The sequence below is a fragment of the Phocoena phocoena genome, chromosome 12, assembly GCF_963924675.1.
Source record: "Phocoena phocoena chromosome 12, mPhoPho1.1, whole genome shotgun sequence".
NCBI classification, from domain to species: domain Eukaryota; kingdom Metazoa; phylum Chordata; class Mammalia; order Artiodactyla; family Phocoenidae; genus Phocoena; species Phocoena phocoena.
In genome coordinates, this window is record NC_089230.1 from 53,111,021 (window position 1) to 53,399,378 (window position 288,358).

The window sequence follows — 288,358 nt, forward strand, 5'->3', positions numbered from 1 at the left end:
GCTTAGTCTAGGCTCTATTTTTCCTGGCAGAGAATTCCATCAGCTTCATGCTCATGTGGAGGGCTCTGGGCTCACAGCAGGAAGGCTAACCAGGACACAGAGATGATTTAGTGGACCGTGCAAATCTCCAAACTGGAGCCCGTTCCCAGAATAGAAAGAAGCACCTGGGATTCTTGGAGTACATTGTCATGGGGCCAGAAGGAGGGATGATCCTCTCCGTGGTTTAGTGAATTTTGAGATGGTATGTGTCAGGCCACACTGACTTCTGAAAGAAAGAATTCAAAAAGCCATCGGCCAACCAAAATGGAAAGTGGAATTGTCTGATATTTGGGAGAAAGAATCACATTTGCAAATCTATACAATAGGAGATACAATGACACACTTGGCTTTGATCCTCAGCCGTCTTTACAAATAAATGTTTCTGGAGCCAGGGACCAGAATAAATACCACGGTGGAGAGAACTGTCTTCTGCTCTGTCTCTTCTACACAGTATAGTGTTTGAATTTGTCTGGACATGGTTAGGAATGTGCAAAGCCAATTATTCTGACTCTGAGAGGATCGTGGGCATCCTTCTTTTAGATTTCCCCAAGGAAAACAGAGGCAGAATCCAACTACAGGGAGATTCCTGGAGATGGCCCAAGTCACAGGCATCCTTGTAGAGAGCTGACAGGGACCACAGGCCTCCTTTGGGACTCTGTAAGTGCTGGTTCCTGTGCATAAATGAGTTTAGACAAGGAAGAACCCAGCAGAGGCAGAGCAGCTCTGGATGCTAACATGGAAAGAAGAAGAAAAGTGGAGAGAAGACACCTCTAGAATCCATAGTCTAGACGTGTAAACCACCACAAGTTCAGAAGTCCCTCTTTTTTTTTTTTTTTTTTTTTGCGTTATGCGGGCCTCTCACTGTTGTGGCCTTTCCCGTTGCGGAGCGCAGGCTCAGCGGCCACGGTTCACGGGCCCAGCCACTCCGCGGCATGTGGGATCTTCCCGGACCGGGGCACGAACCCGTGTCCCCTGCATCGGCAGGCAGACTCTCAACCACTGCGCCACCAGGGAAGCCCCAGAAGTCCCTCTTTATCCCCCTTGGCAAGGTGCTAGAGGCGTTTCACAGCCTGTCCTTAACCTTCCTGTCCAGCATCGATGTGTCCTGTGTTCTTCCCCAGTACAAGTCTTCCCCCTGCAATTTCCTCTCTGATACTTTCCCTCCCCAGCACAGGGAACTAAAGGTCATCCTTCAAGACTCAGCTCTCATAATTCCTAAAAGATGTCTTCCTACTCCTGCCATGGGCAGAAAGGCAGATTATAACACCCATCCATTGGATTTCTGTAGCACTTGTTACATAATTCTTTTGTAGAATTTATTGCATTGTTTTTTAATTTCTTATTTATAACAGACACACCAATGTGTTGCTTCGAAGGGGACAGTGTGTCTTTCTTGTCCATTTCATATGTTTTATTCTTGGCAATAACGCATGGCACAAAGCAGGCAATCAATATTTGCCAAATTTGAACAAAATTATTTCATATGTGAAAATCCTTTAATCTTTCAGCCTTTTTTTTTTTTTTTTGCGGTCCGCGGGCCTCTCACTGTTGTGGTCTCTCCCGTGGCAGAGCACAGGCTCCGGACGCGCAGGCCCAGCGGCCATGGTTCACGGGCCCAGCCGCTCCGCGGCATGTGGGATCTTCCTGGACCGGGGCACGAACCCGTGTCCCCTGCATCGGCAGGCGGACTCTCAACCACTGCGCCACCAGGGAAGCCCTCTCAGCCTTTTTAACATTTTTTTTTCTTTTTTTTTTTTTTTGTAAAATGAGGGTGATCTATCTACTGTAGAATTATTTGAAAAATTCATTTGGAAAAGCAAGAAATGAATTAATGGCCAAAGTCCGTCTCAAGTCCTTCATCTTCTGTAAGTTTTTTGCTTACCGCTCTGATACCTAGTGCTATCTCCTTTATCCACAGGGCAGTCGATATGATACAGAGAAACTGAGGTGTGTTGTCTTTTATTGCTCTTTGATTGTTTCGTATCCATAAATCTTATCTCCCCAGATACATTGTAGTTCAATTCAAACAACTGCAAATCAGCAAATGGTTATTGGATGACCAATGTGTGCAAGGATCCGTGCTGCTTAATACTGGCACCAGTTCTGGCTTTAACTTTACTTGTTTTAATTCTTTCAACACATATTTGTTGAGCAACCACTTACACATATGATTACTGCTCTGAGAGAGATTATATTTCCTTCTAGACCTCTGTGTTTCCAAGAAAATTACCAATATTGCATAAGGTCGAGGGCAAACTGACCAGGCTGCAGTGAGCGATCCTGGATGGAGCAGCTAAGAGGTCCCAAGCTCAGAGTAGATCCACGTGCTTGTTCACATGAGATTCAGGGAACCCTTGGCATCAGGAGGTCTCACACAGGGGATGAAACATGGTAGGAACAGCAGTCCAGGTCAGGAATCACATGGTCCATAGGTTATAGGACCCCTGCCCTAGGGTGAGGGAATAGTGTGGCCCAAATCCTACAGAACACCTAGAATGTACTGAGGAGAGTAACTTGGTCAACACTTGGGACTTCTGGCTGAACCCTCATAGGCTCTATGAACTTCTGATAAAAATGCTGGCAACAATCCAGCTCACACCTAAAACACCAGAACCCCAGAACTCCAGAACTTATACCTTCCAGGCTGTAAAAGAGGCCTGAGGGAGCATAGGAGCCCAGCAGTAATGACTTGAGCCACTGAGCTCCAGATCTGGAGAACAGAGCTCAATCCTAAATTCCTGCAGACGGTGGCCTGAGACTGTCAACCTCCCATCCTTCCATCTGCCTTCACTAAGGGTGGGATTGAGCCTGCTGGTAAAGGGCTCAGAGACCCAGTGTCAGCTGAATAGGGGAGAGACAAAGGGGGCCAGCTGGGACTAGTAACAGGGAAGATTGGAAGGACTCTGGACCGTGAATTGAACCACCAGGTCTTATAAACAGCTCCTTGTGTCACTGCACTGATCGCCCTGCGTTGAAATTGCCTTTTCACTTGTTCGTCTCCCACACTGGGCACGAAGCTGGTCTGCCCATGAGGATAGAGCCTGGTTCTTACCTTGTTCATTATTTTATTCTTAGCACAAGACACAATGCCTGCCACAAAGTGAGTTGTCTAATAAAGGAGAGAGTGAACTCATGTCAGACAGAGGGTCAAGTAAAGTCAGCCAAGTGAAGAAAAGTCAAAGTGCTAAAGGTGGAGATGAACTGTGGGCTAGGCGAGCAAGGGGGTCAAGTTGAGAAGCCAAGTGAGGCAATACTGAAGAGCAGTCACGTGTCTGGGCTTCAGGGTCAATCCCGGGTTTGAATTCTGGCTCTGCCTCTGCTAGTTTCTACCTTGTGAGCTTGGGCATGTTGTTAACTTACTCTGAACCTCGCTTTCTACTCTGTGAAATAGCAATTTATACTACCAGTCTCAAGTGAGGATTTAATAAAGGAGTATATTAAAAAGGTCAATTCAACGCTAGATCCTGTACTCAACAAGTGGTTGCCATTAAGACAGGAAGAAGCAAATCCTGTCGTTCCAGTAGCTAACAAACCTCACCCAGAGTTGGAGATTGGAGCCCAGAGATGATGAATCTAGTCTCCGAGACTAAAAAATAAACAACCAGGGACTCAGATGGAGACTAAACACACAGGCCAGAGACTGAGGGATCAAGGAGCAAGATCCAGGCAAGGGATCTTGTCTATCAGGCGTGGAGGGAGAAGAGAATGGGTGTGGCTTGAACAAGTCCCAGCAGCTTTCTAAGGCCAGGGATCCTTCTGTGCTTTAGAGCAGGGCTGGTCACAGTGAGTGGGCAGGTAAGAGCTCACTGGAGAAGTTCAGAAGTATACTTGGCAAGAGCAGGGATGACAGAGGGTGTGAAGTCGGGCAGTTCATGACACCCAGGCATGCAGAAGGTGGTCACTAAATAGTTGCTGAGCATTTACTTTCATCTTTAGCACAACTGTTCCCAAGTGGGGAAGTGCATAAGCCCTTGTTTTGGTTGTGAAACTCTTTCAAACTAGGCCAAGTGGGGCATCTTATTTGCAAAAGTTCTGGAGAAAATGGTGTTTTCTAAAGGATCCCCACTGTTTCATTTGTGGAATCACTGCTGTATTTTACAGCAGTGGTCCCCAACCTTTTCGGCACCAGGGACCAATTTCATGAAAGACAATTTTTCTACAGACCGGTGGCGGGAAGGGGGGTGTTGGGGGAGGGTGGTTCAGGCAGTCATGCGAGCAACGGGGAGCAGCAGGTGAAGCTTTGCTCGTTTGCGGCTCACCTCCTACTGTGTGGCCCGGTTCCTAACAGGCCATGTACCCATGCCGGTCCGCGGCCCAGGGGTTGGGGACCTCTGTTTTACAGAAGTTTGGCCATTTGTCATTAATCTCCATCTGACAATAGAGGAAGCACCACCTTTGCCAGCAAGGAAACAAGATTTCTTGGCTGAAATGGGAGTGAAACAAATTGAGGGTTGTTAGAAGGGATCTGGCATGTTTACCACTCTCTCTCCAGCCACCCCCTCTTACTAAAGTTAGATCATGGTTTTGCTCACAGAGACAGTGCTCACAAAGAACTCTGAAATTCTTCAGCTTCTTCAAACTATTCCTCGAGCATGTGGCCTTTGGGGGTTGGTTGGGGTCATTTATTTTCTGCATAGTGAATCTATTTCTGAGCATAAGAGCAACAGGCATCACACAGAATGCAAAGTTTTCTTGTAAAAAAACGTCAGTTGCAATAAAAGAAATCTGGAGCCAGCCTGGCAGCCTGGAAGCTGTTACAAAATGAAGTCAGAGCTTCAGCTTGTGTCTACATGACACCAGACTTTCAATGAAAAAGTGAGAAACTCAAGCAGTCATCTAGATGTTTGGTCTGCTTGATGCCAAACATCCTGGTGCTTTTGACTCTCCAGATGTTTGGAATCAGGCAGACCAACCTCCACAATCTGGACACATCTAGGTGTTCGCTTTCTTGTAGACACGGCCTTGGACTACTGGGCAAATAAAGCCCCCAAAACTTGGGCATCATTTATTCGGCCTGTTAGTAAGAATCGTGAATCTCATAAGACCTCCGTGAGAATAAGGCAATTCAGTTTAAAAAGGGAAAAGGGCTTGAGTCAAACACATCGTTTTAATAGGGCTTTGCCAGAGAAATTGATGCAACGAAAAGGAAAACACAACAAGGCCCACTGCAGTTCAAGTGACTCTGCAGACTATTTCCCAGTCAGTGGACCTCGTCACATGACCATACCTCCAATCCTTGGGAAGCGGCCGCAGGGAGCTGAGCTCTGAAGCAAGTCAATGTTTGAGTTAGTCTTGTATTGATATCAGGCATTACTTATCAAACCGGACCCTCTGCTTCCCAAAAGTGAACCCGAACTTCTAGACTGACTTCAGAACTTCTTCTTTGTTCGCACGACCAGCCTGGTCATGCTGAAGTTATTTAACTTTCAAGTTGACCTATGTCAAGGAGACAGAACTGGCAAGGACAGAACTGGCTCCTAAGGAGACAGAGAGAGTCAACTGGGCTTTGCCAGGACATGGTCCATTCTTTTTTCTAGCAGCCACTCTACTTCATCCTGCTCCTCTTGACTCTGGCTCATTGGTCTATGCCTAACTGTCCTCTCCCTCTTTTCCCAATAATCGTGAGAATCGAGAAATGCAGGGAAAAATGATGAAGGGGGCGGGGGTGCGGATTTAGGGCAGGGAGAGGAAGGAAGGAAGGGAAGAGAGAAAGAGAGAGAGAGAGAGGGAGAGAAAGGGAGAAAGAGAGATCCAGAGGTCCCGAGGACAGCATGTGCAGGGGAGTTTAAAAACAACAACATAAAAGGAGCAATAAGAGCAACCTAATAAAAGGATGAAACATAGTCATGTGACAGAGAAGAGGATCTGAGCATCTGTACTTCTTCTTATTTATAACCATGTCAGAAAAACAGTGTGCAAAACCTCAAGCGGGGTTTTCTCTCACTCCGGATTTTGCTAGTGTATCCCACTAGGAAGAAAGTGACCATTTTGATTGTCTTCTATAGGCTTGAAATATACAATTCATCATTGTCTCATGCATCCTATGATTGTGAGTTAGTCACTATTACTCATTGTTATGTGGGGGAATTCCTCTCCTACCCACATCTGGACTTTTGCTGTAACAGCAAAGGCTGGAAGCAGAGCCTGTCTGACCCTTTATCTTTTCTAGAGGCGATGCATCCTTTTCTCTTTTAGGATGGCTCCTTGGCTATTGTTCTACTGTTGCTGTCACTTGTTACTAGTTGGTTGAATCGGTTCTTAAATTTTATTGTGACTATGGAAATGGCAATGGTTGTCCTCAACCCAAATTTGTTCATCAATACCATCATTGTTAAGTCAATCAGGAGATAAGCAATTGCTACTATACACACAATTGGGCCTCCGTAAAAGAGACAGACATCTGTTTTCCTCGGCAGCAGCTCTGTTTCCAGGCCCTTACTTGATACCATGTGCGTGCCTAACTCCTGTTCACAACAATAGCTTTTATCCTTGGGGTTTGGTAGTATACTTAACTGATGCCTTTATCTTTTCATGAGAGATGCCAGCTCACATCAAAAAAAAAAAAAAAAGTAAAAGAAAGAAAACGAAAACACACTACAGAGGCTTGGCTTTATATCTGGTGGAAATAGAGAACCTCAAAGCTGGACTCAGTATTAGAGAAAAATAAAGATTGCTTTCATCCACATTGCTGAAAAATTTGCCTGTATCCTCTAATTTGTCCTGCCCTCATTGAGAATTCAATGAGTATTCTGACCTGAATATTAAAATTTGACTTTTGCCTTTGAGAAACACAAGTGTCAATCAAAGTAGAACAGAGGAGGGGCAAGTTGTTTGTTTCCTGGATGGGAGCCAGTGATACCAGACAGTGTGGTGGGACCATTTCACCTTGCGCTAGCAGGGTGACTAGGAGGCAGCTGGAAATATGCATTTTTATAAACTCTTGAATAAATGATCAGGTTGATCGGTTGTTCTGTTGTAGTGTTCTGCAAACTGGGACACCTGTATATTGGGGAAAGAATACTGTCATGTCCTACTCCCTAGAGAAAAATCCAATTCTTTAGTAGCTAAATAATTCTGCTGTGCTCCGAGGGGTGCCTAGGTTTCTTATACAAGAGAAATTGATACATTAAAGCTACGATTATGTATTCATCAACTCAAGGAGCAGTTATTGTGTAGGAAAGCAGCGTGCTGTTGACAGGAAAAACTCCAGACTGAAAATTGGATGATCAGCATTCTGGTTTCGTTCTGTTAGGAAGATAGGCATGCAAAACATTTAAATGAAATTAAAAAGCAATATACAATTAAGTACCTTAATGGATATTTGGTAAGATAAAATCTATATAAAGGGAAACAATACTTTACATTTCCAGGATGTAAGAGTTAAGAAACGCTTTTTTTTTTTTTTGCGGTATGCGGGCCTCTCACTGTTGTGGCCTCTCCCGTTGCGGAGCACAGGCTCCGGACATGCAGGCCCAGTGGCCACGGCTCACGGGCCCAGCAGCCCCGCGCGGCATGTGGGATCTTCCCAGACCGGGGCACGAACCCGTGTCCCCTGCATCGGCGGTGGACTCTCAACCACTGCGCCACCAGGGAAGCCCAAGAAACGCTTTTTGAAGGCTGTCATCTTAATTATTTTCATTATTATTCATTATAAGTATGGATACTTAGTCTCAAAACCCTAACCCAGGTATTTTTCTTATGTGAACACAAAGACAAGCATCAAGACTTAGGTTTTGGGACAAAACTCTAACTCGAAAAGATATATGCACCCGTTTGTTCATAGCAGCACTACTTACAATAGCCAAGACATGGAAGCAAGCTAAGTGTCCATCAACAGATGGATGGATAAATAAGAGATGGTACATATATACAATGGAATACTGCTCAGCTATAAAGACAATGGTATAATGCCATTTGCAGCAACATGGATGGACCCAAAGATTATCATACTGGGCTTCCCTGGTGGTGCAGTGGTTGAGAGTCTGCCTGCTGATGCAGGGGACACGGGTTCATGCCCCGGTCTGGGAGGATCCCACATGCCGCGGAGCGGCTGGGCCTGTGAGTCATGGTCACGGAGCCTGCGCGTCTGGAGCCTGTGCTCCACAACGGGAGAGGCCACACCAGTGAGAGGCCCGCATACAGCAAAAAAAAAAAAAATTAAAAAATAAAAAGATTATCATACTAAGTGATGCCAGAAAGAGAAAGACAAATGCCATATATCACTTTTATGTGGAATCTAAAATATGATACAAATGAACTTATTTACAAAACAGAAACAGACTCACAGACATAGAAAACAAACACGGTTACCAGAGAGGAAAGGGGTAAATTAGGAGTTTTGGATAATAATATCTTAAGAAAATTTGCTTTTTCACTGAATATTATGTTTTAAGATTTGTCCATGTTGATACTTGTATATATGTAGCTCACTAATCTTAACGGATGTATATGAATGCACTACAATTTATTTATCCATTCTGTTCATACACACTTGGGTGACTTCAAATTTTGTTATGAGAAGCAATGCTCCCATGAATATTCTTGAGCAAACCTCTTTGTGCATATGTGCATAGAGTTCCCTTAGGTTCAGAATTTCTGGATTATACAATATGTGCATTTTTACTTTCCTAGATTTTTTCTAATCATTCTCCAAAGATGCTGTACTGATGTATATACCTACCAGAAGTATAGGAGAATTTCTGTGTATCCACATCCTTGACAATGCTTGGTATGGCTGGTGCACATTTGAAGAAAGTATTATCACTCCTTCTACACTCAAAATAACTTAAATATTATCAAGAATAAATGCACAGCTGCTGCATTGTTGAAAATAATGTACCACCAATGCCATAGAAGAATCTCCAATGCCTACAAGCCTTCCCACTGGGGTTACCAACAGCCAGAGACCCTGTCTCCTCCTGAGATTTTTCAGAATATTTATCCGAGTCATAATCAAGTTTTAAAACTAGAAAACATTTTAGAAATCATTCTTTCCAGCAGCATCATTTAAACATAAAGTGTTATGCCCGAAGTCACACAACTCTGATAATGATCATAGTATTACAATTTATTTAGAACCTACTTTGTGCCAGGTACCATTCTGGGTGCTTCACAAATATTCTTAATCCTCATGACAATACCCAGATGGTATCACAAAGAGTTTACTCTCCAAAACACAGTTATTCTCACATGGCAAATGAGAGCAGGACACCATGCTGTTTAATCTGAGTGGAACAAAATTGTACCAGACGTAGTCTGGCATAAAATCCGGGAGGGAAGGTAATACCACAGTATAAACTAGCATGTGAGAAGACCTGGGTGAAGGTTCAGACTAAGGTAGACCACTGGGAAAGGACCTTTATCCAACCAGGATCATTTAGTAAAGCATCCTGAAGGCACTGGTATGGGAATGGGGCTTTGGAGGACAGGTAGACCTTGGATGGGCACCTTCGATGTGCTGACTGCGTATTGCCCACTTAATGACCGTGGGCAGTGAGTGGAATCAGAGAGTCCATAACCATACCCTGCCATCGAAGTGGGGCTCGTCTGGGGGTCAGGAGGAGGACAAATCAGACTGAAGGGGCCAAGGGGAAGGTCAGTCCGACAGTGCAGAAGATCTGGAGGGCTAGGCAGCTAACAACTGGGAAAAATCCAGCAAAACTACTTCTTGAGAAAACGGCAACAAAGCCTCTGTGGTCCGGCCCCTGCTGAGCACCTTTTTTACCACTTTCCTTTCCTTTGTTCTGCTCTGTTGGCCTCTGTTCTGTTTCTGGAGCACACTAGTCTGGGGTCCCCTGTAGGATCTTTCATCTGCAGTCTTCTCTGCTTGGAACATGTTCCCCAGGTTCACGCACAGCTGACTCCTCATCATTCAAGTCTCGCCTGAACTGCTTTCCCTGCACATCCCATCTAGGCCGGCCTCCACCCTCCCCTTCCTCCAACTCAGCCCATTTTTAAAGAAATTAATTAATTAACTTATTTATTTATCTATCGTCTTTCTTGCTCTCTGAAATTACCTTGCTTCTTTATTTAACCACTTGCCCCAATGAGAGAGCAAGCACCATGAGGACAGCAAATTGTCATTCTTGTTATGTGTTGTGTGGTCAGCACGTAGAAGAGCTTCAGTAAACATTTAATGATTCGGACAAATAAACCACAGTATTCTAGATTCCAAAGAGGCAGGTAGGCTATTAGGAAGTGCAAAGTCTTTGGGGAAGTTGGGTCTCACAGGGGTGGGATTTAGGGACAGGATTATATTAAGGCGACAGTGAGTTAGATGTGATTTAGGAGGTTAACAAGAGGAGCTTGGAAAACAATAATGTGGCATAAATTCAGGTGCCAAGACTGAGGACTAAGGTGGGTATTGGAATCAAAGCAGAAACTGAGGAGAGTGAACCGACTAAATGACCACACAGAGATTTTCTACCACAGTCCAAGTGTCAAGCTAGAGCTCTTTATTTTTTTTTTTATTTACTTATGGCTGTGTTGGGTCTTTGTTGCTGCGCGCCGGCTTTGGCTGCTCTTCGTTGCGGTGCGCGGGCTTTTCATTGCGGTGCCTCTTGTGTTGCAGAGCACGGGCTCTAGCTGCGCGGGCTTCCGTAGTTGTGGCACACAGGCTCAGTAATTGTGGTTTGGAGGCTCTAGAGCGCAGGCTCAGTAGTTGTGGCACACGGGCTCAGTTGCTCCGCGGCATGTGGGATCTTCCCGGACCAGGGCTCAAACCCATATCCCCTGCATTGGCAGGCGGATTCTTAACCGCTGCGCCATCAGGGAAGTCCCAAGCTAGAGCTCCTTAAATCCAGCCTACGTCAGGTCAGGGGTTAAGGGATGTGTATCCTGTGATCTCACTCACTGGCAGAGGCAGAGAACTGAGTGCCTGCTGAAAGCAGAAATATTGGCGAGGGGCAGAATGAAGATGGATATTTAAAGCAGAAGGGACCACAAGAGCAAGGCGGAGAGGTGGTGCGTCTCTAGTTTAGAGCAGTGCCTGGCACGGCGTAGAGTACAAAAAACTCTTGTCGAAGGAATTGATTCCCAACTTTCATCTAGTGGCTATATTGAAGGCAGGGAGCCTGAACATGGGAAAACTGGTTGGAAATTTGTTCCAAAATCTGGTTTTAGAAATCTGATTCATTGCAGTAGGGATGGGTAAGGACAGATATGGCAAAGAGGATCAACAGGACTTGATGGCGAATTGATCGTGTACTTTGTTGTGGGCCGGGGGCGGGGGGGGCGGGTAGGGGGTGTCGAGGCAGCAGACCGTGTAGGAAAGAGGGAAATAAAACTTACCCTGAGCTTCAGAGTCGGAGCCACAAGGTTACACCATTACAGAGAGAGAAAAGTCCAACTGAAGAGTTCATTGAGGGCGGGGCTGGAAAGTTCAGCGTAGATATTTGAGTGCCTGAAGGCCTGCATTTAGCAGTGCTATTTAGAAGGTGGTTGAAATAAGGTTGGAGCTCTGTAGAGCCTGGAATAAAGATATACACGTGCATGTAAGCTACTTCAATCATTTTCAGGAAGAGTTAGATTGGGAATAAAGCTAAATAGAATTGGGAATGTGAGCTGTGTAGCAAGAACGTAGCAGGACCCAACTCATCTGGCCTCATTATTCAGCAGCAGAATGTTACCAGGATTCATCTCAAACTAAACATGCTGGGCTTCTTTGGACCCAATATCAATTCCTATTCACCCTCAATCCCTAACATCCTTTAATCGAGGCAATGTACTTTTCTTAGGAGGCAATACTGCTGAGTAGTTAAGGGTATGGCCATGAAGTAAGACTGCCCAGTTTCAAATTCTGACTTGGCCACTCACTACCATGTGGCTTGAGGCAGGTTACTTAACCTCTCTGTTTCTTTATCTGTAAGGTAGGAATAAAAATAGTGCCTATGCCCATAATATTGTTGTGAAGATCAAATGAACTAACTCATGCATGTAATGCATGTTGCCTAGAACCTGGTACCCAGTAAATGCTCAGTAAGGATACCTGAAGTTTTGTATTGAGGACGGGAACGTGAGCTCTTATTTTCATTTATGATCAGAGCTTGCTTAGCCTGGGTATCTCTTAATCCCTGGAAAATTGTAGAGTATTTTTAACAAAATAGAAAAAAAAAAAAAACAGAAAAACCCTATTGAAATGCCCACGGTCACGAGACCCCTCCACAAGACCACCAGAGACAAGAGTCAAAGCCAAACGGCAAGGGTCATTTATTGCAGGTTCGAACCTGGACCTCCGCGCACTCGTTGCCGGTGACGCTAAGAGGTTCCGATGGAGTTTAGTACAGCTCTTTTATAGACAGGTACAAACAAGCTCGCGACCTTCAGGGGTGGGGGGTACTGATTGGCTAACTTTTAAACAAAGACATTAGTCACTGATTGGTTAACTTTTAAACAAAGACACTAGTCACCGTCTGATTGGTTGGATGGTTGCAAAAGGGGGTTCAGCAAGCATAGTTACAGAAGCGAGAGCGGCTGGTTAAGTTTCGGTTTCCTGAGGCTTTGTTTTTCAATTAGGAATACTTAAGATGGGGCCATAGTTACAAACAGTACAAACAGGAAGATCGATGCAATCCTAGCAGCACTACGGCCTAATGGCAGGGCATCAATTCAGTCCTATTTCTACCAAAGTAGAACATAGCCCTTCACTATCAACATTCATTCTACCAAAGGAGGCTACCTCTTTAGACTGAGGTTCAAAAATACAACATTTAGGTACGTTGCCACCCTCTCAAGTCCTCTGTCTCACCACGACGTAGCAATTCAGGTGCACTAAATTCTCACGATTGAAACAGCCCTGGGAGAATTTCAGTGCTATTGTTTTGGAGACTTCCTTTCATCCTGCTTTGAATTTGTCCCAGTTCCAGTTTTAGACAATAAATCATAAGCCTTTTAAAAGGGAATTCCATTCAATATTGAGAAAAGGGAAAATGAATCCCTGAACTGTGTGTCAATTACCAGTCCCTGACTCAGGCAAAGTCTGAACTCTTCAGCTTGGTAAATTCAACTGTGGTGTGTTGTTGCTGTTTTGTTGTTGTTGTTGGCTTATTTGTCTGTTTAGTTTGTTATTTAAAACAAGAAGGTTTGTTTAAAATGAGGCCGTCTTTCTCTTTTGTCCTTATTTGTTGGACCATCACAAGCAATGAGGCTGTGGAATTTACGTGAATTGCTATTCTTCACTACCTTTACAAAACGAACCCCGACAATAGTAACTTTTACGAGGATAATCTACCAGCAAACATCAGTAGGCCAGACATACTGGCAGTCCCTAGTCAATCTGTAACTGAAAATTAAAAGTGTAGCAGGAAACCCTAATAATGAAACTCTCAGGGTTATAGAGCTGATGAAACAGAAAACAAAAAGTACGTGATAACTGCTAAGAAGTGCAACCTTGGCAGTTGTCATGTCTTTGAGGATTTTCTTAAAAGTGTGGGCAGATCTTCATCTATTTTTGAATTCCCTTTAGCCATCCAAAACAACTCTTGGCTCTGGGTTATTTTCCATCTTCTTCCAAGATAACACCTCCTAGCTATCATCAACCGAGCTATTCCAACCAGCATTTTTGCTCAGTAGTCTTTCCCAAGGTAATAGAGTTCAGGTTATCATATCTTAGTGTCATGTGGAAACTAAATCACACTCCAAGGAGAGATAAGAAGGCTGCCCAAGCGGGGGGGGGGGGGGGGTGGGGGGGGGGGGTGGGGGTGGGGGGCGTGGTGGGTGTGGACTCTGTCCCAGCCAAGGTCCCTTTCTCTCCAGGGGGCGCTAAACGTGTTAAGCTTAAGTGCTGAGAAGGGGTAGCAGAGCTGCATGGGGTGAGGTTGGGCAAAGGAAGTATGGAAGGGAGTTCTGCCATTGACTCAAAGCATGCCTGAGTCTATCTGGGACCCACAACCAGAAGCTGGGTGATTTCATCTTGTTCTGTCGGTGGATCATAAAGTGGCCTTGAGTGGTCACACCTTCCCCAAGTGTCCCAGCTTTCTCTCCTCTGAAATAGAGACCTTCACATAATCTGCCATGTGTGGAGTGGGGGGATTGCCAGGAAAGCCGAATCTCCATGTTGGACATAGCCAAGACTGTTTGCCAGTTTTGGGCCGTGGGTCTAAGGACCCCGCTGCCCACCTCCCATGGTCACAGACTCCATGACTTGGCATTTGGCCCCAAGCAGGCTCTGGCTTCAGAGTCAAAAAGCCAAATGCAGACTGAGCCAGGACCTGTGGGGCATATGCTCCCTAGATCTGCTAACTTCCTCTGTGTTGCCCTCACCTCACCTCACCCTGACTGCTGCCCATGTTCCCAGAGACCCTGCTGGTCTCTTACTCACCAAAACTACCCAGAGACCACCGCTTCGAGCAACCATTCCCTCTAAGTCCCCTTTGGGAGTCTAGAAAGCAGCAGACTTGTCTACAGCACCTCCCTAAAGGCCAAGGAGAACCCAGCTGATGATTCAGGGAAGACTCTCAATGTACTAGAGACGTTCCAGGGACCAAGCACAAAATGACTCGTAAAAGAACAGGAAGTCATTTACGTACAAGAATCCGCTCTCACCCACTCGTCCACCATGTACACATTTGAAGTCACGCAAGCATGGCGATTATTTTTTAAAAATGTGTTTCTAGGACTGGAAACTGCTATATTTTTATTCAATGTACAGAGCTTTGTACTTATTGAATTAAGAATATGGTATGTAAGAAGACAGAAATCAAGGCCTAGAAAATGCCTTTGCAGCCTCTCCATTGCCAGCTCCCAGAGAAAGGCAAGCACACCTTTGGCCTGAGAGAAAAACTCATTTAGTAGCAGGCTAGAACGGTGATGCGGTCTCCCAGGACTCGGACTACTCTCTACTGCTCCGGCCTCTGACCATAAGGCAAACCAGTATATGAACCTGCTACATGGAAATCCATCCCACCTTCAGCACCCCCAGTGCCTGGGACACTGGGGCTGTCACGGAGCTAACGCGTGTTTCCTCTCTACGGGAGTCTAGGTTCGCCCTGGGGACAAGCCCAAAAGAACCACTGGGTCAGCCTCCAAGCACTGCTAGCTGGACCCCTGAGGGTCCCTTCAGATGAGCCAATTGACCTTGTTTGCTACAACTAGAGAAATCTGAAAGTCTTCCAGAATATTTACTGTATTCATACATGTAGGGAAAACCCTCTCAAGTAAGCTGCCTACCTCTGGTCTTCTCTTGACATAAAGACCTGGAATTAAGAACATTGTATGAAACGTATTTTAGAAAATACTGATATCTGCAGTACCTACGTACGCAATACACAATGTATCATATTCTCCTTCGCACTCAGGGAGTTGAAGACATTAAATATGTATAGCTTTTTCTGTGTCAGTTGAACCCCAATAAAGTGGTTTAAAAAGTAATAAAAGAAAATGTAACGTACTCTACCATCTAATTTACATTTTTGTTCATGTGATTTAAATGATTTTTAGGTTTCCTATTAACGTTCTAAATCTGTTCTTTTTCCTTCCCATCACACGTGTTTGTTTATGGGGTTTCCCCCCTTAGAAGATATATTTCACATTGGACATCATGTCATTACTCATTTTATATCTTTCTCTATACTCTAGTGAGGATATCATGTGATTCTAGAACATGTGCTTCACTTACACTTGTCAGCTGATCATTTCACAAGTACCTGTTATAGAAGATAATCCAAAGCAAGATTTGGTCCTTCAAATCATCACAAGGTTAAACCTCAGTTTCTTTTGTGACAGTTATGCCTACAGTACTCTCTCTGAAACCAGTAGGGGAAAAAAGAAAAATTTTATTCTTTTGATGTCCTAATGTGCTACAGTGTTCATTGAAACTCTTCTTGCACATCAGTCTACTGAGTGCACCTTGATGCATGTTTAGATTATAGTGAGAATGGGGCCATTTGTCCACCCTTACTTTGCAGGAGGTCGTAGAAGAGTCTATTTTGGCCTTTTAAGAGGTAGGCACTCCCACAGTGACTTGAGTGAGTAAATGATTGTTATAAAGGACATTTCAGAATAACTAAATATTGTCTTGCTTCACAACTCGGCTATGGTAATATATGGTTGAGAAAAGGCTCGTGATCATTCATCCTTCTGCCCTCAGCAGCAGCAACAGCAGGATTTTTGTAATAAACTATGTTTCTCTGCGTGTGACTTCTACATATATATACATAGGGATATACATATATATATTGTGACTTCTATAATATATACATAGGGATACAAACAACTTGACCCATATTTTAAACATAATCTACCCTCAGTATGACATGATTTCAGGAGCACTTGGATGATATTTTGCTTCAAGGACCTCCACTGATATCATAAATTCCACCATTAGGGACTCATTCCTTTACCTTAGATTTCTTCTTCTGTTATGATACAAATAATCCTGGGATGGTGGATGTATTTAAAGCCATACCCCAAGTGCAAGTAAAGTTATCTGATTCTCGACCAAGAGTTGGCTTTGATTTCTAGGAAAGCAGAAAGGACAGATGACACTGATTGCCCCAGGGAACCCAAGGTGAAGAGAAAGGTGTCCCAGCAGAGAGGGTAGGGTTGCTCCAAGGTAGTTTTCACAATTATTCCTGGGGTCAGAATGGCAGACATGTTTCAAAACAGAGTTGACTTAACTAATAAAACTTAAAGGGGCCTTTAGCCTCAGAAACAAGAGAGAAGGAAAAAACAAATAGAAGTGTCAATAAACCAGAGAGTTACACCTCTCTTTTAAGGAACCTGCCCCCATCCCCTCAAACAGCTTCTGTGTTTCTCTGGTTTATTCTTTGTTAGTGGGTCCCCCAAAAGATCTGGTAGCCTTTTAACCTTGCAGATTGGCCAGTGACCAATGCCTACATTTCCCTTGTTAAGAAAAGGAACTAATCCCCGATTGCCAAACATTTATAAACAAAAAACTTAGAGTAACTTTTCAAAACAAACCATTGTGACAATTACAGATGATCAAGATGTTGAAAGTGAAACCAAACAGGGCAGGGAAGATAACAGGGTAGAACAGAGGCCCTTAGCCACGGATCCTAGAAGCCTAGCCACCAAACAGAAAACATTTGTGTCCCATGCTTAGATCTGGCTGAAGTTTCGCCATCAGAATGACAAGTCTTGTCACCAGCAGGGTTGATGTGAATGAAGGTGATTTCAATGTCTCCTTTTATAGCTTTAGGAATTGGGTAAAGTCACTTGATGTATAACACCCTGGCCTCTCAGAATCCTTTCTAAGCCTCAGTGAGAGACAGACCAACAAGTTTTAAATGTAAGGGTTGGACAGACTCTGCTCTGTCCGGGAAAAGCCAGCTACTGTGGGCTTATTGTTGTCATGAGGACCATTCTTCTTCCGCCCTGTTTTCCTGAGACAAAGAACCCAGCTGAGAATTCAACAAAGGAGAATGCAGGGAAAGGGGAGAGAATTACCTTGAGCAAGAATAGCTTGGAAGCAGCCAAAAGTGGAAAAGGAAGTCTAATTCTGTCCTGGTCAGGGAGAAAAAAGTTTGTTGAGAAATGTAAACAAATCAGGAAATCCTGGCACTTACTCCAGTTCCGATCTGGGGAAAAGCACCGGTCCTTTCCCTAAGACTGGTCTGCTGTTTGTGAATGAAATCCAGATTAAATTATTCATTGAGCCCCGCCAGGTCCGCAGTTTCCAGCTTTCTTTTTGCCTATGGGGCGGCTTAAACCTTAAAATAATAATAATAAAAAAAACATATGCATGATATTAACTATCCATATTCAAATGGAAATTCAATGCTATCATAAATCTCTCTTTTCTAATGTAAATTCCTTTCCCTAGCATGAAGCTGCAGGAAAGCCATTGTATCTGAGCAATCTAAACTTGAAAGAGGATTTTTGTTAAACCAGTTATGATGGGGGAAACATGTTTTTCACTGAGTGGAAAGATTAAAGTTGGTTGTAAAAAGGGGTGGGGGACTGAGGGAGAATTATTGGTTGCTCAGCTAATGATTAGATACAGAACTTCAAGGACAAATTAAGAGGCACAAAAGAAAGAGTCACGCAGATAAGTGAAAACAGTTCCAGTGATATTAAAGAAAAGATGCATTGTTTATCTTTATCTAATCTCCATTTCCATATTCATCTCCATCTAAGCAGCCCCCTCCAGCCCCATTAGCTGCCCCCCAGGGAATTCCAAACTCCAAGAGGCACATCTGCAGATCAGAGTAACTCTAGGGTCTGGGGTTCCCTTTCTTGCTTACAGATCCACCCTCTCTCTTTCCTTAGTTGTGTTATGTCTGGGTGCCGCTTCTAATGAGGCTTTGACAGAGAAGAATGTGGCCATGAGATGAAGAGAAGTAGTCTTTTTTTTGGAAACATGTTGTGAACCCTTTGGGTGATCTCAAAAAATTCTCACTAAATATCACACATCCCTCCTTTCAAATCGACTCCACTAGTTTTTTTTTTTTTTTTTTTTTCACTAGTTTGTTTTATTTGTCACTCTTCTACCCTTGCAGCCCTCTGTCCCCTCTCGTGACCACAGACTTGATTTTTCATTTCGGGAATTATTCTTTCCCACGTAGACTTGGTCTGGGCATGCAGCAACAAAAAATATATCTGTTTATTACAGAGCTACAGGGAACAAATGTAAAGGGCTTCCTTAAGCTGTGATATCAGTAGGAGCTCACAGACAAGAGACAGATTTCTCTTGGATGGAGGAGCTAGTGGTGTTGAGAAGGATACAGGCCCAGTACATGCCTCTCCTCCAGGCCGAGGCCCTGGCCCCCTCACTGTGTGCATTTACGTGGAAACCTCCAGAGTGGAGTGGGTTCAGGGCTTCATTCTTCAGCGCAAAAGCTTGACTCTTCTTAGGAACACAGCACAAGGATATACAGAGAAAATAGACCCCATAAATGAAAAGTATGAACCCTGTCCTAGAAGGGCATTCGTTCATGACAAAAAGCAGCACTGAAATTGGAAATAAAAATATTAACAATTTAAAGAACTTAACTCATACAGGTTTCGCACTAAGGATTTGAATACACATGCTTGAAGTCAATTTATTACTAATATTTAGAGCTGAAATAATACAACTTAGAATCAGCTTAATAAAAATACCAGAGCTGGCCTCTCTGGCAGCCAGTGCTTAGAGCAAAGTCACCTCCCCATAGGGACCAATTTCTCCCCTGATCTCTTATTTGATGATCAACATTCAAGATAGAAGTTTTAATGTTCTTTCCGGACTGTTGAGAAATTGACGGCACCTATAGAAATGTTCATAAAATCTGAGGCTGTGCAAAGGCTTTTGGCATCCGTCCCCTGTTATCAGAACCATAAAAATTATCACCCTCTTGTCTGTGGCCAGCCTTGTCTTTCTAGATAATATTATCCAGAGAAAAACTAAGTTGCCACTGAGTGTCTGTTTCTAGTCATCGATGTTGTCAAGTGTGTGCGTTGAGAGGATGGTGGTGTCAGATTAAGGAAGGGAAGGAGAACACACATCAAACTGTATGTGTTTGAGGACTTACAGGGGAACTTTGTTAGACTATTTCTAGGGCAACTCATTTGATCTGTCAGGAGGATGCTGTGGTATGTACATGCTTCTCTTCAGCCTGGTTCTCTGGCCTCTGTTACCCAGGAGCGGTGGTCTCCAGAGTGTAGACAGAGAAGGGAAGCAGGTGCTTCAACTCCCAGCATCTGGTTTAGATGAACACAATGCCGAGCACACCTGCAGCCTGCATTTCAGCCAAGTCTGGCCTCCCATTGTATTCGATTGGACTTTTCTGCCTTGAGCAAGGAAAAAAGCATTGTTTATCAGATTTGCCAAAGGATCTCCGGGGAGGTGGAGAGAGACAGGATAAACAAAGCTAAAACAAAACAAAAATGTAAGCAAAGTGCTGGGAGACCTTGATTATATGTGACTACCCAAGGTAATCTTTCAACCTGACACAAACTAATTAAAACAGAGAGAGAGAGAGAGAGAGAGAGAGAGAGAGAGAGAGAGAGAGAGAGAGAAAGAAAGAGAGAGAGAGAGAGAGAGAGAGAAAGAGAGAGAGAGAGAGAGAGAAAGAGAGAAAGCAAATGTGAAGTTAGCACAGACCAAGACAGTTTCCCAAAGATCTTCCCAAAGAACTGATACTGGATAATGTTGTGCAAACTCTGGTCCTTAGGCAGAGGCAGAAATCAGGCCACATTTATTAAGGGTCTAATTTGTGCAGGACTTTGTGCCATGGGGGTTAAAAGATGAGTGGCTACTTCCCTGTCCTGGAAAAAAATTGACAAAGAAGATGATCTCGCTACTTATGGACCACATGTTCCATTAATAATGCACTTTATAATTTCACATTTTATAATAATTTTGCATTGGGTGAACTGGATTCCTGCAAATCATACCAAAAGCAGTAAGCTCAATTTAGACTTCTCTAACCCAGGTAAACAAAGCAAACACAACTGATCCAACAATATACCACCCCATGATTGGCATATGGGGACAATAATAAAATTAGTGAGTGTTTTTCCAGAGACTCAGAAAATAGTTTAGAGATAACCATATAAAATGTTTTGTTAGTAAATAATTCCAAAGGAGGCCCTTAGTTTTCTTTCCTTTGTACAGAGCCCCAACTAGTGGAAAATTGGAAAATTGCACTTAAAGAGAAATTAAATGGGAGACAAGAACTGGTTTTCCTGCAGGTAAGAGTCCGTAGGATCTTACAAATGCCGCTCTTTTGGGAGTGTGGAGATAAGGATAAGGTGCAAAGAGGAAAGAGAGGTGTGAAACTAGCTTAGACTTAGTTTTTTAAGAGGTAAAGGGCAAACTGGTACTGATGAAAACATGTATAATCTCTTAATGTTTGAAATGAGTCAATGCGCTGAATCTACAGCTAATTTGAGAAAGGAAAATATTTCTTGGGTTCAGAACTTATTCTTCTTGAAGATGTCTTTTCAAAAGGGGAAGATACTCTGTGACACAAAATTGTACACACTGGAGGAAAAAGACCCTGTTTCCCAAATAAAATGAGTTACAATTGTGTCACACTAGTTCAGAACAGAACAGATAAGAATGTGTCCACGTTGGGGTGGGTGAGTGGGAAGGGAAAAGAGAGAATGGAGGCACAAAGGGAAGGAAAGGACCAGAACCTCACTACCGTAAAAAAATAAAATAGCAGCACCTGGAAAAGTGATGACACAGATTTTCCTGAAGGAGTTGAATCTTTGGGGTTGTTGGGTCCTTAGTTTGTTTGTTACCTCCCCATTTCAAGGAATCTTATTTTTGTGTCGACATTTAAAGGAGTCTTGGCTCCCCTTACCAAAACATACTAATAAAATGCAGGCAGCCCGGAAAGGTTATAAAAATGCAAGATGAATTCATCAATCAGACAAAATATAATTTGTGTGCTACAGGGGTTCATGGACAAGATTTAAGGACTTCATGGAACTCCCTAACAAGATATGCAACTTCTGTGTGTGTGAGTGTGTGTGTGTGTGTGTGTGTGTGTGTGTTTTCTCTGGATTTTATAGCCCTTACTGATTCTCAAAGGAGTCCATAACCCAAAAGAAGAATAAGGAACATCACTGTTCAGGAATCTGCACATCGACAAAAAACAGTCACATTTTAATGGATACCCCTCAGAGTGATCTCAGACTTCATAAAATCTGTTCTTAAGAGAGGCCAAGCAGAGAGATTAAAATACTCCAGTATATCACAGAACAGATGTCAGCCTTCTTGTTTTTCATGCAGTGACTCTTTGACAGAAAGTTACAAGAAGTTTCCTACTGCATTTTGCACTGGAGTGATGGCAGAGGGTAACTCCTCAAACCTCAACATGACGTGTATGCTGGCCTTGAGCAGTTTCCGAGATGCTTGACGTCTGCTAACCAGCTTTCTTCAGTTTGCATTAAACAAAAAGGTTTATGCCTGAAAATCCAAAAGCAGTAGCAATTGTTTTTTTCAGTAGATTAAGTAGTGGAAAGTAAGGGGGAAAAGTGTTTCACTTTAGAACTTGGAGGCTTACTCAGCACATCTGATTGTTAAGTCAAGAAAGCAGAATTTTTACACCACTTAATGTTTGTGGTGGTTATTAAATAAACTCTCCAGTCCTTGATTTCATTTGAAAAGGGATTTGTTGAAATATGACTTATTTGAAGATCATTAAGTCTCTAGAGGTCAAGGATAACAAGAGTGATAACGCCAGGGTGATGCTATCTAACTTCTTTTACGGCATCAGCTTTCCCATAGATTTTATTTAACAAATGATTTAGTTGTGAAGAAAAGTGGTTCTATTAATCTGTCTGTCCTAGCCTTCACCTCCCAACCAGACAGTTAATCACACCAGGGGAGTCTCAGGGATAACTAGAGAACACACATCATCTACAAGTAATCCTCCTGTCAGTTGGCATGTGGTTCTATTTCACTCAGATTTTCCTACTGAGCTGTTTAAGTCACACCCCCTGTTTTTTCCACCTCAGGTAGACATGGCTGTGTTTCTAAAATTTATGAAAAGCAAGATGAATAGCTGAACTAAGAAATAATGCAAACCTTCCCTGAATTTATTTATTTTGGCTTTCTGTTTCTTCTGAGACTCTAAGAAACTTGCATAATTGATTTAAATTTTTGTGTCCTTATTGGAACAATTAGGCAGAGGTCTTCAGGAAAAAAGTTTCAAAAATTGAGGTTTGGTGGTTTGTTGTTTTTTTTTTTAACTCCTTTACCCCCCTTACCAGGATCACTTTAAAAGGTTATTTTAAATATTATAACCACAAACTGTTCAACCAGATGAAAATGAAAGTAGGCCACTTAGAGGTTTTTGTCTAAACTAAAGCAAAATGTCTGAAGCTAATAATTTAACCACTGGGAGTTCACTGGCTACTACAAGCAGTTACTTTGAAATTAAAAAGGAAGTATTTTCAATATTACATCTGAATTTGTAATTTTTCTCTCACAGGATATACAGAGTATAGTATTTTTCTTTTCCTTCCTCTCAGGACTAAACTGACCTTCCTGCCAGAGCAGTGAAACCCCAGACTTGGACTTGAGCCAGCTGCCTTTCAGCACCAAGTCGTTAAGAACTCTTGGAGGTGCTGTTTAAATGTAAATTTTCCAGCACTACTTCATGGGACAGATAGGCAATGCTAAGGCAGTCGGGGCATGTTTGACACATCCAATTTTTAAATGGAAGAGAAGGGGGGAAGCTTGCAAAAATAGGTATATCAAAGTGAAAGTTAGTGAAAATGAGGCCATTCATCTGATCTAGTGGTGTTTTCCATGCTTTCTCCAGAAGGCAAGCAGCCCAGGAATAAAAGGAGGGCACTTGTATTCCCTGTGTTCTAAGCATTTAGTATTTCCTCAGGTATTGTCAAGGTCCAGCGTGGAGCTTAGATAATCCAAAGAGAATTTTATGCACACAGAAAACAAAAGAAAAGAAGTGGCGGGGGGCGGGGAGAGAAAGGGAAAAAGAAAAATCTGTATTTCCTTTCAGTTGAGAGTCACTTTTTTTTTTTTTTAATAAATTTATCTATTTATTTTTGGCTGCGTTGGGTCTTCGTTGCTGGGCGCGGGCTTTCTCTAGTAGCGGCGAGCAGAGGCTACTCTTCGTTGCGGTGCGCGGACTTCTCATTGCGGAGCACGGGCTCTAGGCGCGCGGGCTTTAGTAGTTGTGGCACGCGGGCTTCAGTAGTTGTGGCTCACGGGCTGTAGAGCGCAGGCTCAGTAGTTGTGATGCACGGACTTAGTTGCTCCGCGGCATGTGGGATCTTCCTGGACCAGGGCTCAAACCCGTGTCCCCTGCATTGGTAGGTGGATTCTTAACCACTGTGCCACCAGGGAAGCCCCATAGTCACCTTTTAAGCCCAACAGAGGTTGAGATATGCAGGCAAAAATAACAAGGTCCGCTCATGAGACAGGTTTTGGACGTCAGCCATTCCGCTAGCATGAAGGCCAAGGTGCACTGATACCAGCAGGCCTAGACTTCATCAAATAACATCATCTCCCATCTACCGTAACTTGTGTCAATTGAATATCCAACAGAAAATAAAGCAGAAGCAGCCAGATAATTTGAGTTTACCTTCATCTCACAGAATTGCATCAACATGTACAAAGGTGTCTGAGCACATGTATGTACACAGTCAGTTCTCAGTTGACTGTAATTATGTTCCCACCGCCACTTATAACCAACATTAATTTCTAATTGATTCTGGAATGCATTTCAAATTGGTATACCTTCTGGCATGCATTAATCTCATAGTACTATTTTAGCACACTTTGGTAGAATCTGAGGGCTGAATGATAATGCCTGAAGAGATGGTCTGAGACGTTTAAGGTATTTGCATATTTACCAAATATATGATCAATACGAAGATGTTGAGACCATGCAAACATTTTATTGTCTTCTTTACTCTTACTCAATTCCTTCCTAACGACGGGTTAAACTTAGAGGCATTTTCAAATAGCTTTCCACTGTTATTTTTCTCATTGATTGCCACAATGATTGAACATGCTAAGTAAAATATTCTTAATTTCTTTGTGGCGGAAGTATATACTTGGGAGTATTACTATATCCTTTTAAAATAATTGATCACTTTTCCTACTTACAAATCAGGGTTGAGTTGGTGACAATTTTTTAAGAAATTGCCTTTTCATGTAGTACAGTTTGTCTTAATTCATCTTTTCAATATACTTGGCCCTTGAGACTTCTTTAAAATGTATATCTATACTTCATTAGAATTCATAAGATAATTTGTAGCTCCTCTCTTGCAACTTGTACAAAATCTTGAAAGAAAATAAAAGTTGGCTCTGAACGAGTCCCATGGCCTGAGAATTCTGAGTTTTAGCTGGGCTTTTTTGTTAGTAGATATCTTTTAGCAAATCAATTCCAACATACAAAGAAAATACAGGATTGGTTTAAACAAGTTATCAAGAAAAGTACAAGTATAGAAGGGCAAGTTACATCTCCAAAAACGCATTTATCTTGGGCTTTGTAAGTCTCTGTGTCAAGCCCACAGCAGGCGGAAATATCAGTTATGTTTTGTTAAGGTCAAGCTTCTAGCTCCAGAATGTTGGCCACCTGTCCTGTACTCCTTATACCTAGTTTTAAAGGAATATGCCGTTATTTTCTGGCCCACAGCCTACATTTATTTTTTCAATTAAAATTTTTATGATGTATTTTTTTACAGTATCCTTGGGAAGAATACCAAAATGTTAACACAGGTATCAATAAAAAATAGTATGAATCCTTTAAAGGAAAGAATGAGAGGAAAGGAAGAGAAATGATTTCACGTCTGTAGCCATATTATTGTCGTCATTAAAGCAAAGTTACACTAAGCGAAAAAAGAAAATAATGGTTTACATGTGTATCTAGTCATATTTATTTCCAAAAATATGTCAAATCTCCATTTTAAATTTCATGGTATTATTTTGAAGCCATCAAAAATTGCTCCTTACTTGAGGTTTTTGGACTAGATACACTACATAGTATAATTTGAGTAGTTATGGACATATATTTGTCTAATATAAAAATTTCAGCCGTTAGTATAGTTATAATATAATATCTCTTAATTTAAAACCTATAAAATTTGATACTTTTCTGCAACTATAGAATTAGGCTCTATGTCTATTGTGATGTGAGGGAGCGAGGGCCTCTTTTTTTTTTTTTTTAAGATCTTATTGACTTTATTCAATGATTCATACACCAGGCAGCCTCTCTCTCTCTTTTTTTTTTTTCTGGCCACACCACGCGGCTTACAGGATTTTGTTTCCCCCACCAGGCATTGAACCTGGGCCCTTGGCCATGAGAGCGCAGAGTCCTAACTGCTGGGCCACCGGGGAATTCCCAGGGATTCTTTAAAATAATTTTTTTTTATTACTAAAGTCTTTCTTATACACTGAGAGTCATTTAAATATGTATTAGGCTAAAATTGGTCTGATGAAACCAGTCTCATATTTTTTACAGGCCACATATTATGCCAGTGAATAGAGTTTCTAAAAAAGAACAGTCATTAGAAGTCTACTCTGTATTCCTTCAAATAATATTGAAAAGAAATATCTGTGGGGACTGAGCAAGAGGGACTTTTCTATTCATCTATTTCTCCTCCAATTTCTGGAGACAGAAAAGAAGTTGTTATCAATACTTAATAATATCAATCTTTCATCTGAGAGCTAGTAAACCATTGTCAAGCCCATGTACCAATATATATATATATTTTTTAATTCATTTCCTAGGGCTGCTATAACAAAGTACCAAAAACTAGGTGGCCTAAAACAACAGAAATGTCTACTCTTAACCGTTCTGGAAGCTGAAATAGAGGTGTCATTTGTGCCATGCTCTCTCTGACTGCTCTAAGGCAGAATCTTTCCTTGCCTCTTCTAGCTTCTGGTGTTTGCCAACAATCCTTGGCATTCCTTGTCTTGTAGATGCATCACTCCAGTCACATGGCCATCTTCTCTCTATGTGTCTTCACATAGTCTTCCCTCCATGCTGTCTCACATCCAAATCTCCCCTTTTCATAAGGACACAAGTCATATTGGATTAGGACCCATGCTAATGACCACATTTTAATTTGATGATCTCTGTGAAGACTCTTTCCAGATTCACATTTTGAGGTACTAGAGGTTAGGACGTTAACATCTCTCTTGTTTTGGCAGGGGTGGGGAGGACAGTTCAGCCCCTAACAACTGACATATCTTAGTTCAGACAACTAACTTGTTGGGTTTTTGTTTTTTGTCCTAGAAAGGAAGAGTTTCATCACGATACCGATAAAAATAGAATCCATTTATAAAGACTATGGTGGGAAGAAGAATCCGGAAGTTGACATTTAAAAACTATAAAATTTCCTTTAAAACGTACATTGTATTAGGTTGAACTATATGAAATTACTGAAAAATTCAACCGCTTTTACCTATAAAAATGTCAAATTCATATGTTCCAAATTAATAAATTAGTGGAATGAAAAGAGAATAAAGAAGTATCCAAAAAGCTGGAGAACAAATAAAAGATAGGGAAGGAAGCTGTATAGGAGCTAGACATAAAGAGGAAATAAAATTTTAAGTAAAACATTTTCCTTGTTAACATTGCTATTCTAATTTTTAGAATTTGTTAACATAATATATCGATCAACATCTAAAGTCATTTTTATCACAACAGAATGATGCTATCATTTGTTCTTACTCATTTGATTTTTAAGTCATCCTATATCTACTAAAATGTTTGAAATATATGAAACCATATTTGTTTTAAAAAAAACCAAACAGTATTGCAACAATACTGCAGATTTGTTTGAAAAAGTCCTTGTTAGCCACCATTGGGAGGGAGGCAAAATAAACCTTTCAATTAAGGATAAATTCAAAAGTTCAGAATTTCAGATTCCTACAAGGAAAATAAAAAAATTTTCAGGTCATATCTCTGTTGCTAAAAGCTAATCTAATATTCAGTAACAAACAATAATTATGAAAATAGATTAAAATTTTGTATAACTTTATTCTAACATCTCACCATTTGTGTAAATATTATATGTTAATCCTCACAGGAGTGCCCATGATAGATACCGATGTATTTTTACTTTTTCTCAACTTGAATTTTCCAGCAGGAATGTCTCCAGTACTTTTGTATCCAATATATCTGATAAAGAAATGGGACCTGCTTAAACAAACATTATAATCATTTTCCCACGGAGGCTAACTATGTGTTTACATATGAATAAAGAAAAGGTTTTCAGGAACAAATAAATGGCTTTTATATTTTTAGGTATGCTAACAGTAGCAAAAGTTCCACCTCCCTGATTTCTGAGAGAGTACTAGAAATTCAAGGACTTGGTACTCAATCAATACAAGTACCACACTTTCACAGCCATCATTAAATCACTGGATTTGAACAATATCTAAACTTTCAGTATCATTATAATGCTATGGTCATAACAATTATTATTCCTTTAGTTGCAAGAGACAAAAACCCAACTCAAAAACACTAAAGCAAAAAAGGAAATTTAGTGCCTTATGTAACTAAACCATCCAGGAAAGACTCAAATCAGGACTCAAACTATGTCCCCAGGAACCAGTTTTTCATTTCCCACTGTTAGGTTCCTTGTCTCAGTTCTGGCTCCATTCTTTAAGTCACAAATGGCTGCAAATGACCGACAGCAGTTTCCAGGACTACATTTTTCTGGGTGTAAATCTATCTAAAGGAGCAAACGTCTTTGTCCCAGCACTCCTAGCAAAACTCCAAAATTTTCTCTGATTGGTCCATCTTAGAGCATCTATTCGCCCCTGAACCAATAGTCATTGGTGACTAAAGGAATAAAATTTAAATCTGGCTAATGTGCTTTACCCTTAGGACCCTACCACAGAACTGGTGGAGGAGTGGATTCTACACCAAAAAAACGATGTATTGCCAGAACAAATGTAGTGTGGTGAGGTAAACTGAGACTATTGATTTCTTTGAAATAATAATCAAATGGGTTGAGATTATAGGAATCCCCATCAGAAAGAAGTCGTGTTCAAATTAGTTTGATTCTTTTGACCTAGATAATACTTTGATTTTCTTTTGAATGTGAAGATGGTAAAAATCAGTCAAAACTGAAGTGGGCTATTTAGGGAATCCGAAAGATTATACTCTCTAACTATTTTGGAGCTGTTGCATAAACACGGTTCTGTCATATCCCAGACATCATTTGAATGCGTAATCTGCACAAGCCCTCCAGCACCTTTGGACTACATGGGAAGAGGATTCTAACATAGCCAGGGGCTGAGGAGGACCCATAAATGAGGCTATTGATGCAAAGCTGTATGGATTAAGTTCAACACCTTGAATTACATGGGAAATGAAGGGGAGCGGGGCGGTGCAGGAGGGCGGCTGCAGCTAAGGGAACACAGGTGTGGCACGTCCAGAGGAGCCCACATTCTTAGTCGACAGGCAGCCATATTCTCCTCAAGCAGCGTTCCCTGGGTGGTCCAACTAAGAAAGCTTCCTGTCATTAAGCTATCGCTCAGCACAAGGCAAGTGTATTGTGAATGCCAGGTTCAAAACAGTTCATTGAAAACTTCTTGGTTAAGTAATTAAAGCAAGCTGAACTTTGGGAAATCCTCCAGGAGGGAGCTCATTTTGAGAACAGCTTTCCAATGCACATGTTTCATAAGCCAAGGGTAAGTTTAGTTCACATGAATAACACACACACACACACACACACACACACACACACAAGCCACAAATTGTGGGATTAAAATGTAGAATTGAGGTCAGGGCTAGACCACAGCAGAATTGCGTTGGCTTAAAGAAAACTAGATATTTTGTGTCCAAAACCATCTGTTTATTGGATTGTTTTGCTTGATTCCTACTACTTGTATCTTCAGATTCAAATCTATATTAGAAACTTTGGAGGTAAAGTTGCCTGCCTACCAGCCACACAGCTCACCTTTTTTCTTCTTTGGGTAAAAACCAAATAATAAGTTATATGTGTTTCACATGAATGAAAGGCAAGCAGAATTTTTTCTGCCAGTCTGAAAAAACAAAACAAAATAAAATGAAATATAGTCATTGTTCGTAGAGATCTTAAAAAACGCAGTGGACAAACATACAGCATCTATCCTGCAGACTGTCTTTTGCCTCAGGCCAGGTGACCAGAAAGGATAATTTTTCAAAATCTCTTCCAATTTTATCGTTCAGTGTGTATGTCAGCTGTGCCGTTGTATGTTTTACTTCCTTCAGTTTGTAGAAACTGCCTTCATGGTACCTGTATCAGTCTCCTGTGATTTTGCTGTAACAAAGTACCACAGATTTATTCTCTCAGAGTTCTGGAGGCCAGAAGTTCAAAATCATTTTACTAGGTTAAACTCAAGGTGTTGGAGATGTTGATACCTTCTGGAGGCTCTGAAGGATAAATCAGTTTCCTTGTCTTTTTCAGCTTCTTGGGACCACCTCGCTCCATCTGTAAAGCACATCACTCTTCTCCCAGCTTCCGTCATCACATCCCCTTCTCTTCTGGCTCTGACTTCTCCTGCCTCTGATCCCTCCTATAAGGACTGTTATGAAAATAAAGGGCATAGTTTATGCCCTTGAGGAGCTTTAATCAAGTTGGGAGACATACTCGTCAGCCAGTTAGACAAGTATTAAATAGTAAATGGAGTGATACCCAACGTTATCAAACCCCCAATATCTGTCAGATACTATATCAGATGCTGGGATGAAAAGATGAATGAGTTATGGTCCCTACCCTGATGGAACAGGAGACCAGAGTAGAGAGGTAACATATAGGAAGAAAAGTCTGTATTTATAAAGACTATAGTTTTACATACACAAATTATCTTACAGCCTGGCATGGTCCAGAAATCTGGGCTTTTCCAATATCTTGGCAAAAATTAGTTGTGTATCCTTGGGAAGATCAGGTCGCTTCTCTGATTGCTCTGAGTTTTAGCAACATGCTGGTTTTATGAGTCTGAGTTTTCTGAATACCTTTCAGAATCTTAATGAAAAACTGTCATCAATCCTGGAACTGATGGAAAATACCACCCTAGAAATTAAGAAAATTTTAAAAAAGGATTGAAGATTATCCCAAAAAATAATTAAAAAATAAGGGAAGGCAATGGGAATTGTTACGGATACTGGGGTAGTAAAGAAGGGTGGATTCATAAAGATTGAGCTGCTATGGAAAGCACTGCCCGTCCGCCCAGGATAGGACTTCCATTTTTTTGGAATGACCAGCATACGTCCAGTTTGGCTTTGCTTGGCTGCTGCCATAACCCACAGTGTGAGACTTAATCTTTATTAATTCAGCACCCCTGATTGTTGAGATAGCTAAGGAACATAAGAGGTCACTTGTTCCCTGGAGATAAAAGTTAACTCCTGCCTTAAAAGCTGGGACTTTCAGGCACGAGGCACAAGGTTTTCTAGCTAAAGCCTGCATATTCCAGAACATTGATGAGAAAAAATAATTTATTTCAATTTATATATTTAAATTTCTTTTAAAAAAATAGTCTCTCAATCAAGGGCGCTGTGGGAAACTATGTCTTGATGTGTTTTGATGTGAAAAGCCTCAACTCACTGTATCCACTGCTTATTCTACAATCTGACATTTAAAAAATTTTCTAATAGACCAACTTTAAGGTGTTCCTGAGCCCTTTTTACTCTCCCTGAAGTAGGGTTAGGGGAGAATATCAGTGAATGGGAAAAGAGGCCCTAAAAGAAAAAATAGAAAATCCTTTCTCACAAACAGCCTGAGGTGAAAAAGCGTTGGTTGTCACTGCCGGAGAGTCATGCTGGCCCTTTCAGTCTTGCTTTCTGAGTTTGAAAAGCCGCCGTTGTTGGTTGGTAGTATTAACGTGCTTCAGGAAGAAAATAAACAGCTTTCCACTGAAATGTTGATATTTATGGAAAAGGTGGAGTGGTCTTCTTTTCAGCCCCTAGAGTGAAAAAGGAGGAAAAATTGGCACATTGGAGGGAAATGATATAACTTGCAAAAGGTGTTTTCAGGAACTTTCTGAGGTGGCCAACAGAAATAGTATGTCAGCTTACAGATTTTTTTTTTTTTTTTTACCCCAGTTGTAGAAATTAAGAAAGTACAAATTTTACTGGAAAAATAAAAAATTAAATTGTAATGGCTGACTTGGGGAACACGTCTTTTTCCACTCCTCTCCTGGGAACAAACTGCTAGGCATTAGGTGAGATACCAACACAAAGTAGCACAGTTCTTAGTGTAAAGAGAGGTGGAATAAATACACGTACGGTTTGTTGGTTTCTTACAATGCCTGTTGCAAACCTGAAATCCACGATCCTTAAACACAAGGCTACTTTTTGTTCTAGTACAGCTGAGGTCTGTTTAAAAACAGCCTTGGAGGGGCTTCCCTGGTGGCGCAGTGGTTGGGAGTCCGCCTGCCGATGGGGGGGACGCGGGTTCGTGCCCCGGTCCGGGAAGATCCCACATGCCGCGGAGCGGCTGGGCCCGTGAGCCATGGCCGCTGAGCCTGCGCGTCCGGAGCCTGTGCTCCGCAACGGGAGAGGCCACAGCAGTGAGAGGCCCGCGTACCGCAAAAAAAAATAAATAAATAAAAAAAAAACAACAAAAAAACCCAGCCTTGGAGTATAATAAATTCCCCCCACTTTCCCTAATGATTTATCCTGCTTAAGTAGGAAACGTTACACCGTTTGAACCAATGACATGAAACTGTGGAAGAGAAGATTTATTCAATTCGCAGGTTAATTCATGAAAGTGTGGGTCTGATGGTTGAATTTGGCAAGTGGAAATACAACATTTGGACAGTGCTACTCATTTCCTTCCTTAACAGCAGGTTAAAGCAGATCGATATTTTGCAGCCCCACTTTTCATTTCACAGGATTTACACCCTGTTCCTAGAGCAATCAACAGCCTGTGATTGATGGTGATGCCAATTAATTCGAGTGACCTTTTCCCATGAGCTCATGGAATTTATTGTTACTGCGTACACAGTTTACACTTATATTCTAGACTTTTCCCCCTCTTTTCTTCCATAGATTTGTCTTAAGGTATTTCTAGGGCCAAACACATAACTAATGGTACATCCCCTTGCTAACATTAGATGGTTAGTAAAACTGACATTGCCCTGCATAATAAAAACATCATCTATTTTACTATTCTTATGCGTATTCTACTTCAAAACTACTAGAGCCACAAAAAGGTTTCTTTTTTTTCTTTTTCTTTTTGTGGTACGCGTGCCTCTCACTGCTGTGGCCTCTCCCGCTGCGGAGCACAGGCTCCGGGCCCAGCCGCTCCGCGGCATGTGGGATCTTCGCGGACCAGGGCACGAACCCGTGTCCCCTGTATCGGCAGGCGGACTCTCAACCACTGCGCCACCAGGGAAGCCCACAAAAAAGGTTGTAAATGAGCACTTTTAGTTATCCTGGATTACAAAGTTCTGTCTACATAAATAAATATTTATTGATCTGTAAGTGCAATGAGGCATTTTTCATGTTTATACTGATTTTTACTGTTTGTAAAGCACTTGTTTCCATGATCATTTGATCCTAACAACCCACACAAAAGCTGGAATGGACCAGTATTATTATCCCCGTTTTGTAAGTGGAAAAAGATAGAGGTTAAATGTCTTGTTCAAGGTTGAACAACTAGTTAGTAGCAGAACCAGATCTTCAGCCCAAGTCTTCAGCCTCCCAGGGCAGAGTCTTCCCACTCCACCAGGGCTGTTCAGTTCTATCCTGAGGAAACTCCTCTGTGGCCACCTAAAAGAAGCATTGCAGGGGAGCAAAACAGGGGTGCCACACCCCATTCTGAATTCCCTCTGAAAAAACAAAAGCCTTGCTTTTATCTGTTTTACATGTTGAGAAACTGGATACATTTTTATTTGAACAAGAAGATCAATGGTCTTCCTACGCTGTCTTCCTAATGGTTAGGAATATATCCAAGCCCCCCATGTATTAGTCATTCATTAGTTCGTTCAATGCTTATTTATTAGTCAAGCACCAACTATGACCTAGTATTATACCTAGCATCAAGGCAAGAAAGTTAAAAAAGAAATAATAACAAAAAAGTAGGGTCTTTGACCTCAAGAAGTTTGTGGTTCAGTTAAAGAAACATAAATTATGGGGTGGATTGATGTCACAAAAAACTTGGCATAAATATGAATCAATACCACATAAGGGAGTGACCAGGGTGGGATACGGTGTGTCAGGGAAATTTCTTAGGGGGAAGTAGAATCTGAGCCAAGGTTTGATGAAATAGATTGCCAGAGAGACTCTTTTAAAATGAAGTGTCCTTCCTTATCTGTCAGAACTTTAGGTTCTTGGTCCTTTTAAATGAAGATGTTATCATGGCGATCTTGAGTTGTGTTTGACAAGTGTCCCCATGGAATTAGTTATTTGACCATGCAAGGCAAATTGAATTCATACCCAAGCACTTATGTGGTTTTTATTTTCTGTTCTAAATTTCTCTCCAGTTCCTTACTTTCTAAAAATACCTTGTATAGATTAAATAAAAACACTTGTCACATGGAAGCAACCTAAGTGTCCATTGACAGATGAATGGATAAAGAAGATGTGATATATACAATGGAATATTACTCAGCCATAAAGAGAATCGAAATTGAGTTATTTGTAGTGAGGTGGATGGATCTAGAGTCTGTCATACAGCGTGAAGTAAGTCAGAAAGAGAAAAAAAAATACTGTATGCTAACCCATATATATGGAATCTAAAAAAAAAAAAAAGGTTCTGAAGAACCTAGGGGCAGGACAGGAATAAAGATGCAGACTTAGAGAATGGACTTGAGGACACAGGGAGGGGGAAGGGTAAGCTGGGGCAAAGTGAGAGAGTGGCATGGATGTATAAACACTACCCAATGTAAAATAGATAGCTAGTGGGAAGCAGTCGCATAGCACAGGGAGATCAGCTCGGTGCTTTGTGACCACCTAGAGGGGTGGGATAGGGAAGGAGGGAGGGAGGGAGACGCAAGAGGGAAGAGATATGGGGATATATGTATATGTATAACTGATTCACTTTGTTATACAGCAGAAACTAACACACCATTGTAAAGCAATTATACTCCTATAAAGATGTTAAAAAATGATATTCTTCTGTGTATTTGGTTGTACTGTTGATTGGTATGGAAAGGTCTATGGCTACTGTACACTGCATGTATTAGTTCTTTTATCATAAAATGTTTCTCTTGTTTAAAAGTAAAAAAGAACACTTGTCATAGGGAAATACAAACAAGAGTGTTGTTTAGAAGAGTACAAGGAGAAGTTGTATTTTTATTTTATCTCTGTAATAATAGTAATTTTTTGAACAGGTAGATATGTACTAAGTACAAAATATTTTTTTCAGATTTCCTCTAACAGCACTTGGGCACAAGATTTTTTCTTTTCCTCCTGGCTCCATCGGGGTTATTTATTATTGTCAATACAGTGAAGTCTTTTATATATATATATACATTTCAGGTATACAATATTATAATTTGACATCTGTATACACTACAAAATGATCACCCCCAAAAGTCTAGTTACCATCCATCATCATGCAATTGACCCCTTTCACCCCTCTCACCCAGCCCCTAGCCCCCTTCCCTCTGGTAACCAACAATCTTTTGTCTGTATCTATGAGTTTGTTGTTTTGATTTGTTTGTTTGTTTTGTTTTTGTTTTTCTGAATTCCACATATGGATAAAATCCTATGGTGTTTGTCTATTTCCTTCTGACTTATTTCACTTAGCATAACACCCTCAAGGTCCATCCATATTGTCTCATATGACAAAATTTCATTCCTTTTATGGCTAAGTAGTATTTCATTGTGTATATATACCACATTTCTTTATACTTTCATCCACCAATGGACACTTAGGTTGTTTCCGTATCTTGGCTGTTGTAAATAATTCTGCAATGAACACATAGGTGCATATATCTTTTCAAATTAGTGTTTTTGTTTTCTTCAGATAATACCCAGAAGTGGAATAGCTAGATCATAAGGTAGTTCTATTCTTAATTTTTTGAGGAATCTCCATACTATTTTCCATTGTAGCTGCACCAATTTACAATCCCACAAGCTGTGTATGAGGGTACCCTTTTCTCCACATCCTTGCCAAAATGTATTTCTTGTACTTTTGATAATAGTAATTCTAACAGGTGTGAGGTGATAGCTCAGTGTGTTTTTGATTGCATCTCCCTAATAATTAGTGATGTTGAACATCTTTTCATATGCCTGTTGGTCATCTGTAGGTCTTCTTTGGAAAAATGTCTATTCAGATGCTCTGTCCATTTTTTAATCAGGTTGTTTTGTTTTTGTTGAGCTGTATGAGTTCTTTACTTATTTTGGATATTAACCCCTTACCAGCCATAAGGTTTGCAAATATATTCAGCAAGTTGCCCTTTTTATTTTGATGATGGTTTCCTTTGCTATGCAGAAGCTTTTTGGTTTAATCTAGTCCCATTTGTTTATTTTTGCTTTTGTTTTTCTTGTCTTCGTAGTCAAACCCACAAAAACATTGCTAAGACCAATGTCAGTGAGGTTATCACCTATGTTTTCTTCTGGGGATTTTATGGCTTCAGGTCTTACATTCCAGTCTTTAATCCATTTTGAGTTAATTTTTGTGTGTATGATGTAAGATAATGGTTTCATTCTTTTGCATGTGGCTGTACAGTTTTCCCAACACCATTTATTGAAAAGACTGTCCTTTCTCCATTGTATGTTCTTTGCACTTTTGTCATAAATTAATTGTCCATATATGTGTGTTTATATTTCTGGGCTCTTGATTCTCTTCTATTGACCTGTTTGTTTTTCTGCCAGTATCATACCATTTTGATTACTATAACTTTGTAGTATTGTTTGAAATCAAGAAGCATGATACCTCCAGCTTTGTTCTTCTTTCTCAAGATTGTTTTGGCTGTTCAGGATCTTTTGTAGTTCTATAGAGATTTTAGAATTATTTGTTCTAGTTCTGTGAAATATGCCATTGGAATTTTGATCAGAATTGAATCTGTAGATTGCTTTGGGTGGTATGAACATTTTAACAATACTTCTTCCAGTCTGTGAGCGTGGTATATCTTTCCATTTATTTATGTCTTCTTCAATTTCTTTCATTAGTGTCTCATAGTTTTCAGTGTACAGGTCTTTCACCTACCTGGTTAAATTTATTCCTAATTATTTTATTCTTTTTGATGTAATTGTAAACAGGATTGTTTTCTTAATTTCTCTTTCTGATAGTTCATTATTATTGTAGAGAAGTGCTACAGATTTCTGTATTTTGGCTTTGTATCCTGCAACTTTGCTAAATTCACTTATTAGCTCTAACAGTGTTTTTTGATGGAGTCTTTGATGGAGTCTTTAGGGTTTTCTATGTATAGTATTGGGCACAACTTTTATGTGTGTATATGGAGTGTGGGGGTATTTTGTGTGAATACTCCTAGAATCCCTTTGAATCCCTAATTGGATTAAAACTCCATGAGGTTTGAACTAATGAAAAAGTGATGTCAGCTGCTCATTAAGCAAATTTTGTCTAAAGAAATAATATATGATCAATATGTATAAACACTTGCTTAAGAAGCAGAAATTAAACAAATTTCTAAACTTTTTTAGTACATTTTATTCTACACAAAACCCACACATTTTTTGGAAAAAGAAATTAGAAGATTAAAATTATGGTTTTGGTGTCAGGTGGAGCTGGGTAAACTTTCTGAGCCTCAGTTTCCTCATCTGTGAAAAAGAGGTAATAGTAGGTATCTCGTAAACTTCAGTGAGTATGAAGTGAAGGAATGTAAGTAAAGATTTAGGATAATTCTTGGTACATATTGTGGTAGGCACTCCTTTTTGTTGTTGTTGTTTTTTATTTTATTAAAGTATAGTTGATTTGCAATGTTGTGTTTAATTTCTGCTGTACAGTGAAGTGACTCAGTTATACATATATATTCTTTTTCATATTCTTGTCCATTATGGTTTATAACAGGATATTGAATATAGTTCCCTGTGCTTTATGGTAGGACCTTGTTGTTTATCCATCCTATGTATAATAGTTTGCATCTGTTAATCCCAAACTCCCAGTCTTTCCTTCCCCAACCCCTCGTCCCCTTGGCAACCACAAGTCTGTTGTCTATATCTGTTGTCTATATCTTGTAAAAGTCTGTTTTTGTTTCATAGATATGTTCATTTGTATTTTAGATTCCACATATGAGTGATATCATATGGTATTTATCTTTCTCTTTCTGACCTGCTTCGCTTAGTATAATAACATCTAGGTCCATCCATGTTGCTGCCAATGGCATTATTTCATTCTTTTTAATGGCTGAGTAATATTCCATCGTATATATATATATATATATATATATATATGTGTGTGTGTGTGTGTGTGTGTGTGTGTGTGTGTGTGTGTGTGTGTGTGTATTCATCTTCAGTGGCCATCCAACACAGTTTATAGTCAGCTGGAGTTTTTGTGTTGTGCCGTGTGAGCCATCAACACCTGCTAATTTGAGTAATATTCCATTGTATATATATATATATATGTGTGTGTGTGTGTGTGTGTGTGTGTGTGTGTGTATTCATCTTCAGTGGCCATCCAACACAGTTCATAGTAGCTGGAGTTTTTGTGTTGTGCCGTGTGAGCCATCAACACCTGCTAATTTGTTCCTTGTCCTTGACAAAAACTCTTACTTTGTTCCCTTTGCCCAACCTTAACACTTTTAAAGATATAAAACATGTTCATTACAGACAACCCAGAACATATAATTACAGAAGAAAATAAATTAAAATGCTTAGAATCATATTCATCCAAATCGAGGCTCGCACATTGCTGAATACTGTTTCTCTTCTATCTGCAGATTTTTTCTTTTTTTAAAGTATGAATTTTGGGAAACACCTTAGTTTCCTCTTTGGTAAAGTGTAGATAGTCATACCTCTCTTACAAGTTTGTTGGAAGGAGAAAATGAGAATATATGCAAACATACCTGGCACATAGTAATTACTCAATGAATGGGAGCTATGAGCTGCTATTACATTTAACTCTTGATTCTGGAATTCGTTTTGATGTCAAGAAACAAACAGAGGAATAACTTAATTTTTCCCAAATGGTTAAATAATTGATTCAGTCTTTCAAAATTAAACTTTTAATTTTGAGATAACTGTAGATGCATATGCAGTTGTAATAAATAACACAGAGAGATCCCCTGTGCCCCTCATCCAGTTTCCCCCAGGGGTAACATCTTGTAAAAGTATAGTACAGTCTCAACCAGGATACTGACATTGATACAGAACATTTCTACGACCACAAGGATCCCTCCTGTTGCCTTTTTTTGGCCACACCCACTTCCCTCTTGCTCCCATCTGCCTCCTTTTAACTCCTTGCAACCACTAGTCTGTTCTCCATTTCTATAATTCTGTCACTTCAAGAATGTTATATAAATGCAAGCATATAGTATGTAAGCTTTCTGGATTGGCTTTTTTCACTTAGCCTAATTCTCTGGAGATTCAGTCAGGCCATTGCTATAACACTGTTGTAATAATTCTTTCCTTTATAGATTAATTTAGGGAGAATAGGCCCATTTAGACATCATAGTATATCCATCAATTAGTCTCTTTTTAAGTCCCATGGAAATATTTTTATTTAGTTACTGTGTATTTTTTGTTAAATTTATTTTTATGTAATGTGTACAAATATATGTAGTCTGGACCTACCTAACTGAAAATTTATTGGAAATATTCTAGATGAAAAAGTGCCATCTCCTCAAGTACTCCAAAGCAGTTATGTTTCCTATGCTTATAGTTTGGGGCTTGCGCTGTTTTCCTGTATTAAGTTTCCATTTTGAATTTCCTGATAGGACCTGTAGTGATATAGGGGGCACTGTATCCCCGTTGGTCCACCTCCTCCTATTTTGGCTTAATTTTAATAGAAATTTAATTAAACATTCTATTTGGTAAGAAAGAGAAATGAATGAATCCTGCCGGGAAAAAAAAAATTTGAAGAGCTAAACCTGAGGCATGACATATTTTGTTAACATTTCCTAAAGACATAACTTGTTTCTTACATAGGCAATGAGGGAAGGATAATTTATGTTCCATTCTCTAAACACTGTGCTTATTATAGGTAACAATTTGTGAGATTTATCCTTTTTTTTTCTCATTCAAATTCACCTTGAATCTTATGATGCCGAAGACATAAATTAACTCTTTGTTTCTGGCATTCTCTCACTTACCCTGGTGAAATGAGGTATCATTTATCATTTGCAATAAAATGTGTCCATTTTTAAATGTAATATTCAAAGAGTTTTGACAAAAGTATGTACCTGTGCAACTACCAGCACAACCAACATAAAGAACATTTTCATCACCCCCCAAAAGTTTCTTTGTGTCAGTTTTCTGACACAAAGTTTTCTCCCAGTCAGTTTTCTCACCCAACTCACAGACTTGGGCATCCGCTAATTTGCTTTCTGTCATTATAGATCAGCTTTGTCTTTTCTAGAGCTTTATATAAATGGATTCGTACAGTATATACGTTTTTGTGTGTGGTTTCTTTAGCTGAGCATAATGTTTTTGATGTTATCCATGTTGTCAAGTGTTACCAGCTCTAGAGTACCTCTCTTCATTCAAGAAATATCTGCTGAGTATCTACTGTGTGCTGGGCACTCTTCTTGACAATGGAACAACTATGAATAAAAAAAGAGACAAATCCCTACTCTCATGGAGCTTGTGTTTAGTAGAGGTGGGAAGTGAGAACTTACTACAGTACTCTACACACAGATGGTATACTTGCTATAGAGGAAGATAAAGCAGGAAATGGGTATTAGGGGATGTATGGACAACTTTAGAAAAAATTAGGAAAGCTTCACTGAACGTATGTTTCTGAGTATAGAAGGAGATGGGAGAGCAGACATCAGAATATTTAGGAGAAAGGCGTTCAAGCAGAAGCAAGTACAAAAGTCCTGACACCTGCTTGGAGATTCTGAGAAACCCAGAGTGTCTGAAGTAGAGTGAGAAAGGGAAGTGAGTGAGAGATGAGGTCAAAGAGGCGGGGCTGGAGGGTGGGGTGCAGATTGTTAGGTCCCTGTGAGCCGGGTAAGAGCTCTGACTTTGGGTGAGGTGGAAGACATTGGAGGCTTTGAGTGATGGAGTGACATGGTCTGACTTGGATTTTAACAGGGTCACTGTGGTAGCTGTATTAAGAAAAGATGGTAGGAAAGTAAGGAGACCAGTTAGGAAGCTGTTGCAACAATTCATCAAGAGATGATGGCTTGAGATGCAAAATATAAAATAGATAAACAACAGGTCCTACTGTATAGCACAGGGAACTATATTCAATATCCTGTGATAAACCATAATGGAAAAGAATATGAAAAAAATATATATGTATAACTGAGTCACTTTACCGTATAGAAGAAATTATCACATTATAAATCAACTATATGTCAATAAAATTTTTTAAAAAAGAGATGACTTGGACAAAGTGAGAGTGGTGGAGGAGTGACAAGTGGTCATGTTCTGAACTTTTTTTTTTTCTGCATCTGGTCTTAGTTGCAGCCTGCAGGATCTTCGTTGTGGCATGTGAGCTCTTTGTTGCGGTACGTGGGCTCTCTAGTTGTGGCATGCGGGCTCCAGAGCGCGTGGGCTCTGTAGTTTGCAGCACACAGACTCTCTAGTTGAGGCATGCAGGCTCAGTAGTTGCGGGGCACAGACTTAGTTACCCCGCGGCATGTGGGATCTTAGTTCCCTGACCAGGGATTGAACCCACGTCCCCTGCGTTGGAAGGTGGATTCTTAACCACTGAACCACCAGGGAAGTCCCTGAACATGCTTTAAAGGTAAAGTCAACAATGTTTGCTGATTGACTGAATGTGTTATGTGAGAGAAAGAAAAGAGTTAAGGATGACTCTAAGGTTTCTGGTCTGAGTTATTGGAAGTACATAGTTGAGTCTAGGAAAAAAGAGAGAAATTGGTTGTGGTATGCGGGAGAAGGACAGGAGCTCACTTTAGACATGTTAGGTTTGAGATGCTTGTTGTTGAGTAAGCAGATATGAGTTTGGACTTTAGAGGAGAGATTAAAGCTTTAAAGAAAAATCTATATGCTGCTGTTGACCTCAAATGTATATTTCAAAACAACAGTGAGGTATCACCTCACACCAGTCAGAATGGCCATCATGAAAAAGTCTACAAATAATAAATGCTGGAGAGGGTGTGAAGAAAAGGGAACCCTCTTACACTGCTGGTGGAAATGTAAATTGGGGCAGCCACTATGGAAAACAGTATGGAGTTTCCTCAAAAAAACTAAAAATTGAGGTGCCATATGATCCAGCAATCCCACTCCTGGGCATATAACCAGAGAAAACAATAATTTGAAAAGACACATGCACCCCAGTGTTCACGGCAGCACCATTTACAATAGCTAAGACATGGAAGCAACCTAAATGTCCATTGACAGATGGATAAAGAAGATGTGGTATAGGGAATTTCCTGGTGGTCCAGTAGTTAGGACTCCACACTGTCACTGCTAAGGGCCCAGGTTCAATCCCTGGTCGGGGAACTAAGATCCTAAGATGCCAGAAGGTGCATGGCATGGCCAAGAAAAATAAAAGGAAGATATGGTATATAAACATACACATATATACATATATACACGTATACATATCTACATACATACGCACATATACATACAATGAAATACTACTCACCCATAAAAAAGAATGAAATAATGTCATTTGCAGCAACATGGATGGAACTAGAGATTATCACACTAAGTGAAGTAAGTCAGAAAGAGAAAGACAAATACCATATGATATCACTTATATGTGGAATCTAAAATATCTCACAGATGAACTTATTTACGAAACAGAAACAGACTCACAAACATAGAAAACAAACTTATGGTTACCAAAGGGGAAAGGAGGGGAATAAATGAGGAGTTTGGGATTAGCAGATACAAACTACTATATATAAAACAGGTAAACAACAAGGTCTTACTGTATATGTATATATATCAATCACTTTGCTGTACACCAGAAACTAATACAATGTGGTAAATCAACTATACTTCAATTTTGAAAACTTAATAATTGCATCTAATTACAAGGGGAAATTGAGCATTAATAATGTTTAAAGATGTTTAAAAATAACAATTAGCAATCACAAAGGAGAAATTTGGCAACATTTAGAAAATGACTGAATGGAATAGACACAACATTTTTTGAAAGGTCAATTGTATAATTACTAATTAATTCTGTTCTCATTTCTACCCAGTTGAAGGAAGAGAGGCAGGCAGTCCTGAGGCCGGTCAGAGTTAACCACACTCTTCTAGGCAAAGGGTAACCAGTGCCTGGATTTGGGTGACGGCAGTGGGGACAGGAATGAAGGGACAGAGATCATAAAAGCTAGGAAGGAAGTGGATAAGACCTGGTGATTCATTAGCAATGAAGAACAATGGCAGAGAAAAGCCAAGGTGTGATGTAATAGAGAAAAACAACATTGGTTATACTCTTGGTTTTGCCACCATCCAGATATGGATCCTCAAGACAGTCATTTAAAGTTCTCATGGCTTTGTTTTTCTCATCCCTACAATGAATGGGTCGCTATAACTTCTAAGATCCCTCCCAGATCTGATATTTTGAGGCTGGGTGACCAGAATAATAACAGTAATATGAACAAAGACCCCAGGGAGGAATTTCATCCAGAAGGCTAGGATTTAGATTCTGAGGCTACCACTGTTGTGTGACCTTGAACATATTACTTAACCCCTCTGTGCGTCAGTTTCCGTTGTAAAAATGGGAATAATAATAGTGCCTAAATCACAGAGCCATCCCACATAAACCTGAGGGGAAGTGCCTGGCATATAATGTCTCAACAGACCTGTGAAATTAATAACTGTGCCATCCATACTTAGAATTGATCACAGCTATTGCTCTTGGTCCCAGCACTGTCTCTGGACACCAAGACTTTTGTCATCAAATTTGACTTTTATTATGTCTCTAACCTAGTAATACGTTATGGAGGGAAGTATCGGGTGTTTATAGGAATATGACACGTCAGTACCTGGGACTTGGGCGGCTGAGTCATCAGACTTGGAGAGTTATAACCTTCAGATGCTACTTCCTAAAGTGAATGCTAGTTGTCACGTCCACTCTTTCTAGTCCTGCACAGTCATGTCCTAATATTTGTCATAGGTATTACCCTAAAGCAAGAGAACATAAAGATCTGAGTCATTGAGAAAAAAATAAGTGTTGATCTGACAGCTGTAACCGTCAGAAAGAAACCACCCTGAGAACACCGGGTACCCATGCAGCAGATGCAGAGAGTGTGCCTGACCTTCCAGGTCTCAGGAGCGTATGAAGTAAGAACAGGGGGAGATGGCGAATTTATACATACCCGCTGATTCCCTCCCTGCCCAAGCTTACCCTCACCTGAATCTTACTGTAAGGATGGCAGTTCAAATAATGCCTGTCAACTGAAAAAGAAAAAAAAAAAAGTTACAATTTGCCTAGGACTGCAGGAGGAAAATCGGGTACAAGAGGGTCAAGTTTTGGAGGAGAAGGTACCAGTGAGAAAACAGTATCGGTACATATGCCTTGATATTAAAATCATAGAAGACACCTAAATTTTTAAAATGCAGAGAAAATTTTGTTACTTTCATTTAAGATTCAATCTTCTGCATTTTGTAAAATTTGTTATTTCAGAGCCAACTTTCCATTTCAACTTACTTGAAGCTGCATACATCAGACACTATAAGCTGCTACCCAGAACAGGACTTAAGGGTACTTTCCGGTCTCAGGTGCGGGTAATTATGTTCCCTGAAGCTGAAGTTCCCTCAGCTTCACTTTAAAGACCACCAAAATTGCTAGTTTGGAAATTTATAATGTAAGGGAGAAATGGTAGTTAAATAATTCTTTCTTTGTTTCTCTTCCTAGCGGCAAAGATTATTTTTGTTTTATCTCTGTTTCTAAAATTGGTTTTATTGTTCTTAAAATTATGCACTGAATAGGCAGAGTGGTTGTATCACACTTGAGTGTCTCTCATGAAAAAGGTTCATAAATGGGGCTTCCCTGGTGGCGCGGTGGTTGAGAGTCTGCCTGCCGATGCAGGGGACACGGGGGTTCGAGCCCCCGTCTGGAAAATCCCACATGCCGCCGAGCGGCTGGGCCCGTGAGCCATGGCCGCTGAGCCTGTGCGCCCGGAGCCTGTGCTCTGCAATGGGAGAGGCCACAACAGTGAGAGGCCCGCGTACCGCAAAAAAAAAAAAAAAAAAAAAAAAAAAAAAGTTCATAAATGAAAAAAGTGACTCTGTGTCTTCCCGACCACCCAGAACACTAAATCCCACTGTCAGCCTCAGGAATGAAAACCCAACCATCACAAGCATGGCCCCTGTGGACCCTGAACACTTGCTCTTAGTAACTAACACATTGAAATTTCTTATTGGCTATCTTTTTCTCTACAAATGTTAGTAGAGATGATCTGTAGCTCTGATTGTTTTCTTTCCTGCTGACAAGCAAAGCTGTCGAGAGGAGGTGAGGTGTTAGAGAGGCTGCTGATGTAGGAGCAGTTTGTTCTCGAGCTCAGCCATGTCAGTGGTGACCTCCAGCCCTTCAAGCAGTTTTTGAAGTGCTATTTCTTTTTTTTTTCAACATCTTTATTGGAGTATAATTGCTTTACAATGGTGTGTTAGTTTCTGCTGTATAACAAAGTGAATCAGTTATACATATACATATGTTCCCATATCTCTTCCCTCTTCCGTCTTCTCCCTCCCACCCACCCTATCCCACCCCTCTAGGTGGTCACAAAGCACCGAGCTGATCTCCCTGTGCTATTAGGCTGCTTCCCACTAGCTATCTATTTTACGTTTGGTAGTGTATATACGTCCATGCCACTCTCTCACTTTGTCCCAGCTTCCCCTTCCCCTTCCCCATATCCTCAAGTCCATTCTCTAGTAGATCTGCATCTTTATTCCTGTCTTGCCCCTAGGTTCTTCTGACCATTTTCTTTCTATTTTTTTTTTTAGATTCCATATATTTGTGTTAGCATGCGGTATTTGTTTTCCTTGAAGTGCTATTTCTCTGTGTTAAATCTCTTTCTTCATAAAATACCTGGAGGTATTTCTATTTCCAGCTCTGAACTTGGACTGATAATTAATACAATTTGTCTAGGACAGATGACCTCTAGGGATGGTCCCAATATAGCATTACAAAATGAATTTTTTTTCTGATGTATAAAAATACACAATAGAATGGGTTTTTCTGGCCGCATTACTTTTTCTAAGTTATTTTTATTGGTGCTTCCATTATTCCTGTTTTCCTAATTATTGAAAAATCAGTAGAATAAACACAGACAGCACAACCAGGAAGTCTTGGCTCAATAAAATGGAATTTTTCTTTATGCTTCTTTTCTTGTCTACTCAGTACTTGAAAGGAGAAGATATTATGTCATCTAGACATTACAGAATACAACATGTTGTCACTTCTCTCTTATTATGTCAGTTTTAAGTATGAGAAAACTGGGAATCAGAAAATTTTGGTTAAAGTAAACAGCAAGTGGCCAAGCCAGGACTCAAACCTGGGATATTCTAGTTCCAGACACCATGCTCTATCCTAGAGCAGTTTTCTATCGCACACTGCTCCCCTGTACATTACAGATCAGGCCTAAAAATTTTAAGCTGTATTATGTATGTATGTGTGTGTGTGTGTGTGTGTGTGTGTGTGTGTGTGTGTGTGTGTGTATGTATGTATACATAGCAAGTGACACAAAACTCATCCCTAATCATGCAGGGTCCTTAGTTTTTCAGCCATATTTCTTACTATAACTTTTTTTACAGTATCAGGACATATTTTAATCTTGATCCTTTATAATGTTTTATATATGTTTATTTATAATGTTATTATTAATTATAACATTATAAGTATATAATGTTTTATTTATATATAAAACATTATTTATGCATCGGCAAATGTGTGTGTGTGTGTGTTTTATTAACCTCTGTGGTTTTGTTAGATACTCACCTTCACCTTTAGAAATTGCAAGGAGGGAGGGGCATATTGGAGCTTCGTATGCCAATCCTATATTCTCTTTTTGGATGATCGATATGTAAATCTAACCCCTTTAAGCCTGATGTTTGTAGAGGTTCGTGGTTCTCTTTATAGCTTTCTCTCCTCTTTGAGAAACCGGTTTCTTCTCTTTCATTTCTTGTCTGTCCTGCACTTGGGCATTGTTCTTTGGTATCACACGGTATCAGAAGCCTCCCTGAAATAATACAGGTAAACTTTCTCTTCCTTCAGGATATCTCAAATCTCTCACATGGCTTCATTTTCTTTATAGTATCGTCATCCTTAATCATTTGGAGGATCTCCTGACAGCCTTTGGTGAATTTTTTGTACTTTCCTGTTTTATTGTATTTGCAGGCTTAGTACAGGCATTACTACAACCAAAGCTGCTGGCAGCTGAGCCAAAGGTGGAGCATGAGGGGGCAGATTCTTAAATTCAGCGCACCTTAAACTTGAGACAAAGTGGATGAACAACAAAATATTAAATCTCTTGTTCCTTTATTTCTCTTCTGCTACTTGAGAATCTTTACTATGTAACAGGAGACCAGCCTTGGGGATTGCCCTCTATTGTTTCAACTTGCTACATGTGTTTCACAGGGCGGGAAAGGGGAGGGTGGGATGAGTTGGGAGATTGGAATTGACATATATACACTACCACGTGTAAAAGAGATAGCTAGTTGGAACCTGCTGTATAGCACAGGAAGCTCAGCTCAGTGCTCTGTGATGACCTTGATGGGCGGGATGGGGGGGTGGGGGGAAGGATGGGAGGGAGGTCCAAGAGGGAGGGGATATACGTATGCATATAGCTGATTCACTTTGTCGTACAGCAGAAACTAACACAGCATTGTAAAGCAATTATATTCCCATAAATAAATTAAATGAATCATAATAAATAAATAAAATTGTAAGAAAAAAATGATTAAAGAAGACAATTTAGGTGTTACAAACGAAGCAGACAACCTCCTTTTCCAGAACAGCAAAATGGAGCAGAAGGCAGGAAGCACCAAGAACAAGGAAGAGAAAAATAGAAAATATCGGATTTGCTAGGGCCACATAGTTACCTTTGTTTGGGGTGAGAAGGCCCAGAGGTGGGCCTTGGAGATTGGCATTTGGGGATTGGCTGACTGGATAGGCTGTGTTTATAGTCAAGTGGAGCATTTACAGGGGCAGGAAAGCCATCTAAGTTTCGGTTTGCTGACCTGACACCCCAGTCAGGAGTAGCTCCATCTGGGGCCTAGAAAGTTATTTCAACATATGTAATTTTTAGAAAATCATTAAATAACGTTTTAGATTATTTTTAACCAGGTGGCACTCTGTTATACAGAGCCAACTGTCTCCCACCCAGTTTGAACACATAAAAAGGAAAATGCTGTCCAAAAGTCAGTCGACAAATCAGAAGCGTGCAAACTTGGGAACACCAGCAAATACGCTGGGCAATGGGACCCTGGACTAGAAACATCGTGACAGGCTTGATGAGGTGATGAGGTGAGAATAATAGCGATTCAGGTAAAGGCCTGCACCTGTGCAGGATAGAGCAGCTGCTGAGGTCAGAAGAGGCTAACATTTACTGAGTATCTTCTTGGTACTGCATCCTCTTCAGTGTGCTTTTCGCTTGAGTCATCTTGTAAATGATAGTTAAATCACACACTTGGAGTATGATTTTACCTAGTGGGGTAAGATAATGCAAGGTAAATGACAATGGGGCTGGGTGGGAGCTGACTATTCTATTTGCATTCACACTATGGGTGGGTGCATCATCCTTGAGTTTTATTGTACATGTTTGCAGATGCAGGGTTTTGGGTTTCACTAAGCCCTGTGCTGCTAAGCTGCTGCATATGTAGAACTATGGCATCTAGAACTGATAAGATGATAACTTCTGCTGCTGCTGAGACCACATGGAGAGTCCTGCTTCCAAATCTAAAGTGAAAGGAGGGCAAAGAGGACCACCTTCAGCAAAGAATAGAGAGAAGTCACATTCTAGTTGGGGTATAAGTTCTAAAGTCACCACACTATAAATCATGTAGAGTCAACTTTATCTTTGGAAATTCCTTAAGTAGATTTTGTATTGCCAGCACCTGGGTCACAGAAAGGTCAAAAGCCATGAATGATCTCCTTTTCTTTCCCTATGTATGTTTTCTAAGGCTCCCCTTCCTGGGTTCACTGTGAATCCTGTGGGAATGGTGAGTGAAATAGGAAGAGTAGCATAAAGGGATTTCCCACCAAAGCTTTTGTTGTTGTGGTTTGGTATAACACAGATATCACTGAATCTCTGGATGTTAAATGAGCTTTTGATGCAACTCTGCTGTTACCAGGAGAGTAAGGGAGGCTCAAAACCATGTCATATAACTCAAGAAATTAATGGTTCTCAGTCTTAGAGCAACACACTCACAGAAGACTCCATAGCTACCTTAAAATGTTTGGAGGACTGTGCAGTGAAAGAGGAATTAGAACAGAGATGAGCATTTTCAAACAACTGGTAATGGCTGTCTGGAGTTCTGTATTAAAAAGAATGTCAGGTGACATCCTAGGTCAGTGGGAAGGAATTCTGCTTGACAATGATGTCAGTCCAACACATGAAAGAAAGCCAGTGCCCAGGTGTTACACGTGTTGGGAACAGAATGGCTCTAGTGGCATATACTGAGCACTTCAAAGTGGACTTCATGTGGGGTTGGAGATGCAGTTTTCTGTCATACACTCTGAAAAGTCAAAAAAAAGTCAGTCTGTAACATAGCGTTGTAGGTCAATTCTACTTCAATAAAATTTTTAAAAAAATTTTAAGTCAGTCTGGAAAATGAGAGAAAGAGAATGAGACAGAGAAAAAGGGAAAATAAGAGAGAGAGAATAGACCAATTTCTCAGAAATGAGGGAACTCACCACCCTAAAGAGCATTCTCCTTCATCCCTGATGAGTTTCCACTTCTCGTGCATTCTCTCATAAAGAAATCCATGTATCCTTCCAATAAATTTCCCTTTTTGGCTTTAGCTGGTCATCTGGGTTTCTGGCTTTTTCAACCAAACAATCCCTAAGAGACCTGTACCTCGGTGGGGGCATTTTTCAATCTCATTTACTTCAATTCAACCGATATTTATTAAATGCCTTTTTATGCTTCTTATGTCCACTAATTTGGACCAGTTATGAGCCTGGCCTGTGACTGGAATCTATGGAAGATTCAAAGGGAATAGCTGGCATAGATTATGATGAGACATAAATAAATGAAACAAGACAGAACATAACGAGACCCCTTAGTTCTTCCCACCCAGGTCACGTGTTCTGAGTTGTCTTTGACGTTCCGTCCAATCAGTGCTAGTGGGAAAGAGGTGTGGGTGGCAGTGGCTGAGACACAGCCCTTCTAATTGTCATAAGTGCAAACCTGAGGGATGAGAGGAAGTTTGACACAGGAAATAGCAGCCAGCAGCAGGGCTCTCTGATGATGACAAACACAATCCAGTGACGCTCTCTAATTAACAAGAATTTTTAAAAAATTTCTTCAGAAACTACTGCCTTAATCTCTGAAGATAATAAACCTTTAAAGTCTTGAATTGACTCACTATCCATAATGACTGAGATACAAGTAGAGCTTTTATCCCACAAAAACCATTACCAGGACACAACTGATTAAAAAGCTAACCAAAATCTCTATCCCAAGTTAGAACTCTTACCTCTAGGAAGAGCCTCAGAGGAATAATAAACATACAAACAGTTTCTATATGTGTTCCAACTGCAAGGTCTAAAGCAAAGGAAACCCAAACCAAGTCCAGAATTGGGAAGGAAACTCTTTTCATTGGCCAGAGCAGCCAAATTTCCTCTTCTGAGTGATCTGTGCTTAAATAACTGACACCAGAACCAATGCTACTGCTGTCCCCAAATCAAATGTCTCTGTTGCTACCCCCCACCAGAGAATGGATTCTGAAAGTCTCCTTATGCTGCTTGCCTCTGAACTGAAGTCTCATACAGTGTATCTGGTCAGCAGAGCCTGGGGCACATGCTTGGGCCCTACCTGCCAGAGATGGTGGAAGAATAAGCTATTGCCTTTGCTCATGGGGAGACATCAGGAAATTCCCCAAACTCAGGAAAGTTGTTCAAAGGTTCTAGTCAGGCAGAATATGCCAGTGTTCATTATATCATCCAGAGGGTTTATTCCTCAGGCCTAAAATTCAACCAGTTAATAACCTAGTTTGGTAAAAGACTGTCAACCATCCCCCAGGACCATTCACTCCCCTTCTTCTTAGTAATATAACTCTCTCCAAGTCTACCTGGGCACATGGCCACCCAGCTAAAGACTACATTTCCCAGCCTCCTTTGCAAGTATGACCATGTGACTAAATTCTCACCAGTGGGATGTAAGGAAGAGGTAGCATTTGCAACTCCTCCATCTTTTCCTTAAAGATGAAAGTGCTCAGTCTACACTTCCTCTTTTCTTCTTCCTTCTGGCTTAGAAATGGCAACAACTGGACAAGCTACTTTGAATCTAGATATAGAGGCATATGTTGATGTTGTCAGAACCAACCCACATGCGTGGTTCCTAGGTGAACTTGCAGGGCAGTGCTGCCTTTTCAGCCCTATTAGAACACCTTTGGACTGTTACATGGAAAAGAAATAACTTTTCTCTTATTAAGGTGATGTATTCTATGGGCTTTCTGTTACAGCAGCTTAGGCTCCACACTATCTAATAAGCTTAGTCATTCAAGAGACATCACATATGCTTCTGGAACTCTTAAGATGCCTGAAGTACTAGAGGTAGGCTCGTAAGCTACTGGTGTTCTGATTGCCTTAGCAAGTAATGCATAACAAACAGGAACCCTGCCGTGGGCCTAAGCAAAGTTGTAAAACTCCAGGTCAGTACATGGAATATAGTAAGCACTTAATAAATGCTAGGTAGTTCTCTGACCCTTCTTTCTCAGGAATCATGGTAGCTGAGTGTCCTGAAGGAATATTATTGGCCTTACGTGGACTTTGGGAATGTTTTAAAAAATACTCACAAAGAAAATTTACCAAATTGTTGTCACAGCTAGGTTCCAGCTTAAATTTACTCAGATAAGAATTTAGGTAAAAGCAGAGAACTACGCTTGAATCTCTCTCTCTCTCCCTTTCTCTCCTGCCCCATATGAGTGTGTGTGTGTGTATATATATATATATGTAATGTTCAATTATATACTGTACATATTCCCAAAATATATAACTTGTTTAGGTGGAATGCTTGCAAAGATGGGGTCCTGGTTTACATTTGAATTCTTTTTGGAAAGAAATCTTTCTGCGATCTTTCAATGGACCCTAGCCAAGAAAACTGCTGAGTTTTCCATCCATAGGGGAGAAAAAAACCCACCTTGCTTAGATAAAGCTAGTGGCAAAAGGAGATTTCACAACATCACAGGGAGCATATAATGTTGCACGAATGGGGGAGTGGGGAGTTTGGAGGTTAAAGAGAGTGGGAATAAAAAGGAACTAGCAAAGGACAGAAGATGTGGCTTCAAGCAATGACTGTACTGTAATTATCTGTGAATCTGTCCAGTCCCCTCATTAGGTTGAACATCCATCCATTCATTCATTAGATTAGTGATGTTTACTGAGCACCAACAATTTACCAGATACTGTAGGAAGCAATGAAGACATAACTGTGAATGAAACAAAAGAAGGTATATAAAGAAAATTAAAGCGGGAGATTGGTTCAAGATAGAGCAGAAGGGCATACGTTCACTCCCTCTTGTGAGAGCACTGGAATCACAACTAACTGCTGAACGATCATCGACAGGAGGACACTGGAACTCACCAAAAAAGATACCCCACGTCCAAAGACAGAGGAGAAGCCACAATGAGACGGTACAAGGGGCGCAGTCACAATAAAATCAAATCCCATAACTGCTGCGTGGGTGACTCACAAACTGGAGAACATTTATACCACAGAAGTCCACCCACTGGAATGAGGGTTCTGAGCCACACGTCAGGCATCCCAATTTGGGGGTCCAGCAGTGGGAGTAGGAATTCCTAAAGAATCAGACTTTGAAGGCTAGTGGGATTTGACTGCAGGACTCTGACAGGACTGGGGGAAACAGAGACTCCACTCTTGGAGGGCACACACAAAGTAGTGTGCACACCAGGACCCAGGGGGAAGGAGCAGTGACCCCAGGGGAGACTGAACCAGACCTACCTGCTAGTGTTGGAGGGTATCCTGCAGAGGCAGAGGGTGGCTGTGGCTCAATGCGGGGACAAGGACACTGGCAGCAGAAGTTCTGGGAAGTACTCCTTGGCATGAGCCCTCTTGGAGTCTGCCATTAGCCCACCAAAGAGCCTGTAGCCTCCAGTGCTGGGTCACCTTAGGCCAAACAACCAACAGGAGGGAACTCATCCACACCCATCAGCAGGCAAGCGAATTAAAGTTTTACTGAGCTCTGCCCACCAGGACGACACCTAGCTCTACACATCACCAGCCGCTCCCATAAGGAAACTTGCACAAGCCTTTTAGATAGCCTCATCCACCAGAGGGCAGACAGCAGAAGCAAGAAGAAATACAATCCTGCAGCCTGTGGAACGAAAAACACATTCACAGAAAGATAGACAAGATGAAAAGGCAGAGGACTAGGTACTAGATGAAGGAACAAGATAAAACCCCAGAAAAACAATTAAATGAAGTGGAGATAGGCAACATTCCAGAAAAAGAATTCAGAATAATGATAGTGAAGATGATGCAGGACCTCAGAAAAAGAATAGAGGCAAAGATCAAGAAGATACAAGAAACGTTTAACAAATACCTAGAAGAATTAAAGAACAAACAAACAGAGATGAACAATACAATAACTGAAATGAAAAATACACTAGAAGGAATCAATAGCAGAATAACTGAGGCAGAAGAACAGATAAGTGACCTGTAAGACAGAATGGTGGAATTCACTACTGTGTAACAAATAAAGAAAAAAGAATGAAAAGAAATGAAGACAGCCTAAGAGACCTCTGGGACAACAATTAAACACAACAATATTCGCATTATAGGGGTCCCAGAAGGAGAAGAGAGAGAGAAAGGATCCGAGAAAATATTTGAAGAGATTATAGTTTAAAATTTCCCTAACATGGGAAAGAAAATAGCCACCCAAGTCCAGGAAGTGCAGAGAGTACCCGGAAGGATAAACCCAAGGAGAAACACGCAGAGACACATAGTAATCAAACTGACAAAAATTAAAGACAAAGAAAAATTATTAAAAGCAGCAAGGGAAAAATGACAAATAACATACAAGGAAACTCCCATAAGGTTAACAGCTGATTTCTCAGCAGAAACTCTACAAGCCAGAAGGGAGTGGCCTGATATACTTAAAGTGATGAACGGGAAGAACCTACAACCAGGATTACTCTACCCGGCAAGGATCTCATTCAGATTCGACTGAGAAATCAAAAGCTTTACAGACAAGCAAAAGCTAAGAGAATTCAGCCCCACCAAACCAGCTTTACAACAAATGCTAAAGGAACTTCTCTCAGTGGGAAACACAAGAGAAGAAAAGGACCTACAAAAACAAACCCAAAACATTTAAGAATATGGTAATCAGAACATACATATCGATAATTACCTTAAATGTGAATGGATTAAATGCTCCAACCAAAAGGTACAGGCTTGCTGAATGGATACAAAATCAAGACCCATACATATGCTGTCTACCAGAGATCCACTTCAGACCTAGGTACACATACAGACTGAAAGTGAGGGGATGGAAAAAGATATTCCATGCAAATCCAAATCAAAAGAAAGGCTGGAGTAGCAATACTCATATCAGATAAAATAGACTTTAAAATAAGGTGTGTTACAAGAGACAAGGAAGGACACTACATAAAGATCACGGGATCAATCCAGGGAAATATAGAGCAATTTTAAATATATATGCACCCAACATAGGAGCACCTCAATACGTAAGGCAGATGCTAACAACTCTAAAAGAGGAAATCCACAGTAACACAATAATAGTTGGGGGCTTTAACACCTCACTTACACCAACAGACAGATCATCCAGACAGAAAATTAATAAGGGAACACAAGCTTTAAATGATACATTAAACATAATGGACTTAATTGATATTTATAGGACATTCTGTCCGAAAACAGCAGATTACACGTTCTTCTCAAGTGCACACAGAACATTCTCCAGGATAGCTCACATATTGGGTCACAAATCAAGCCTCAGTAAGTTTAAGAAAATTGAAATCGTATCAAGCATCTTTCTGACCAGAATGTTATGAGATTAGAAATCAATTACAGGGAAAAAAAACATAAAAACACAAACACGTGGAGGCTAAACAATATGTTACTAAATACCCAAGAGATCACTGAAGAAATCAAAGAGGAAATCAAAAAATACCTAGAGACAAATGGCAATGAAAATACAATGATCCAAAACCTATGGGATGCAGCAAAAGCACTTCTAGGAGGGAAGTTTATAGCAGTACAATCCTACCTCAAGAAAAAAAAAATTCGCAAACAATCCAAAGGAACTAGAGAAAGAAGAACAAAGAAAACCCAAAGTTAGTAGAAGGAAAGAAATCATAAAGATCAGAGCAGAAATAAATGAAATAGAAACAAAGAAAACAATAGCAAAGATCAATAAAACTAAAAGCTGTTTCTTTGAGAAGATAAACATAATTGATAAACCCTTAGCTAGACTCATCAAGAAAAAGAGGGAGAGGACTCAAATCAATAAAATTAGAAATGAAAAAGGAGAAGTGACAACGGACACCACAGAGATAGAAAGCATCATAAAAGACTACTACAAACAACTCTATGCCAATAAAATGGACAACCTGGAAGAAATGGACAAATTCTTAGAAAGGTATAAGCTTCCAAGACTGAACCAGGAAGAAATAGAAAACATGAACAGACCAATCACAAGTAATGAAATTGAAGCTGTGATTAAAAATCTTCCAACAAACAAAAGTCCAGGACCAGATGGCTTCACAGGTGAATTCTGTCAAACATTTAGAGAAGAGCTAACACCCATCCTTCTCAAACTCTTCCAAAATTTGCAGAGGAAGGGACACTCCCAAACTCATTCTATGAGGCCATCGTCACCCTGATGCCAAAACCAGACAGAGATACTACAAAAAAAGAAAATTATAGACCAATATCACTGATGAATATAGATGCAAAAATCCTCAACAAAATACTAGCAAACAGAATCCAACAACACATTAAAAGGATCATAAGCCATAATCAAGTGGGATTTATCCCAAGAATGCAGGGATTCTTCAATATATGCAAATCAATGTGATACACCATATTAACAAATTGAAGAATAAAAACCATATGATCATCTCAATAGATGCCGAAAAAGCTTTTGACAAAATTCAATACCGTTTATGATAAAACCTCTCCAGAAAGTGGGCATAGAAGGAACCTACCTCAACATAATGAAGGCCATATAAGACAAACCCACAGCCCACATCGTTCTCAATGGTGAAAAACTGAAAGCATTTCCTCTAAGATCCCAAACAAGACAAGGATGTCCACTCTCACCACTATTATTCAACATAGTTTTGGAAGTCCTAGTCACGGCAATCAGAAAAGAAAAAGAAGTAAAAGGAATACAAATTGGAAAAGAAGTAAAGCTGTCACTGTTTGCAGATGACATGCTACTATACATAGATAATCCTGAAGATGGCACCAAAAAACTACTAGAGCTATTCATTGAATTTGGTAATGTTTCAGGATACAAAATTAATGCACAGAAATCTCTTGCATTCCTATACAATAAAAGATCAGAAAGAGAAATTAAGGGAAAAATTCTATTCACCATTGCAATAAAAAGAATAAAATACCTAGGAATAAACCTACCTAAGGAGGTCAAAGACCTGTACTCAGAAAACTATAAGACACTGATGAAAGAAATTAAAGATGACACAAACAGATGGAGAGATATACCATGTTCTTGGATTAGAAGAATCAATATTGTGAAAATGACTGTACTACCCAAGACAATCTACAGATTCAATGCAATCCCTATCAAACTACCAATGGCATTTTTTTACAGAACTAGAACAAAAAATCTTAAAATTTGTTTGGAGACACAAAAGGCCCTGAATAGCCAAAGTAATCTTAAGGGATAAAAAATGGAGCTGGAGGGATCAGACTCCCTGACTTCAGACTATACTACAAAGCTACAATAATCAAGACAATATGGTACTGGCACAAAAACAGAACTATAGATCAATGGAACAGGATAGGAAGCCCAGAGATAAACCCACGTACCCATGGTCAACTAATCTATGACAAAGGAGGCAAGGATATGCAATGGAGAAAAGACAGTCTCTTCAATAAGTGGTGCTGGGAAAACTGGACAGCTACATGTAAAAGAATGAAATTAGAACACTCCCTAACACCATACACAAAAATAAACTCAAAATGGATTAAAGACCTAAATGTAAGACCAGACACTGTAAAACTCTTAGAGGAAAACATAGGAAGAATACTCTTTGACATAAATCACAGCAAGATCTTTTTTGACCCACCTCCTAGAGTAAATGAAATAAAAACAAAAATAAACAAATGGGACCTAATGAAACTTAAAAGCTTTTGCACAGCAAAGGAAACCATAAACAGGATGAAAAGACAATCCTCAGAATGGGAGAAAATATTTGCAAACGAAACAATGGACAAAGGATTAATCTCCAAAATATATAAGTAGCTCATGCAGCTCAGTATTAAGAAAACAACTCAATCAAAAAATGGGCAGAAGACCTAAATAGACATTTCTCCAAAGAAGGTATACAGATTGCCAACAAACACATGAAAGAATGCTCAACATCATTAATCATTAGAGAAATGCAAATCAAAACTACAATGAGGTATCACCTCACACCGTTTCGAAGGGGCAGCATCACAAAATCTACAAACAACAAATGCTAGAGAGGGTGTGGAGAAAAGGGAACCCTCTTGCACTGTCAGTGGGAATGTAAATTGATACAGCCACTATGGAGAACAGTATGGAGGTTCCCTAAAAAACTAAAAATAGAATTACCATATGACCCAGCAATCCCACTACTGGACATATACCCAGAGAAAACCATAATTCAAAAAGACACATGGACCCCAGTGTTCACTGCAGCACTATTTACAATAGCCAGGTCATGGAAGCAACCTAAATGTCCACTGACAGACGAATGGACAAAGAAGATGTGGTACATATATACAATGGAATATTAGCCATAAAAAGGAACGAAATTGGGTCATTGTAGAGACGTGGATAGACCTAGAGACTGTCATATAGAGTGAAGTAAGTCAGAAAGAGAAAAACAAATATTGTATATTAACGCATATATGTGGAATCTAGAAAAATGGTGCAGATGAACCAGTTTGCAAGGCGGAAAGAGAGGCACAGATGTAGAGAACAAATGTATTGACACCAAGGGGGGAAAGTAGGTTGCTGGTGGTGGTGGGATGAATTGGGAGATTGGGATTGACATGTGTACACTAATATGTATAAAATAAATGACTAATAAGAACCTGCTGTATAAAAAATCTAAAATAAAATTTTCTTTAAATGGTTGAATTCATTCATTCAAAAAAAAAAAGAAAATTAAAGCAAGGATAGGAGATGATGAGTGACAGGCGTGTTCTCAGGTAGGATGATAAGGGAGGCTCTCTGAGGAGGGGATATCTGAACAGGAAACTTGAATGAATTGAGGAGGGAGCCCTGTGGATATATATCTGGGAGTGACAGGCAGGTGGAGCATCTAGGACTGAGGCTCCACCTGTCTGGCACTGAGCAGGGGCTTACTTGGAAAGTTTCAGGAACAGAAAGGAAGCTGGTGTGGCGGGAGTGTAGCAAGGCAGGATGAAAGTCAGTGGAGATGTGGGCAGAGACAGGGTCAGGCACTGGATGACAATGGCCTTGTACTTTATAGTGAAGGACCCAGATTCAGTGCTCTCAGAATAGTTCCCGGTCACTGAGCCCAGGGCTTGGGTCTCACTCACGCCAAGGCCCCTGTGGCACTTTCACACTGTAGACACTATGCAAAGAAACTGGTTCATATCTGCAAATAAACTACCCTGGAATAAACTCTAGACAGGCACATTAGGTATCCCCAGCCATGCAAAATACCTGTGTCAGGTTTACTTAGAGATTTTGGCAATTCTCTGCACAAATGAGCTTATCTTTGTCAATCAACTAGTTACATTTGCTACAATAAAAGACTAATCATTCTTATTTCCACATAATTGCTGATCTTGGAACTTGGCAGGCAACCGCTCAAGATAATAAGTGCCTGAAATGTCCTGAGACCTGGAGCAGCGATGGCACCTGTCTATTTTAGTAATCGCTTTGGCAGACTCCTTCGAAGCATTTGTTAAATAATCTACTTCTGTGTTTTAGGAAAATTGAGTCTTGAGTCAATGACCCAGGAAATGCAAAGGAATGCTGCCTGCATGACAGATTCCACGTGTTGATAGAAACACTTTTCACTCTCAGATTCTCTAAGAAAATTATGAAATGGCATTGCTTCGCGTAGAAGTTTTCTTCAGTATATATTCATTTAGTGTTTATTTTAAAACTACATCCCCTTCTTTTTTAAGGAAGACATTTAAATTATGGGATTTTCTTTTTTCCTTTTTTTCCTGAGGCAAGAAGGGCCTTTGACTCCAGGTTAGATGAAGATACCCCGTACAGGACATTGAGAGCTTTGTGATGGCAACAGGAAAAGCCCAAGAAAAGAGAGAACCTTGCTGAAGGATACATGCCTGAAAGGGAAGGGTGGGCACTGCTGGGGGAGGAGGGAGGAAGGCAAAGAGCAAAGAAGATGAAGGAGACCGGGAAGTGACTATTATTTCAAGAGATGTCCTGATAAGCTTATTGCAGAGCGTGGAGCACGGTCAGTGACCTTTAACTGGACTCAGATTACATTTGCTGTCAGTGTTCAGTCGTCACAGAAATGGTCCCATCCTTTTGAAAGACACATACGAAGTAGAACTAGATAGGAACCACGTCTTTAGTGGCATTAGGTTTTCACCTGTTTTGTGTAACATCCGTATAGGTATTGAAAGCCACTCTACCTTCTCAACACTGACCACTTACCAAGCCAAGTAGGGTGCTGTGGTCCCCAATCTGAGCATAATAGTGGTGGGTGCTCAAGTAGAAAGAGTGATTGTGGCAGGAGGTAGGGGGAGACAATCTGAGGGGGGAAAGAGACGGGATCTATGTGGGATGGTTTTAATTTCATTGAGACCATTTCTTGGAGGCTTTATTATCTTTAAGTAAGTTTTTATGGTAGTCTGCGATATGTATTCTTGAATAATTTTGTTTTTAAGAGTTTCTTCATTTTGTTTTCCCTTCTTCTCCAGAAGAGATGACATCTCTTATATTTTAAATCTCTTTTAAAGGATTTAATTTTATAGTGCCGTTAAGACCAAAAATATGTCAATTTAGTGAGGGAAGAGATTTAATTGCTTCAGAGCATGCATATTTTGAAAAATAAACATGTTTCTTTTTCTCCTTGGTCAATTTGGCAGCATGAAGTCACTTATTTGTGGCTGTTATTTGTCTCCACAATTTCCCTTAATAGTAGGTTTCACAGTCTCTATATTCATGAAGCATTTCCTTATGTCTGGACCAAATCCCTTTTTGCTCTAATTTGAGGCCAGAGACTCTGTGGAGATGCTCACAATTGTCTATTGAATAGACAAACACTTGGAGTTTGTTTTGAAAACTTGCGTCTCTTTCCCAGGGTAAATAATCCTGATCTCACAGCCTTCCTCAATGGCAGTATAATGCATTCGTGACAATGTGCTCATGTTTAAAATTGGTCACAGTTCTGCAGTCTCAGGACTAGTGCAAGAAATGCAACACAAAATTTACTTGACAATCCTACTTGATAATCCTATTATCCCTCTTACTGGAATGGTCCTTTAATTTATAAAATACTTTTATGAACAAGAGCTCATTTTATCTGGATCACAAATCTGTGAGATAAATATTTCTTATTTTTCTTTTCTTTCCTTTTTTTCTTTACAGATGAGGTCACAATCTCCAGCCACACTACCAATAAGTGGGAAAGCAGATTCAAGTCTGGCTCTTCTGAGACAAAGACCAGGGGCACTTCCACTCCCCAGCAGCTGCCTACTACATGCAAAGCCCTGTGCCGAGTGTTGCAAAGGATACTAGGATGGGTACTCCACTCCCAAAGACCTGCTTACGAGGTAAGGAGAAAGGTCTTGGGGAGGAAATGGAAAGATTTGGGCTCTGATTGTTAAGTAGGGTTTGGGCAGGTGGAGAAGAAAGTTAGAAACATTCCTGGTGTGAGGGGACCTGCCTATGTGGATGTATGTTGTGCAAAATCATCACATGTTAAGCCTGTATCTTCTCATGGTAGAGGGCACCCATCCTTGGAGGCATGATAAAGTGCCATGGTTAAGAACTAGGGCTATGAAGTTCCTGAAGTCTAGATTTAAATCCTGGATTCACCACGTACTAACTGTATCCTCCTGGGCAATTTCCTTCATCCCTTTTTGCTTCATTTTCTCATCTGTAACATGAGAGGATTAAATGTAACTATTCATGTAAACACACCATAAACATTAGTTATCATAGCACCAAAAATGCCTTTAGTTAGAATAAAGAGTGGATGGGGGTATTCCTAACTCATATCTCAGTTTTCTATTTCCCAAGGACATGATTCAAAAGCATTCTTAGGGCTTCCCTGGTGGTGCAGTGGTTGAGAGTCTACCTGCCGATGCAGGGGACACGGGTTCGTGCCCCAGTCCGGGAGGATCCCACATGCCGCGGAGTGGCTGGGTCCGTGAGCCATGGCCCCTGAGCCTGTGCGTCCGGAGCCTGTGCTCCGCAACGGGAGAGGCCACAACAGTGAGGGGCCCGCATACCGAGGAAAAAAAAAAAAAGCATTCTTAGCCTTGCCACCAGTTCCTTGTGCTAAAGCACAAGATGATTCTAATTTCACTCTCGTTTTACAGGAAAGGAAACTGAGGAACCATCTGGTGGATAAACCCCTTATCCCTTCCACAGAGATAATTTTAATTCTCACTGTTGAATGTTAGTGAGTTCAAGGAACCTAAACACACACACACAAAAAAAAAACAGTAGGAGAGGAAAATATATCAACTTCTTAACTGGCCTCAACTGCCATTTACTTTCCATCTTGAAATGCAAGTTTGGGGTATTTGTTGTGCATGATTTGCATTTTGTTTAGATTAGAGCGGCTGTTTCTGTCACACTCAGCTCTCACTGTGTCCCCATTCCTGAATTAGGCATAAGGGGTATGATTGGAGTCACCACATACTGACAAGGACTTGATCTTAACCTTGAGCATCCCCAGCAAAATGTGTGTGAAAGCTTTCTATCAAGTGTGCTCTGGACAGAAAGAAAGATGAAATCATGATTTAGGGGCCAATGAGGAGGGCTTTTGTTGGAGAGATGGGAGAGGTGAGTATATCTTGCTCTGAGGTTGATCAGTGTCTCTATTTTGGGGTGGGAGAATGGAGCATCACAAATCGTCTTCATCGCGCTGAGTGAGTGGTACCTGCGTACAGGTCACTAAATAATCATGGTTCTGCTTTTCTTCCTCGAAGGACTGCTTAGTGTGGTGGGGGAATGTCATTGGGAATTTCAGCATAGGTGTATTAGTTTTCTCTGGCTCCAGTAACAAATTACCACTAACTTAGTGGTTTGAAACGATGCAGATTTAATTATTTTGCTGTTGTATAGAGCAGAAGTCCAACGTGGGTCTCATTGGGCTAAAATCAAGATGTTGACAGGGCTGCATCCCTTTCTGAAAGCTCAAGGGCAAAACTCGGTTCCTTGCCTTTTCAGTGTCTAAAGGCTGCCCAAACTCCTTGGCTTTGGTCCTCTGTCTCTCTCCCCAAAGCCAGCAAAAGTAGGTTTAGTTGGTCTCATACCACATCACTCTGACCTATTCTACTGCCTCTCTCTTCCATTTGTAAGGACCCTTGTGATTACATTGGGCCCACCTGGATAATCTCTATTTTTAAGGTCAGTAGATTAGCAACCTTCATTTCATCTGCAACCTTCATTTCGTTTTTCCATGTAAGGTAACATATTCATAGGCTTTAGTGATTAGGACACGGACATCTTTGGGGAACCATAAACCACCTGCCTACCAGAGTAGACACTGGTGCCAAAAGACATCCTCAAAACGATTTGTTCAACAGGTCCACTGAGTAGTTAGGTTATAAGCCTCTCTTTTGTCCAAAAATATCTACTAAAATTGTTAAGCCTACTAGACGTGGACACCTTGGTGTCGGCACTTATCTGGAACAGCCGCTCTGCCTGCTAACTTGGAGAGAGACAAGGAAGGAAGACAAAGAGAGTCAAGGCGCTATGTCCTAAGCTCAGTTCCTGTCACCCAACCTTTTGTTCGTCTTTATTACATGCACTGAGAGCCTCCCTTGCTCAAACGGACCATCATCTCACACTCCAAGGATCACACACCAGGAGCTTCTACACAAAGTTCTGTGGAAGCTCTACCATGCCCACCTACCATCTCCTAACTTCAGCTAAAAGTGGGTCATAATAATCCCAGGTTCATCTCTTGTTGGCCTTCCATCCTTCCTAGGTATTGAACTTCATTTCCAAAATGCCTCAGGACAACAGAACTCCAGCTCTGATCTGATTAAAAGTCATACGTTCAGTTATATTTTTAAAGTTCCAGTCATGACTCAGTCTCTCCAACTGAGTTGCGATCATCAGAAAGGAGTAGCCAAAAGAAGGTATTAGAGATATTCCAGGACAATTAAATTTAATTTTTAAATTGTACCTTAAAATATTTTTAAAGTTCTGAGAGACCGTGAATGCTTTCTCTTCATTCATTCCTCTTCTGTACCAGAGTAAGGGTCGAACCACTTACATCAAAGGAAATTATCTTGTTTTGTTTTTAAGATCTTCATTCCACCAGAGGAGGACACAGCTCCACAAATTTTCTTGTCAATATATTCTGAAGTTTAACAGTTCTCCTATCCAGAATGTGTTCCTGGTCCAGACTAATTTAAATCCACTTATTCTTTTATATTCTTAGTTGAAGTGTAAAAAAATCTGGTTTTCAACTTTATACAGAAAATATTTAGATACTTAAAGACTCTTATCAATGTTCCTCCTTGCTAGTTTTGCCAGATCTAAAGTTGGAGAATATGGTACATATTTTGACAAGAATTATGCTAACCCTGTGCTGTCTAATCTGGACTCAGACATTGTGTGTGTAAGTGCATGTGAGTGACGGCACGTGTGTGTGTGTGTGTGCGTCTGTTCCAGCCATATGGGACATCTGGAAACCCTACCAAATTCCCCTTTTTTCCAGATCAAATAATCTCAGTTCCATTTAATTTTTCTTCAGAAATTCAAATGTATAAACACTGAAAAGAGCCATTAAAGGAAGTAAGAACCACACTGTAGCTAAACAGCTAGGATGACATAAAGCCAAGCTTTCCTAGAAGCAGAGAATAAATAAGTGAGTTTTTAATTTATTTCCTATTAGCAGTAGAAATCTATGAAACGGAACCACATATACCAACAGATATTTGAGTGTCCAATAGATTTTCAGACCTGACATAGGCTTTGTCAACCAGACAAGTAATGTGAGTCTTGGGACCTGCTTGAATTATACACACACAGGTCTCGGGGGAGCCAAGGGAGCCCTTGACATGCAATTGACTCAGACTTTTCATTCACCCAGGGCTTCAAATGTGGACTTTGGGTTCTTTTTCCCTAAAGGAGGTCTTTGATTTACAAAAGATGTTCATCATTCAAATTTAAGCTTCTGTCCCATTACAGATATGCCACCTATAGTACACTTAAAATTAAGTATTTTTTATAAATCCTGTAATCATCTTATGGAAAGCCAAATTATATTGTACTGCTTTTGTATGAAAAGCATTAATTTATTAACCATAAACATTTAAAATGTACCACAATTATTTATAATCCTGTTATAAAATTGAGAAGTGGCCCAGGGCCTCTCAACCTCTGGGAGGCCCTGTACGTATAAAATCCTGTCTTGGTGTCTGGGCCTTCCAGTAAGAACCCACAGGCTTCCATGTGGCACTATGCCAGTATCCTCCAAAAGCAGGGTCTGCCTTTATTGACCTGATGCTTTGATGGCCTTTGATCAGGCCATTGTACCAGAGCAGCCAAGATACAGGGCAAGATGTGGCCTTTCGGTAACCTTCCTTCTTTGTGTGAGAGTAAGACAAGTTAATTGGGCTTGACAGTACAGATGACCCTTTCAAGTCAGGTAAAATGAGACTGTTGTGCTTATCACAGGTAGATAACCATTAATATTGCTTGTACTGTCTATGGCAAGAGAAAGGGGCTTGTTTGTTTTAAATGTTTTTCAAGGAAGGCAACAAAGATTCCCCGGTGATGGGGTGGGGGGGTTGCCTGGCTCACTTCATCCAAGGAAACAATGGTGCCATTTGAAGGGTTCAAGACACATTGAAAGGTAGAGAACACACTCCCATTGATAAATTATTATTATCGATAACCCTTTCTTTGTTCTTTATTTCACATAATTGTCAAAGTTCAGACTGTGGGACCTAGAGCTCGCTTCGGAGCTCTCTTCAGAAAGCTACATCTGAAAAGGAAGCCTTCTTGGATTTGAGTAGCAATGGAATGTCCCAGGCTATCTGAGCTGATACTGCTGATACTTTATTAAGCAATTTGTTTTGCTCACCATATATCCTGGAACTCTTTTTCCCTTTGTATTAGTTTGATTCTCTTTATGAGAGACACAAATGACTGTACAAGATTTCCCCCAGAAAAGGATCATTCACTCTTCTCATTAGCCAAGGTTTCCAGGGTTGGAAGACGGTGCCATCCTCTCTGCTTCCCTGTAGAAAACCAAAAACTACAGGCTAGTCTCAGGGACTCAGAGGCCCTTTGAGGTCATGTGACTTTGGTGCTCACTATTCTATTTCACTTGTGTTGGTCCTGTTCTCCTGTCAGCAGTTCAGAATCTAATTTAGGAAGAAAGCAAGAGAGGCGGGGGGTAGGGCGGGAAGGAGATACTAGGGCTAGTCTCAGTGGAGGTTCCCAGGTGGCCTGCGGTGGGTCCTGCTCCCTGTGGACAGCCCTATAGGTGGGAGCATGATCTATGCATTGATATCACGTGTCTTACATTAGCAAAGAGCGATTTCCAAATAACTCCAAGATTTACCGGTAAAATAAGAAATAAATCTGAGTTTTGTTGCATAGCACTAATGGAATTTCATCGTTATAGTATTGCCAGGGCTACAGAAAAATAATTTTGTCCGTTTATTGCTCTAGACTTTGTGAATAGGTAACGTTTCTTTTGGAGAACAACTTGACAAATGCATATCAAATACCAGACAATATAATATCCTATTTTTGGAAATATATCTTAAGAAAACAATCTAAGAGGAGAAAAGCATATTATTGGAAAGTATCCCTAAATAAAGAGAGATGCTTAGAGCAGCATTACCTATACTGCCCAAAACTGGAAAGACTTTAACTTTCTGACAAAAGAGGCTAATCAAATAATAAAATATCAATACTGTGAATATTAGGCAACTATGAAAATAATAAGTATGATGGGCAGACAGGGAACAATACTTATGAAACATAAAGTAAAAACTAATGTAAAATTCTGTATGTATGAAAGACTACAATCATGAAATAATTTTTATGTACATTGAAAGGGTCTGTAAATAAATGGAAATTACTTCTATGGGATTCTTTTTTATATCTTTTAGAATTTCTTTTTTTTTTTTTTTTTTTTTTTGCGGTACGCGGGCCTCTCACTGCTGCGGCCTCTCCCATTGCGGAGCACAGGCTCCGGACGCACAGGCTCAGCGGCCATGGCTCACGGGCCCAGCCGCTCCGCGGCACGTGGGATCCTCCCGGACTGGGGCACGAACCCACGTCCCCCGCATCAGCAGGCAGACTCCCAACCACTGCGCCACCAGGGAAGCCCTAGAATTTCTTGATGAAATAGTTAAAAGCTGATTTAATCAGCAAAATATTTTTTATCACAATAAACTTTAATATAATATTTTAATAAAATAAGATTAATTCATGTTTAGTGAGTTTCACTCTTGCCAAGGGTACATTTTCTTATATCATTATAGACAAAGGGCTGTTAGGAGGTTAGTTACCCTAGAATGCCATAGAAATACTTTCATCATCAAAGGTTTTAAGTGTGGTATACTCGATATACTTGAAGAGATTAAAATGTTGGATTCACCATCCTCCCTTCATGGCATGATCAGCGGAAAATATCTTTTTTCATCATCTTGAAAAAAAAACCCAACACAGAATTACTCCATGCAGTTTCAGAAAAACAGTGAAAGTGCCTCATATAGTTGAACAGAATCAGTTCTCACTCATTTTTTAAATCAGCTCAAGAGCCTTTAATAGTGTTCCATATTCACCAAACTAAATAAACTAATAAATATATTGTGAATAGAGCATGATCTTATTAACAAAGCAAAACTTAGTTTCTTAAAGTTCTCTGGGTGACAGATGTGCTTGCATGAAGATGTTTATTGACTTCCTTGTCGGTTATGGAAGTCTGCCTCTCACTTTTGGTTGGAAGCTCCTTTAAGGACAGATAATTTCCTTTCGCATCATTTATACCCCCCCAGATGTGCCAGCACATCTAGCACATGATTGCTGTTCAAAAAATACTTGCTTAGGGGCTGCCCTGGTGGCGCAGTGGTTGAGAGTCCGCCTACCGATGCAGGGGACACGGGTTCGTGCCCCAGTCCGGGAGGATCCCACATGCCGCGGAGCGGCTGGGCCCGTGAGCCATGGCCGCTGAGCCTGCCCGTCCGGAGCCTGTGCTCCGCAACGGGAGAGGCCACAACAGTGAGAGGCCCGCGTACTGCAAAAAAAAAAAACTTGCTTAAATAAGTAACGAACGAACAGGCCAAGCCAAATTTTAGATCTTTTTCCTCTTTTAATTGTCTGTGTACTGTTTAATAAAACAACACCAGCATCTTTGATTAAAAGCCAAAAAGAATTCATCGTTTATTAATAGAGTAAATTCTACCATATGCAGAGCCAGAGACTTCTACTTTTATATTTTGTATACTTCTGGATTGTTTTAATTTTTTATTATTAAAAACATATATTACTTCTGTAACATAAAAAAAAGGACAAAATGGCAGACTGAAAATGTTTGGTTTGGGCAAGAACATTCACACTTTAGGAATTTGTTGTTCCTGCAGGGGTGGAAACAAAAGGAAGTGTCAAGGGTGCTGAAGCACAGAAACTGTTTAATGTAAATGTTAAGATTCACATAGCTAGACCTTAGAAAAATGCTGCTGACCCAGATCTCCCCAATCCTTTGCTAAAGCAATGAAAAAGAAGCACATTTTCCTCCGCCTTTAAAGTAATAGTTTAGGGACTTCCCTGGTGGCTCAGTGGTTAAGAATCTGCCTGCCAATGCAGGGGACACGGGTTCAAGCCCTGGTCCGGGAAGATCCCACATGCCGCGGGGCAACTAAGCCCGTGTGCCACAACTACTGAGCCTGCACTCTAGAGCCCGTGAGCCACAACCACTGAGCCCACGTGTCACAACTACTGAAGCCCACGTGCCACAACTACTGGAGGTTGTGTGCCCTAGAGCCCACACACCTCAACTACTGAGCCCATGCGCCACAACTACCAAAGCCCGCGTGCTCTAGGGCCCGCATGCCGCACATACTGGGCCCGCGTGCCACAATTACTGAGCCCGCGTGCTGCAGCTACTGAAAGCTGTGCACCAAGAGCCTGTGCTCTGCAATAAGAGAGGCCACCGCAGTGAGAAGCCTGCACACTGCAACAAAGAGTAGACCCGTCTCGCTGCAACTAGAGAAAGCCCGCGCGCAGCAACGAAGACCCAACGCAGACAAAAATAAATTAAATAAATAAAGTAGTAGTTTATTATCACTAGACCTTGGGTGGGGACAGGGGCAGGGAACCATGTTGTTTTGCACTTCTTGAGAGTGAGTACAACTCCCCTCAGGAGAAGGGAGGAAGGAGGAAAAAAATATTAAAGGACAAGTCATAGCCCTTCTCTTCCCCCCAGCAATTTTGTTCAGGGTTAGTAAGAACTTACAAGACTGTTGGCTGCCAAAGTTACCTAATGGTCTCAGAACTGTGGCTCAACACTGAGGAGATTTTACTCTAATATTCAACTTATGGCAACTTGAAACTGAGTTAAATCCCCTTACGAGTGGGCTGGGCAAAGTGATTTTCTTCCAAAGACAGGGGGAGGAAGAGTAACTTCATAGAGGAGACGTCTGGCAAACATTACCTCACGCAGGTGATCGAGATCAACAGCAACTATGATAAGTCTTGCTGATAGCATGTACCCTTGAGATAGTGTGATGAGGTGGGCACTTTACTTCTGTGGTCCCTCTTCCCCCAACCCCTAATTCCAATATAATCATGAGAAAAACATCAGACAAATCCCAATTGAGGAACATTCTATCAATATAAAATACTTCACCAGTATTCCACAAATTTGTCAAGGTCATTAAAAGCAAGGAAACTCTAAGAAACAACCAAGAGTTGCCTAGGGAGACATGACAACTAACTGTAATGTATTACCCTGGATGGGATCTTTCCTGTAATAGAAAAAGATATTAGGTAAAAACTAAGGAAATCTGAATATAGTAAGAGTTTTAGTGAAGGTCTGTGATTAAATAACAATAACAAGTGAGCCATAGTAATGTAATATGGTAACGATAGGGGAACCCGGGAGCAAAGTACGTGGGCTCTCTCTGTAGCGTCTTTACAACTTTTCTGTAAATCTAAAACTATTCTAAAATAAAAGCTTTAATTTTAAAAAATAAATAAAGTAGGGAAAAGGGAGAAGCAATTTAATATACCAATGTTAGAAATTAAAGACTTCTTCAAGCATGAACGTTCTGATTGTCTGAGAAATGTAAGCCAGTCTTTGTGGGTTAGTGTTAATCTAAAAATGTTCTTTTATGACTCACCCTTTCAATGCATTTGAATAAAACAAAAAAAGAGTCATATCGGAAGGTTGGAAGAGACGTTGGAAGTATTCTCACCCAAACCCTTTTATGAGTGAGCGAGTACAGGACTGAGAGGCAGAGCCAGAGGGCAAGTCCCCGAACTCCAAGCCCCCAAACTATGGAGAACCCCAACCCAACAAAATGCCAACTGAACACAATTAGTCTATCTCTCAGGTATCTAGCAGTCAGCTCGCAATCTGCCCCTGCTGTTGATCAGTTAGTTCCTAAGAAGAGACTAGGAATTTCAGTCTCGCAGGCTGAAATTTGGTATAATTTCCCAATGTTTCCCAGTAACTTAGAATTTAAAGTGATCCAGATAGTGGCATAGCTGAATAGAGTACTTTAAAAATCACTGATACTTCTTGATTTGCTTTAAAGCTGCTCTATAGCCCTGGAGTATCACAGCCGGTGTATTCAGACTTCTACTGCTCAAAGTTTGAGCAAGTTTTCAACTTATATCCAGGAACATCCCCGAGCGAGAAGGGGCTTACCGTACCTTTCAGCCCTGTGTGTCCCACCTCGGTGACCCCAAAGGGATGTGAGACACTAGCTTCAGGGAAAGAACCTTCTTCTTTCTTTTCCCATTACCTCTTGGAGTGGCCTAGGATCTCTGAGGATGTAACTAAAATGCATTCATCGAGGCCATCTGTTATGATTGTGTAGACTGTCCCTTGTACAATGAGCACAGCCAAACACAACTGCCCTGCTTTGGATTGACACCAAGCCAGTCGTGAATCTGAGTTGATGTTTAAAATGAGAAGAGGCCCAGGTGTTTATATTTCCTTTAACTCTTATGATCTCTAAAGCTCTTTGCTATCTACCTTTTCCAACATGCAGGTAACACTCTGTTAGATAGTGATTGCTCTGATAAGTTTATTATTTTTTTAAAAAATACATGCAGGAGGTTGCCTCTGATATTCCTTCATAATTTTGTATGTCCAGAAAGCTTTTTAAACCCCTCCTACTCTCCCAAAGAGGCATAGACATCCCGGTGCTCAGGCAAGGTTACTAGATTTTATAGCACCTCAGCTCAAGGGCCCAGTGAATCCATGCTAGAGACCAGTCTGATTTTCTGTGAATATGTTCACCATGCACTGCATCTGAAATAGTAGAACTATTCTGCCATCCAGCAAAGATGTATTCATCCTTACTAAGAGCCTCTCTCGGAGTTATTTTCACCTGGAAAACGGGGACAATAGTGTTGTGAAGTATTATTCTAAAATATCATGCCAACCCAAAATAATGTGGTAGATATTTCCAGTGGAGAAAACACTTCAATTTAACTGTTTCCACAACTCCAGGTCCCAAAGGAGAATAAGTAGCTGTTTGAGTTGGCTGATTCAACACAACTATTCTTTTTTTTTACATTTATTTTACTGAGGTATAGATGGTTTACAATGTGTGCTAATTTCTGCTGTACGGCAAAGTGATTCGGTTGTACATATGTATACATTCTTTTTCATATTCTTTTCCATTATGGGTTATCGCAGGATATTGAATATAGTTCCCTGTGCTATACAATAGGACCTTGTTGTTTACCCATCCTATATATAATAGTTTGCATCTGCTAGTCCCAAACTCTCAATCCGTCCCTCCCCCACCTGCTTCCCCTTGGCAACCACAAGTCTATTCTCTATAACGCAACTATTCTAAAGTAGAATTAGTAGTCACATTGATAAGATTCACTCATAGATCGAGAAGGAGATATCACAGCATCTGCTATAATTAAATGTCCTGGGCCTGCACTTCTGAAATGCAGACAGTCAAGACAGTCCCAGATGAACTGGGTCAAAGGGCAACCTATTCAACTACTGTCTAACTTTTCTATTTGGTGGCACAACTGTCCAGTAACAGCTAGATAGATACAGTTTATCAGGTCCGAAAGAGAAGACCTTCTAGATAGAAGAAAAAATTCTCCTGTATTAGATAATATAAAGTTACCTTAGAAGAGGATTTCATTGAGACATTAACTTTTAAAGATGTTACGATATTTTATTTCTTGTGACACACTCCAGCCGAGCAATAATTAACGTCAACTTCACCAAACAGAGAGAAATCATTTTTTGAGGAGAGTAATTTCAAAGCAAGTGTGTGATTTCCTTCCAAGGTGTATTTTGTATTTTGCCAGTTGTAAAAGTTGGGCATTATATGCAGGAAAAATGATACCTACACATGTAAAGGGCCACAGTGTTCCCCATCCTAGACCAGTGCAATCCAGCAGAACTTTCTGTAATGATGGAAATATTCTCTATTTGTGCTATATTGTCCAATAGCCAGATGTGGATACTGAGTACTTGAAATGTGGCTGGTGTGACTGAGGAACTAAATTTTAATTGTGTTTAATTTACATTAAGTAGCCACGTGTACCTAGTGCGTACCTCATTGGGCAGTGTAGCTACAGACACTACATTATATCCTCTCTGGAAGAAGTAAAAGTATTATGGCAGATGGATCAGGGTAAACAGTCGTGTTTGGAGAATATGGGGCTTTGTGCCCATCATTTCATCATTAAATCTCTTCAGCTGTAAAATAGGAACTTATGGCTCAACAGAGAAGGATGAACTTCAATAGAAGTCTGAGTATTTTTCAGAATTTTATATGAATCACGTATTCCTAATCCTATGAATGTATGTATTTATGCCACTTGATTCCATTTCATTTAATATTGTTAAGAAAACAATGATATATGGAACTGGGTAAAATGCTATGGAAAAAACTCTTGAAAATAGGAGCTATTTCGTAGACAGTCTCTCAAAGGAATTTATAATTTTAATAATGTGAATATTTAGATAGTATGTTACTCTGAAAATTGAAGAGAGGGTATACAAACTATAGTCTTGAGCCCTTCCTGAATTGTAGACTTGTACCTTCAACTGCCCACTTGACATCTCTACTTAGGCTGAGGATGGACAGAAGAGAATTTAATGTGAACATGTAACTTCAAGTGACTTAGATAATCAGGTACCTTGATTGGGAGATTTGATTACATTATGTATTAGCAGTGTTTGAATCTTTATAAAATTCTTTGTATTAAAAAAACACATTAGTTTTAATCAGCCCTCATCATGTTGACCATCAAGATGACAGAGCACCCAATAGACAGAGGAAGACCGGAAAAAAATGCAAGGTATAATCCTTGTTAGGATTAGGAATACATGATTCATATAAAATTCTGAAAAATGCTCCAACTTCTGTTGAAGTACATCCTTCTCTGATGAGCCATAAGCTCCTAGTTTACAGCTGAAGAGTTTAATGGTGATACGATGGCACAAAGCCCCATACTCTTCAAACTTCACATTTATTTTGTTATACTTAGACTAGTGTTTACCCTGATCCATTCACTTCAAGCTGTTAAAATCAGCAAAATTTTAATAAATGAAAAAGGCTTTACATTTTTAATAATTGGGATTCATTTTGATGAGATCTGAGCTATGGTAAAATGTAATGACATTATATGTTGTCATATATATTAACTTTTCCAACACACCTAATACAAAAATGCCAAACTTATACAACATGCAAAAAGAAACTCTTACAGATGTTAGTCCATCCTTCTATATCTATGTTAAAAATAAAGATATAAAAGACCCATCTGAATTTTACTTTATATGGCAGTTTTAGTATCCTAAAACCTTTAGCCACGGCCACATTCAAAGTGACTGGAAGAAATTACTAAATTCAGTTGTTTACAAGACATATTCATTTCTAAAGCCCTACTTTTCCATTCATTTTACGACAAATACTGTCCATATTTTCTTTCTATCCCAGAGTCGTAAAATGTGGAGCTTTAATTTTCTCGTCATGTTGAAAATGAAAAAAATCAAGTAAATGTTCTCTGAAATTCTGAGGCTAAGTCAAAGGCAGCTAGCTTTCTTTTCAAGTCACTAAAGATTGAATTTTTGCTGCCACCTGTTGACGATAATTGCAAATAATAAATCTCGTCTCCACAAATCACGAAATTCCATAGTTGAAAAAGTCCTTAGAAATCCATCTCCACTACTTCATTTTATGAACAATGAAAGGGCTCAGAAGGGTTAAGTGATTTTCCCAAGGTCACTCCAAGGGGGCAGACCTGAGAGTAGACCGTAGGTTTGGGCCTTGGAGTTCCGTGTTGATTTTCCTGTACCATTTATTCTCACTTGTTGAGGTAACAGAGCACCTGAAATGCATGGTCCTCCGCACGCTTCCTGAAATACTGATGTGCTTCAATCCGTTACATTAACTAGTAATATTTTTTGCCATATGGAGGAACAAGTCTATGTCTCTTTAAAATATTGTAGCAAGGGCTTCCCCGGTGGCGCAGTGGTTAAGAATCTGCCTGCCAATGCAGGGGACACGGGTTCGAGCCCTGGTCTGGGAAGATCCCACATGACGCGGTACGACTAAGCCCGTGAGCCACAACTACTGAAGCCCGCGCACCTAGAGCCCGTGCTCTGCAACGAGAGAAGCCACCGCAATGAGAAGCCCGTGCGCTGCACCGAAGAGTAGCCCCCGCTCGCCGCAACTAGAGAAAGCCTGTGCACAACAACGAAGAACCAAAGCAGCCAAAAGTAAATAAATAAATTTAAAAATATATATATTGTAGCAAGTAGGTCCATTGGATCTGACATTCAACCCAGGATGGGCATGTGTGGATGGGGTGGTAAAGTGGACTCACCAGCTGTCTGCAGGAGTGACCGAAGGGCCTTCTGGGAAAGAGTCCTTCTTTCTGAGAGAAGAGAGCTGAGAGTCTGACCCAAGAGGACATGAGACCCTGGGTGTGTCCCAAAGTGGCTAAAGGCTCGTGAGTGAGTCTGAAAGAGAAAGGGCTGAAACAAAAGAGTTAGTAAAACCTGAAAGAGTTCTTCACACTGTGGGCGCTGGCTTCCTCGTGGAAGGAGACAGCTCCCCTGGGTCTTCAGCCCATTTCACAGGCACCATCATCTCTAGGGGAGGGGCGTGCATTCGTCAACACAGGCATCCCGTGCTTGCAGGAACTGTCACCATGGAGAGTCAGGGCAAGGGCAGAGGACCACATGGCCCCTGTCTGACCAGATTTATGAGCACAGAGTAAATATCCCCTGCAACTCCTATAATTAGTTAAGAGGGGAGACTTTTAAGGACTTGGAGTTCTCTTGATTACTATCGGCAGCATAGCTAGAGAGATGCTGTTTGATTTATTTCACTCTGAGCACCAGGCTAGTGCCACAGCACTGACACTTGTTCACTCAGACGTTATAAATATGAAATTGTGGGGAGTTAATTTAAAAAAAACACAAAAAACCCTAGCAGTCACGCTAACCTAATCTAAAGGAAAGGCGTTTAACCTTAAAATAAATTATTTAATCTCTCTAAGACTTGGTTTCCTCATATGTAAAATGAGAAAGTTATTAACCAACCCTTTCTACTTGCCTGAGATGTCTGAGAAAGTGCTTTAAAGTTGTAAGACTTATTCAAATGGAAGGCAGTGTTTGTTAATTTAACCTATCCTTGCTTCTTATTGATTTGCAGTTAATTGTGACCATGTGACTTCCTTTGGCCAATAAAATATAAACGGAAGTGACCCACCACTTCCAGACAGAAACTTTAAAAGCCAGTGTGTATTTCACTATATTCTTGTCACCCTAACCTGAGGATTATGGAACACCCATTAGGATGGAGCCTGTATCAGTCTGGATGGGGTCCATGAGTACTACACATGAACAAAGCCCCCTACTGGTCCATACTGGATGTGGCATGTGAGCAAGAAACTTTTGTTGATTTAAGTCACTGAGATTTGGGGATTACTACCTCAACACTACCTGGTCTATCCTGACTGATCCCTGGGCCTATCCCATATCTGGGATACAAATGTAAAATATAAAGAAACAGTATGAGTCAAGTGGAGGTGACTGAAGGAGGGCTTCCTGGAAGAGATATTTTAGGGAGAGGTTTTTAAAAAAAGTCTAACAGAATAAGAGAGAAGCATTACTAATGAAAGAATTATGTGCATATGGCTAGCTTAATTTGAAATATGGCTAGGAATCAGATGGTCGATAATAACGATGTCATATTTTTAGACAGAATCCAATACTAATCGCTCATACACTATAATACCTGAACTGGCTTTAAGGAAAATTTATTCTTTGCCTGCATTTCTTTGAGGCTTGTCTATTAAATGAAGAGAAAAATAAAAAGCCTGACACACAGACGTCTTTTTTCTAGGTAGCACCTTTTTTTATCTATCATGCCAGTGGCGGTCTCTATGAATAGGAGCACAGATACATGATCTTTAAATATCTGAATCTGGACAAAAAGGAGACAGCTCCAAGAGACATAAACAGATAACAACAAATTCTTCACAAACAAAATTTCCGTCCCTGCTTATCTCTGCTGAATGTCAGTTTTAAACTCTCAGTGGGGAAAGGTATCTCCAAATCTCTATTATACCACTTCTGTCCACACCTTCACAGTGTTATGAAAAATGACCCAGAAGACATTGCTGAGTGAAAGGATACCTCACCAGGGTGACACAAGTGAAAGAAAGAAATAACCCAACAATGAGGCCTTTGATGCGGAGCCTGAGGATTTCCTAATAGCAAATAGGACGAATCAGTGGTTATGAAAGCAGCAGCTGCAGCTCCCATTAAAACAACACACACGCCTCTTTCTCTGCCTTCCTAAGAAGCCTCGAGGAGAGCAGCTCACAGCGCTCTCCAACCCAGACAGGTCGAACTTCTCTGCCCTTCCTGAGCGCAAGAGGAAGAAAGCATCCACACCAAAGAAATATTTTTGTTGGCTGTCAGTCCAGAGCATGTTGACATCCCTGTTTGTAACAATCCACTGGTCAGTCTGGGTGTGGTCGCTCCTTTTGAAAGTTGAGTCTTGAGGAAGTAGGTCAAGTGAGCCACTGTTGTCGTGTTCCCCTGAGCGTGGCTACATCCTTGCCCTCATTATGTGTGTGTTGCCTTGGAATTTGTGTCTTGCTGACCCATAGTGCCACCTACTGATTCACCAACCAGCATTTCTGGTTACTCCAAGTGACCAGCAGGGCTGGACTCTTTCCTTCAAACAGGGTGAGCTGGGCAAGCAAACGACCTGTCATGCTGAGAGTCGGAGGGGACTGATCAAAGTATGGGATGTAGTTGAGGAAAGACTGGTGGTTAGAGTTGAGATAAATAATCCAAGGGGACCAAGGTACATCTGCAGGAGGGAATTAGGAAATGAAAGAAGACAAGGACTGTGAGATGGTCAGAGGCAAGCAGACAAAGGGCTTTGAGGGAAGACGTGAGCCATAGTTCTGATTCACCGTCCACCAGCTCTTCCCGCCATCACTGTGGCAGAGACCGCCAGCTGTTCCCCACGAATCCTCTTCTTCCCGGCATGTAGCTGAGCTCCATCTTCCTGGTTCCTTGCAGTTGGTGTAGCCATGTGACTGGGCTCTGACTAATGGAATGTGAGAGGAAGCGCCATGTGCTACTGTCAGGCCTGGCCCGCCTACTCACAGTCCCCTTCTCCCCTTCTAGCTGCCTGTGGTGGTGACATTGGAAGCCATGCGTTCATAACAGCATCTCTGCGATCAGCCTGGATCTCTGCCAGGAGTAGAGCCCACCTTCTCCCTTTCCTACCTCTACCCGCTAACTTGAAACTACTCAGTCCTGTAAAGTGAGAAAGAAAGAAACTCTAAGTCGTTCTCTAAGCCACTGATTTTTTAGGACTTCTTTGTTGCTGCAGCTGGCTCTTATCATTTTTATCACATCCATGATATGACCTGACTCACACACTATTATTTACTATCAATCCAGTGCACGATTCTCCTAGTTCCCTATCAACCATGAATATAGGAGACCTGCCTGGTTTGACCAGTTTTCTTCTCCAGCTTCGTCTCTCCTCATGCCCCACATTGTCATATGTGCTCCAACCTTACTGAACTCCCATGCTCCCTCACATGCATCTCTGTTCCTCAGCTCTCAGCATTTCCATAGGATGCTCCCTGAAACACTCTTTACCTACCCCTCCCACCCCACCTCCTCCCTCCTGATCTGTACCTGGTTAATTCCTACTCAATCTTCCGATTGCAACTTGGCCATTACTACCTTGGGGAACCCTTCTTGTTCCCTCCAAGACTGAGTTAGGTGCCCTCTGCATTCTCACAGCCCCCTATCCTGTAGGTCCTACTGCACTCATTTCCCTTCCAGAATCTAGGCTCCATGAGAACATGAACTGTGTTATATTCATAACTGAACCTTCGGATCTTAGCATGGCGCCTGGAATGTGGTACACACTCAATAAATATTTATTAAATGAAAAACTTACTCCTGAAGTGGCCATCAAAATCCTGATATAATAATCTGAGATAATGTTTGAGAATGAGACAATATATATGACATCTTTTTATAATTCCATTGCTTAATTCAACCCCTTGTACATGGATGTTGCCTGTACATACCTAAGTGATTATCTTCTCGGAGAAAGACTCGTATTTTTTGTTTGTTTGTTTGTTTGTTTTTTGTTTTTTAACATCTTTATTGGACTATAATTGCCTTAAAGGACTCGTATTTTTTATTTAAGGGAAAACTGGGCAAAATGTTGGTGCCTGACCCAATATTTGCATTTTATCCTATAAATGACTTTTATCCATTTTCCTAGTTGTACTTCCGTATGCATAAGAAGTAAAATGTTTCCTAAATGATAACTGGAAAAATTCCGGAAGGATCAGTATAACAATTGAAACAATGAAGTATATGTGAGGAATGGATGTCCCTAATAACTGACACAAATGCAAAAGAAATACTTTAGGTAAATAGAGCAACACATCAGGTCAAGTTTAGAATTGAGGCTAAGGTGTTAATCTGAAGGATAGAAGATTTTAGTGGCTTGTCAAATCCTCTACACCAACAAATAAAAATCGAATCAGGAACTCTTAGACTTGTGAAAGTCTGTTGAAGAGAAGCTGATTTCAATGATGGAATGCACCCACACATTCAAGTATTCTAAGAGAATGGATAGGATTTTTTTTTTTTTGCTTCCTATCCTTGTTAAAGTTTTGAATTATTATGGCAAATTTTGATTTTCCAGGTAAATTCTCAATAACACACTTTGTGTTTGTTCTGATCATGATGAGAGATTACCTTATAGTAGATAATATATTTTTAATTTTTGCACACTATAGTAGATAATATATTTTTAATATTTGTACATTCTTTCTAGAGCAGATTAAAGGCAGGCAGTCCTGGGCTGTACACACAGGCTGAGTGTTCTTGGGAGTTGTAGGTGACATGCACATGTGTTTCCATGGGAATGGTCTTAACCAGAATAGATGGAAGCAATTGGTATCACTGCAGACCTCCTGGGTTTAGTACCTCAGGGAAGGGATATCTAACTCTAAGGAGCTAGGTGAAGTATTGGACAATGTACTTGAGAACTAAGAGAGGATCGGTAGCTTAGAAAGTAGTCTCAGAAGTTGGCCTTGGAAGAAAACGTTCCCCAGAAGCATTAAGCCATTAACCGGTGAGAAGACTTAAGGGAAGTCTCCCGAGAGCCTCATGCAACATTCGCAGAAACTGTACCAGAGCATAAGCATTTCCAAGTTCTCTATAAATTGGAAGCTTCCCCAGATAAGAAGTCTAATACTTCACTGCAAGAGCTGCCCCAGCTTGAATTAAAAGCAGAGCTGCCAACTCTGAGTCAGGCCAGCAGAGGGCAGAGCAGTGAACCTTGAAACCCGGTGACCTGGGCTTAGAGTTGGGCAGATGCGAGCGTGAACGGGAGCCTGAGAGTGAATACGGGGTAGGGGATTGCCTGTGAAATTGGGGCTGCCTTGGCAACATAAAGAAACCATCAGGACTGAGCCCAGACTTCTGAGGAGTAGACTTTAGAAGTGTGCAGTTACGAATTAGTCTCTACTTCACGTCAAAGAATATGGACCAGTAAGCAGTTGGCTCCTGTTTCTAACGCCAGAGACAGGAGAAAAGGACCACAGCAAACTGTGCCCCAGACACTCTTCCAGGAATCTGCAACGGGCACCCCAGGTCCTTCTGGCCCCGGGGGAGATCCTGCCACTCTGCTCTCTCTTGCACACTCCCTCTTGACGTAGGATAGGCAGGAGGCCTGCACAGTGGCACCTCGGACCTCAAAAAACCCTTACTCCCCATCTACTGCCAGCCACCTGGATGGGAGGATATCCTACCTTGCCCCAAGGCGCGAAGAGGATGAAGATACTGCTTCCTTCTTTACCTACTGGATTCCAAATCATTAGGCTTCTACCTTAAAAAGAAGTTCATGTGTTATCAGAGATCAGTTTGGTTTGAGCCCCCATAGGTGGGTTGGAAAGAGAGGACAAGTGAGCTATATTTACTATGAAAGTTTATTTTTGAGCCCAGTACCCAGTCTAAAATGTGAAAAGAGGTCCTAGGAGCAGCCAGAGTTGCTGTCCTTGGACTCGGTGGGTAGAAAGGGTTGAGAGGGGACGCAGGTACTCCAGTATAAACCCAGAAGCCTCCCTGGAGAGCGACGAGCTCTTAAGAAGAAATGCATGCAGAAAGACTTCCTGCGGCTCTGAGCCACTGCTCCATAGCTTTCCTACTGGCAGCTTATTGAATACTGGTTATAAAAATGGAGACTTCCTGACATTACACTGGGATCAGTGTGCTTACTAGTGTTTCACCCCTGGGCTTTTACATCTTGTGGAAACACCCAGGCCCTGCTTTCTTGCTGGCCCTTAAATAAACCACATAGTGAATTCCCTGGCTACTGTGAGCAGTAATCAATCAGGCAAGACCTTCTCCAAGGCCCTCCCGCCCCTCTCTGTATCCTAACAGCTCAGACTCACACAAGCTCTGATCTCCCTGGCCCCAAACTCTGGGTCTCATGCCTTCACTTTGATGTCTGCCTTTGGATGGCTCAGATTCAGCAGACTTCAAACTCTTAACCCCATTCTTGGATCTTGATCACATAGAGTGGCTTTGCGGTTTGTCCACCACTTTATCCTACCTGAGGGGCACCCATTGGCCCAGAGGAGGGCTCCACTCCTTCCCTGTGCTAATGTGACAATCCGGTCAGTCTCTGGTCCCCAAAGCTCACAAAGGAAACTGTGAGTTGGCACCAGCTTCGTGGGCTATCTGGTGAAGAGATTCCCTCCATAATCTGACAAGTAAGTTGACAAAACAAGCCCAAAGAGTAGTCTTAGGCCACTAGTGTCTTTGATACCAGGGTTATGCCGGGAAATTCAAGATCAGTTAAACATGAATTTAAAACCATCAGTTTCCACAATGACTTCAACTGAATGGATGGAGAATAAGAAATCAATAAATACTGTCTGAGATTTACTCTTGTAGTTAAGAACACACACACACACACACACACACACACACACAACAAGCACACTCCATAAAGACTATGACATCTTGATTTTTCAAACTGTAATGAATTATTTATTCAACTGCTGCCTCTGCAAAAAGTGGGGGGCGCGGGAGGAGATGCAGGTCTGTTCATTTTTTCATATTACCCCCTTAACTTCCAAGGGCTCTTTTGAGAACTATCTCCAGTTTTAAAGAAATGTCTACCTGCGTTTCAGCAATACCATCAGTTTTACTTCAATTTCTCTTGCTTCTGTTAAAGTCAAGCAAATATTAATTTTTAAAATTTATTTTAAAGCAATATGTATTGTATAATCTATTGTGTGCAGACACCAAAGTTTATTCAATCTACTGTTAATGGACATGTTTTGTTTCTAATAGGTTGGCGCTATTATGCTCAAATACAGCTATAAACACGATTGTACATGTATCCTGGTGCGCATGTAAACATTTCTCTAAAGAATGGAGAACGTTACTGGAATTTTAATGGAATCGCCAGTTGTAGAGTATGTGCAAGTTCACCCTTACCAGGTGAAGCCAAATTGTTTTCCAAAATGGTTTTACAAATCTGTGCTTCACCCCTGCCACCAGCCCCCTCTGACCCCCTCAAGTAGTACATGAGCAGAGTTCCCCTTGCTCTACATCCTCTCTTTCACTTGATGTTTTCAGAATTAATTTTTCTAATATATTGGGTTTGTCATGGTACCTCACTGTGGTTTTAATTTGCATTTCCCCGATTACTAGTGAAGTTAAGCACCATTCTGTGTGTTAGTTGGTGATTTGGACTTCTTCCTTTATGAAGAGCCTATTTAAACATTTTGTCCATTTTCTACTGACCTGATCAATGCTTTCTTGTTGATTTCTCAGAACATTTAAAATATATTCTGCATACTAGATTTTGATAGCTATGCGTGCTATAGATATGATTGTCTTTAATGTAGATATTTCCTTTCACTCTCTTTATGGTGTATTTTGATGAATGAGGTTCTTAATTTTGATGTAATTAGAATTATCATTCCTTTCCTTTACGGTTAGCACTTCTGTTTAAGAAATCCTTCCCTATCCTAAAACTAAGGGGATTTTTTTCCCTGTTCTGTCTTGAAAAGATTATTGCTCTTTCTTTCGTGGTAGGTCTTTAATCTACCTGGAATTTATTTTTATGTATAATATGAGCTATAAGTCCAAATTTAAAATTTCTATATTAAGATGATTGTTTCAGCATCGTTTATTATATTTCATGTTTTAGCATCATTTATTATATAAAAACCAATTGTATTCTAAGAATACAATTGGTTTTTATATATCCATTTTGTAACCCGCAGTTCCCTAAATTCTATTAATTCTAATAATTTATGCATAGATTTTTTAAAAATTATATACATATGTAGTCATACTATATAACTCATGAATGGATGTTGAATTTCAATCAGTATGTTTCTATAAACTTAAAATAATCACATGACTTTTCTTATTCTAATGTGGCAAATTTTATTAACTGACTTTTTTGAATTTTTGGGGGGGATGTACAGTTTAGTGGTTTTTTTTTTTTTTTTTAATATTTTATTTATTTTGGCTGCAACGGGTCTTCATTGTGGCATGCAGGATCTTTAGTTGTGGCATGCGAACTCTTAGGTGCAGCATGTGGGATCTAGTTCCCCGATCAGGGATCAAACCCAGGCCCCCTGCACTGGGAGCACAGAGTCTTACCCACTGGACCACCGGGGAAGTCCCGGTTTAGTGGTTTTAATTTTAATTATTTATTTTTTCAATTGAAGTATAATTGACCAAAAAAATTCTATTAGTTCCAGGTGCACAATGGTGATTCTACATTTTTAGGCATTGCAAAAAGATAACCGTGATAATTCTAGTTACCAACTGTCATCATACAAAGTTATTACAATATTATTAGCTATATTCCCCACACCATATATCTCATCTCCATGACTTATTTATTTTGTAACTGGAAGTTTGTACTTCTTAATCTCCCTCATCTATTTCACTATCACCAGATTCCCTTATCCTCTGGCAACCACCTGTTTGTTCTCTGTATCTATGACTCTGTTTCTGTTTTGTTATGCTTGTTCATTGGTTTTGTTTTTCAGATTCCACATATAAGTGAAATCATATGGTATTTGTCTTATTTATTTCACTTACCATAATAACCTCTAGGTTTATCCATGTTGTCGCAAATGGCAAGATTTTATTATTTTTTATGAGTGAAGAATATTACATTGTATATAGATGTACCACTTTTTATGTATCCATTCATCTATCAATGGACACTTAAGTTGCTACCATCTCATGGCTATTATAAATAATGCTGCAGTGAACATAGGGGAGCATATATCTTTTCAAATTAGCGTTTTTGTTTTCTTTGGAAAAATACCCAGAAGTGAAATTACTGGATTGTATAGTACTGATATTTTTAATTTTTTTAGGAACCTCCATACTTTTTTCTGTGGTGGCTGCACCAACTTACATTCCCACCAACAGTGCACGAGGTTTCCCTTCTCCACAGCCTTGATGACTCTTGTTATTTGTTGCCTTTATGATAATAGTCATTCTTACAGGTGTGAGGTGGTATCTGACTGTGGTTTTGATTTGCATTTCCCTGATGATTAATAATGTTGAGCATCTTTTCATGTGTCTGTTGCCAGTTGTATATCTTCTTTGGAGAAATGTCTATTCAGATCCTCTGCCCTTCTTTTTAATTGGGTTGCTGCTGGTTTTGATGTTATTTTGTTTTGATGTTTTTATTTATGTTATTTGTTTTGATGTTGAGTTATATGAATTCTTTGTATATTTTGGATATCAACCCCTTATCAGATATATTGCTTGCAAATATCTTCTATTCAGTAGGCTGCCTCTTCATTTTGTTAGTTGTTTCCTTCACTGTGCAAAAGCTTTGTAGTTTGATGTAGTCCCGTTTGTTCATTTTTGGTTTTATTTCCCTTGCCTGAGGAGACATATCCAAAAAAATATTGCTAAAACCAATGTCAAAGAACATTCTGTGTCTGTTTTTTTCTAGAAGTTTTATGGTTTCTGGTTTTACATTTGAGTCTTTAATCCATTTTGAGTTGATTTTTGTGTATGGTGTTAGCAAATAGCCCAGTTCTCTTCCATTAATCTGTGTGTCTGTTTTTGGGCCAGTACTATACTATTTTGATTACTGTAGCTTTGTAGTATAGTTTGAAATCTGTTCACCTGTCTTTTCCTCTATATCATATAGTCTACTGTTGATTCCTTCTGGTATATTTTTAATTTCAGGTATCATATTCTTCAGCTCTTTTTGGTTCTTTTTTGTATTTTCTAACTCTTTGTTAAACTTCTCATTGTATTCATCCATTCTTCTCCCAAGTTCATTGAGTAGCTTTATGATCACTATCTTGAACTCTTTATCGAGTAGATTGCTAATCTCCACTTCACTTAGTTCTTCATCTGGTTTTATCTTGTTCCTTAATTTGGAATATGTTCCTCTGTCTCCTCATTTTGCCTAACTCTGAGTTTTTATTTCTGTGTATTAGGTAGGTTGGTTATGTTTCCTGATCTTGAAGAAGTGGCCTCACATAGGAGATGTCCTATGGGGCCCAGCAGCACACTCTGCTCTGGCCACCAGAGCTACATGCTATAGGGGTTTCCTCTACATGGGCTGCATGAGCTCTTCTGTTGTGCTGGGGCTGACTACTGTGGGTGTGCTGGAAGGTGGGACGGGCCCCTGGCCACTTGGCTGCCAGGCTCTGCCTCATGCGAAGTCTGCTAGCATGCTGGTGGGCAGAGCTGAGTCCTTGGGCATTGCTTGGGGATGGGGCGGGGTGGGGGAGCCCAGTGCTGGTGCTGGCCCACTGGTGGGTGGGGCTGGGTCCCCACACAGCTGGCTGCTCAACATTGGGCATCCCAGGACTGGTGCTGACTGGCTGGTTGGGCAGGTAGGTAATCCCCCTGTGCTAATAGGCTCTCAAAGGAGAGAAAATTCAGCATTGCTGATTAATTTTCACTGAGCATAAAATTTACATTCTGGGGAAAACCAAAAAAAATAGTACATCAGATTTGTCAATCATTATGTTCAATTCTTCTGTGTTTTTACTGACTCTACTTGCTCTTTAATTACTAAGAAATATTTTAAAACTCCTGTTTTGATTGTGAATTTGTTCCTGTTTATTGTTCTGTTAATATTTGCTTTATATTTTAGGGTAGTATGAGGTTCTTATTGTATGCTCATACCATCAGCATTGTTTAAGAATCTACATCCTCTTCTATATTTAGTACTGTCACATTTGTTATATTTTGATAATTGAATGGGTATAAAATGAGACTTCGTTGTGATCGTGATTTCTGTTTCTCTGATTATTAATACTATTGTTCAGCTCTGAGTCTTTATTGACCATATGTGTTACCATTCTGTCCCTAACCTTCTGATTTGTATCAGAATTTGTATCTGATTTGTATCTTTTATCCATTTTTCTATTGTTTGTTCATTTTTCAATCCAAGAGGAAGTTATTTTTATGTGTAGCAAATATCTTTTCTCTGTGTCTTGCCTTTTCACTCTCTTCAAAGCGTCCTTTGATGTCTAGAAGTTCTTTATTTTAATGCAGTCAAATCAATCAATATGTCCTTTACGGTGATCTTTTTGTGTGCCATATTTAAGAAAACTTTTTCTGGCCCCAGTTAAGAAGGAAATTTCTCGGTGTTTTTGTTTAAAAGTCTTAACATCTTGTTTTTGAAATTTAGGCTTTAATCCTTTTGGAGTTTATTTTGGGGTATTTTTATTGTTTGGTTTATTTTTGGAGTTTATTTCAGTATGATATGAGGTAGAAAAATAATTTTATTTTTTCCTCATAGATAAACATTTATTCTGACTCTGTTTATTAAATACAGTTGACCCTTGAACAACATAGGGGCTAGGGACACTGACCCCATGCAATAAAAAAATCCATGTATAACTTTTGACTCCCCCCAAATTTACTAATAGCCTACTGTTGACTGGAAGCCTTACCAATAACATAAACAGTCAATTAACACATATTTCGTATGCTATATGTATTATATATACTGTATTCTTACAATAAAGTTAGCTAGAGAAAAAGAAAATGTTATTAAGAAAATCATAAGGAAGAGAAAATACCTTTACAATACTGTAGTGTATTTATCGATACCATAAGTTTACATCATTTGTTTGCAAGATGAATCATCTGTTTGTCAGTACCTACATCAATATTGTCTTATATGACACAAAATACTGTAGATGTTATACATATTACAAACACTAGGCATCAAAAATGAAGAGATAATATGAAAAAGAAATTCATATTTATTTACAGGTTCACAATTCATGCACTGATAATGAAAAAGCTTCAATGTGATAGCCTAGTGTAAGCAGTGTGATTGCTTCACAGCAGGCTACTCATTAATGAATGAGTCATTATAAACTTTTTGACATACAGTATTGCAGTCATATGATTATGAGTTAGAAACATTGTTACCTTTTTTTTAAACCACTTACCTGTGATAATAGACTGATATGCAGTTTGTCCAACTATGAGAGAGGTATACCCTACAGTAATGTGATTCTTTGAAAGCAAAGTTATAAAACAGTAAGAAAGCTAACACATGATTAATGTTTTATTAAATATTACTTACCTTATGCCTATGTAAGGATAGACCACTATCTACATATATTTTATGCATTCATGACATACTTTTTCTTAATTTTTTTGATATTTTTAGGCTACTTGGTTCATCTGTTTTTTTTTAATTAGCACAAATCTCAAAAATATTTTCCAATATATTTATTGAAAAATATTCACATATAAGTGGACTAGTGTAGTTCACACCCATGTTGTTCAAGGATCATCTGTGGTTCCTCCATTCTCCACTAATATACAATAGCACCAGGGTCACATATCAAAGTTCCCTGTATTTGTGCGATTGTTTGTGGCTATTCTAGCCTATTCCATTTTTCTATCCCTGTTCATATAGCATCCTATCTCAATTAATGTAGCTTTATATTAATTCTTGATAGGAAAAGCTTCCATTCCTTCCTCAGAAGTGTTTTGACAGTTCTTACACTTTTACTCTTCTGTATAAATTATAGAATCAGCTTGTCAAGTTCCACCAAAAAAAAAAAGTAGAAGTATTGAGATTTTAACTACAGTTGCATTGTATCTACAAATCAACTTGTGGACAGTTGACACCTTTTCAATATTAAATATAGCAAGCCATGAACATGGGCTATTTCTCCATTTATTTAGGTTTTCTTTCATGTCTTTTAAGAAGGTATTCTGTTTCTCTATGGCCCGATCTTGCACATCTTTTTTCAGATTTATTCGCGGCTCCTTTATACTTTCTGTTGCTAAGTGGGTCTTTTTAAAATTAATTTTTCTATTTGTTTGTTAATGTACCTAGAAACACAGTTGACTTTAGCACATTGATCATATATCCAGCCACAGTGAGCCACTCTCTTATCTTGAATAATTTTTTGGCAGTATTTTTGTTCTCTAAGTAAACAATTATACCGTATAAAGATAATGACGGTTTTATTTTCTCTTTTCTAATCCTTCAGTGCAATGTAGAGTAGAAGTGGGTATTGCAGCATGCTTATTCTTCTTTTGAGATTATACATGGACTACTTCTAATGTTTCCATATTTTAAATGATTGTGGTTTTAGGGGTTAGGTTTTTTGGTCTTTATTTTTGTTTTTTATAGTTACCTAAATCAGGTTAAGGCCATTCTCTTCTATGCCTACTTTTCCTTGAGATTTGATTCATGAATGAGTATGGAATTTTGTTCTCTTAACATATAGAGATGATCAAATGGTTTTTCTACTTTCTATCATATTTAATACTTGTCCTTTTCTTTCATATTTTCCATCTCTTTGTCTCTCTGTATTGCATTTAGTGTCATTTCCTCAGAGCTACCTTTCAGTTCACTAATTAACTTTCTAATTTGATATTTAATCTATCCATGACTTTTTTATTTCACCAACTTATTTTTCATTTCTAAAAGCTTTATGTTGTTTTTTCCAAATCCAGTTGGTCATTTTAATACTTTCTTACAACTTACTATTCAGGGGATGACATTTTTTTCTTGAAACACTTCATATCTTGGCATTCTACATTATGTATTTGATCTTTCCAATACCTAAAACCCTCAGAGAGTCTAAACATGTTGCTTGTTCTTTTATTTATGGTTTAAAAAATGTCTAGATAGAAAAAAAAATCTCGCTAGATAATTCCAATGGGGAATTTAATACAAGTAATTTGTTATGCAAGTAGGATAGGCCTGGAGAATTGAAAAAGGAAAGGTGATGTTACCTGGAGATTAATAACTGTCACAAGCCACTCTTTCTCCTAAGGTTGGGAGAGCAAAGGGTGAAGTGGTGTCATGCAGACCCTGTGGTGCTACACCAACCACACCGTCACTGGTTACTGCCACTTCTCCATAGGAAGCCACAGCCTGCACTCCCACGGATGCTGCAAGAGCCTGGGAGTCCACAGTGCCTTTGATATTAATGAATTTGCTGCTGACCCCTTAGGCGCTGAAGGTTCCCTACGACACATCCAACTATGCTGCAGCTCCAGCAATCTTCAGTGACCTGCAGGTGCCTGCCATTACCAGCACCTAAGAGAAAAGAGAAAAGTAGTGTCTCTCCTCCTACCCCTTCTCATCTCCGTTTTCTTCCATTGATAGAACCTAGCCAGGAACCACCTGACGAGGGCATGTAGGAAATGCATGTAGGTTCACAGCCTCTAACAATGCAAAGGATTTTAAAGGAATGTGAAAATGTTGCTGAATGCTAACAGACTAAAGCCAATATCGTTTCCTTGCATGATCTGTGATTGTGAGTTAAACCGTGGTTGAGTTAATGAGTAGAAAACCTCTGGGCCTACGTTAGCATGCTTTCCTTCAAAGATGACCCCTTTTAACAGACAATTCAGATAGTCATTTGCTTTGAGGGCAATCTTTCTGGAGTCTGTACATGGAAACTAAATTGCAGAATTCCAGAGAGTAACGTATACATAGAATGTAGTGCAAATGATGCCCCTTGCAATTCTTTATCCTGGTGACTCTTGCTTCACACTCTCCTGTTTTTGCTCATATTTTTTAATGGCCAGTCTGTTTGGAGGGAGTGAGCAAGGTGTCCCTGGGAGCCTGGAGATGCATTAACAATCCTTTCTTTAGCAGAAACTATCTAGTGTACCCTATCGCCCAAACTAGAAGTCTCCATGTAGTACTTTTATAAAGACCAGAGATTTTCTTTCCCCGTTCCCCCACAGATAAGGAGGGAAATGGTAAGGCCAGTACACAGTTGGGAAGTCTGTCAGCTACCTTTTCATGGAACGTGAGCTATCAGCAAGACAGGGCTTCGAGAACTTAGATTGCCCTAGGGAAGGAGGCAACCTCTAAACCAGCTGGGTGCCAAACTCTTCCGGTTTTATAGGACCCTGAAACTCCAGAGGTGCAGAGAGTAATGGGCTGAAGACCAATGTTTCCCAGTGCTAATTATATATTAGAGGCCATAATACAATGCACAGTGGACTTGAATGTAGATTTAATTCTTCAGAATTAGCTAATTCAAGATGATACCTGTAAGAACTGCATGAGAGAAGCAGTAGTATATGGGAAAACAGTCTGGTTGCTACTCAGTAAGCCCAGAGAGACTCAGAGGTACTGAACTGCACTAGGAGAACCTCTAGTGCACAGGTTAGATACACTGCTTAGTGTCGATTAATGAGGAAAAACACCAACAGGTCCATCATTGCTATCCAGAGTTGTAAAAGTTCCAACAGAACTTAAAACTTTTAACGTTAATTTTCTAAATGTCATATAATGAGGTGGTGTTCTGTGAAAGGCTCTCTGTGTGTCCAGCTCTGGTTTTCTGCATGTGTTGTCCTGTGTTTATTGTGTCTCCATTTTATCTTTTTGTGCTTATTTTTACCTTCATATCATATCTGGGATGCTGTCTCTCCATCTTGCTTTGTCTATCTCATTTTCTTTTCCTCTCTGTTCTTTCCTAATCCCCTATCTCCACTTTTATAGCCAAGAATTTTGAACAGGCACATTTTTGTATTGCATGTTGTATTTGCTGAAAGGTATTAAGTTCTAAATTTAAAACAGATGAATAGATCATCTTTCTTTGCTTAAATGAAACAAGTTCATTTTACATGTAGGGGCCACACCTGATTTTTCTCCTAATAACAGAATAGGAAAAAAGATTTCTCTCTCCTGATTTGGAAACACACCTAACTTGGGAACCTCATTAGAAATGGTATAAATAAGTTCCATAAGCTGAAGTGGAAAAATACTCCAGATTCATTCTTCACCTAAGGTTTTTTTTTTTTTTTTTTGGGGGGGGGGGCGGGGTACGCGGGCCTCTCACTGTTGCGGCCTCTCCCATTGCGGAACACAGGCTCCGGATGTGCAGGCTCAGCGGCCGTGGCTCACGGGCCCAGCCGCTCCGCAGCATGTGGGATCTTCCTGGACCGGGGCACGAACCTGTGTCCCCTGCATCGGCAGGCGGACTCTCAACCACTGCGCCACCAGGGAAGCCCACCAGATTCATTCTTGATCCACGTTCTCCATCCAATTTTATCTGGATTTAATTCAGCCCTCTCCTCTCATTCTGGTATTTAATTCAGTTAGGCATTAAGTTGAGAAGGGGAGGAGGGAGTGGAGACTTCACAGCTGTAATTCCAGACACCTCACATAACCTTTTAACCACATGGCTATATTGAGAGAAGAGTATTAGAAGGGAACAGCTACAGTTCCTAAAAAGATCAGATCTGTGAATTTAGTAAGAACCACAGGCCCAGCAATGGCCTCTGAGCCAAATCTGCAGTTGTGGATGGTTTGAAAACAGGAGAAAACTACAGAGAAAGCCCTTTCAGTAGATAGACAATTACGTTCATCTGTCCACAGGGTATGGCCAGCACTCCCCCAGGGCAACTTCATTCTTAATTCCTGAGTTAGTTGTGAGGCTCCTACATCTTCATTTGGGTTCTTAATTAGAACTAAAGAATCTTAGAATTCTTTGAGGGCTTCCCTGGTGGCAGCCGTGGTTGAGAGTCCGCCTGCCGATGCAGGGGACACTGGTTCGTGCCCCGGTTCGGGAAGATCCCACATGCCGCGGAGCGGCTGGGCCCGTGAGCCATGGCCGCTGAGCCTGCGCGTTCGGAGCCTGTGCTCCATGATGGGAGAGGCCACAGCAGTGAGAGGCCTGCGTACCGCAAAAAAAAAAAAAAAAAAAAGAATTCTTTGAAATCACCTGATCCAATTCTCTCCTGTTGTAGATTAAAAACAGTGATGATGTAAGGACTCATTCAAAGCCAGCGAAACAGCGGCAGGGCCAAAAAGAGAACCTCACTCTTATTCCAGGTGCTATTTCACGCTGCATGATGCTTTGCATCTAGGAATATACACGAACTTCCATTGAGTCACATTGGAAAACGTAATATAAATCTTCGGGGGAAAGCAGTCGTAAATGACTGCACTCCACCAATCAGTCAGGGTAATTAGCTACTTACCTGGAAACCAGAAGTCAAATTAAAGGATGGCTCATCGGGGCAAGCACACGAGGTATCAGGCTTTAAGGGGTGCTAGCTAACAAGACGGCACTCTTGGTGTGTATCAGAGAAATAGACTTCCCCCGGGGCAGATGCAGCCCCTTGCTGGCGGACCTTTATGAGATGATAAAGACAGCCCTTCCTCCAGGTGAATGCAGCCTGTGTACGCAGAGTGGCAAGTGGAGGGTGAGGTGGATTTCAGTCTACACTTACCCCATTGACTAAGCATCCTTGTGCATTTACCAGAAATCACCTCTGGTTGGTGGGGAGGAATACTTTGACAAGAACTTGGAGTGGGGTTGAAATAGCCAAGCAGCAGTAAATGATCACTAGCCTGCCTCCCTAGGAGGGTGACTCTGGTTAACTGAGTGGGTTGCAAAGTTTGAGGTCAGGCACTAGAAAAGGGGCTGCCGGCTTCCCTGGAGGTCTTTCTGTATCTCTGCTAGTGCCCGTCCCCAAAAGGCCTTGTGCTGCGGGAATGAGTTCTAGGTTAGAGCATGAGTTGTCACAGTGTGAATTCTGTAATTCCCCTGCAAATGGTGTGCAGTGACGGGTGTCAAACGGCACTCTGAGATTTATTCTGGAGGTAGCACTTCCATTTCTGAGATGGCCCAAATACTTCCCTTCTCTCCATTTTCTATGGTCAAGGTAGAGCAGGGACTTTGCAGTCAAGTGACGGATTTGAATTTGAATCTTGGCTCTGTCTTAGCTGTGTGATGACATCGGACAATTTCCTTTAAAGCTACTGAGATTCCTTTTCCTCATCTGCAAAATGTCTTTGTTAGGAGGATGAAAGCAGACAACACATATCAAGTACATGGCAAATGTAGGTAGTGTACGATCAGCCAGGCCAGCAGGGGGCGGGATAGGGCTATCCAGTCTTCCTCTCCTTGCCACCTCACTGCAGGTGCAGACTATCTATTGCTGGCAGCTCACTGCACTGCCTGGGCCACGTACAAACCTTTGGCTTTCAGGGACCAGAGGAGCTGGGCACCAGGATAACTGCCTGGAGGGAAACAGAGGATGTTACTTGAGTTGTGATTTGTCCTTTGGGTACCACAATTCCTATAATTTCTACCTCAGGTCCTGATAAAATGAAGTCCTAGGGAAGTTCCACCTATTAACAGGTGTGCGTTAGACCACAGAATGCTACTTATTTGTGAAGAGGGAGACCATCAGAGTGGTTAAGAATGAGTGTTGGCATCAGAGCAATCTGGGAATTTTGAATCTTTTTTTTTTTTTTTTCCATTATTTGTGAAGTCCCGGGCTAAAGACAGCCCGTTTTCCTCAATTGCAAAATTGGGATATTATTAGTTCTTATCTCATAAAGTTTAAATAAGGTAATTTCCTGGCATATCAGAAGCAGTTAATAAGCATTAACTATTGTTGTTGTTGTTGTTAGGGAATCTGCTGGGACAGGTGTTTCTAGGTTGCCCTCAAAAAACAACCACAAGCGGCAGAAGCATAAGGTAATGCCTGGTGGCCCCTGGGCCAGGTGACAGGCAGGCAAGGCAGGAGGTGATGACTGGGCTGCAGAGTGCTAAGCCTCTGTGTTTGTTTGCACAAAGTTGGCATCAGTAGCGTGAGCTCTACCAGAACTGAGGACTCTCAGGTTGCCCAAGGAGGATGGGTCTGGAAACAGATGCAAAACATGATTATCAAACATCCCACCACTAACAGAAACGCTGAACTGTGGGTGAGGCACGGAATTGGGATGGTAATAAAAATGAAACAGAAGACACAAGTTTACAATAGTTACCGTGCCCTCCTGGAATTCAGGACGTGAAGGACTTTCTGGTCACACCCATGCCCTCCTCCCAGGACTTTTAAGAAGCCAGGAGTACAAAACACATTGGGCACACACCATAGCTCTGATAACTGGGGCTATAAAGCTTCTTCCTGATGGTCCGGAAAGCAAGGCCAGAACACGTTATCACTAGCCCGAGGACGAATAAATATAACTATTAAAATTTCATGGGTTTGAGGTCAAGCATCTAATACACCCCCGCACCCCCCCCCCCATAAAAGATGCTCAATAAACAAACACACTGGCAGAAAAGAGATGCCGATAAAGGAACCGGCAGGATGAAGAAAAGACCCTAGATGATTTCCAGTCCTCCCACCTTGGTCCCCTCTCAACTGGTAAATCTCAAGGGCTCATCCATTGTCTTACTCACACCTCATCGCACCTAAATAATCCAGCTGCCCAACCACACAGCGTCCACAAGGGGGGTTGAGAAAAGAGGTGTGTTTCCTTTATGGTCTTCATGATCCATTATTCCTTCCTTCCCAAGTCTAGGGTCACAGGCAGTGCAAATTAGGTCACCTCAAGCCCTTCGCTCTCAAGGCTGAGGAGAGGCCCGGTCTCTCCTCGCCGCCCCTACCCAGTCCGGCAACAGGAAGATGGGGGAATCAATACGCAAACCCTGCGGTTCATTCTGCTCGAGGGAGGCCCTGCGAGCGCGGCAATGGCGAAGCGGCCAGCGAGGGGACTTCGGGGAGGGCGGGAGGGGGCAGGAGGCGTGGTGGCCCCGCCGGCGTGACCGCACGTGTGCCCGGCGCGGTGGCCGGGGCCGGCGTGTGGCCGGCTCCGTGGCATTGTGGGTGTGGCGGGGATGCCTGGGGCGGTGGTCCCGGCGTGGGTGCGCCACGCGCCGGGAACAGTAGTCCTTGGGCCCGGGCGGCGCGGGCGCGGCCGGCGCTCCAGCAGAGGGAGCTGTGCGCCCGGCCTGGCTCACGCACGGCGCCGCCCCCTTCCTCTTGTCGCCGCCGCTGCCGCTGGGCCCGCCCGCCGGGGAGGGGCTGCCGGCCTCGCCGACAGCTCCTTCCTGCTTCCCGCAAGTCCTCGCCGCCGCGCCGCAGGTCCAGTCGTGAGTCCCGGCTAAGAGCTGCACGCCGCCGCCGCCGCCGCCGCCGCCGCCGCCCGGCCTGCGCCCCCGCCTCTCCCCGCGGCCCGCCCGGCCACCTCGCGACCGCTCCGGAGCCCGCGCCGCCCCCGCGCCCCCGGCCATGCTGTCCTTCCAGTACCCCGACGTGTACCGCGATGAGACCGCCGTGAGTACCCCCGCCGCCCCCTGCCCTCCCCTCCTGCCCTCCCCTCCCCCTCGGCCTTTGTTTGCAAGGCCGGGCGGGGGGCGCCGGGCTCCTCCCTAGCCGAGGGGGCCCTGGTGGCGGCCACCCTCCGCCTGCTGGCGGCGGAGTCGGTGGTCAGCCGCCGCTGGGCCGCTTCCTAAGGAGATCAGCGGGGTCAAGGGCAGACGCCCGGGTGGTAATGGGCATCTTAAGGGAGTGGGGAGACAGAACGTGTCACTGCTTTTTGACCGGAGGAGGCTCTGGCTTAAATATGGTGGTAGGAAAAAGTGTGTATGCGTGTAGGTGATGTCCAATTATAAAACAAAAGCAAACTTTTTCGACTCACAAATTAAAAATACTTAGAGTTGAAGTTCATTCATTCGATTTTAAAACGTGTATCGAGCGCTTCCCCTGCCCTTGGCCGAGCGCTGGGCGACGGGCGCTGGGGATGCAGGGCCGGGCCGAGGTAGAGTCCTGGGGAAGGTGGAGCAGGGCCCCGAGCTGTGGCAGTGTTGATCCGAGTGTTCCTAAACTAGAACAGGAGTTGGTGGGGGCGAGACGAGGTCTTCGAAGGGGAGAGGATGGCCTTTTAAAGAATGAAGTTTTGCCTAGTGCAGGGGTTAGCCACCGTTTCCTTCAGCTGTAGATGACCTCAGGGTCACTGTTGAGGTCCCCAGGGTGGAATTCTGGGCAAACACTTTTTGTGTGTGTAAAAATTAGTTTGGCATTTTAAGAACTGGAGTAAATCCAAGTGTTGTGGGCATGATTCTGGTAGGAATAGCCAAATTCTTCAGATTACTTAAAATGGAATCCAAATAAAAAAGATTTTTGTATGATACAGTTCTAGGTTTTTTTCTGTTTGCTTTGACCCGATTTATGCCAGAAAGTCTGTACTTTAAAGCAGTCTCATTTGGGGATAAAGGGTACTGGGGCTTTAGAGTAAAGGACGTATTGTTTTAAATTAAGATTCCCAAGTGACACTGATGCATCCATGGTTTCTTTGACCTGTGGTCATCTGGTAACCATGTTTTCTCAGCCGGTTCAGCTGCTTGCTTATTAAATTTACTCTGACGCCCAAGAAGCTCTGTCCCTGTGGTTCAGAGAGTTGTTTCCTTTGTGTCTGGGAGTAAAGTGATCCAGCCAGAATGGAAAAGAGGAGAGACCAAGTAAGAAGAACTGAGCGCTAGTTCTGGTTCTGTCACTCACTCGCTGGATGCTCTTTGGCAGATCACTTACCTGTTACAGGCCTTATCTCCCATATATGAACTATTAGGGCCGGCTTGGCTGATCACAGAGCTTACTTGCTGCTGTAGTAAGAATATCATCATTCATTCATTCATTCACACGATGGTCCAGCCCTGCAGTGTAACGGACTTTAGTAATAGGAAGACATGAATATCTCAGTTTGGTTCTTGAGAATCCTTGAGTTTTCAGGAGAGATTAAAATTATAAAGAACTATTATGTGGCTTGATAAGCGCTGTTTTAGATTTGTTTTGTTTTATTTTTAAAGGTGGGGTTGCTTCTTGCTTAGTTTTTTCCCTTTTCGGGTTACCAGAATCCTACAGTTCACTTCTCTGTGTTTTACAGTTCTGGAAAGGGTTAAGTGAGGATTTTTTGAAGACATCAGAAAGCTTCTGAACAATTAACTGGAAAGAGTATACCGTGGATTTTAATACTCTCCGGTTCCTTTTCATCAAAGCACTCATGATCGATCTCAAGGCCAAGGAAATGTGGTTCTGGTCCAGCCTGGACCCTGCTCTGCGGATCCCAGTGTATTTATCCCAGCCCTGATAGCCTGCATGGAGTATCTTTTTCCTGTGACAGAGTCCTGATTACTAACCCTAGGCTTGACTTATGCATTTGCTCAAATTGTAGTCTTGATTTCTAGGATGGGTTCGTTTCTCTCCAGCAGGTGCTAGAGATTGCTGTAGCTCTCTGTCTCTCTCCCTTGAGCATCTTCCAGCTACGTACTGCACAGTCTCCTGCTGAACTGTGGGGTTGGAGCATGCAACCCTTTGTGGTGGATTTCTGCTTTAGTGAGCAGAGTTTTGGAAACCTTGCCATTCCACTGTAATGCCGTTGCCCATCCCCCCCGAGAGTGTTGCCCTCAGGGAATTCGGGCCTGCTACAGCAGTTAGGAGAATGTATAGGGTGAGTGGAGAACACAGAGGAGGATGAGATTAATTTCCATCAGTAGGAAGAGACAGTATGTGAATTGAGCCTGGAAGTTGGCCAGTTGGTTAAGTAAGGTAGAAAGGACATTTCTGGCGTGTGACTTAAAGTCATCGTTATGTAGGGCTGTACAGTCATGGAATTGCATTTGTTTTAGGATGGCAGGAAGGCCAGAATATCCGTGGGTGGATGAGCTTGGAAGGGGGCTGGAAAGGGAAAAAAAAGAAAATGGGGCCAGGTTTGATGGGCTCTGCGTGCTGTGTGTACAAGTCTGCACTTCATCCTGAAGGCAGCAGGTGAGCTGTTGAACAATACAAGTGAAATATCGAACAGTAACAGTGTCTTATCGGGACTCTATTTTTAAAGCCTCTCGGGAAAATAAGGCAGGGTTTGCAAACTTAAATCAGATGGGAGAATCAGATACTGCACAACTTGAGTTCAGGGGATGTAGCTATGAGATCACCCCATTTGTAGGGTATCATCTTGTAAAAGAAAAATGTAGGGAGTGGGCGGGATGGAGGGAGGGCACTTGGCTCCTGGGATTCTCCTGGAGAGAATCAGTTTCTTGTCCTGGTTAAAAATGTCTGCTTGATAACTAACTTCAGTCTGCTTTAGATGGCGATGGGGCTGTTTGCTCAGAGGTAAACACCATTCAGGAGGCAGTCCAGTGTAGGATACACTGGGTTCTGAGTCAAGGTCCAGCTGTGCACCTGCCAGTTCAGAACTGGCCTGCTTCATTAGCCAAAGGTTGAGTCCACAGGCTCTGAGGTCGGCTCAGGGTGGGTCACAGTCCTCCCTCCCACTTAACAGTCTGACCCTTGTCAATTGCTTTAATTCTCTCCAGCTTCAGTTTCCTCATCTGGAAAAATGAGTTGGTTAATAACCTCCCAGTGAGGAGCAAATCAGATAACGTGGCTATGGCGCAGTGTTTAGCTCACGGTAAATCTGTGGCCTTCCGGTCTCTGTGAATTGCATTCTGTAGTCTGGAAAATAGGAATATCATCAGCTCTCTTACAGGGTTGCTTTAAAGCATCAGGTACAACAATATGGATATTCAGCAAATGTTCATTGCTTTGGGTCTAGCACTTGGCAACACCTTCACTTAGCCATAATACTAAGATGACTTGCAGTTCATCTTCTCCCCTTCTTTATGAAAAGTTAAGTCTTTGGATATGTCTGAGTTCTAACAGCATCATAATCGAGGAACATTTTTTAAGTGTCCGGTCTGTCCCCTCCAAGGAATATTTGGGGAAAAGCTGTTGGCAGCTTGTTTGGAGTCACAGCGCTGATTCTGAACTCGGTATGGCCCTGGGCGTGTGGTATGGCCCTGGGCGTGTTGCCATCTTGTGCCTGACATCGCTCCTAAAAATACTAGATTGGAAGATCTTACACAACTTTAAATTTTTTTGATTCCTTATTGACAGAGAAAAAGATGGTTGTTACTATAAGCATATTTTGTAACCATTCCAAGGCGTGTAAAATGTAAGACACTTGCTGATGAGAAGAAAAGACAGAAAGCTTTTCTTCAGCGATGATAATCAGCTAAAATTGAGAGAGGCTTTTGGTAAGGATTGAAAATTGGTAATTTTAGGAAGACTCATCTGGAAGGCTTTCATCTGATTTTGTCAGTTGCACTTGTCAGTCATTGTTTGCTGAGAACAGTTCCTGTGTTCCACCCGAACTGCCCGTTCTTCCAGGTGTGCATTTCCCCAGGTGCTCTCCTCTGGCACCAGATGAGGACAGATGCTGACCCCTTGCAGAAAGCCTGAGGTTTGAGGCTTGGGGGACATTCTTCTCAGTTGGCCAGCAGCCACGCTGAAACTTTGACCAGCAGTAGAAACAGCAGGTTTTCCTTTTCCAGGAGAGTGTTCTCTTTCCTTCGGAAATAGCCCTTACATTTTGGTATTATAGAACAAAACAAGGAGACAGATGCAAAACTCATTGGAGGCACTGGTAGTCTTCTGGACAACCTCATATAAGAAGCCTTAGCCGGAATGTTAATGAGTTGTTGAGAGAGACTTGACTGGAAAGACGTTGTCCATGTGGTTTCATTTGATTAGATTAATCACGTGAGTATGAAATGGAGAGGTTCTGCAGTGACATTTACCTGTGGATGGTTTCTTTAGGCATCATCACCTGGGGAGTGGCGACTCCCTGTCCTTCTTCTGGTCTCCTTCCATCTCTGAGGGCAGGCCCAGGAATTTGGTTTTTCAGAAGCTCCCACGTGGTTCTGAAGATCAGCTCCTGTGAGCGCTCCTGGAAGTGTCCCCTCAGTCAGGCCCTTCTTGCACTCGGCAATTTTATTCATCAAATATCAGGGTAGTCCCAATGCGTGAGGCCTTTGTGCCTCCTTTTCTGCACAGTGAAAGAAAGCATTTCATAACAGTGCACTAAACGGAAGAAAAGCTTCAGTTTTAGAAATGTTCTTTTATGGCATGTAAGTCAGCTTTCTCAGCTGACGTCACTTAGTATCATTGCACATTAGTTAACTTGCTTTTTGGCAGTTCAGACTTAAAGGCACAACGGATCATATCGTACATTGTAGGGAGATTTTCTAATCATCGGTCAGCTTAGCAAGAATAGGGCAATGCACTCGTGTGTGGTGGCTCCCTCCCAAGCGTGCCCTTCCAGCATCCCCACTGCATTGTGTAATTCTGTGCTTTGCTACGACAACACGTTTTCAAGTTTCTTTAGCACAGCGGCAGGCCTTTGTTTTGTGTTGTACAGATGGAGCGGTTCCTATTCTGACCTTTCATCTTTCTTCCCTCTCTAGCTAAAACGCTCTTTTCATGAAGGGTGGCTTGACACCTTTGAGAACCTGCCAGCTTTGGTTCATGTGGTAATTTGGGCAGACACGTTGCCAGTGAGCCAATTGGGCTGTTTCTGACTGCCCCTTTCCTGTCTCTGCACCACATTCGGAAAGTAGTAACTTAATTGGGATTAGACACTAGTTATCTAACACCATATTTTGTCTTTTGCAGGTACAGGATTATCATGGGCATAAAATCTGTGACCCTTACGCTTGGCTTGAAGACCCAGACAGCGAGCAGACAAAGGTAAATTAGGGTTTATCATTAAAGATAAGGCGGGGAAGGGTAAGCTGTGACAAAGCGAGAGAGAGGCATGGACATATATACACTACGAAACGTAAGGTAGATAGCTAGTGGGAAGCAGCTGCATAGCATAGCAAGATCAGCTGGGTGCTTTGTGACCGCCTAGAGGGGTGGGATAGGGAGGGTGGGAGGGAGGGAGACGCAAGAGGGAAGAGATATGGGAACATATGTATATGTATAACTGATTCACTTTGTTAGAAAGCAGAAACTAACACACCATTGTAAAGCAATTATACTCCAATAAAGATGTAAAAAACAATAATAATAAACATAAGGCAGCCTTTGTAGCTCAGACCAAACCCTAGACATCAATAACCGTGGCGTTTCCCTTCTGGTATCATCCTGTGTTGTCTGCAGTGAGAGGGTGAATAGACATGTTGGTACTACCACTTTTCTGTGAAATGATTCATGGGAAAGAGGTGAAAGCATTTTTAGTCCCATAGAAGATCACGTAACTGTTTTGAATAATGTTCATGGTTTATAGGGACACTAATGAACCAACTATTTGAAATGAAAATATTTGAAAGAAGGAAAACAGAATTTTACCAAAGGAAAATGAAAACCTACAGAAAAATTATGTGAAGGAAAAAATTGCCTAATACATTTTCTCCAAAGGAAGGAAAATCGTATATATTTAAGAAGTACCAGGTCCTGAAAACTGAATGCTGGTCATATAGCTTACTTATTGGTTTTAATGCAACAACAATAAAATTATAAGAGAACTAAATTCTAAGCATCTTCTTATATTTTATAAGGGGGTGGGGGGAGAATTTTCTACTCTGTGTAAAAATATGAAGCTTTCCTATTCTTTTGGAGAAATGTAGTATTTTGAGCTGAAGTCTCATTTCGTTAACGAAGCTTACCTCTAAGTGCCATGTCCCATGGATATTTTTTCCTCCTTGGAGAGCCCAAGACTTGTCATTTGAGATTCATTATTTACATATACTCTATGTGGTTAAGTTTGCTTGGTTGAGGGAATAGTGTTTCTCCAGTCCACTCTGAGTTCCTTGACTCTCTTATTTATAGCCATGCTAACTCAGTATGTAAAAATATGTATACAATTTCTAATGTGCTCAGCATTCCAGAAGTTTATTTGAGCTTCTTTAGAATCCCAGAGTACATTTCCCATTAAAAAAAAAAAATGTTAATGCATGCTGAGTAGTTCTCTAGGCCAGCTTCTAAAAGCCTATGTCTTAGCTGCTCTTATATCTTGTGGTCCCTTGCCACCGTATATACCAGTGTTCTCTGGAGAACTGAACTCAGATTTCCAAGGCAATTCAGAATTTCCAGGAAGGCATTCCCTTCTGATGTGGACCTGGCTAGTGGAATCGGGATTCTCTCCTTGCCCATCCCCCATCCCCAACCCTTTCACACTCCCTGGTCAGTGGGGTTGCAGACTCCACCACCTTCATGTCCTTAGGGAAAAGCTTCACCAGGAACGGAGTGGAGGGAAGGGCTTAGCCAGGCACGATGATACATGGAAGAGGAGAAAGTAGAGGCAGGAATCAAGTCTTTCTTCATTTCCGAAGCCCTGGCCTGCCTGCTTTCCTTTCTGCTGCTCTCAGCTGTTCTTCGTGGCTAGCATTTTTCTCCTCCTCTGCCCACTGCAGAAACTCTTAAAACTTCTTCCCTGTCCTTTCCCTTGAAGTAAGCACACCACCATTTTGAGATTTTCTAATGGTTTTTACTTCTGTCTGTACTCCCTCATTCTCACCCTTTCCTGATTCCCTTCAAGAAAGACAGAGGTCTCATGGGTGAGAATGATTGGTATTTGGGTTTTCATTTTCCTTTGGTGAAGCAGTGGGTTATAGAGGTTGATGGGTAGCCATCCCCAGGTGAGAAACAAATGGGTCACTTGAGGGGCAGGCAAAGGCTCCAGCTCCGCAGGTAGGCTAAGCGGAGCAGGGAGCAGGTGTGGGCCGCCTCCTCGCCTCCACTCTGCCACAGATGACCTTGACCATCCAGCTTTGGGCTGAGCTGAGACAGGGATTGAGCCTGGGAATGGAGAGTCACAGGCAGCTTCACAGCCTGTAATGGGGGGAAGGAGACGAACTTCCTGTGCATCGCTGGAAAACTGTCCCCAAGGACTGTCTCTATGACAGTTACTTTGTCTGAGGTATTGGGTACAACCTGGATTCCTTCAGCCTTTGATGGTGATTGAGTGATGCAGCTGTGTTGGAACGACTCAGTTTTTGTTTACGTGTTAATGGATGCATACTTTGCTGTTCCTTAATTGATGATGGCTGGTCCTGTGGTTGACGAGCCACTTACTAGTAGATGAAACTTTGCTAATTGGTGATCTTGCAGTCAATACTGGATAGACGCTAATGACACTGACGTATACACTTATTTTTGTGGTATACATTGATTGGTTGTTTACTATGTACAGGGCACTTCACTGGTAGTTTTGCATACCCTATCCCATTCAGTTCTCAAACTCTGACATAGGCCTTTTTATTTTTCCCATTTCACAGATGAAGAAATTGAGTTAGAGTGATTAAGTAACATGTCCAAGTTCACGTAGCTAGTAAGAGTGGAACCCAAGCAGTCCAGTGGAACCCAGGCAGTCCACATTAAAGAAATGATAAAAGATCAAAGACTCTGGGTGTAATAGCTTTGGAAATGCAAGCTATAGGGATATATTCATGTCTGTGCTTGCTGTGGGACTCTCTATGTCCTCCTGCAGGTACCCTTGGCTTCCCCCCACCCCCCCCCAACACTGACCTTTTCAGACGGTGTACCTCAGGTGTCAGAGGGCTTTGCAGCTCGTGCCTTCCCCCTGCATTCTCCATACACACCTTGCCCAGTCCCCCCTAAACAGCTTCGTTATTGACGCGAGCTAGTTGTCATCTGAGATCTGATGAGTGAAATTTCGGTCTCAGACTGAAAAGACAGAGTGTGTTTTTCTAACGCTCAGAAGAGCAGCAGGAACATTTTCTACTCACAGTGAGAGGCACGTACACACAGGTGTATTAGACATACCTTGGTGTAAAGGAAAATCTTCACGTAACCTCTAAATCAAAGAAAAACTGCTTGTTACATTTTCAATAAAAAACCAGCCCGGAAGTGAGGAACATTGATAGCTCATTTATACTAAGATCTGAAATGCTGTCGTTAAGTCTTTGATTTAATCTAGTATTTAATGTAGGTTATCCAACTCTGAGAGTTCCTGGCATTTGAGGCTTTATACTTTATAAAAGAATCTCAGAGCAGACTTGTAACTTAGAAAATTCTCAAAGACAGTGGTGGTGGGGACTTGAATCTGGGTGAATTCTTTCAAGCTGTGAAGGCCCACGTAACCCTATTTTATAGCAAATGTTCCAGTTTGTAGAAGATCCTACACAACTCAGTTGTTTCTTTGAGGTCAATTCAGCCTTTGTAAAGAGGAAACAGTGTTTTTAGCACTGCCCAATAGATGATATAATGTAAGCCACGTAGATAATTCAAAGTTTTCTAGTAGCCACATTACGTAAAAAGAAACAGATGAAATTAATTGTAATAATTTAATCTAGTATACTCAAAATATTAACATCTCAACATGTAATGAATATAAAATACTGTTAAGATATTTTACATTCTTTTTTTTTAAAGTAAGGTTTCAAAATCCAGTGTATATTTTATACTTATAGCACATATCAGTTCAGACCAGCCACGTGATCAGTTGCTCATTTGCTACATGTGGCTAGTGGCTACCATTTTGGACAGTGAAGATAGGGACCAACCTTTCTTGTGAATATAGATGTAAAGACTATAAATAATGTTAGCAGGTTAAAAAAAAAAAAGCAGAATTTGTCACAGGAATTCAAGAACAATTTAATATTATTACATTCATAGATTAAGTAAATCTATATTCTATAATTAACCTAGTTAATATTTTAAGAATTAAAGAAAATCCAAAGCTAAAAATAGAAATAACTTTAATAAGATAAATATTCAAAACAACCTAAGCGCTAGGCTGGAATATCTCTGTCACTACGATTTTTGTATGTTTGCAAAGCTTTGACCAGTGCGATAGAACGTGAACTGAAATTTGTACAGGCAAAAATAAAATTATCATTAATTATAGATTCTGTGATTATGTGTCTAGAAAACCTCAGGGAAACAACTGAAAACTTTTTAGAATTAATGCGTTCAAGTGACGTGAGTATGTACCAAAGAAACGTAAAATCAATAGCAATGATGAGAAATCAACCCATCTGATAGCAAAAAGCAAATACCTAAGAAAGAAGAGTTTTCAGGCCTACTGGGAGAGTAATAGTGTCACTTCAGAAATAGGGAGATCTAGAAAAGGGCCAGTTTGGGGCATTATTTTTTTTATTTTATTTTTTGCAGTACGCGGGCCTCTCACTGTTGTGGCCTCTCCCATTGCGGAGCACAGGCTCCGGACGCGCAGGCTCAGTGGCCACGGCTCACGGGCCCAGCCGCTCCGCGCCATGTGGGATCTTCCCGGACCAAGGGCACGAACCCGCGTCCCCTGCATCGGCAGGCGGACTCTCAACGACTGCGCCACCAGGGAAGCTCCTGGGGCATTATTTTTAATAGGGAAAAATTGGAAATCGCCATTTCCAACAATAGTTTAGTATTTAAGTCAAATCTGGTGGATCCGCTTAACGAAATAGTACATGCCTCTATTAAAATGTTGGGCTGTAAAGATTGCTTTCTAAGTGAAAAAGTGCTTAAGGTAGAATGTGAAGTGGGAGAAGGATGCAAGATTGTAGTGCTCCCAGTGATTACAACTTTATAAAGTATGTGTGTAATTCTAGGAGCATCTGTATGGAAATACAACCTAAACAGTAATAAGATAAAGGGAAGGCTCTGGGTTAAAAGCCCTTTAGACATCTCGTAAGTGTGATATACTCTTGAGGTGTCTGAACCATAGTGAAATCTCACTGGGGTAAATGGGACACCAGGGTAACCTTGGAAGTTTTCAGTGTGAGATGGCAGAGCGGGAGGTTTGCAGTCATTAAAAAGGATTTGAAGACAGATAGGCAGGTCCCAACAGGTGGTCAGTCCATACTTCCCATTCAGCAGGCTCTTCCCTGGTGGAGCAGTGGTTAAGAATCTGCCTGCCAGTGCAGGGGACACGGGTTTGAGCCCTGGTCCGGGAAGATCCCACATGCCACGGAGCAACTAAGACCATGCGCCACAACTACTGAGCCTGCGCTCTAGTGCCCACAAGCCACAACTACTGAAGCCCGCACACCTAGACCCCGTGCTCAGCAACAAAGAGAAGCCATCACAATGAGAAGCCCGCGCACCGCAACTAGAGAAAGCCCGCGCACCGCAACTAGAGAAAGCCCGCGCACCGCAACTAGAGAAAGCCAACGCAGCCAAAAATAAACATAAATAAATCTATTTAAAAAAAAAAAAAAAAGCTTGTCCCTTTGCAGGTCATGGAAGGAAGTGTGTAGCAGCCTTGATGCACCCCGATATTTTGACACCGAGGTAACTTGAGCCTCCAGACTACTAATAACAAGACACCCATCCCCCACCCACTGACAGTAATGTGCGTGTGATTCACTTCCTAATCTTCAACTTCCTGAGTTTCCTGTGGGACACAAACAAGTGAACCCCAAACCCCACACTCGGCCTGAGCTCTTTGCAGCCTCTTTCTTCCTCTCAGTTGGTGTCCTGGCCCCTTGGGGTGTGCCCTGTTCAGATCTCATTTCAGACACTATCACGGGCCATCTCCTCTTTTCCTGTCGATAAGCCACTCTGCACGCCCCTCCATGCAGCTGATAGCCCTTCTTCCTTTGTCCTGTCTCCCATCAATATAAACCATTCTCTTCGTGATCAGCGGCAGCCCCATTGCCCAATCCAGTGACCTTACCATGGTCCTGTGTTCTTCACTGTGCAGGTGGACCACACGTCCTGGGGAATAGTAGAGACTTTTATGTCACCAGCATGGGGACTGCTGTGCCCCCTCAGCTTTGCATTGCCTCTCAGTCCCTTGCAGTTTACGGAAGCAGCCGTCTCGCTGTCAGGTCCCTGTGAGAGTACCGAATGCGTATTTCTTTCCCCTGGCCTCCCCGTCCATCGTGGTGCAGTCAGTCCACGTGGCACCATCTGCGCCCCTTCCTGATAGTGAGAAATTCTCTGCATCCCTGGGCTTGGTTTTGCAGCCCTAAAGTCCAGATAGAAGCAATGTCCTTGTAGCCTTTTGAAGAGTCTCCCCATTTTACTCCATCGTATTGTGGCTTCAGGCCTCTTGGTTGAATATTCCAGAACTTGTTACTGAGTTAGTGAAGGGGAGATACAGAAAGGAAAAATTTACACCTTTCATGGGATAGCTGCTGTCATTGTAACTAGTCGTCAAGTCCGGCTTCCACAGAAGCTCTGTCCTGGGGCTTTGGTACAGGAGGTAAGCAAATGTAGAATACCGGCTGCAGATATCAAATGACTAATTTATTTTTCCCTCTCTGAGAGCTGCCTCAGGCAAAAGGACAGTAACAACAGCTCCATCCCTTGTGGATCATGAGAGAAGAACTCTTAATAGGAACCAGCAAAAAAAAAAAAAGAAAAAAAATTGTTTTTATGTTCAGTCCTTCTAAAAACGTACATCACCATTTGTTTCAGAGAGGATCAAAGGAATACAGAATTAGGTCTTTTCCCCCACACCCCATTTGTCTGAGTAGTTGGGGGTCGCCCATTACACCTGCTGACAAGGGACTGTGAAGGTAATGAACAGAACAGTCCCTCAGTCTCACAGATAAAGAGGCTGGAAACGTCCCCTTTCTGCCCGCACTGTTCCCTTCCTTGGCAGGAAAGATTTAAATCTCAAAGGACTTCTGATCATCTCTAGGGTATTTAAATAGCCTAGGATTTCTGTGTAGGTATTTTAATGTCACAGAGGTCGGTGGAGAACAAAGTTGAGGGCAGTCAGCACCTTTCCCTGGGATCCTTTCTGCCTATCCTAATATGTGGTTTTCTTCTTTGCTTGCTTGCTTTTGTTTTTGTTCTTTGAGGTTAACCCTAAAAGCAGGTAGCGTGAGGAGTTGCTGCTCTGTGCTGGTATCAGTCTGGCCTAGATCTCCCTGGGCGGTGTGCTTTCCTAAAGTGGGGCAGAGCCAGCGTGGGCAAAAACTGGTGGGAAGCTGGGTGAGCCACGATCCTTTTGTCCACTTGCATTTCCCCCTCAGGCTGTCAGGCCGCAGAGGCCTGCTCCCAGGACTTCCACTAACATGAAGGGCCAGTTCAGTGTCTCTAAGCCAACAGACAGCAGATGAAGCTGACTGGGAACTGAGGAATACTGGATATAATCAACAGCATAGGAGACTTTAGGTTTTGGGTTTGGTTTATGGTGTTCTTTCAAAGACTTCAGGACAAACTGTGAATATCCTCTTTTTAAGTAGTTCCTTCATCCTGTGAGTTTCCAGGTGTTTCCCATGTCACCTCTGTTGGGAGGCAGGGTGGAGAAACAGAATATTTGCCAGATGGGAATAGAAGTCATAGCCCTTGGTCTTTCATTTTCTTGGCCTTTGAGCACAGCCAGCTACCTTACCTGGGATTCCTTTTCTTCATCTATAAAATGAATATAGTCACACTCAATTCATCTAGCTCCAAGGTTTTAATGACACCCAGCTGAGAAAATGCATGTAAAAATTCATTTTCCCCCCACAGCAGAGCTCTGTACAAAGATGATACATCCTGGGCACTGCTGCTTCAGTGTTTTGAGATGTAGACCTTCAGCCTCTAGTCCTCTTATTTGCTTACTCAGAATGTTGAACTTTAAAGACGCCTCTGTCTTTTTATTTTCATCCACAAAATGAAGCAGGATTTTCCTTTTGAATTCTAGTCTTTTAGAAAAAGATACTTAAATTCTAAGCACTGAATTCCCCACACCTCCGCCAACGGAACTGTGGCATCTAAGTATGGCTTAGTTGTTCTAAAGGACGACGACGGAACTAGGCCAAACATTACCTTAAAGCTATTTGGTAGTGCCTCTTTTAACTGGTGTTTTCTGAACCCACTGGCAAAGCTGGCCTGTGAAACGCCCTGCCATCCATTCATTAATGTTTCATGTAAGGACCTGGATTGAGAATTACTACTGTGTTGTTCCTCCTCTAGGGGAAACAGGAAATGCTCTAGGTAAATCCGTTACCACATATCATCTCAATCTGCAAGGCGTCTCAGGTCTTAAAGGTCTCACCACCTCCTACAGAAAGGTTTAGCCTTATGTATGTTCGCAAACATACTTCTGATAAATCCACAGTTGAAATATGTATTTAGAGAACGACATCCTTTTGATCTGTGCATGGGGTAATTGTCAAAAGTATGATAGAATTTGCCGGTCCTGGGCCATCCTCTTTTCTAAGCAATGCTTTCGCTTGTCTTTTTCTGTCTTCTTTCTCTTGCTTTCTGTAATGAGGTTTTTGAGGCAAGCAGTAGAAATGAATTCTGGCCATGTTAGGCGAATAAGGAAGTCATAGCAAGGATATGAGGCCAGCTCCTGGCATGCACTGAGGGCCAGGCTTAGAGCAGGCAGGAACCAGACAGTTGTGGGACTCCGTGGTGGGAATTTCCACTTTTCACCCAGCACTGCTGATGGCATCAGTGATTACAGTGATTTGGCCCTCTGTCACTTGTTCAAGTGACTGCATCCCAGGGGAGGGAGTTTTGATTGGCCAAGCTCCAGATGTGTGCTCACTCCTTGGCTGTACTGTGACAATGAAAAAAGATTTGGTAAAAGCCTTAGGGACCCTCTTTGGCTTCTGTAGTGGCAGGACAGCTATGTGAAGTTAGTATCTCACTACGCAGGGTAGAGCCCTGGGGAGGAGAATGAATGCTGGCTGGCCCTAATGCCATAGGTCCACTGGTTTCATTCCCCTTCCTTCTCCATATGTGCTCATGCCCTCCCCTTCTTCCCCTGTCCTGGGTTTACCAGTGTGCCCACTGCACCAAGCATTGGGTTAAATGGGGGTGAGGAGAGGGATGTGTTGTCATGAGCAAGACAGATGTGGCTCATGCTGGCCTGGACTCACACATCAGTCTAGGAGACCAGAGATTGGAGCTGGGCGAACCACTTAACCTTTGAGCTGCTAGAGGTCAGTGCCGAAAGGAGGCTGAGCCACATCTTGAGTAGAGGCTGGGAGTCTTGCCCCCTTTGTTCACCACCAGGGGAAGCTCCGTTTTAGAAAAGCAGACCCCAAACCACTGATGAAATTCTTAAGGTGCTTGTGTACATTTGACATTAATATTTTCCCCGTAGGCAGCTACTCGGCTTTGGTTCCAGTAATCTACATGTCCTCAATGAGAAATGCTGATATCAGACATGGTATCTTTGGGAAAACAGTTATTAAAGAACAAAGATAACTGACTTTTCTGAGCCTCTTTCTTTTCTCTTGGGTATCTGGAATCCATTCACCAGCCCATGCTGCCATGTCCAGGGGGAAAGCATTCAGTCATAAAAATCACCTGGGTATTTGTTAAAAATAGACATGCCCAAGCTCTACTTCTGTAGCATCTGATTTGGGTAGAAATCTATTTCCCAATCACCTCACCAGGTAATTCTTAAGATCCAGAAGGCTTGGGAAAACTGCCCTAGAGAAAGCTTAGACATGATTAGAGAACAGTAATAACACCTTTGATTTATATAGCGCACTTTCAAGGAGTTAAGGTCCTCATAGATGCCTCATTTGTTCATAGCGTCTTTGTAAATTAGAGGGACAGTGTTTGTGATTCTCATTTTCTCATTGGGGGAAAACAAGGCATGTGTCACAATATAGACTTCTGGGTCTCTCCTGTATAACATTGGATGGCACTCTGACCTTTTGGGTCAGCTCTCTATTTAATCAAGCACACCATTCTCTGGAGCTCCAGTTCTGCCTGTGTAAAATCTCATACCCTTCTTGTTTTTATCCCTGCTGGCACTGCCTGGTTCAGGCATGCATTGCCACTGAGCTAGGCGTTCAGTAGCTTCCTAACTTGTCTCCCTTCTTCCAGAATTTTTTTCTACCCTGTTCTCCCCAGCAGCTGAGGAGAACCCTTAAAATCTTGGAACCTGTTTATTCATGGGAAAGCAGTAGTGTATATTCATTTAATGAACAGCTTTAGAGGTAGAAAGACAGGTTTGAATCTTAACTCCACAATTTTATCAGAGTTGTGACATTGGTCATGCTTATTAACCTCTCTGAGCTTCAGTTTTTTAAAAATTTTTTTTTGGCTGCATTGGGTCTTCATTGCTGTGCGTGGTCTTTCTCTAGTTGCGTCGAGCATGGGCTACTCTTCGTTGCGGTGCGTGGGCTTCTCATTGCGGTGGCCTCTCCCGTTGTGGAGTGTGGGCTCTAGGTGCGCGGGCTTCAGTAGTTGTGGTTCTCGGGCTCTAGAGCGCAAGCTCAGTAGTTGTGGCGCACAGGCTTAGTTGCTCCGCGGCATGTGGGATCTTCCCAGACCAGGGCTATAACCCGTGTCCCCTGCGTTGGCAGGCGGACTCCTAACCACTGTGCCACCAGGGAAGCCCCTAAGCTTCAATTTTCTGATTTATAATCTGGAGAAAACTACTGTGTATGGTTGTGGGTAAAATTAAGTGATAATGTTTTTGAACCGTGGAGCAGAGTGGTCGACACAAGTAAGTGCTTAATAAATGCTTGCCATTGCATTTATTATTAAATAGTTTAAATAGCACAGGAACCAGCTGCTTGATAATTTAAAAGGCCTCATCTTTAGAGCTATTTGGGACAAATTCTTTTACTGCAGTTATTTCTTGGGCTCTGTTTAGATCTCCTTTCTTTTTGGATCAATTTTAGTCATCTGTATTTCCTAGAAAATTGTCCATGTCATTGAGATTTTAAAATTTACTAACAGGGGATTATGTGAAATAGTTCTTATAATGACTTTACTCTCCTTGTTTGTGTCTCTATTTGTTTTTTGGGGTTTTTTTTGGCTGTGCTGGGTCTTTATTGATGCGTGCAGGCCTTCTCTAGTTCCAGCGACCAGGGGTACTCTTCGTAGCGGTGCACAGGGTTCTCATTGCGGTGGCTTCTCTTGTTGCAGAGCACGGGCTCTAGGCACGTGGGCTTCGGTAGTTGTGGCCCGCAGGCTTGGTAGTTGTGGCTCGTGGGCTCTAGAGCGCAGGCTCAGTAGTTGTGGCGCACGGGCTTAGTTGCTCCGCAGCATGTGGGATCTTCCCAGACCAGGGATCAAACCCGTGTCCCCTGCATTGGCAGGCGGATTCTTAACCACTGCACCACCAGGGAAGTCCCTGTCTCTCTTTCTTTATTATTTCAAATTTCCAGCATCTGTAAGTTCTCTCCCTTTTTTGATTGGTTTAGCCAGCACTTTGGTTGAATGCATGGGAGTTTTTTGGTTGCTGTTTGTCTTTTTAGAAAGAAATGGTTCTAGGCCTTATAAGTTGTACTCTTTAATTTTCTAGCTCATTCATTTCTTTTTATTTCGCTTTGTTACTTTAAAACTTTTTGGTTTGAACGTTCAGTTAAATTTCACTCTTTCTCATTGGTGGATCACCTTTTCCAGGCTTCCCTATCCAGCCCTTGGGCAAGCTTCTGGTGGATTCCTCCTCTCCTAGCCTGCCCATGCTCGACCAGCTGAGCGGCTCCTGGAAGAGCTGTATCAGTCAGGACTCTTGACGAGCAGCACCTGAAAGCCAGCTCGCTCTAGCTCATATAAAAAAAAAGGAGATGAGTGGCTCACGTAATTGAAGATCAGTACATGCCTTTAGGCACAGCCTGAGCCGGGACTGCACATGACATTTCTGGAAACCTGTCTCTCTTTGTCTCTTAGGTCATCTGGTTTTCTCTGATTGTTTTGTTTTCTAGCAGCCTCTCCCACATGGTAGGGAAAGATGGGCCTTGCCCCTTCAGGTTTTACACAGTCCTGACAACCCCAAACCTCATAAGATTACTTCTCCTTCCGGTGTTCACCTCAGTCCCTGAAAAAGGATTCTGGTTACTTAGCCTGGGTTCATAGCTACTTTATTGACTGTTACATGTAGAGAAGAATTGCCGAAAGACTCTGCTTATGAAAATGAACAGGGTTTACTTATGTGAAGAATGTAGAAAGGAGTTAGCATAGTTAGAACATAGAGGTATCGCTAACATTATCTGTGACATTCAGCGTGAGCTGCCAGCACCCAGAAATGATAAAATCTGATCGAGAGAGAGGGTAAACCCCAAACTTCCCAAAGTCATAACTCATTTTCCAGGCCCAGCCTTTTTATTTGGGTACAGAGCACCTCCCCTGGGCCAGATGTACCTCATCAATCACAGTGTGGGCGCTGTCCTTCAGCATATGGCACACCCAGGCACCAACACCATCCCCCGAGCCTGTTCCAGGTACACTCCTGAATCTGTACTGTGGACTAGATCAGGTCAGCTGACCTGATGTCTGTGGGATTCATGAAACAAAGCCCTTAGATCAGCCTCGAGCCTCATCCTGCGTGGATGTCCTGCCCGGCTCTGGATCAATCCCTGGATCTCGGGGAGGGGGTACTCTGATGGCTAGCAGAGGTCACACCTCAGCCACTCCACCCCCAGTCTATCAGTGGGGCTTCCTAAAGGTACCGAAAAGAAACAGATGTCAACTCGAAGTGTTTTTACCACATTCTAAGAACTTCAATTCTTTTTTTTTTAACATCTTTATTGCAGTATAGTTGCTTTACAATGGTGTGTTAGTTTCTGCTGTATAACAAAGTGAATCAGCTATATGTATACATATATCCCCATATCTCCTCCCTCTTGCGTCTCCCTCCCTCCCACCCTCCCTATCACACCCCTCTAGGTGGTCACAAAGCACCGAGCTGATCTCCCTGTGCTATGCGGCTGCTTCCCACTAGCTATCTATTTTACATTTGGTAGTGTATATATGCCCATGCCACTCTCACTTCGTCCCAGCTTACCCTTCCCCCTCCCTGTGTCCTCAAGTGCAATCTCTATGTCTGCGTCTTTATTCCTGTCCTGCCCCTAGGTTCTTCAGAACCAGTTTTTTTTTTTTTAGATTCCATATATATGTGTTAGCATACAGTATTTGTTTTTCTCTTTCTGGCTTACTTCACTCTGTATGACAGACTTTAGGTCCATTCACCTCACTGCAAATAACTCAATTTCGTTTCCTTTCATGGCTGAGTAATATTCCATTGTATATATGTGCCACATCTTCTTTATCCGTTCATCTGTCGATGGACACTTAGGTTGCTTCCATGTCCTGGGTATTGTAAATAGAGCTGCAATGAACATTGTGGTACATGTGTCTTTTTGAATTATGGTTTTCTCAGGGTATATGCCCAGTAGTGGGATTGCTGGGTCCTATGGTAGCTCTATTTTTAGCTTTTTAAGGAACCTCCATACTGGTCTCCATAGTGGCTTTATCAATTTACATCCCCACCAACAGTGCAAGAGGGTTCCCTTTTCTCCACACCCTCTCCAGCATTTATTTATTTAGAAGATGTTGGGGGTAGGAGTTTATTAATTTATTTATTTATTTTTGCTGTGTTGGGTCTTCATTTCTGTGCGAGGGCTTTCTGTAGTTGTGGCAAGTGGGGGCCTCTGTATCGCGCGGCCTCTCTTGCTGTGGAGCACAGTCTCCAGACGCGCAGGCTCAGTAGTTGTGGCTCACGGGCCTAGTTGCTCTGCTGTATGTGGGATCCTCCCAGACCAGGGCTCGAATGCGTTGCCCCTGCATTAGCAGGCAGATTCTCAACCACTGCGCCACCAGGGAAGCCCTCCAGCATTCATTGTTTGTAGATTTTTTGATGATGGCCATTCTGACTGGTGTGAGGTGATACCTCATTGTAGTTGTGATTTGCGTTAAGAACTTTAATTCTTAATGTTTTAGTTTTTCTTATTTTTCAAATACTCTTGTTATAGTTTGGATTCCCTCACTGATACAAGAATTATTCAAGAAAGGATTTGTACGTGTTTACCTTCCTCCCGGTGGGATTTTTAGTTAGGTTTGGATTTGATGTGCAGATCACGTCTGCCCTTGCCAGGCTTCTGGTCAGTAGTGTGTACACCGAAGAACGGAGCCCAAAAGGGTTAGTGTTCCGACTTTGAAGGGGCGCCCTGGTGATGGCGAGATCTGAGAACAAGGCTTGAATCTAAGGATGAAATGAGACTTTCTGTTTCCTTCCCCCTTGATTGACAGTAACTAGCCCAGTGAGGGAACAAGTTGATTTGCCTTCAGCGGGACAGGCAGAGAAGGTGGAAAGAGTCCTGGCAGGGCTTCTGGAAGGCCCCACCTGGTCTGTTACCCACATGCAGCGGGAAGCTTAGTGGGAGCCTTCCTGACCTGAGAGCAGATGGTCCCAGAGAGAAGAGAGGGACCCACTCTGGGCTTTTAATGTTCAAGGACAAGCCCCGTGGGTTTTGGGCTCTCGCCCGTCGGATTTGACGTGACTCGTCCTTGGGGTTTAGAGGGGTTTGTGGGACCAGGAAGAGAAATGCCCCTCTCTGGGTTGAGGTAATGGCATTGTAGTTACCACCGTGACCCGAGCAAGCTTTTCTTTGTCGTCTGACGGACTGCTAGTGTTTGAAAGTTCGGAGCGCACTAGAAAATAAGGGACACTCTTCTCTCTTTTGGGTGTAGGTTCCTAAATCTGTCCTGTACGTTACCCCATTCCTCCATAGTCTCCGCTTCTAAAGCTGTCTCCTGCAGCAGCTGCCTCTCATTCTCTGTTTGGCATGCCTCTGGTTTTCCATGGGACCGTCCAGCCCTCCTGGCCCTGGGTCCTCCTGCAGCCTCCGGGGTGAGCTTTGCCATCTCTTGCCTTCTCATTTATGGGCATATCCCTGCACTTGGAGAGTCATTTCCGAATTCTGCTACGCTCCCAGCAGGGAAAGGGGATCCAGGTGTGCTTCCTCCTCTGGCCTCCAGGATGCTCTCAGCCCTTCACACATGACTACGATCGGGGTTTTCTGCCAGGCCGTGCTGTGGCACCAACCACTTGCTTTAACCAGCTCATTCATATGTGCGTGTCTTTGTGTGTGTGTATCTATATATTTAAATAAATAATATATTTACACACACCTACATATAATTTGCAACAGAAACTCCTCTAAGTTTGTGGGTTGTAGATAGCACCATCCCTGGTTTCACCTGGGTGGTACCCGTGATGGAGTGGGTCTCCCACCTGGAAGTCCCTCCTGGGCATTGGACTGCCTGCCTGCCCCACTCCCCAAGGCCTACACCACCCTATCCCAGCAGTAGTTTCCCCTTCATTTGTTCTCCTGTAGCTCTTATCTCATCCGTGTGATTCATCTGTTTAGTCCTGTGTTGCCCGTCGTGATGTTCTGTATACATAGCTATTTAATGAGGAGCTGTACGCATCCTTTTTATTCCTATATGTAAAAATTGTGCTTGTAGAAGGACTTGAGATATTTTGTGGATTAAAGCATAGTACATATGAGGACAACTTGAAAAAAATTCTTTCTGAAGACAGTGAAGGTAAAGGCACCTCCAGCTCCCAAACCGAGCCACCCTTTGCCAGGTAGCTTTGTTTTGTTGTTGTTTTTTGTAGGTTATGGTAAGAACGTTCAACGTGAGATCTGCCCCCTGAACAGCGTTTAAGGCGTTAACGTGTGCGGTATTGCATAACTGGAACTTTGCTTTGAAGATTTCTGATAGTCAAGGCAAAATGAAATGTGAATTGGATTTCTTAGCTTTGAGCAGCTGTTCTTAGAACATTATTTTCAGACTCACCCGTAGCTATGAACTCTAAACTGGTGATCCCCTTTAAAGGCTCGGCCGCTGGTGTCATTTCATGGGCTTTCAGGTTTCAGTGATTTTAATAATATCCTGGAGTGTGACTTTCGATGCTGAGACTCGTGAGGGACAAGGAGAATTTCATTCCCCTCACCCTGCTTCTTTACCGTTCTGCAATTCCTCCAGTTTTTCTTTTCTTTATCCTTATACCTCTTTTCCCTTTCCCCCAAATTTGTTCTAATTTTCAGACCCAGAAGCCAGACTATTAAATCCATAAATGACCAAGAAGGCATTACTGGCATTCTTTGGAACCCCGCATTTCACAAAGCCCCTTTACAGAAAATTTGTACCCGCCTTCATGAAAAGGACTTGCCCAAATTATAAATATGTACACTATGACAGAACTTAGACTTTTAAGAACTTGAACACTGTTTGCATCTAGATACTGGACTGGGAAGGGTGCAGTCTTTAAATATTGCTCTAGTTAAAGTAATTGACTAACATTTGTGGGTGAGAGGTAGCAAGATCGTATGTAATGAGCCTAGTTATTTAGTAGCATTCCGACGGCTGGCTTAATGGTCTTCTGAACATTGAGTGAGAAAAGCCAGTGTGCCTGCTTTGGTGTGAGATGGGTTCTGTTGCAGCAGTTGTAACTGTAGCTGAGAAGCAAAGCAAGATAGAGAAACGGTGGGAGGGTGCAGTTCCACCTTTCCAGGGAAAATGAACTGAGGATCTATGACTCATGCACCCGCCGTGGTCCTCCAAGATCCAGGGTATAAGGCCTAGATGCAGCCTCGTACAAACACAAATCAGACGGATTAGGGAAACGAAGTCTGCAGGGCTCCCTCCTCAGAGGACCCCCAGTGGAAGGGGAAGGGGCCAGCCAAGACCCTCAGTCTGCTGGGGCCTCAGGGTGGGAGCCCTAAGCAGCTAGAATGTTCTGGCGAGGCCCTTCTGGGAAATAGCCATCAAATCTAGATGTGAGCATGAACTGTGCCCATCTTCTCTGTCCCTACTCCCATTACAGTGGTCGTTCCTGCTCCTTTAGAGACCAGCCATTCCACTTGACCTTGTCTCTCACTGGACCGCTGCCCCGGCTTCCTAACCGGCTTCCCTATTTCTCCTTTTGCTCCCCTATAGTCTGTTTTCCGCCCAGAGCAGGAGTAGTCCTTTGAAAAGGTAAAGCAGACTATGTAACTGTCTCCTCACCCAGTCATAGCTTGTTTGCATTTGGAATGAAGACTCAAACTTCACATCTGCCCACCAGGGCCCACGGGATCTAGCTCCTGCCTGGGTCTCAGTCTCTCTCACTCATCCCCAGCCTCCCAGACCTCCCTACTCTTCTCACCTGCCAAGCTCCTCCGCCCAGGGCCCGGCACCTGCAGTTTCCTTGGTCTGGAACGCTCTTCCCGTCTTTACAGAGCTGCTCCGTCTTGCCTATTAGATCTCAGTTCAGAGCCTCAGAAGAGCCTCCCTGGCCATCCTGCTAGAAGTAAGGACACCCCCATCCCAGTGTTGCCCAGGATTGCTGTTGAAAGATGGTTTTCAAATTTCCGTGGGAGCTTTATATTTTTGTGAAATGTAACGGAGATGTCACAGCAGCGTCACATTGCTGTGGCGCCCCCTCCCGGTCCCTGCGCTCGCCGTGGGCTGGCAGTAGCGGTTCAGGAGCTGCGCGCCTCGTGGATGCTACTTCGAGTAGGAGCTTCGCCCCACGGCTACCCTGCGTGCGTCCTTAGGACTGACTGTTCTCTGTAACCCTCTGGCTTGTGTCTTGTCTCCCCCGGTAGAACGTTCGCTCCACAATGGCAGGGATCTTGTCTTGGACTTCTCACCCCTCCACCCACCATGCCAGGATCGGTACTGACGCACACTAGGTTCACATTAAATCCTTGTCGACACTCCAGCACCCTGATTGGGCTGCCCAGCCCAAGCGGGAGGAGATCAGAGGAAGCCCAGGCTGCCTGCCTTCTCCCCAGTGGGTCTGCTTTGTCTCCACATCCGGTATCAGGCAAGGAGTCGGCCTCGGTCACTGTTACAGTGACTGGAAGAACACGATTCCGCTTCAGTAGTATCGCCCCCTCGCTGTGTGGTGCTGGCCGAGTGCCTTCCGTGCCTCCTGCCTCCCTTTCCACGTGTGTAAAGGAGGCCTGGCATTTCCTTCGCCCGTGAAACCAGGTGATGCTGTTGTACACGCTGAGCCATCTCCAGAACGCTGCCCCTGCGTGGCTCCGCAGCTGTGCATTGACTTTGTAACTAAAAAACAAGAGTTAATCTTCTTGTCGACACTTTTTAATGAGATAGAGTGGAGTCAGCAAACTTTTCCTGTCAAGGGCCACACAGGAAATATTGTAGATGTGAGCCACCTAGGTCACTGCTGGGTTTGCAGCCCGCCCCTCCCCCCCACCCACCTGCCCAACAGTTAAAAATATAAAAACTATTCTAAGCTTGAGTGCCATAGGAAAGCAGGCCAGGGCGAGGTTTGCCAGGCCCTCGTGATAAGCAGTTGGAGTTGTATTTCTGTGGGACTCAGTCAATGTTATTTTCTGTTTGAATGAAATAAGAAATGTGACCCATAACAGTTTCATTTCTCTTGAACGTATCCTCTTGCAAAGCTGTTATTCATCATTGTAGTCATACCTCACACCCTTTCTCACTTGTTTTCAAGTGCATTGTAAACTTCGAATTTTAGAACAGCTTTCTCTCAGCATACAATCGTGGTTCTCCAGGGTGGGGTCAGTGGTTTGTGTAGGAGAGCCCGTTTAGAAACCGTTTGGAGCTGGGGTCGGCCCTTAGATCTGGATGAACTCTGATAATAACGCATTTTTGCCTGCCATTCCAAGTATAGCAAGTTGTTAATTTCCTGAAGTTTTCTCCTATCAAAAGGGTTTTACCTTTGTATAGACATCTGATTAAACCTTCGATCGAATTTAGAGCTGAAACATTTATTCTTGTTTCATTTCTAATAGCCAGATGTGAATTATTATGAAGCCAAGTTTTTTTTTTTTTTTTTTTTTTTTTTGCGGTACGCGGGCCTCTCACTGCCGCGGCCTCTCCCGCCGCAGAGCGCAGGCTCCAGACGCGCAGGCCCAGCGGCCCTGGCCCACGGGCCCAGCCGCTCCGCGGCACGCGGGATCCTCCCGGACCGGGGCACGAACCCGCGTCCCCTGCATCGGCAGGCGGACTCCCAACCACTGCGCCACCAGGGAAGCCCAGAAGCCAAGTTTTTATAGTATTATTATAGTATTATAAATTTTCTAACTGCTTAGTTATAGATAGGTTATGCTTGGATACAACTGATCTGTTGTAAAAACTGCTCCTTCCCCTGCTTTTGCTGCCAGGGTCTCCTGATGGCCTGCAGGCCATCTCTTGCTCATCTTATAAACCATTATTGTTGACATACTTATTCAATTCACTTTCCAATTTTGTTTTAAATATTCTTTAGTTTCAGCATTTAGCAAAGTTCTCTGGAGTTGACAAGGGTAGAAGGTCTTAGAAAGATTGTCAAAAACAAAATTGATATGGGACTTCCCCGGCAGTGCAGTGGTTAGGAATCCGCCTGCCAATGCAGGGGACCCGGGTTCGAGCCCTAGTCTAGGAAGATCCCACATGCCGCGGAGCAACTGGGCCCGTGTTCCACAACTACTGAGCCTGCGCTCTAGAGCCCGTGAGCCGCGACCACTGAGCCCGGGTGCCACAACTACTGAAGCCCACGCGCCTAGGGCCCGTGCTCCGCAACAAGAGAAGCCACCGCAATGAGAAGCCCCCGCTCGCCGCAACTAGAGAAAGCCCGTGCACAGCAACAAAGACCCAACGCGGCCAAAAACAAAAGTTGATAAAGTAGTACCTAGGTATCTCTAACTTGGTTTCTTTAACTCTGATGTTTGGGGCTCACCAGCTGCTGAGGGGCGTGGAGCCTTGCACAGGGTGAGTGCAGTGTCTTGACAGTGCGTGATCTGAGTAGCTGATACTGTGTTTGGTTAGAGCGTAGATTTGGGAGCCAGCTCTGCCACTCGCAGCCGCGCGATATTCGGCACCTTTTTGACCACTCTAAGACTCAGTCTCCCCATCCAGAAAGCTGGGCTAAAACAGAACCTTCTGTATGGGATTATGAGTCCTAAATGAGTTAATACCTGCTTGGTGCAGACTTAGTGCCATGGAAGTATTAGTTGTCGTTATTTATTGAGGGAAAATATGCTTTCACTGATACATTTTTTAAATCCTTTTTTTCCAGGTTTCATTGAGATATGATTGATGTACAACACTGTATAAGTTTAAGGTGTTGAACATAATGATTTGACTTACGTGTGTCATGAAATGATTACCAGGACAAGTTTAGTTGACATCCGTCATCTCCTACCGATATCAAAAGAAAGAAAAAAAATATTTTTTTCCTTGTGATTAGAACTCTTAGGGTTTATTCTCTTTTAACAACTTTCATATATATCATATCGCAGTGTTAATTGTAGTCATCACGCTGTGCATTACATCTCTAGTACTTATTTATCTTATAACTGGAAGTTTGTGTCTTTTGACCACCTTCATCCAGTTCTACTCCCTTTATCCCCTGCCTCTGATAACCACAGATCGGATTTTTCTGTGAGTTTGGGGCTTTTGTTTTGTTTTGTATTTTAAGAATCCACATACGAGTGAGATCATACAGTATTCGTCTTTCTCCGTTCAACTTAACGTAACGTCCTCAAGGTCCATCCATATTGTCCCAAATGGCAGAATTTCCTACTTTTTTATGACTGAATAATATTTGATTGTCTATATATATTCCACACCTCTTCTTTACTCATTCATCCACCAGTGGACACTTCGGTTGTTTCCACGTCATGACTATTGTAAATAATGCTGCCGTGAGCATGGGGGTGCAGTTATCTCTTCGACGTAGTGTTTTTGTTTCCTTAGGATATATTCCCAGGAGTAAAATTGCTGAATCTTGCTGATACATATTAATGGATAACACTCCCCATGGAAAACTTTATATCTGACTTGCTTTGTTCATTTAAATTTTCTCTCCAGGCTTTTGTGGAGGCCCAGAACAAGATTACTGTACCATTTCTTGAGCAGTGTCCTATCAGAGGTTTATACAAAGAGAGAATGACTGAATTGTATGACTATCCCAAGTATAGTTGCCACTTCAAGAAAGGGAAAAGGTATGTGAAGTTGCTTTCATTTAATTTTCTTTTTACTTTTCTGATCTAATACATTCTTAAATTTTACAGTACAAATTCGGAATAACTTATCAGTTTATAAACGTAATTCATTATAAAATCAATTCACTTCTATGCTGGAATATGAGAATAATATTTTTTAGTCTGTTGACCACTTTCTTAAAAGAAGGACCAAGAAATTTAGCAGAGATGTGTCCTAGGACGAAATCTAGATTGTAGGAAATGATTGTTGTCTCGTGGCTAGTAATTGGTGAGATAGCAGGATTCATAGACAGCAGTGGAATTTGTTTGCCTCTGAAATTAATTCTCTTTAGCTTATACTACTTGAAAAGACCTTATTATATGCATTTCTTCCATCCAGGAATGGAAATGGGCCAAGATGCAGCACCCCTTAATTCACCTCTCTTGTTCCTTGCCCTCTGACACCCGCTTAAAACATAAGTCTCTTGTTTGCTTTTTAACTCTCTTTGGAACCATCACCACAAATTTACTTTAGAGTTTGTTAGACTTCACATACATAGGGATCCGCAAAGTATGATCTGCATGCCAAGCCCTGCCTACCCCCTGTTTTGTAAATAAAGTTTAAATGGCACACAGCCACGCCCGCTGTTGGTGTGTTATTCACGGCTGCTTTCGTACAACTGCAGAGTTGAGCAGCAGCATCAGAGTCTGTATGGTGCACAAAGCTTAATTAATTTGCAGTCTTGCCCGTTACAGAAAAGGTTTGCCCACCCCCTACCCTAGCACCCTGGCTAGGGATGGGAACCAGCACTTCATCTTAGCAAATCTGCTGTCTTCTCCGTTGAAAAGAAAAAGTTACTGCTTTATTTGAATATCAGTTTTCATTTTAGGAAATAAAGCAGGCTTTATTTAGCTAATGTGTAGAATTACAATATATTATTTGAATTCCTAAAGCAATTCAGGGAACAAACTCTATAGCTACCTTCCACCCTAGTCCCCACGTCCCTGGCACGGCCTGTTTGCAGTTGTACCTTTGTATGTTGTTTTCCTTTTTCTATTTGTTTGTGTGTATTTGATTTTTCTCCACCAATAGAAAACTCCATAGCTGAATAAAGACCATCTCTGTCCCCCAGGTATTTCTATTTTTACAATACAGGTTTGCAGAACCAACGAGTATTATATGTACAGGATTCCTTAGAGGGTGAAGCCAGAGTGTTCCTTGACCCCAACATACTCTCCGATGACGGCACGGTGGCGCTCCGAGGTGAGAGCTACACAGCCAGGCCCATGGGAGTCCCGGGGCCCTCGCTCGCAGCTCTGAAAGACCAGACAGAGTGTGGACCGTTATTGTAGAACAGACGCACACGCAGTGTCAGGAAAGCTGATTTATGCACGGTAAATTCAGAACACATGGGTAGTCACATCTCCTTCTGATGGCATGAAGCAGGACCAGAGAATAATTCACACTGGACCTAAATTAGCTTCTAGGGCTTCTGGGATCTTGAAGTATCATCATCACTTTCTGTAGCTTCTCTGAGACCTGTCTATGTTTGGAAAAAAATTAATTCTCTTCTGTAAGAAATTTAAGTTGTACAAAGAATGTTTTAACTATAAATATAAAGCAGGAAAGAATATTTATGAAATCTGCTTCCTTGAGGGGAAAAAGTGATGTTTTCAAATTTAGTTAATTGTTAGTGTGTTAGAATTAAAAGTATAAAACACAGTCTTGTAGAAATTAGACAACTTGGTACCTTGTCCCCAGAGGATGCAAGTTTAAAAGCTGAATAAGTATGTTTTGCTGTATGCAAAAATATGTATGCACTTGCCGTATGTCTCCTAAATAACTTCCCCCGAGATAACCTCCTCTACGGGCCATGAGATTACCCCAGGTTTGTGCCATAAGCACCACTTGTAGGGTAAGGAAGTTGTCTACACTCTGGTTTTGTGGTTTAAAAATTATACACTCTGAGAATCATCTCTGGCTAGTATTCTAGATGTTTTCAGTTAAGTTGGCTCAGCATTTCCTCCGTAGCATCTTCTCTTTTGTAGAAAAAGCACAAGTGTAGGTTCAGCCCTACAGAATTGAGCAGTTGGAACGCTGAAGTCCTGTAACTGATTAGGTTGGAATTAAAGAGGCCTGTTCCAGCAGATCTGTGTGAGAAGACCCTTTTATAAAGGCATTCAGTCATTTAGCACTTCCCTCCTCCTCTCCCCCAATAGGCTGTTTATGTACACGATGATCTTTAATCTCATTAGTATTGAGAGTAATCAGTATTGGAAGTAAGTTGCCAGCCAGCTTATTGTCAGTATTCTTCCATGAATTTGGTCTTGGAAATGAAGCCCAGTTGTGAGTGAATCTAATACACTGATTCTGTGCAGTAATATACCCTAAATAGAAGTTCATTTCATTTTAACCAAGGTCTGTCTTGCAACTCATCCAGAGGACTTCATTATAACAGGGTCTCACCTCTCACTCTGATAATTCATTCCAGTAACATTTTTATGTAATGCTTGTCATGTATGGACCCTGATGGATGACAAGGTAAATTAGACATGGGACTTGGTCTCAGTCTTTGAGTTTTCTGAAAATGATATTATAGGGAAGTCACAGTATAGGTAGACATTCAGATTCTTTTGATAGTATATGATTTTTTAAACATATATTTCAAGTCCAAGTGTTTTATTTACATTTTTCCTGAAATTTTTAAAATTATATATAATTTATGTAGAATAAAAAGTGAATATTTACTCCTCATCACATTCTTGACTCTCTTCTGCATTTATATACGTTTGAGCCTGGATATTTTATAGGAATTATAAGTGATTAATAAGAAGGTTTTATGAAATTTTAACCTTATTTTTCACTAGTAGAAGTTCATGTAAAATAGTAGGAAACCCGTGAAAATAGTTGTGTTTCTTAGGATAATTTTTAACCCCCAGTGAAGTTTAACAGACATCATAAGAGGAGATCTCTGGTGTTGGTATCTGGTACCAAACACTACACATTCCTTATAATCATAAAGCTAATAGAAACATACAAATATTTGTCAAGAAACATTCCACAGTGGTTAGAACATTCTGTCTGTGATGGCCCCAAAGAATGGGGGACAGTGCATTAGTCCATCAGTGGTGTTGCTTTCCTTATTTTTTCACGGTCACTTTTGGAATGTGCACTGCATGAGTTTTCATTGCAAACCCTCAGGCTTCATTTACCTGGGCTTTTAGTTGTCGGATGGTGTGGACATTAATCCTGGAGTGCCAGCAACACTCAGAAAACGAGGTTGTAAAGAGGGATTTCAAGTAGTTTGGAGTCCATTCCAAAAATTATGTAATGGCTCCGGTTTAGTTCTGTTACATTCAGTCATTACTCTAAAAGCAGTTTCCTTACTCCTTTCCCCCCTCCTTCCAAGTATAAACCCAGATGAGCTCTGCTTTTAAATGAACTGCTTATTGAATTATAGAACATTTTTTAATGGAAGCATCTTAGTGGTCATATAATCTATTACTTCATTTTACAGATGAAGAAACTAAGGCCTGGAAAGGTTAAGAAACTTGTCCAAGGTCATAAGGCAAATTCCTGGGAGACCTGGGTGAGCCCCCAGAATTCCTCACAACCAGTTGCCTGCTCCTCCTGTTGCCACATTCTGCTTCCGTGTGTGACAGAGAGCTTTGTCAGACAGCTCAGTGGGCAGCGGGCAAGGCTGGGAGTGGTGTCCGCATGTTCACCATCTGACAATTTCTCATGTGTCCCTTAGGCTATGCATTCAGTGAAGATGGTGAATATTTTGCCTATGGCCTGAGTGCCAGTGGCTCAGATTGGGTGACGATCAAGTTCATGAAAGTCGATGGTGCCAAAGAGCTTCCGGATGTGCTCGAAAGAGTCAAGTTCAGCTGTATGGCCTGGACCCACGATGGGAAGGGAATGTTCTACAACGCATACCCACAACAGGATGGGAAAAGTGATGGTAGGTTGAGACTTCGGATGAAGCACCTCTTTCATGAAATGAAGTGTGACTTCACATGACTTAAAGAAAGAAGCTAAACCCCACATAGAGGTTGCTTGGTCTAGAATCGTGTTTCCTCGAAGGACGTTGTATCTGTTAGCATAGTTGTGTAACAGTTCCTGCCAAAACTTTGTGGTTCAGAGTAACGACCATTCATTTGCGCCGTGAGTCTGCAGCTTGGCCAGGCAGTTCTTCTGGGCTTAGCTGAATTCTGTCATGTATGTGAGATGAGCTGCTGGTCAGTTGACTGATCTTAGCGTGACATTTTCACGTGTCTGGGGCGTCCCTTCTGCTCCATGTGGTCTCTCATTCTCTAGCCGGCCAGTCCAGGCTTGTTCACATGGCAGCTCTGCAGGATTCCAAGGGGGAGAGCTGAAAGGCACGACCTCTTTGATGCCTGGGCTTGCTACTGGGACATCATTTCACTGCATTCTTTGGGCCAAAGCAAGTCACAGGACCAACTGCTATTCAAGGGGTTGGGAGAGAGATACAGGGAACTGTGAAAAATTGGGGCCATTTTTGTTGCCGTCCGTTCTTCACATATGCATTCTTTCTCCCAAGGGGATCATGGAGAAGATGGATTTTTTTTTTTTTTTAACAAAACCAACTTATTTAATGATGTTGAGTGATGATAAAATTTTGCAGGAATCACATCTCTTTCTCTGCTCAGAAGTTACAGGTCACCTGTCGGTCACACTTGTCTTGACACTTTTGTCCTCGTTAACTACCAGGACCCACCTTTGTTCTCCGCTTCAGTTGCACAAAGATCCTGTTGTGTGCACGTGGTCCCTCTTTCTTCCTTCACCTCTCACCTTCCCAGGCAGGAAGGGCCCTGTAGCTTGTACCTTGCTGGTATAAGCTGTCGACATCATCTTCTTTACGCTACTCCATATTTCCATGTGGTGTACAGCATTTTCATGTTGTCTTGATCTTTACAGGTGGGTTACCATCCCTTTGCTGGAGTTTTGGAGCTGGGGTGCAGAGTCTCAGTTACTTGTTGCCGGGCCTAGAGCTGGCAGGAAGCACGGCTAGTCCAGTGCTTTCTCCTGCACATGCTGTCCCCTTATCATGAATTGCTGTATCTTTGTTATCTTTAGATAGGCTTTCTATTCTCTTTTCCCCCCGATTGAATTGGGAATAAGGCTATAATACTTTTCATCTCTTTCAGCTGCAATTATCAATAGCTTTTGCTGCCTTTGATTAGATTACTGTAGTACCTTTTTCTTCATTCACCAATGAGCTACAAGAGGAGCTAAGAGTAGGCTTTGTATTCAGGGATGTTGGCTAAAGAAAGACCTCTCTGCTCTGTACACTGAATTAGCTGCCTGTATGAAGAGTGCTGCTGAGTTAGAAAGTGTGGGCTGTTTCCAAGTTCTAGGAGACCAAAAAAGTATATAACTGGCCATTTCTTGTTAGAGAACAGTGTTATTAAGTTAACTTGTGAAAAACATGGAAATTATTATTTAGCCTTAATTTCCACAGAAATAGTAATATCATTTTTTTTTTTTTTTTTTGCGGTACGCGGGCCTCCCACTGTTTTGGCCTCTCCTGTCGCGGAGTACAGGCTCCGGACGCGCAGGCTCAGCGGCCGTGGCTCACGGGCCCAGCCACACCGCGGCATGCGGGATCTTCCCGGACCGGGGCACGAACCCGTGTCCCCTGTATCGGCAGGCGGACTCCCAACCACTGTGCCACCAGGGAAGCCCCAGAAATAGTAATAATTAGTAATTGTGGTTGATTTAAGAGAGCCAGCATCTTCTCCCAGCTGTAATTTTGCTGTCCTTTTGTTGGGAAGACCTCAGCAGCCTTTCAGGTTGTGTGGTGGAGGACTTACGAACGAGGCTAAGCAAATCTGGCTATGTGCTTGTTACCAGTGTTCCTGGAAAACCCATGGAAAATCACCAAGTTAAGCTTTTTTTTTTTAATGTTATGGTATTATCTTCCTTTTTTTCTTCATTGTCCTGAAGAAAATCAGCCTCCAAAATCAGCAAATATATGTGGTTATTTCCAGGGTGATACCCAACTGATACTTAACTCTCTCTTTTTCTTTTTTTTTTAAATTTTTTTTTTTTTTTTTTTTGCGGTACGCTGGCCTTTCACTGTTGTGGCCTCTCCCGTTGCAGAGCACAGGCTCTGGACACGCAGGCTCAGCGGCCATGGCTCACGGGCCCAGCCGCTCCACGGCATGTGGGATCTTCCCGGACCGGGGCACGAACCCGTGTCCCCTGCATCGACAGGTGGACTCTCAACCACTGCGCCACCAGGGAAGCCCTCTCTCTTTTTCTTTTAATAGATTTACTCTTTTAGAGCAGTTTCAGGTTCACAGCAAAACTGAGCATAAGGTACCAAGATTTCCCATATACCCTCTGCCCCTCACACATGCATGGCCTCCCCCTTTACCAGCATCCCCATCAGAGGGTACAGTAGATGAGCCTGCACGGACACATCATAATCACCCCAAATCCACAGTTTACATTAGAGTTCACTCGTGGTGGTGTACATTCCATGGGTTTGGGCAAACATATAATGATATATATCTACCATTGTAGTATCAAAGAGTGTTTTCACTGCCTTAATAATCCTGTGTTCCACCTATACATCCTTCCCTCCCCTGCCAGCCCCTGGCAACCACTGATCTTTTTTACTCTCTCTATAGTTTTGCCTTTTCCAGAATGTCATGTTAGTTGGAATCATACGGTATATAGCCTTTCAGATTGGCTTCTTTCACTTAATGATGTGCATTTAAGTTTTTTCCATGTGTTTTTATGGCTTGATAAAAACACTAAAAAACATTATTTCAGCATTAAATAATATTCCATTGTCTAGATGTACTATAGTTTGTTTATCCGTTCACCTCTGAAGGACATCTTGGTTGCTTCCAAGTTTTGGCAATTATGAGTAAAGCTGCTGTTAACATCCATGTACAGGTTTTTGTGTGGATGTCAGTTTTCAACTCATTTGGGTAAATACCAAGGAGCACAGTTCCTATATCATAACGGTATGTTTAGTTTTGTAAGAACCTGCCAAACTGTCTTCCAAAGTGGCTGTACCATTTGCACTCCCACCGGCAATGAATGAGAGTTCCTGTTGTTCCACATCTTGGCCAGCATTTGGTGTTTTGAGTGTTCTGGGTTTCGGCCATTCTAATAAGTGTGTAGTGGTATCTCATTGTTTTAATTTGCAGTTCCTTGATGACATATGTTGAGGGGCATCTTTTCACGTGCTTATTTTCCATTCGTATTTCTTCTTCGGTGAGGTTAAGATCTGTTAAGGTCTCTGGCCCATGTTTTTAATTTGATTCTTCACTTTCTTATTGTTGAGTTTTAAAAATTCTTTGTATATTTTGGATAACAGTCCTTTATCAAATATTTGCTTGTCTTGACATTCTCTTGACAGTATCTTTTCGTGGAGCCGAAGGGTTTAATTGTAATGAAGTTTGGCTTATCCGTTATTTCTTTCATGGATTATGCTTTCGGTGTTGTATCTAAAAAGTCATCACCAAATCCAAGGTCATCTAGATTTTCTCCTGTGTTATCTTCTAGGAGTTTTATAATTGCATTTACATTTTTAGGTCTGTGATCCATTTTGGGTTAATTTTTGTGAAGTGTATAAGGTCTGTGTCTTGATTCATCTTTTGCATGGGGTTGCCCAGTTGTTCCAGAACCATTTGTTGAAAAGACTGTCTTTTCTACGTCGTATTGCCTTTGTTCCTTTATCAAAGATCAGTTGACTGTATTTATGTGGGTCTGTTTCTGGGCTCCCTACTCTGTTCCCTTGATCCATTTGTCTATTTTGCTAATACCACACTGTCTTGATTATTTTTAATAAATCTTGAAGTCAGGTAGTATCAGTTGTCCACCTTTGTTTTCTTCCTTCAGTATTGTGTTGGCTCTTCTGGGTTTTTTGCTTCTCCACATAAACTTTAGGATCAGTTTGTCCATATCCACAAAATAACTTGCTGGGATTTTGATTGGGATTGCATTGCATCTGTAGGCTAACTTGAAAAGAACTGTCATCCTGACAATATTGAGTATTTCTGTCCATAATGTATTGAGTATATCTTTCCATTTATTTAGTTATTCTTTGATTTCTTTCATCAGTTTTGTAGTTCTCCTATAGACCTTATACATATTTTATTAGATTTATACCTAAGTATTTCATTTTGGGGGCTGCTAACGTAAATGGTACTGTGTTTTTAATTTCAAATTCCACTTGTTCATTGTTAGTATATAGGAAAGTGATTAACTTTTGTATATTAACCTTGTGTCCTACAGTCCCGCAACCAGACACTTAGCTTTTTAAATATTTCTAGCATTGTACAGTATGGGAGGAATAGATTTTCTTAAAATTGTCAGCTGCATTTCAGTGTATGTTGTTAATTCCTTTAGGCACAGAAACATCCACCAATCTCCACCAAAAGCTCTGCTACCACGTCTTGGGGACTGATCAGTCAGAAGATATCTTGTGTGCTGAGTTTCCTGATGAGCCTAAGTGGATGGGTGGAGCTGAGGTATTGTTCTACCGTGAGATTTTACCCACAAACACCATCTCTCTTGGATTGTGTATATAAATATTCTTCTTATGTGGCGATCTTTCCAGATGGTGGAAGTCCTTTGAGTGAATATTCTTTTGTTAAAAATATTAGTACTCAAATGGACTTTTAATAATGAAGGTGAAAAATCTTTTAACTGTAATCTCAACATAAAAATCTTAAAAAATCTTAATACTAAAAGTAATACATGCTTATGGTAAAATTGTAAAAGTACAAAATAACGTAAAGTAAAACATGAACATTTCAAAACTTGGAATCCTGATTCTCAGAGGTGAGGAGAGTTTCCTTCCCAAACTTTTCTTTGTATACACAGGTGAGAATGTAGGGGGAGAGAGAGTGTGTGTGTGTTTCTTTTTTACACAACTGTGCTCTTCATGCCTCTTCTTCTCTTGTTTTTACATTAAAATATGTATCCTTTGGATATTTATGCATCTCATAGGTGGTTCATACATTCCTTAGGGGTCTTGATAATAACCAACCTCTGTTGAAGTGATATGTCTTTGTAGTTACTGTCCCAGATTTTATCCCGTATCTTGCAAATCGCCTGTGAAATAACTTAGAGGTGCTTAGAGAAAGAATTGGACTCTTGTTAGCTCATTTCTGGGTACTAAGATATATATATATATATATATATATATATATATATATATATTTTTTTTTTTTTTTTTTTTTTTTTTAAGAAAGAAAAGCATTCTGAATGTTTTCATATAGGTGGACTATCATCCCATTTTAGTGGGAATGAGGAATCCACTAGAAACTTTGTAGCTCATTGAGCCTCTTACCCCTTCTCGGGGATACAATTAGAACTTTGGTAAGAAAGGGGTATTTTAGATTTGAACTTCTGTGCGTGGGTCTGATTCATTGGGGGATAGAATATGAATCCACGGTTTTTTAGTCCACGTGCGTTAATACACCTTATTCCAAATTGTCCTTTTATTTATTTTGATTCTCTGGAACCATAGTTGGCAGCCTACTGCCCTCAGCCGAAATCTGGCCAGCTGCCTGCTTTTGTAGATTGGGTTTTGCTGGAGCTCAGTCACGCCCATTTGTTTACTTGTCTGTGGCTGCTTTCAAGTTCAGAGCAGACTTGACTAGTTGCCACAGAAGGAGGCCCTGAAAGCTGAAAATATTTACTTTCTGGCCCTTAATAGAAGAAGTTTGCCAGACTTTAATGCAGTATGTTAAAAGTGAATTTATAAGACTTGCATATTATTGCCTGTTTGAAACTGTGCCCTTTTTTCATACTTCTTCCCTACCCTACAAGCATTTCTTATGTAGTTACTGTTGTCAATTTTCTCACATTCGTTTTTAATGGCTTTTCTGACTTTATTTGTAGATTGTTTCTACTAAGTTTTCTTCTTAGTCCAACTTCTCATACCTAAGGCTTCTGCATTCTGCAGATAGTAGGTATTTATTTATAAAATAATACACATTTTTACCTTGATCTGAGTGAAGCAATTAGGGAGGTAAATATGCTACCAAAAACATTTTGTAATGTTAGGTCATGTGTTTCTTTTCACCTTTTTGGGGGGAGAGATGTTGATGGGGAAACATTACAGCAGACCTGTTTTAATCAAGGTAAAATTATATGGTTGATAAAATGAAATACAACTGAAAATAAGTGCTAGAATAACTGATGTATTTTAGCATATTAGTCCAGAAGGAAACAAGCTTCACAGTAGAATACGCATGCAACTAGTTGCTCACATCTCTTCATTAGCATTTGGTTGAAACAGCTAGTTTCTTTTTTTTCTTTTTGCTTCTTAAAATCATGGTAAAATATAGCTAACATAAAACGTATCCCTTTAATCGTCAACATAAAGTTCATGAGTTTAATCATTTATAGAGTTCAGTGGCATTAAGTACGTTCACATTATTGTACGAGCATCACCCCCATCTGTCTCCAGAACTTTTTTCATCTTGAGAAACTGGAGCTCTGAACCCGTTAAGTGATAACTGCATCCCCTCTTCCACCCAGTTCCTGGTGACCACATTCTACTTTCTGTCTCTATGTATTTGACTGTTCTAGGTACCTCATGTAAATGTCATTATATAGTATTTGTCCTTTTGTGACTATTTCACTTAGCATAACATCTTCAAGGTTTATTTCCACGTTGTACCATGTGTCAGAATTCCCTTCCTTTTAAAAATTGAATAATATTCCATTGTGTGCATATACATTTTGTTTATCCAGTCATCCGTCAATGGACACTTGGGGTGTTTCCACAGCATCATTGTGAATAATGCTGCTATGAGCCGCCAGTTTTTAAAAATACAGTGGAAACATACCTTATATGCATTTAAAATATATGTATATTCTGGGCTTCCCTGGCGGCGCAGTGGTTGAGAGTCCGCCTGCCGATGTAGGGGACACGGGTTCGTGTCCCGGTCCGGGAAGATCCCACGTGCTGCGGAGCGGCTGGGCCCGTGAGCCATGGCCGCTGAGCCTGCGCATCCGGAGCCTATGCTCCGCAACGGGAGAGGCCCCAACAGTGAGAGGCCCGCGTACCGGAAAAAAAAAAAAAAAAATATATATATATATATATATACTCAATTCTGCTACTAGGCAACTGAAAAGAAAAGCAAATTTAAATAGCTTGGATGATCCTTTCACCATTCACTCAGTAGATATTCACTCTATGTGACTTGTCTAATATCTTTACCACAACCATGGGAGGGCGGTGATCATTCCATTGCATGGACAAAGTAAAGTACCTGTGAGGATGATTAACTTGCAGGTCCATGGCTGGAACTGCCTGCTGGGTGTGTTAGACCCACAGCCTGTATCTTCTTAACCTCCAGCACTCTGCCTCCCTCGTCAAGAGGTAAGAAGTTGTACAAACACAGCAGGAAGGACCGTGTAGAGAACGGCAGTAAATGAAGAGGTGCATCTGTGTTGCACAGAAGCAATAAATGAAGTTGTTAAAAAAAAAGAAGCTAATGGGATGTGTACGGTGAGTCCTAAGGAGCTTTATACTAGATCAGGGCCCTGATGAGCAAATTATGCAGAGGAAGTCTGTAAGCAAACCAGCAGGCTTAGTAGACACAGACTGGGTATAGATTTCATTAAGCTGTATTCCAGCTGCTTAGGGGGTCTTGTTAGACGTCACCCTTCCAGTGCCCAGGGTTAGGTGGGCAGCTTCCGTTGAGAGGACCTTCTTGCTATGTGGAAGAGCAACTTTGTCACTTAAACACGGGTGCTATAGTTCTGAGCCTTCAGAAGCCTCAGGTATGCCCTGAAGTTGATGCAGTTCCAAGTCAGAAAAACCTAGGTCATGCAAAAAGTCGTGATGTACGAGTTTCTTGTACCTGTCAAGGAAGTGTGATAAAGCCCATGGGGGTCCAAGAAGCTGGTGGGCTGTCAGCTGGCTGGACCAGAAGCACCCATGCCTGGTGTACGAATGAGCGCTCAGGGCGTTCACTGGAAGTGAAGCAGACGGTTTCCTAACGGGCTTTATTTAGTGACCCACACCTTAGAGAAAAGCAGTAGTCCTGATCATAACCGCACAGCAAATGCACGTGCTGCGGTTGTTGCTTTTATTTTTCAAGTGGTTGCTTTTAGGATCGTCATTTTGAATCTGGTATTTCGTGAATACACTCACTCAGCAGTGTCTCTGAATGGAGGGCCAGCACCATCATGATGGGGGTGTACTGGAGCACGAATCAGGAGATTTTAATTCTAGTCTTGTCTGTGTGACCTTGGGCAAGTCACATCATCTCTCCAAGTCTGTTTACCTAAGTTTCCTTCAGCGCCTTTTTCAGTCTGTGGATGGAGGATTTATCACAGCATTTCATAGACCCTGGCGGCTTGGGCTTTGTGGGTGTGGCTGAGTGAGTGGATGTCTCTGAATTTCTTTGGTGCGCTGCCCTCCTCCTCCCTTTTGGCTGCTGCAGTCCAGGTTCACCGAGGACTGCGCTTTATATCCTAGATGCTATCTCCTCGTGACTCATCTCCTTCCTTCACAGATACCTCCTCTGTCTTCCTACATGGACAGGTCCTTCTTGCCTTGAGCCGCCCGTCAAGTTACTATCACGAAGCAGCTTTAGTTTCCCCACTGTGGCCTAGGACAGCATCCACCCGGCAGAACCCATAGCTTTCTGGACACTTTAGAGTATTTGAACTGTTACTAAAGGTCCATTGCAGCTCAAAACAAAATATCAACTCTCCAACTTACTTGCTTCTTCCCTCTCCCCAGCTCAGCTTTCGTGAGCACGTGGGGGACTAGCAGGTGGGGTAGGTAATGTTTGTTCCCTAGACTTGGACACGAGTAGTCATAGTGGCTTTGTTCATGATAGCCCCAAACTGGACACACCCCAAGTATCCATTAACAAGTGCATGAGTGAATAAACTGTGGTGCATCCCTATGATGGAATACTAGTCAGCAATAAAAAGGAATGAACTTGTTTTTTTAAGTTTATTTTATTGAAGTAAAGTTGATTTACAATGTTGTGTTAGTTTCTGGTGTACAGCAAAAATGATTCAGTTATATGTACATATATAATAGTTTGCATATGCTAATCCCAAACTCCCAATCCATTCCTCCCCTCCCCTCCCTTCCCCTTGGCAGCCACAAGTCTGTTCTCTAGGTCTATAATCTGTTTCTGTTTTGTAGAAAATTTCATTTGTGTCATGTTTTAGATTCCACATATAAGTGATATCATATGGTATTTGTCTTTCTCTTTTTGACTTCACTTAGTAGGGTAATCACTAGGTCCATCCATGTAGCTGCAAATGGCATTATTTCATTCTTTGTTATGGTTGAATAATATTACATTGTATATATACACCACATCTTTAGCCATTCATCTGTCAGACATTTAGGTTGCTTCCATGTCTTGGCTATTGTAAATAGTGCTGCTATGAACATTGGGGTGCATGTATCTTTTCAGATTCTAGTTTTGTCTGACTATATGGCCAGGAGTGTGATTGCTGGATCATAAGGCAATCCTGTTTTTAGTTTTTTTGAGGAACTTTCATACTGTTTTCCATAGTGGCTGCACCACTATGGGAATGAACTATTGATACACTGAACAAGAGGGATGAATCTCAGAGTAATTATGCTCTGTGAAAGAAGCTAGAAAGGAAAGAGTACACAGTATTTGATTCCATTTATATTACACTCTAGAAAATGCAAAGTAGTCTATAATGGCACAAAGCAGATCAGTGGTTGCTTGAGAATTGGGGGATGGGAACAGGAAGGAGGGAATATAAAGGGGCAGGAGGCAACTGGCGGATGGTCAGACTGAAACGTCAGAATTTAAGTTTTGCGGGGGGAGCGGTGGCGGGGGCAGGGGAGTGGCCATTCTGAGCAGTGACAAGATTGCCTGTTCCCTCCCCTCAGCCATTCATCGTGCTTTAGTTTCTACAGTGGCCGTGCAGGGGGAGGAGTTGGAGAAGGGGAACAGGGTTTTTGCTCTTCCGGAGCTGTTTGTCCATATGTCTCCTGGCAGCTTGCGGTCATGAGGGGTTTCTAGGTACCAGCTCTTTGTGATCCTTTTGCAGTGAGATCCCCTCGATTCTGGGAACCTGTGTACTTTGTCGTTCCCTCGTGTGGACCTTTTGCATCGTCCTCCCTTCCGCTCCCAGCTTCTGCTCCCAGCAGGATTCCCTTGAGGTTCATGCCTCTCTGGCACCCCCTTTTCCATCCTTTTTCAGCAGGCTCCTTTCCAGATGACTGGAGTCCAGCTACCTTCCTGGTGCCTCTTGTTCCAGGGGAAGCCACGTCCATGGGTCGCTCCATCCTGGACGTGCAGGCAGTGTTCACCACTGCCCTCACCTGCCAGCCCAGGGCCTCCTGCCCTTGGTCCCTCCTGCACCTCCAGCTGCTGTGACCCTGGGGGTAACATGAAACACATACCTGGCATTTGGCTTGGAGGCACAGTGATGTCACTTATTATGTAAGATAGACTGTGAGGTTTCACATGGAGGGCAGGATTGTGGGAGGATAGAAATAATCATGTTTTAGAAGGTTCTTTTGGACAAAAAAAAGTCTATTTTAAAGTGACTCGTAGGGCTTCCCTGGTTGGCGCAGTGGTTAATAGTCCTCCTGCCTATGCAGGGGACACGGGTGACTTGTAGAGCGTTTGGAGGAAAAAAAACCCACAAAGCAAGCATGTTGAGGCACTTTTCCCAGCAGAGGGTGCTCTAGAGTATAGATTCTGAAAATGTATCAAGTCCCTTGAGAAAGGCTTAAGAAGAAAATGCCCGGCCTCTTTGTGATTATCTAGCTGAATCCTACATTGAGAACCTAATTTTATTGTACAAAGGTAATCTTGATCTTAACAGGTATCACATATCCCCATAAACCATCTTTATATGTTCACTGTGTTCCCTAGTAATTAAAATATGTATATACAGCTGACTCTTGAACAATGCAGGGGTTAGGGGTGCTTATAACTTATCATCCCTTTATATATGCGGTTCCTCCGTGTCCACTATTCCACATCCACAGGTTCAACCAATTCTGGACCTGTAGCATTTCCTACTGAAAAAAAATCTGTGTGTAAGTGGACCCAAGTTGTTCAAAGGTCAACTGTGGGTACACATTTACGTATATTACATATATATATATGAACTTGTACACATTTATGTATATTTCATATATATGAACATTACCTAATGCTTGACTCATGGTGGGCACTCAGAATGTAAATATCTGTACTCCCCCTTCCCCTGCTGAGGTTCACACACACAAAGACCCTGTAGACAGACGCTGGTGCATCCAGCGTTGCCTTACAGAGCATACAGAGTAAAGTCAGATGTTCCTCAGGAAACTCTGCCTCACCTGCCCCTTTCTTGTTGGATGGTTTCCGCTTGAGCGGTACTGTTCGGCCGGCAGCCCTCTTCCTGGTCAGCACAGTTCATGCGTTTACTCCCCAAATACCTGGAAGCCCTTATTACCTTGGGTCCACCACTGTGCCGGGGCCAGGTGGTACTCAGGAGCAGAGATGGGCAGGCTCTGGCCCTGATGTTTTGGCTGTAGTAAACTATTTTATATAAACATTTTTTTGTGTGTGTGGTACGCGGGCCTGTCACTGTTGTGGCCTCTCCCGTTGCGGAGCACAGGCTCGGGGCACGAACCCGGGTCCCCTGCATCAGCAGGCGGGACTCTCAACCACTGCACCACCAGGGAAGCCCTATATAAACATTTTTAAGTCATACATAGAGGCTTGGGGACCCATGACAGAATTCCCACCACGTTTAGTTTGTGTTTCATTCTAAAGACACCGTTGTCCTCTTGACCTTAACTTCGGTACTTGAACCTGAGGCTGCCAGCATGTGTTCTGATTGGTGACCCTTCACCGTGCTGTCCCAGGGGGTCCTGCACTTTCACTGGCTCTTGGAGGCTGATTCCTTCTGTTCATCACAGGAGTGGCAGTCCTTATATCAGTCCCAGGGGGACTCTTCCCTGGACTGTGTGTGTCCGAGGCTCACGGCCCACGTCCTCTCTTTCACCAGCACTGCATGAAGTGATAATCTCCATCAGGCTGATGGGCACGCAGGGACATCTCAGAGCCTGGTGGGGAAGGCAGAAAGTCAGGAAGCCGAACTAAAGACCTGGATGTGAGCAAGGCTGCGGGTAGCGCTGCTCTGAATTCATAAAACAGCTCCTGATAGGAGAGGGTTGGTTTTGTGGTTGAAGTTGGATTTGCTGGTCAGTCACTTTTCTCAGCTACCCCTCTTAACTGCTCAGTGGGGGAAAAAAGAAAACAAACAGTCGATTCTGAAATAACCGAGCTTATGTGCCAGAGAAACAATCAGGTAGATGAGAAACAAGAGTGGTTATAGCATGTCGAGACCTCCGTTACTACTTTTACTTTGAATGGGTTTTCTTTTCCTAGAATTTTCTGGTATATCTGTTTGTGGCATACCAAGCAACACATCATAGAGTACTGGGGTTGATGTCCTTTCTCGCGCATTGCTGTAGTAGCACACAGTATTGGGAGAGCTGATTTAAGGACTACCTATTAGGAATGTTTATGTCAGTGCACATCGTATTGCTTAGACTATCCCGTGCTTCTGCTCCTGACAGTCTCCTGTTTTTATTACAAATCCATAATGAGCCCCATAAATGAAAAGCCATCACTGTAGGTGATTAGTTTGACATTTAAAAGTTTTCCTAGATTATGTTTTGGAAACATACTTAGTAAAGAGATGTTGTCATGATTCACAACTGTTATGAAAGGAATCCACAAGAGTCTGTGAGATAAAACTGATAAGAGTTTCCTGCTCTGAGAGGAAAATGATTAACTCTCAAAGCTATTAAAATCCATTTTCACACCTTTTGTTAATTTCCCAGGCAACTTTACGTCTCAGTGCTTTTTAGTATACTATTTTATACACACAATGAATTATTTTGTCATAATATATAAAAGAAAGTAGTTTCCTCGATTTGAAGAAGTGCATGTACTTTCAAATTACGAAAAGACTTTAGCCACCCTCTTCTTGTTGGGTTCTAAGTGGAAAAAATTATATATATTAAAGAAATTTCATGTTCGTGAAGCTTTGGTTGTTAGCACAAGACCATGTAACCATGAAGTCTAGTAGCTCTAGCATAAAACAGCTTATGAGCTTTTCTTTTGAAAAGGATAAGTTTGATGAAAGTCCACGTATTCTATGTATATGTAAATATTAGTTATGGGTCGCAACGTTTTGAAAGACAACTTTTTAGATAGTTAAATGGTTGAGAATTTAAAACTTTTAATAAAGTGATCTTCTGTTAATTTTCTCAATAAGAGATGCATGAAGAAAAGCTAGCTTATTCAGGTCAGCTGGAAAGCCCACCTGTTTTTACTACATAGTGTTGAGACTAAAAATAGCCAGATTCATCTACTTTAAAATTTTTATGCTAGTAATAATAAATACATTTATTGTTTAAAATAACATACAAGGGACTTCCCTGGTGGCACAGTGGTTAAGAATCCACCTGCCAATGCAGGGGACATGGGTTCAAGCCCTAGTCCGGGAAGATCCCACATGCCGCAGGGCAACTAAGCCTGTGCGCCACAACTACTGAGCCTGTGCTCTAGAGCCCGCGAGCCACAACTACTGAGCCCATGTGCCACAACTACTGAAGCCCGTGAGCCTAGAGCCTGTGCTCCACAAGAGAAGCCACCGCAATGAGAAGCCTGCACACTGCAATGAAGAGTAGCCCCTGCTCACCGCAACTAGAGAAAGCCCGAGTGCAGCAACAAAGACCCAACGCAGCCAAAAAATAATAATCATAATAATAAATAAATAAATTTAAAAAAATAAATAGAATCACATACAAAGATCCCATTCTCTAGAGAAATTACTGTTATCAACATATTTATTATTTATGTTCTATCAACATAGAACGTATGTTCTATTTCACACTTATTTGTCAATTCATATTTTTTTAAAAAGCCTCCAATGAGCTGATGGTGGAGCCAGTGACCTCTTGTGAACACGGTGCAGCTGGACCCAGACTCTGGTCTGAATGGATCATGGTCACACCTACATGAGGCATTAACAGAAGAAATTTCATAAAAGCATATTATTTGGGAGTAGATTCCCCAGAGATTTGCTCTGGTTGCTTCTTATCTCTAAATTTCGTGTTTGATGGTTTCTGGGTTTGTGAGGGTTACATTCCTGAACGTGCTGAGTCATGTGTGTGTTGGAGCAGCACATGTGAATCTTAACAGAATAAAGTATAAAATATATACACTGTCGAAGTCGAATAGTTTGCATGATGTCTGTCAAAGGTTTCCCTGGTAAATATTACTGTCCCAGGGAGGCTTAATACCGCAATACGCACAGGTAAAATTTCTCAGTGAACTAATGTGGCTTCTTTAATGAAAGTATAAAGTCTGATAACCCCATACCCTATGCCCTACCTTTTGATAAGTGTAAATGCACGTGGCAGCCATTTTTGGGTGCCCCTCTTCAAAACTAGAAACCACCACTTAAAAAGGTTTCCTTCAGTTAGCGTAAAATACGCCAAGATGAGAAACCAGGTGGCATGATGCCTTGCATGCCGTCACAGGTCAGGTTCCCTGGGGAGCAGCCTCCAGAAGGTCAACGGGGGCGCTTTCAAAACCTTCGCCTGTGCTGGGGAGAGAAGGCAGAAGGGGGACAAGTTGAATGAAATCATGACAAGGGCCTCAGCCGGTCCTCCAGGGAGCTCTTGAGCTGGGTTAGCCCTTCAACCTTTTCCTAACTAGGGGTGAGGGGCCTGGGCCTTTATACCTTTATGCTTTAATCAGTCATTGCACGTGGGATGAACCAAAGAGAATGTGTGACCTTGGGAGGGGTGGCTCTCTTTACCGGGGAGGACAAGGCCCCAAGGTGCTCAGCTGAAAGCTGCCTGCTCCCGGTGCCCGGCAGCTGGGGGAGCGCGCGCTTCAGCAGACCCCAGTGTCCGCTACTCGCGCTGTCTTGTCCGGCAGCTGGGGGAGCGCGCGCTTCAGCAGACCCCAGTGTCCGCTTCTCGCGCTGTCTTGTCGGTGAGATGTATACTTGAGCACGAGTGTCTGTGTAGCTTGAGTGTGTGTTAGACATAGCCCTCTGAACCAGATACCTACGCCAGCATAGCAGCTATAAGAATGGAAAGAGTCAAGCAATCACTTTTAGAGGAATTCTGCTTCCCTTTTAAAAATCAGTTAGGGGGGCTTCCCTGGTGGCGCAGTGGTTGAGAGTCCGCCTGCCGATGCAGGGGACACGGGTTCGTGCCCCGGTCCGGGAAGATCCCACATGCCGCGGAGCGGCTGGGCCCGTGAGCCATGGCCGCTGAGCCTGCGCGTCCGGAGCCTGTGCTCCGCAACGGGAGAGGCCACAACAGTGAGAGGCCCGCGTAACACATTAAAAAAAAAAAAAAAAAAAAAAAAAAAATCAGTTAGGGACCATCCATTCCCAAGAGCCTTCTCAAATGAATTTTTAAAATTTAGTTATTTATTTTGGCTGTGCAGGACAGCACGCAGGATCCTAGTCCCCCAACCAGGGATCCAACCCATGCCCCCTGCAGTGGAAGCGCGGAGTGTGAACCTCTGAACCGCCAGGGAAGAGCCTTCTCAGATCTCACTCTTCCTCCCAACTCGCTTCCCTGTTAGGTGCTCCTCTCTGGCACTCGCGTCAATTCTTTGTATTTCTCACTATGAATGTTTACAGTATAACTTCGTGTGTGTGTCTGAGTGTCCAACTCTCCCACCTCAGCATAAGGTCTTGAATGCCCTGTCCTGTTGATCTGTGTGCTCCAGAACCTGGTCCAGCTGCAGCAGATTCTCAGTAAACGTTGGTCGAATAAACAGCCTCAGCTCTGACTCCCCCAGAGAGTGGACGGCTGAGTTTGGTGGCACATGTTAAATTGTGTCTCTGGTAAAGGAGATGGAAAGTTGGCTGGCGGCAGATTCTCCTGTTTAAGACCAGCCACCTTTTGTGACAGTTTTATCTCCAACTTCATCTACCCCAGGAGCAAGGGAGGATGGCTTTTGGCTTTGTTTTTTATCTGGTTATGGATAATAAATAGCTAAGTACCAGCAGATTTCCAAATGTTATGTAGCCTATCAGTGAATACCACATTCTTTGTACATTTGAATTTTTTCTCTTTCCAGATACTTCTATCAATACAGATGTTATTCCTGTCTCCCTTAATTAACATTTTCTAAAGATATTTAAGCAGTACTCTAAATGTAATTCAGCAAATGACTTCACACAATTAGATTGTCAAAGTAACTTGTGTCTAAAGGGAAATACTTTTTAAAAAAATTGTCAGTAGTAAGAATGGTAAAGAGTTTTAACTTTCATCCTGTTGGTATTGTTTGAAATGCAATCAGTGGACTTAATATCAGCAAGTGTCAATATTCTATTTACAGTAGTTCTTAGAATTTTGTTTCTATTAATATTTATTTACATAAAAGGGAGATTTCATGAAATAAAATTTTGACTTAAGGAAGATTTGTTTAATATAGGCATAAAGTAAAAGGAAGCTGTGATTTAAGAATTACAAATTTCATAATTGGTCAGTCTAGCATTATTGCAACCCTGTTGTGAAAAGTCAGTGCTTTTCAATGAGATTGCTTCTAGAGAACACGGTTTTTCTAGCCTATGTCTTATTGTTTAAAGAAGAACAATGTTTTGTGAACTGGAATTTATACTGTTCATGAAGGCCTGAAGAGACCCTTGGCTCTCCTGCTTTTCTATCTTCCTTTTATCTGGATTTCAGGAAAGTCACTTTCTTTTGTTAAGATTTAAGCCTCCTCATCATCATTTTTGTCTTCCCCTCCCAGTGATTCCCAAAATTCGTTTTTTAAATTGTCTTGAAATAGTCTGAATGTGAGGCCGTGGTTGAATATACATTGTTACTGATTACATTTTAGTGGACAAAGGTATATTTCTGAACTATATATTTTAGGGCAACAGTGACTTATAAATGATTTTGAAATTTGAGACCTTGAGCATTTGAAATTCAGAGTTGTTTGCAGGTTAGCAGATTTGTTCAGTGGCTATGGAATATCTCTGGGCTGTGATGAAAAGAGTTACAGAGAAAAAGACTGACTTAATTGGCATGCCAACAGCAATTCCCTTGGGACTTCCTGCCTTAGATTAAATATAAACTGCAACCATTTGGTGCAGGCAGAAATACTGAGAAAAACTCATTAGATGTGCTCAAGACAGCTGTCATCGAAGGTTTGGTGTGGTTCTTGCAGTGTTTTACTGCCCTATCCTGTTGGCTGAATCACTGCAACTGAATTAGCCATCATTTATGATTGATGTAGCATGACTCTGAGCACTAAGCTATAAAGAGTCTGTCTTTATTTAAAGGACAAAAGTATGAAGTATTATTAATGAGGCTGCTTTCCATTACATTTAATAAAGTTATAATTGTGAGGTTGCTAATGATATTCTTAGTATAGGATAGTTTAAAAATGAGGTGGAACTGAATTTCTAGACACTGGTTTATTAGCTATGTATATGAAAAGCTTAAGGAAAATGTATAAAAGACTAGAAATAGAGTATATAACTCCCAGTGCGGTCAATGAAGGGAAAAAGTTTATAAAGAAATTTATATTAATACAGTGTAAAGAGAAAAGGAGAAGGGAAAAGCAAGGTGACTAGAATGTTCAAAATTAAGATGTGGAAGCAGTAACAATTAATAAAGACGAAATATGGGTTCTTAGACTGAATTTTTAAACTCCGTCAAGCCAGATGTTCATTTTTAAGAAACCCACTTAAAATGTAATGATAGGTAATTTTCGGAAATACATTGAGGATGAGAATGGAGAAAATAATACATGGAAATCATAAATGTATATGCAGTTTCTCCAAAACCATTTGACAGTCTTTGAAAAGACTAGAAGAAGCCTGGAAAGAGATGAAGAGAGTGCACCTGAGTAGTTCAGTGTCACGTGTAGTTTGTGACCAGAACTCATACAGCAAAATATTCATTTTTTGGAAAGGAGACAACTTCAGAACTCAGAAAAAATGTCACCAAGAAAGAACAGCCAGGGCTTCCCTGGTGGCGCAGTGGTTGAGAGTCCACCTGCCGATGCAGGGGACACGGGTTCGTGCCCCGGTCCGTGAAGATCCCACATGCCGCAGAGCGGCTGGGCCCGTGAGCCATGGCCGCAGGGCCTGCGCATCCGGAGCCTGTGCTCCGCAACGGGAGAGGCCACAACCTCTCCCGCATACCGCAAAAAAAAAAAAAAAAAAAAAAAAAGAAAGAACAGCCAAATTAAACGGGACTTTTCTAGAATCTTTTATAAAACTGTACTTAGTTGGAATCCCACTTCTATTTTACAAATTACCTCTGTGCTTTAAAATAATTGTTCTGAGAAAGAGATGTTTCACGTCCAGTGTGCTGCCAAGTTCTTAAACATACTGGATGTTGTAGACACACACAGCTATTGTGACGAGTTTACAAGTGCAGAGAGCCCGATTGACAGACAGCTGGTTTACCAAAACAAATCTGCTGATAGAAAGTGGATGGGCATTTCTGAAGAGCTGGAATCTAATTCCTCCAAGCCTAAAAACTCGATGCTGCTAGTAAGTAAAACCCTAAAAATAGCCTACTATGTAATATGACAAAAGAAACTAAATCGTTGTTACGTTTTTTATTAATCATAAATATTATCTTTTTAATTAGTTTTATATTACATTCTTAATTCTTACATCTCTGTATTTTAAACACACATAATACTATACCCTAAAATTGTAATTATCCAATAAAGAATTAAAAATGAGTTAAACAAATAAAAGTATAACGACAAGTTTTTGCTTCTGGCCATGATGTGTAACTGATACTGGACTAACCCTCCTGCCGTAAACAGCTAGAAAACTATCCAAAGTAGACAGAGCATCCGTTTGCCGATATTGGCCTGCAGATGTCATACGACTGTGGTGCGTGAAAGCGATGTCATATGATTGCCCCAGCTTTCTGCCTGGAGGAATTTTCTGAACTCTGGCACAAGAAGGAGGAGCCCCCAGAATATTACAGTCTCACTGAACTAAGGCTCCAAAGATTGGAATTCAGGAAGACTGAAGCCACTGGAATTTGCAGGCACGGTGCCCGAAGGGGGGACCACCCCCTAAGGGTCCCAGAAATCTTCTTGGCATTCCTCTGCATCTTAGGCTGACTATTGAGCGGTGCATGCATAGGATGAGGCTCCATGATTCAAGCTGAGAACAACCACCAGCAACTTGCAAGCTGTTAACTACCAGAGGTTTAACAAGTCTGGGAGACCTTCACATTCTAACCGTTAAAGTAGAAGGGCCTTGTGAACACCCAGGGTATTCAGCAGAGAGCCCAGAAGGGCCATCCATGCCTTTGCAGGAGCGCTGTAGACCTTCCCCAGCAAAGTTTGAAAATAAATCTTAGATGGATCACGCTGATCCACCAAATTAACTTCCTCAAAACATTTTAAAGAAAGACCAAAAAAAAAAAAAATAGCAAACCCAAATAGCATTAAAAGTGTTCAAAATCCAATTTAAAAAAAGCCCTCAATATGTAAAGAAGCAGGAAAATATGACTTATAACCAGGAGAAAAACTAGTCAATAAAACAGATCTAGAAATTACAGGTAAGTACAATTAGCAGACATAGACTTTTTGAAAGCAATTATGAAAATAATTTTTAAAGGATTTTAGGAAATGTTAATGAATTATAAATGAACAAAGAAATAGGAAACATAAAAACAACCAAATATTCTTCTGGAGATGAAAAATAAACTATCTGAATCGAAAAATTCTCTGCATGTGTTTAATAGCAGTTTAGATACTATAAAAGAAAATACCTGAATTTGAAGACAGCAAGTTGAAACTAAGCCACAGAAAAAAAACTGAAACAGAAATGAACACAGTCTCACCGAACTGTAGAACAATACTAAGTGATCTAACATTATGTATTTGAAGTCCTAGGGTAGGGGTGAGGGGACACAAAATTCATACGAGGAAAAAAACAGCCAAAAATGTGATGAATTCGGTAAAATAGACAAACCTACAGATTCAAGAAGCTCAACAAATCTGAGAGAGGCTACTACAGCAAAGCCCATTATAATCACTTCATAGAAGACCAAAGATAATAAGAAAAATTAAAAAGCAGCCAGGTAGGAAAACACATTACATTGTACATAGGGAGAAAAACATGAATGACTTCTCATCTGAAACAATGCAAGTCAGAAGACAGTGGAAAGACACCTTTTTTTTTTTTTAAGTTTTTATTGGAGTATGGTTGCTTTACAATGTTGTATTGGCCTCCACCGCGTAACAAAATGAATCAGCCATACGCATACAGATATCCCCTCTCTTTTGGACTACCCTCCCATTTAGGTAGAGTTCCCTGTGCTTGTACAGCATGTTCCCATCGGTTGGCAAGACACCTTCTTATGAAGCCTTCCTTGACTGCCATATTTAAAACTGCAGTCCCTCCCCACACATCCTGCCTCCCTTACCCAGACCTGTTCATGTTCTGTACAGCATTTAGCATTTTATAATAGACTACGTTACTCCATATTTATGGACATGTCTCCTCCACTAGGGTGTAACTTTTCCCCCTTGATTTATTCACTGATTTATCTTTAGCATCTAGGAAAATGTCTTGCACATATTAGCTGCTTAGAAGCTATTTATTGAATGAATAAATGAAGGAATAGCAGTTGTTGGTAAGGGCATTCGTCAGGGTTCTCCAGAGAAACAGAACCAATGGAATATATGTATATATAATATATATATAGAGAGAGAAACTTGTTTAAAGGAATTGGCTAACATGATTGTAGGGGCTTGACACTTTCAAAATCTACAGGGTAGGCTGACAGGCTGGAAACCCAGGGAGGAGTTTCAGCTTGAGTCCGAGGGCCATGTGCTGGCAGAATTCCTTCTGGCCAGGGGAGGTCAGTCTTTTTCTATGAAGGCCTTCAACTGATTGGTTGAGATTGACCCACATTATGGAGAGTAGTCAGCTTTACTCAGAGTCCACCAATTTAAATGTTAACCTCATCCAAAAAAAAAACACCTTCACAGAAACATCTAGAATAAACCAAATATATAGGTCCTGTGGCCTAGCCAAGATGACACATAAAATTCACCTTCAGTGTAGGATGTGGAACACAGGACAGCCGATATGTGAGTGTAAGTCAATACAACCAGTTAGGAAAATAATTTGGCAACATCTAGTAAAGTTGAGTATGTGCATATCATACCACTGAGCAGTTTTACTTGTAGTTATGTACCCCGGGAAACATGTATATGAGGCCACGATAAACATGTTCAGAAATCTTTTAAAGTATTGCTTGTAATAAGGACAAAAACCACAAAGGAAGAAAATGGAAATAATCTAATTATGTGGTAGGAAAATGGATCAATTAGTTGTGATGTATTCCTAGATTGGAATATTTTACAGCAGTTAAAATAAGTGAAGCAAATATACATGTATCAACATAGATTAATTTTTTAAATTGAATGGAAAAAGTTGCAAAAGGATATATATAATAGTCTGATACTACTTATATCAATTTTGACAACTCAAAACCATAATGTATTATTTGTTGCATTCGTTTTTTATCAAGATTCTTTTTACTACCTAAGGTTCTCCTGTTTAATATTTTAAAAGAAATCCACTGAAGCACAGGTCTTTTATCTCTGCTGCCTTGTGATATATAGGGGACTAAAGATACGCATCAAAAGTTGTTTAGTTGTTCAGTAGAAGCTTGCTAATGTGACCAGTGTGAACCACAAATGAACGTTTGTGCATCTGTGCCCATTTTGCTAATTCTTACTCATTTAGAACAGCTTTTAAAATGTGTAACCTGTGACAAAATTTCAAATTCAGGGACATTTATATTCAAAATGACAGATTGCGTGTATTTTTCAGTTAAAGAAAAGACTATTTTTTTAACTTTAAAAAAATTTAAGTGTAATTGACATAGAATATTGTGTTAGTTTCAGGTGCATAACATAGCGATCCAACAAATGCATTACAGACGATCACCGTGACAAGTCCAGTAACCATCTGTCACCATACAAAATTATTACAATATTATTGACTATAAAGAATAGACTTTAAGTAAAAGTCACACTGAGTCATGACATTCAGTTATATATATAAATATTTTCAACTGAAATATTTCACTGTGTTTTATTAAACTGTGATTAACAGTGAAATAAGTTAAAAAATTGATGTTCACCTTTTCTTCCGATAACTTTCTTATCCAATCCAACTGTTTGGGGTAAAGATACTGCATTTGCGGTGAACCTTTCTTTTTTACATAATATTTGACAGTGTTCTCACGAAAAAATATATTCTAATCAGCCCCATGTGCTGTTTTTGTTCCCTTCATAGTTATCTGACGATGGTCGCTACGTCTTGTTGTCGATAAGGGAGGGGTGTGATCCCGTAAACCGCCTCTGGTATTGTGACCTCCAGCAGGAACCCAGTGGCATCACCGGTAAGCTGTCTTTCAAACATGGATGCTTACTCCAGGAAGCTCCATTAAAAAGCAATTATGTTGGTCTTCTAATTGATTTCCCAAGAAACCTTCTTCCATTTAACCACGTCATCTCAGTTCATGATTTTTTCTTTCGATATTATTCCTTAAAATGAAAAGAAATTGAATGAAGCTCTTCGTTGGCTTTAGCATTTTCTCTGTAGATTGAGGCTAACCATATTTTTTGCATGCTTATGAGTGTGAAAGTTTCCTGTCCACATTGCACATGAAGAGTGTTTGGGGGAAACTGACCCTTTGGTCTGTAAAGCATTATGACTGTCTAGATGTAATCGTGCAAACTGTCACAGGAAAGAGGACACCAGTGACCATTTATTGGGTTAAAAGATGATCACAGGACAACTGCTCAGTACTGAACACACGTACAATGTCAGCCTGATTTTGCTTCCTGAAACCCTATGTATCAAGATAGTAAGCATAGGACCAGCCAGTTACAAGTTCTAGACGTGGCTCATCTTAAATGTTGTTTTCTTCCAACACTTATTATCATACTAGCGCCATCATCAAGCATTAAAGCTTTTCAACTGCACTATTTACTATGCTGAAAATTCTCAGACCCCAAAACTCCCTCAGGGATACACTAACACTCAGACAAGGATACCATTACCCCATGGTCTGCTTAATGTAAAATAAATATATTTTAGAGATAGTTGCCACAAATTTTCAAAATATACAATATTGAGCACATTTCTAATTGTTGATTAGATTACCTCATTATTAGTATCTAATCTATATTACATTATGATCAGAAAATATATACTTTTTTTTTTTTTTTGCGGTACGCAGGCCTCTCACTGTTGTGGCCTCTCCCGTTGCGGAGCACAGGCTCCGGACGCGCAGGCTCAGCGGCCATGGCTCATGGGCCCAGCCGCTCCACGACATGTGGGATCCTCGCGGACCGGGGCACGAACCCGCGTCCCCTGCATCGTCAGGCGGACTCTCAACCACTGTGCCACCAGGGAAGCCCTACCTTTTTTAAATTATTGATTGGACGCTGCATCATTTTTAAACTTCTCTGAGCAAGGTCTGTATCCTAACATTCTTAGCTGTTACAGAGCACCATTCACACATACAGCAGGATGAAGGCATCTCTCTTCTAATATTAAATATATATCCATTGAATAAAGCTACATTTTTTTTTTCTGTTTGGAAAAAAAAAAAAAGGTACACCCATTTTGATCTCAAGAAAATTGGATCCACCGCATCAGTTTTCACATTCTCTGAGAGGAGCACACCACCGCCCGAGAATCGCTCACTTGAGTTGCAAGTCTAGGTCTGCATAGAGCTGAGCGTGGAAGGTCAAATCTGAAAAAGCGAACAGCAGTTACTGTGCTGCTGTCCTGCCCAGTGTTCCTCTGTGGGTCTGGGATGGTGGAAGGGACTTGGCCTTTCTCCAGTTTATTAAAAATTTCAGTTACAGTGTTCTTCCTCCAGAGAGTGCCGCTTTCATTTTGTCTTTATTACTTCATTATATCTTTAAATTATTAGGTAAGCTAGTTTTTAAAAGGTGCACAAATTGTCTTCTCTGCAGCTGGAGGAAATTAAACAGTTTCATCCACCTATTCATATACTGAACTGCTTAATAGATGGTATTACTTTGAATGAGACTTAGCAAGTGCTGGTGCCTCTGTTTTCTCCCTCACCTCTTGGTCCTTACCTTTTTTTTTTTTCCACTACCTCTCCCCCCCCACCACTTTTTCAGCACTCGTGAGGAATTAGAGAAGAGGGTGTGATACCCAGAGATTGGGATTCCAGAAGGAAGGCAGTACAGAGGTGCACAGGTGCACTAGAGGTGCATGAGAGAAAAACAGGGAAGCATCTAAGAAGTCCTAGTGGCCGGGGAGGAGTCCAGATGGTGGGATAAAGAGGACGCAGAATCCGCCGCTCCTCCCAAGTACATCAGGAAACCCACTGGCTATGATGCATTCAGATTGGAAGGCATTATTTACCACATAAGCCAGGTCCTGGCCTCCCTTCCTGACTTGGTGTTTCCTTAGCTTATGTGACCATTGTCTTTTCTGTTTCTTAGATGGTTTTGTGTAGCTTAGAGGAAGAGCCCAGCACAGAGTAAGCACTCAGTAAACGTTAGCAGTTCTTCTTGTCCAAATTGTTCTCCTTTTCTCTCTTTCTTTAAAAATTCTTACAGAGGAACTTTAAGATTATTTTGCCATGATCTGAACAAAATCCAGCTATGTTTGACTAGAGCTGTGTGTAAATCTATAAATTTATTTGGGACTGTATCTCTGAGTTGCATAGGAGCTACATCTTTCTTACTAAAGGTATTTCTGGGTGTTTTTCGTTTGTGAAATATTGATGGTTTGTGAAAGTATCTTCAAGGTTTAACCAGAGAAGCAGAACCTGTAGGATATACCTATTAAGAGATTTATTGCAAGGAATTGGCTTACATGATTATGGGGCTGGCTAAGTAAGTCTGAAACCAGTAGGGCAGGCCATTAGGAAGGGCAGGCTGCCGTCCACAAGTGGAATTTCTTCTTATTCGTGGAAGCCTCAGCTCTGCTGGAAGGCTCAGGCCTACCTAGATTATCTAGGATAATCTCCTTTAGTTAAAGTCAACTGATTATGGTCTTTAATCGTATCCATAGAATACCTTCACGGTCACACCTAGATTAAAGTTTGATCCATTAACTCAGGACATCAGCCTAGACAAGTTGAAGTAACAAAAAGACCATCCCAGTGAGCTCGTGGAGAACCACATGGAAGACAATAGAGCAAATAAGTGTTATGATACTAACCTGATGTCATTTTATAAGAAGGTTACTAAACTGACCAATATGTGGAGTTCATTGCGTCATTCAGAAAAATACATAATATACTGTTGACAAGAAAGCAGAGTTTAAGTGAGTACGGTAGGTGAATTTAAGCTGTTGAGTTGCACACAGATGGGTTAGGATCAGTTTGGAGAGTGTTCCCAGTGATAGCTGCTAAATTCTGGGTGTAACGCTGGGCCTGTAACCTTTTGTAAATTATTGCTTTATTAGTATTAAACTCGTGGGTAACATAAACCTCAGAGGAGCTCTTCTTTTGGATGGTGGTCGTGGGATTCTGAAAGCTCTCAACGTTTGCAATGACTGACCAGTACTAGGAAGATGAACTGGAAATCAGTTTCCATCCATGGGTTCAAAAGTCAATTGTGTAGGTCAAGATTAGAGAGATCTTGGGTCTTTTCGTTTTTTTAACTGATTGCTGCTTCATTATGACTTAATAATATGATTATAACTGATTAAAAAAACAAGTACTGTGTGCGAGTTTAACTGTTGAAGACACTAAGTATATTTGGTTTATAACGGGAGACATAGCAGATGGATATCATAATCATTAAAATTTTTTAAGGAGTTCTTATTAATTACAGTTGAGTACATTGAGACAGTAACCTTAAGACTTTCAAATCAGATGTGAATTTTAATCTCAGCTCCACCTCTAAATAATTGGTGACCTTGGGAAAGTTATCCTTTTCTCTTAATATTTCCACAACTACAAATGAGGCAGTGATACCTACTTCATGAGGAATTGTGAGGAATAATGAAAATGCATAGAAAAGGGCCTAGCAGGGTTCCTGGCATATGGTGGGCTCTCAAGTATGCCTTCTTTATCCTTTTGTTTTTTGACTGAAAGGGGAATATTTGGAATCACTATACAGTGGTTTTAGGTAGTGGATTAAAATAGATTGAAGATGCCCTAAAAATAATTTATCTTCAGTATTGAAGCTGCTCCAAATACAGATCTTGATTTTGACTTGTTTTCTGTAAAACCCGATTCATAATCAGAAAAGAGGCCTTACATCAAAGAAAACATGAAGAGGTGTGCCTCTCATGGGAGATGTGTTTAATTTTGCAGGTGGATGACTAAAAATTCCAGGGGGCATATGCCCAGTTGGTGACCGTGACTGCCACCTAGGATCTTTTTCTTGCTTGTTTCCTTACTGCTCCCCCATTTTTGTTTCCCTGTTTAAACTAAGGAGAAGAATAATTAACATTCAAGTTAAATGCTAAATACACTAGTTAACTGAAATAGTAGGTGAGTTAAACCTGAATAGCTGGCGACTGAAAACTAAATCCAGTGTTACAAAATCGTTAATGTTGTATTGCTGAAATTGATATCCCTTTTGATAACCTCAGGTCTTTCTGTTATAATTTGAATCATTTTTACCTTAAAGTCAGGGAGGGGCTTCCCTGGTGGCGCAGTCGTTGAGAGTCCGCCTGCTGATGCAGGGGACACGGGTTCGTGCCCCGGTCCGGGAGGATCCCACATGCCGCGGAGCGGCTGGGCCCATGAACCATGGCCACTGAGCCTGCGCGTCTGGAGCCTGTGCTCCGCGACGGGAGAGGCCACAGCAGGGAGAGGCCCGCGTACCGCAAAAAAAAAAAAAAAAAAAAAAAAAAGTCAGGGAGCTTTATCAGTATTTTACTGTACATTAATTTTTTATTTATTAGGAGACCACTAAATTGCCTGTCTGGAGAACTAAATAATTTCACTTAAGCTCTTTTATAACATTGCCATCATCTTTGTCTCCCAGGAAACCTTTCTGCCTGTGTACAGTTTAAAATAAGAAGCGCAAAAAAGTGGCCACTGGTTACGTAATACCATAGGAAAAGATAAAAGGAGAACACTGGCTACTTAATACCATAGGAAAAGATAAAAGGAAAACACTGGCTACTTAATACCATAGGAAAAGATAAAAGGAGAACACTGGCTACTTAATACCATAGGAGAAGATAAAAGGAGAACACTGGCTACTTAATACCATAGGAGAAGATAAAAGGAGAACACTGGCTACTTAATACCATAGGAAAAGATAAAAGGAGAACACTGGCTACTTAATACCATAGGAAAAGATAAAAGGAGAACACTGGCTACTTAATACCATAGGAGAAGATAAAAGGAGAACACTGGCTACTTAATACCATAGGAAGAGATAAAAGGAGAACACTGGCTACTTAATACCATAGGAAGAGATAAAAGGAGAACACTGGCTACTTAATACCATAGGAAAAGATAAAAGGAGAACACTGGCTACTTAATACCATAGGAGAAGATAAAAGGAGAACACTGGCTACTTAATACCATAGGAGAAGATAAAAGGAAAACACTGGCTACTTAATACCATAGGAGAAGATAAAAGGAGAACACTGGCTACTTAATACCATAGGAGAAGATAAAAGGAGAACACTGGCTACTTAATACCATAGGAGAAGATAAAAGGAGAACACTGGCTACTTAATACCATAGGAGAAGATAAAAGGAGAACACTGGCTACTTAATACCATAGGAGAAGATAAAAGGAGAACACTGGCTACTTAATACCATAGGAGAAGATAAAAGGAGAACACTGGCTACTTAATACCATAGGAGAAGATAAAAGGAGAACACTGGCTACTTAATACCATAGGAAAAGATAAAAGGAGAACACTGGCTACTTAATACCATAGGAGAAGATAAAAGGAGAACACTGGCTACTTAATACCATAGGAAGAGATAAAAGGAGAACACTGGCTACTTAATACCATAGGAAGAGATAAAAGGAGAACACTGGCTACTTAATACCATAGGAAAAGATAAAAGGAGAACACTGGCTACTTAATACCATAGGAGAAGATAAAAGGAGAACACTGGCTACTTAATACCATAGGAGAAGATAAAAGGAGAACACTGGCTACTTAATACCATAGGAGAAGATAAAAGGAGAACACTGGCTACTTAATACCATAGGAAAAGATAAAAGGAGAACACTGGCTACTTAATACCATAGGAGAAGATAAAAGGAGAACACTGGCTACTTAATACCATAGGAGAAGATAAAAGGAGAACACTGGCTACTTAATACCATAGGAGAAGATAAAAGGAGAACACTGGCTACTTAATACCATAGGAGAAGATAAAAGGAGAACACTGGCTACTTAATACCATAGGAGAAGATAAAAGGAGAACACTGGCTACTTAATACCATAGGAGAAGATAAAAGGAGAACACTGGCTACTTAATACCATAGGAGAAGATAAAAGGAGAACACTGGCTACTTAATACCATAGGAGAAGATAAAAGGAGAACACTGGCTACTTAATACCATAGGAAAAGATAAAAGGAGAAGACTGGCTACTTAATACCATAGGAAAAGATAAAAGGAGAACACTGGCTACTTAATACCATAGGAAAAGATAAAAGGAGAACACTGGCTACTTAATACCATAGGAAGAGATAAAAGGAGAACAAAACTACATAAATACAGAATGGGAAAAAATCTTAGAATGTTGAGAATTAAAAGTGTTCTCTCTGATTATGAATTACATTCATCATGTCAGTTTGATTTTCTGTTCAAGGACTGACCTTCTTACTACGTGCTGCTCTGTGAGCTTAATCTCTCTCCTGTTACCCTTTGCCTCTCTGCGGAGAACCTCATTTCTGCCATTTACATTTGCAGTATTTTTACTTAGTAGTAATACGAACGCATTTCTTGCAAACAATGGGCCCTAGCATTTCCACAGGAACTGCAGTTCCTGTAGCTGCTCCTGTTCCTTACCTGTCTGAACAGGTAACTCCCCTGACTCACTTCACTCGCCACTGTATGGAAATGGCACTAGGCCCATCATCTGGGCATTAGAAATCCGCATAATTTTCCACGTGTTCAAAACGGCTAAGCAGGCCCCTCCAAAGAATATCGCACCCTCTTTTGCGCTGGCTGCCAGAGACGTGTTCCAAGTCACTATCAGCTTTCTCTGGGAGAAGAGGGACTTCTGACCTAGAAGTTACCATGCTTCCTCATGCTTTTGGTTGATACTTTTCCCTCTGTAGTTGGCCCTTCTTCCCCTTTCCCCTATTCTGATTTCTTTTTCTCTCCATATAAAAATACCGTGTGAGTATTTTTGAGCTGCATGAGATCAGGGATCTTGTCTGTCTTGGCTTCTTGGAGTCCCCAGCACCTAGAACAGTGCCTGATGACAACAAAGATTCTCTCCTTGACCAGACTTTAGTCAGGCTCCTCTGAGCCTCTTCTCAGTTAGGTCTCAGCCTTAGTTCCTTGCCCGCCACCCTCCTTGCTTGGCCTACATAGCCCAGTTGTTGTGAGAATCCTGCTAAGTCAGTTTAAAGACAGTCCCTTACCCCTGATATCTGATCAAATTCCTCATTCCCCTGTCCATTCCCCACATGCTTGACCTGCCTTCAACAAGAATCCCCCTACCCTGATATCTTCTCTTAGTAAATTTTGATCACCAATCCCCTCATTCTGCACATTGGCTATAATCTCCAGCTGTCTTTTCTGTATTTGAGTTCAGCCTGACCTCTGTCCCTAATTGCAGTGGTCTTGACACCTATCACAACAGTCCTGAATAAAGTCTTCTTTACCTTTTTACAAGTGTCAGAGTAACTTTTCTTTAACACAGACTCATAGTAGGTGGGCACCAGCTTGTCTCCAGCAACTTCCCTCACCCCTTGAGGATCCCGTGCTCAGGTGGCCCTGCTTGAGAAGCCATCCTCCATCTGTAACTGTTAATTTACTTGTATTTTGAATCTTTACCCTTCTGGCCTCCACGCTGTTTTAAATTAAACTTTTGTCCTTTATTTAACCCTGAGAACAATCAAAAAGTACAGACCATGTTTCTCCAGTCCTGTGTATTATATGAGCAGAAGATTTCTGCTTCTCTTATTTAAAATAGAAAGTAAAAAGGTATCAAGGTATCACTTAGGACACCGGGGAGGCATGACATTTTATGAGTTCTACAATGGAAAAGACAGCTGTGTCTTGACTCCTGTGATTCTTAATGTGATTCACGCATGCAGATTAGTTGAAATTAATCATCCTGAACCTTGCAAGAAAATGATTTTGTCTGGATTTTCTTATATTTTCTGTACCTTTCTAAATCAAGACTACTATTTCTTTTGAGATATATATATATACACATATATATACACACACACACACACATACACACACACTTTGTTTCCTAAATTTCTTATAAATATTTTGAATACATAGAGTTGCTTCATGTAGACTAAATTTAGAATAAATTTTCATGTATTTTTTACGTTACAGTTAAATATCAGGCCTCAGAGTTGTCTGTTTTCACTCCAATATGTGGGCTTCTAAAATTTTTAATGAAAACTTAATTTAGGGACTTCCTGGCGGTCCAGTGGTTAACACTCCATACTTCTAATGCAGGGGGCGCGGGTCAAGGAACTGAGATCCCACATGCTACACAGTACAGCCCACAAATATATATATTAAATAAATATATAAATACTTTGAGGAAGAGCTACAGTTCAAAAGTTTCTGAGTTCCAAATCAATGTACCTAATAAAGTTTCATTTTAAAAAAAATGAAAAGAAAGAAAAGTTAATTTATACCCTAAAAATATAAAAGATGGTTTTCAACACTTACACATATTTAGCTTAGTGTATTAATTTCTAACTATTCTTATTGAAAAAGTGGAAGACACTACTAACTTCTTTTAAATTTGGTTACTTCTGTTGTCTTTACATTATCAAGAAGTGTATGTAAGGTCCAGTCTGAAATGTAGGATTGTGTGAATGTTATATTTAGTCATGAAGCAGACATTAATTGGTGCCCACTTTGTGCCAGGCACTGTGTTGGGTGATGGCAGTGATGACAGCCCATCCCTGCCGGGTGTGTGCTCCCCGTCGGCTGGACGGTGGCCATGAGACGGCCAGTGCACAGCATCAGGTCTTATCAGTTGTGCTGTCATCAAGCATACATGCCCAGGCTCAGAGTTAGGACCTCTCTGGAGTTTGGAAACTCTAGACTCACTTCTCTCTGTTGTCTTTTTTTTTTTTTTTTAATATTTATTTATATGGCTGCATCAGGTCTTAGTTGAGGCACATGGGATTTTCGTTGCGGCATGCAGGATCTTTTGTTTCAGCACACGGGCTTCTCTCTAGTTGTGGCGCACAGGCTCAGTAGTTGCGGCACGCAGGCTCAGTTGCCCCGCAGCATGTGGGATCTTAGTTCCCTGACCAGAGATTGAACCTGCCTCCCCTACATTGGTAGGCGGATTCTTAACCACTGGACCACCGTGAAAGTCCCTCTGTTGTCTCTTGTTCATTCTCTTTTCTTTTGGGTTCTTTCATTTTTCTGTAGAAGGTCAGATGCTTTATTCTCTATTTTATAGGATAGTCAGCAGCAAGAGACACTGACCATTTGGCCCTATTCTGAATTAACGTACAACTATATCAGGTTTTTAAATAGAATCCGTAGGAAGTAATTGTTACGTGCAAAGAACTATAAATGTCTAAAATCCTTGTTGTTGGTAATTTAACACCCTTCTTTTCCAGTGTAGCTATCCTTAAAACGGACCTGAAATGGTCTTTGCTCATGTCACGGCATTTATGAAGGGTTTAGGGGGAAAAGATGGGTGATACTGACATACTGATTTTTGTAAGGAAATAGCAGTTTATCCTATACTTCACCCAGACTTTCACTAACCTGTCTCTCAGCTTTTTCCTTTTTTGCTGAAAGTTTGATCATTTTCAGCACTCACCATGTGTTCATTTTAATGCTTTCATGTCTTTAAAGAAAACTGGCTTTCTCCTGCATGAGAAATCAATCTACCCTACATGCTAACATAGAACTACAAAAGGAAGCTCAGGGTTTATCAGACACTTAAATGGTTCACTCAGCCATCTCTGGCATTACGAGGCAGATGACCTCTTGTTTCTAGGTAGCTGGGACAATTGTGACTCCCATGTTCATGCCTGGTGGGGCTGGACATCTTTTGGAGATGGAGAGGAAAGGAGGAGATAAACATTTCAGAAGCTTGAAACAGATGAGTTGTCTAAAATTTAGCAAAGTCATCGGGGTGTTAAAAGTCAGACCAACAGGGGAGGAGGGCTTCTGTGAAAGGCAGGGAATTATCAGAAAATAAGTCTGTTTCAGAGTGGGAATGCCAACAACCCAAAAGAATTGGAACGTCGAAAGACAGTATAAAAATAAGAAGCAAAACATGAATTTTGAAGTAAAATATGAAGTACTAGTGATAAAAGTAATAATTTTACTAATTTTTAAGTTAGTGATTATAAAGGCTTTTTCTAGGAAAATGGCTATGTGCCCTGAGAGATGGAAACTAGATTTTATTAGTCCGCCGTTAGCAAACAGTGCTGATCAGAAGCCACGTTCAGCTTATTTTTGTCACTTGAAGAATGCTGGGGTTATTTGGGATGGTAGTAAGTATTGTTTATTTAGCATTTCCTGTGTGTTCTGAGCTATGCGTGTAGATATTTCACTGTCTTCTTAACAACCTCTGAGGAGCACATGTTGTTATCCCGAGGAAACTGAGGCTGGTGAGGCCAGTTAGCTTTCCTGATGCCATTGTAAGATTCAGACCCAGGTCAGTTGAATTCCACGCCCGTGCTCTAACCATCACCGTGTGGCCGTTGTGGCAGAATGAAGGCATCAGGCCAGAGAGGACAGCAGACTTCTGCTCTCCTCAGCCCTAGAGCGTGAGCTGTGCATGCCCTGCATCAGTTACTGTGGTTAGAGGCCAGACCCTCTGTTTTGTCAAATGTAAGCGCACTTTTTAGCTCCTATCACAAGAGAGCTTACAAAACGTTTTCTAAGCGATGTCGTTAATACCATTGATTTTCAAAGAAAGCAATACAAGTAACGACTTTGCTCTATGGAAAGCTTTAGATTACTTATCTTAAGCTCACCTTCACTCAGTAAACAAATCATTCCCCCACCAAGAAGCAGGTTTGTAAAAAGTAGTTTTAGGGCTTCCCTGGTGGCGCAGTGGTTGAGAGCCCTGCTGATGCAGGGGACATGGGTTCGTGCCCCGGTCCCGGAAGATCCCACATGCCGCAGAGCCTGCGCGTCCGGAGCCTGTGCTCCGCAGCGGGAGAGGCCACAGCAGCGAGAGGCCCGCGTACCGCCAAAGAAAAAGTAATTTTAACTTAACTTGAATGTGGAAAAGTTTGGGAATCGAATTCTGTTGGCTTCAGAGGGAAGAATACCACTTACAGACAAAAAGACCTCAGAAAAAGTGGGCAAAAAGTGAGATGGTTGGAGAGTCTAGCCACATCTCTTTTTTTTAAGTACCTTTCCTATTTCCCATTAAATCAACAGTGTTTTAATGTGTGAATAGCAAAACTGAATGAGCCCCATTGTTCAACTGGAATACCTTTTCTCTTAAATTATCTCGTGGCCAAACCCTGAGGAGCAAGGGTTTCCGGAGAGCCAAAGGATTTCTTTCATGAGTCCTCATTTTAAACATGCTGCCCTGTGAGCCTGTACTTTGAACAGCTTTTCAGATTTTAATGGATTTGTAAAAATCCAGCCACATTCCTAAGTCTGCATGAATATATGACTTGTGTGTATTTATGACTAAAGTTAATGCTTCAGAAATTGGTGGCAGATAATGGCCACAAACTTTTTTATTGTTTTGGTGCTCTTTGGAGCTGGGTTATTTAAAACAAGTGCACCACATCTTCAGGCTCACCTGACTATACAGAGGTACTGAAGGAAATTTCTGCTGTGTTTTGCCTTTGGTGCATGTTTCAGTGACTTTTTTGCAGGCAGGGGGAGGTAGGGTCATAATAAATACCACTGCAATGGCTGAAAGACCTTTTCGGCAGAAACCATAAGATGGTTACTTTGAGAAATAAAGGTTTCACATCAGAAGATGTTTTATTGTCAGGGGAACACTTAAAGAATCTGACATTTCCCTGAACCAAGACTCTGTGTCTACAAATGTCACAGTCCAGAAAATTGCGTTTCATCATTCTTATTATAAACAAATGTAGCGTTCTATCTGCAAATTTTGCATTACCAACTAATTTTTTAGCTTATTCTTATAAGGAATAGTCTTTGGGTTTCTTTTCCTTTTAAAGTATTGTTTTATGTAAACTAAGATGCAGTTTTCTTTGAATGGATCACCTGCTTTTGAGGTTAGCAGTTTGTCACTGGAAAAGAAAATGTTTGGCTCAGATGCAGAACTTAATTGTTTATGGAAATTAATTGTAAGGATTTCTGTTTGTAGGAGTGTAGCAGATGATACACTCTGAATAATCTCCCAGTTGAAACAACTGAAATGTTGTAAAAAGTTAATAAAGCATCTTACTAAGTATATTGCTAATTGGCACAAAGGAAGAGAAATCGTAAAGACCAAAGACAAAATGAAAGCAGGAGTCCTGGGATGTAAGCTGGATTGTCCCAGAATGTTTCTGCTGGGCCTTGAGGCTGAGCTTCCCTTTGGTGGTGGTGTGAGGATTATTGAGAAATAAACCCACCAGTGTTGGAGCCAGGGAGGAGGGGAGAGGCAGGGTATAGTAAGGAAACCTGCCTTGGAGGTTTGTCTCTACCTTGGAGGCAGGTTGTGAATTCTCCTAAAACATGAGAAGGGCTGACCTTCACGTGGATGCAAGTTGAATTGATTGTCTCGATGAGGTCCAAAAATCCTCATGCCAAGAATTTAAAGTGCTCCCAGGTTGGTTGCCTCCCAAGACGCAAACAGAAGCCATATACAAATCTTGTCTGAAATAGTGTCACTTCAACCCAGGCCTTCAAGAATTCTCACAGATAGTGTTCCAAGGGAAGTCAGTTCACAATCAGAAATCACAGATCAGATGAAGAAATTCACCAGCATGAGAAGCAGAGCCAGCAGAGTCACACCAGAGTGGAATTATCAGATTTCTAATGTAAAATAAGTGTGTAAATACACTTTTTAAAATAGTGATGCTGCTTTTTAAAAAAAATAAATGAGAAGCTTGGAAACATAAGCAAGAAACAAGATATTGTCAATAATGACCAAACCTATTTGGAAGAGGATGAAGTAGAACTTCTAAAAATAGAAAAATGATTAACATTAAAAATTAAGTTATTAGATTAAAGAAGAGATTAGACATAGCTGAAGAGAGAATTAGTGAAATGAATATTAAAAGAAATTACATAGAATGCAGCCCACCAAGAGGTGGAAAGCATATGAATGGTTAAGAGACACAGAGAAGAGCAAATTGGGGCCATCCAGTCTGCAGAAGACAACTGGCCAAAGATGTAAAAATGAAAATGATGTAGCTGTCTTAATATCCAAGTAGACTTCAAAGCAAAATGCATTACTAGAGATAAAACTCTATAATCATAAAAGGTTCAACTCAGTTTTATTTAGATATAATAATTCTAACTATATATCTAAGAGCATGATTTCAAAATACAGAGAGTAAAAGTTAACAGAAATACAAATAATAATGGACAAATCTACAATCATAGAGAAACATTTTAACAGACCTTTTCTTTGACTGATAGAAAAAATGACCCTCTAAATCAGTAAATATATAGATTTGAACAAAAGATTAACAAATTACTTAGTAGACATTCTTAGCATATCACAGGGAAGGTCTGCAAAATACACGTTCTTTTTGGTCACATGCAGGAACATTTTAAAATTATTTAAGAAAAAAAAAATTAGGCCACAAAGCTTTTCTCAACAGATTTTAAAAGATTGAAATCATACAGAGTATGTTCTTTGTATACAGTAAGATTTAACCAGAAGTCAGTAACAATAACCGGAGGATGAATAATCTCACAAACATAATGTAAGGTCAGATATCAAGAACAGAAAGAAATCAGACACAAAAGAATAATGTGGTATGGTTTTATTCTATTAGAAGTTCAAAAATGAGGCAGAATTAGACTATAGTGTTTGTGGCTGCATGTTAAGGCAGAAAACGAACAAAGAAAAATAAGAAAATGATTATCATAAAAGGGTGATAATTTCCTTCAGGAGGGAGGGGGCTTGTTCAGAGCATCACAGCACAAGAAGTTCCTTCTTGTTCTGTCATCAAAAATATATCAACTGTCCTTAAGTGCTTATTCTTCCAGATGAACTTCAGAATGATGTTGTCAGATTCCCTAAAAAGCTCATTTGGATTTTAGAATTGGAATTGTGTTAAATTTGTAGATTTCTTCTGGAATTATTTGCACCTTTGAAATACTGAGTCTTCCTATCTAGGGATATGGTATGTGTTTCCAGTTATCCAGGTTTTGTTTGTTGTTGTTTTTTAAGATTCCTTAGAAAAATTTTAGAGCTTTTCTCATGGAGTCCACATTTCTAGTTAAGCACATTCTTAAGTATTCATTAATTTTACTGCTAATATCAATGAGGTCCCCTGTCCCCACCATGTTTTCCAACTGGTATTGCTAACGTGGAAAAGCTGTAGATTTTTTTTAACTGCCTATCTTATTATTAGTTTTAATTCCAGCCGTTTATTTTAAAATAATATTTGTCGAGGTTTTTGTTGTAGGGTAGGTATTAGTCACTTTATAATTTTCACATTTACTTGCTGTTTCTCGTCTACAGTTGAGAAAATGAGGCTCAGCAGGGTATAAAGAGATTGTTCAAGGTCACACAGCTAAATTGTCGTTGGAGCTGGGGTTTTAATTCAGTTATATCTAACTGAAAAACTCTCTACCATGGGATTATATTTTCCCTGATTAATTTAATTCAACAACAAATTATATAAAGATATTATGTTATAGAGATGAATGAGACAATGAATGTAAACTCGCCAGGAATATAAATGAATGATCTAAATTAATGTAGCAATTTCATTGTGAAATCGAAGGTAGGAGATTAATTGGAGAATAGCTGAGATCTGGCATTGCCTTTGAGCAGTTTAGAAGTCATAGAGCTTTTTCGTTTATAAGATTTTTGAGATGTCCTCTAAACATTTATGTCTGATACGTTATGAACCAGATGTCTTCCCAGTGGATTTTTTTTTTTTAATATTAACAGTGACATTTAGTGAGCCGTTTAAATGATGATGATGGGGGACACATTTAAGATCTCTTTGTAGTGTTGACCTTCTCCAGACTAGTTCTTAGAGCAGAAGGACTGGAAAGCGTTCGTCCTTGCATTCAACACCAATTTTATTTTGCACCTTTGAAGGTGCCACTCTGTCTGGGTGCTGAGTATTAAGTAGTGAATAAAAAAGACAAATTATAAACAAGCAAATTAGGTACAGTTGACCCTTGAACCACTTGGAGGTTACAGTGGGCCCCCTGGATACATGGTCCCTCTGCATCCATGGATTCAACCAACTGCAGATGAGGTACTACTGTGGTATTTACTATTGAAAATAACCCCCTATAAGGGCACCCACGCAATTCAAACCCATGTTGTTCAAGGCTCAGGTGTATATATCTTGAGAGAAGTGCTGTGAAGAAATGATCTGGGTGCAGGTGAGAGGTACCTAGCCATTTGAGAGTGGGGTAGGCAAGGGAAACAGCTTGTGACAAGGCCCTGAAGTGAAGCATGTCTTAAGGAACCTAACAAAGGCCACTGTTGCCAGAGGACAGGGAGTGAGGCAAAAGTTGGAACATCTGAGGTTAGCTGAGTGGGCAAGGACTGTAACATGCAGGACCATGGAGACCGAAAGAAGGAATTGGGATTTGATTCAAAGAGCAGTGGGGAAATTTCTAGGAAGGGTACCAACAGGGACCAGTTTAGGATATTAAGACATGGTGGTGGCTGCTACCGAGAAGAACAAGAGTGGCAGTGGGCAGAGCAGGTGGGAAGCTGATGCTACACACCAGGGTTTCCCAGCCACGTACGGACATCTGGGGCTAGCTGACTCTTTGTCAAAGGGGTATCCTGTGCCTTGAAGCAGCATCTCTGGCCTCTTCCCACTAGATGCTCGCAGTAGCCCTCCTCTCACTTGCCAAGTTGTAACAACCAAAAGGTCTGCAGATATTTCCAGAAGTCCGCTGGTGGGGGTGAGATCATCCCCAGTTGTGAGCCACTGCTCATAACCAGAGGGAAATAAAGACTTGGGGTGGAGTGATGGCAGTAGAGGTAGAAAGACGTGCTCAGATTTGAGACCCTCTCAGGTAGAAGGGGAAGTGCCGGATTATGTGGGGTAATGGGCTGAGAGAATTCTCCACTCTCCTTCATTGCCAGGTTTTTCTGGAAAAACTTCCTTTGCGTTATTTGGAAACCTTAAAATTCACCCACATTCGCCCTTGCTCTTTCTCATGCCTTAGGTCTTCCAAATATTGTGTCTGCTTTGTGTTCTGTAGACAGAAAAGATCCATCCCCCCCGCCCCTACGTACAAACCACACCATTTCAACCCCTGAGAGGTGACAGAGGTGCTTGGTCTCTCACCAGGAATCCTGAAGTGGGTGAAACTGATCGACAACTTCGAAGGGGAATATGACTATGTAACCAACGAGGGCACAGTGTTCACGTTCAAGACAAATCGCCATTCTCCCAACTACCGCCTGATCAACATTGACTTCACAGATCCCGAGGAGTCCAGGTGGAAGGTGCTTGTTCCTGAGCACGAGAAAGACGTCTTAGGTAAGAGTACGTGCCGCTTGGAAGTTGTGCTTTTGTTTCTGGTAAGAACATCAGGAAGTTGGTGCATCTCTCATTCTCCGGTGACCGGTTACAAGGTGAAGAACCTTCAACCTCTAATTGTGAAGTGTCTCACCAGCGCAACTAGGTGTTTACTGTGTGACATCTTTGTAGTTAGTACAATACTGTGTGGGGTCTTCAAAAAATTGTGAAGGTGTGAATCCAGACCTTCAAAGGTAGTGCTTTTCTTTTATTAAAAAAAAATATCGGCTGTCTTTGTGTAGTTATTGTCTGATAATCACTAATGTTTAGTTTTTTTTTTAAATCAGTTGGATTCAGAATCCTTAGCTTTTAGCTTCTGAATAACCTTTGGCCGTTCATAGTACACCTATTGTAGATCTTAGGGTGGATTACAGTCCTCTTACCGGAAAAGAGAAGAGACTTTTGTCAGAGTTAATTGAAATACATTGCACTTGATGCTGTGTGCACTGCGCTACAGTAACCTCTTGAGAGCCTCAGTTCTTTATCTGTCATGTTTCAGAGTTCCTTTAAGTTCCCATTACTGATTTTCTCAGTGATTTTCCAAAAATAATATACTGCTTTATAAGTTACTTCTTGCCTGAAAGCTGGATTTAAAATGAGACTCTAATTTTGTTACACTTTTTGACACAAAAGGAGAGTCGAGTACGTTCAAGCCAGTGAAGAGTTTGCTTGTGGAGGTGAACTTCTGCTGATGGGTTGAATGGGGATAAAAATCTAGGGCCATCCCCAAATGGGAAGGTATAAGGTGCATATAATTAGGAAAATAATTCCTTTTGAGAGCTGCAGAGTGGCCCATTGTCACATAAAGCAGTCCTGACATGGGTTTTTCAGTGAATTAAGGCACAAGTATTGGAGTCAGATCCAGGTGCACATCCTGGAAAAGTAAGGACGTCTTCCTCACTGGCTCAAGGCAGTGTGCTCTGTGCCTGCAGTTATTTCAGCCTGGCCTTGCTTAGCGGGTAGAGCGGAAGGTGGTCAGATGATTACAGCTGAGTCTCTGAGCGCTTCCCGAGGGCGCTCCCGCCGGGCCGTTGCTTGGGCAGTTCCCTTGGCCCTGGAGGAAGCGCTGCTCTGGGTGTTTGCCTGGGATCCCCTTCACCCCTGGGCTTCTGGCTCATCCCTCCGCCTGCTTCTGTAAAGAGGTCTGCAACACCTCAGGCAGTTCTGTCAGGCAGGACCCAAGGCAGCCCCACCCATGCTCTTTCCTACACAACCCCCATTTGCAGCCCCAGGGCAGCAGCCCATCCCGGGCTCCTCCACAGTCCACAGTCCATACGTGCTTCTCAGCTTTGGATTAGGCAACCGTGCTCTGTCTCTCTCAGGCTGGGGTTTTCCCCAGCGGGGAGGGGGACTTACAGCATGGCGGGGAGGGGGACTTACAGCATGACAGGGGCTCTTTCCAAGGAAATCGCTTCACCTGTGTCCTCAAAACCTTCCATTCAGTCTCTGACCCTCATATATTTGGTTGAGGGACCCACGAATCCTAGAACAGGTTTTCTGCCTTTTCCATGAACACCTTCATGCGACTTTGGTAACCTGATGACTTCTGTCCAAACTGAGACAGAATGTCCCCCCCCAAGGGTGGTAAGAGCCAGCATTTAGTGAGTGCTTCCTAAGTGCCACAGGAGGGGCCCTCAGGCCTTGGTGGGTCCAAGGGAGACTTGGTGGCACACGTCTTCCTGAAGAGTGAGTGCCCTGGGTGTTTTTCAGGTTCGAGTCAGGTTGGAACAGCGATTCTCATGTAGGGAAGCATCAGAGATACAAATATTTCCCAAGGCGTGTGAATTTTCTGCCTTTTAAAGCCCCCCTAAAGCAGTTTTAACTGTACCTTAAGGTGACATCCTATCTCACTTGCAGAACTAATGAAATGCAAATCAAGGTTATATTTTTATAAACTTTCCTCTAAAAGGTTATAAGTTCTTTAGACTGGAAAGGGGAAACCTTCAATATTCACAGAACTCATTAATTCAAAGAGAAGCACAGTTGAATTTGCAGTGTGTCATTAGCACAGAATGCCCTATTGAGAATAAAAACTAGAGATGAGTCATAAAGTACAGCTGTAAAGTCAGAGCTTTTATTAACGACAGTCTACAAATCACCTTGTCCTTTTCTTATTCACTTTGTCTGTTTTAGAATTCTGATGTACTCGTAGTTAACACAGATTGATTATTTTTGGACAGAAATAATTTACTTCAGTTTTTTTCCCCTTACTTTCCTTAAAATATTAAAGCCACATGAAATATATTGCTTGATTGAAGCACTTAAAAAGTCGTATTGGATGAGCAAATTACTTTCAGGTGTAAGAGTTCTTCCTTATATCCTGACTTGAGGAAAAGTTTGCGGTAGTAATCTAAACCACCCGACGAGACTGAGGCCCCTGGGGATCCTCAGAGCTCCCTCTGGCCTGTGTCTTGTTGATCATTCATAACGTTATATGCGTGAACTAGTAGTTTCTTGGGTTTAAAAATAAGCAGTGTCAAGAGCCCCTTGCCCTGCATCCCACCATGAGACCCAAGAAAGGCTTTTCTTTTCCACGCGCTAGAGCTGTTCCCTACAGCCCTGTCCTTGCTTCCATTTACTAAAGCATCTCTCCCTCTGGATGGCCTGTCCGTAGCGCTGGCCCGTCTCGTCCAGAGCACGACGGATTGTGCTTGGTGCCTGCCCCCCTGCTTTCTCCTTTCCTCCTCTGCTCACTCACCTCCGCTGTCCCGGCTCCGTCTCGGACGGTACCATCACTGAAGCTGCAGCCCTGGACACCAAGGGGCCTCCTGTCTCTGCCTCACTTTCCTGTCCCCACACTTGCCACGTCCTGGTGAGTCTTCCTGGGAGATGCCTTTTGTTTCTTTGCCCCCTCCTCCAGACTTTATCCCCAGCTTGATATGGTGTTCTGCCCGGCTTCTTACAGTTGTGTGTTCGGGCCTCCCCTCCGCCCTCTGTGCACCTCTGTTGTTCTCTGGTCAGTCGTCGGACGCATACATCTGATGCCATCTTTATGTGTGTCACCCTTCTCTCCAACAGTAGCTCCTCAGTAAAGGCTGAGTCAGAAAGGCCTAAACTCGCCCCTACCTGGCTCACCCAGTCCCCCATCAAACCACCACTACTGCCCCTGCCCACCCCCGAATGGAACAGCGGCTTTTCTTCTTCTTCTTTTTTTTTGCCTCTCACTGCTGTGGCCTCTCCCGTTGCGGACACAGGCTTCGGACGCGCAGGCTCAGCGGCCATGGCTCACAGGCCCAGCCGCTCCGCGGCATGTGGGATCCTCCCAGACCGGGGCACGATCCCGTGTCCCCTGCATCTGCAGGCGGACTCCCAACCACTGCGCCACCAGGGAAGCCCGGTTTTCTTCTTCTTGAAAATGGATCTCTACCTCGTTCTTTCTCCCAGTCTCCTTCCCTCGCTCCCTTCCTTCCTGCTGTTGGTTCATTCATGTTCCTTTTCTCTCTCCTCATCCCCAGCTCTGGCCTTCATTCCTCGAGTCATGTTTTCCCACCTTCTCGTCCCCCAGAGAGCTGTCCTGTTCCCGACACCACCAGGCCCCCCGCCTTCACACCCCTGCCCTCCAGACATAATTCAGCATTTGCTCAAGGGCTCTCTCTTATTTGGGGTCCCAGCCAACCACTCACTCACCCTTGTTTACAAGTTACTACTTGTATTTTTACGCGATTGTGTCTCAAGGACAGAAATGACCTCATCTTCTTGCTGGTCCGTCCAGCACCCTGTAGGGTATCCGGCACATACATTTACATTTAATACAGTTTGTTGAATAAACGATCCTCACAGATGTGGATCGTGATTTGGGCTTTGCTGTTTTCCTTCTTATACCTCCTGTAGCATGATATTGGCCACAAAATAGGTAAGCAGGGTTATTTGTATTACACACGTTATCTAGATCATCAAAAGCTCCTGGCCCCAGGTGGAGACTATCTTGTTACCTCTGGAGATGACAGTGGCAGTGATTTATTAAAGGGATACGCTGAAAACGTGATGCATGATTAACACCCGGTATAAAATCACTTGCAAGTCTCACTGCCGCAGAGCACAGTGTGGGCCTCAAGAACTGTTGTTCGGTGAAATGAGTATGTCTTGGGCTAATTTTCAAAAGCACATTATGCTTTATCTGTTGTTATCTTTTCAGAGTGGGTAGCTTGCGTCAGGTCCAACTTTTTGGTGTTATGCTACCTCCATAACGTGAAGAACAGCCTGCAGCTTCACGACCTAGCCACCGGTGCTCTCCTCAAGACCTTCCCGCTTGAGGTCGGCAGCGTCGTGGGGTACAGCGGTCAGAAGAAGGACACCGAAATCTTCTATCAGTTTACTTCCTTTTTATCTCCAGGTGAGAGTCTTTCCACCAATGTTGTCCAATTTAAAAATCAGACTCACGTTTGGGTTGCTTTTGAGAAATCGAAATACAATGCTGTGTTAGCGAAAATCACATATGCTGTATTACAGCCAAAAGCACTTAGTGGGAATAAAACAGTAAAACAGACGCTCAGAACAAAGGGAAACACGAACGCCTAAAACTGCACTCTCATGAATCGTATATCCTGAGTCTCTCTTCCAGGGACAGGACCATCTGTTGTTCTAGGCTGATGTGAAAAATTAGTATGAACAAGTATAACCTTAGAGTCAACCTTTGGTCTACAAAACACACACAGTGCAAATAACTAAAAGTGTTATATAAAAATCTGTAGTCACATCTGACGTTAATAAATTGTTTTAAAACTGAGAAGAAATTCTGCTCTTGTTAAATTGGATTAAAATATAATTGTGAAAGTTTAGTCTTACATCATATGGGGGGGCGGAATTTGTTACTTGGTTCTAGTAGAAAAGGAAACACTTGTAAATTGCAGTTTTACGGTATCAGTTAATTTTCCCCAAACTAAAGATAGCTTTCTGTATAACTTGTTGTTTTCAAGTTGGTCACACTCATTTTGCTTGTTTTGGTTTTTTCCCGTTTCTCCACTTGGCTGCAGTGTTTCTGTTACAGCTGAAGCCATAACACATACCCTGATTTATCCCAGGAGCCTGACTCAGTTGGCAGTGTACAGTTGACTGGGTAGACCCTATCCTGAAAGCAATCTGGCTGAAAAGATGTCTGCACTTTCCTTGTTTGTTTTTTGGGCTCCTTCATCGTCCTTTTTGTCCTACCCAGTTTTGTTGCAACAGTTTGGTCCTCAGCAAATAAAGCAGACGTAGTGGAGAGCCCAGCAGGTGCAGAAGTGGCCTTGTCCTCCTGGGGTTTGGCAGATGACAGTGATGCCTGATCCACTTTTTTTTTTCGTGCCTCTGAGTCACAGAGCAGGCAGTCTTTAAGGAATCTTATCGTCGTGACAGGTTGCCGTCAGGGTTATTAAAACCAAAAGAATGATGCTCTGTACGTAGGGCTGATGGTACATCTGGAACACCTAGCAAGCTTTACTTGCCCATGTGCCTTTCAGAGGATCTCAAAGAGATGTGGAAACCATGCCCAGGGCCAGGAGTCTGGAACTGACAGGTCAAGAACCTCACATCAGGGTGTCTCGAGCCTCACCCCTCTTCCCCTGGGGCTTGGGGGACAGTGGCAGCCAGTGGACAGGAACCAAGAGAAGTAGCTTTCCTCCAGAGAGCCATTCTCAACCACTGCCGTGGGATCCACACTTTATTTCCTCAGCTTACACTGGTTCCAGAAATTTTACTTTGGAAAACTTCATAGCCTTTAAACAGTGATAGTGGATAAAGGGCAATGAGGAGAACAGAGCAGCGCTGACTCACCTGCTTTTCATAAAAGCCAGAGTCCCCAAAGGCCTGTAAACCACCTTCAGTGACCCCATGTGGCCATTTATTTCAGGAACAAGTTCATCATTACCCAGGGATGAAAGGGCTCACTGTCCCAGCATAAAATGATGAGTTCTGTACCAAGCAGTGAAATACTATCCGTGACCGTGGCTGTGCAATTTGGGAAGAGAAGTGTGTTAGTGCTGTATGGACAGGCAGCTCCTGAGCAAGCTTTAATTTTCTGCTGCAGTGCTTTGTTCTTCTCCTTTGTCTTTTCTTATTCATTTTGCCTCCTGCTTTTTCTTTTCTCTCCTTCATGTAATTTGATATCTAAAACCGGAGAACGGGGCTTCCAGACTCAGGCCTTCTTATCCAAATGTAAAAATGGCCATCAGACAATTAAACTAGATTCCTTGAAAGCAGGAATGGCAGTGTGTACATATACACTCCCACATACATGCATGTCCGCTCAAAGGCTGTCTGGCGCTGATCTCTGAAGATTGGCTGTCCACTACTGCAGTAAACAGCAGAGACACTAAATTATAAATAAAGCCCTGGGGCCAAAAATACCTGCAGTGCCAGCTGCTGTGGACACGTGGTACGTCTGGCAGGTGAACACCAGCTGCCTGTTTCCCATGGAGGTACATAGTGAAGACACGTCTTGAGCCAAGCCATTTGTACCTTGAGTCGCACTTGGAAGAAAAGAGGCAGCCAGGGCAGTTCGGAGCACGGTACACTTATTCCCTGTGGCTCAAACCACTTAGCGGTCGAGCCGACTGATTCTGTACTCACGGAACCTTGGAGGGATTTCTAAGGCTCACTCCAGACTTGCGTGTGTTGTAATAATCCAGTATAGGCGTCCCAGTTGCATGGCTCTGAGAGACAGGGAGAAGAAATCAAAGAACCTTTCCCAGGCTCTTTGGGAAAGGCATAAAAATGTTTCAAGACTTTATTTTTTTAGAGCAGTTTTAGGTCCACAGCAAACCTGAAGGGCTGGTACAGAGATTTCCTATGCGCTCTCTGCCCCACACATGCACTACCTTTGCCGTCATCAGCATCCCTGCTACAGGGCACATCCCCTGTGACAGCTGATGAACCTGCATGGACACACATCATAGTTGCCTGAAGTCCATGACTTACCTTAGGAGTCACTCTTGGTGCTGTACATTCTAAGTTTGGAGAAATGTATGATCACGTGTATCCATCATTATGATACCATGCAGAGTATTTTCAGTGCCCTTAAAAAGCCTCTGTGCTCGGCCCTTTTCATCCCTTCCCCCCGCCAAGCCCCTAACAACCACTGATCTTTCACTATCTCCATAGCTTTGCCTTTTCCAGAATGTCATGTAGTGGACTCATAGATTATGTAGCCTTTTCAGGTTGGCTCCTTCACTTAGTAATATGAGTTTAAGGTTGTTCCATGGCTTGATGGCTTATTTCTTTTTAGCACTGAGTAATATTCCATTGCTTGGATGTCCCGCAGTTTATTTACACATTCACCTACTGAAGGACATCTTGGTTGCTTCCAGCTTTTGTCAATCATTAATAAAGCTGCTGTAAACATCTGTGTACAGGTTCTTGTGTGGACATGTTTTCGACTCCATTGGGTAAATAACCAAGGGGTGCAAACAATTTTTGAGAGACTTGTTCTAGTTTGTGGGGTTTTTTTCTTTTAATAACCTTAAAACCCAACCTATAATCAGATGAAACAGTATCTACATGGGTCATCTTCACAAATTTCTTTTGCCTTCTTTTTGCATATCCGATTTTCCAGATTCCTCTGATGATTCTTTAGCAACCTCTAGGGTTGCCCCTTCCTCCTAACTCCCATTTCTTTCACCTCCTTACATTTATTTATATTATATATAGCAGGAATATTCGAGCTGATCGTCCCTGCCTCTTTCCTATTGCTAGAATAGCCTTGTTAAAACACTGTTTCATCAGGAGACCCATCTCAAGTGCAGACACCTCGTGTGGTCTTAAGGGAATTCCATAATTCAGTTCTCTTTTGCCCTTAAACTTTGAAATTATTCCCCAGAGATCACCTGACCAGTCCTCTCTGATTCATGACTCCAGGATGGTTTCTCCAGTCCCTTCCCCGCTCCTTGTACTTAAGCAAACCAATTCAGACAGGACACAAAGCATCATTAGACTATAGGAATTCATGTTACAGTGTGAATATGCAGTGGGCTAACCTGGACTGACCCCGATGGATCTATAAATAGAAAGTATCCATCAAATATATTAAGTACCAGTACCTTTAGGTTTAACCCAGCCTCCCCCAAGGTGCCACTTCTGCCCCAAACAGAAGAATTAAAGTCAGGCACTCGGCACCCTTTCTCCCAACAGTAGCCAGCCCGTGTCCTATACTTATTTCATTCTGCTATTGGAGGCTTTGATGTCTCAGTTATTCTAGATAAACAGGCATTTAGAGTGTGTTTCCCACTCACTGTCTTTCACTGGGGTCACTGCCCCAGTAACTGGTCAGAGCTGGGAATCCTGGCTCCAGGGTCCTTCGTTGTTCACTGTAGTACAGGTAGCAGTGATGCCGGGGTGAGTCTGATGCTCGAATGGCACATATGCTTGTTCTGCAATCTCTTGTTGTCGTCGTCGTTTGGAGTTCTTTCCCCAAGGATTCAGATGCTTTTTGTGTTTGGATGGAGTGGGGCAGGTACTAATGAAGAAGCTCTTCAAAAATTAACATACATGTGAAGATAGCAATTTGCCCTCAAGATTACATTTATCTGGGCAAGTACAGTATTCAGTGTATCTGGTAATTTAGAATGTATGCCCAGAGTGTAGTCTGGAAGTATTTTATATATAAAGTCATATTCCAACAAACATCCAACTGTAACTTAAACTAAGAAAGCCAGGACTTCGGTCATGTTACACATCTCCCCACTGTCAGTGTTAATCATATTCCCTATTATAAACCTTAAAATAATTTGTAAGCATGAGAAGTGAGATAACATTCATAGGGATTAGCAGTCCTGCTGTTAAGGAATCTGAATGTATTACTCTTTGCCAGTGGGGGGCAGAGTGCTGTTTCTCAGCTGTTAGTGAAGTTCATACGTACACAGAGGAGTTGAAAAGAAAGCAAGCTGCCATTTTAACACATGATCAATCAATTTGAATGTGCCCTGTGGGAGTACCGCTTAGTTTCTGGTTTTCCAGCAAGTATCAGGATCTCTAAATTGATTTTTCATATACTTGACAGCATATGTTTAAAGTATTCTGTGGGAGGGCTGTTTCCACACCAGCCACTCCAGATGACTAATTCTGTTTCCTAAACTATGGCAATGTTGTTGTTTTCAAACAGTAACGATTCGTCTTAGTTACTGTTTCTTTGGTTTAGTTCTTGAATGTTAGAGTGTAGTAGCGTTAAGTTAAGGAAATGGAGTTTTCATTAGTGGTTAAAATAAGCTAAAATGTTGTGGTGTGTGTTCATCAATCTGTGTTATGCACAATTACTGGGATAATCAGAATTTTAAAGGCAACTCCAAAAGGCTACCCTAAAAGGCTGTCTTTGGTCCTTGATTGCTATCCACATGTGTGTCCACAGATGGGTGGGTAGCAGGTAACAGGCGCCCCCGAGTTCCCATCAAGAGACCCCTGAATGGCTGTTGACTTTGGGCAAGTCATTTGAGTTTTCCGTCTTAATCACTTCTCAGGTAAAACGGCCCTACATGAAGTTTCCCATCTTCTTTGACCTGTTCTCCTAAGTGACCTGGCGTGGGGAAGACCTGTTAAGTTTCTGCAGTTAGGTTTAACTATTCTCATGGTCACAGAATGCATTAGAATCTTCTAAAATGAATACCCAGGTAACTGTTGTAAAAAGGAAGGCCGAACACGATGGTGATGATGAAGTGTGAACTGGTGATGATGACATGGTGATGAAGAAGTCAGGTACTCCACACGCCTGACCGTTGTGGGCTCTCTTGCTACAGTGACCTTACGCGGCACTGCTGACTGTGCTTTGTGATCTTTGCCCCCCCTTGTATCTAGTGAGTTTGTGGACTGAACTTAAGACTTCCACTTCCTTCTAGGTATCATTTATCACTGTGATCTGACCAAAGAGGAACTGGAGCCCAGAGTCTTCCGAGAGGTGACTGTGAAAGGAATCGATGCTTCCGATTACCAGACAGTCCAGGTATGGAGCATTTGATCCTGACAATGTGAGTCAGAAAAATCTGACTTTCGGGCCCTGCACACCCCACTTTGTCAGGAGCCGTGGAGGTAATCCACAACAATACGGGCAACAGATATTGGGGGAACTCCTGCTGTTTCTGGGCATTGAGCCAGGCGTGGTCCCTGTCCTCCCAGAGTTTAAAGGTTCTGCTCCCGACACTGCTACTCTTGACACGAAGCCAGAGCCCCTTGTCTGGGTGCTCAAGGCAACACAGTTTGTCTGCTTGCTTGAAAGTGGGTTGTTTTCTGGCTCAGGTCTCGTGGTGTCATAAATAACAACATAGATCTGCTCTACATAAAATGCTCAAGTGCTAGGAGCCAGCCTTTTCAGTCTGAAATTCGTCTGTATGTCTGGCTGGCACAGGGTGAGCACGCCATAAAATATTAGAATGGATGAATTAGCTGTTTAATTGTCATGGCACCACCAGTTCAGTCTCTGGTCACCATCCTTTCAGGTTAAGAATCTCCAGTTTTGTTTTCTTAGCGCCCCAACTGTACTGAGTTTCCCAGAAACGGAATCACTTACTGATCAATGATGCAGGATGACTCTGTTCCTTTGCAGTGAGAGGTCACCTGTCAGGTACCAGGTGTTTGTCAGGGCTCTCCCACCAGGGGGCTGGACCACAGAGACCACAGATTAAGAATCAGACTGTTGTTTGTGAAGGAAAGTTAGAAAAAAGAGCACTGATGCCCCCGAGATGTTTCTGTGAAACTAGGGCATCACTTTGCCTCAGCGAATTGCCCTTCACCTGTCTAGGAGTAGTCTAGATGATGGGCTAGATCTGGTTCAAAAATAAACAAAACCTTTATTTTCTTTTTGTGAATTATGCTTTTTATTTATTTATTTTTGTTTATTTTTTTTAACATCCTTATTGGAGTATAATGGCTTTAAAATGGTGTGTTAGTTTCTGCTTCATAACAAAGTGAATCAGCTATACGTATACATATATCCCCATATCCCCTCCCTCTTGCGTCTCCCTCCCACCCTCCCTATCCCACCCCTCTAGGTGGTGACAAAGCACCGAGCTGATCTCCCTGTGTTATGCGGCTGCTTCCCACTAGCTATCTATTTTACATTTGGGTAGTATATGTAAGTCCGTGCCACTCTCTCACTTCATCCCAGCTTACCTTTCCCCCTCCCCATGTCCTCAAGTTCATTCTCTACGTCTGCATCTTTATTCCTGTCCTGCCCCGAGGTTCTTTAGAACCTTTTTTTTTTTTCTTTTTTTTGATTCCGTATATATGTGTTAGCACACGTTGTTTGTTTTTCTCTTTCTGACTTACCTCACTCTGTATGACAGACTCTAGGTCCATCCACCTCACTACAAATAACTCAGTTTTGTTTCTTTTTACGGCTGAGTAATATTCCATTGTATATATGTGCCACATCTTCTTTATCCATTCATCTGTCGATGGACACCGAGATGGCTTCCATGTCCTGGCTATTGTAAATAAAGCTGCAGTGAACATTGTGGTACATGACTCTTTTTGAATTATGGTTTTCTCAGGGTATATGCCCAGTAGTGGGATTGCTGGGTCGTATGGTAGTTCTATTTTTCGTTTATTAATGAGCCTCCATAGTGGCTGTATCAATTTGCATTCCCACCAACAGTGCAAGAGGGTTCCCTTTCCTCAACACCCTCTCCAGCATTTATTGTTTGTAGATTTTTTGATGATGGCCATTCTGACTGGTGTGAGGTGATACCTCACTGTAGTTTTGATTTGCATTTCTGTAATGATGAGTGATGTTGAGCATTCTTTTATGTGTTTGTTCTCAATCTGTATATATTCTTTGGAGAAATGTCTGTTTACGTCTGCCCATTTTTGGATTGGGCTGTTTGTTTTTTTGATGAGCTGCATGAGCTGCTTGTAAATTTTGGAGATTAATCCTTTGTCAGTTGCTTCATTTGCGAATATTTTCTCCCATTCTGAGGGTTGTCTTTTGGTCTTCTTTATGGTTTCCTTTGATGTGCAAAAGCTTTTAAGTTTCATTAGGTCCCATTTGTTTATTTTTGGTTTTATTTCCATTTCTCTAGGAGGTGGGTCAAAAAGGATCTTGCTGTGATTTATGTCATAGAGTGTTCTGCCTCTGTTTTCCTCTAAGAATTTGATATTGTCTGGCTTTACGTTTAGGTCTTTAATCCATTTTGAGTTTATTTTTGTGTATGGTGTTAGGGAGTGTTCTAATTTCATTCTTTTACAAGTAGCTGTCCAGTTTTCCCAGCACCACTTACTGAAGATGCTGTCTTTTCTCCATTGTATATTTGCCTCTGTTATCAAAAATAAGGTGACATATGTGCATGGGTTTATCTCTGGGCTTTCTATCCTGTTCCATTGATCTATATTTCTGTTTCTGTGCCAGTACCATACTGTCTTGATTACTGTAGCTTTGTAGTATAGTCTGAAGTCAGGGAGCCTGATTCCTCCAGCTCCGTTTTTCTTTTTAAGATTGCTTTGGCTATTCGGGGTCTTTTGTGTTTCCATACAAATTGTGAAATTTTTTGATATAGTTCAGTGAAAAATGCCAGTGGTAGTTTTATAGGGATTGCATTGAATCTGTAGACTGCTTTGGGTACTATAGTCATTTTCACAATGTTGATTCTTCCAATCCAAGAACATGGTAATCCAATCCAATCCATCTGTTTGTATCATCTTTGATTTCTTTCATCAGTGTCTTATAGTTTTCTGCATACACGTCTTTTGTCTCCTTAGGTAGGTTTATTCCTAGGTATTTTATTCTTTTTCTCATACTGGTAAATGGGAGTGTTTCCTTAATTTCTCTTTCAGATTTTTCATCATTATTATATAGGAATGCAAGAGATTTCTGTGCATTAATTTTGTATCCTGCTACTTTACCAAATTCATTGATTAGCTCTAGTAGTTTTCTGGTAGCATCTTTAAGATTCTCTATGTATACTATCATGTCATCTGCAAACAGTGACAGCTTTACTTCTTCTTTTCTGATTTGGATTCCTTTTATTTCTTTTTCTTCTCTGACTGCTGTGGCTAAAACTTCCAAAACTTTGTTGAATAATAATGCTGACCGTGTCTTGTTCCTGATCTTAGTGGAAATGGTTTCAGAGTTTCACCATTGAGAACGATGTTGTCTGTGGGTTTGTCTTCTGTGGCCTTTATTATGTTGAGGAAAGTTCCCTCTATGCCTACTTTCTGGAGGGTTTTTATCATAAATGGGTGTTGAATTTTGTCAAAAGCTTTTTCTGCATCTATTGAGATGATCATATGGATTTTCTCCTTGAATTTGTTAATATGGTGTATCACATTGTTTGATTTGCGTATATTGAAGAATCCTTGCATTACTGGGATAAACCCTACTTGATCTTGATGTATGGTCCTTTTAATGTGTTGTTGGATACTGTTTCCTAGTATTTTGTTGAGGATTTTTGCATCTATGTTCATCAGTGGTAATGGCCTGTAGTTTTCTTTCTTTGTGACATCTTTGTCTGGTTTTGGTATCAGGGTGGTAGTGGCCTCGTACAGTTAGTTTAGCAGTGTTCCTCTCTGCTATATTTTGGAAGAGTTTGAGAAGGGTAGGTGTTAGCTCTTCTCTAAATGTTTGATAGAATTCATCTGAGATTCCATTTGGTCCTAGGCTTTTGTTTGTTGGAAGATTTTTAATCACAGTCTCAATATCACTGCTTGTGATTGGTCTGTTTATATTTTCTATTTCTTCCTGGTTCAGGTTCAGAAGACTGTGCTTTTCTAAGAATTTGTCCATTTCTTCCAGGTTGTCCATTTTATTGGCATAGAGTTGCTTGTAGTAGTCTCTCATGATCCTTTGTATTTCTGTAGTGTCAGTTGTTACTTCTCCTTTTTCATTTCTAATTCTGTTGATTTGTGTCTTCTCCCTTTTTTCTTGATGAGTCTGGCTAATGGTTTATCAATTTTGTTTATCTTCTCAAAGAACCAGCTTTTAGTTTTATTGATCTTTGCTATTGTTTCCTTCATTTCCTTTTCATTTATTTCTGATCTGATCTTTATGATTTCTTTCCTTCTGCTAACTTTGGGGTTGTTTTTTTTTTCTTCTTTCTCTAATTGCTTTAGGTGTAAGTTCCGGTTGTTTATTTGAGATGTTTCTTGTTTCCTGAGGTAGGACTGTATTGCTATAAACTTCCCTCTTAGAACTGCTCTTGCTGCATCCCAAAGGTTTTGGGTCATCGTGTTTTCATTGTCATGTGTTTCTAGGTATTTTTTGATTTCCTCTTTGGTTTCTTCAGTGATCTCTTGGTTATTTAGTAGTGTATTGTTTAGTCTCCATGTGTTTGTATTTCTTACAGATTTATTCCTGTAATTGATATCTAGTCTCATCGTGTTGTGGTCAGAAACGATACTTGATGTGATTTCAGTTTTCTTAAATTTACCAAGGCTTGATTTGTGACCCAAGATATGATCTCTCCTGGAGAATGTTCCATGAGCACTTGAGAAAAAAGTGTATTCTATTGTTTTTGGATGGAATGTCCTATAAATATCAATTAAGTCCATCTTTTTTAATGTGTCATTTAAAGCTTATGTTTCCTTATTTATTTTCATTTTGGATGATCTGTCCATTGGTGAAAGTGGGGTGTTAAAGTCCCCTACTCTGATTGTGTTACTGTCAGTTTCCCTTTTTATGGCTGTTAGCATTTGCCTTATGTATTGAGGTGCTCCTATGTTGGGTGTATAAATATTTACAGTTATATCTTCTTCTTGGATTGATCCTTTGATCATTATGTAGTGTCCTTCTTTGTCTCTTGTAAGTCTTTAATTTAAAGTCTATTTTGTGTGATATGAGAATTGCTACTTCAGCTTTCTCTTGATTTCCATTTGCATGGAATATATTTTTCCATCCCCTCACTTTCAGTCTGTTGGTGTCCCTAGCTCTGAAGTGCGTCTCTTGCAGGTAGCATACATATGGGTCTTGTTTTTGTATCCATTTAGCTAGTCTATGTCTTTTGGTTGGAGCATTTAGTCCATTTACATTTAAGGTAATTATTGATATTTATGTTCCTATTACCATTTTCTTAATTGTTTTGGGTTTGTTATTGTAGGTCTTTTCCTTCTCTTGTGTTTCCTGCCTAGAAAAGTTCCTTTAGCATTTGTTGTAAAGCTGGTTTGGTGGTGCTGATTTCTCTTAGCTTTTGCTTGTCTGCAAAGCTTTTAATTTCTCTGTCAAATCTGAATGAGATCCTTGCCAGGTAGAGTAATCTTGGTTGTAGGTTCTGCCCTTTCATCACTTTAAATATGTCCTGCCACTCCCTTCTGGCTTGCACAGTTTCTGCTGAAAGATCGGCTGTTAACCTTATGGGGATTCCCTTGTATGTTATTTGTTATTTTTCCCTTGTTGCTTTTAATATGTTTTCTTTGTATTTAAATTTTGATAGTTTGATTAGTGTGTGTCTTGGCGTGTTTCTCCTTGGATTTATCCTGTATGGGACTCTGAGCTTCCTGGACTTGATTGATTATTTCCTTTCCCATGTTAGGGAAGTTTTCAAGTATAATCTCTTCAAATATTTTCTCAGTCGCTTTGTTTTTCTCTTCTTCTTCTGGGACCCCCATAATTCGAATGTTGGTGCATTTAATGTTGTCCCAGAAGTCTCTGCCACTGTCCTCAATTCTTTTCATTCTTTTTTCTGTATTCTGCTCTGCAGTAGTTATTTCCACTATTTTATCTTCCAGGTCACTTATCCGTTCTTCTGCCTCAGTTATTCTGCTATTGATTACTTCTAGAGAATTTTTAATTTCATTTATTGTGTTGTTCCTCATTGTTTGTTTGCTCTTCAGTTCTTCTAGGTCCTTGGTAAACGTTTCTTATATTTTCTCCATTCTATTTCCAAGATTTTGGATCATCTTTACTATCATTACTCTGAATTCTTTTGCAGGTAGACTGCCTATTTCTTCATTTGTTTGGTCTGCTGGGTTTTTACCTTGCTCCTTCATCTGCTGTGTGTTTCTCTGTCTTCTCCTTTTGCTTAACTTACTGTGTTTGGGGTCTCGTTTTTGCAGGCTGCAGGTTCTCATTTCCCATTGTTTTTGGTGTCTGCCCCCAGTGGGTAAGGTTGGTTCAGTGGGTTGTGTAGGCTTCCTGATGGAGGGGACTGGTGCCTGTGTTCTGGTGGATGAGGCTGGATTTCATCTTTCTGGTGGGCAGGACCGTGTCCAGTGGTATGTTTTGGGGTGTCTGTGACCTTATTATGATTTTAGGCAGCCTCTCTGCTAATGGCTGGCGTTGTGTTCCTGTCTTGGTGGTTGTTGGGCATAGGGTGTCCTGCACTGTAGCTTGCTGGTCATTGAGTGGAGCTGGGTCTTAGGGTTGAGATGGTGATCCCTGGGAGAGCTTTTGCCGTTTGGTATTACGTGGAGCCAGGAGGTCTCTGGTGGACCAATGTCTCGAACTCGGCTCTCCCACCTCAGAGGCTCAGGCCTGAGACTCAGCCAGAGCACCAAGACCCTGGCAGCCACACAGCTCAGAAGAAAAGGGAGAAAAAAGAAAGGAAGGAAGATAGAAAAAAATAAAATAAAATAATGTTATTAAAATAAACAATAAAAATTATTAAAAATAAAAAAATTTTAAAGTAATAAAAAAAGAAAGAAAGAAGAGAGGAACCAAACCAAAAAACAAATCCACCAATGATAACAAGCGCTAAAAACTATACTAAAAAAAAACAAAACAGAACCCTAGGACAAATGGTAAAAGCCAAGCTATACAGACAGAATCACACACAGAAGCATATACATATGCACTCACAAAACGAGAAAAGGGAAAAATATATATATATCATTGCTCCCAATATCCACCTTCTCTGTTTGGGATGACTCGTTGTCTATTCAGGTATTCCACAGATGCAGGCTACATCAGGTTGATTGTGGAGATTTAATCTGCTGCTCCTGAGGCTGCTGGGAGAGATTTCCCTTTCTCTTTTCTGTTCCCACAGCTCCTGGGGTTCAGCTTTGGATTGGCCCTGCCTCTGCATGTAGGTCGCCTGAGGGCGTCTGTTCTTCGCTCAGACAGGACGGGGTTAAAGGAGCAGCTGATTCGGGGGCTCTGGCTCACTCAGGACGGGGGGAGGGAGGGGTATGGATGCGTGGTGAGCCTGCGCGGCAGAGGCCAGCATGACATTGCAACAGCCTGAGGCGCGCCGTGCGTTCTCCGGGGGAAGTTGTCCCTGGATCCCGGGACCCTGGCAGTGGCAGGCTGCAGAAGCTCCCGGGAGAGGAGGTGTGGAGAGTGACCTGTGCTTGCACACAGGCTTCTTGGTGGCTGCAGTAGCAGCCTTAGCATCTCATGCCCGTCTGTGGGTCCACAGTGATAGCCGCGGCTCGCGCCGGTGTCTGGAGTTCGTTTAGGCGGTGCTCTGAATCCCCTCTCCTCACGCACCCCAAAACAATGGTCTCTTGCCTCTTAGGCAGATCCAGGCTTTTTTCCCGGTAAATAAAACTTTGTTTACAAAACCAGTGGCGGACTGGATCTGGCCGCAGGCTGCAGTTTGCCAACCCCTCTTCTATATCAGAGGTGAACACACTGGCCTCCGGTTTTATTGGAGAGCAACCACACCTGTTTGTTCACACAGTGTCTGTGGCTGCCTTAGTGCTTTAACTGCAACAGAGACTGCCTGGCCCACAAAGGCTAAAGCACTTAGTATTTGGCCCTCTAAGACAAAGTTTTCTGATCCTTAGTCTGTAGAAATAGTATTTATAAAATCAGAGTGTTCTCAGTAGACATACAGAGCCTTTGTCTTGAAGCTCTGTCAGGCCTGAAATCTACATGTACCTCTTGGGTGACATTGGGGTGAATCATTTAACTTTCCTGCCACAGTTTTTTCAGCTGTAACACAGAGTTGGTGCGTGTTTTGCAGCACTCCTGCAGGATTCTAGGAGATGATACGTACAGGCATACCTTGTTTTATTGTGCTTCGCTTTATTGCACTTTGCAGATACTGTATTTTTTTACAGATTGAAGGTTTGTGGCAACCGTGTGTCGAGCAAATCTGTGTTGGTGCTATTTTTCCGACAGCGTTTGCCCACTTCATGTCTCTGTGTCGTATTTTGGTAATTCTTGCAAAATTTCAAACTTTTTCATTTTTATAATTATATTTGTTGTGATCTGTGATCAGTGATCTTTGATGTTACTATTGCAAAAAAGATTATGACTCACTGAAGGCTCAGGTGATGGTTAGCATTTTCCAGCAATAAAGTGTTCTTTAAGATATGTACATTGTTGGGCTTCCCTGGTGGCGCAGTGGTTGAGAGTCCGCCTGCCGATGCAGGGGACACGGGTTCGTGCCCCGGTCCGGGAAGATCCCACATGCCGTGGAGCGGCTAGGCCCATGAGCCACGGCCGCTGAGCCTGCGCGTCTGGAGCCTGTGCTCCGCAACGGGAGAGGCCACAACAGTGAGACGCCCGCGTACCGCAAAAAAAAAAAAAAAAAAAAAGATACGTACATTGTTTTTTAGACTTCATGCTATTGCACACTGAATAGACTACAGTATAGCGCAAATGTAACTTTTCTTTGCACTGGGAAACCAGAAAATTCATGTGACTGGCTTTTTTCTGATACTTGGTTTATCGTGGTGGTCTGGAACTGAACCTGCAATACCTCCAAGGTATGCCCAATATTAAGTGTCTGGCACATAGAATATAATCAGTGTTAGAAATAAATTCAGCAGACTTTTAGTTTTCCATAGCTATTTTGGCTTCTTTCATTTTCAGGGTGAGCCATTGCCTGTAGAGGTATCTACAGGGGCAGTAGCCCCTGTCTGGTGCTTATATGGTTCGTTAATTCACCATAGTCCTGCATTAGACTTTTAAAATCACTTGTAGGCTGTCATTCTTTGCTGTTTTCCGTTTTCTCCATGTGTAAAAAATATGTCCCTATCAACTGTAACATTTGACCTTCTCAGGAACTACTTCTAGTCCTTGCCTGGGCATCCTCAGGTGTGCGCGCGCATGTGTGTGTGTGTGTGTGTGTGATGCACGCCACTGCCTCTCCCATCAGTAATGCAAAGGACGCCCAGCAACCAGTGACTGTCCCTGCCTTCTGCCCTCAAGGGTATAGCCTTGGCTGCCCTAGGATTGGGCAGAGTTGTCCATGAGAGACACCCCCCATCCCAACCCCCGTCTTCTTCTCATCTCTACTGTGCAGCCCCTCTGGTGTATATTTTCAAAAAACATTATTCTCATTCTTTTCTGCTTCCCACAATTCCTGCCAAAGTGAGCAATTACCTTTGGAGTTTGGGGCAGGGAGGGGGACCTGTAATCATGACAGCTTCCAGCGAGGCAGCCTCTTCTAGGGAAGTGACCTTTATTTCTCAGTGAGGATGGTGGAGTTGTTTTTCCTATCAGGTAGCTGTGTTTTTCTGTTCTTCACAGATGATACACCAAGAAACTACTTACAACCTAATATGTATTGTTTTCATTTATAAATGAAAAGATATAACTTTACAGCTGAGCACGTGCTTGTATGGAGTAGAAATCCCTCAGCCATGTGCATAGCAGCCTGAAATTTCCAGATTAAACTGGGGAGGAGGCGTGCTTGGGTGATGCCAATTGCTATGCCGTTGGAAAACTCACTGAACTCCTCTGTGTCTGGCTCTCCACTTCTCTGACGTCGAGCTACTGAAATGCTTACAACCTTTTATTTGTACTGCTGCAATAGGAGGACAAAAAGATTAAAAGATTCATGGTAAATATTTAAGGAGATAGTAACTGAGTAACTGGACAGAACACATTGGTTTTATAGATCTTAAGGAGGTATGCCTGGGGCAGAGCATAGCCTCTCTAGTATAATGTCAGTAGAAGATTTTAATCGGTTGATTATATACATCACACATATTGCACTGAGTTATTTAAATAGAATTCTTTCTTTGTGTAAAGGTGCCTTTGGAATGTACCATGATGTCACAACACCGTCGACTTAAAATCCACTTTGCAGTGGTTTAGCTCAGGTGTACACAGCAGAGCTTTGACAGGACATGTGAGCGTGACAGATGTGCTCACAATTTGATCAGGCTGTCAGTGGTGTTGCCAGCAATGACCAACCTGTAAAAGCAGACCCTAGAGAGGAATCTGGGCATGAATGGAAAAAATTCCTTATAGTATGTAATAGAAACCACAGCATTTTTGAGGGGAAAAAAAAGATACTCTCTTTGTTTTCAGTTACTTCAGGGTAATGATGCTTTTGATTCCGCTTGACTCTGGTGTTTATATTTATTCTGTAAGTGATTTTAAAATAAAATCCCCTGGGCTAGTCGTCGTTCCTTCTTACATTCTGTGAGGCACATTATCGTTTTGAAGCAAATACTGCAGAACAGATTACCCTGCATGGTGAGACAGTACAATTAATGGTGGTCACAGCCATACCATCTACCTGGGGGTATAGCTGGTCAGGTGGACCAAGCCAAGGAGAGAAAAAGAGGAGACTCGAAGAAACACATGGCTAAAGAAGCCACAGAGGGCTGTTCTTTCATTTAGGACCCAGAGCATCTTGAATGGTGGTGGGATAGGGGGTGGGAGTGTTCTAGACTGCTGCTGGACACAGAACAGAGCTACTGTCTGTGTAATCGTTATCCAGTCCTGACTGCAGCTGTGGGTAGAAAATTGATCTGTATCGGAAATACAATTTTGAAAATCTGATCCTGGAAAAACTGTTTCTCTTCCGATCTGGGGTACACATAAGAATTTAGTTTTGGATAGGTTTATCAAATCTGCAATTGACTGATCGTTTTTCTCCTTTTATTGTGAATTGACATGACCACGTAATATTGGTTAGAACATCTGTGCCCGTGTCTTTAAAAGGAAGTTGAAATACTGACCATTAGAAATTACATTAATAACACAGGTTTGGTGATGAGTGATTTACCTGAAAAATCTGTCTACATTTATAATCTGTAATATGTTTCATTTTAAACAGAAGCGAAGGAATAGAGAAATGTAGTCTGTCAACAAATATTTATGATGTGACATGCAATGCCAGGTGGTACTGTTTGAAGACAGAGGAGTTCCAGACAGAGGCACTGTCCCTGGGAAATTTATAGTCAGTCTGGAAAGTTGAGACACAGAGATCTGAAAGGTCAGACACCCCCAAGGATGTTATCCCAGTGATCAAGGGAAAGGTGAAAGCTTCCATCAGCAAGGCCATGTCCTGGTCAGGGTCGTGGAGGGAGTCTTCCCAGGAGAGGTGGAAACTGGGCAGGGCTTTGAGGGATGGCTGCTTCCGTAATTCCCAGGTCCTTACTGGGACTTCTGAAGAATTTTACCACAACCCTTCATTCAGAGACTGCCTCTGCCTTTTTGTAGCAGGATTTTCATAATTTCACAGGAAGTTCGAGAAGAAAGGAATCACGCCCTCAACATCCTAGGCAGGTAGGGTTGCCTTGGGCAGCTGTCTTTTGCGGATGGAATAGTGTTTGCACTGTGGTTGAACATGGCATGACAAAGGATGTAGTGTAGCAGAAATGCAGTTTTTGGTTTCTCATTGTCTCATTTTTGTTCAGCCAGCTGAGAGATTGGATTTTCTCCTCCCAAAATGAAAGACAAAATTTATAGACCTGAAAAAGAACAGTGTACTCTGAATCAACTCCCTTAACAACAGTTTCCACATTTTATAAAAGAATACAGTAGAAGGAAGATTCAGTTCTATGGGGCGATAGCAAACCTAAGGCAATAGAGTATAGAAATAGTAAGAATTATATGTATTTAACACAGATTTTAGTATCTTGATTCCTGTCCTCTTGAACTGAGGAATGTTACCTTCTGAGGTTTACCTGCAGTAATGCATGTGAGACATCAAGAACATCCCAAAGGCAGTTTGCATTGTAGCCGACCAGAAATGCTAAAATTAGATGATTCTTTGGGTTTACCAAGATGCCTTGGCATAGACAGAGTGGCATTTTCTTTCTTTAGATTTTTTTCTAACCTTGGCGATATCTAATTTGTAGTTGCTAGCATACGGGTTTTGCCATTCGGAGAACATGTTCTCAGAACGCTAATTAGTGTTTTAATACTCATTAACTTCTGTGCTGAGTGCATGGCATATGCAATTTTGGACTCATCCGCATCCTTTGTGAGCTGACTGTTGAACTAACGATAATGTTTTTCTGCAGCGCTGTGTTCTCACAGTTAGGAATAGGTCAGAAATCTTCAGAAAATGTTAGTGAAGAGTGAATGGGGGAATGTTTTCAAAAAGAACGTTTTGAGAGGATACAGTACTTACATATGATTAGGAAATGGCCTTAAACTGAATCAGTTGTTCTTGACGACTTGTGCCTAAGCGTTCATGTTATTTTTTATAGTACGCGTCGCAGTGACATATTCTTGCATAAGCAGATTCCTGCCTTTCTTTAGAATTCTCCTTGTCGCCCAGCCATTGTAGATTGACAGCATAATATTCATACTCAGAGGGCATATGTTTGTACCTGTTTCCTCTTCAGATAGCAACTGTGTTAAAATAATTTGACTGTAAAAGATGATAAGAGGGCTTCCCTGGTGGCGCAGTGGTTGAGAGTCCGCCTGCCGAGGCAGGGGACATGGTTTCGTGCCCCGGTCCGGGAAGATCCCACATGCCGCGGAGCGGCTGGGCACGTGAGCCATGGCCGCTGAGCCTGTGCATCCGGAGCCTGTGCTCCGCAACGGGAGAGGCCACAACAGTGAGAGGCCCACGTACTGCAAAAAAAAAAGATGATAAGAGTCTTGGTTTTCTTGCTATCTCATAACAGAGAAATAGGTTATGGGGCCCAAGTGCGTGGTTGGTGCAGTTTCCATACCATAAAGAAATCCTCTTCCATGTTTTGAAAAAGGACATTGCTTTGCAGCAACCTGAGAATAAGTAACCCACTTAGAGTAAAAATCACAAGGTTGCCTTGAGAATTGAGCAACCAAGTCCCCGGAACGATAGGCCTGGGGAGATTCCTTGAGTCTCCTGCGGGCTTCCTTGTTGGAAGGTGGAAAACAGCTTGAGGCACTTAAATAGTGCCCACTTAAGTATATTCAGTTTTTGTTTACATTTTTCCAAGAGTCATGGCTGTTGAAATCCATAAAAGCTGCGGGTTGCTGAGCTTTGCTGATACTGAGGTCAGTAGATTTCAGGTTACTCACAGCTAACAACTAGCTCTAGCTCCTTGCTAGAAAACTATCCTGGGAAAAAGAAAGTTCTGTTTCATTATCCTATAAAAACAAAGTAGAAACTCACTTCCCTCTTATTAGTACTGAATCAGTAGTGTAGTTGTCATCTGTGAATAGTACGTACTAATGGCGCTTGTCTTTTGCCATTTTAATAATTATTTCTGGTTTTAGAAATGAGTCTGAATCTCAAGGTGTGTTATTCAGATTAGATTAGATTTCTCCTGTGAGCAACAGAAGAAAAAGTCAAAAATAACCATGGCTTAAAGGAAAGAGGTGTTTATTTTTCCCTCTCACATAAAAGAAGTGCAGGGGACATCCGTCCAGGAACAACTTGGTGTCTAAGGTGTAAGGAATCCAAGCTCCTTCTCTCTCCTGCTGCTTTATCCATACGTGGCTTCCATTCCCGCCATCACTTCATGGTCCTAGAAGGCTGCAGGGGTTCCAGCCATTTTATATCCACCTTCCAGCCAGCATGAAGGCAGCAATAGGGAAGAAGAAGGAAGGGCAGGTGTTTGCCCTGTTTGCCAGAGGTGACATGTATTATGTCTGCTTTCACCTTATTGGCAAAAACGTACTCACGTGGCCACGCTTGGCAGAAGGAGGTTTAGAGATGTAGTGCTGTTGCCGTGCACTCAGCACAGAAGTTAATGAGTATCAAAACACGAATTAGTGTTCTGAGAACATGGTCTCTGAATGGCAAAACCCGTATACTAGCAACTACAAATTAGATGTAGTTTTATTCCCAGAAAAAATGTACCAGCTAAAAATTAGGGCCTTATTATCAAGGAAATGGGAATGGATATTGGCGGACAGCTAGCAATCGGCCGCAGAAAGCAAAACAGGCCTTCAGCAAAAACTTGGTGGGGACCCTGAAACCAAGGAATCCAGACGCCACCTGGTGGCCAGGTTTCTAAATCTCGGTTTCCCACTGGAAAAACTAAGACTCCAAAAGAGTTGAATTTTCAAATATTATCATTGTGAACAGCAGAAGTCACACACTACAAAGACAGAAGCACCCTTTAAAGAGGCTCTCCTGTCCCAAGAAGAAAGGCATTTAATATTTCCTCTAGGACATGAGTATTCGCTCTTCCCGAACACTTGTCCTGACTTTAGCAGAAGTGATCCAAGAGTATATGCGACTATTTGAGCGTTAAAATCAAGATGAACTGAGAGGCTATCTCTGACATGATGAGGAGGCCAGGTAAGCAGTGTCCAGATGGCTGTCCAGGTGTTTTGTTCTGTGCTAGCGTCATCTTCCTGCCTGGGGTAGCAACTCCCAACCACACCCCCTGCCCTGTCCCTGCAGAGGATGTGGACACAGGCCATCCTCAAGAGCCTGCTCCTTGGAATGGAAGCATGGCACGAATCAGCCTTTGGGCAGGTGTTAGGTCCCGAATTTCATAGCCACCTCTTGCTTTTTTCCAGATGGTATGTTTTTCCACTAATGGTTTGGGGCTCTGGACAAATTGCACATACATTAGGGTTCGTCTGTTTGAACCCTCTCATTTTAAAGATGAGGAAACTAAGGCTCCGTCTGCTCAGTGTTTTAACAAAGGTCACACCATCAGTAATTGACAGAGCCAAGACTAGAACACAGAGCTCCAGAGCTGTGCTAACCCTGTGCGTTTTGTTATGAGGACAAGTTATTTGCTCTCTCTATACTCGGTTGGGATTTGGTTTTCATTTTTTCCACCTTTAAAATAAACAAATTAGCCTAAAAGCCTCTAAATCCCTAAGCTTCCTTACCTCTAAAAGTATGTTTCTACATCATGTAAAGATCTAGTGAGTACTTTGTAGAATTTTATGGGACCTATTAAATAATAAAAAATACTCTCTGTGTGAAAGGAAAGGCAAGAAGGGCCCATAAGTTCATTTTTTAATGACTTATAAATACTGTTATGATTTATTTAAATATTCACTTCCAGTCTCCTTGTTGCATTTTAATGGAGGTCCTCATTGCATTATCCATTTATTTATGTCATATATATTATACACATAAACATTTATACATTTATATTTTAATGTATTAAAATATACAGAGGGGCTTTAAGTCTTAAATGTTGGTCACCACGTGGCCACTTGAAACTCCATTTTAAAGTATGTTCAGAAGTAAAAAACTTGTAAGTATTTATGTTTTTGCTTTTGTCACCTTTGCTGGACTTCCCCCAAGCTATTATTGGGGGAAGGTTGGCAGTAATGCTAATTCTGGCACTCGGTTGCCTCTGATTCAAAATCAGAAGAATATTCACAGATTTATTTTGGAAACTCTAGCCTGAGATGTTTGCTTCTTATGCAGTGAGCCTGGAAAGCAACTTCAATGGCCGGAGCAGGAGACCTTCTCTATGGCTTTTCCTTAGAGAGGGGCATCCATTCCAGTGTCTGTCTGCAGATTTCTGCCTTCTCCATGGGTGAAGTTAGACAAAGAATTAATAGAATTGGGAGGGTGTCTAGAAATCTGATAACTGTTCAGATTTCCTCTGCATTGAGAAGGCTCATCAGGAGAGAGTTGGGGCTTATCTTTCTCCGGGTTTTCTGTGACAGTATCACTCCTAGCCCCAGGGTACATTTTATGTAGGTTGCCAGCTAGACAAGTGTTCTCTGGCTTCCTGCTCTGCTCGACCTTTAGGGCAAAAGGAGAGAAGAGACCATAGTGTGGGCTCTTTACTTGCCACACAGTTTCCTCCCTGCCTTCTGCCTTTGCCTGGAGCTGCACGGATGGTCAGTGGATGATGGCAGGAATACCAAGCCCTGTGGGTAGTCCGTTACCTCCCTGGAGGAAAAGCCATTTCTGGCCTATCACTGGTCTGTGAAGAAGGGAGGAAATTCTTTCCCTAAGTATAATCTTTTGATGTGGATCAGGTGTGCCCTGACATGGGTTTAGCGAAGCCGACTTGATCCTTCCCTGTGCACTCCCATTGCTGACTCAATGTACAGAGTAGATTAGAAATGTTGTAACAATGATAAACGTGATGGTACAGTATCACGAAGTGGAAGGCATCACGAGGGTGTTAAGCAGGGACACACGCAGGCTCCTGGTCACTGTCAGTGTCAAGTGTGAGCTCCTCTACCAACTCTTGGTGCCATGCTTCATCCACCCCACAGAGGTACTGCCTCACCACCCTGAGTCCCCACCCCAAACACTGCACACCATCCAGGCTCAGCTCCTATACGACCCTTGACCACCATGCCCAGACTCGCCTCTGCTTGGCTCTCCTTCCTCTGTGCTCCGTGCTGGCACTGCTTGTCTCCTTTACTTCGTTCTCTGAAACGCCGCACGTCTTTCAGTATTCAGCCAAGTCCCAGCTCCTGCATAGATAACTCTTCTTGTTCTTGCCCTTGGGAACTCAGTCAAAAGCAAAACACAGGGAGAGGGAATATTCAGCTGGTGCTTGAAAACATAGCATGGGTGTGTACACATAATATGCCAGCCTCCGTGCCAGGGTTCTCTGCATTATCTCATTGCTTTAGAGAAGAACCATCCCTGGAGATCTATACTCTTGTGATCTCAGTTTTCTGGATGAGGAGCCTGCGGTGTAGGGAAGTTAGATGAGTTGCCCCAAGTCACACCGTGGCATAACCGGTGCGTAAGCCAGGTCTCTGATTCTGCAGTGCGCTTGAGTATCTGAGCAGCTGTGCCCACCTCCCTGATCGGGCTGCCACAACTCAGCAGTCAAGTGCCCTGAGGTCGGTAGTTCTAGGTCTCCGTGTAGAAATCAACATAAGACATTGTGGTTTTATTAAGACTGTAGAGAAAGCTTCACCATTGACCTTGGTCAGTGTCTCAAAAGAAACAACTGTAAGTCATCTACTCAGGCTGTATTGATAAATGCAGCCCAGATTCTTGTGCATTTAAAATCATCTGCTAGTCAAGTCTGCTAAGTAATGCATGATGCCTTGTGTCCTCCTTGCCTCCAGCTGCCTTCGTTTGTATACATATGTATATAAACATAAATATTAATATGCATACAGACATGTTTTTAACAGAATATACTCTTTGATCCCAGTTAAGGTAGTGGGTAATTCTGAAACTGAATCTCAAACAGAAAACCGTCGAGGGTGCAAGTAAAAATCATTATATAAATATCATTTTATGCTGCCTACATCTGGACCCTCCGCTTCTCTGTGTTTTGCAAAGGATATGTCTAGTTCAACTCTAAAATTTAATGTGAATATAGCTAATGTAAATATTTGGAAGAGATTAGAGAAAAGTATAAATGCTCTAAACTGTGGCTGGTGTGTTTGAGAACGTGCAGGTCTGGCTGTGTCGGAAGCACTGACTTTGATACGTTGCTCAGAATCTTCGGAGATAGGAAGGACAGGCGAGTGTTACGGGGCATTGCCAGAGCTGCCTCCACTCACCCATCTAGACTTTGACACCTTGTTCAAGTTCATTTACGACTGCCAGCTGGTCCCCTTCTCCTCCTCACCTTGCATCAGAAATTCCTGGTCTGCACTGATTGGTGGAGGTGGGATGGGGAAGAACCACTGCATTTATGCAGTCCCTGTACGTATTAAAAATGTACTTTGTGCCAAGCGTTGGGCTAAACACTGGGGATGTAGCAGTGACCTAGAGAGACGTGGTCTTTGCTCTTATGAGGAATATGGGCAAAAGCAAATGAACCGAAAATAAATGTGAACATTGCAAGTTGGAACAAGGGCTGTGAATGAAGAAAACAATGACTGTTGCTGGGAATGACAGAGGGGCCCAGTGTGAATTGAGCCAGTCGTCAACAAAAGTTCCCTTGAGATTTCATTTAAGTGGAAACTTAAAAGCTAAGAGGGAACGAACCACGTGAAAATGAGGGAAGAAGAGCCCAGCATGTTAGAGCAAAGGCCCCGAGTATAAAGTGCTTGGCTTCAGAGAGGATCGGAGAGAAGACTGGGAAATGGTGAGTGGAGGAGAATGGGGGCTGGGTGGGGGGGATGGCAGGGTTTTGTGGCCATGTTAGGAGTTTGTTCGGGATCCCAAGTGTGGTGGGAGTCCCTACAGGGTCTTTACTGGAAAGTGACATGTTCTGATTTAAGAAAACCGTCGTCCGTTTTGTGGAGAATAGATTTAAAGGGCAGGTATGGACATGGAGAGAGCTGATATACATCTGTAACAACAGACCAGGTAAGAGATAGGGTGGCCTGGACTAAAGTGTAGCCTTTGGACGTGGGGAAAAGCGTGTTTGGAATACACCTGGGAGGTAGAGTAAGCAGGATAGAGTAAGGGATTGAACGTGCAGGGGACAGGGGAAGGGACACATCAAGGATGACTCTGAGATTTTGAATCTGAGTAGCTGGTATCATGTATCAAGTTGTCAGCATGTATCAAGTTGTCAGCAGTGGGTTGGGGAGGATGGGTTTGAGAGGAAAAATGTTTTGGACCTGTCAAGTTTGTGGTGCCTGTTACATTTTCACCCAGGCAATGATGTCAAGTATGGAGTTAGACATTTGGGTCTTATGGTCTAAGGGTTGGAGTGATAAATGTGGGCATCTTCAGCATTAGTGTGCTGTTTACATCCAGGGGCAGGAACAGAGTCACACGGAGGAACACGTAAGAGTGGAGAAGGCTCAAGGCTGAGCTCTGAGGAGCCCCACATCTAGGGGTTAGTTGGAAGAGGAAGAGCCAGCAAAGAGCTGGAGAAGAAGCAGCCAGAGAGATGCAAGGAAAACCAGCAAACCGCAGGCCGGGTAGACCAGGAAGCCAAGAACGGTGTATGAAAAGGAGGGAGTGGCAGATGACACTCAGTGTGTTTGGTTGGTCAGTAAGGAAGAAAGAGGAGTTCTTGGATTTGACAAGGTGGGGTCATTGATGATCTTGACAAGGACACTTGCAGTGAGCAGTGGGGGCAGAGTGGTGGCTGAACAGGGTATACTGAGAAAGAGGAGGGAGGGTGTAGATGGGGTTCATATATAGACGGTTCCCGGCTTACGAAGGTTTGACTTGTGATGGTTCAACTATATGATGATGTGAAAGAGATACACATTCCGTAAAAACTGTACTTCGAATTTTGAATTTTGAGCTTTTCCTGGGGCTAGCAACATGCAGTAAGATACTTTCCCGTGATGCTGGGCAGTGGCATTGAGCCTCAGCTCCCAGGCAGCCGTGCGATCAAGGGGGTAAACGACTGATACACTTACAACCATTCTCTTCCCATACAACCATTCTGTTTTCCACTTTCAGTACAGTAGTCAATAAATTACATGAGTTATTCAATACTTTATTATAAAATAGGCTTTGTGTTGGACGATTTTGCCCAAGTGTAGGCTGATGTAAGTGCTCTGAGCACATTTAAGGTAGGTCAGGCTAAGCTATGATGTTCGGTGGGTTAGGTGTATTAAATGCATTTCGACTTAGATATTTTCAACTTATGATGGGTTTATCAGGATGTAGCCCCATTGTAAGTCGAAAAAGACTTAAGTATTGTTTTCTTATGGGTGGGTGTTATTGAGGGATTGGGGGATTAGCTTTGCTCTCATATTATTTTGTATTGCCTTATTTTCCTAATTGCAACAATCTTCTATTAATGCTGTAATCTGAAAGGCTTACATTTTCATTGTTTAAAAAGTTTTTTTAGAAGAAATAATCCCCCATAGGTTAACTGAACATCTCTGACTTTTAACAGCTGTGGTTTATACTTCACACTCTCTTCCTCCTTCTCCAGACTACTTTTCAAATTTGTCATTTTCTTCCTGTAGAATAACTTGTATAGCTGTGCTAAAAAAGCAAATCAATCCAAAAAAATAGGTTTTAATTTTATAAGACATTTATAAATGGAGCCTTCCACAGCTTTCATGGCCGTGAGTTCAGGGAGAAGGTCTGAGAGAAGAGGAAATGGAGAACCATGTGTATGTACACAGGCTTTTGAGAAGTCCAGTGGCATGTTACTAAGGTGGGAGAAACCAGATTGTTTTGGTGTGTCGATGGGTTGGTTCCAGAAGGAAGGGAACCACATAGTAGCTGAGTTCTTGAGAATGTGAGGGGATCTCAAGCCCTGGTGGAGGGACGTCTCCTCCACTCCACCAGGAGGGAAGGAAGAGAATGTGTGTGCGAGAGCGCCTGGGGGCCTCAGAGTGGCATCTCCAAGTACCGGCTCCCCACTTTCCTTCTGTGAAACTCCCTAGGCCCTGAATTCTCTGTCTTCTCACCTTTTTTTTTTTTTTTTTTCCAAACAATTTTTGAGTTTCAACTCAAAATCAAAAAGTAGTTTGGAAAAAAGGTCATGAAGAACCTCGGGGCAAGACGGGAATAAAGACACAGACCTACTAGAGAATGGACTTGAAGACACGGAGAGGGGGAAGGGTAACCTGGGACGAAGTGAGAGAGTGGCATGGACATATATACACTACCAAATGTAAAATAGCTAGCTAGTGGGAAGCAGCTGCGTAGCACAGGGAGATCAGCTCGGTGCTTTGTGACCACCTAGAAGGGAGGGATAGGAAGGGTGGAAGGGAGGGAGATGCAAGAGGGAAGAGATATGGGAACATATGTATATGTATAGCTGATTCACTTTGTTATAAAGCAGAAACTAACACACCATTGTAAAGCAGTTATACTCCAATAAAAACGTTAAAAAAAAACCTGTAGTTTTGAAATTTTGAAATACATACATTTTGTTATGTACTCAGTTTAGGAGTGGGAAGACTCAAATATCGAGTGTTAGGATTTTCTACTCACTACGAATGGGTTCCTTCCTAATTGCTCATTTCTATCAGTCAGGATAGGCTAGGCCATTAGGGTTAACAAGCACCTCTAAAATCTCAGGAAAGCTTGTATCTCATGCTGTCTGTGGGCCATCAGCCTGGGCTCCCTCCAGGCCCTGCCCAAGGAGCCTCTCCACCCAAGCATGGCCTGTCCCTGTGCTGCAGAGGGAAAGTGTATCACACACTTGCTGTGATGAATTCCTTTTCTGTACAAGTGTCACCTCCCAACCCAGCCACACATCGTTGGCCAACACCATGTCCTGGGGACAGACCAGCCTTGGAGTGGGCAGCCCTCCACGTGCCGGGAGGAGAGAGAACAGCACTGGGGGGCTCGCCCTGCGGACACCGCACACCCCTCCCCAGAGAGGGCCTCCGTGGAGTGTAGGGTTGCCTCTGCACCCAGCCTCCTCCTCTGACCACATCATCTAAAATTCTGTCACTACAAATCCATTCTGTTAGTTTTAAGCTTTCATTTTTCCAGGTATTTTCTTCAGAAATACAAACCGCTCTGGAAAACCTAGTGAATAGTCAACGTTTCTTTTTTCTCCAAGGACCTTTATTATTTTCTCTGGTGAACTCGAAGCTGTAGGAGAGTTTGTATCCTGAACGCAGTGTTTTTAAAGTAATGTTTATTCTCCTACTTTACTTAATAGAGAACACATAGAACTGCCGATCATCTGCACAGCCCGAGCTGCTGATAACTGCAGTCTGATCTGTGCAGCCTCGTCTTACAGGTCTGCTTCCCATTGGGCTTCTCCACATTCTGCCCATAGCTCTCGGACCTCCATTACTCCTCTGTGGACCCATCTGGATCCAGGAGCTGGGATTGGGCCCACGGTTCTCGGATGCCACGGGTCTGCGAGAGGAGGGCAGGATGATGCTAGAGGCAGGGAAGCAGACCAGGGGCTTGCAGCCACTCGTGACCCCCCAGCTGCATCGCAGCCTAGCCGGCCGCTGGCCTGTCCGCATTCTCCTTAATTTTTCCATCCGTCCACTCCAGCCCCTCCTTGCCCCCTGCTTTTTGTCTTACCCCTCAGGCCTCCTCCCTCTCTCCCCAGCCCCTCCAAGAGCTGGATCCCCTCCGTGGCTGCTCTGTCCTCCACGGCCACAGGGCTGGCCAACAGCAGGGCGAGTCTCTGGGAGATGAAACTGGCACGCTCTGCTTGACTGCCCCTAATGTGGCACTCTTCCATCAATGGGAGAATACACGTGTGATCTAGCCAGAGTCTTGCCTTGGGGTGATGTCGGTGAGTTACAGTCCTCTGTAGCCCACAGTATTGAGGGTTTGGGGCGATGGCAGCTTGGGTGAACGACTGATGTTGTTATTGATACAGTAGCGGGCAGGCTCCTGGCTGGGGTCAGTGTGAGCAGGTAGGGCAGCCAGTTCTGAGATGGGTGGTCAAAAGGCAGTGACTGTTTGCCGTTGTTTCATAGGCTAGTGTGGCTTCTTATTAAATAGCACATCCCTTATTTGACCAGCCTTGAGAAATGCCCACGGACCCGCACGGTCTGGCCCCTGCCCTCTCCCCCTCGTCCACTCAGCTACAGAGTGGCCGCCCCACTTTGTTTGCATGTACGCACTCACACTCCCCGCCCCCCAGCATCCCCTCCTCTCCCCACTCTGCCTGGAATGTCTGCCGCCCCCCTCGCCCACCCCTTCACTCACTCTCACTGCACGGATGAGAGACCCTGTCTCTCTCCATCCTGTGTGAGAGAGCAGCCCTCTGCATCCCAGTCCCACATCCAGCTTTATTGCTTCCCCACTGCACTTATCCCTAGCTGACATTATCTTCTCATCTGTTTATGTGTTCATTCCTCTTCCCTTTAGAGAGTGGTTTTTGCCCACCGCTATGTCCTCAGAGCCCAGAGTAGATACGTATAAATACTTAACAAATGAATGAGAGAGGCCACAATAGATGAAGCAGTGTTACATTGTCTAGTTATCATTGCCAGAAACCTATACAAATGGACCGTTTCCTTTCTGTAAAATTTCTGTGTCAGACCATCTCCCTCTGTTCTGATAATTGGTTCTGTCCATTCAAAACCAACAAATAATGTCGGAAAATGAATGTTTACCACCATTTGAACTGCTGTGAAATTTTCTGCGTGATCTAATCTTTAAGACTATTTTGGGTCGTGGGCTGACAAAAGTAGGAAATAGCACGACTTCTCCCTTTTAGAGCATCAAAGTAAATTTTTCTTTATATTTTCCTTGCACACATTTATTGTTGTTGTTACCTGCTTACAAATGTTTGCAAATCTTTTAGACAAGTTGAGCAATAAAAAAAGCAGTTCCACTAACATGTAAATTCAGTTGACCCATTCATTCCTTGTTGTGTGTTATGAGAGTCTGTGACCATTACTTTGGATTTTTTTTTATTACTTTTCCCAGATTTTGGAAATCTAACTTGTTTTCTAAAGCAGCCTCTTATTTCATGCATTCAGTTTCACTTTCCTTCTTCACTTTTCAACATCTTTATTGATTTGTGTATATGGTTTTTATAAGGTCTTTCCACACTGTGTTAGTCTATGTGAGGCCCCAGAAGACCCTGTGCCCAAGAGAGAAGCCAAAGGATGCCTAAGTCAGTTTTACTAATTAATACTGATTTAAATAAAATGGAATTTTCAAGTGAGGAATTCCAGTGAGTATCTAGGAATGACTGGGTGAAAAGATTGCTTAAGTAAATAAAAATAATTGTTTCACAAACATTTATTAAGCAACTACCTTGTATCTGGCAGTGCTGGGAACATAAGGGAGGATAGAGTTTACTAGGGAAATGGGGATATAATCAAAGATATTTAGCAGTTTGCTTTCAGTTGATCACAGGTCTTACGGGACCCCAGAGGAAGAGGAGCATCTAAGACTGTTCCTGGGAAGAAGGGCTTCCTGGAAAGGAGCTCTGGGCAGACCGGGAAGGGCGCTGGAGGGAGGAGAGCTCCTATACAGCAGAGGTGTCCTCAGCACCACAGCTGGAGCCTAGTGGCAAGAGATGGGCCTGGAAAGGGAGACGGGTCCAAACCCTAAGGGTCTGGTGTACACCCAAACGGGGTGAGGTTTTTACCCTGTATACAGTGGGGAGCCCTTGAAAGGACCTGTGCCAGATATACATGGGGCATCTGCCAGGTACTCAGAGAATTAGGGTCAGGAGTCAGGCAGAGTCATGAGGAGTGGCAGGGGTGGTGGTGAATGAACCCATGGGCACAGCTTGAGCACCTCAGTGGTGTGCATAGAAGGGGCAAGAGGAACAAAGCCTCAAGGGAACTTCAAGGTTTAAGGGACAGGAGGGTTGAAGAGGTGGGGAAGAGGAACCAGGAAAGCTTGCATCAGCGGGGGAGAAGTTCCAAGGACTTGGAACCTCTTGTTCCAAGAAATTCCATGGTCTTGCAGGGAAGTCACAGTGGCTGTGGGTTGGGCAGTGTTGGGATTGCCCGTGAGCATTTGGTGGTGAGAGCAGCCAGCCAAAGTCTGGCAGCAGTGGACTGAAAAGGCTGTGAGTGGAGCCTGTGAGCCTGGCCGCTTTAATGGAGTGAGGTGGGGGGGTCTCCTTACAGTCCTGGGCTTTGTGTGTTAATTCCTAGGCAGTAGAGGTATTACACAAAACTCGCTAAATAAAACCTTTGGAACTCAGCACGCTGGCTTTGTAGCCAGCTTTTCTGCACACACAGCCTTGATGCTTCATAAGCATCAGATGTTCTCCGTCCACCATCCTGAATGCCATCTATCATCACTACAGCACAATGTTCTTTTCTAGATCTTCCATGAACATGATTCGATTATTCATCTTAAGCTTTCATTTTTCTTAGACTTTGATCTTCACTGCCTTAACGCTGCCTTGATTACAGGTGATAATAAAAAGGTGTGTGTGTGTAATCAAAAGTATATTATTTCCACATTTTAAAACATTTTTAAATGAATAGACAAGATCGTCCGTCCATGATAGTGCGGGGGTAGACAAGGTAGTGGGAGGCATTTCGTAGCCATCAAAAAAAATTATATATGGTTTCATTGATGAGATTTTTACTGTTGTTCTACTGCACAAATATAAAACATTCACACAGCCAAGCTTAGAACAGAAAGCAAAGAAGAATCACAGTAGGATTTCTGAACTTTGTGATTTGCCTTCATCCCCACCCCCCCAGCCCCCCGTTCTCTTTTCCGCCCCCCGGTGAGTTGCCTCCCAGTAGCTGTTTGTGATGCTCCTCTAAGCCTCTGTTCTGTCCCTTCTAACGGACCATCTCTTTGCAGCCTGCCCTCGCCAGCAGGAGTCTACTTCTGGCCCCATGCGTCCCAGTGGGGGAGTGAAATGCACTGTGTGCTCATGAGCTTCCTAATGATTGTTTTTTTAAGCAACATGAAATCATCTATGGTGGGTTTCTTGTTTTGCCTCTTACTCACCTGAGGGGTCTGTTTTGATGGTTTGCATTTGTATTGTCTGAGAGACTCTAGGTAGAAGTAGATCAGAGGGTAATAGCAGCATTGGATGTGTCCAACAGAAACCCACATGAATGTCTTTGTGCCTCTGAATTTTACTTGCAAATTCACCTTTTCGGTATTCCAGTCATTCATTTTTCTACAACAAAATTATTTTGTGTGCATTTGCTTCTCGCAGTGTTTTGCTGCATCTCAGTTTCCCCTTGGAGGTACAAATGAAAAGTGGTACTTGGACAGTTGTGCCAGCTTCCTGGTTCGAGGCTTTTGCCAATGCTGTCCTTGATTCGGGGCCACCCTTGGCTTTGTGCAGGTTATTCCATCCCCCACCCCACGGCTGCGAACTGCTTGATTGCAGAAACACCGCTCCCCTTTCTCCTCTTTTAACATCTGTCTCTCTTTAATAGTTCACACTCTTAAGAATGCATAACAGCCAGCCACAAATGGTTAAGCTGCAAAGTTCTCTTCTGTTCTGTTACTGAACAGTCTGGCTAGAGTTTCTCTTTTCAACATTGGTTATTTAATTTTTCTAGTGCAATAAAATAAATAAGTGGTCTGATGTAGGTTGTGAGTTAATGAGGATTTGAAATGGATTTCAAGCATTCTTTTTTTTTTTTTTTTTTTGCGGTACGCGGGCCTCTCACTGCTGTGGCCTCTCCCGTTGCGGAGCACAGGCTCCCGACGCGCAGGCTCAGCGGCCATGGCTCACGGGCCCAGCCGCTCCGCGGCACGTGGGATCCTCCTGGCCTAGGGCACGAACCCGTGTCCCCTGCATCGGCAGGCGGACTCTCAACCACTGCGCCACCAGGGAAGCCCTTCGAGCGTTCTTATTGGGTGTTTATGATGCAGTTGCAATCTCATGAGTCAATCACCAGAACCAAACAGTGCAAGAGCCATAAAGCTCATCCACCGTGGCACTGCTAAATTAATAGATTAACAGCTACACACAGGAAAATGTCAGATGTTAAATATTTTTCATTAGTAATAAGTTGGAAGTTTGGGATCCCTTATCCATGCTTATACAGCCTCTTAGGTACCTCAACCAGAGTTAATTTATATTTTTTTTACTTTTCAGCTTACAAGCACTGTGTTGCCAGACTCTAGATGGCTGTGTTTGTATGGATTTAAAAAAATTTTATTCAATTTATTTAAACTAAAAACAAAATAGTTCACCCATTTCTCCCACCCCCCACCTCTGGCAGCCACCACTCTGTCCTCTGAATCTATGAGCTTAGTTTTTGTTTTTGTTTCGTTTTCTTAGATTCCGCATATAAGAGAGAGCATATGGTATGTGCCTTTCTCTGTCTGACTCAATCTCACTCAGCACAATGCCCTCCAGGTCCATCCACGTTGTGGCAAGTGGCAGGATTCATTCCTTTTTATGGCTGAGTAATATTCCTGTGTGTGTGTGTGTGTGTGTGTGTGTGTGTATCACAATTTTTTTTGATCCATTTGTCTATTGATGGACACTTAGTTGTTTCCATACCTTGGCTATTTTAAATAATGCTGCAATAAACATAGGGGTACATATATCTTTTTAAATTAGTGTTTTCACTTTCTTCAGATAAATACCCAGAAGTGGAATGGCTAGATCATGTGGTGGTTCTATTTTTAATATCTTTTGAGGAACCTCCATCACCATTTTCCATAGTGGCTGCACCAATTTACACTCCCACCGACAGTGCACAAGAGTTTCCTTTTCTCCACATTCTTGCCAACACTTGTTACTTCATGTCTTTTTGATAATAGCCATTTTAACAGGTAAAGTGATATCTCATTGTTTTTTGTTTTATAAATTTATTTATTTATTTTTGGGTGTGTTGGGTCTTCGTTTCTGTGCGAGGGCTTTCTCTAGTTGTGGCGAGCGTGGGCTACTCTTCGTCGCAGTGCGCGGGCCTCTCACTGTTGCGGCCTCTCTTGTTGCGGAGCACAGGCTCCAGACGCGCAGGCTCAGTAGTTGTGGCTCACGGGCCTAGTTGCTCCGCGGCATGTGGGATCTTCCCAGACCAGGGCTCGAACCCGTGTCCCCTGCATTGGCAGGCAGATTCTCAACCACTGCGCCACCAGGGGAGCCCTGTCTCATTGTTTTGATTTTCATTTCCCTGGTGATTAATGGTGTTGAGCATCTTTTCATGTACCTGTTGGCCATCTGTATGTCTTCTCTGAAAAAATATCTATCCAGATCTTTTGCCCATTTTTTAATTGGATTATTTGGTCTTTGCTATTGAGTTGTATGAGTTCTTTATATATTTTGGAGAGTAGCCCCTTACCAGATGCATGATTTGCGATTATTTTCCCCTATTCAGTAGGTTGCCTTTTCACTTTATTGAAGGTTTCCTTTGCTCTGCAGAAGTTTTTTGGTTTGATGTAGTCCCACTTATTTATTTTTGCTTTTGTTCCTTTTGCTCTTGGTGTCAGATTCAAAAAATCATCAAGACCCATGTCAAGAAACTTACCATCTATGTTTTCTTCTAGGAGTCTTATGGTTTCAGGTGTTATGGTCAAGTCTTTAATCTATTTTGAGTTAATTCTGGTGTATAGTGTAAGATAGTGGTCCATTTTCATTTTTCTGCGTGTGGCTGTCCAGTTCTCCCAACACCATTTATTGAAGAGACTGTCCTTTCCCTATTGTATATTCTTGGTTCCTTTGTTGTAAATTAGTTGACCATATGAGCATGAGTTTATTTCCGGGTTCCCTATCCTGTTACACTGATCTATGTGTCTGTTTTCGTGCCAGTACCATAGTGTTTTGATTACTCTTGGTTTATAACATAGTTTGAAATCCGGACACATGATTGCCTCCAGCTTTGTTCTTTCACAAGGTTGCTTTGGCTGTTCAGGGTCTTTTGTGGATCCATACAAATTTTAGGATTTTTTTTTCTATTTCTGTGAAAAATACAATTGCAATTTTGATAAGGATTGCATTGAATCTCTATATTGCTTTGGGAAATATGGATATTTTAACAATATTAATTCTTCCAATCCATGAGCATGGGATGTCTTTCCATTTATTTGTGTCTTCTTCAATTTCTTTCATTAATGTCCTGTAGTTTTCAATATATAGGTCTTTCATCTCCTTGGTTAAATTTATTCCTATGTCTTGTATTCTTTTTGATGCAATTATAAGTGGGACTATTTTAATTTCTCTTTCTCATAGTTCATTATTAGTGTAAAGAAATGCAACCGATTTTTGCATACTGATTTTGTATCCTGCCACTTTACTGAACTTGTGGATTAGTTCTAACAATGTTTTGGTGGAGTCTTTAGGGTTTTTATATATATGATATCGTGTCTTCTGCAAATAGTGACAGTTTTACTTCTTCCTTTCCAATATGGATACTTACTCCTTTTTCTTGCCTAATTGCTCAGGCTAGGACTTGCAATACTGTGGTGAGTAATTAGTGGCAAGAGAGGATATCCTTGTCTTGTTCCTGACCTTAGAGAAGGGCTTTCAGCTTTTCCCCATTGAGTATGTTGTTAGCTCTAGGCTTATCGTATATAGCCTTTATTATGTTGAGGTATGTTCCCTCTATACCTGCTTTGTTGAGAGTTTTTATCATAAATACATGTTGAATTTTGTCAAGTGCTTTTTCTGCATAAGATTTTTAACCCTTCATTTTGTTAATGTGGTATATCACATTGACTGATTTGTGGGTGTTGAACCATCCTTGCATCCCTAGAATAAATTCCAATTCAATATATTGTTGGATTTGGTTTGGTAATATTTTGTTGAGGATTTCTTTTAATGAACTGCCACTTAAAATACTTTTTCTTATGTTTGATTGAAGCATGGGGTCCAGTTTGAGCATTCACTTCCGCATTTGTCCAGCATTCATTTTCTAAGTGCCTACTGTCCTCTGGGCACTGTATTAGGTATAGATGTAAATTGATGCACGGCCCCAAGAGGGAGATGCATGATGGTGCAATAGTTGTGCCATTGAGGGTTCAAGAGGAGCCCCTGGGGGAGGGGCCAGAGGATTTGCTGATCCCTTGTTTACAGGGGCTAACAGCATGGATTCTGGAGTCAGACAGCCCAGGTTCAAATCCTGACTCTCACTTATGAGATATATGTTTTGGACTAGTTACTTTTCTGTGTCAAAGTGACTTCCCTAAAAAATGGCAGTATTCATGGTATAAAGTGTGAATTAAAATGAGGGAATATTTATAACGCTCTTAGAGTAGTATTTGGTACATGGGAAAAACTATGTAAGTGTTTTAAACAAATCAAGTAAAATAAATACTGTATATTGTGACCAAAGTAAGGACTAAGGAAAACTCTATTGTGAAAAACATAGAAACTAAGTGGCAGGCATTTTAATATTTGTTTTTAAATGTATGGAAACTTTAGTCGATAGTTAACTTATATAGGAATTTACTATTACTAGGTTCTGTCTCCAGAGCCTTGGATAACTTTTGTTCTCTGTATTTTCAGTTACTTTGACTTTTTCAGGTAAAAAAGAACTTTGTAACAATTAGGGAAGTTCCGAAATGAAATGACCTGCCATTTGTCTTGTTGTAAATTTCTTTCTCATTACTAGAAATATCCAAGCAAAGGTTGAACCTGCCTGAGATGTAGCTCTGGGGATGCCTGCATTGGGTAGGAGTAGATGGGGGTCAAACAAGTGCATTCTTAAGGGCCGATGATTTTTCTTTTCAGTCATACTTTATTCAGGCATGTGACATGGGAGCCAGGGTCTGGAGATGTGAAATGGCAGTTTCACTGGAGAAGGTAGTTGGGAAGGATTCACAGATGTTGAAGGCGGAGAGTAGAGTCTCAATTGCTGGTCTCAAACGTGGACTTCATTTTGTAGAAAATGGGGAGGCATTGCATGTTTTCAGTAGGGGAATGACCTAGATTAAAAGGAAGATGTTTTTTTGATTGCGGGGAGATTAATCTGGTAACAAGTATCCAAAGATTGGAAGCAAGAGTCCTGTTAGGAGACAAGGCCACCATGTGGATAGGCAGGGCTAGATAAGATGACATGTGAGAGGCATCCAAGATGACTCTGAGCCTCAGGAACCGAGGCTGGCTGGTGTATAGGAATTTGTGGGATCGGAAAGAGAGTGTTTAATATGTAATTCTAACTCATTTATTCAGTCAACAAATAAATCCATACACAAATGTTTCCTGAATGCACACAGTGCAGGGCTCATAGTGACCTGAGGTTGGACTCGTCATGCTGTTTTCATGAAGAACAAAACAGACACACGTGCATTCCACGTGCAGCCTCAAAGCCCACTGTGGTGAGCCTCATTACGGGGCACTGTATGCATTCTCAGAGAGCACCTCAGAAACAATGCCTGTTAAGAAACAAAAACTGCTTTCTCTGAACCTCTGCATATAGTAAGTAGGTCCTTCACTTTTATGAAAATGTCTGATTGTGTGTTTGCCTTGACCACAAGGAAATCGGGGCAGTGGAACTGACGGTGGCTTTTATGTTTCACAATCAAGTCATAATTTATTCATCATAGCCCCTTATGTCTTTCTACCTTAAAATACATGAATACCTCTAAACTCTAAAAACTCATCAAAGTGCCATGTTCCACTTGTGTCTGTACCACTGGCTTTCTTTCCTCATGTTCAGAACCTTCCACTTTCTATTTCACTTCTTTTTTTTTTTTTTTTTTTTTGCGGTACGCGGGCCTCTCACTGTTGTGGCCTCTCCCGCTGCGGAGCACAGGCTCCGGACGCGCAGGCTCAGAGGCCATGGCTCACGGGCCTAGCCGCTCCGCGGACCGGGGCACGAACCCATGTCCCCTGCATCGGCAGGCGGACTCTCAACCACTGCGCCACCAGGGAAGCCCTATTTCACTTCTTGCTGCACAGTTTGAGACCGGGAATAGGTTTATTATTCCAAAGAACAGATGGCTGAGCCTTTGAGAGCCAGTGCATTTCTGCAGAGACTATGCATATAGCACTTAGCACATCGTTGGTGCTCAAGAAATGTCCCAAAAATTAAAACAGATTTTTTAAATAGACCGACTTCGCTGTCACTGAGGTGCCCCACAGGAGTTTTTTTAATCTCCAGTGTTACAGAACTGTCCAGCCATCCTTTGGAAAGCAGACTAAAACAATCTGAAATAAACACTTCCCTTTATATTTTCTGCCCAAAGGTGACCCTTAAACTCTCCCCCACTCCTCCAAAGTTAAAAGTCTAGAAAAGAGATAGGGTTACAACCTTCCTTGTATCTGAAACAGGCTAGTATTTTTAACGTAAGCACAGCTCAGAAATGTGCAGCGCCTCCCGAAGTTCTTCGTATACTTGTTTTACGAGCTAATGGGGGCACAGAGGTTGCCTTCTGCCCAGTTCTGTGGGTGATGGAATGTCCTGTTCCCTGTTTGCATTGAGCACGGAATTTCTGAGCAGTTCTGCTCCTCGTCACATGTGTCTGCCATCCTTAGCACAGGCCACACAAGGGGCTCTGTCAAGTCTGATGGGAAGGGAAGCTCAGCGCCCTTTATGAACATTCTCCTTTCAACCCGTCAGGCTCTAAAATTAGGCAGGAGTCGCCCTCACCAGACATTCCTCTCTGCAAAGGGCTTGCCCTTACCATTTTCCTTCACCTTGCGTGGATGAGCACATCCCGTTACCCGTGATAACGAGAGTCCTGGCGTTTGCCTCAGAGAGCACCAAGTCTGAATCAGATTAACTGTGGGGCTGAAGATTGTTTGTTTGGGGAACTTAAATGGTCTCACATGTTCAAATGTGTTAGCAAAATTGATTTTATTACTAAATGTATTATTATCTCCAGAGAAGTAATCATTTCAGCAGAGAGAGCTGATCTTTTCATAACTGATGTCATTCTCTCGAAGGACAGTAATGTTCCCTTGGTTTGTTATGTTCACTTGCTCCTCTTTTTCCTTTAAAGGAAGATTTTTTTTTTTTTTTGCGGTACACAGGCCTCTCACTGTTGTGGCCTCTCCCGTTGCGGAGCACAGGCTCCGGACGCGCAGGCTCAGCGGCCGTGGCTCACGGGCCCAGCCGCTCCGCGGCATGTGGGATCTTCGCGGACGGGGGCACGAGCCCGTGTCCCCTGCATCGGCAGGCGGACTCTCAACCACTGCGCCACCAGGGAAGCCCATAAAGGAAGACGTTTTTATTTCATCTGTAGGAAGCCAGGTTCACATGACAGCTGAACATGCATACAGATCAGCTGGACGTGCATACAGTTATACAAGCATATCCAGAGAAAGACCACTTGATATTTGGTGATGCCTCGGCACAGTCACGCGGACAATAGGGATGGTCATTTTGGACTTATATAAACCTTTTCTCTCTTTTCCTCAAGAGTTTTTTAATTTAAAGGATGCAGATCAGGGATCGGTGAGCTCTTATCTGTCAGTCATTTGTTAGAATAATGGTCTTAAATGTGCAAAATTAGAAGCTGCTTTAAACTGATTACTTATCAAGTTGGGGTTAGTTTTTCTTATGATTCTCTCAAGCATTTTTTGTTTCATTTCTGAAGTGAATGGTGCCTTTTAAGAATACTATTGAAACTGAATTTTTTTAGTAGAATGGCATGGCAGGATATAGTGGGATTTTTATTATTCTTTTAATAATCTGTCCTCGAGGTGGAAACACTGATGACTGTTTAGAGAAGGATCATCTTTCTAAGCAGACCCATTCTGCTTTAAGAAATAATGATAAGTAATAACTCCTGTATCCGGAATATGGCTTTTGACATGCTTGAATGAGTCTCCTTTTCAAGAGGGTAACGAAAACAAAAAAGCGAAGGAAGAAAGCATAGTATCTTGGCCAGAATACTTGTGCCCTGGATGCCCTAGAGGCCAGTGATCATTGTCTTGGGGTGGGGGTGGGGAGAATATATTAAATCTATGTCAAAGTTTCTAACGTTTGCAAAATTTTGCATAATTACACCCAGTAAAGATGCTTACAAGGAAGTAACAGCTTGAAGTGAATCACTTTCTAATAGGGTAGAAAAAACTCTGGACCAGGGGCTTGGTGTTAATTTTATGTAAGCTAGCAGTGTTACCTGGCAGTTACCTTTATGGATCTTGGGTTTCTCGTTTCTAAAATAAGAGAGGGTGACCAGCTAGGTGAGGTCCCAGAGTGACATTCTCTCCTTGTATCTTTATTTTTATTTTTTGCGCATTGGGTCTTCATTGCTGCACATGGGCTTTCTCTAGTTGCAGCGAGCGGGGGCTATGCTGTTGCGGTTCGCAGGCTTCTCATTGCAGTGGCTTGTCTTCTTGCAGAGCATGGTCTCTAGGTGCGTGGGCTTCAGTATTTGCGGCACGTGGGCTCTGTAGTCGTGGCTCGCAGGCTCTAGAGCACATGCTCAGTAGTTGTGGCGCACGGGCTTAGTTGCTCCACGGCATGTGGGTTCTTCCCAGACCAGGACTCGAACCCATGTCCCCTGCATTGGCAGGCAGATTCTTAACCACTGGGCCACCAGGGAAATCCCTGAAACATTTTAAATACCCAGAATTTGGGATGATCATCTTGATTCCCCAGGGCTGAGAAAGAGCTGACACCAGCTTTCTTTCCCAGATGGAACAGTCTCACAACTACTTGAAAATACCCATCTCTGTCCTCTCTGGAGATACAGCGTGGGCTTCCCAGAGGGTGTGCTTCCTGATCGCCTTTGTGCTGAATGTGGACTAACATTGTTATGCTGCTATGGGAGTCTACAAAATGAAGTACCTAAGTTTTAAAGGGGAGGAACACGGAATTAAGGCAGGAAACATTCTAAAGTCAGTGTTTGATCAATCTCTGGTTGGCTTACTAATGTCTAGAACTAACTGAGGCTTTGAATCGCCGTCGTGATGTTTATTTTTCATCTGTGGTGTCCCTGATGAAGGTTGCATATCAAAACACGATAAAATAGTCCCTCTCATGTGGTCTCACGGGTGCTTCCAAAGACGCGCTGTCTTAAATTCTTCGGTGGTGCTTGTGTCGGTGAAGGTGGACAGGCGTGCCGGGGGAAAGACCTGGTGCTGACACTGGTGTCACAGGCTCCTGGTTGGACTGGACCTATCGCACGGACCGTTTGCTCTGCTGCTGACGGGAATGGGGTAGACGGGGCCCGTCAGCCTCACATGATGAGCTGTTGGACCTAGGTGACGGACAGACTTTTTCTGTTACTCAAGTGGGTGCCTGCTGGATCCCATGGGAGCACTTTGTTGTCCTGTCCGTTAAGGGTCCCAATAAAGGCTTTGGCATCCCATCAAAGGTCTGTGCCCACAGTGGACACTCAAAATGAACGGATGTGTATTGTCAGCTCGCTCTCAATTGGTCACAATTATGAGGGCGAAAAGTCTTTTTGCTTTTTAGCTTGAACCTGGGTGGTGGTGTAGCAATAAACTATTGAAAACAGCCCATGGGTTCAAGCTTCAGCAGTCACCTCCTCATCAAGCAGTAACGGCTTCTGTATCATATAAATAGATAAAATATATTATGGTTGTTGTGTGTTACTAATAATAGTTTGAGGCGCCACTGCTCCTACCACCGCTTCACTTTAGCCAGTGAGAGGAGTCAGGGAGACCAGGTGGGTTTGAGGCTAGTGTGGCAGAGTCCTGAGCAGGGTCACCAGCACACATGCGCGAGGAGAGGCCTGAGAATTGAAGTGGCCGAGTGATGCCTGGGCGTGGGGTCCTTGGCACAAGATGTGACTCTGAGAGTTGGCAGTTGGGTGGCTGAGGAGAGAGTGAAGTCAGGGAGCCTGTACAAGGTACACCTAGAGCACGTTGGCTTGCAGATGTAGACGGGCCACCCACCGTGTGACATCACAGCCCTCAGAGTGGAGCAACCTGAGGGGCTTTCTAACCAGCCCCTCAACAGGGACCTGCAAATGTGGGCGTGAAGGTCCTTAGCACGGAGTAGTTTATTGGAACTCTCTGAGATGGCAAATGGGGCATTTGCAGAGAGAAAAGAGAAGACCAAGTATAGAAAACGGCAAAACAGTAGCATTTGGCAGCAGGAAGAAGAGCTAGTAATGGATCAATTAGGAAGGTTGAAAGAGAATTAGAGAAATACTGCACCCAGGAAGCCAAAGAAGCAGCTGCGAGATAGGGATCGAAACAGATGAGGCCTGGGAAGAAACCAATTCAAAAATGGCATTTCTGAAAAATGGGAAAAAGAATTATTCTTTAGTAAATGGTGTATAATAGTTGGCTATTTGGGGAAAAGTAGTTAGATACCAGATCATATGTAAAAAGAAACTTCATTTGGATAACCATAAATGTAAAAATTCAAAATGAAAATATAGACAAATATTTTTACAACTTGGGGTGAGGGAGTCCTATCTGTATACGTGCTATGTAAATATATTCAAGATACCACAAAAGAAAGTTTAAAAACAGGCTGGGAGGCAATACAAACAAAATACATGACAGAAAGAAAGGTAAGTGTGCTTAATGTAAGAAGCGTTTCTGTTAACTAATCAGAAAGGTAAAACACACTGAAAGCGTGGGCACACTTTGTTTTCTGAGGAAGAGATATAAAATGACCAATTAACAGATGAAAATCTTGGCTAATTTAAAAACTGAGTCTTAAAACTGGTGAGATGGTAATGTTTGCCTATGACACTGGCAGAAATTAAAATCCATCTTAATACCCACTGCTAATAAGAAACTGACACTGAGGTAATATTGTCATTAGGAGCTTAAGTTGATACACCATTTTTAGAGAATTATTTGTCAGAATCTATTGAATTTTTTTATTGGAGTATAGTTGATTTACAATGTTACATTACTTTCTGCTGTGTAGCACAGTGAATCAGTTATACATATAACCACTCTTTTTTAGACTTTCCCATATGTCATTACATAGTATTGAGTGGTTCCCTGTGCTAGACAGTAGGTCCTTATTCATTATCTATTTTATATATAGTAGTGTGTATAGGTCATTCCCAATCTCCCAATTCATCCCTCCTCCCTGTTTCCCCCCGTAACCATAAGATTGTTTTCTACATCTGTAACTCTACTTTTATTTATAAATAAGTTCATTTGTGCCATTTTTTTAGATTTCACATATAAGCAATAGCATGATATTTGTCCTTCTCTGTCTGCTTTCACTCAGTGTGACAATCTCTTGGTCCATCCGTGTTGCTGCAGATGGCATTATTTCATTCGTTTTTATGGCTGAGTAATATTTCATTGTATATATGTGGCACATCTTCTTTATCCATTCCTCTGTCGATGGGCACTTAAGTTGCTTCCATGTCCTAGCTATTGTAAATAGTGTTGCAGTGAACTCTGGGGTGCACGTATCTTTTCGAATTATGGTTTTCTCCAGATATATGCCCAGGAGTGGGATTACTGGGTCATATGGTAGCTCTGTTTTTAGTTTTTTAAGGAACCTCCATACTGTTCTCCATGATGGTTGTACCAATTTACATTCCTACCAATGAGGTGGATACCTCATTGTAGTTTTGATTTGCATTTCTCTAATAATTAGTGATGTTGAGCATCTTTTCATGTGCTTTTTGGCCATCTGTACAGTACGGACCATCCACGTGGGTCTTACTCTGTCTTGCCTGCCACAGACTGCTTCCTGCACTCCTCCGAATCCCAGAAGCTCCCTCTCTGTCCCAGCTGATCCCCCTGCCACCGGTGAGGGGGCTTCCCTGAGTGCAGGAACCTTTCCTCTCCTATAGTTCCCTCCCGCCAGGGGTGCAGGTCACATCCCGTTTCCTCTTTTTTTTCTTTCATCCTACCCAGTTGTGTGGGGATTTTTCTTGTCCTTTTAGGTGTCTGAGGTCCTCTGCTAGTGTTCAGCAGGTGCTCTGTGAGAATCGTTTCATTTGTAGATGTGTTCTTGATGTACTTGTGGGGAGAGGTGAACTCCACATCCTCCTATTCTGCCATCTTGGCTCTAACGCCTCTGTTGAATTTTTAAATGCACATACACTTTGATTTAGCAATCTCATGTCTAAGAACGTATCCTACAGAAATCATGGCATGAGTATATAAGATTTGTGTAAAAGGGATTTATTCCATCAGTCATTGTTGATAACAGAAAAAGAGTAGTCTGAATAGCCTTTGGTGAGCAAATAGTTAAGTTTGTGTACTTTCGGGCTTCCCTGGTGGCGCAGTGGTTGAGAGTCCGCCTGCCGACGCAGGGGACATGGGTTCGTGCCCCGGTCCGGAAGGATCCCACGTGCCGCAGAGCGGCTGGGCCCGTGAGCCATGGCCGCTGGGCCTGCGCATCCGGAGCCTGTGCTCCACGGCGGGAGAGGCCACAACAGTGAGAGGCCCGCGTACCGCAAAAAAAAAAAAAAAGTTTGTGTACTTTCATACGATGAAGTATGAGGCAGCCACTTTGTTAAATGAGGTAAATCTGGGTATCTTTACCTGGAAGGAATTCCACATTAGGTAGCTGAGTGGGGAGAAGCCGACTAAGTTTTATCCCAATATTGGCCTGATTCTGTGTATTGCCTTTTAATAATAACCTGTGTATGTGAATACGTGTAAACAGATGTGTCTCTATAAGCATGCGGAAAAGTTTGGAAGGATCTATACCACCAGGGTAGAGGTAGGGATGGAGGGGCAAAGACAAGAAAATTCATCACTGCCCTTTGAAAGGGCAGTGGTGAGGATAGGACTGAACGAGGCAGGCAAGTGTGAGCTCTGGGTGTAGGTAACTGTGGATATGTTTGATCGGGAAGGAAGCAGGAGGTGGAAATTTAGTTTGAGGGACAGGCGTGGCGGTACAAAAGATTTGGGGCGTTGTTGTTGTTGTTATGTAGGATAGGAGAAATTTGAGTCTGTTTGTACGCCAAGGAAAGGGAGACAATACAAAAAGAAAAAGTTGTGGTAATCAGAAGAGTGTGGTAGTAGTGGACTTAGTAAGAAATGAATGATCCTTCTGTCTCTGGGGTTCAGAGGGTGAGTGAAGTTGGCAGAAGGCTTTTCCAGAACTCCAAGCAGGTGACCCCCATGAAGATAGGAAAGGCCAGATACAAAGAGTAGGGGATGCAGGTGGGTGGTGTTGGGAATGGAAGAAAATGGAAAACAATGGAAACAGCTAGGAGATGTGCTAAATCTGAAGGTTTGGTCATCCACCTCCTACTTGTGGGATCGGAATTTCTGGGAATGAAGCCTAGGAAACTGCATCGTTAACATGTTTATCACAGATGCTTAGGCCCAACCCATAAGGTTCAAGAAGCACTCGTGTAGACGATGAAGTGGAGCTTTTTGGTTTGGCCAGGTTTGGGAAGCAAGTGGAAAGAACGGGTGTGCTGACCTTTCTTCCTTACCAGGCAATCTAGAAAGAAACTTACCCACAAGCCTCTCAAAGAAAAGTCTTGAAGAAGTGGCTTCAAGAGGAAATCAGTTTCAGCAAAGTCAAAGGAATGGAAAGAGCATAGTGGGAACTAGCTGGGCTGTTCTTAATGTCTGTTTCCAAACTGTCCACATGGATTCCTTCCATAGGTATCAAAAGACCCAGGAGTCAGTCTGCCCTGCTGTTGCGGGCAGGTTAAGGTTTATTGCCATCAGTTGCCACTCGATCGATGGAAGTGGCGTAAACACTGCTCTGTGCGTATATATGGAGATTTGATAAAGTCTTTATATATGTTACGTGTGTATGTTTATTTTCAAGTCTGAAATAGCCTTCTTTTAAGGAGTTGTCCTGAAGATGATCCTATTGTAGTCATGCTCACAGTGCCCTTTCACTGCCGGACAGCGTTCACGGTGTTGTTATTTTAACATCTCAACTGTACCAACTTAAAACTTGGGTATATTTTTGCAGCTATGGGCATAAGGGGGCCTTTGTGCTTTTTTGACTGTATTCCACAAGGATACCTCTCTGTCCTGGAGCCAGATGGGAGCATTGCAGACCGAGGTGCAGGCACTGGAAATCCTACAGGTGGTGGTAGCAAGCAAAGCAGTGCCAGAGGAGGAAGCCACGTTGCCCCGAAGCAAGAAGACAGAGCACTTTGCAAACAGGAGGCTCTGAGGGTCAGCTTAGTAGGGACAGAAGCGCACCAGTCCAGCTGACCGGGTGAAGAGTAGGACGCAGAAGGGGAGTTGCCTGAGGAGGGCTCAGCCGGGCTGGAGAGGGATTAGGTGCCGGGGCTGGGATTTGAGGATAGGTGGGAAGTCGGGAGGTGGGGGGGGGGGGGGGGACGCTATTTTTTAAGCAGATGATTCAGTTAGGGCAGAATCGTGTGAGACAGTTTGCTCCCCTGCCCAGCCGCCCCTACGCTGTCTCCTCTGTGGTTAGAACGCGCCTACCTGAGGGCCTGGGTTTTAGCTCATTAGCCCCAGCCGTCGCCTGTACCTCTTACTCTGCATTTGCTTGTACCGCCCGCACAGTTACTCTCTATTAGTGGCTCCTAACCGGCACTAAATAACTTTAACTAATTTACCCTGTCTCCTCTGATAACTTTGAACTCTGCCATGTATTCTCCATAATTCCTAAACAGCCAACTTTACATGTATCTCAGTATTTCTCTCCAAGTCAGAAGCAAATGCTTGTTATACTGTTCCTTGGGAGGTTTCAAAAAACGACCAGACTCGCAGGCATTAATGATGGCCATGTAGTGCCTTTCTCCAAATCTGCCTCGCCTCCCCACTCTCCCCTGCCCGCCCCCCACTGTTGATTCCCAAGGACTCTGTGGACACTTTCCACGATAGAACTGCTACCTTAAAAAGCTTTGGATAGAATATGGCTCCGAGTCACACTACCTGGAGAGGTTTATGTCCCTGACTGACGTGTGAGGTCAGCAAGACATTTCTAAGCTGGGGTACTTTCCAGGTGTCATTTGGGATAAAGATACCACGTTTGACCAGAGAAAGCTATTTACAGATTGTCTGGAAGAAGCCATTATCAGCTTTGGGTGACTTGGTGCTTATTCTGTGGCTTACCGTTTGAATAACATTTCATGTTCTCTTTCTAATCCTTTTTCTCTTATTCCTTTTATCCAAAAAGTAATGAATCTAGAAATGTGAACTGAACTTACCAGATTCAGGAAGGTTTGATGAGCCTTAATTATCAATCCTGGAGAAAATGTCTTTGTTTAATCAGAAACAATAGGATTTCTATGTTACTCCTTATCTACTCTCTAAAGCTAAGATACGTTTTGTTGTTGCTAACATTTAATTAATAGTTGAACCTAGGAAAATGAAGAGGGATTGAGTGTCTTTACATTTAGAGAGGAAGTTGAATATGAAATGCCTTTCCTAGAAAAAGTCTTCCTAGATTGGATTGTTTGGCAGAAGAGCCAGATCTGAGTTTCCGCTGCTGGGAGGGGTGCTCGGGAGCAGAGAACTGAATGCCTGTTCTCTTATATGGGCCTCGTGGAGACCCTAAGAGGTGGGCACGGTGGCCACATTTTAGGGATAAAGAACTAAAGCTGAGGGGCTTCCCTGGTGGCGCAGTGGTTGAGAGTCCGCCTGCCGATGCAGGGGACACGGGTTCGTGCCCCGGTCTGGGAAGATCCCACATGCCGCGGAGCGGCTGGGCCCGTGAGCCATGGCCGCTGAGCCTGCGCGTCCGGAGTCTGTGCTCCGCAGCGGGAGAGGCCACAACAGTGAGAGGCCCGCGTACCACAAAAAACAAACAAACAAAAAAAAAACTAAAGCTGAGTGAGGACAGACTTGCCAGGGGTCACCTAGCTTCTGAGAGTGGAAGAAGTATTCAAAGTCAAGTCTCCCTGTATTCACTACTCCACACTGTCTCCATAAAAAGTGAAATATGCTTCACCATCAACTAGCCCCTTAGTGGTACTGGATTTTCACTGTGCTACTCAACAGCTTGAAGCATTTACTACCTGTCTTTTTCCCATGTAAAAGCATGCAAGTGTTTACTCAGGAATGCTAAATCTAGCTGTTCTGCTTTCTTTTGTTCTAGATTTTCTACCCTAGCAAGGATGGTACAAAGATTCCAATGTTCATCGTGCATAAAAAGGGCATAAAATTGGATGCCTCTCATCCCGCTTTCCTATATGGCTACGGCGGCTTCAACATATCTATCACACCCAACTACAGGTAAGCGTGGCACCTCGGAACTTCAGCGTGCATCTGATCTTCTCCAGACAGTGAGGAGAAACCAGAGACTGGTCTACTGCCTCTGCACCGGAGCCCCATCCCCTTGGCCCCCACAGGGGAACCTGGATCAAAACAACACTGATTCCTGAGCAGATCTTACCTTTGTTCATTTGTGCAACGAGTATTCGTTAAGCCTGCTCTGTGTTGAGAAGTGAGACGAGTAAGGAAGTGTCCTTACACCATTTTCGTCCCTGAACCAGTGGATATGCTGGTAGTTTCAGTAGAGACCATCCGAGGTATAGGAAAAATGTTGAAGAGAGGACCACATGGGTGTATGGTCTGATTACCTACCTCAAACTCTCCTTTCCTCCGATCTTCAACATCCAGGAAATCAGCAGCCAGACCATCTTGAGCCTCAGGTTGCAGAAGCCCACAGTTTCCCCAGTTACTAAAAGGAAGAGTGAATAAATTTCAGACATAGTTCTCAAAGCAAAATTAATTTTAGTTAACAGCAAACGGAAAAATAACCTCACTCAGTACTGTTAGGGTCAGAGTGGAACGAGAAGGAAGAAACATAAAAGCCAAACTTTCTAAAGAAGCTTTGTGCTATAGTTTCTTCTGTTTATTTCTAGAAAACATTCTCTAGCCCTGGGCACTCCATTCTTATTTTCTGGTCTGTGTGCCTGATCTCCTCTACCTCTCTCACACCTAGTTTCGACGTCTAAATTTCTGTAAAATCTGTTTAAAATTCATATTTCAGAAGGAACTTCCTTTTTTCCAACTTGAACAATTTGGAGAGAGATACTGGGAGAGATGGTAGCAGGGGCTTTTACCGGGTGTGTAACAAGCACAGCACCATTCATACCAGGGCTGTGTCACGTGGGTGGCAGTATTTTGGTTGCCAAGACAGTTGTTTAAAATGAGGTATACTGAATGCTCCTGAAAATGTACGAGCTTTGCAGTTAATCACTAGTCAGAAGTTATAACATTTCACTTAAACCGAGCAATGTAGAAGTACTGGGCTTCCATGTAGATGACAGCACGTGCGGAGCATCTTCAGGGCTATGTGGGCAGGTGCGGGTGTGGTGGAGGAGGACAGCGGCCCTCACTGGGCACAGGTAGTGGCAGGTTAACTGTTTTTACCATTTCTCAGTGTGTCCAGGCTCATCTTTGTGAGACACATGGGTGGTGTCCTTGCAGTGGCCAACATCAGAGGAGGTGGGGAGTACGGAGAGACGTGGCATAAAGGTGAGGTATTTTCTCTGCAGAAACGCAAATATGGCATAGCCCAAGCCGAGGGGATTAGGGGCAGAAAAGGATGCTTCCAAACACATTGCAGACACCATTCCCCCTTTCAATTTAAACAGCTCAGTCTTTTCAGTTTATTTTCCTTTGCAGTCTGTTTTAATGAAGGATACCTCTTTCAGATGCATCTCCTACATACCATAATCAGGTTTTTTTGTTTTTTTGTTTTTTTTTTTAGCAATGTATAGGGTACATTTTTATTTATCACTGTCAGAAGTGAGTCTGGGGGATACTTTTGGTATTTATTGTGTCTCCTTCTCCTGTTAGCCTGGCTTTTACTGTTTAGCATTACTGGCTATCTCAAAACAGACTGCAAAAACAGGCCATTTTCTCTTAAAAGAAAAGAGCACTCCAAAACAGAGCTTTCCTAGTCCCAGTTCGGGCATCTTTTGCTTGTTTTCTCTGATCTTCCCAACGTTGCTAAGAAATAGCATCCTCCTAGTGTTGCTGCTGGGACCCTAATAAAACCTGCACGTGCTAGATAAACACAAGAACACAGTCATTTTTCTTTTCTGGTTTTAGCGGTTTCCCTGTTCTCTGGCCTCCTGAAGCATGTATTCTAGTTGATTGAGGAAACTGCTCCTATATTCAACTTTATTCCCCAGATTATCATTCTTTAAAAAAAAATTATGGCAATCTTTATTTTTAAAGCCCCATCTCTTCCTTTTCTCTCTATATGGAGCACACCCCGTCTCCCAGGCTTTTGTGTATCTGGAATGCATAGACTAACCAATAACTTGAAGAAGATATTCTTCCCTTACCTTATTCCTGTGTTTGTGGGAGGAGGGTGTGGGAAGCCCCTTCACTCCCACCGGCTCCCTGCTTCTCCCCTCTCAACATCAGGCGTCCTGTGTAAGACAGTCTGCGGGCACGAGGGCGGCCCCCAGGGCTCAGGCTTGGCCAGCAGCACGTGGCGAGGAGGCTCTTCTCCCACAGCAGGAGCATCCGAGACCACCCTTGGGATCCGTACACCCACTTGTTCTTCTCTACCTCCTAAGGCCAAGGCTCTGGTTTTCTGCATCGATCAGATCAGCAAAGATGAGGGTAGATCTGTAAAGAGCTTTTTTCATAAGCACCTGTTAGATGTCGGGAGGCAGGAAAGGCCCAAGCCTAAATCCTCGGTCTTCAGCATGCACCCCAAGGACTGATGTCAGACAGCAAACTATTTGAGCATCTTAGCGAGAGTGAGTGTCCCTAATGAACACGTGGGCCCCCAGCCTGCCAGCCGTCGTTGGGCCAGCTGCTGCCGGTGTCATCCTTGGAGGCTTTATTGATTGTCACTGTATTTGAAACAGCATAGAATTCATTGTATAATTTTGACCTGGACCTGATATTAGAGTTTAATTACACTAAAATCATAGTGATATCTTACTGTGATAGTAAGAGATGACTAAGAAAGGGGGAATAAAAGTAAACTCTCTACACACCTTATGTTGGATGTACATCCCAAATCCATATGCTAAGTCTGGACCCCTTGACTCACCCAATTGCCTGGTTAAAAATGTTTAATGTACACACTTAAACACCCACCTGCACGGACTCCTGACCCAGCGGCCTTCTCCTCAAAGAACCCAAGTTCTTCGCCATAGAATTCCTCTGGTCCTCAGGTGTCCACCATGCTCTGGTAGGGAAGAGTGCCCTTGGTCTTGGTCATCTCTCTCATCTCTGTATTAATTATAACCAAGTTATTATCCAGAAGTCTTGGGGGGTAGGAAGCTAAAAGTTAATTACCTCTGTTTAGACTGATCATAAACTTTCTCCTAATTTAGGCAGTGAAAGGGCCTGAAATGGAACTTTTCTAGTTAGACCCTAGCATACTGAACCTCGATAAATCTAGATTTCATTCTGTTAATTGAGTTTAAAATGTAATGCTCTTCAAAATATTATTATTCCTGGAAACGAAGTAATCCTAGCCATCTTAATTCACCAATACTTTCTTATTAAAATCTTAATGACATGTTTTGATATGAAAAAGTTTCTTCAGTAGCGCTGCTTCATCTTTAATTGAATTTCTGCAAAAATGGTTAATCTCAAATATCTAATTAGATCTATGTCTGCTTTTTGTTCATTTCATCGGCAGTTATTTCAGACATCTGTTCCTTTGCGGGCATGACTTTGACTTTTGGCCTTTACTTTTACAAGGCCTTACAAATGTTCCCCTCTTTAAGTAGTTTCTTGGTTTGGCTCTACACTGGAATGGCTTCTAGATGAGAGAGCCCAGATTCTCTGAGGAGATGCTTGAGATCCTCTTCAAGCTTAGAGAAACTAATGGGCTGCTCTGTGCAGCACCTCGTCCCCACCTAATTTACCTAAGTTCATTAAGTACCCGTGGGCAAAGTCAGAGAGCTCCCTTCTCGTAATCACGTCCCCACCTCAGACTCCGGCAGAGAGGAGGGGTGAGAAGTGCACCTCTCTGCACAGAGCACTTCCTTTTTTTTTATTAATTAATTTTATTTTTGGCTGCGTTGAGTCTTCGTTGCTGCGCACGGGCTTTTCTCTAGTTCTGGTGAGCAGGGGCTACTCTTCGTTGCGGTGTGCGGGCTGCTCATTGCGGTGGCTTCTCTTGTCGCGGAGCGCAGACTTCAGTAGTTGTGGCTTGGGCTCTAGAGCGCAAGCTCAGTAGTTGTGGAGCACGGGCTTAGTTGCTCTGCAGCATGTGGGATCTTCCTGGGCCAGGGATCGAACCCGTGTCCCCTGAACTGGCAGGCAGATTCTTAACCACTGCACCACCAGGGAAGTCCGCGCAGAGCACTTTCATCTTCCCAGGGAGGGGGCAGTGCACTCATCCCCATTGTAACATGCTGTGTGGAACTCGAGGACTGGACTCTGCTCTGGGTCTTGGGTCAGTTTTGAGTCCAGCTCCTCCCAAGACACAGGTTCTTTTTGTTGACATGCTTTCACATTTTCATTCTCATGGTCGTCTGACGTCGTAACAGATCATCTCTTCCCTTTGGGGCATTTGCCTTTTTTGAAAAATACAAAGGCACCATATGGATTAGCAGTTGTGGTACTGATGATGGATCTCCACAATGCGTAACAAAATTTAAATTGAGGCATTTTTCTAAATGTAGTGGTAGTCCATTGTGTTTAAGTTGATCAGTAGTTGAAACTATGCCCTATCATCATTTGAATTCCCCTTAGGTTAAAATGTGATTTTTTTTTCTCTTTTGTTAATTAACTGTCTTTCACTTTGGCACATTGTAGGTGGTATCTTGGCCAACAAACAAAACTGCTTTGATGACTTCCAGTGTGCTGCTGAATATCTTATCAAGGAAGGTTACACGTCTCCCAAGAGGCTGACTATTAATGGAGGTTCAAATGGGGGCCTCTTAGTAGGTGAGAACTGGGTTTTTTATTCATTGTACTTTACTAGTTAACTCTTGGAGTTTTCAGATACTTTGGCTCATGGATGGGAGCAGTGGTACAGAAAAAGCAAAACCCATTTGTATTTGGGCATCTAATTAATGACATTTGAAGACACAACTACTGACTCAACTCATCATAGCCTGAAAAGCCCTTCCTCCTCCCTGTTCTGAGCTCTATCGGACTGGACCGCAATTCTTACCCTTCCCTCTCCCGCTCCCCACAGACTGGACCCACAGGTCTCTAGGGTTCAGTCAGCACATGACTGAGCCTAATAACACACCTCTGACTGTGTTACCCAGAACTTGTAAGCTGTGATCACCACTAAACACTTGCTGAATACCTATGCCATGGGATGCTAGATGCTGTGGGTTCAGAGAAATAAGTCATGAAGGAAAATGAGGTACATGCAAAGATGGATCCACAGCTTCATAGTCATGAAATAGTTCACAGTAATGTTCACCCTTGCTGAGCACCTTGCCAGGCTCAGTGCTGAGCCCTTGACATGCACATGGCCTGGGAGATGGGGACAGGTATTATCCCCATTTTACAGAGGAGGACACTGGGGCACTGAGAGGCTGCGTAGCTTGCTAGTGTGATGGTAGTGCTGGGATTGATGCTTAGCACTGTGGCTTTAGATTCTGCTCTTTTAATCTCTATGTGGCACTGCCTCTAAGTGGATTTTCCTCATTTTTGGCAGTTAATGAATTTTTACTTTTCTTTTCGTCTCTCAACAGTACTTAACATTGTAATGAACATTTATAGTGGTCCTGAACTTTGCTTGCTGGGTCCTACATCCAGTGTCATTAGGATGAGGGGCCGTTGTACAAATGGAGAAGAGCACAAATAGACTCAACCTAAAAAGCACATGTGACCATTTTTAGCTTTCAATCCACTGTTGTCAGGGGATCTTGTCACATTCACTGTTTCCTTGTCTTTGAAATTTACTGACTTGTGTCAAAACCTGAATTCCTGTCCTTATTACTTCTTCACCCCAATGGAATATAGTCTTGGAAAAAACATTTTCCCAGGGAGGTAAAATATATATATGTCCAAATAATTTGTTTAAATTTGGAAAGGGTAGAGATGTGGCCGAGATGGCAAAGTAGGAAAACCCCTGAGCTCACCTCCTTCCACGGGCACACCCAAATTACAACTATTTACAGAACAGCTATGTATGAGAACAACCTGAAGGCTAATAGAAAAGATTCTCCACAACCAAAGATATAAAGAAGGAACCACAATGAGATGGGTAAGGAGGGGTAGACCCACAACCTCGGGCAGGCAAACCACAAACGGGAGGATAATCACAATCGCTGAGTTCCTTCCCAAGGAGAGAGGGGTTTGAGACCCACATCAGCCTCCCCAGTCCAGAGGTCCTACACCAGGAAAATGAGCCCCTAGAACATCCGGCTCTGAAGGCCAGCGGGGCTTACTTTGATGAGAGCCAGAGGGCTGTGGGAAAGAGAGACTCCACTCTCAAAGGGTGCACACAAAATCTCACATGCTCTGAGTCCTGGCACAGAGGCAGTCATTTGAAAGGAGCCTGGTCAGATTCCCTTGCTAACCTTGAAGAGCCTCCCAGAGGGGCAGGAGGCAACTGGGACTCCTACTGGGGACACAGGTGCTGGTGGCAGACATTTTGGGGAACTCGTTCTACCACAGGGACACTGGTGCTGACAGGCACCATTCTGGATCCTCTCTCTGGCTGTTAGCACTCCACCACCAGCAGACTGGCACCAGCTCTGGTCATGCAGAGATCAGACCTTGCCTGTCAGCATGCCCAAAGTAGTTGGCCCTGCCACAACACAAGGGCCCGTGCAGCCTACATAGGAGGCACCCCTAGAGCATGTAACTCTGGTCACCAGAGGGAAGTCTGCTGCTGGGCCCTACAGGATATCACCTATATTAAGGATACTTATCCAAGCTCAGAAAACATAACCAACCTACCTAATACACAGAAATAAACACAGAGAATTAGGCAAAATTAGACGACAGAACTATGTCTTAAACTAAGGAGCAAGATAAAACCCCAGAAAAAGAACTAAGCAAAGTGGAGATAAGTAATCTTATCCAATAAAGAGTTCAGGTAATGATTACAAAGATGCTCAACAAACTCAGGAGAAGAATGGATGAAGACAATGAGACATTTAACAGAAAGAAAATATAAAGAAGAGCCAAAAAGAGGTGAAGAATACAATAACTGAAAGAAGAAATGTACTAGTAGGAATCAACAATAGATTAGATGATACAGAGGAATGGATCAGAGACCTGGAAAACAGAATAGTGAAAATCATCCAAGCTGAACAGAAAAAACAATTCTAAAAAATGAGGATGCTTAAGAGACCTCTGAGACAACATTAAGCAGACTAATATTCACATTTTAGGGGACCAAGAAGGAGAACAGAGAGAGGGGCAGAGAATTTATCTGAATAAACAGCTGAAAACTTCCCTAACCTGGGAAAGGAAACAAACATCTAGGTTGAGGAAACACAGAGAGTCCCAAATAAGATGAACCCAAAGAGGTCCACACCCAGACACAGAGACTCTTAAGAAGAGCAAGAGAAAAGCCACTAGTTACTTATAAAGGAACTTCCCTGGCTCTAGAAGCAATGTTAAAAGGCCTTCTCTCAGTGGAAAAAAAAAGACCACAACCAGAAAGATGAAAATTATGAAAGGAAAAAAAACTCATTAGTAAAGGTAAACCTAAAGATAGTAGATCAGCTACTTACAAAGTCAGTAAGAAGTTTAAAAGACAAAGTAGTAAAATCATCTATATTCACAACAGAAGTTAAGTTGATACACAAAACAAAAAGTTTTAAAATATGACATCAAAACATTAAATATGGCAGGGGGAATATAAATGCAAGATTATTAGAAAGCGTTCAAACTTAAGAGATCATCATCTTAATCGCAAAGATATATAGGTGGTTATGTATGAGCCTCCTGATAACCAAACCCAAAAATCAATAGTAGATACACAAGTAAAAAAGAGAAAGTAATCCAAACATAACACTAAATATAGTCACTACATCACAAGGGAAGAGAGCAAAAAAGAACTACAAAAACTACATAAAACAGTTTTTTTTAATGGTAGTAAGTACATACCTATCAACAATTAATTTAAACGTAAATGGACCAAATGGTCCAATCAAAAGATAGAATGGCTGAATGGATAATAAAATAAGACCCAACTATATGCTGCCTACAAGAGACTCACTTCAGATCCAAAGACAGACACAAACTGAAAGTAAGGGGATGGAAAAGGATATTCTATGCAAATGGAAACAAAAAGGAAGCTGGGGTAGCAATACTCAGACAAAATAGATTTAGACAAAGTTTGTAACAAAAGACAAAGAAGAGCATTACATATGATAAAGGGGTCAATACAAGAAGAGGATATAACATTCATAAATATTTATGCACCCAGGAGAAAAGGGAACCCTCCTACACTGTTGGTGGGAATATAAATTGTACAACCACCATGGAGATCAGTATGGAGGTTCCTTAAAAAACTAAAATAGAACTATGATATGATCCAGCAATTACACTCCTGGGCATATGTCTGGAGAGAACCATACTTCGAAGAGATACATGCACCCCAGTGTTCACTGTGGCACTACTTACAATAGCCAAAACACAGAAGCAACCTAGTTGTCCATCCACAGAGGAATGGATAAAGACGATGTGGTACATATATACAATGGAATATTACTCATCCATAAAAAAGAATGAAATAATGCCATTTGCAGCAACATGGATGGACCTACAGATTGTCAGTGCAGTAAGTCAGACAAATATCAATATGATATCACTCATATGTGGAACCCCCCAAAAATGATACAAATGAACTTGTTTACAAAACAGAAGCAGATTCACAGATCTCAAAATCAAACTTATGGTTACCAGAGGGGAAAGGTGTGTGGTGGCAGGGATAAATTAGAAGTTTGGGATTAACAAATACACACTACTATATGTAAAATAGATAATCAACAAGGACCTAATGTATAGCACAGGAAACTCTACTCATATTCTGTAATAACTTATATGGGAAAACAATCTGAAAAAGAATGGATATATGTATATGTATAAATGAATCACTTTGCTGTACACCTGGGACTAACACTGTAAATCAACTATAATATAAAATAAAAATTTTAAAGTTATTTATGCACCCAACATAGGAGCACCTAAATGTACACGGCAAATATTGACAGACATAAGGGAGAAGTCAAGAGTAAAACACTAACAGGGAACTTTAATAACTCTACTTACATTAGTGGATAGATATTCCAGACAGAAAATCATTAAGGAAATACTGGCTTTAAATGACACATTAGATCAGATGGACTTCAAGAACATTCCACCCAAAAGCAGCAGAATACACATCCTTTTCAGGTGCACATGGAACATTCTCCAGGACAGAGCATGCTAAGCCACAAAACACCTCTGACTAAATTTAAGAAGATTAAAATCACATCAAGCATCTTTTCCAACCACAACAGTATGAGATTAGACACCAACTACAAGAAAAAAAACTGCAAAAAAACAAACACATGGAGGCTAAACAATATGCTACTAAACAACGGGGTGGGGGGGTCACTGTTAAAGAGGAAATTTTAAAATACCTGGAGACAAATGAAAATGGAAAAAATGATCCAAAATCAATGGGATGCAGCCAAAGGAGTTCTAAGAGGGAAGTTTATAGCATTATAAGCCTGCCTCAGGAAACAAGAAAAATCTCAATCTAACCTAACACCTAAAGTAATTAAAATAATAAAGATCAGAGCAATAATAGAGACTAAAAAACAATAGAAAAGATCGATAAAACTAAGAGCTGGTTGTTTGAGAAGATAAAAAGATAAACCTTTTACCAGACTCATCAAGAAAAACAGAGAGAGGGCCCAAAGAAAATCAGAAATGAAAAAGAAGAAGTTACATCAAACACCACAAAAATGCAAAGGATCATACGAGATTACTGTGACTAATTATACAGAATAAAGTGGACAATCTAGAAGAAATGGATAAATTCCTAGAAACTTACAATCTCCCAAGACTGAATCAGGCAGAAATAGAATGTATGAACAGACCAATTACCAGTAATGAAGTTGAATCAGTAATATTAAAAAAAAAAAAAAAAAAAACTCCCAGCAAACGAAAAGTCCAGGACCAGATGTCTTCACAGATGAATTCTACGGAACATTTAGAGAAGAGCTAACACATATCTTCTCAAACTCTTCTGGAAAACTGAAGAGAAAGGAGCACATTTGAACTCACTTTACAAGGCCAGCAGCATCACCCTGATACAAAAACCAGACAAAGACATCACAAAAAAAGGAAATTACAGGCCATTATCACTGGTGAACACAGATGTTAAAATCTTCAAAGTATTAGCAAACCAAATTCAACAACACATTAAAAGGATCATACACTACGATCAAGTAGGATTTATCCCAGGGATATAAGGATGGTTCAATATCTGTAAATCAATCAGTGTGATAAGCCACATTAACAAATTGAATAATAAAAACCATATGGTCATATCAATAGATGTGGAAAAAGCTTTTGACAAAATTCAACATCCATTTGTGATTAAAAACTCCTAGCAAAGTGGGTATAGAGGGACATACCTCAACATAAGAAATGCCGTGTATGACAAGCCCACCACTAACATCATACTCAACAGTGAAAAGCCAAAAGCATTTCCTCTAAGGTGAGGAACAAGACAAGGACGCTCACTCTCACCACTTCTATTAACATTGTATTGGGAGTCTTAGCCCCAGCAATCAGACAAGAAAAAGAAATAAAAGGAATTCAAATTGGAAAAGAAGTAAAACTGCCACTGTTTGCAGATGACATACTATGTATAGAAAATCCTAAAGATACCACCAAAGAACTAATAAATGAATTCAGTAAAGTTGCAGCATACAAAATTAATATACGGAAATCTGGATTTCTGTACCTTAAACTATCAGAAGGAGAAATTAAGAAAACAATCCCATTTAAAATTGTATCAAAAAGAATAAAATACCTAGGAATAAATCTCACCAAGGAGGTGGAAGACCTGTACACTGGAAACTGTAAGACACTGATGAAATTGAAGATGACACAAATTAAAAGATGGTGCCATGCTCATGGATTTGAAGAATTAATATTGTTAAAATCACCCTACTACCCAAGGCAATGTACAAGATTCAGTGCAGTCCCTATCAAAATACCAATGGCATTTTTCACAGAACTAGAACAAACAATTCTAAAATTTATTTGGAAACACAAAAGACCCCAAATAGCCAAAACGGTCTTGAGAAAGAAGAACAAAGCTGGAGGTATCATGCTCATTGATTTCAAACTATACTACAAACTCTAGTAACCGAAATAGTATGGTACTGGCACAAAAACAGACATATAGATCAATGCAACAGAATAGAGAACCCAAAAATAAACCCACACATACATGGTCAGTCTAAAACAGAGGAAGGAAGAATATACAGTGGGGAAAAGACAGCCTCTTCAGTAAATGGTGTTGGGAAACCTGGACAGCTCCATGCAAAAGAGTCAAACTGTACTGCTTTCTCACATCATATGTGAAAATAAACTCAAAAAAATATTTAACTGTAAGAACTGAAACCATAAAACCCTAAGAAAACACAGTACACTCTTTGACATTGGTCTTCACAAACTTCTCTTGGGTATGTCTCCTCAGGCAAGGGAAACAAAAGCAAAAAACAAATGGGACTATAACAACCTAAAAAGCTTCTGCACAGTGAAGAAAACTATCAACAAAATTAAAAGACAACCTACTGAATGTGAGAAGGTATTTACAAACAATCTATCTGATAAGAGGTTCATGTCCAAAGTATCCAAAGAACCCATACAACTCAACATCAAAAACAAACGCAACTAAAAAATGAGGGCTTCGCTGGTGGCGCAGTGGTTGAGAGTCCGCCTGCCATTGCAGGGGACACGGGTTCGTGCCCTGGTCCGGGAGGATCCCACATGCCACGGAGCGGCTGGGCCCGTGAGCCATGGCCGTTGAGCCTGAGCGTCCGGAGCCTGTGCTCTGCAACGGGAGAGGTCACAACAGTGAGAGGCCCACATACCCCCCAAAAAAAAGAAATGAGCAGAGGACCTGAATAGACATTTTTCCAGAGGGGACATACACATGGCCAATAGACACATGAAAATATGCTGAACATCACTAATCATCAAGGAAATGCAAATCAAAACCACAGTGATACCACCTCACACCTGTCAGTATGCCTAGTATCAAAAGGACATCAAATAACAAGTGTTGACAAGGATGCAGATGAAAGGGAACCCTCATGCACTGGTGGGAATATAAATTGGTTACAGCCACTATGGAAAGCAGTATGAAGTTTCCTTAAAAGTGAAAAATAGAACTACTGTATGATTCATCAATTCAACTTCTGAGTTTTTTCCCAAAGAAATCAAAACCACTAATTCAAAAAGGTAGGTACCCCTATGTCCACTGCAGCATTATTCACAGTTGCTAAGATATGAAAGCAACCTAAGTGTCTATTGATAAATTAATCGATAAAGGAGGTGTATAATAATACATACAGTAGAATATTACTCAGCCATATAAAAAAAGAATGAAATCTTGCCATTTGCAAGAACACGAATGGACCTAGAGGGTGTTTTGCTAAGTGAAGTAAGTCAGACAGAGAAAGACAGATACCATATGATTTCGCTTATATGAGGAATCTAAGAAACAAAACAATTGAACAAACATAAACAGACTCATAGATACAGAAAACAAACTAGTGGTTGCCAGAGGGGAGTGGGGTGGGGAGATGAGTGAAACAGATGAGGGTGATTGAGAGGTCCAAACTCTGTTAAAAAAATATCACAGGGCTTCCCTGGTGGCGCAGTGGTTGAGAGTCCGCCTGCCGATGCAGGGGACACGGGTTCGTGCCCCGGTCCCGGAAGGTCCCACATGCCGCGGAGCAGGTGGGCCTGTGAGCCATGGTCGCTGAGCCTACGCATCCAGAGCCTGTGCTCCGCAACGGGAGAGGCCACAGCAGTGAGAGGCCCGCGTACCACAAAATATATATATATATACACACATATATATATATCACAGAGATATAATGTACAGATAACATAGGGAATATAGTCAATAATATTTAATAATTTTGTGTGATGACAGATGGTAAATAGACTTATCATGGTGATCACTTTGTGATGTATAAAAATACCGAATCACTGATTTACACCTGAGACTAATAAGTTTTAAGTCAGTTTTAAGTCAGGTATACTTCAATTTAAAAAAAGAAGAAAGAAAGAAATGGAGTCCAGTGGTTAGGACTCTGCACTTCCACTGCCAGGGGCCTGGGTTCCATCCCTGCTCTGGTCGGGGCACTAAGATTCCACAAGTCGTGTGGCTTGTGGAAAGAAATTGAGAAAGGAGATGGATAATATTCTTAAATACCGAATAACTACAGATTTGATTTGTTCACTCGACACATATTTATAGAGCACCAAGAAGTGCTGGGCATTTTTCCAGATACTGGGCATATGTCAGCAAACGAAAGAGACAACAGCTCTGCCTTCTTGGAGCTTTTGTTCCAGTCAGAGGAGGCAGACGATATGCCCCAGGTCAGCAATGGGCCCCGGAGGCCCATGTCTGTGGCTGGGCACAGAGAGCAGAGGAGAGAGATGGGAGCGGTTAGGGGTGGGGGGAGGCCAGAGCAGGCAGGTCCTTGTGGCCCGTGCAGAGAGCATGGTTTACTCTGTGAAATGAGAAGCGTTTGGGGGAGTTTTGAGCAGAGGAGTGTCATGATTTGACATGTTTTTTTTTAAATCGGGATCATGCATTGATCCCGTTACTGTGTTAGGGTAGACAGAAGGGGAGGCAAGGGCAGAAAAGCAGGAGCCCAGGTAGGTGGCTTCTGTCCCAGGGAGAGAAAATGGTGGCTTGGACTTGGGTGTGGCGATGGAAGTAGTGAGAAGTGGTCTGATTCTGGGCATATTTTGAATTTGAGCCAACTGAATTTGCATATGAATTAAATATGAAGTGTTAAAAAAAGAAGAACTAAGGGTGAATCTAAAATTTTTAATGGGAAAGGACGTTGAAAATACCATCCGATTTCAGTAGTGGGAGAATTGTGTTGTAACTTACTGGTTCATCCAATAAAACTCCATTTTATTTTTGGAGTTTTATATTCAGGAATTCATTTATGCCTTTTAACAAACTAGGTCCTTTAAGGGACCTTCAGAGATGGAGTTCCTCCATCAGGATGCCGAGATGCTTATTAAAAAGAACAGTTTCCAGATTCCTGCGCCTCCCACCTCTGAGTGGGAGGAAAGGATCTGCCGGGGTAGGACTCAGGTTTCAGTGTCATGAATAAGCACCGAATTCAGAGCTGGGGTGGGAACAGTTTGTCGTCAGAGGCAGCAGAAGTTCACATCCCTTGACTGACTCCTAGTCGTGCCAGCTTTGATCTTACTTCCTCCCAAAGCCTCCCCAACTTCCGTACTCTGGCCTACACCCTACTTCCATAGCACCCGTATTTTCTCAACAGTAGTGATTGCCACACTATAATTGCCTGTTCACTTCTTTATCTTTCCCACTAAATTATTCACTGACATATGCCCAGGCGTAGTGCCAGGCACATGGCAGGTGTTCAATAAACATTTATTGAATTTTCCAAAAAATAAGTTTTTAAGTGTACAAAGAAGAATATTCTTACAACAGGACAAGCAGGTGTGTTAACATCGGTTAGAGCTGTGAGCTGGGTTTTAGGCGCTATTCTGCTTTGGGCTGTATGAGCCGTTTCTGCTCACAACATTTCTGATGCCAAATGTGGGAAGGGGGGCATACCACGCCAACCAATTCTCCAACTCTCCATACACCAACTGGGTGTCTTACAATTCAGTGCAGTTCTGACAATACCCAGAGTTAGCACAGACCCAAAAGGGTGAGGGCTCAGTCCCATAGGACTGCCCCCACTGCAGACACCAATCACAAGTTCTGGACCTCCCATACTTCTGACTCACAGCTATAAATTGGGGGTTCCCATGTCCCCCTCCTCTTTCCTTACATTTACCAGTTTGTTATAAGGGATAGAACTCAGCAACAGTCAGATGGAAGAGATGTATAGGATAAGGTATGGGCGGTGCATGCAGAGCCTCCATACTCCCTGTTAGCACACCACCATCCCAGCACCTCCCTGTGTTCACCACCCTAGAAGCTCCAAATTTCATTGTTTGGTGGATGTTATGGAAGTTCTATTATGCAGGCAAGATTGATTAAATAAGTAGCCATTAATCACTAACTTGATCTCCACCCCCTCTCCTCTGCCCAGAGGTCAGGGGTGGGACCAGAAGATCCAATCCTCTAATCACATGGTTGGTTCCTTGGGCAGCCAGCCCCCATCCTGAAGCTATCTGGGGACCCACCAAGACCCATCTCATTAGCATGGACTCAGAGACGGTTGAAAGGGGTTAGTTATGAATTATGAGAGACACTCCTCTCACCTTGTCACTCAGGAAATTCCAAGAGTTTTAGGAGATCTGTTCTAGGAACTGGGGACAAAGAATAAACAGGTATTTCTTATTGTGTCACGATATCACAGGCTAGTTTTCAGATCCTGAACAAGTTCGTTAACCTCCTGCATTACCTGTGAAAGCAGCTGGGGATGGGAGGAGGGGACACAGGTTTTACAGAAAGCCCTAGAGGTTTTCATGTGTTCTCCCATTGAGATTCACTTTGAGGAGTAAATCTCTACTACTGATGACAATACCCACCCCTCCGATATGTTGGAAGGAGGAGGAAAAGCTTGTGGGCTGTTGGGCAAGTGATTTCTGATGGTTTCTTTCTGTGCTCTTGGAAAAAAGACAACCAGGGTTCTGAAAGCATTTAAGTATTGTTTCGTTATGTTTTGGTTTTGCTTATTACATAGATGTTTAATGATGGACCACCTCCCTTTCCTATCTTGATTTTTAGCTGCATGTGCAAATCAGCGTCCTGACCTCTTTGGTTGTGTTATTGCCCAAGTTGGAGTAATGGACATGCTGAAGTTCCATAAATACACTATTGGTCACGCCTGGACCACTGATTATGGGTGCTCAGACAACAAACAACACTTTGAATGGCTCATCAAGTAAGGTTTTAATTCATATGACATATTTGTGTTGCTAACAATTTGATACCAGAATACTGAACATAGTCAAAAGGATAAACGTTTGACTCCATGCCCTTCAATGTCTCATATTTGCGTGTAATTTACTGCAAAAGTAGGGCAAGTGGTGGGAATACCTGTCTTCCTGGTTTTGACCTGGTCTTTAACAAAAACAACAAACTACAAAGATGTGATGGGCAAAATTTTAAAGGTGGTCCTCCAGGATTCCTGTCCCCTGGTTCTTCGGTCAACCACTAATCTAGGTACTTCTGTGAAGGGACTTTGCGGATTAAATTAAGGTTACTAATCAGCTGACCAGGATAAGGAGATTATCCTGGATTATCGAGTGGGCCCAATCTAATGACAAACCCTTAAAGGCAGAGCATTTTCTCTGGTGGGAGTTGGGGATGCAGCAGAAAGGGAGATGAGAGAGATTGGACGCATGAGGAGGGCAGGAGGACTAAAGCCACCATTGCTGGCTTTGAAACTGAAGGAAGCGGGGCTGTTCGACCTGAGATCAACCCCAACCAACAACCATCAAAGAAACAAGGACCTCAGTCCTACAGCCACATGGAACTGAATGCATTCTGCCAACAGCTGGAATGAGTCTGGAAGTAGATTTTTTTCTAGAACTTCTGGATAAGTGCCCAGCTAGCCAACACTTTGATTTCAGCCTTGAGAGCCAGAGAACCCAGTTGAGCCAAGCTAGACTTCTGACTTATAGAACTGTGAGATAAGAAATCCATGTTGTTTTTAAAAGCTGCCAAATTTGTGGTAATTTGTTAATGCAGCAATTAAAAAATAATTTAAAAAAAAAGTCATTATAACTTACATATATATGGGATTTCTTTTTCTAAATTAAGAGATAAAGGGCTTCCCTGGTGGCACAGTGGTTGAGAGTCCGCCTGCCGATGCAGGGGACACAGGTTCGTGCCCCGGTCCGGGAAGATCCCACATGCCGCAGAGCGGCTGGGCCCGTGAGCCATGGCCGCTGAGCCTGCGCGTCCGGAGCCTGTGCTCCGCAACGGGAGAGACCACAACAGTGAGAGGCTCGCGTACCACAAAAAAAGAAAAAGGAATATATGCAAGAACAGTTAAACTTTTTTTGTGCTCTCAGTATTACCACATATATTTGAAACTACAAGTTGCATTACTGAAATATTCGTATCCCTCAACACTTTGGCGAAAACAGTGAGAAAATGGCAAACATTTAGATTCTCCAGACTGCAAGCTACATTCTTTTTTGGCTCTTCACTCTTTGCTTCCCACATGTAGGGGTTTTTGGATTTTTACCAGCAGTATTTAGGAATTACTCTTGGAATAGCACCAGCAGCCTATGTCCCCTCTCCCCACTGTATTTTGATACAGTAATTTCTCAAGTCAGGTTTTTTTCCTTCATTTGATGTGCTTTGTATGGTTAGCTCTCCACTTAGAAATTCAGCTAAAATGACTTGAATTTTTTTAATTGAATACTTTTAAACTATTCAATTCTGTCCTGTAGGAGGGGGAAAGTTTAGCTTTTAAAATACACAGGTAGCCTCACTGACACATCCTGGTGAAAGCTGAATATTTGAAGAAGCCATAGTTCCAATTACCTTTAAGAAAATATGCACTTGGGGAGGATAAGTCCCATTTAAACTCAGTTGAAAATACTGAGTTAATTGTATATTGAAGGCAAAAATATTTGCTGGAACCTGATACTTCTAAAATTAATTTGAAAGCAAAAAAAGAGTTCTAAATATTTTTTCTCTCAAGATGTGTGTGATATTCCTATTTCAGACTTTAATTTTTTAACCTAGCACCCACAGAGCTGTATTTTCCTCTTACTTGCTACTCCCAGTGAACAGAGAGCTCAATCCAATATATTGAAGGGGTCCCCCCACGACCCCCAAAATTTAAATTTCCAAGTTTGTGAATGGCTGGGAAAAATAAAGCCTAACAGACTTTTTTTCTACAGAACTTCTCAGTCTTGAATGTATAAATGCGGCACATGAACCTTGAGGTGGGGAGAGGCATTATTAGTAGGCAGTTTCCAGACTTGTTTTCCCATAGAACTAACCCTTATCTGGAGGACTGGGGTTGATCCAGAAATGCTCTGCAATGAGAGCAGAAAACAGACCCATTGGTACCCCCATCTTATCTATTAGGAGACTAAACCCCAGAAGGTTTTAGTCTTAGCTTGGTTAACTGAGTAGAAATTTTACTATTTTTGCCTATTTACCCTCCAAAATAAAACTCTACTAAAATAGTTTAATTCATTAATACTGAACACTTTGGAAAACATGACACCCATATGGACTAAAACGTAAAGAAAAAGTATCCAGAGATGGCTTAACTATTAATCAATCGCTGTTTAATTTGATTGTACTTATGTTCTTAAAAACCTTTTTGTTAACTGGAAACTTATCTTGTGCTTCAGAAGGTGTCTCCTCCACTAACTTTCTCACCATTGGCCAAAGTCAGTTTCTTTCTGCTGGACTGTGAGCCAGCAGGGGGTCAGCGGCTTAGGTTCCCTGGTTTCAGACAGGAAGCTAGGCCCAGAGGGGACACGTGGTCTTCCTAAGACTGCCAAGCTGAGCTCAGAATAAAGGTTTTATAGATACTAAACAGGCAAAAGCTGCTGTACACTGGATTTCAAGTTCTTCAACAAAAGAAAGGCTTGCACCCATTCTATTCACAATCAGTGATTTAAAAGAACAATCAGGGCTTCCCTGGTGGTGCAGTGGTTGAGAGTCCGCCTGCCGAAGCAGGGGACACGAGTTCGTGCCCCGGTCCGGGAAGATCCCACATGCCGCGGAGCGGCTGGGCCCGTGAGCCATGGCCGCTGAGCCTGCGCGTCCAGAACCTGTGCGCCGCAATGGGAGAGACCACAGCAGTGAGAGGCCCGCGTACCACAAAAAAAAAAAAGAAGCAACAAGGATATGTTGTACAGCACAGAGTATATAGCCAATATTTTATAATAACTTTAAATGGAGTATAATCTATAAAAATATTGAATCACCTGAAACTAATATTGTAAATCTACTATACCTCAATTAAAATCTTTCCATGTAGAATACAAAGGGACAGTCAGTCCACTTTGTAGCAGTGAAAAAGTCAGTCTGAAGAATATGAAAATATTCACCTCAAGACAGTCAGTAGGCACATACTTTGGGTTGTTTCAACAGCCCTGTTTCTTTCTTACACAGGCTTCCAAAGTGGGAGCGAAATAAACGACACAGCTCCCCAGCTTCCAATAGCCCTGGCCAGTCACAGCCCAAACGGTGAGGTGATGTAACTTAGTCTGCAGTGGTCACCCATGGACCAGTTGGCTGCAGTCCTCACTGCTGGTGACGGTAGGCGGGTAGATGACGCAAGTCACTGTGCCCACCGGTCCCCGTGATTATCCTAGTGGACACACAACTCTCATTTTGATATCCGGCCTCATGAAAGTGCCTTTGCCTTTCAGATACTCTCCACTGCACAACGTGAAGCTACCAGAGGCAGACGACATCCAGTACCCGTCCATGCTTCTCCTCACTGCGGACCATGACGACCGCGTGGTCCCGCTTCATTCCCTGAAGTTCATTGCCACCCTTCAGTACCTGGTGGGCCGCAGTCGGAAGCAGAACAATCCCCTGCTTATCCACGTGGACACCAAGGCGGGCCACGGGGCTGGGAAGCCCACGGCCAAAGTAATAGAAGAAGTGTCAGACATGTTTGCGTTCATAGCGCGCTGCCTGAACATTGACTGGATTCAGTAAATGGCATTTCCCACTGCCTCCGACGGCCGCGGAAAGCCTCAAGGGCTCCCACACCGTTAAAACCGAGAAACCACTGGGCGTAATGCCTCCCCACACGAACACTGTTCCTGCACTCGCGGACTGCAGCTGAACAGAACTGCCGTGGGGATTTTATCTTTTCTAGGCTTCTCCTTTTTAGCAGGCCCTTGGCGTTTCTTTTTCCCACCCTGTGCAGGCACATATTTTAAAAGGAACAAAAGGCATGTTCGGATAAATAGCTAATGGCAGCCAACACGCTGTGAATATTAGATTGCTGGATTCAGAGTCATGGTCAGGCATACTTCATATAGAGCACCTCAGTGAAATTTGCTTCTATAACTATAACCAATACACCATTACATAAATGTGAGACTTGTTCTCCTGAAAGAGACTTCTTTGCCACAATAATAAATGTTATTTAAGAATGAGAGGCTTTATTTCTGGTTCCTTTGTGTCGAGGAGCAACCCCAGAAGCGCAGTCATCCTGCACTGCGTCCTGTCATTTGTCTATGGGAATAAGCAATGAAGTCATAGACTGTAAGCGCTGCACGGAGGCGGAGTGCGTCCATCTAGCTCCCTTGTTTATGGTGAGGAAGCTATTAGGGGTGGCTTACTGTCTTACATATTAACCACTCAGCCAGCTGGTCATATCGTCCGGGGCTCTTTCGGTTTGGATGCCTCCTAAAAATCAGTGGACCCGAAGCTTCAGATTATTCACCTATTTGTCTGTCTGTCCATTTGGTTACAAAGTATTTGTGGAAATCAGAGTACCTGGGATTCTAAAACTAAGAGACCACATGAGTGAACTCTCCAAATTTATCTTACGATTAGAAATTTCAGCATTTGCCAAGCAGTTCTTCCCCCCATAGACCACTTCCTGGAAATAAAAATAGTCATACTTTAAAAAGTGTGTCTCCCCAGCCTGAAAATATATCATTCCTCAAACTTGTCCATAAGAAAAAAAAAAAAATTAAGGCATTTGGTTTAACATTTCATGAAATACTATTCCTTTGGGTATCAGTTTGGGAGGTGGTGATCTAATTTATGAGAAAAAAACAGCTGCTGCTTTGTCTTGCTTCATGAGATATCACAAAAATTACTATTTTGTATAAAGTATTTTAACCTTAAAAAAATTAGTTTAAGGGCTTCCCTGGTGGCACGGCGGTCAGGAAAGATCCCACATGCCGCAGAGCGGCTGGGCCCGTGAGCCATGGCCGCTGAGCCTGCGCGTCCGGAGCCTGTGCTCCGCAACGGGAGAGGCCACAAGAGCGAGAGGCCTGCGTACCGCAAAAAAAAAAAAATTAGAAGATTACTTCATTAATCTAATAGCTTGTTCTTTTCCAGGTAAGTGCTATTTTCCAAATCATACATGTTTGTGCTTCTCTTGAGATCTCTACCTCTCAAATTGTAGTCTAAAGTTAGACACACTATTTTCTGTCCAGCTTATCACTACATACAAGATCAGTTGAAAGGTGGATACATGGTTTGGCTTTTCTACAGTTATGTTTTCTATCTCTGTTTAAATAAGCACTGTATATAATGCAGCTGTCATTGAACATAGGATTCATTATGAGCCCCTCCACCCAATCCCTGGAGAAAAAGTATGCCACTAGCTAGCAGTGCATGCAGGGGTTGACATCATCACCATCTACCTGGAGAGATGCTAACACTAGCTAACTGCCATGTAACTGCTGACCAGCATGACAGGAAGGAAAAAAAATGTATTTGTATAGATAAGGCAAAGGCAGCCTTTATCCTAGACCAGCTGGGTCATTTAAGGTGCAGACAGCTGAGTTGTACCCATTCAGTCCAGAGCATTTGCAAGTTTGCACGGAATCCGGCTACACTTTCCCACTGAGGTTTTCTACTTAGCAGCAGAAAGTGGAAGTACAGTGTGTAGAGTCTCAGCTTCAAGAGAAATCAGGACCAGGTTCAAATCCCAACTGTCAATTAGTAACTGGTGATTATGAGGAATAAACAAGCTAATATACTTACACGTGCCTAGCATATAATTGGACTCCAATTGGGAGTTTTCTTTCCCAAGCTAATTTTCATATCGAGATTTTAGCTGGACAACTGAGCGCACAGACTGAAGGTAGCTTTTTCACACCTTAATCATTGGATGACTTAGAGGTTGGGCTCCTCCCCAGATCTCAGAGTGTCTTTCTTACTAGATGCCACCCTCCTCTGTATCCTGTGCTCTGCCCCTCTGCTCTGTCTTACGTTGCTCTCTGGTGTTCTGAGGAAAAAAGCTGCATATGGTGGCCAGGTGGTCTGCCTTGTCACAGGGCCTTGCAAACACGCCACAGAGCGTTTGCTCCCTTAGTAAGATAAAGTCACATTTATGATGTTTAATATGTACATACCTGGAATATTGTAAAACTTTGCAATTAGTCATGTTTCATAATACTCCCACTAAAGCTTAGGCAGTTACACCCAAATGGTGCTGCCAGTATGAAAGGTTACATTTCAGCTAAGAAAGTCTGTCACCAAATTCTCCATATTTATCAGATAATTTTACCAGCCTCAGGGATTTCCCTGGGCAGGTTGCATAGCCAGTGCCCAGAAGGCTTACAGAGCCTCAAAGATGAGTTAAGGCCAGACTGGAAAGGTGTAAGGGGGGCTGTAAAAAAAAAGAGAAGGTCAGACTATAAGGGGGTAGTCAGGAAGGCCGGTGGGATGAGGGCTGAGGCCAATGAATAAGGACCATTTAGCTGTATTTTGCATCCATTCATATGCTAGGGGCTGGGAGTGCAAAGAGAAAAAGTCCTGCCCTGATGAAGTTGAGACTCCAGGGGGAGGAAACAGGCGATAAACTATGTCCTCGGTCCCCTGTGCTCTAAGCTTTCTGTGTGTGTGGATATGTTTGTCCTCAAGCAACCTTATAAACCATGTGCTTATCCCCATTTGGCAAAGGCCCAAGTTCACCAGCTGGGAAATAAGCAGGCAGGGCAGTTAACCCTGGCAGCAGGACCCTGGAGACGGCACTCTTACCCACTAGTCTAGTAAGACAAAAAAGCAAGTGGCTTCCCATTCAAGATGGCGACTAGGAGGGTCCTGAACTTACCTCCTCTCATGGACACAGCTAATTGACAGCTGCATACAGAACAATGCGCTTTGAAAGAAACCCAAAAACTAGATGAGCAACTCCTACACATGAGGTGAAAGAGAAGAAACCCACATGGAACCGGGTAGAAGAGGCTGAGACACAATCTCACGATACACCCCACCCCTGACACAGCCACCCACAGTCAGGCGGGAACCCACAACTCCGAGCTTCTCCATGAGGAGCAAAGGGTTTGGACTTCACATCTGGCACGCCAGCTTTTAAGACTTGCATCTAAGAGACGAGCCTCCAAAATATTTAGCTTGCATCCATGAGACCCACCAAGATATAGCAAAGAAACAATTTTTTTAATTTGTTTTGTTTTTTCTCTCTAGTCACATTTTTAATTTAAAGAAAAGTTTAATATATTAAAAAATACCTCACACCAGTCAGAATGGCCATCATCAAAAAGTCTACAAATAATAAATGCTGGAGAGGGTGTGGAGAAAAGGGAACCCTCCTACACTGTTGGTGGGAATGTAAATTGGTGCAGCTACTATGGAAAACAGTATGGAGGTTCCTTAAACTAAAAATAGAGCTACCATATGATCCTACAATCCCACTCCTGGGCATATATCCAGAAAAGACAAAAACTCTAATTTGAAAAGACACATGCACCCCAATGTTCACAGGAGCACTATTTACAATAGCCAAGACATGGAAGCAACCTAAATGTCTGACAGATGAATGGATAAAGATGTGTTGTGTATACACACACACACACACACACACACACACACACACACAGGAATGTTACTAAACCACAAAGAATGCCATTTGCAGCAACATGGATTGACCTAGAGATTACCATAAGCCAGACAGTGAAGTAAGCCAGACAGAGATAAATACCACATAATATCACTTATACATGGAATCTTAGAAAGGAAAAAAAGATACAGATGAACTTATTTACAAAACAGAAAGAGATTTCCAGACATAAAAAACAAACTTACTGTTATCAAAGGGGAGGGAGGGGAGGGGAGAGAGGGATAAATTAGGAGGTTGGGATTAACATATACACACTACTATATATAAAATAGATAAACAACAAGGACCTACTGAATAGCACAGGGAACTCTACTCAATATTTTTCAATAAGCTATAAGGGAAAAGAATCTGAAAAGGAACATGTATATGTATGTATGTATAACTGAATCACTGTTCTGTACACCTGAAACTAACACGACATTGTAAATCAATGATACTTCAATTAAATAATTAAAAAATTTTTTAAAGATCTACATAGGGACTTCCCTGGTGGTCTAGTGGTAAAGAATCCGCCTTCCAATTTAGGGGACACAGGTTCAATCCCTGGTCGGGGAACTAAGATCCCACATGCCGCGGGGCAACTAAGCCCTGGGGCCACAACTACTGAGCTCTTGCGCCTCAACGAGAGAGCCCACGTGCCACAAACTACAGAGCCCACGCTCCCTGGAGCCCACACGCCACAACTAGAGAGAAAACCTGCGTGCCTCAACAAAGACCCAACTCAGCCAAAAAAATAAAATAAATATTTTTTAAAATTTAAAAAATAAAAAAGATCTACTAAGTTTCAAATATACAATACAGTATTATTAACTATAGTCACCATACTGTACATTACACCCCCAGAACTTATTTATAACTGGAAGTCTGTACCTTTGACCACCTTCAGTCAATTTAACCACCCAAAAAACAGTTCTTAAAAGGGCTCACGCAGACTCATCTGGCTACCCCCCAGGGTCCAGCAGAGAGTCCTCTGCTTGAAAAGTGCCCAGTCTTTCTGTGAAAGACACCTACCTGCTCATCTTAAAGCTTTGGCCCGAGGGGCAAGATTCTAACTGAACACACATCTAGAAGCCTACGGAAACACCCTCCAAAGTCCACAGAGGCTGGTGGGGCCATATTCGCACTCTCCCTCCACCTCACCCCAGGTCACTAATATCTCCCAGAAAGACCCTGTGCACACACCTAGTGCCCTGGTTTCTGTGACACCCACTGATCACGTGGCTCTAGTGGCCAGTGGGTCCTGTAGGGCTGTAGCAAATGGACAAACAGTTCTTAACTGGCTAACCACCCCAGGGCACAGCACAGAGACAGCAGACGGAAATGCACCCCCAGACTTCCTGTGAAAGAGACCTATTAGCTTACCTTCATAGCTGTGGCCTGAGAAGCAGACTCCTAACTAAACACATCTAAGGGCTGATTATAATCCTCTCCAGAGATCACGGAGGCCAGTGGGTGTCATCCTCACACTCCCCCTCTGTCCTGCCCGACATCACCAGCATCTCCAGGAAAAGAGCTTGTGTATACGTGTGGTGCCCCAACTTTTGTGGCTGTGCTACATCCCTTGATAGCCTGAGTCTGGTGGCCAGCAAGGCCTGTGTTCATGGGGCTTGTGTTCTTGTGTTAATGGGACAGCTGCAAACAAAGAAACTTAACTAGCTGTTACCTCAGGGCTCAGTGCAAAGAGAGCAGACAGAAATGCCCATCTGCCCCTGAAAGAGCTATGTTTGCACATTTGAAAAGCTGCTGCCTGAGGGCCTAGCTTTCAATTAGCCTGCACCTAGGTGTTGACTGAGATCCACCCTTTTTGGGACACCAACAGGTCTTTGCACACCCTCAGCTACCAGAAGCCACTAAGAATAAAGCAGGCTACTTGAACAATCACAAAGATTTGAGACAACCAAGAGCTAGAGCAGGGTGGAACAATAAGGTTCACCTCCTACACAAGGCTGCTTCTTTAAGACTGGGAGAGGTGACTTTTTCAGCTAATGCATAGAAAAATAACACAGACTGTCAAGGAAATCTGAATAAACAAAAGGAATATGTTCCAAACAAAAGAACAAGATAAAACCTCAGAAAAACCCTGAATGAAACAGAGGTAAGTGAAAATTTACCTAGTAAAGAGTTCAAAGATACAATCATAAAGATGCTCACCAAATATATATGCACCCAACACAGTGTTTGCCTTATGTATTGAGGTGCTCCTAACAGCCATAAAAGGGGAAACTGACAGTAACACAATGATAGTGGGGCACTTTAACAACCTGCTTTCACCAATGGACACATCAGACAGAAAAATCAATAAGGAAACACAGGCCTTAAATGACATATTAAGCCAGATGGACTTAATTGATATTTATAGAGCATACATTCCCAAAGCAGCAGAATACATACCCTTCTTAAGTGGACACGGAACATTCTCCAGGACAGATCAAATATTGGGTCACAAATCAAGCCTCAGTAAATTTAAGAAAACTGAAATCATATCAAGGATCTTTTCGGACCAAAACACTATGAGGTTAGAAATAAATTACAGGAAAAAGAATGTAAAAAACACAAACACGTGGAGACTAAAACAATACTACTACTAAACAACCAATGGATCACCAAAGAAATCAAAGAGAAAATCAAAAAAATACCTAGAGACAAATGAAAATGAAACGTGATGATCCAAAATCTACGGGACACAGCAAAAGCAGTTCTAGTAAGGAAGTTTACAGCAATACAATATTATCTCAGGAAACAAGAAAAATCTCAAAGAAACAAGCTAACCCTATACCTAAAGAAACTAGAGAAAGAAGAGCAAACAAAACCCAAAGTTAGTAGAAGGAAAGAAATCATAAAGATCAGAGTGGAAATAAATGAAATAGAGATGCAGAAAACAATCGAAAAGATAAGTGAAACTAAAAGCTGGTTCTTTGAAAAGATAAACAAAATTCACAAACCTTTATCCAGGCTCATCAAGAAAAAAAGGGAGAGGGCTCAAATCAATAAAGTCAGAGATGAAAAAGGAGAAGTTACAACTGACACCACAGAAATAAAAAGCATCGTAAGAGACTACTACAAGCAACCCTGGACAAATTCTTAGAAACATACATCCTTCCAAGACTAAACCAGGAAGAAATAGAAAACATGAAGAGACCAATCACAAGTACTGAAATTGAAACTGTGATTTAAGAACTTCCAACAGGGACTTCCCTGGTGGTGCAGTGGTTAACAATCCACCGGCCAATTCAGGGTACACGGGTTCAAGCCCTGGTCCAGGAAGATCCCACATGCTGTGAAGCAACTAAGCCCGTGTGCCACAAATATCTGAGCCTGCACTCTAGAGCCCATGAGCCACAACTACCGAGCCTACATGCCACAATTACTGAAGCCTGCACACCTAGAGCCCATGCTCTGCAACAAGAGAAGCCACCACAATGAGAAGCCCATGCACCTCAACAAAGAGTAGCCCCCACTCAACACAATTAGAGAAAGCCCGCGGGCAGCAATGAAGACCCAACACAGCCAAAAATAAACAAATAAAATTGATTATTTTAAAAAAATTGGAAAAATTTTTTAAAAATAAAAACTTCCAACAAACAAGTCCAGGACCAGATGGCTTCACAGGTGATATTTATCAAACATTTAGAGAAGAGCTAACACATATCCTTCTGAAACTCTTCTAAAAAACTGCAGAGGGGGGCTCCCCTGGTGGCACAGTGGTTAAGAATCCACCTGCTAATGCAGGAGACACGTGTTTGAGCCCTGATCCGGGAAGATCCCACATGCCGCGGAGCAACTAAGCCTGTGCACCACAACTACCTAGCCTGCTCTCTAGAGCCCATGCTCTGCAACAAGAGAAGCCACCACAGCGAGAAGCCTGTGCACTACAACAAAGAGTAGCCCGTGCTCGCCGCAACTAGAGAAAGCCTGCATGCAGCAACGAAGACCCAATGCAGCCAAAAATAAGTAAATAAATAAATTTATTAAAAAAAAAAAATAACTGCAGAGGAAGGAACACTCCCAAACTCATTCTATGAGGCCACTATCACCCTGATACCAAAAGCAGACAAAGATACCACAAAAAAAAGAAAATTACAGGCCAATATCACTGAGGAACATAGATGCAAAAATCCTCAAAAACTACTAGCAAACCAAATCCAAAAATACATTAAAAGGACCATACACCATGATCAAGTGAGATTTACCCCAGGGATGCAAGGATTTTTCAATATCCGTAAACCAATCAGTGTAATACACCACATTAGCAAAGTAAAGAATAAAAACCATATGATCATCTCAATAGATGTATGAAAAGCTTTTGACAAAGTTCAACACCAATTTATGATAAAAACTCTCCAGAAAGTGGGCATAGAGGGAACATACCTCAACATAATAAAGGCCATATATGACAAACCCACAGCCAACATCATTCTCAATGGTGAAAAGCTGAAAGTATTTCCTCTAAAGATCAGGAACAAGACAAGGGTGTCCACTCTCACCATCTTTTTTGGGTTTTTTTGGCTGCGTTGGGTCTTTGTTACTGCACGCAGACTTTCTCCAGTTGTGGCAAGCGGGGACTACTCTTTGTTGTGGTGTGCAGGCTCATTGTGGCGGTTTCTCTTGTTACACAGCACAGGCTCTAGGCATGCGGGCTTCAGTAGTTGTGGTGCGGGCTCAGTAGTTGTGGCTCACAGGCGCTAGAGCACAGGTTCAGTAGTTGTGGTTCATGGGCTTAGCTGCTCCATGGCATGTGGAATCTTCCTGGACCAGGGTGCAAACCCGTGTCCCCTGTATTGGCAGGTGGGTTCTTAACCACTGAGCCACCAGGGAAGTCCCATCACCACTTTCATTCAACATAGTTTTGGAAGTCCTAGCCACAGTAATTAGAGAAGAAAAAGAAATAAAAGGAATCCAAATTGGAAAGGAAGAAGTAAAACTATCACCTTTTACAGATGATATGATACTATACATACAAAATCCTCAAGATGCTACCAGAAAACTACTAGAGCTCATCAATGAATTCAGTAAAGTTGCAATATACAAAATTAATACACAGAAAATCTCTTGCATTCCTATACCCTAAAAATGAAAGATCAGAAAGAGAAATTAAGGAAACAATCCCATTTACCATTGCATCAAAGAGAATAAAATACCTAGGAATAAACATACCTAAGGAAGCAAAAGACCTGGACTCAGAAAACTATAAGACCCTGATGAAAGAAATTGAAGATGACACAAACAGATGGATAGATATACCATGTTCTTGGATCAGAATACTCAATATTGTGAAAATGACTATACTACCCAAAGCAATATATAGGTTCAATGCAATCCCTATCAAACTACCAATGGCATTTTTCACACACTGGAACAAAAAAATTTTACCATTTATATGGGAACACAAAAGACCCCGAATAGTCAACCAATCTTGAAAAAGAAAAATGCAGCTGGAGTAATCAGGCTCCCTGACTTCACTCTATATTACAAATCTACAGTAATCAAAACAGTATGGTAGTGGCACAAAAACAGGAATATAGGTCAATGGAACAGGATAGAAACTCCAGAGCTAAACTCACGCACCTATGGTCAACTGATCTATGACAAAGAAGGCAAGAATATACAGTGGAGAAAAGACAGTCTCTTCAATAAGTGGTGCTGGGAAAACTGGACAGCTACATGTAAAAGAATGAAATTAGAACACTCCCTAACATCATACACAAAAATAAACTCAAAAAAGGTTAAAGATCTAAATGTAAGACTTAATATTATAAAACTGTTAGAGGAAAACATAGGCAGAACACTCTCCGACATAAATAGCAGCATTATCTCTTTGGAGCCACCTCCTAATGAAAATAAAAACAAAAATAAATAAATGGGACCTAATGAAACTTAAAAGCTTTTGCACAGCAAAGGAAACCATAAACAAAACGAAAAGTCAGCCTACAGAATGGGAGACAATATTTGCAAACGATGCAACTGACAACGGCTTGATTTCCAAAATATACAAACAACTCATGCAATTCAATATCAAAAAACCAAACAACTCAATCAAAAAATGGGCGGAAGATCTAAATAGACACTTCTCCAAAGAAGACATACAGATGGCCAAAAAGCATATGAAAATTGCTCAACATCACTAATTATCAGAAATGTAAATCAAAACTACAATGAGGTTATGACCTCACACCGGTGAGAATGGCCATCATCAAAAAGTGTACAAACAGGGAGACCTTCCAGATAGCGGAGGAGTAAGACGTGGAGATCACCTTCCTCCCCACAAATACATCAGAAATACATCTACATGTGGAACAACTCCTACAGAACACCTACTGAATGCTGGCGGAAGACCTCAGACATCCCCAAAGGCAGGAAACTCCCACACGTACGGCAAAAGAAAAAAGAAAAGACAGACAAAAAAATAGGGACGGGACCTGCACCTCTGGGAGGGAGCTGTGAAGGAGGAAAAGTTTCCACACACTAGGAAGTTCCTTCACTGGAGGAGACGGGGTGGGTGGGGGTGGGTGGCGGGGGAGAAGCTTCAGAGCCACAGAGGAGAACACAGCAATAGGGGTGCACAGGGCAAAGCAGAGAGATTCCTGCACAGAGGATCAGTGCCGACCAGCACTCACCAGCCCGGGAGGCCTGTCTGCTCACCTGCTGGGGCGGGTGGGGGCTGGGAGCTGAGGCTCAGGCTTGGGAGGTCAGAGCCCAGGGAGAGGACAGGGGTTGGCTGCGTGAACACAGCCTGAAGGGGGCTAGTGCACCACAGGTAGCCGGGAGGGAGTCGGGGAAAAAATCTGGACCTGCCTAAGAGGCAAGACAACATTGTTTCGGGGTGCATGAGAGGATTCAGAGCACTGCCTAAACAAGCTCCAGAGACAGGCGCGAGCCGCAGCTATGAGCTCAGGCCCCAGAGACGGGCATGAAACACTAAGGCTGCTGCTGCAGCCCCCAAGAAGCCTGTGTGCGAGCACAGGTCACTATCCACACATCCCCTCCCGGGAGCCTGTGCGGCCCACCACTGCCAGGGTTCCGGGATCCAGGGACAACTCTACCAGAAGAACGCACGGCGCGCCTCAGGCTGGTGCAACGTCACACTGGCCTTTGCCACCGCAGGCTCGCCCCGCACTCCATGCCCCTCCCTCCCCCCACCCCCTACTGAGGCAGAGCCCCCGAATCAGCGAATCAGCGGCTCCTTTAACCCCATCCTGTCTGAGCGAAGAACAGACGCCCTCAGGCGACCTACACGTAGAGGTGGGGCCAATCCGAAGCTGAACCCCAGGAGCTGTGCGAACAAAGAAGAGAAAGGGAAATCTATCCCAGCAGCCTCAGAAGCAGCGGATTAGAGCTCCACAATCAACTTGATGTACCCTGCATCTGTGGAATACCTGAATAGACAACAAATCATCCCAAAATTGAGGCAGTGGACTTTGGGAACTGTAGACTTGGTGTCTGCTCTCTGCATCTGTTTCTGGTCTTATGTTTATCTTAGTTTAGTATTTAGAGTTTATTATCATTGGTAGATTTATTAATTTGGTTGCTCTCTTTTTTTAATGTATAGATATATATTTTTTCCTTTTTCTTTTTTGAGTGTGTATGTGTATGCTTCTTTGTATGATTTTTGTCTGTATAGCACTGCTTTACCATTTCTCCTAGGGTTCTGTCTCCATTTTATGTTTATTTGTTTTCTGTATAGTTTTTAGTGCTTGCTATCGTTGGTGGATTTGTTTTTTGATTTGGTTGCTCTCTTATTTCTTTCTTTTTCTCTTTTATTACGTTTTAATCTTTTTATTTTTAACGATTTTTTTTATTTTAATAACTTTTTCTTTTTTTTTTTTTCTCCCTTTTCTTCTGAGCCATGTGGCTGACAGGGTCTTGGTGCTCCGGCCAGGTGTCAGGCCTGTGCCTCTAAGGTGGGAGAGCCGAGTTCAAGAAATTGGTCCACCAGAGACCTCCCGGCTCCATGTAGTATCAAACAGTGAAAGCTCTCCAAGAGATCTCCATCTCAATGCTAAGAACAAGCTCCACTCAACAACCAGCAAGCTACATGCTGGACACCCTATGCCAAACAACTAGCAAGTCAGGAACACAACCCCACCCATTAGCAGAGACACTGCCTAAAATCATAATAAGGTTGCAGACACCCCAAAACACACCACCAGACATGGTCCTGCCCACCAGAAAGACAAGATCCAGCCTCATCCTCCAGAACACAGACACCAGTCCCCTCCACCAGGAAGCCTACACAACCCACTGAACCAACCATAGCCACTGGGGGCAGACACCAAAAACAACAGGAATTATGAACCTGCAACCTGCGAAAAGGAGACCCCAAACACAGTAAGATAAGCAAAATGAGAAGACACAGAAACACACAGCAGATGAAGGAGCAAGGTAAAAACCCAGCAGACCAAACAAGTGAAGAGGAAATAGGCAGTCTACCTGAAAAAGAATTCAGAGTAATGATAGTAAAGATGATCCAAATATGGATCCAAAGATGATTCCAATTTCTGTTCTTGGAAATAGAACAGAGAAACTACAAGAAACGTTTACCAAGGACCTAGAAGAACTGAAGAGCAAACAAACAATGATGAACAACACAATAAATGAAATTAAAAATCCTCTAGGAATCAATGGCAGAATAACTGAGGCAGAAGAACAGACAAGTGACCTGGAAGATAAAACAGTGGAAATAATTACTAAGGAGCAGAATAAAGAAAAAAGAATGAAAAGAATTAAGGACAGTCTCAGAGACCTCTGGGACAACATTAAATGCACCAACATTCGAATTATAGGGGTCCCAGAAGAAGAAGAGAAAAAGAAAGGGACTGAGAAAATATTTGAAGAGAATATAGTTGAAAACTTCCCTAACATGGGAAAGGAAATAGCCAATCAAGTCCAGGAAGTACAGAGAGTCCCATACAGGAGAAATCCAAGGAGAAACACGCCAAGACATATATTAATCAAACTATCAAAAATTAAACACAAAGAAAAAAATATTAAAAGCAGCAAGGGAAAAGCAACAAATAACATACAAGGGAATCCCCATAAAGTAAGAGCTGATCTTTCAGCAGAAACTCTGCAAGTCAGAAGGGTGTAGCAGGACATATTTAAAGGGATGAAAGGGCAGAACCCGCAACCAACATTACTCTACCCAGCAAGGATCTCATTCAGATTTGACGGAGAAATTAAAAGCTTTACAGACAAGCAAAAGCTAAGAGAAACCAGCACCACCAAAACAGCTTTACAACAAATGCTAAAGGAAATCTCTAGGCAGGATACACAAGAGAAGGAAAAGACCTATGATAACAAACCCAACAGAATTAAGAAAATGGTAATAGGGACATACATATCAATAATTACCTTAAATGTAAATGGATTAACTGCTCCAACCAAAAGACACAGACTGGCTGAATGGATACAAAAACAAGACCCATATATATGCTGTCTACAAGAGACCCACTTCAGACCTAGGGACACATATAGACTGAAAGTGAGGGGATGGAAAAATATATTCCATGCAAATGGAAATCAAAGAAAGCTGGAGTACCAATTCTCATATCACACAAAATAGACTTTAAAATAAAGACTATTCCAAGAGACAAAGAAGGACACTACCTAATGATCAAAGGTGAATCCAAGAAGATACAACAATTGTAAATATTTATGCACCCAACATAGCAGCACCTCAATACATAAGGCAAATGCTAACAGCCATAAAAGGGGAAATCGACAGTAACACAATCATAGTAGGGGACTTAAACACCCCACTTTCACCAATGGACAGATAATCCAAAATGAAAATAAATAAGGAAACACAAGCTTTGAATGACACATTAAACAATATGAACTTATTGATATTTATAGGACATTCCAACCAAAACCAACAGAATACACTTTTTTCTCAAGTGCTCACGGAACATCCTCCAGGATAGATCATATCTTGAGTTACAAATCAAGCCTTGGTAAACTTAAGAAAACTGAAATCGTATCAAGTATCTTTTCCAACCACTACAATATTAGCCTAGGTATCAATTATGAAAAAAAATCTGTAAAAAATACAAACACATGGAGGCTAAACAATACACTACTAAATAACCAAGAGATCACTGAAGAAATCAAAGAGGAAGTCAAAAAATACCTAGAAACAAATCACAATGAAAACACGGTGACCCAAAACCTTTGGGATGCAGCAAGAGCAGTTCTAAGAGGGAAGTTTATAGCAATACAATCCTGCCTCAAGAAACAAGAAACATCTCAAATAAACAACCGGAACTTACACCTAAAGCAATTAGAGAAAGGAGAACAAAAAAAACCCAAAGTTAGCAGAAGGAAAGAAATCATAAAGACCAGATCAGAAGTAAATGAAAAAGAAATGAAGGAAACAATAGCAAAGATCAATAAAACTAAACGCTGGTTCTTTGAAAAGATAAACAAAATTATTAAACCATTAGCCAGACTCTTCAAGAAAAAAAAGAAGACTCAAATCAATAGAATTAGAAATGAAAAAGAAGTAACAACTGACACTGCAGAAATACAAAGGAACATGAGAGATTACTACAAGCAACTCTATGCCAATAAAATGGACAACCTGGAAGAAATGGACAAATTCTTAGAAAAGCACAGTCTTCTGAACCTGAACCAGGAAGAAATAGAAAATATAAACAGACCAATCACAAGCAGTGATATTGAGACTGTGATTAAAAATCTTCCAACAAACAAAAGCCCAGGACCAAATGGAATCTCAGGTGAATTCTATCAAACATTTAGAGAAGAGCTAACACCTACCCTTCTCAAACTCTTCCAAAATACAGCAGAGGGAGGAACACTCCCAAACTCATTCTACAAGGCCACCATCACCCTGATAGCAAAACCAGACAAGGATGTCACAAAGAAAGAAAACTACAGGCCAATATCACTGATGAACATAGATGCAAAAATCCTCAACAGAATACTAGCAAACAGAATCCAACAGCACACTAAAAGGATCATACACCATGATCAAGTGGGGTTTATCCCAGTAATGCAAGGATTCTTCAACATATGCAAATCAATCAATGTGATACACCACATTAAATAATTAAAGAAGAAAAACCATATAATCATCTCAAAAGATGCAGAAAAAGCTTTTGACAAAATTCAACACCTATTTACAATAAAAACCCTCCAGAAAGCAGGCATAGAGGGAAATTACCTCAACATAACAAAGGCCATATATGAGAAACCCACAGACAACATCGTTCTCAATGGTGAAACTCTGAAACCATTTCCACTCAGATCAGGAAAAAAAACAACGGTGTCCACTCTCAACACTATTATTCAACATCGTTTTGGAAGTTTTAGTCACAGCAATCAGAGAAGAAAAAGAAATAAAAGGAATCCAAATTGGAAAAGAAGAAGTACAGCTGTCACTGTTTGCAGATGACATAATACTATACCTAGAGAACCCAAAGATGCTACCAGAAAACTACTACAGCTAATCAATGAATTTGGTAAAGTAGCAGGATATAAAATTAATGCACAGAAATCTCTTGCATTCCTATACACTAATGATGAAAAATCTGAAAGAGAAATTAAGGAAACACTCCCATTTACCATTGCGACAAAAAGAATAAAATACCTAGGAATAAACCTACCTAAGGAGACAAAAGACCTGTATGCAGAAAACTATAAGACGCTGATGAAAGAAATTAAACATGATACAAACAGATGGAGAGATATACCATGTTCTTGGATTGGAAGAATCAACACTGTGAAAATGACTGTACTACCCAAAGCAATCTACACATTCAATGCCATCCCTATCAAACCACCAATGGCATTTTTCCCAGAACTAGAAAAAAAATTTCACAATTTGTATGGAAACACAAAAGACCCTGAATAGCCAAAGCAATCTTGAGAAAGAAAAACGGAGCTGGAGTAAACAGGCGCCTGGTTACTACAAAGCTACAGTAATCAAGACAGTATGGTACTGGCACAAAAACAGAAATATAGATCAATGGAACAGGATAGAAAGCCCAGAGATAAACCCACACACATATATAATCTTTGACACCTTATTTTTGATAATGGAGGCAAGAATATACAATGGAGAAAAGACAGCCTCTTCAATAAGTGGTGCAGGGAAAACTGGACAGCTACATGTAAAAGAATGAAATTAGAACACTCCCTAACAGCAAACACAAAAATAAACTCAAAATGGATTAAAAACCTAAATGTATGCCCAGACACTATAAAACTCTCAGAGGAAAACATAGGCAGAACACCCTATGATATAAATTACAGCAAGATCCTTTTTGACCCACCTCCTAGAGAAATGGAAATAAAAACAAATAAATGGGACCTAATGAAACTGAAAAGCTTTTGCACATCAAAGGAAACCATAAACAAGATGAAAAGACAACCCTCAGAATGGGAGAAAGTATTTGCAAATGAAGCAACTGACAGGATTAATATCCAAAAGTTACAAGCAGCTCATGCAGCTCAATATCAAAAAAAACAAACAACCCAATCCAAAAATGGGCAGAAGACCTAAACAGACATTTCTCCAAAGAAGATATGCAGACTGCCAACAAACACATACAAGAATGCTCAACATCACTAATCATTAGAGAAATGCAAATCAAAACTACAATGAGATATCATCTCACACCGGTCAGAATGGCCATCTTCAAAAAATCTAGAAACAATAAATGCTGGAGAGGGTGTGGAGAAAAGGGAACCCTCTTGCACTGTTGGTGGGAATGTAAATTGATACAGCCACTAGGGAGAACAGTATGGAGGTTCATTAATAAACTAAAAATAGAACTACCATACAACCCAGCAATCCCACTACTGGGCATATACCCTGAGAAAACCATAATTCAAAAAGAGTCATGTACCAGAGTGTTCACTGCAGCTCTATTTACAATAGCCAGGACATGGAAGCAACCTAAGTGTTCATTGACAGATGAATGGATAAAGAAGATGTGGCACATATATACAATGGAATATTACTCAGCCATAAAAAGAAATGAAATTGAGTTATTTGTAGTGAGGTGGATGGACATCGAGTCTGTCATACAGAGTGTAGTCAGAAAGAGAAAAACAAATACCATATGCTAACACATATATATGGAATCTAAAAAAGAAATTGTTCTGAAGAACCTGGGGGCAGGACAGGAATAAAGACACAGACGTAGAGAATGGACTTGAGGATACTGGGAGGGGGAAGGGTAAGCTGGGACGAAGTGAGAGAGTGGCATGCATATACATACACTACCAAATGTGAAATAGACAGCTAGTGGGATGCAGGTGCGTAACATAGGGAGATGAGCTCGGTGCTTTGTGACCACCTAGTGAGGTGGGATAGGGAGGGTGGGAGGGAGACGCAAGAGGGAGGAGATATGGGGATATATGTATATGTATAGCTGATTCACTTTGTTATAAAGCAGAAACTCACACACCACTGTAAAGCAATTATACTCCAATAAAGAAGTTAGAAAAAAAAGTCTACAAATAAATGCTGGAGAGGGTGTGGAGAAAGGGATCCCTCCTGTACTGTTGGTGGGAATGTAAACTGGTACAACCATTATGCAGAACAGTATGGAGGCTCCTTAGAAAACTAAAAATAGAACTACTGTATGGACCAGCAATCGCACTCCTGCACATATACCCAGAAAAAAACCATAATTCAAAAAGATACATGCACTCCAATATTCATTGCAGCACTGTTTACAATAGCCAAGACATAGAAGCAACCTAAGTGTCCATCGACAGATGAATGGATAAAGAAGTGGTACATATATACAATGGGATATTACTCAGCCATAAAAAAGAATGAAATAATGCCATTTGCAGCAACATGGAGATTATCATATTAAGTGCAGTAAGTCAGAGAAAGACAAACATCATATGATATCACGTCTATGTGGAATCGAAAAGAATGATACAAACATACTTATTTACAAAACAGAAACTGATTCACAGACTTACAAAACAAACTTATGGTTACCAAAACAGAAATGTGCAGGGTGGATAAATTAGGAGTTGGAAGTAACATATACACACTGCTATATATAAAATAGATAATCAACAACGACCTACTCAATACTCTGTAATAACTTATGTGGAAAAAGAATCTGAAAAAGAATGGATATATATATAACTGAATCACTTTGCTGTACACCTGAAACTAACACAACACTGTAAATCAAGTATACTCCAACATAAAATAATGTTTTAATTAAAATAAAGATACTAAGCAGAAAATATATTTCAAGAATAAACTGAAGAAACAGAGCAGGGCAAGTGAACAGGCCATGACAAAGGATACCATTTTAGTCAAGGAGTTCAGCAACGACTTAAGGGAATTAGCATTTGAACAAAGGCCTGAACCTGGCAGGACAGACTGGAGTAGACTAGATGGTTCAGCGCAGGTGAGGCCATCCGAGGTGCTGAGCAGGGAAAGAACAGGGTCAGATCCAACAACCACGTGGAATGCTGACTGCAGGGGGCATGAACAGAAGCAGGAGGACCACAGAAGGACAGGTGGTCTAAGCATCTTTAAGGAATTTGGGGGTTGGGGCAGCGGGAACCCACCATCACAAAAATAACTCTGACCTGCGACCTTACGGATGAACCTCAGAAACATTATGCTAAGTGAAAGAAGCCAGACATAGACGACCACGTCCTGCATGGTGTGTCCAGACTAGGCAAAACTATAAAGACAGGAGAACATAGGTAAGAGGTTGCCTCTAGTTGGGAGTGGAAATGGGGCATAACTAATTGGGTATGAAGGATCTTATTGGGGTGATGAAAATGTTCTAAAACTGTATTACAGTAATGGTTGCACAGCCCAGTAAACTTACAAAGATGCAGGGGACACGGGTTCGTGCCCCGGTCCGGGAAGATCCCACATGCTGCGGAGCGGCTGGGCCCGTGAGCCATGGCCGCTGAGCATGCGCGTCCGGAGCCTGTGCTCCGCAACGGGAGAGGCCGCAACAGTGAGAGGCCCGTGTAACGCAAAAAAAAAAAAAAAAAGGAACAAATGAACCTCTGGATGAGCACTATCAGGGATAGCCACCTGGAGGACTGCAAGGTCACGTAGGAAAGGCAGGTGATGGGAGCAACTGAAATTAAAGCTTGTTCATCAGGTTTGGCCGAGGAGGAGGAAGACGGTTTTGAGCAGGGTCCTTATGGCAGAGTTCACCCCACAAGGCAGAGCTATCCCTCTCCCCTCTACTGAGTCTGGTTCTGTAGATCAGACTGCTGACACCATGTCTTGCGAATCATGCCCTGAATCCACTTCCCTCAGGAACTCAGGGCCTCCTGCAGACTCATTTCTGCAGCAGCTGAAGGCAGACAGACACAAAGGCACGCAGGCTCTGTTCAATGCTGGGTGAACGCCTGAGAAAGCTATCGTTTTCTCTATTGTTCAAGAGAAAGTGTCTTGGTGGCCATCTATGGGAGTTATTAATGCCAACCAACCTTACGAATTGTAAACAAACCACCTACGTGGTCATATGTGATTTAGAAAGTGATTTGCATTTAGTGGACAATGAAAATATATTACTGTTCTCTGGTCCCGAAGTATTAAAGGGTTTGATAAGTATCAACGGCAAGAGCTTACAGTCACTTTGAAGAGGGAGTCAAACTGAGGTTAACCTGAAAGCAAGATCAGCATCAAAACATAACCCAAAATTCTGGGGGAAATGATGGAAGTTTACACAAGTAACACCATGTTACCTCTCCCAGGACATTCAGGTGCCAGGCCCGCAAATGGTCTTTTCCAGAGCGCTGGGTTTACCCTCAACCTCAATCCCCAGAAGGTGCACATACCTGATAACTCCAGGGACACCAGGAACTCCCCAGCTCTGCCACCGCTCTGGTTTCGTCTCAGCGTAAAATTCCGTCTAACTCCTCCTAGAGGACTGTTAAATGGGAATATCTTGGGGAGGGAAGGTGAGTGGGAGGCGCTTCGTCAGTTGTTAACACCTGAACTTCTGAGTTGATTTTGCTATTTCCTAGTGAACAGCAAGGCTGTGCCTGCATGTGGGTGGAAGTGGGTTTCAGGTTTACTTGGCAAGGGAGAGAATGGTCAGAATACGATGGTAGGTTCTGGGAAGGGACGATTCCAGAAGGGAAATTAGGGAACAGATATTGCAGAGTTTGCCTACCTCTCACTCTTGCTCCTGGGTCTCAGCCCAGGAGTGCGGCTACTCAGCCTCACCTGTCATGGAGTTTATCCCCGCCCCAACCCCACGAGGTGTAGAGGCTCAGCTGAGAGCAATGATCAAGGAGGTAAAAATACAATTGATCCTACAGTACTACAACAATCTGTTGAATCCACAGGTGTGGCACTTTGGAAACCAAGGAACAATGTATCTGGCAGGGCAACTATAAGTTATACATGGATTTTCAACTGGGCGGATTGTCGATGCCCTTCACCCCAACGTTGTTCAAGGGTCAACTGTACAGAGGTTTTGCAGCCTGAACCGGTCCAAACTGGTGAAGGAAAATTATTAGACACACAGGAACCAGAATTAATTCACATAGATACTGGCCACCTTATATACAGTCTCAAGCACCAGTGCCTTTTATCCCAGAAGCTGCATAACTTTGAGAAAAAGTATATTTTACTAATAGTTTAAAATTATTGCAAAAATAAATGTTGCCTGTAATTTTTTTCTATTTGTAATTTAGATGCACAGAAAAATTGCTAAAATGGTACAGGGAGAACCCATATGTTCTTCCTCCAGATTTTCCTAATGTTATCATCTTCCATAATCAGTACAATTATCAAAACCTGGAAACAATCACTGATTATAGTACTATTAACCAACCTACACACCCTATTTAAATTTTGTCAGTGTTTCCACTAAATGTCTTTTTTTCCACCCCAGTCTCACATTGTATTTAGTTGTCATGTCCCCTTAGTCTCCTTTGGCCTGAGAGTACCTCAGTTTTTCCTTGCCTTTCAATCACCTTGACACCTTGGAAAAGGACTGGCCAGTTATCTGTAGAATGTCCCTCATTTTTAGTTTGTCTGATCTTTTCTCATAGAGTGAAGTTATGCATTTTTGGCAAGAATGCCCCAGATATGATGCTGTAACTTCTCAGTGCATGATATCGGGGGTACATGGTGTGGATATGTCTTATTCCTGGTGACATTCATTTGGATGGCTTGGTTAAGGTGGTGTCTACCTGGTTTCTCCATTGTAAAGTTAACCACTTCTCCATCTTGAAGATTACCTTATAATTTAATGACAGTTATATTTTTACCTAAATTAAAATACATATTTAAATGCCACCTTTCAGAGAAGTATTTGAGACAAATTATAATAAAAGATATATACAAATAAGATTCTTGCGTGTCCTATCTCAAAGAATAGCTCTTTTCTGTTTCCTAAACCTGCAAGAGGTCTTGATATTACCTTCATAAAGCCAGTCATCTCCAGGTTTTACCAATTCTATCTTCTAAATACGGCCTCAGCTGTGTCTGCTTCTCTCCATTCTCACCATGTTTCCTAATTTGTCTCCCTGACTCCAAGTCTTGATCCTCTCAAATTCTATCTACTCACTAACTCCAGAGTGAGCTTTCAAAAGCAAATAAGATCAGGTCACCTCCTGCTTTGGGCCTTTCGTGGCTTCCCACTGCCCTAAAGCAGAGATGATCTGAGTAGCAAAGCCTGGAATGGGTCCTCTGGATGAACTGCAGATAAAATGATCCCCTGGGTAGCTGAACAAGTTAATCTCCTAGCTGCAGATCAGAATCCAGTGGGGAGCTTGTTAAAAATACAAATCCACAGGCTCCTACCCACAGAGATTCTGACTCAGAGGAGGAACCTGGGATTTGCACTGTAACAAGCTTCCCAGGTGATCCAGATAGGAGGTCAGCTGAGGACCAAAATGACACTCGTTCTTAGGGGGAGCTACAAGAAAAATTTTCTCTAATTTCTAAATTTCTGTAATGCTCTTGCAATCCTGCTGTAATTATTAAATGCACCTAAATTTATTTTAAATTACTCTAAATTAAAAAGTCTGCCAAATAAGAACTTCTGGCGTAGTCCAACTTCTGTCAGATTTGTACATATTACAAGGATGTTGTAATTCTTACTTTAAAAGGTGATCATTTTATTTCCTAAGACTCATTAAATTGAACTCCCTAGCGGTATAGATATAACCCTTTTGAGGTCATGATATGAAGTCTTATTGTCCTATTTTAAAGATCCCAACCACTGCTAGTATCCAGCAAAGGCATGTACCAAGCTTTGGTCCCCATATTTTAAAACTCTGGCTGGGCAGAGTGCCTGGCTGTGGCACCCTAGGTGCCAACTATGTGTCATGTTGGCACCTGAGGTTTGAAAGACAAAGACAGTCAGTTCCAGTACTAAATAATGTCTTTTTAGTCATTCCAAAGATTTTCTAATTTAAATAAAAATTGAGCAATTTCAAAAACCCAGGCAAGTAATTATTTATATCAAGTTTACTATACTTTTAAACGGATTGAGACATTCCAAAACCCTATATCAGACTTATGTAAGCCCCAGCATCATTCCCAACAGTAATCCCTAACCTCATTTTTAAGCAAAATACATATTATACCAATGGGACAAAGTCCGATTAAATATATAATGTGAGCACATATTTTATCTCATAACAAAATAAGAGGAGTGGCATTTAGTTGGACTGTTTTTATAGTCTACATGTACCTCCCTCCACTTCTGGAAGGGTTTTGCAGTTGAACTTGGTGGTGGGGGGGAAATGCTGGCAGAGAGAGAGGAGACAGGAAGCCAAGAGGTGGTCTGTATCGGCCTGTGATGGGCTGTAACCACCCAGTTCCCTAAGTTGAGTCAGAACCACACAGAATGTGCCTCCTTCCAGGCAGAGTGCTAATTCCTTCACCAACTCTTCCTTTGTTAGTTTTTTCTTGTGACAAAAGTATACATCTTTTAACGTGCAAGAAAAACTTGACGTAAACTATGACAAAACCTTGATTAAGGAATGGAGTATCTTTGGGTAATATTTTCTCTTTTGGTTAATGAGGAAAATATAGGTACTGAGATACAGCTTTATCAGACTCTGGCCGTACGCGAAACACAGAAAAATGGAAAATGCATGAAGTGTGATGCCTTGAAAATTCAGTATTCTGCTATGTTTAACTATCTCCTTTTGAGTTTGCAGTCTAAAATGTAAACCCAATAAGCTTCAAATGGGCAAGTCATAAAATCAACTGGGAGAATTAATCAGAAGTTTCTCCGGTAGCCACTTTTATCCTGTGTGGAATTTTTCACTTGGGATGATGACAGCATTTTTATGAAAAGGTAATGGACTGAGTCATTACCACAGCACCAAACCACACTGCATTTTATTTGTTTGGAGTGTGGATCTTGGAAGAACTCTGGGCATCTTTCAAAATTAAATAAGGCATCTAAGAGGAGAAACCAGAAAACATAAAACGCTTCCAAGGAGCAGAGAAAGCGATGTTGAGCACCTGCATGAACTGCGGGAGCTGAGCCCTGAGTTTAGTCCTGAGTCTGCCGGGCCCTGGATGAACTGGGGGAAATGACCCTAAACTTCAGGAGCTACGGCTTCTTCAGCCATAAAATAAAAATACTGTTTAGCTCAATATACACATGGATTCAACAGGCGAATGCCTTCCCTGACTAATGACGGTCTTCCTCTAGCTGGTCTCTCTCCAGCCTCCTCCTGGGGTCTGGGCCTCTGTGACACAGTAATGTCCCGCTCGTGCCCTCCACTGGTGACAGCTGAGGCTCAGCAGGACAACTGGGGACAGCATTCTGTCACCCACCCCCTGGCTTCAGCATGCTGGCCACTTCCCCCCTTACTCTGCAGCTTCTTCATCCTGACCCTAGGCTCTGTCCTCCCAGAATCTCTGAATTCTTCAGTGGGCCACTTAGGACCTCAGGCTCCCTGCACACCTCTTGCAGGCCATGAAGAGCTGGGAGCTGCCCTGGGCCCATCCATCAAGCCAACTTCTCCTTCAGGGCTGCACCGTGGAGGAAGTGCCAACCAGGGGATCTTGTCAGCCTCCTGGGGACCCAGAGGGGTGCAGAGCACAAAGCCCTTAGTTTTGTCTTTGCTTTTGTGTCCACCTATTTACCGTGGCTCCTGGACATCAGCTCGAAGAGGGGGTGGTTGGGATACATGTGTCTCACTGCCTGCTTCCTCTCCCTCTATCTTCCCCTTCCTCTTTTTTTTTTTTTTTTTTTTTTGCAGTACGCGGGCCTCTCACTATTGTGGCCTCTCCCATTGCGGAGCACAGGCTCCGGACGCGCAGGCTCAGCGGCCATGGCTCACGGGCCCAGCCGCTCCGCGGCACGTGGGATCGTCCCACGTGTCCCCTGTGTCCCCTGCATCGGCAGGCGTGTATCCCCTGCATCGGCAGGCGGACTCCCAACCACCGCGCCACCAGGGAAGCCCTCCCCTTCCTCTTTTACTCGTGCCTCCTACCCTATGTCACACATTGACTCCTCTCCACCCCTGCCTTTTCTTATGATCTAGTCCACAAGACGGCTCTTGGTAGGTGCTAAAGAAATTCACCACAAAGATTGCCTTTCAAAACAAATGTTATTCTGCAGACCCAGAAGTCCTGCTCTAGATGTCAAAGGCTGGATATTGAATCTTCCTCTTTGTATCCCTGCTGTGCACTCCTAATCCTCCCTCAAGGCAAACCAGATATTTCTGGTCAGAAAATGCAAATCTGCACTTTAATTTTTTCAGAGTACACACACTTTCCTCAGAAAGCCACACCTCTCCCTGTGACAGTTTCTCTCTCCATTTCACATTTCCTTTCTCCTGACTAAACAGGGCTGAAAAGCCTCCCTAAGAAGACTAGCTTAAACTGGGAACCTGGGGGGAAAACACGGAGGGAAAAGGGTGAGTTGAGGGTAAAGAAAGCCATGTGGCTTTTTGTTTTACCACATCAACCCCTGCTCTTTGGTCATGTGTACACCCCAAGACAACTGGATCAAAGCACATAGGCTCCTTTCCTTTAAATACTATTTCAAATGACGATGCATCCCTTGCTGTAAGAACTTCAGAACAGATTTTCAAACCTCTGACAGCTGCAGGAAGGTCTTTTGCTACCCTGACAATTCATCACCACCCCTAAAAGATTCTGCACATTCTCAATCACAGTTCTAGGAAATATTTTGTGAAACGCCCTATACGGATACTTTATTCAACTCCTTCTAGGCACAAGGCTGTAGGCAATGCAGAGATGAGTAATTCAGGGGCGCATGCCAGGAATTTACAGTCTAGTGAGGGAGCAGAGAGGGGAGCTGAGCAACTACATAACTAGCTGTGAAACAATGGAAAACTAAATGCCATGGAAGTGCTAATAGTGGATCCTAAAGGATACTCCTCACACGGACCTCATCTAGGTGACAGTGAGTCATGTGCTGGAAAAAGCCCTTAAAGTCTTACAGCCAAGGCAGAAGTGGCCTCCATGAAACTGAGTTCTCCTTATGACCACTAATAAAACCACCTCAAACCAAACCATCATGGTTCAAGTCCATTGGCTTCTGATCAAGTGGAGGAGGCTAAAGTGCTAGCAAGGCCCTCAGACTAAATGGCCCTTCTCTACGCCAAGCTCTGTTAGAAGCTGGATGGTGGACAGGGGCCAGGAAGAGACGGCAATGGCTAGCATTGGAATCTGCTGACGTTCTCTGTGTTATTCTACGTTGCTGACTGAGAGAGGACACGTGCTTTGGAAACCAGATGAGCGGCAGGTAGGGTTACTGTTGTGCTGTGAAACTTGAGACCACACTCCTTCTCCCCAGAATTCATCCAGATGGAAGGTAGAGAGGGGTCCCCACAAAGCAGTGACCAAAAGACGAGCACAATGGAGCGAGGAGAGCTGGCAAGAGTTAGCTGTAAAAGTAAAGAAGGAGGATATTAAGCACCAAAGACCACTGACATTCGTAAATATTAGATCCAGAAATCGTTGTTGTATTTGATAAGCTTGGGGTAAATTCTTTAAAGGAGGAGACGAGGGAGTCAAGAACTAGAAAAGGCCCCTTCAGAGGGAAGCTAATAAAAAAAATAGGAGAAATCAAGCAAAAGATAGAATAAGCAACCCTAATATCACTGGGAAATTTTTTTCTGAGTCCTTGGAAATTAAAATAGATCCACTTAAACAAATACCTAAGGGTCTCTTGTTTCACATCATGTGCTGGGAGCTGGCAATGCCCTATCACAGTGACCAGGGCACAATTCTGGGCCTGGAATGTGGCCAATGTACTTTACTCCACTGAACCATAATCTGACAGTGAGGAGTACCATGCTTAGGAAACTGTTGTTCGGCCCAAAGTCTAGAAAAGGCACGCCAAGAGGGTTAGCCAGCCCTGTCCAGGGAAGAGGATGCTGATTCTGGGTGTTTTATGTCTCCATGCAAAAGAATACTTTGGTGTTCTGGTTTGCCATTCGGATCCTATAACCCAGAGAATGTAAAGCAAGAGTCAACAAAGCAGAATAAAAGACCATGAAAGAAAGTGGAGAAATGGAACTTCATTGAAGATGTATGCATGGGAGCTGGGCCAGTGAAAATTCTTGCCACAGGCTTTAAATAGAAAGAACATGAAAAATAAAATCTGTGGCATAAAACTGAAGTAGAAAGGATAGCATCTAAATGGTGACTTTGGACATTAACTGAAGGAAGCAGAACAAAACAAACTAGGCAATTTCTTAGCGCCAAATTTCTGTGTGTTAGTTTTATGTGGCTCACCAGAACAAGGTATGGAGATTTGATGGATGGAAAATCGTCACCAGCTCAGTGAAATAAGGACAGAGACTCAGAAAACATTTCTTTACTCTACCATCAGAGGAAGTGGGGAATTGTTTATACATGATTTCTTCTCGGTTTAATAAATTTGTTTAAGGCAGATGACAAGATCTGGTTGTCAAGGATCAAACTTCCATCCCCCACCGGCCCACACCAGACACAAAGGGATGGAGCTGGAGAGATACCATGGAAGGGGAGAAAGACATGTACAACCCAGAAAGGCATGCCCTTGAAAAGGTCATGGTAAGTGGAGTAAAGTGGAGCTTCATAAAGGCCAGGGAGCTGAGGACAAATAAGAAACTCTTATCCCATGGGACAGAGAATAGATTGAGAAAATTAAGAAGTACTTGAAACAATCCCCAAGCAGTGCACGTCGCCTATTTAGACCTCAGATTCACATCTATAAAATAGGGAAGTTAGATTAGAAAACCTCTGAGATCAGGTTCAGCCTGAAAATGTCATTACTAAATGATATTTAAGAATCAGCAGAGGGCTCCCCTGGTGGCGCAGTGGTTGAGAGTCCGCCTGCCGATGCAGGGGACACGGGTTCGTGCCCCGGTCTGGGAAGATCCCACATGCCGCGGAGCGGCTGGGCCCGTGAGCCGTGGCCGCTGAGCCTGCGCGTCTGGAGCCTGTGCTCCGCAACGGGAGAGGCCACAACAGTGAGAGGCCCGCGTACCGCAAAAAAAAAAAGAATCAGCAGAAAGCAGAAAAATTAGGCCAAAGCTGAGTTATCCCATGAAATGCCTTCTATAACAAACTGCATTAAACCAATAAAGAAACCCCCTCTCCAAGGTAGAGTTTGAGCAAACAATGGAGCTCAAACTCCATTTGAGTTTGATATACGCACAAAGCCTTTTTGAAGCTGGCTCTATGGGATCGTGAGGAAGAGGCTATAGTGCAAGAAAAAGTTGATGGAAGGGAAAGAAAGTGAAAAAGAAACAAAATAATTTGAGACCTTACATTTAACATGAGTTCCTTCATACTTTAACATCTTTTAAATTTTCATTGGTTTTAGGGGTGGAAGAAGAAATGCAAAGTTGTCTCATAAATTAAAAAAAAGTTGTGAGCACAATTTTAAAGCAATTCACAAATATACAGCAGTTACTATTTTCATTATTATATAACTAGTTCAGAGGGAATACAGGCTCTTTGAAATCCCAGCGCACCTAGCATTTCTTTGGGGACGTTGAATACATGCTACAAAAGCAGCAGTTTACAACTAAAATCACAGATGGGCTCTTAAAATAATTATACGACAAAATAATAATCTTCAAAGAATGATGGTAAAATTTAGGAGGGCCAAACAGCTCCAAATGCAAAGGAGCAAGTTGAAGGTACCAGAAGAGCTTAAATTTTTAGTGTCTTTGAGGTCATCATTATGAGTATTAGCGTAAGCATATGAATGGTTTTATCGAAGCTCTTAGAAGTCCCTCATGCTTTCATCAAGATTACAGAGAGAGAAGATGCCTTTCAAAAGTGAAATAAATGGTAATAATGCGATTATCAAATGACCTACATATTAAATAGCTCTAACACTTGTTTCTTGAGAACACGTGCCAACTTTCTGGGATTTAGAGGACTTTTTTTTTTTTTTTCTTGCGGTACGCGGGCCTCTCACTGTTGTGGCCTCTCCCGTTGCGGAGCACAGGCTCTGGACGCGCAGGCTCAGCGGCCATGGCTCACGGGCCCAGCTGCTCCGCGGCATGTGGGATCTTCCCGGACTGCGGCACAAACCCATGTCCCCTGCATCGGCAGGCGGACTCTCAACCACTGCACCACCAGGGAAGCCCTAGAGGACTTATTTATCTTCCTGATGTTTCCATCCTCCTTCCTGTCATCTTTGCCAAAAATCATCAATAAGAATACGACAGGAGTTTTCCTGCATTAAGAAGGAGTCTACATGGCTGTACTCTATCTGCTGTCAGGATTACAGGCAGACGCACCAAGCCAAGGAAGAGCCTAAATGTTTAATGAGCAGGAAAGTCATTCGTCAATTGTAATGCAGACCCACTAGATGGTTTGAAAACATCACCTCTTTTTGTTTTAAACTGGGAATAGATTGCTGAATATTTAATGAGTGCCACAGTATTCAGCTCTGAGAGGGGCCAAGCAAGGGTCAGGCTATGACTGCCTGCGCTCCCTGCAATTTCAGCTCCCCTAGGGTTTATTAAAGGTGGGAAATAGCAGGGTCAAACCAAGACCTTTTTCAGCAGCACCCTTTGTAGCACTGTATACGTGGAAAGAAAAATGGGAGGTCACAGTCCTGTCCTGGTGAAGCAAGGTTAAGAATTAGGCACAGTCCTTCAGGAAAAATGAGGAGTAGGCCTAGCATTTCTTTCCCTTATTTCACAAAGGTGAGAAAGAAGAATAGAGTTAGGAAAGAGAAGCAATCAAAAATCCTTGTTGGGGAATTCCCTGGCGGTCCAGCGGTTAGGACTCCGCGCTTTCACTGCCTTGGCCTGGGTTCAATCCCTGGTCGGGGAAGTAAGAACCCACAAGCCTCACAGCGCAGCCCCCCCGCCAAAAAAAATCCTTGTTGTCTAACACAACACTGTAGGTCAACTGCACTTCAATAACAAAAGAAAAGAAAAAGAAAACTTTCCTAGTGACAGGCTTTAAAAAAATCCTTATTGTGATTATGCTGGGAAAGAGATCTTACATCCAGCTGATTCGGCATTAAGTACCCTTTACTACCTGAACAATCCTAGTCCAAGAAAGGAGTACTTTTGTGAACAACTTGCTCACAGTCAGATTCAATCTTAACTGACTTAGAATCTGTTGCAATAATATGGGTGAGAATTGATAGTAGATTGGACAAAGATGGTAGCAGAAGAAGTGGAACCAAGAGGCATTTGCTGATTGATTGGATATTGCTTTTCTTTTAAAAAAAGCGTCAAGGGATTACCTGGTGGCGCAGTGGTTGAGAGTCCGCCTGCCGTTGCAGGGGACACGGGTTCGTGCCCAGGTCCGGGAAGATCCCACATGCCGCGGAGCCGCTGGGCCCGTGAGCCATGGCCGCTGAGCCTGCACATCCGGAGCCTGTGTTCTGCAACAGGAGAGGCCACAACAGTGAGAGGCCCGCATACCGCAAATAAATAAATAAATAATTTAAAAAGCATCAAGGATGACTCTCAGATTTTGGCCAGACCATTTACTGAAATGGAAAAGGAATGGAAAAAAGCATTTTTAAGAGGAAAATAAAGAGTATAGTATTAAACAATGTTAAATTTGAAATGACCTTTAGACAACCAAACCTAAATGTCTACTAGACAGTTGGGTATACTGAGCTGTCTTTCTGAGTTGAGATATGTAGTTGTAGTATATGTGTAATTAAATAAAATCGCTTGGGGGATATAGATAGAAGCAGAAGAGTTTTGAAGACTGAGCCCTGAGCCCTCCAACATTTAGTGGTCGTGAAGTTGAAAAGAACCCTCAAAGGAGATTGAGGAGGAGCCCCAGGATGTAGGAAGACAAACAAAAGAGAAGAAAACCATGAAAGCCAAAAGTGAATAAAATCTTTCAAAGAGAGACAATTGTATCAAATGCTCCTGCCGGGTTAAAAAACACGTGAACTGAGAAACTGGCCATTGGATTTGGTAACACAGAGGTCTTTGGTGACTTTGGTAAGTCCCTCTGAAGAGTGGCAGAGACAAAAGCCTGAATGGAGTGGTCTCAAGAGAGGAGCGTAAGTGGAGAATGTGAAGTATAGAGAAATATTTCAAAGAATGCTGGCGTAATGGTAAGTAAGGAAATGGAGTAGAGACTGTCCTGGGAGACAGAGTCAAGCAGGTGGTTGTTGTGTTTTGTTTCGTTTTTGTTTTGAATGGGAGATATTTGTATGTCGACAGGAATAACCTAGAAGAGAGGAAAAAATTGACAATGAGGAAAGAGACTGATGTCCTTGAGTAAGCAGAAGAGGATGGGATCCATATACAGATGAAGGGGTAGTCTTTCTACAGGAGCAAGGACAGCTCATCCACTGTAACAGATGGGAAGCAGGGAGTGGGTACACAGAGGAGCAGATTGGTAGACTTAATGGGGCTGTATTGAAGTCGTTATTTGAACAGCTTCCATTTTATAAGGTTCTTATATTTTTCAGGAAGTAGATTGTATCATGTAGAATACTTTCTGGAAAAAGCATAATATCCAACCCAAAGTGGCTTAAATAAAGGGGATCATTACAAGAAGTTCCAAGGAAGACAGTCCCAGGTTATTTTCAGTAGCTCAAGGGTGACTCCAAGGATCCAGACTCTTTCCAAATTTCCATTTGCAGTCCTCAGGGTATTGACTTGCTTCAACTTGTCTCTTCAGGATTGTAGGATGGCTGCTGCAGAGGTAACAGTATCTGACTGAAGAAGAGTGGCATGGATGAGGGATAGCAACATTGCTCTTCACATGTCTCTTGTTTCCAGGTAGGAAACCTTTCCCACACAGCAGGATTCCCTTCAGTCCCATGGCAAGAATTCGGTCACGTGCTCATGTTCTTGATGGGAGGTAGGCTGGCAGAGTAAGCATCTAGTATTTTCAACAGCTTAGTGGGAGCCAAACTCTATGACAAGTAAGATACGAAAATAAGCCTTTGGGTTGGCTATCAACAGTGCCAACCCCAAAGGTGGAGATTCTGATTAGTTTTAGACCGAATTAACAGTATAAATGAAAATTTTTAATAATAGCTACTAAAAAATATAAATAAAGTGAATAACTTCCTTATTTTGGATGGAAATGAAGGACAATTTAGGAAACTGAAATTCAGAGAGGGCAAGTGACTTGTCCAAGGTCAAGCAGTTAAGACAGAGAGAGAAACTAGCACTCACAGATCTGGATGGCTGATCTAGAGCTCTTTCCAAAAAAACAGCCAGTCCTTTGATTTATTGTTCTTCGAGTGATACCCCATGGTTTTATTACTACCATAAATGGTAGTATTTCTGTTAGACAGACGTGCGCGCGCACACACACACACACACACACACACACACACACACAGACCAATCTCCTGATTCACTGTCATAAGGCATTTATTTTATTTTTCAGTAGCTCTGATAAAGTTACATTGTTCTATCAGTACTCCCTCCCATCTTCGTTGGACCCAAACCACTCATTCACACAGTACTCATTCACACAAGCGTAATGGGGCATTCAGTGCCCAGGCACTAGAGAAAGCTGATAGATCCATATGGATACAGAGTCTATGACCCGGGTATCAGCTCTACCAACCATCAAATTCCCAAGTCTCGCAGAGTTACCAAGACCCATTTTGTTCCCTGTGCTTCTCATCTCAAGAGTCACTCTTCGGGGCTTCCCTGGTGGCGCAGTGGTTGAGAGTCCGCCTGCCGATGCAGGGGACGCGGGTTCGTGCCCCGGTCCGGGAAGATCCCACATGCCACGGAGCGGCTGGACCCGTGAGCCATGGCCGCTGAGCCTGCGCGTCCGGAGCCTGTGCTCCGCAGCGGGAGAGGCCACAACAGTGAGAGGCCCGCGTACCGCAAAAAAAAAAAAAAAAAAAAAAAGAGTCACTCTTCAAATGCCATTCATTCCGTTGAGCTTCTTTTTTTTCTTTTCTTTTTTTTAACGTGGTAAAATATACATAACCTAAAATTTACCATTTTAAGCATTTTTAAGTGTACAATTCAGTGTCATTAAGTATATTCACATGTTGTATAACCATTACCACTATCTCTCTCCAGAACTTTTTAACCATCCCAACAGAAACTCTGTATCCATTAAAAATAACTCCCCTTTCCCTCCACTCCACCAGCCCCATGGTAACCACTATTCTGCTTTGTGTCTCTAGGAATTTGCCTATTCTAGTTACCTCATGGAAGTGGTATCATACGCCATTTGTCCTTTGTGTGTCTGGTTTATTTCTTAGCATGATGTCTTCAAGTTTTATTCATGTTGTAGTATTTATCGGACTTTCATTCTTTTTATGGCTGAATAATATTCCACTGTATGTATATACCACATTTTGTTTATTCATTCATCTGCTGATGGACACTTGGGTTGTTTCCATCTTGTCATCCAGCCTTTACATTGCCAAGACTGGAGGATTTGTCTACCTTTTCTTTATTCTTAACATCCAGCCCCTATTTGTTCCTGGCTTGTTTCCCTATAAGCCTCGTTACTGACCTTCCCACCTACAAGCTACCCCTAGGCTTCTTTAATCATTCTCAATACCTCACCTTCAGACTCCTCTTTCTCACATACGATTTTGAACACTTCATCTTCCAACTCAAAAGGTAATTTCCAGTTGCTTCTCAATTCACACATCTAAGAACAACCAGTGACAACCCCCTCCCCCCAGCCCCAACTCATCTGGATTTATCTCAATCTATACTCCGGTTCATGCACACCAAACAGTTAACCAGTATTCACATGTGACTTTCCCATTCTCATAAAATAGATCTTCTACCCAGTTAGAATGCCTCTGTTTCTCTCTTGCCAACAATCTTCTCAAATGTTCCTAAAACATTTCCTTGGATGTTCATAAATCATTTTCCTTAAGAGTCTGTGACAAGTCCCAGTTGTCACAAACTGTACCAACAATGCTTTTGGTCTGCCTATTTGTGGAAACTTGATCAATAGAGATAGATGGGGCTAACTGTAAATGATCTCATGGTTGTTGTGTGAGTAAGAACTTGGAATAAGGGTGTAGTTAATCATGTTTTTTTTTTTTAATTTTATGATGTTTTGACATCTTAGGGGGCTTGCTGGCTGGGGAGAGAATGTTCCCTCCTAGGGTTAGCTAATTCCTAGAGATAATGAATAACTCACCTGCAAACATGCCTTTCATATACAAACCAACCAATCCCAAGTCCATATCCCCAACAACCACCTTTATCTAACTGATACACCAAGCCAAGATTTCCCCTTCTCTAAATCAATCCAGGACCAGGTACCAGAAAACCGGAGACCAACCCAGAGCCCAGAGCCCACTGACATTACCCAAACTAGCTAATCCTAAGCTGTTGTGCCCACCCTGCCATGCCTTTCCTGTAGGAAACACAAAAAAAGCTCTGGGCCATGCTTTCTTTTCACTCTTCCTGCCTCCTGACCAGACCTGGTACTTCTCCATGTGGCCCTGCATGGAATGGCATGCCCCTCTGCCCCCTTCTCTTGGGAACTGTAAAAATTCTTCCTTCTTTCTTTTTTAAAATTTATTTATTTATTTAGGCTGTACCACGTGGCTTGCAGGATCTTAGTTCCCCGACCAGGGATAGACCCCGGGCCCAAGGCAGTGAAAGCACTGAGTCCTAACCGCTGGACCACCAGAGAATTCCCTAAAAATTCTTCTTTCAATGGCATTAGCCTCTCTGTGTTGTCACTCAGTGACCTCCATAAATTAAAAATCCTGTGGGTACAAGTGAGACAAAGGGCCAGTCAAAACCACCAATGGTATCCATACATTTTGAAGGAAGGGTCTTCTATCAACTTGTCCTACCTAAACAGAATCTAAAACTATGCTGTGCAGAGAAGAGTTCATGTAGCAGACCTGATGATACCTTTTGAAAGGTCTGCTTACAAAGCTGGCCCTTGGCTGCTGTTTGGGAAAGTTAGATTTCAGGAGGGTTCCCACCATTAACTTTATCAGTTAATAACAGTGAGTGTCTCACCGTGTCTAAACGATTTGTACAAACAATGTGGTCTATGATGAACACATACTTTCCTTCTGGGAGTCTGGATTTGAGTATCTGCCAGGCAGAGAGTGTCCCCATTAAAAACCCTGGACACTGAGTCTCTAGTGAGCTTCCCTGGTTTGCAACATTTCCCATGTGCTGTCTCAACCCACTGCTGGGAGAACGAAGCACATGCTATTTGGCGCCACTGGGGAGGACCCTTGGAAGCTCGCACCTGGTCTCCCAGGATTTGCCTCATGCGCTTTTTCACTTTGCGGATTGTGCTTGATATCCTTTTGCTGTAGTAAATCACAGTCGTGAGCACAACTATGGGCTGAACCCTGTGAGTCATGATAGCCATTCTTACAGTTCAGATGACATAATTTTTCCTCACTTTTCTTATCAAAGCGATTCTGGTCCACATCCATCATTCACCAAGGCTGATATATGTTGTCGTTTTTGAGCTTCCTTGCTCTCCCTAGAATTATGAAAGAGCCCTGAAAGAAGCTCTCATTCTGTGGCGGCTGCGATTTCACTACTGCTTCTTGTCCTGTGGCCCAGGCGCTTTTCGGTGGTGTCACTCTCAGTGGTGCTTCCTGCCGTCCACGAGATGAGAGATGGACATTCCACTCCCTCCCTCCCACTCCCTGTGCCAAAGTTCAGACAACTCCAGAAAAATATAGTTTCTAGAGATTCCATCCCAGCCTCTTCTTTCTTGAAGGGAATACCCTCCCTCCCCATTTCAGACAATTAGATGAAATCCCTGCTCCTCAGAGTTTGGTCTTGAGTCCCTAATAACCGTTCATCCCTTCCAGGGGCTACGGATGCCAGAGAACAAGAGCAAAGATCTAATATCTAATAAATGGGGGTGAGAATGTGTGTGTGTGTGTGTGTGTGTGTGTGTGTGTACATGTGCATGTGTATGTGTTAAATAAGTAGAGAGAAGAATGGGGGATTAAAGAAAAACTGTTTCTTTACTCACAACACTCTGATACCGAATGTGTGAGTTTTGTTTTTGTTTTGTCTTACCCACACCAACCAATTCTCCAACTCTCTGGACACCAACTGGATGTCCTACAATGTAACTAAGTTCTGACACCAACCGTCTGGAGTTAGCATCAGACCCTACATGTCGGGGGCTCAGTCCCACAAGAGTGGCCCCAGTTCAGATGCCAATCACCAGTCTTAGTCCTCTGGTACGTCTGACCACCTCGGCTACAAGTCAGGGGTTCCCACAGCCTCCTCCTCAGGCTCAATAATTTCATATAATGGCTCACAGAACTCAAGGGAACACTCTGCTTACTATTACTAGTTTATTATAAAGGATATATGGATGAACAGCTAAGATAAGAGGTACACAAGGTGAGCTCCAGAAGGGGTCCTGAGCTCAGGAGCCTCCATCCTTGTGAAGGTGCGTTGTGTCAACCTCTCAGCACGTGGATGTGTTCATGGAGCTGCACGCTCTCCAAACCCCGTCCTTTAGGTTTTCAGTGGGAGTCTCATCACATAGGCATGATTGATTAAATACTTGGCCACTGGTGATTCAGTCAGTCTCTGGCTCCTCTCCCCTCCTGAGCGGTCAGGGGATGGGACGGAAAGTTCTATCTCTCCAACAGCCTGCTTGGCATCTCTGACGACCAGCTGTCACCCTCCAGGAGCCACCTCATTAGCATAAACTCTGGTGTGGTTGAAAGGGGCTTATTATAAATAACAAAAGACACTCTTCTCGCCGTATCACTCAGGAAATTCCAAGGGTTTTAGGAGCTCTGTGCCTGGGACTGAGCACAAAGACCTAATGTATATTTCTTATCATATCACAATATCAGGGGAGGGTGAGTAGGAATTAGTCTTTGATTCTTCGAACCTTCTACAACAGTATGAATAAAGCATAAAAATCAGTAGGTTATCCTGCTACAAAAGTGGTAAGTTTGGCTTTTTTCAAGGAACATTCTGACCAAAGTCTTTTACTTATTAATACCAGTCAGCAATTTTCCTTCAGTATCATCTCTCTGCTACTAAAAGACAATTCACTATTACTCAACTTTTCTCTAATACACAATCTGCAAAGGACATCTCCAGTCTATTTTTTGTTTATAACATCCATAGACAACAACTTCCAACAACTATATACGACTGAGCAAAGAGATTTCTAAGTGCAACAACGGTTGGCAATAGAGGCATTAAGGTGAATTCTGGAAGACTAACAATCATAGATCACAACGACAAAGGCATATAGATATATTTGACTTAGGCATCCCAATTCCTGTTGAGAGACCGGGCAAAAGGATTCAATTTTCTCTGCATTAAATCTGAAAGGCCAAGAACAGGTATCCCTGTCACCTCACCCATGATATCCAATCTTCTGGATCCATGTTCAGAAGTCCCTTGTAGGGCCACTTGATAGTACTGTACTTTATTTTTTCTTTATTTTAAAGATTTATTCATTATTTAGTTATTTTGTTTATTTTTTGGCTGCATCGGGCCTTAGCTGCAGCACACGGGATCTCCGTTGAGGCATGCAGGATCTTTCTTTGCTGCGTGCAGGCTTCTCTCTAGTTGTGGCTTGCGGGTTTTCTCTCTCTCGTTGAGGCACGCGAGCTCAGTAGTTGGAGCACGCGGGCTTAGTTGCACCGCAGCATGTGGGATCTTAGTTCCCCGACCAGGGATCGAACCTGCGTCCCCTGCATTGGAAGGTGGATTCTTAACCACTGGACCACCAGAGAAGTCCCGATAATACTGTACTTTAATTTTCAGTCTGGGCCCAAGGTCGGTCCACTTTGTGCCAAAGTTTTCTGCACAGAGAACACTGCTAAAACTTCCAGACTAGTATTAAATGCAAGATATGATCCTCCAGTAAAAGACAGCAGAGCTTCTTGAATAAATGGCTGGTTGTAGGGCATGTGAAAATACAAGATAAGCTGGGATGATTCTTTTAGTGCCAGAAAAGATGGAGTTGCTCAAAAAAAATAAATAAATAAAAGTAAAAAAGACAGGGAATGTCAAAGGGATTCAAGAGTAAACCTGACAGCTCCCAATGGACAAAGCTGGAACGATTTGAGCAATGAAAGAAATAATACAGCATTGGATTATAATAATGTGGATTATAATCCACAAGTCCCTACTGGTATAAATAAATGATTGAAGGAATAAATGTGGGAGAAGAGACAAATCCCCCTTACAAATAATTACAAATAATTTATGTAGATATTCCATCCTCAAGCAGGTGTCCTTTCCTCCCTGATTTAGCAGCCTGCTTCCAAAGGATAGACTAGGGCAAGGTGGGGAGAGTTACTTTACAGAGGAGCAACCTAGCAAACAGTACTTTGGCCAGACTGATCTCGGAGAGGCAGCAGTGAGTGGTGGCGTGGAGTGAGATCTTAATTCTCTGCCCAGGCATTGAACCTGGGTAGCCTGGATGAAAACCAGGAATCCTAACCACCACACCCCCTGGCTCTGGCCCCCAATGAAAAATGCATTTCTCGGGGAGGCAAGAACTGTAAAAAGAGGTACAAAGTTTATTATTAGAGACATAGCACAACAACAAGTGGGAGAGCACGCAGAGAAACAGTTTGTTTAGTTACGACAGAAGCAAGGCAGAGATGCACACGGAGAGAAAGGGTGTGGGCACCCCCTGATGAGGAGGAGTGCAGTAAAGAAGCGGCGAAGCCCTTTATATAGGGCAGTTCTTCCGGGTCTTTGTTTACCTTTGCCCAATTGTCTGGTTTCCTTTTCCACACCTGACCTGCCCCAGGGCCCTCCCCAGCATACGTGCACAACTTTTTTTCCAAGATGGATTACAGCCCAGAGGCCTGTGGTATGGCCTTAGCATCACATATTATGGGGGGGTGCCCCCCTCCTTTTTGACCCCCAAGGAACCGTTCTGCACATGTGCAATGTTTCCCTTGCCCCAAGGATGGGAAATGTATGACCTCTTGACCTTTTAACAGGGTTTAGCCCCTCTCTGTCCCTGCCATAAATGTGTCCAGTGTCTGGTTATCTACCCTATTCCTGTTGTTGTTTCTTATATCGAAGTACAGATCTCAAAATATAGACAGGAGTCCGGTCATAAATACATAGTCCAGAGCCTGTTTGATTCTTGCCTCAGGAAATGTAAACAGGGGGCTGGTAATGACTGTCCAGCCTGGAGTCCATCTTCTTCTCACCCCAGGAAGTGTGAACAGGAGGCCAGTTGTAAATGTCTAGCCTGGAGCCCATCTATCTCCTGCCTCAAGATGATCAAGGTTAACATCACCAGATATAAGTCAAGTTCATCATATACACTCCTTGATGTGATGTGATGAGAATGGCACTTTGCTTCTGTAGTATTTGTCCCCCAAACTCCTAACCCCAGTCTAGTGATGAAAAAGTATCAGACAAACAAAAAATTGAGGGACGATCTACAAATAATACCTGACCAGTACTCTTTAAAATTATCAAGGTCATGAAACGCAAAGGATGACTAAGAAACTGTCACATGCCAGAGGAGATTAAGGAAACATTACAACTACTTAAGGAGACATTACAACTACAGGCAGTGTGATATCTTGGATAGGACCCTGGACCAGAAAAAGGATAATAGTGGGAAAGCCAATGAAATCTGAATAAAGCCTTTAGTTAATGGTATTCCAGTGTTACTTTCTTAGTTTGACAAATATATTGTGGCTATATAAGACGTTAACATTAGGAGAAGCTGCTGAAGAGTATAAGAGCTCTCTGTTCTACATTTGCAATTTTCCATAAATCTAAAATTGTTTTATACATATATACACACACACAAATATATAGTATATATAATGTATTGGGTACTGACTCAAGCAAATAAAAATGTCTTCTACATCCTGCTGCTTTTATTTCATTTATTCTGAATTTGCTTTGCCTGGAAGCTGAAACCTGATTCCTTGAAATCGACCAGGGTGACTGGATCTGGAAGAGAGCCTTCTCCTCAACAACTAAAATAAATATTATAGAAATACTTCATCTCCATGGGCAGAGCTTGTGACGCCCTGGGACAGCATCTGCCAAAGGTGAGCAAATAAAAGTTACAGGTCAGCGCTGAGAAGGCTATATGAGAAGGCCTTTTGAAATTAACAGTTTTCTTCAGTGCCATAATTCAGCATAAAAGAAACCACAAAGGAACCAGCAGTCTTTGCCATTAAGAATTGCTAATGAATGTATTATTTGCAGCTATTAACACTTCTCAATTGTGATCTTTGGTAATTACTTCCATTCTCCAACACCACCTTCATTTTTCACTCTAATTTTTTCTAAAACTCTCTTACAACACATAGCCTATTGTGAATAATTTTACCTGCAAAATCAAATTCTAAAAACTAGAGGTGGAGATCAAGATGGTGGAGTAAGAGGACACGGAGCTCTACCTCCCCCACAAACATATCAAAAACACATCTACATGTGGAACAATTCTCACTGAATACGAACTGGAAACTAGCAGAAGGACTCCTGTACAACCAAGGCTGTAAAAAAGATATACACATTATCAGGTAGGAAGGGAAGAAAAATGATGAGGTTGGGACCTGTGCCTCTGGGAGGGGACTCAGAGGAAAAGGGAGATTGCACTGGTGGACACCCATCCTCAGGTGTGAGCAGGTCAAGCCACAGACTGGGCATACCAGTCCTAGAGTCCTATGCAGAGGAGACAAACCCCCTTGGCTGCTAAGAGGACCACTGTGACAGACAGAAAGGTTGGAGAAGCCTGGACTCCTGTGAGGAGTGCACAGGTGCTGACTTGCCCCCAGTGCAGGATGGAGAGAGGTCCACCCCAGCAGCTGCCAGGTTTTCTGCAACCACCTCAATGTGCACCCTAGCCCAAGCTGAGCAAACACTCAAGCCCAGCTCATTCTACACCACTGCATGGCACTGGATCTGGGGCTGCAAGGACCAAGGAAAAGACTTGACCTTGGGATGCAGAAGCTGAAGGTATAACTCTCCCAGACTTCACACTATACTACAAAGCTACAGTAAATAAAACAGCATGGTACTGGCACAAAAATAGACACATACATCAATGGAACAGAATAGAGAGCCCAGAAATAAACCCATGCACTTATGGTTAATTAATCTATGACAAAGAAGGCAAGAATATACAATGGAGAAAAGACAGTCTCTTCAAGAAGTGGTGCTAGGAAAACTGGACAGCTATACATAAAATAATGAGATTAGAACATTTTCTCACACCATATAAAAAACAAATCAAAATGGTTTAAAGATCTAAATGTAGACCCAAAACCATAAAACTCCTAGAAGAAAACACAGGAAGAACACTCTTTGATATAAATCATAGCAGTATTTTTTTGGATCTGTCTCCTAAGGCAAAATAAATAAAAGGAAAAATAAAAAAATGGGACCTAATTAAACTTAAAAGCTTTTGCACAGCAAAGGAAACCATTGACACAATGAGAAGACAACCTACTAAATGGGAGAAAATATTTGCAAATGACATGACCAACAAGGGGTTAATATCCAAAATATACAAACAGTTCATACTACTCAATATCAAAAAAACCCAAACAACCCAATCAAAAAAAGGCAGAAGGGCTTCCCTGGTGGCACAGTGGTAAAGAATCCGCCTGCCAGTGTAGGGGACACGGGTTTGAGCCCTGGTCCGGGAAGATCCCACATGCTGCGGAGCAACTAAGCCCATGCACCACAACTACTGAAGCCCACGTGTCTAGAGCCTGTGCTCCACGACAAGAGAAGCCACCACAATGAGAAGCCCTTGCACCGCAAGGAAGAGTAGCCCCTGCTCACCACAACTAGAGAAAGCCTGTGTGCAGCAACGAAGACCCAACGCAGCCAAAATTAAATGAATAAATAAATTTATTTTAAAAAAAGACAGAAGACCTGAATAGACATTCTTCCAAAGAAGACATACAGATGGCTAACAGGCATATGAAAAGATGCTCAACATGGCCAATTATTAGAGAAATGCAAATCAAAACCACAATGAGGTATCACCTCACACTGGCTAGAATGGCTACCATCAAACAGTCTACAGGGCTTCCCTGGTGGCGCAGTGGTCGGGAGTCCGCCTGCCGATGCGGGGGATGTGGGTTCGTGCCCCGGTCCAGGAGGATCCCACATGCCACGGAGCGGCTGGGCCCATGAGCCATGGCCGCTGAGCCTGCGCGTCCGGAGCCTGTGCTCCGCAACGGTAGAGGCCACAACAGTGAGAAGCCCGCGTATCGCAAAAAAAACCCCCAAAAACCAAAAAAAAAAACCCCAACAGTGTACAAATAACAAATGTTGAAGAGGATATGGAGAAAAGAGAACCCTTGTGTACTGTTGGTGGAAATGTAAATTGGTGCAGCCACTATGGAAAACAGTATGGAGGTTCCTTAAAAAAACTAAAAATAGAACTATGGTCCAGCAATCCCACTCCTTGGGTATATATTTGGGAAAAAAAAAAAAAAAACATGAATTCAAAAAGATACATGCACCCCAGTGTTCATGGCAGGACTAGTTTCAATAGCCAAGACATGGAAGCAACTCAAATGCCTATCAACAGATGAATGGAGAGGGAATCCCCTGGCGGTACAGTGATTAGGACTCTGCACTCTCACTGCTGAGGGCCTGGGGTTCAATCCCTAGTCAGGGAACTAAGATTCCACAAGCCGTGCAGCATGGCCAACAAAAACAAAAACAAAAAACAGATGAATGGATAAAGAAGACGTGGTCTACATGTACAATGGAATACTAGTCATAAAAAGAATGAAATCCTGCCATTTGTGGCAACATGGATGGACCTAGAGAATATTATGCTTAGTGAAGTAAGTCAGATAAAGACAAATACTGTTATGATATTACTTATATGTGGAATCTAAAACATAATACAAATGAATGTATATGCAAAACAGAAAGAGACTTACAGGTATAGAAAACAAACTAGTGGTTACTAAAGGGGAGAGGAAAGGGGTGGGGGGCAAATCAGGGGCATGAGATTAAGAGATACAAACTACTATGTATAAAATAGATAAATAACAAGGGCATATTGTATAGCACAGGGAATTATAGCTATTGTCTTGTAATAACTTTTTTTGTTTGTTTGGTTTTTTTGGTTTTTTTTTGTTGTTGTTGTTTTTGTTTTTTGCGGTACGCGGGCCTCTCACTGTTGTGGCCTCTCCCATTGCGGAGCACAGGCTCCGGACGCACAGGCTCAGCGGCCGTGGCTCACAGGCCCAGCCGCTCCGCGGCATGTGGGATCTTCCTGGACCGGGGCACGAACGCGTGTCCCCTGCATCGGCAGGCTGACTCTCAACCACTGCACCACCAGGGAAACCCTGTAATAACTTTTAATGGAGTATAATCTGTAAATATACCGAATCACTATGCTATATACCTGAAACTAATGTAATATTGTAAATCAACTATACTTCAATAAAAAAATTTTAACTATTGTTTAAAAAATATTTAGGCCATTTCTTCAACTAATATCTAGTTGAACAAAATAAAATTGCTTATTTCACTTGATAATTAAAGATTTAAACATGTTAATAATAATACCTAATTTTATACCACACGTTTGAAACACAATTTTATACACTTAAATTCATCCTTACAATAACTCTGTCAGGCAAGGCAGGGCATATACTATCAGGGTGAAAAGTTAGGCAAGTTGGTTTATGTCACACTGGGATCTCCGTGGCAGACAGGTGGGAAATAGAAACAGGCTACAGTAAGAGGGACTGGAATTCGGAGAACTGGCATTGTTAAAAGGCAAACCCCCTAGAGGGAGAGCCACAGCGCACATTGCAGAGAAGAGATGGACTGGGTCTGCTCTGGACCAGAAGACATCTCATCTGGAGATGGTGCACAACAGAAAGAGCCTCATGGAGCCTACAGAAGCCCAGCTGACGACTAAGGTCCACAGAAAGAGTATCCTGGCCCTAGCTATGACAAGGCTTGATCCTGGGTAGACTATTAACCAAAACCAAGCAGAACACCTTGCCTAGGGTACTGCTGACTCTGTCCCAGATTTCCTCAGGAGCTACACAGAACTCAGTCTTCTACTGGAGACTGCAGGACACTAGCTCAGAAGCTAAGAGAGACAGGTTGCAACAAGCATTCCCATTTTTCAAATTAAGAAGTTAAGTGATTTAACCAAGGGCGATGATGCAGCCAGCCTGCCTGGATTCAAATCCAGATTCCACCACTTTTTGGGGTGTTAACTGGGGCTGGCTATATTGTAGTAACAAGTAGACGCTCAAAGGTGTAATGATTCAGACAGAGTAAAAGCTTGTTTTTCGTCTCTGCGATGCTCCAAGGAGGGTGTTCCTGATTGGTGGGAGTGATTCGGTCCCCTTCTACTTGTGGCTCTGCCAACCCCCAATGCCTCAGCATAGTCGTCATCCAGGAGGCAAATGGTAAAAGAGCATGGAGGGGGCACTCCTGCTTCTAAAAAGCTTTAGTCTAGAAATGGCACACATCACTCATACTCCATCAGCTGGTACTTGGTCCAGTGGCCAATCTTCCTGCAAAGAGGCTGGGAAATGTCAGCTGGCTACGTGCCCAGAAAGAAGAAACAGATCTTGGGTGAACCGTGTCTGCTACAGTAGCTGTGTGACCGCGGGAGATTATTTAGCATCTCTGTGCCTCATTTTTCTCAACTGTAAAGTGGGGATTATAATACGACCTGCCTCAAAGAGTTTTTACGAGGATTAAGTGAGTTAATACATGGAAAGCGTTGGAACAGTGCCATGTTTGCAGTCAGCACTCCACAGATGCTGGCTATCATCATCATCATCACCTTTGTCATCACTATTTTCATCATTATCACGATTATTTGAAAACTAGACGGCTAGGGTTTAAATCTTTACATTTTGACTCAGAATCCAGGGAGAATTCTTCCTTCTCTTCTGGACTGCTGCTACCGTCTTGAGCATGTATATAACATGATTCAATGCTCAGCTCTCCTCCTGAAATTCAAATATTGTTTCTCTAAAAAGCACCAATGAGAAAATCTGCTTACAATAATTGGAAGCAACTCTTGGGGCTAATGGAAGGACATGGTAGCCTTATTTGATTTCGAGAATAATATTTCGGGTTTTTTTTTCCTCGCTTTGGAATTTTTCATTTCAATGAACGATAACAGAGGAATGTCAGGCTGAGGAGAAAATTCAACTAAGGGCTCATTGTTCTCTAGGCCTGTGTTTTGAGGGGAGAATATACACATTTAATTTTTTTTTTTTTCAGAGAGCAGCTTAGTATCTCTTCCTACACATTTATTAAGGCCGTTTATTAAGGACACGGTAAAGCAGCTACGGAGTGCTTACTCAATCATTCTTTGCCCTTCTAGCCTTTCGGCTAAAACAGTTAATTCTATTTCACTTGCTTAAATATTGAGATGAGTGTCAGGAAGCAAAAATTTCTTTTAGTGAATAAGCCAGATACTTTTCAATCAGGTAACTAAAAACAGAAGGGCAAATATTATCACTCATGAACGGTAAGTTCTTCATTCAGTATCCTTGAGCTATTTGACCATCTAATGTTGCTGTCTGCTTGCATATGAACTGGGGCTTTATTATAAATGTACTGTGGTTATGATTCACTCTGAGGCTGCCTATGCATCTCGCCAGTGGCCTCCACTCATTTATTATCGTATCTCACTCATCAGATGGGAAAGCCTGCAGCGCAGTTGATCCAGCCCAGCAAGATCGTCTTTGCTGGTATAATGTGTGATACTGGGTTTGAAGCATCAATTTATCCTCACAAAAACAGGAAGCCTTAAACAAGTAGATCTTGAAGAGGTATAATTTGGTCATCTTGTTCACTTCCAAAGTCATGAAGGTAGAAAGAGAACCTCTGTACCCAGGAAATTCCGAGAGCAGGATATCTCAAGAATGTGCTGGAGGAAAGAATGCTGTGAAGTGCTGTCTGGAAAGCATCACGGACACTTCCCTGAGTACACCTCACGTTACTGGGCGACCACCAGAAGCCTCTGAGAGGTGCACGAGGGGACTTTAGATAGCGGAATGTGGCAGGGACTGGGAGTTGTCTGCCAACATCTGCTTCCCGCTCTCCAGAAGTAAGAACTGTGGCTGGGTACATGGCTGCCCAGCAAGGTTACATTTCCAAGACATCCTTGCCATTAGGTGTGGCCACGTAACTAAGATTTTATCCAGGAAACGTGAGCAGAAGTGCTGTGTGCCACCTCCAGGTCATCAAGGGAGCCTCCACCCTCCCCCCGAATCTCCTTTTCAGGGCAGGTTAGACCCTGACTGTGGCAGTGACTCAGCGTTGACCACGCAGACAATGATAACGCCCTAGGGTCTGGCTACTCCGGTATGGTCAGGGAACAGCAGCATTGCATCATCTAGGAACTGTTAGAAACTTAGAATCTCAGGTCCCACGCCAGACCTACTGAAATGGAATCTTCATTTTAACAAGATCCCCAGGGAACTCATATGCACATTAAAGTCTGAGGCACACTGGCCAAGAGATGGCAGAGCCATGACTTGGAAGGAACCTGGGTCCTCACTTGAGAACAGTGATCCCACTGACCTACGACACTCACTTTGAAACTACTAGTGAGAGAGAGAAAGAAATTTTATTATTGTTATTATTATCATTACTATCGCTATGAAAGTCATGGTATTGTGGAGTGTCTTTATTACAGAAGTTTAGATTTATCCTAATACAAGTAGTGTGACACTATCCACAGGGTCTCATTTGTCAGACCCTATTTCAAACTCCCATGGAAGTTCCTATCCCCAAATAGATCAATGTATAAACCCTGTCAGGACCCTGCACTCTTATTAACTTAGAGATCTACCAGGTGAGAGTGCAGGACCCAAAGATAGTTCCCACTACTAACTAGAGATCCCTGTCCTTAGAGGATTCAGCCACTCGAAAATCATCAGCAAAGTCAGGAACGAAGAAAGAAAGAAAAGTGACTAATGAAAAGTCACTACGGGGTCAAGACTGGAAGTCGAGAGGAATTGCAGTCATGAAATTAGAGCTACAGTAAGGCGCTCTGGGACCCTCCTGGCTGTCTGAGCAGCCACCTCCCACCTACATTCCCCATACCCTCAACCTGAGCCCCTGTCCTCCCAATGCCCGCTGGCATGCTCAGAACACTGTGGACTTTGCTCTCTCCAGGTAAGCTTGAAACTTGTTTTAAGGTCAACATCTTATCTACGAAGGAGATGACAAAGCTGTATTCTGAAATGATACATCTCACACAAACTCAGTCTTGTGTAATTAACTAAACAGTTCAAATGTTTAGCATGATGTATAACCCGTTCTCGATCTGACTATTTATATACAACTCCAGACTCAATTCCCTCTGCTCTCTTCATTGCAGGCTTACTCCACATTCTCTTCTGTTTTTGACACACAGAACATCTTGCCATTCCATTGGGACCATTCCCTTACCCACCTCTTTGGCTTTGCACATGCTTTTTTCTACAGCCTGAATGTTCTTTTTCCACAACCGTTCTCTATCTGGCGAAGTCATTCTTCAAGCCCAAGTTTAATGCTTCTTGCTCCTAGAAGCTTTCCCCCAACTCTGTCTTGGCTGTAGGTCTCTCCCTCTCAGTCTATGGAAGTTAGTAGCTCAGTTACTAGTTAGAACATGGTATTTTAATTAGTTATTTTCTTCTTTTAGTTTCAAATTATCTGGAAATACCTAAAGGGCTAAATCTTATATTTAAATTCACCTTTGAATTCTCAATGGCAGAGCTTAGCACATAGAAGGTAAATGGATGTTTCCTAAATAAATTAATTCTCTCTGCTCCCCCCACCCCATTCTCCCTGGTCCCATTTATACTTAACCATTATATTTAAGAGAGCTTCCTTTGTAAAATGTACATACACAGGTCCCTGGCTAGTTTCAAGCTTCCATTCTCAGGACAAGGTGCAGTTTTTAAAAACCTATGAGCATTCAAAAATTTGCAACAGAAAGTACCCAAATAATGTTTGTTTGATTAACTGAATGAAAGGTTTTCCTTAATGAGTCTTTAAATAGGAGTCTGCCAAGTCACTGAAGTAAAATTTTGAATTTTCCTCTAGATTTGAAATATATATACATTTCCATTACTTGCATTTGTCAAAAATTTAGTTTTCCTGTTGAGAATCTAATTTTTCTATTTTTTGACGCTTTTTATTTAATAAAATTTTCCTAACACTTATATTTACCTTCCATATTCTGCTACTTTATCCTTAGTGTCCAGAGTGTGGCTCTGAATATTATTCCCACAAATATGAACCGGGGCTCCTTGCAGACACGGCTGATTCCAGGTCTGAGGCAGGAAATGCACAAGATACCTGGTCACACCGGAAAGCAAAGGAACTCTCAATGGATTGAAGTAAATCAACTCAGTTTTTTAAAAATCCGTGGATTTGTAATAATATGCCCACCCTCCTAAAAACCAAAACAAAATGTGCAATCCTCACTGATCACCCTTGGAGGATCTACGGAACCAAGTCACTACTCTAAAAATGATTTGAAAAGGAAAACTTCAAGCATTTATCCTGCCTTGTTTGTATGAAGTAGGCCTCAGAGCATACAAAACTGAGTTCACGCACCTCCCCGTATGTGCACAGCCCACCTGCCCCTGAGATTTGGCCACTTCTTCGGTGGACGTCCCCACTACTACCACTGTTGCATGCTCTCCTAACACCGCTAACTGTCTCAGCCTCCCCTGAGATAAGAGCTGGGCTCTGAGCACGGCAGCTGTCATGCCTGCTGCTGTGGGGGCAGCAGCAGCTCTGATGCCCAGGTCCAACTTGAGGGGATAGGCATAAAGAGGCTGGCTCCTCCCACTGCTTCTGGACCCAGATACTGTGTTAAACATTAGTGTATGGCATCTGGCTTCCCCAAACACTGCCTTGGGCAGTCTGATAGGTCAGCCTGGAAGGTTAGAGGAGCTAACGCCCCTTGAAGTGAACTTTGAACTCTGACCAGCGAGAGACAGGATTTGGGAAACCATCAGCAGATAGGTTTGCCTCCCTTTCTCCCCTATGGACTGTTCCAAGATGTAGTGCTTCACACTGCTCTCTGGCAGACGTCCTATGTGATCAAACAACCAGTCATGTATTTTTGTGAGGCTATGCCAGCTCTAGAACATGCCACTTTGCAGTTGTTTTTCCTGCCTCACTTCCCTTTCTCCTTCAATTGTGCTGTCCTGGAATTGCATCTCCCAATAAAACTCCAGCATGCAAACTTTGCCTCAAGCTTTGCCTTCCAGGGAGCAAAGTTAATTCATAGGGTAACCAAATGGATGAAGAAGCAAAAAAAATGACATTATGTAAATTAAAACATGATGAAGAAATTATAGAACTAGAATATCACCATTTCACAATCTCTTATAAAATAATGGACCCATTATTTTATACCTATCAATTGCTGACAATATCACAAGAGAGATAAGCAGATATTGTATTCTCGTTATGAAAGCAAGCAGAAAGAAGGTCTGCACTCTGATTTCTGTGGTGGGAGAAAGGGTCTTTCTTCTCACAGAGACTCGCGTGATAGGAGAGTTTCTATCATCTGTGCCCTTGACATCTGAGAGTCACCCCTCCTTTAACCTGACATCATAAACCTGACATAATTCAGCCCAAACAGTCTCCGATTCTACAAATACAACTTGCTCTTTTTCAACAACTCACCCTTCTTCATATCCATCCCTTGACCTTCTTTGAAAACTCAAGCTGCCATCTTGAAACGTATGCAGAAGGATTGGGAAGGGAAAAGCATTACACAGATCAAACATATGTGTGCGTGGCTGGCTGAAGTCTATGCCATTGATGCCACGATGGAAAATAACTCCTCCATCGGACTTCCCTGGTGGCGCAATGGTTGAGAATCTGTCTGCCAATGTAGGGGACAGGTTCGATCCCTGGTCCAGGAAGATCCCACATGCCGCAGAGCAACTAAGCCCGTGAGCCACAACTACTGAGCCTGCGCTCTAGTGCCCGCGAGCCACAACTACTGAGCCCGCACGCTCTAGGGCCTGAGTGCCATAGCTACCGCGCCTGTGTGCTGCAACTACTGAAGCCCGCGCGCCTAGAGCCGGTGCCCTGCAACAAGAGAAGCCACCACAATGAGAAGACCGCGCACTGCAATGAAGAGTAGCTCCCGCTCATTGCAACTAGAGAAAGCCTGCACGCAACAACAAAGACCCAACGCAGCCAAAAAAAAAAGAAAAATTTTCCATCAAGTTTACCTTGAATATTCTCCAAACAGAAATTACTTTTTCCTCCTATGAGTTTCTAAAGCACTTGCTCTGTACTTTTTGCAAGTCAATGATCACTTCCATGTTCTTCAAACTTAAGTATTTATACTCACATTGACAATGGATGAGGATTTAGGCAAAACCACAGAGTAAACATAGGGCCTTTCCTAAGCTGTCAATTTTACTTACATATTTGAGAGAGTAAACAAATTTTTAAAGAGTATTTTAATGGTAAATGAGAATATATATGCGCTTGAGTGCATATCTTAGTTAATTTTTTTTTCAGGTAAAATATGTAGCAGGCAGCTTTAAATTTTGATCCTCTACTTCCCTGAGTTATACTCCCTGTTTGAGCGAGGTGGAGGGGATCGAGATGAGCAGATTTAACATGTCTCTGGTTTGGTAAGGGTCTGGTGAGTATGCAGGTATCTTCATGTAATAGACCTCTCCACTGCTATTATTACATGGGGCTTGATGGTTTTTGTTTTTTTTTAATTGAAGTGTAGTTGATTTACAATGCTGTGTTAATTTCTGCTGTACAGCAAAGTTATACACACATATACTCAAGTTATCACATATATACATTCTTTTTTATATTCTTTTCCGTGGGCCTGAAGTTTTTTTAAAAGAGGTGGTTATTTTCATAGGAGATAAGAAGTCTTCTGGAGGGAAAAGATTGAGACCTCAGTCCTATTTTTTCAAGGTTCAAGATTCTGGAAACATGTACAGATGGCCTGGGATATTCCTGATGAGGACTAGGAGGCAGAGAAGGGTTACAAGTCTCCTGTAAGATGGCCCTATGAAGACAGACGGCGAGTACCAAGTGCCAGAGGGCCCTCCTTGGGATATCAGCTTGGTCCTCGGACCCTGACTGGTAACGGGCCTTGACAAAAAAGAACAAGTACACTAAAAGATATCCTAAATTCTTTTGCTTATGTCAACTTCAGACTATGGTTCTTCTAAAATTAAAAGTTTGGTGGGGAATACTGAAGATCCATGTGAGCCCTTTGGGACTCACATATAACAAGTTCTTTCTATATTCTTGTTGCAGGAGGAGTTACCTGTCAATGTCTAACACAGGATCAAATTAAGCCCCTTATTTAAAAAGGAAGAAGGAGACGACTATGGCAGTACTAGCAGAGATTTTTTTTTTTTTTTTTTTAATTTTTTTTTTGGCTGTGTTGGGTTTTCGTTGCTGCACACAGACTTTCTCTAGTTGCGACGAGCGGGGGCTACTCTTCGTTGTGGTGCACGGGCTTCTCATTGTGGTGGCTTCTCTTGTTGCAGAGCACTGGCTCTAGGCACGCGGGCTCGGTAGCTGCAGCACGGAGGCCCTAGAGCGTGCGGGCTCAGTAGTTGTGGCTCGCGGGCTCTAGAGCGCAGGCTCAGCAGTTGTGGCGCATGGGCTTAGTTGCTCCGCGGCATGTGGGATCTTCCCGGACCAGGGATCGAAGCCGTGTCCCCTGCACTGGCAGGCAGATTCTTAACCACTGCACCACCAGGGAAGCCTGAGATTTTTTTTTTTATTGTGTTAATTGCACTTACTTCCCCGTTGTCCCAAACACAACCACCACCCCTAGTTAATCTCTGTTTTTAGCTGCAGAAGATAGATGATGATGAAGATAGATAGATAGATAGATAATGTAGATATGTGTGTATACACACACATTGTGTTCTTTTATGTTTCTCATTTAATACTAATTAAAATGTACATAACTTGAGGGCAAAACACCTCCTCCAGTGTTTCCTCTCCTAGGGCTCCAGAGTATATAAAACAGGCTTTGCAATACCATGGGTGAACACTCAAGGAAATTTATGAACTAACTGATGAAGTTACTATAGGGAATGACATCATTAGCTTTGGTCTTCCAAGAAATAAGGATTTGGTTTTATGAATGCCAATAAAAAGCTGCTTCTCTGGGTTTTATAACATTATTTTCTTCACTGACATATTCACATTCCCCAAACATAATTCTCCTAAATGAATGCTAAGAAACCCTCGGTAAAATATTTAAGGGATTACATCTCATTGCATACAATTCTCTTATGCAGGGATTCAATTTTGCTATGAGAGCTGGAAAGGATCTCAATTTATGTCAACACAGATATGTATAAAAGTTAGTGTTTTTTGTGTTGACTCAGGCATCATCACAATTCAAGCCATGCCTTAATTTCCTTGGAGTACAAAGGATGCCGAGTAGGGAGCTAGATGTGCCCTGCTGGAGAACAAACATTCATGTGCGTATTTAACACCAGGCTTTTCAAGGAAAATTGTTGGTTTAAGTAGCGTGGTCTCTCATTGCATGGCAAGCTCTTTTCAGTCTAGTGTACTCAGAATCACATGTTTGTGCCAAAACATTTTGATTCATGAAGCACTTTGGACTTCTGCCATAATAAGGATCTGTGAATCTTACAAGGTCAGTAAAGGTTATCAGTAAAGACCCAGAGTCTATAAATCCATCCTAGCCAACTGAGTTACAGGACTGCTATAACAAGAGCACCAGCATTAGCAGAATTACAGCCCGCAAAGAAAAATAATGACTTTCTCAATCTGAGTGCAGAAGGTGACTGGCTTGTTAACAGGAGCGAGAGAATCAGCTAGCATGGATTGTGATTCCCAAGACGTCTCAGAAATGCCAAGTTTGTTTCATACTTTATTTCTTACTATGAGATTCATAATATAAATACTTTAATTTGGGCTTTTACTATCCATTTTTTTCCCTTATTAGTCCTATTTTGTTAATGTAATTCTAATCCTAGCTGTAATAAGAAAAAGAACTTAACGTTCAATAAGTTACCATTTGTAATAATAACCAACCAATGCTGAATGGAAATCAACATTCACCAATCTGCCCGACTCCTTTAATGCACATTTAAATATACATTTGTATATTTCATAGTGTATTAAAATTATGAAACTTATCACATCTCTCTATTGTTTCTTAGCAAGAAACGTAAACCAATGAGAAAGTTTTGTTGGAAGGCTTTCAGGAGCATATGTTTAGGTGTGGATACTCATATCAGGCAGATCCTAAAGAAGACATTTACTGAATAACGTGAGGAACAGTTTAATAAAATAAGGCTAATAATATTATTATCATTATTGGGTGTACTACCACACATAGTCAATAAGAGCACATTTTTAACAAATATTGCAATAATCATCGTTATATTAAATGAGTCTTGGAATTGTTTAGATGAGAAAAGTACACAGAATAAAAGTTTTAGGGGAGATGGACTTAATATCTTTTCCAAATCAACTTTGTTAAGGTATAATTTACATAAAATAAAATGCATCCATTTTAAGTGTAAAATTTGATGAGTTTGACAAACACATACACTCATGTGACAATCACCACAATCAAGATATAAAACATTTCCATCACCCCAAAATATTCCTCATGCCCTTTTGCATTTAGTCCCCCCTTCCCCCTGGCGCCAGGTGACCAGTAATCTGATTTCTGCCACTATAGATTATTTTTGCATTATCTAGAATGTCGTATAAATGGCACCACACGTAGGTACAGTACCTGACTGCCTTCTCTTGCTCAGCTTAATCTTTCTGAGAGTCATCCATGTTTTTGCATGAAAAAATAGTTCTTTTTCATTGTCAAGTTACCGTCCATTGGACAAAATTTATTTGTTTGACCAGTTCCTGTTTTGACTTGTAATACAATGTAGTAATCTTAGTAGTTCCTACTCTATTAACAGTCAGCTGCTGAATTCTGATTAGATGCACCCAAGTATCATCAGTATAAAAATGTCCAGATGGTTGGATTGACCATGATTTTGGTTTGTTTTGTGTCTTGCAGGGCACTGTGTTAAAAAAAAATAGTTACAAAACTACTTTGGACCTACAGTGATGTTTTGTTCCTCCAGAAAGCACTTCTGCCAGCCCCCGAGGCTGCTAGTAGTCTATGGACTGCCATGTATAGCTGCACTTCCATGGTGTAGCCCTTTGCAGTCCCAACCCGGGGCCTGGGGGAGGGGGTCAGCAGCTTCTAATGCTGGTAGGTACTAGACTCAAATTTTTGATACTCCTTCCCACCATCTTGCTGCTGTCATAAGATCATTTTTAGTGGTTTCTTCCAGACTGAGGACAGAAGACTGAGAGTTGAAGAGGCTCCACTTTCCTCTCCAAAAATCTGGCCTAGTAAATCCTTACAATCATTTATCTCTATGATGCTTTAACATTTTTAAAAAGTTTCATCCAGATTTTGTAGTTTTCTTCAGTGGAAAAATTGTTCCAATGACTTCATCTGCTCTTTCCAGCTGGAAGAGACCCTTTGCTCTTTTCGTGATAACCCTCTGCTTCCTGGATCCACAGCAGCAAACTATCCTTTACTGAAAAAGTTAAAACTAAGCTCAGAGAAAGTTGAAGCCTGATGACTACAAGGAAAAGTGAGAGCGAACCGAATGCCTGGCAGCCTGCCAGCCGTCCTGCAGTGTTCACTTTTCATTTTCACCTGGATTCCCAGGTGACTCTCACTTATATTAGAGTTTGAGAACCATTTAGCTAATTCGTGTTACTTGTTGGCATCTTGACAGAAGAGTGTGCCTGCATGCACGTTTGTGTGCGCGTGAGTGCGCGTGGGCACGTGCAGCTATAGTCTGATTATATGTTATGTTCAATTATTTGGAGAATCCATAATCCAAACCTGACTGGACCATAGCTGCTAAGAATCACATATGCTACATTCAGAAATAAACTGCTTCTGCCCTCTCTTCCCTCTGCTTGGTATTTTCTCTCCCAGATCTTCATAGAGGTCTCACCTCACTTCCTCAGAGAGCCCTTTCCTGATCGCCCTACCTAGAATGGCCCCTGTCACTCTATCCTCTGACCCTGCTTTACATTTCTTCATGGGAGACAATGTACATGAATTAGAGTGTGATGATTTGTTTCA

At 42.1% G+C, this 288,358-nt stretch overlaps 1 protein-coding gene across 1 annotated transcript; it reads left to right on the forward strand.

The window, feature by feature from the left end:
* Nucleotides 1–94,101: 94,101 nt before the first annotated feature.
* Nucleotides 94,102–234,429, forward strand: PREP (prolyl endopeptidase). The gene is made up of 15 exons (XM_065889245.1): nt 94,102–94,335; nt 99,508–99,582; nt 120,322–120,455; nt 121,568–121,698; nt 124,190–124,399; nt 128,827–128,948; nt 146,782–146,887; nt 163,070–163,261; nt 167,436–167,633; nt 173,101–173,204; nt 214,293–214,429; nt 215,583–215,677; nt 218,939–219,070; nt 230,067–230,223; nt 233,690–234,429. Exons 1-15 carry the CDS (start codon nt 94,291–94,293, stop codon nt 233,982–233,984), a joined length of 2,133 nt encoding a protein of 710 aa, XP_065745317.1. The 5' UTR covers nt 94,102–94,290; the 3' UTR covers nt 233,985–234,429.
* Nucleotides 234,430–288,358: the final 53,929 nt, after the last annotated feature.

Bases quoted from the DNA above. Each gene is read 5' to 3' on its own strand.
- PREP (XM_065889245.1), top strand. From the start codon at position 94,291: ATGCTGTCCTTCCAGTACCCCGACGTGTACCGCGATGAGACCGCC. The intron at 94,336-99,507 runs GTGAGTACCCCC...TGTCTTTTGCAG, and splicing joins TGTACCGCGATGAGACCGCC to GTACAGGATTATCATGGGCA. The intron at 121,699-124,189 runs GTGAGAGCTACA...TGTGTCCCTTAG, and splicing joins CGGCACGGTGGCGCTCCGAG to GCTATGCATTCAGTGAAGAT.